Source organism: Pseudophryne corroboree, chromosome 11, assembly GCF_028390025.1.
Source record: "Pseudophryne corroboree isolate aPseCor3 chromosome 11, aPseCor3.hap2, whole genome shotgun sequence".
NCBI classification, from domain to species: Eukaryota; Metazoa; Chordata; class Amphibia; order Anura; family Myobatrachidae; genus Pseudophryne; species Pseudophryne corroboree.
Window position 1 is genome coordinate 315,341,993 of NC_086454.1, and position 288,358 is coordinate 315,630,350.

The 288,358-nt window shown below is 47.0% G+C and overlaps 1 protein-coding gene across 2 annotated transcripts; it reads right to left on the bottom strand.

The window, feature by feature from the left end:
* Positions 1–15,076: 15,076 nt before the first annotated feature.
* ZFPM1 (zinc finger protein, FOG family member 1) lies at positions 15,077–207,475 on the bottom strand. 2 transcript variants are annotated; one of them, XM_063945653.1, is made up of 11 exons: positions 205,873–207,475; positions 119,180–119,320; positions 116,474–116,575; positions 112,316–112,417; positions 50,350–50,489; positions 45,686–45,785; positions 45,389–45,598; positions 44,183–44,407; positions 36,140–36,235; positions 21,049–21,198; positions 15,077–18,967 (listed from the first exon to the last, which is right to left on the bottom strand). In XM_063945653.1, exons 1-11 carry the CDS (start codon positions 205,910–205,912, stop codon positions 16,731–16,733), a joined length of 3,543 nt encoding a protein of 1,180 aa, XP_063801723.1. In that variant the 5' UTR covers positions 205,913–207,475; the 3' UTR covers positions 15,077–16,730. The 2 variants fall into 2 exon arrangements, with proteins under 2 accessions (XP_063801723.1, XP_063801722.1); XM_063945652.1 differs by having other exon boundaries at positions 112,316–112,420.
* Between the last annotated feature and the right edge of the window lie 80,883 nt (positions 207,476–288,358).

Genomic DNA, 288,358 nt, shown 5'->3' on the forward strand with positions numbered 1-288,358 from the left:
GTATGGTGTTTAGGTTATTAAAGTGTGTATTTGTTTACATATTTGACTACAATATCCTATGTCAGCAATTGGGTAGCGCCACATTCAATACTCAACCTATGTATTTCTACATGCATCTGTTGTCAGTAGGACCCAGTCCTGGATTCCGAACCGGCGCCCTTCTAGAAGGTGAGAGCTTTGTAGCCACCACAGGAGAGAAATCCTGGCCCTGGAAGATAGACTTATTTTCCGGTGAATGTGCAGGTGAGATCCGGACCATTTGCTCAGCAGATCCCACAAACACCCGAGCATGAAACCTGCCAAACGGAATGGCTTCGTACGCCGCAACCATCTTCCCCAGAACCAGAGTACATTGATGAATCGACACACTTGTTGGCCTCAGAAGCTCCCTGACCATTGTCTGTAGTTCCAGAGCTTTGTCTTCCGGAAGAAACACTCTGTAACTCCGTGTCTAGAATCATGCCCAGAAAGGGCAGCCGAGTGGCCGGAATCAACTGAGACTTTGGCAAATTTAGAACCCAACCGTGTTGTGGCAGAACAGACAGAGACAAATCCACATTTCTTAACAATTGTTCCTTGGACCTCGCCTTTATCAGGAGATCGTCCAAGTACGGGATAATTGTAACCCCTTGTTTGCGAAGGAGAACCATCATTTCCGCCATGACTTTGGTGAAAATCCTCGGGGCCGTGGAAAGCCCAAACGGCAACGTCTGAAATTGGTAATGACAATCCTGTACCGCTAATCTGAGGAAGGCCTGATGCGGAGGATATATCGGGACATGTAAGTAGGCATCCTTTATGTAGACTGACGCCATAAAATCCCCCCCTTCTAGGCTGGAGATCACAGCTCGAAGAGATTCCATCTTGAACTTGAAAACTTTCAAGTATGGATTGAGGGATTTTAGGTTCAGAATCGGTCTGACCGAACCGTCCGGCTTCGGTACAACAAAGAGGCTCGAGTAGAACCCCTCCCCCCGTTGGGACGGGGGAACGGGAACAATGACCCTCCGTTGACACAACTTTTGTATTGCTGCATTCACCACCTCCCTGTCCGGAAGAGACACTGGCAAGGCCGAAATGAAAAAGCGGTGAGGGGGCATCTCCTGAAACTCCAGCCTGTATCCCTGAGACACTATGTCTAGGACCCAGGCCTAATTGAACCCAGACATGACTGAAGATCCGCAGACGGCCCCCCACCGTCCCGGACTCCCTCAGGGGAGCCCCAGCGTCATGCGGTGGACTTGGTAGAGGCGGGGAAGGACTTTTGGTCCTGGGCGCCTGATACTGCAGGCGACTTTCTTCCCCTTCCTCTACCCTTTGAAGCGAGAAAGGACGAGCCTTTTCCTCGCTTGTATTTATTGGGTCGAAAGGACTGCATCTGCTGATGGGGTGCCTTTTTCTGTTGTGTGGGAACATAAGGAAGAAAAGATGACTTACCCACAGTCGCTGTAGACACCAGGTCAGCCAGGCTGTCACCAAACAAGGCCCTACCTTTGAAGGGAAGAGCTTCCATATTTTTCTTGGAGTCGGCATCAGCATTCCATTGATGGATCCACAGCGCCCTCCTGGCCGAGACCGCCATGGCATTGGCTCTTGATCCCAAGAGACCAACATCCCTCGCCACATCCTTCAGGTAATCTGCAGCGTCCTTGATATAACCAAGAGTCAAAAGAATATTATCTTTATCAAGGGTATCCGTATCAGAAGCTAAATTATCAGCCCATTTAGCAATAGCACTACTCGCCCATACCGACGCCACAGCAGGTCTGAGTAATGCACCTGTATTAACGAAAATGGCCTTCAAAGACGTCTCCAGCTTGCGATCCGCCGGATCCTTGAGAGCTGCCGTGTCAGGGGACGGAAGCGCCACCTTCTCAGACAAACGGGATAGAGCCTTGTCGACATTTGGAGACGACTCACATTTTTTCCTGTCATCAGAGGGAAAGGATACGCCATGAAAATTCTCTTGGGAATCTGCCACCTCTTGTCCGGCGACTCCCAAGCCTTTTCACAAAGAGCATTCATTTCATGAGAGGGGGGAAATTTCACCTCAGGCCTTTTCCCTTTAAATAAACAAATCCTTGTATCCTGCACCGCAGGTTCGTCAGAGATCCGTAAAACAACTTTAATAGCCACAATCATGTACTGAATACTCTTAACTAGCCTTGGGTGTAAAGTAGCCTCATTGAAATCGACATCGGAATCAGAATCCGTGTCGGTATCCGTATCTACCATCTGGGTAAACGAACGCTTTTGTGACCCTGATGGGGCCTGCACCTGAGTCAAAGCCTCTTCCATGGATTTCTTCCACACTTGTGTCTGAGACTCAGATTTATCCAACCTCTTAGACAATGAGGCCACATTTGCATTAAGTGTACTTAACATAGTAACCAAATCAGGTGTCGGCTGTGCCGAGCCATCCCCAGCCCCGTTTCTGCGCCCCCAGCAACCTCCTCCGGGGAGGAACACTCAGCCTCAGACATGCCGACACGTAGTACCGACACATACACACACACTGCCTCAGCCAGGGGACAGACCCACAAGGAAGCCCGGAGAGAGAGAACACAGAGGGAGTATGCCAGCTCACACCCCAGCGCCCATATATCACACCAAAACAATATATGATGAGAGCGCTGCTCTTAATTAAAAATAAGCACCAAAATATCTGTGCCCCCCCGTTTTGCTCCCTTTTACTTAAATGGAGCCTGGAGGTCCCGGGCCAGCGTCTCATGCAGCGGCTGTGGATGAGAGAAAATGGCGCTGGTGAGCTGTGCGGCTAAGCCCCGCCCCTTCCCGGCGCGCTTCAGTCCCGCAAAAATTCAAACTGCTATGCTGGCGGGGGTATGGAAAACGGTGCCCGGGCACCGAAAATGCCTGTCTGCCAGCCCTTTAAGACCCCAGTAACATGCTGCCCAGGGCGCTCCCCCCCAGCGCCCTGCACCCGCAAGTGCCGTTGGTGAAGTGTGTGGGAGCATGGAGCGCTGCGCTGCTACCTCGTTACTGAAGTCTTCTGCCGTCTGATGTCTTCGGGTCTTCACATACTCACCCAGCTTCTTTCTTCAGGCTTCTGTGAGGGGGGTGACGGCGTGGCTCCGGGAACAAGCAGTTAGGCGCACCAAGTGATCGAACCCTCTGGAGCTAATGGTGTCCAGTAGCCTAAGAAGCAGAGCCCTTAACTAAGTAGAAGTAGGTCTGACTTCTCTCCCCTCACTCCCACGCTGCAGGGAGCCTGTAGCCAGCAGGTCTGCCTGAAAATAAAAAACCTAACAAAAGTCTTTTCTAGAGAAACTCAGTAGAGCTCCCCTAGTGTGTGTCCAGTCACTCCTGGGCACAAAGTCTAACTGAGGTCTGGAGGAGGGGCATAGTGGGAGGAGCCAGTTCACACCCAGTCAAAGTCTTTTTAGTGTGCCCAGGCTCCTGCGGATCCCGTCTATACCCCATGGTCCTTTTGGAGTCCCCAGCAGCATCCTCTAGGACGTAAGAGAAATATATGTTGCATGAAGAATTTAATTCTAATGACTACTCAGAATGATAAGATAAGCAATATATTGTTTGTATAGTTCTTCCTGTTCTTGCTTCACGCATCTATTTGCTGTTATTTGAAGTAAAATTAGAAAATCACTACAGTACCTTGCTTTAACAGCTTTCATTCAACAGGAGAGAATTGGTTTTCTACAGGACTATAGTGCCACCCTGTGGTTCAGTTTAGAAATGCTAATGTACAGTATGCCTGGTTCAGACGTTGGCAGCAAGCAGTATTGTCAGAGCCTAGTCCTCCCTTCTTTTTTATTCCCATACACTGGCAGATGAAGTTGCTTCTTTGTATTACTAACAGAATATACGTCTGAAGACTCAGGGCAGCCGCAGTGTGGACCCAATTATGCACGGAACCACAAGCGCCAGTTGCTTTAGTTAAAAAAGCTGCAGCTGAATCTAAAGACGGGTGGCAGAAGGCAACGGCAGCACATGCGGGTGGTTTATGCCAGGCAAGTGTAGTCTGCATCTATTCTCCATTGTACAAGTATGCCCGTACTGTCCTGGCCTACAGTGCAATGCCCCTTGTCACCTGTTCAGGAGCAAGTGGCAGAAACAGTTACACTAAACAAGCAAGTTACACCACACAAGCCCCCATAGTGCTCATTCTGCATCAGCCCCAGGACTATTAGGCTGCAGCCACACATCATCAGGTCTTGTCTGGACAGACTAGAACAATAGCGGTGTTTTAAAGGGGGGCTGTCACTGCAAATACAGAAAGTTTCAGCATATGAATGTAATAGGCATTTGTTGGAATAAAATATTTCTTTAGAATTCCATCAGATGAATCACAGCTATTAAAAACGAGATCTATGGTAAGAACTTACCGTTGTTAAGTCTCTTTCTGCGAGGTACACTGGGATCCACAAGGATTAACATCGGGGTGTAGAGTAGGATCTTGATCCGAGGCACCAACAGGCTCAAAGCTTTTGACTGTTCCAAAGATGCACAGCGCTGCCTCCTCTATAACCCCGCCTCCATGCACAGGGATTTCAGTTTCATTAACCAGCCCAATGCAGTAGCAGGTACCAGAGACGACAATCGCTCGTAGCCAAATACACCACACACTCACCACACGAGAGGGTGTCAGCGGCTAATGCCAATACCAACCCAAAGAAGCTAAGTGCGTCAGGGTGGGCGCCTTGTGGAGCCCAGTGTACCTCGCAGAAAGAGATTTAACAAAGGTAAGTTCTTACCATAAATCTCGTTTTCTGCTTCGGGGTACACTGGGCTCCACAAGGATTAACATCGGGGATGTCCTAAAGCAGTTCTTTATGGGAGGGGATACACTGTAGCGGGCACAAGAACCCGGCGTCCAAAGGAAGCATCCTGGGAAGCGGCGGTATCGAAGGCATGGAACCTTATAAACGTGTTCCCTGAGGACCACGTTGCCGCCTTGCACAATTGTTCAAGGGTCGCACCACGGTGGGCCGCCCAAGAAGGTCTAACCGACCGAGTAGAATGGGCCTTAATGGTAGCAGGAGCTGGACGACCAACCTGTACATAAGCATGTGCAATCACCATTCTGCTTGGAAGCAGGCCAGCCACGTTTGTGAAAACCAAACAATACAAAAAGAGAATCAGATTTCCTAATGGAGGAAGTTCTCTTCACGTAGATACGGAGAACCCGTACCACATCCAAAGACCGCTCTTTGGCAGACAACTCAGGAGAATTAAAGGCCGGAACCACAATCTCCTGGTTAAGGTGGAAGGAAGACACCACCTTAGGTAAATAACCTGGTCGCGGACTAAGCACCGCCCGGTCACAGTGAAAAATCAAATAGGGAGACTTACAGGATAAGGCACCCAAGTCCGAGACCCTTCTAGCTGAAGCAATAGCCAGCAAGAATAGGACCTTAAGGGAAAGCCACTTAAGGTCAGCAGAGGCAAGGCCTCCAAAACCATCAACAAGTCCCAAGGGGCCACAGGCGGCACATAAGGTGGCTGAATCCGCAACACACCCTGAGTGAATGTATGGACATCAGGTAGGGTAGCAATTTGTCTCTGAAACCAAACCGACAAGGCAGAGATGTGAAACTTGAGGGAGGCCAGACGCAAGCCTAAGTCTAGGCACTGTTGTAGAAAGGCCAATAGTTTGGCCGTACTAAACTTGAAAATGTCATGATTGTGAGACGCACACCAAGTAAAGTAAGCATTCCAGACCCTATGGTAGATCCGAGCAGAAGCCGGCTTACGGGCCTTCAACATAGTTTGAATGACCGCCTCAGAAAAACCCTTGGCCCTCAGAACGGAAGCCTCAAGGGCCATGCCGTCAAAGCCAGACAGGCCAAATCCTGGTAAACACAAGGGCCCTGAACGAGGAGGTGTGGTCGTTGTGGAATTAGAAGGGGACGATCCCACAAGAGACCCAGTAGATCGGAGAACCAGTGCCGTCTGGGCTACGGTGGAGTGACCAGAAGCAGGTTTCCTCCTTCTTGCTTGAACTTCCGTATTATTCTGGGCAGGAGTGACAATGGAGGGAACACATACGGTAGCTGGTAGTTCCATGGAATTGCCAGAGCGTCCACGAACGCAGCTTGAGGATCCTTTTTCCTTGCTCCGAAGACCGGAACCGTGTGATTGTGTCGAGACCCCATCAGATCCACATCTGGAAGGCGCCACGTGTCCACGAGAAGTTCAAACACCTCCGGATGGAGGCTCCACTCTCCTGCGTGTACGTCCTGACGACTGAGATAGTCCGCTTCCCAGTTCCGGATGCCCGGAATGAACACTGCGGATATGGCCTGCAGATGGCGCTCCGCCCACTGAAGAATCCGTGATACTTCCCTCATTGCCATGCGGCTTCGAGTGCCGCCTTGACGATTTATGTACGCCACTGTGGTGGCGTTGACCGACTGTACTTGAACAGGTCTATTCTGTATTAGATGCTGGGCCATTGTCAACGAGTTGAACACTGCCCGCAGTTCCAAAATATTGATCGGGAGCAGAGACTACTGCTTGGTCCACCGACCCTGAAGAGAGTGTTGTTCCGACACCGCGCCCCAACCTCTCGGACTGGCATCCGTTGTCAGAAGGACCCAATCGGATATCCAGAAGGGACGGCCCCTGCTCAATTGTTGGTCCTGAAGCCACCAGCTCCGGAGACAATGAGATCATGTGAGATCTGATCTGGTGAGGCAGGCCGTCCCACTTGGTCAGAATTAACTTCTGCAGAGTGCGAGAGTGGAATTGAGCATACTCCACCATGTCGAAAGCCGACACCATGAGACCCAGCACTTGCATTGCCGAATGTATCGACACTTGCGGACAAGATAGGAAGCATCGAATCCTGTCCTGAAGCTTCAGGACTTTCTCCTGAGATAAGAACAACCGTTGGTTGCGAGTGTCCAATAACGCTCCCAGGTGTAACATGCTCCGAGCAGGAACCAGGGAGGATTTCTTACAGTTGATCAGCCACCCGTGGGCTTTCATGCACTGGACCATCAGATCGAGATGACACAGGAGAAGTTCTGGGGAATTTGCCAGGATCAAGAAATCGTCCAAGTACGGTAGGATCCTGACCCCTTGACGGCGGAGTGTAGCCGTCATGACCGCCATAACTTTGGTGAAAACTCGGGGAGCCGTTGTCAAACCAAAGGGTAACTCCCGAAATTGGTAATGAAGGTTGCCCACCGCAAACCTCAGGTACTGCTGATGAGATACCGCAATAGGAATATGTAGGTAGGCATCCTGCATGTCCTGGGAGACCATACAGTGCCCAGGCTCCATGGCCAGAACAATAGAGCGCAGCGTTTCCATACGAAACTTGGAGATCCGCACATGCTTGTTCAAGGACTTCAGATTGAGAACGGGCCGCGAGGCCCCGTTCGGTTTCGAGACTAGAAACAGCGGTGACTAGTACCTCTTGCCTCCCTGATCCAGAGGCACCTGTACTACCACTCCTGTCAGGAGGGAATGTACCACAGAGTGCAATTTGTTTGCTTTTGCCGGATCCAGAGGCACATTTGTCAGGCAAAATCGCTGCGGGGGACGATTCTTGAAGGGTATGGCGTAACCTCAAGCGACGACTTCCCTCGCCCAGGTATCGGAAGTGGTCTTCAACCATTCCTGGGCAAAACCTAGAAGTTGGCCCCCGACCCTGGGATCCCCCAGAGGGAGGCCCGCCCCGTCATGCGTCAAGCTTGTCAGTTTTGGAAGCTGGCTGACGGGCTGCCCAGGCATGCTTCGGTCTGGGCTTGGCAGGCCTGGAAGCACGAGCTTGCTTTGAGTACACCTGACCTTTTGCTCTTCCTGGAGGACGAAAGGGCCGAGGGAAAGTACTTTTAGCTTTCTGTGCTGAAGGAGCCGTACTAGGTAGGCAAGCTGTTTTAGCAGTAGCCAGATCAGCGACAATCTTATTGATGTTTTCTCCAAAGAGAACGTCTCCCTTGATAGGAAGCACCTCCAGGGTTTTCTTGGAATCCATATCCACCGACCAGGATCTCAACCAAAGGATACGTCTGGCCAAAACGGACGTAGTAGCAGCCTTGGCCGCGAGCACTCCAGCATCGGAGGCCGTATCCTTAAGGTACAGAGAAGCCGTGGTAATATACGAGAGACATTGTCGAGCATGCTCAGAAGCGTTGGAAGACAGTTCCGCCTCAAGCTCCTGAGCCCACGCCTCAACAGCTTCAGCAGCCCAAGTCGCTGCACCTGTTGGCCTATGCACAGCCCCCGTTAGGGTATAAATCACTTTTAAACAGTCCTCCACACGTCGATCCGTCGGTTCCTTCAGAGAGGTGACGGTAGTTACTGGTAGAGCAGAGGAAACAACCATACGCGCCACATGAGAATCTACAGAGGGGTTTCCCAATTTTTACATACCTCCGCAGAGAGAGGATAGCGAGCCAACAGTCTTCTAATTCGGTGTTAATTTTGTCCCCGGATTTTCCCGGAATTCCTGACGTATGTCAACCAGGTGTTCAGAATGAGGTAAAACTTGTTTAACCACCTTCTTACGTTTAAACCTATCTGGTTTCTTGGAGACAGTCTCAGGCTCAGGATCATCAGACACCTGAAGAATGAGCCTGACAGCCTCAATCAAATCCGGGACATCTATCAATGACTTCCCTTCCCCATCAGAAACATCAGTGTCAGTGTCTGTGGGATCAGTATACACACCGTCCTCGTCAGAGGACGTGTCTGGAATAGCAGTGGATTGGGAGGAGGTAATGGCCCGTTTAGAAGACGACTTAGTCTTAGGTGGGCGAGAGTGACACTTAGATTTAGTCATAGACCGGTTCAAAAGCTGTAACTGAGTGGAAAGCTGATCCGCCCATGGCGGGTTAACAGCAGGGACCATAAACTACTGCAGTGGCACAGGTGGTCCCACAGGGGGCGTCAATTTAGTTACAAGTGTGTTTAACAACGTGGAAAATGTTGCCCAAGGTGGGTCCTGTGATGCCCCAGGTGCTACCGACCCACTGGGGAGTAAGGAACCCCCTGAACCTGAACTCTCAGCTGCCATATTATCCTCCATCATGTCCGCGGCCTTACTACCACACAATGTGGGAGAAGCCCCAGCGTCGTTGCCACGTGTAGCAGACATAATGATGTGCACAATATTGGGCAACCTGGTACAAAGTGTAGCAGCAATATACTTAGCAAGAACACTCGGTGAAGTGTGCCTATGATAGCACAGACCGGGAGTTCAAGAGATATAAACCATATGGTGACTATAAATCACATATAAAAATACACTGCCAGTATATCTTGTGATACAATCCTATATTAAACAGAAAGAAAAACCTGAAACACTTGGCCCCCTCAGGTATAGCAATATAGGAATAGCCCACTGAGTGAAATACCCTTTAATAAGGCAGCCACGCAGCAGCTATATGCACACACACATATATAGTCACACGTGTACCATGCAGAAATTATGTACCATAAAACTGCACTGGACTAGCAATACAAAGTAATACTCAGTATGGGTGGTCTTCTGTATGCCGAATGTCGGGATCCCGGCGCACAGTATACCGGCGCCGGAATCCCGACAGCCGGCATACCGACAACTATTCTCCCTCGTGGGTGTCCACGACCCCCCTGGAGGGAGAATAAAATAGTGTGGCGCGCGTAGCGCGCCCGCAAGGGGCTCGTTTGCGCTCGCCACGCTGTTGGTATGCCGGCAGTCGGGCTCCCGGCGCCGGTATGCTGGTCGCCGGGAGCCCGAGCGCCGGCATACCGTACGACACCACTCAGTATGGCTATATGTGTAAACAATAGATATATCAAAGCACAGTAAACACTGGCTGTATATCACAGGGCGTTTGTACCACACAACCCGGACAGTATGCACTCTTTCTTAACTAACACTGTCCCAGTGACAGGTAGAATACTTAAGTGTCCTGTATGAAGCACAGCACTGGCAATCAGGCGGTTCTACAGAGGAGGATTTGCCCCAGCAGTCCTAGAAACAGCTCAGCTCAATCTGTGATGGCTGCTGGTCAGGAGTGAGAGGGATATGCAGCTCCAGGGCGGGAGCATTGCAGAAATGGCGCCCTGGGGCTGGGGGGAGGGGCCACAGGTCCGGCCTGCTCCCCCTGCTGACATCCCCACCGTGCTCTGCAGGCCGTGAAAAGCGGGATTAATATAGCAAAAAAAAAACCCCAGAGCTGTGCCCCATAACTGTCCCTGGTGGCTAGTGGAGTGGCTGCCCAGTAATCAGTGTCCACGGCCACGCTGGATTGCGGTCAAGTGCGGGCACAGAAGCCCCTTACCTCCCCCGTACCTGCAGCCCCACGATCCAGGAGGACGGCGGCGTGTGTGTGACTGACCGTTGTGAAGAAACCGGAGCCTCCGCTGCAGTGACCCGGCAACCAGGGCGCGGAAGTATACAGCGCCGCTGGGGGTGACGGAGCTGCAGACAGAAAAGTCTATAAGACTTTGCCTACTGCAGCCCTTGTAGTTCTGTACAAGAATCTCCTTCTTTTCTTTGAAAATAAAGCTACGAATAAGCTGCCTGAGGCAGCCCCCTGTAAAGTGCCTGCTTACTGCATGGCACCAACTTACAAACTGATCTCCCTGTGCATGGAGGCGGGGTTATAGAGGAGGCGGCGCTGAGCATCTTGGGAACAGTCAAAAGCTTTGAGCCTGTTGGTGCCTAGGATCAAGATCCAACTCTACATCCTGATGTTAATCCTTGTGGAGCCCAGTGTACCCCGCAGCAGAAATTGGCTTAGTGTTTAATTTTTTTTTAGAGATATTTTACTAGGCACTTTATATTATGTTTGTAAAGGTCCCAGGATCTTAGCAGAAGCTGATGGCAATCCTAAGATACTGTAGGATCCGGACCAGGTGAACAAGTTGGTGGCGAAGGTACGGAGGAGCTGAATCCCTCACACTGTGGTGTCAGGTTGACTGCTTATCATATGTGCACAGTACATTTTTTTAATTTGTGCACGTTCGCAGCCCAAGACTAAAGGTCCCCGTACACTTATGCGATATGTCCGACCGTCATGTCACAGAGCGATCACCCTGGCAGCCTCCTGGGCAGCAGGATCGGCCAAGATACATCGTATACAAAAGGACAGCATACGATGTATCTTGGGCGATCCTGCCCTGCCTGCAGGGTCAGACATGATCACTAGTGCAGCACGGTCAATCTGGAGGATCCGATGCTCACGGGAACGCGCATCGGATCGGAAACACCTCCAAAATGCCCAATTTCATCCGATATATCGGGCAGAATGCCCGAAATCGGATGAAATCAGGCATTATTGTTCTAGTGTATGGGGCCCTTAACTCGGATAACCAAAGCTCTGTTCCGTGTCCAGGCTGTAGTGCAGGGGTTTTCCACTAGCTCAAAACGCACGGGTTTTTGCATGGGGGCGCACATTTACCAGTGTTTCTTGCTAGTGGAAACAGCTCCCTCTGAAAAAACCCGGGGAGCTACCTGGGTAGGACACAGGAATGACCCGGGTAAGGTATAGTGTAAACGGCAGTGCTGCTGTCTCTCCTGCTATGCAGACAGCGGCGCTGGCCGGGAAAACGTGTGCCGGAGGCTGGGGGCAGCCCAGCAGCTTCCAGAGTGCTGGGCTTGCCCCCAGCGTGACGGTGGGCAGCATCGAATTGGGGGCGGGGCGTGGCCTAACGGGACAGAGGCCATGCCCCAGGGGTCCCGATCTGCCGGTTTTCCCGGCGCTTGGAGATGACATCATCTCCAAGCGCCGGGCAGAAGACACTGTACCCCGGTGCAGTGTAAACAGTGCCTACATTGGCGCCGTAGTGGAAAAGGGGTCCGTCTCTGGTCTGACCTGGCTTGGAACCGTGTTCCAAATCCCGGGTCAGACCCGAGACTTCTAGTGGAAAAGGGGTATAAGTCTACCTAAGCCTGTGTAGGTTCCCCTTGTACTGCCAAAATAGCTCTGCCAGGCCAAGGCATGGACTCCACAAGACCTCTGAATGTGACCTGTGGTATCTGGCACCAAGACGTTTGCAGCAGATCCTTATCTTAAAAGTTGTGAGGTGGGGCACCGTGGCTTTGATTTGTTTATCTAGAACATGCCACAAAGGCTGGATCTGATTGAGATCTGGGGAATGTGGAGCCCATGTCCACACCTTGAACTCTTTATCATGTTCCTGAAACCACTCCTGAGCAATGTTTGCAGTGTGGCTTGGCGCATTATCCTGCTGAAAAAGGTCACTGCCATCAGGGAATACCGTTTCCATAAAGGGATGTACTTGGTGTGCAACAATGTTTAGGTAGGTGGTATATGTCAAAGTATGATCCACTTAAATGGCAGGACCCAAGGTTTCCCAGCAGAACATTGCTCACAATATCACACTGCCTCAGCCGGCTTACCTTCTTCCCACAGTGCTTCCTGGTGCCATCTCTTCCCCAGATAAATGATGCACAAGCACCTGGCCATTCACATGATATAAAAGAAAACTGGATTCATCAGACCAGGCCCTGCTTCCATTGCACTATGTTCCAGTTCTGACGTTCATGTGCCCATTGTAGGTACGTTCAGAGGTGGACAGGGGCCAGTATGACCACTCTGATCCAGTCTGCAGCTACACAACCCCATATGCAGCAATCGGCGATTATCTGTGTGTTCTGAAACCTTTCTATCATAGCCAGCAGTATCTCAGCAATTTGTGCTACAGTAGCTCTTCTGTGGGATAGGACCAAACAGGCTAGCCTTCACTCCCCTTGTGCATCAATGAGCCTTGGTTCCCAAAACCTTCCATCTTGGAGGTGCCATGGAGTTGTCTCGACATCAGAATTTGGCACTTGTCAAATTCGCTCAGAGCCTTGTACCTTAATGTACCCATCAGTCATACAGCTTACAAGCTGGAAGACTATATACATAGCTTTCTGAGAAGTCTCATCCACAGGAAGGACCAACACTGCCATAAAGACTTGGTGCAGGTCCCCAGTTTTCTAGAAAGAAATGTATTGTTTGAATAATCTGTTATCTGTCTCTGTTAGATGAAATGCGTTTTGGGCAGTACTGAAGGTACGCGCTGGATGAGTTTTCCGGTGCTGAGGGTAATCACTGTCAAGAGCTCATACCCGTATCAGGGTGAGACGTGGCGATACAGCTTATCCCCAAGAAGATTAAACTGCATCCCTGTAAGAAATCTGTGTAAGTGGAAAGGGTATTTGCCTTGGTCTATATAGATTACATTCAGTGAGCTGCCAGAGTGAAATAGCTTCCATAAGGGCTGGGGAATCCACCCAGCTAACTGCCATGTCTGAGCCCTGTGGGCTTCTGGAGTGGCAGCAGCGAGACTCTTGCCCCTGGGTTGGCTGCCTACATCTAGAGCCCAGTTTAGGATGGATAGAGAAGCCAAATCCTGGAAATAGATTTGGGAAGTAAAACTTTCCCCCTCCGAGACTTCACACTTGGGGAGTGGCCAAAGCCTGGTAGGTAGTTCCAGGAGCTGGTCTAGGAGCCTGGGGGGACAAGTAGTTCCTAGTGCTGGTGTAGGAGCCTGGGGGGACAAGTAGTTCCAGGTGCTGGTGTAGGAGCCTGGGGGGACAAGTAGTTCCAGGTGCTGGTGTAGGAGCCTGGGGGGACAAGTAGTTCCAGGTGCTGGTGTAGGAGCCTGGGGGGACAAGTAGTCCAGGTGCTGGTGTAGGAGCCTGGGGGGACAAGTAGTTCCAGGTGCTGGTGTAGGAGCCTGGGAGAACAAGGAGTTCCAGGTGCTGGTGTAGGAGCCTGGGGGGACAAGGAGTTCCAGGTACTGGTGTAGGAGCCTGGTTGGCAAGTAGTTCCAGGTACTGGTGTAGGAGCCTGGTTGGCAAGTAGCTCCTGGTGCTCGTGTAGGAGCCTGAGAGAACAAGTAGTTCCAGGTGCTGGTGTAAGAGCCTTGGGGGAGAAGTAGTTCCAGGTGCTGGTGTAGGAGCCTGGGGACCACGTCAAGTAGTTCCAGGTAGGAGCCTGGGGGGGCCACAAGTAGTTCCAGGTGCTGGTGTAGTAGCCTTGGCGGACAAGTAGTTCCTAGTGCTGGTGTAGGATACTGGGGAGACGAGCAGTTCCAGGTGCTGGTGTAGGAGCTTGTGGGGACAAGTAGTTCCAGGTGCTGGTGTAGGAGCCTGGGGGGACAAGTAGTTCCAGTTGCTGGTGTAGGTGCCTGGGGGAACAAGTAGTTCCAGGTGCTGGTGTAGGTGCCTGGGGGGACAAATAGTTCCAGGTGCTGGTGTAGGAGCCTGGTGTTGGCAGCAAGTTGCTTGGCCATGATACAGTGGGAGGATTGATATTTAGGAATGAGGAATTCCTATACTCCAGGAGTGGTAGAGTAAGCCCACTCAGGTTGCTCAAGGTAGAGCAGACCTACTACCTGTCTGAATGAGGTAATTAATTTAAATGGGCAAATACTAATTATTTTGGTGGGATTCATGTGCAAGGAAGTCCAGCCTTTTAAAAAGAGCAGACCCTGTTTTGGTACTAAGGTCAAACGTCCAGATCAGATGGACAGAATTAAGATTGGGCAGTGATAATCGGACTATATTTTCCATCATTTCCTATCAACCTCTAGTAGATCATGAACAGATAATAACGATAGATGTGGTCTTTTTGGGACCATGAAAGTTTTCATTTGCAGCCAATTAGGACTAAAACAACAGTAGTGGCTGCTGAAATAGTCTACGGACAGACAAAAAGCAGGGCTCTCTTTCTGGCAGCAAATACATTGTGAACATTTAGTCAAGGTATGGAAATGTAACAATTGGCGATTACACAGACAAAAGAACAAAAAATAAAAAATGGAAGCACTAATAGTGTAGATTATTCTGGTGTATTGTATATCTGATGGGGGATCTATAACACTCTGTTTTACCTCAGGTTTATTATAAATTCAGTTTACCATAAAACACTGGCACTTAAAAGGAACAACAGAGGACCAAAAAACAGAGGTATGTAAATCTGGCACAGGATCCCCACAGTTCTGGTGCTTGGGTGAATGGGTAACGAGTGACAGGAAACCTCCAGATCATAGCCTTACGGATATTTAGAGAGTAATGAAACCTTCTTTGACGCGTCTGTAGATCATATTTTAGACTGAAGTTAGGCAAGAACGAAACAACATGAACATATAATATACACAGGCTTTATTTATGTACAGAATTATACACACTTGTTAGTCACCAGAACTGTGTGCTTTTATTTGTGGATCAGTGCTCCTGGTATCTATATTAATATATAAATATATTTAAGGACTATTTTAAACACAACTTGTTTTTTTTTCTTCCAGTTTTGGGCATATATAATGCCATATAAAAAATACACCCATTTAAAAAAACAAAACAAAAAACAATCTTCGTAGGGATCAGACGGAAAGGAGTCAATACTAACTGGTGCTTCATATAGTGCTTTTATAAATTCTCTCCCTCTCTCCTGTTGAACGGTTGAGCATCCATACTTCTAATGTGTCACATATTTCACCAACAGGTGGGATCCAAAACCCTTCGGTCATAAAAGTTATAAGTGCCCTTCATTTTTCGTACACATGGAACATTCCAAAACAAGTCTGGCTGTGAACCTATCCGAACTCTGACAGCACCTACCATTTGCCTACAGTTTGTAGGGGAGATCCTCGTTGGTTCAGTGTTGTTCGGTTTAATCACTTTTTTTTTTTTTATGTAGATAAACTGAGTAAATGCACCGGACTGTATTGAAAGTGATTTTCTTAGCCAAGGTGGAAGAAGATAACAAAAGGTAAAATGCTAAATCTCCGGATACAACTGAAACAAGGTATGCTTCGTAAACAGAAGAAAGCATCAGGTAACAGTTGTTTCTGAGGTTGCCAGAGGTATACTGTTCATCTCCGAGTACCCACCCACCGCACTGTATCATCTCCTTCTGTCTTAAGATCCCAAAGAAACGCGTTGTGTTCCTAGACACAGAGTCTGGTTTTCAGCCCTGAGAATGATCAGTATCTGTGACAAGATTTGGGCTGATGGTCCTACTCAAAACCATCCTAGAAATTTAAAATAATTAAAGTTTTAAAAAAAAGTCTCACAGGATACACCATGCCTCACTCGCCACAATAAAATGTTAACTCCATTGGTACTGGAAAAATCAAAATATTTTCCAAATATATAGAGTTTTCACTACAAAAGAGAAAGAAAAGAGAAGAAAAAAAAAAAGAAGGAGGAAAAACCCAGCAGGTTTTACCCCTTAACTTTCATTTAAATACAGTTTAAAAATAACTTACTAAAAAAGTTATTCCCTCCCCAGCCCTGTAACAAAGACATTTGTCTTGACGGTTTTCACTCTTTGTAACAGTTATTGTGCTTAACAATTGGGAGGCATTCACCAAGTAACTGGACTGAGAGTCTTGCAGTCGTCATGTGTTTTAGTAACAAACAGAGCACGTCTTGAAAGACCTGAAACACGTCGGTCCATCAGGAACGTAATGCTTTCTGTTGTTACACAACGGATAAGAGAAGGGATTCTCTACAAGTTTACAGGACAAAAATCCATGATACTCTCATGCCAAGTGGGTAGGATATCCACGGTGCCGTCAGACCGCAATAAAGTCCAACACAACGGTCATGCTCCAATAGCAGTAGGCTGACCCACCAGTTAAATGTGTCACTTAGGCTGAGGTTTATCCGGGTATCATTCCTCATCCACAAGTTGTACTTGGAAAGTACAGAGCATAGAGTCACAATGACCATTATTGTCCCCAATCACTCAGTCAATTTAGTGCTTTAAAACCACTTCTCAGAACATCTCCAACTAAGTTTATTTCACATGTTCTGCAGCATGAGATGAACAGTAGTATTTTTTGTGAGCAATGAAAGTCGACAGGCTACTGAACTTGATATTGCAGAGTCGGCAATACCTGTGGTTTCCATTGGGCAATGGAGACGTTAGGCCAGCCTTAGGGGGCTGCATTGCTTTGTCCCCAGGTAGCAGAGCATGAGTGGACACCCTGAGTCCATCTTCCCTATGATTTTCTACCAAAGGATTTAAAGGAAGGGCTGGAGAGCTTGGCAACAAGGGTCTAGGGGTGCTGGTCAACACTGCACGTGGAGTGGTAGTTGAAACCGGACTACCACTGGCTGATGAAGAGGAGGAGGATGTGGCATCTTTGTTGTTTGTAATGTCTTTTTGGAGCCCAGAGAGTTGTAGTGGAGATGATGATGAGACAGGGGGACTAGGCAAGCTGCTCTCTGACACGTTACTTGATTGTACCCGAGCAGGTAATAGAACCTCCATGACTGTGCCCTGTAGACGGTGACCTATGGTGGGTTTTGCCAACAGCAGACCATGGACACTCCTGAAATGTTCAAGTAGGTCTCCTCGAATTACCACATTAGGAGGGCAATAAGGACATGTGGCTGTAGCAGATGGAGAGGCTTCTAGTGCGGCAGAGTACAGTTGAAGTGGTTTGCTATCCGGAACAGCCGTATACGGCACAGCGAGCGGCTGCATGGTCTCACTCACTGATGCTGGACTTAAAGTGGTTCTTCTCTCCACTTTCACTCTCACTACGTCTTCCCCGATCTTTCCAGCTGCATTTGAGGGGGATTTAATTTTCTGAAGCTGTTGAAGAGCCTTTTGTTGCAAAGTAGCTGCAGGACAGGAAAACTTCTTGTGCGCCAGGTAGCTTTCGAGGCTGTTGAAACTAATCCGGCATGCCGTACATTCGTGGTAGTCTGCCAGGGGAACCACGGCAGCAGCTGGAGAAGTCAATGGTGCTTCAACCAACAGGCGAGGCTTCTTGCTTAGGTCGATAGGCCCATCTGCTGCATCAGGGCTGGAACTGGGAGAGGGTATAGTAGGAGCTGGTATAAGGCCCGGCATGATGGGCAGCAATGATGGAGCGGTTACCTCTGCTGGGGTTACTCCATGGATTTCGTAAAGCTTGCGGCGTTTACGCGTTCGTGGAGTTGGTTGAGGTGTGAATGGCAAGCCAGGCTTGTTGATCCCACTGCGACGCAGAGGAGGGTCATGACGTGATGCGCAGTAGTAACGCTTGTGTACTACGTATGTGTCATGTCTGCTGAAACAGATGTTGCAGGCTTCACACACAGTGCGTGTTGGATCTGCGACTGGGTCCTCCAGTGTGCTAGAAGTCTGGCTACTTTCACTATTTTGTCCGCACCCCGCGGCTTCGTTTTCTGCACCCTCTTCTACTTTTACCGACACGGTTGGGGCACTGCTCTCTCCTCCAGCTTCCTCTTGCGGTGGGGATGTCCTCTGATCATCAACAACGGGTAGTGTAGAGCTTCCAGGAGCTACAGCCGCTCGTACAGGAACAACCTTCACTTTGCGGCTACTGGCCGGGTTCTCGTCTGACACGTGTCTCCCAGAGCAGTAAAGTCGCTTGTGCACATAATAGTTATTGATGTTATTAAAGGTGATTTCACACTCAAAACAAGTAGCACCTTTGGGTGCTGGTGACCCTGAAAAGCCAGCGGAGGTAATTGCTTGCCCTTGTTTCAAACGGCTGTGTACGAGCTCAGACATCTTGGCTAGGATCTCGGAGGCCTGTGGGACTATGGCTGGAGATGCTTCATGCCCAAAGACATAGTGTGGCATGATTACTGTTCCACCCCCAGCTGCTGCTCCAGGCTCACTGGGGACAGGGCTAGATCCAGGGGTGGGACTGGAGATTTCAGTTTTCACTTTCACAGCAGGGGATGGCACCAATGACGCTCCGTCTCCGGTCTCACAGCAGGCAGAGCTAGGATCACTGATCGCTTGTTCTGGTTCCGGTTCTTCTTTAATTTTGACTTTAAGAGGAGGTTCCTCACTACCCGAAGAGGACATTGGCGAGTTAGCGTCACCGTTTTTCAAGACCTCAGGGTGCTGCTCCCTTTCAGGAACTGATGGGGACTTGACAGACTGCGGGATGAACGGAACAGAAGCTGTAGTGTGAATAACTGCGTGTTGCTGGAGAGTAGGAAGACCGTCAGCCAAGAATCCACAGAGGTTGCAGGTCAGAAGACTGGAGGCAGATGCTGGATTTACAGCTGTGGAAATGGTAGAGGAGACGTTACTAAGTAAGAAACATCCACGTAACCTTAATATAGATATAACTTAAAAATGTCCCTCTCTCTGAGAAACTTAACAAAATATATTTTTAATGTGAAGACAGGGGAATGTTACAAGCAAGCCAGACATAGGATTCTGAAATGCCATAAACTTGGAGGGGTACAAGGGGCGGGATGTACTAAACGGAAAATGCGGTAAACTCCCATTTACCACATTTTCGGAATGTACTATGCCCCAGCCGCCAGGTCAGCACCGCGGAGGGGTTCGCCAGCGATCGGATCCCTCTCAGCATGCCCCACGCCCGCCCCCCATCACCTTGCGCATGTGCAGACCGACTCCCGGGGCCGAATCCCGGAAGTCAGGCTCTAGCAGGGGATCGCGGAGGACCGCTCTTGTCGGAAGTGCTGTCCTCCACAATGCTAATCGCATATATAAGTACATATGTGATTAGCATTGTGGCGTTGGGCGGCGATGTCCATTAGTACATCTCACCCAAGATCGTTGCAACGTCAATGTAGATCGCTCTGTGAAGTCTGCTATGCAGGAACTACAGCCATGCTGCCTATCTCGGGCTGCCCCTATAAGCTTCTGCAGAGATGTGGCAGAAAGTCAGGTGTTCTGATTTAACGTACAAGAGCAACAGCGGAATAAAAATAAAGGAAACCGATGCCTGCGAGTGACCTGGTCTCAGTCTTGGGGGTATGTTTACTATGCCATTGTGTGTCACAGACACTGCTCATTCGTGGCTTTGACAGCAGTATTAAAATGCCAATAAGGATTGATTGTTTAGCATTAATTGCTATTGCCACTTTATAACACTATCGGTCAACGTAGACTATATTACTCTGGGGTCTATTCATGAAGCAGTGAAAAAGAGTGGAGAAGTGAGCCAGTGGAGAAGTTGCCCATGGCAACCAATCAGCTGCTCTGTATAATTTTACAGTATGCAAATTATAAATGTTACTTCAATGCTGATTGGTTGCTATGGGCAACTTCTCCACACTTTTCACTGCTTCATGAATTGACCCTTATACCTTTTGGGCTTCTTATTATCACACGGCTGAAAGAAGACCTGAAACTTTCCTAACATGGCCTAAATTTGAGGCTTATTTACAAAAGTGAATAGTGATCTCTCTCTCTCTATATATATATACACATCTTAGTGGCTGCTCATGCTTAATAAACATATTCATTAGTCTGTACTGTACTGTACACACTGTGGTAGCACACAAACCAATATTAATGAGACTGTAGCCCATCACTGAGGTACACCGTGCTTCATGCCTCAGTGAGATCACTAGTTCCTGCTGAATAAGTATACTACCTCCATTCTGTACCTCTAACTGGCTCACTGTAATCACTGGTGTAATATACGGGATCCGGTCTGAAGATCGACAGTGTCTAGGTCGGCAATGTTTAGGTCGACCACTATAGGTCGACAGTCACTAGGTCGACAGTCACTAGGTCGACATGGATGGAAGGTCGACAGGGTTTCTAGGTCGACAGGTCTAAAGGTCGACATGAGTTTTTCACATTTTTTTTGGGGGGGGGGGGATTTTTTCATACTTAACGATCCATGTGGACTACGATTGGAACGGTAAAGTGTGCCGAGCGAAGCGGTAGCGGAGCGAAGGCACCATGCCCGAAGCATGGCGAGCGAAGCGAGGGGACGCGGTGCACTAATTTGGGGTCCCGGTCACTTTACGAAGAAAACGACACCAAAAAAAAAAAAATCCTCATGTCGACCTTTAGACCTGTCGACCTAGCACATGTCGACCTAGAAACCCTGTCGACCTTCCATCCATGTCGACCTAGTGACTGTCGACCTATAGTGGTCGACCTAAACATTGTCGACCTAGACACTGTCGATAAAACGACCCACACCCGTTATATACCCCATGGGGTTGGGAGTCTTGTTACAAGGGGGTCTACAGCGGATTCTTCTGCTTCTCCTAGACCAGGTAAATGACATCAGATTCCGCTTACTAAATGCACCAATGCAAAAGACCGCTGTTATACCGATGACTCAGAGGAGAGGTGAGCGCCTGCGCAGACGTACTTGGATTTGCTGGCTTGGCTGAAGGTTGTGTTTTCCCGACTGGATACACATCGACCTTTGGCCCTGGTTGGCAGATCATGTGGTTGGTTACCAGATGGCTGTACAGAATGTCACGGGTGGTGGAGATGAAACCACAGCCATGGCAAACACCTGAGACAAAGAGTAAGAGAGACTTAGAACAAGGTCACGCCGCACTATCAGGCATTCTATCAATTCATGTGTTTTGCACATCAGACGTAGAAGAAATCACAGGATACAAAGGAGCAGATGTATCAACCTGGAGAAGGCATAAGGAAGTGATAAACCAATGATATGTGCAAGGTGATAAACACACCAGCCAATCAGCTCCAATATGTAAATTAACAGTTAGGATCTGATTGGCTGCTGCCTTTATCACCTTGCACATATCACTGGTTTATTACTTCCTTATGCCTTCTCCAGGTTAATACATCTGCCCCATTATTTCTAAATGGTGCCCCAACATGTATTAATTAAAAGGGTGATGTAATGATAGTGACCAACAAAACCGACACAGCAATATAATATTAGGGCATAGGGGCATAGGGGCATGGGCAGTGATGCAGCATGGCACTATATCTACCAATGTGTGGAACAGAGCAGCCAGGATGAAGGACCATTCTTGCACAAGGGAGTCCCTCAGCCGATTGTGCTAGAAACATCGGTTTCAGAAGCGCTATAAGTGCTAGAGTATGGTCAAGTTTGGGGGGAAGGTTCAGGGGAAAGGGGGGGGGGGGGAGGTTCAGGGGAAATTTGCAGAAAAATGACTTCACAGAAAGGGTAGTGGACAAGTGGAATAGCCTCCCATCAGAGGTGGTAGAGGCTAAGACAGTAGAGCAATTTAAACATGCATGGGATAGACATAAGGATCTCCTTACAAAGAAATAAGGATCAAATAAGAATTGAGCTAAAAATATGGTAAAAAAAAAAAAAAAAAAAGGCAGACTAGATGGGCCAAGTGGTTCTTATCTGCCGTCACATTCTATGTTTCAAGTCTGGTGACTGAGGCAGCCATGGCTTTTGGCTAACATCAATGTCATCTTTACCAAACCACTGGGCGACCACAGGTGCTGTGTGGATGGGGACATGGTCCTCCCAACAAGAAATTATGCCATATCCTGGGAAGTTGATCACTCAGTACCATTATGTAGGGATTAGCATTGACCTTTCCTTCTAAAGGGATGACTGCACCAAAACTATGCCAGAAACATGCTCCCCACAACATTATGAACCCGCAGAACCTGTCACTGTTGGAAACAAACACTCAAGGTCGGAACTACACGTGCCCAGCTGTTGAGAACATGGCAAAGCTGGTTCTAGGTCATACAAGAGTTCAGCACAAAAATGAGTGGTCTCATCTTATCCCAATGGTGATATCAGAACAGGGGCTTTGGAACACTATCTGCAATCCGCACATCACCGCTCTTGCGCACAGGAATAACCACTCCCATTCTAACCACTGCACCACCAACCTGCACTACTTTACAGAAATAATAAGGCAACGACCGGTACGCCTCTCCCTCCCTACTTAAATTAATGTTGGCAGGTCATTTTGAAAAGCAATAGTAAGTAAAATGTCTCCTATCCTGGCAGGGATTGAGTAGTTTCACTTTCTGCCATATAATGTTACAGACAGGAAGCCAGATGTACATAGGAAATATGCCCTCCAGCCCATCATTAAGCAGTTATCTAATTTCTGATGAGCTTCCTAAGGTGGTACTTATGTGGAGCAGATTCTGCATTGGATGGATCTCTTTGCATGGATACAAATGAGTTTTATCATGCACAAATGGCATATGTCCGATTGTCCGTCCTTTTCAGAGTCAGACAGATCTTTCTTTTCGTGAAATGGGTGTTACGGGGCGGTGACTATGCGATCGCACGGGACTGTTCAGACTTGCGGAAGTGCTGCCTCAGTTCCGTACGAGTCTTAGTGGTGTGTACAGGAGGGGAAGCTTGTTTCGGGTTCCAATGTATAGATAGTGTCTAATTAGACAGTCAATAGGTCTTATATGGTCAACATGGTGAAAAGGTCGACAGGTACAAAACGTAGACATGACAATGGTTGACAAGTTTTTTGGGATGTTTTTTCAACTTTTTCTTCATTTACCATCCATGTGGACTACGACTGGGAACAGTAACCTGTGCCGAGCGCAGCACCTTGTCCGAAGCGTGCCCGCGCGGGCCTACATTTACACTAATAGTGGTTACAGACTGAAATGGACAAATGTTGTCCATTTCTTTTTTTTTTTAAATGTGTCGAACAATGTCGACCTTTTGTACGTATTGACCATATAGGGTTGACCTACTGTCTGTCTATCTAATTTGTGTAGTTTTAGTAAACCACACCCATTTGTTTCTGATGGATCTTTTTCACACAGCATGGGCTGTTGCAAGTGGCGTTACCAATGACAACAGAAGGAAGCCGCACAGATGCCCGTATTAGTCCTATGGTAGCTCAAACTACCATAAGGTGGTAAAATTGGGCTCCGCGACTCCCTGGAAACACAGCCACTTTGCATACAACTCAGAAACAGCCCCATATATGTGAGAATTATATATATATATATATATATATATATATATATGTATGTGTGAGAACAGATAGTATGAGCGCAAATAACAAGGTAAAAGCTTTTTTTTATTTATATATATATATACATATATATATATACATATATATATATACATATATATATATATATATATATATATATATATATATATATATATAAAAAGTCCCGTGGAACTACAAGTCCAAAAATGGACTAGGAGCAATGTTCCTCAAACTCACTGACAGACAATATTATTTGGTGAAGGAGACTTGTCAGTGCGCACTTCTGGGATTTCCAGCTGTCGCTTCCCCAATGTTACCTGATCCCGAACGGGTGGTAGTCCTGCCAAGAAATTGAAGAAGCAAGGAGCGCCAATAGTGCATTAAAAGAGTACAGCAATTTTATTTAAAAAGTCCAAATCGGTGACAAGTAAAACTCGTACCATAAAAGGCGGTCAAACCACCGCTCGTGTAACCGGCATATGATTTACCCCACCGTGCAAACCAACATTCTCAGTTCCAAATCCAAACGTCAGACCACGCCCATACGCGTTTCGTCATTCGACTTCGTCAGTAGGCCTGGTCTCAGCTTATTCTGCAAACAGGCATCTGCTTCTCATACAAACTGCAGTCTTGATTACTTGCTGGTTAGCACCCGAGTAGGATTTCCACTGTGAGTAATTGCCAAGATCCAGTGTTCAGCAACCAGGCTCTGTTTGCTGAACAGAGCCTGGTTGCTGAACACTGGATCTTGGCAATTACTCACAGTGGAAATCCTGCTCAGGTGCTAACTAGCAAGCAATCAAGACTGCAGTTTGTATGAGAAGCAGATGCCTGTTTGCAGAATAAGCTGAGACCAGGCCTACTGACGAAGTCGAATGACGAAACGCGTATGGGCGTGGTCTGACATTTGGAATTGGAACTGAGAATGTTGGTTTGCACGGTGGGGTAAATCATATGCCGGTTACATGAGCGGTGGTTTGACCGCCTTTTATGGTACGAGTTTTACTTGTCACCGATTTGGACTTTTTAAATAAAATTGCTGTACTCTTTTAATGCACTATTGGCGCTCCCTGCTTCTTCAATTTCTTGGCAGATATATATATAAAAATAAGATTTTACTTACCGGTAAATCTATTTCTCGTAGTTCGTAGTGGATGCTGGGGACTCCGTAAGGACCATGGGGATAGACGGGCTCCGCAGGAGACATGGGCACTTTAAGAAAGAATTTAGGTTCTGGTGTGCACTGGCTCCTCCCTCTATGCCCCTCCTCCAGACCTCAGTTAGAGAAACTGTGCCCAGAAGAGCTGACAGTACAAGGAAAGGATTTTGGTAATCCAGGGCAAGATTCATACCAGCCACACAAATCACACCGTATAACATGTGATAACATCCAGTTAACAGTATGACAAATAACAGAGCATCAGGTCAAACCCTGATGCAACCATAACTTAACCCTTATTGAAGCAATAACTATATACAAGTATTGCAGAAGAAGTCCGCACTTGGGACGGGCGCCCAGCATCCACTACGGACTACGAGAAATAGATTTACCGGTAAGTAAAATCTTATTTTCTCTAACGTCCTAGTGGATGCTGGGGACTCCGTAAGGACCATGGAGATTATACCAAAGCTCCCAAACGGGCGGGAGAGTGCGGATGACTCTGCAGCACCGATTGAGCAAACACAAGGTCCTCCTCAGCCAGGGTATCAAACTCGTAGAACTTTGCGAAAGTGTTTGAACCTGACCAAGTAGCCGCTCGGCAAAGCTGTAATGCCAAGACCCCTCGGGCAGCCGCCCAAGAAGAGCCCACCTTCCTAGTGGAATGGGCCTTAACTGATTTTGGCAGCGGCAATCCAGCCGCAGAATGAGCCTGCTGAATCGTGTTACAGATCCAGCGAGCAATAGTTTGCTTTGAAGCAAGAGCACCAAGCTTGTTGGAAGCATACAGGATAAACAAAGACTCTGTTTTCCTGACCCTAGCCGTTCTGGCTACATAAACCTTCAAAGCCCTGACCACATCAAGTAACTCGGAATCCTCCAAGTCAGTAGTAGCCACAGGCACCACAATAGGTTGGTTTATATGAAAAGATGAAACCACTTTCGGCAGAAATTGTGGACGGGTCCGCAATTCTGCTCTATCCTCATGGAAAACCAGATAGAGGCTTTTATGTGACAAAGCCGCCAACTCTGACACACGCCTAGTCGAAGCCAAGGCTAATAGCATGACCACCTTCCAGGTGAGATATTTCAACTCCACCGTTTTAAGTGGTTCAAACCCAGTGGGATTTCAGGAAACTTAACACCACGTTAAGATCCCAAGGTGCCACTGGAGGCACAAAAGGAGGCTGAATATGCAGCACTCCCTTTACAAACATCTAAACTTCAGGTAGAGAAGCCAGCTCCTTTTGAAAGAAAATGGATAGGGCCAAAATCTGGACCTTAATGGAACCCAATTTTAGGCCCCAATTCACTCCGGACTTTAGGAAGTGAAGGAAACGGCCCAGCTGGAATTCCTCCGCAAGGAGCATTCCTGGCCTCACAGCTATAAACATATTTTCGCCATATACGGTGATAATGTTGAGCTGTCACGTCCTTCCTAGCCTTTATCAGCGTAGGAATGACCTCATCCAGAATGCCTTTCTCTGCTAGGATCCGGCGTTCAACCGCCATGTCGTCAAACGCAGTCGCGGTAAGTCTTGGAACAGACAGGGCCCCTGTTGCAACAGGTCCTGTCTTAGAGGAAGAGGCCACGGGTCCTCTGTGAGCATTTCTTGCAGATTTGGATATCAAGTCCTTCGTGGCCAATCTGGGACAATGAGGATTGTTCTCACTCCTCTTTTTCTTATTATCCTCAGCACCTTGGGTATGAGAGGAAGAGGAGGAAATACATAGACCGACTGGAACACCCACGGTGTCACCAGGGCGTCCACAGCAACCGCCTGAGGGTCTCTTGACCTGGCGCAATACCTCTGTAGCTTTTTGTCGAGGCGGGATGCCATCATGTCCACTTGTGGCAGTTCCCACTGACTTGTAATCTGTGTGAAGACTTCCTGATGAAGTCCCCACTCTCCCGGGTGGAGGTCGTGTCTGCTGAGGAAGTCTGCTTCCCAGTTGTCCACTCCCGGGACGAACACTGCTGACAGTGCGCTTACGTGATTCTCCGCCCAGCAAAGAATTCTGGTGGCTTCGCCATCGCCACCCTGCTCCTTGTGCCGCCTTGTCGGTTTACATGAGCCACTGCGGTGATGTTGTCTGTCTGAATCAGAACCGGTTGGTCGCGAAGCAGGGTCTCCGCTTGACGTAGGGCGTTGTATATGGCCCTTAGTTCCAGGATGTTGATGTGAAGGCAAGTCTCTTGACTTGACCACAGACCTTGGAAATTTCTTCCCTGTGTGATTGCTCCCCAACCTCGGAGGCTTGCGTCCGTGGTCACCAGGACCCAGTCCTGAATGCCGAATCTGCGGCCCTCGAGAAGGTGAGCACTCTGCAGCCACCACAGGAGTGACACCCTTGCCCTGGGGGATAGGGTGATTAACCGATGCATCTGAAGATGTGATCCGGACCACTTGTCCAGTAAGTCCCATTGACAGGTCCTCGCATGGAACCTGCTGAAGGGAATGGCCTCGTATGATGCCACCATCTTTCCCAGGACTCGAGTGCAGTGATGCACTGACACCTGTTTTGGTTTTAATAAGTTCCTGACCAGGGTCATGAGTTCCTGAGTATTCTCTATTGGGAGATAAACCCTTTTCTGGTCTGTGTCCAGAATCATGCCCAGGAAAGGCAGACAAGTCGTAGGAACCAACTGCGACTTTGGAATATTTAGAATCCAGCCGTGTTGCCGTAACACTTCCAGAGAAAGTGATACGCTGTTCAGCAACTGCTCTCTTGATCTCGCTTTCATGAGGAGATCGTCCAAGTACTGGATAATTGTGACCCCTTGCTTCCGCAGGAGTACCATCATTTCCGCCATTACCTTGGTAAGTATTCTCGGTGCCGTGGAGAGACCAAACGGCAACGTCTGAAATTGGTAATGACAATCCTGTACCACAAATCTGAGGTACGCCTGATGAGGTGGATAAATGGGGACATGAAGGTATGCATCCTTTATGTCCAGAGACACCATAAAATCCCCCCCTTCCAGGCTTGCGATGACCGCTCTCAGCGATTCCATCTTGAACTTTTCAGGTATATGTTCAGGGATTTTAAATTCAATATGGGTCTGACCGAACCGTCCGGTTTCGGGACTACAAACATGGTCGAATAAAAACCCCTTCGCTGTTGAAGGAGGGGAACCTTGACCACCACCTGTTGAAGATACAATTTGTGAATTGTAGTTAACACTATTTCCCTCTCGTGGAGGGAAGCTGGTAGGGCCGATTTGAGGTATCGGTGAGGGGGCATCTCTTCGAATTCCAGCTTGTATCCCTGAGACACAATTTCTATTGCCCAGGGGTCCACCTGGGAGTGAACCCACTTGTGGCTGAAATTTCGAAAACGTGCCCCCACCGGGCCTAGCTCCGCTGTGGAGCCCCAGCGTCATGCGGTGGATTTTGTAGAGGCCGGGGAGGACTTCTGTTCCTGGGAACTAGCTGTGTTGTGCAGCTTCTTTCCTCTGCCCCTGCCTCTGGCAAGAAAGGACGCAGCTCGGACTTTCTTGTTTCTTTGTGATCGAAAGGACTGCATTTGATAATGTCATGCTTTCTTAGGCTGTGCGGGAATATAAGGCAAAGGATCAGAATTACCAGTTATAGCTGTGGAGACCAGGTCCGAGAGCCCTTCTCCACACAATTCCTCAGCCTTGTAAGGTAAACCTTCCATATGCCTCTTTTAGTCGGCATCACCTGTCCATTGCATGTTCCACAGGACACGTCTAGCAGAAATCGACATAGCGTTGACTCTAGAACCCAGTAGACTAATGTATCTTTGGGCATGTCTTTATATATATACATACATATATATATATATATATATATATATATATATATATATATACACACACACACACACACATACTAGGGTCTCAATCTTGTCCACGCTGCTACAGCGCTATAAACCCATGCCGACACAATCGCCGGTCTGAGTAGTGTACCAGAATGTGTGTAAATGGACTTCAAAGTACTTTTACTGCATGCTATCCGCAGGATCCCTGAGGATAGCTGTTAAGTCAGCGCTACCTTTTGGGTAAACGTGACAAGCTTTGTCCACCCTAGGGGAAGATTCCCATCGTATCCTGGCCCTAGTAGGGAAAGGATACTCCCTGAGAATTCTTTGTGGGAGATTCCCGCTCTTTTTCTTCATGAGAGGAGGGAAATTTACCTCAGCTTTCTTTCCCTTAAAATAAGAATTTACTTACCGATAATTCTATTTCTCATAGTCCGTAGTGGATGCTGGGGACTCCGTAAGGACCATGGGGAATAGCGGCTCCGCAGGAGACTGGGCACATCTAAAGAAAGCTTTAGGACTATCTGGTGTGCACTGGCTCCTCCCCCTATGACCCTCCTCCAAGCCTCAGTTAGGATACTGTGCCCGGACGAGCGTACACAATAAGGAAGGATTTTGAATCCCGGGTAAGACTCATACCAGCCACACCAATCACACCGTATAACCTGTGATCTGAACCCAGTTAACAGCATGATAACAGAGGAGCCTCTGAAAGATGGCTCACAACAATAATAACCCGATTTTTGTAACAATAACTATGTACAAGTATTGCAGACAATCCGCACTTGGGATGGGCGCCCAGCATCCACTACGGACTATGAGAAATAGAATTATCGGTAAGTAAATTCTTATTTTCTCTAACGTTTTAAGTGGATGCTGGGGACTCCGTAAGGACCATGGGGATTATACCAAAGCTTCCAAACGGGCGGGAGAGTGCGGATGACTCTGCAGCACCAAATGAGAGAACTCCAGGTCCTCCTCAGCCAGGATATCAATTTTGTAGAATTTTACAAACGTATTTGCTCCTGACCAAGTAGCTGCTCGGCAAAGTTGTAAAGCCGAGACCCCTCGGGCAGCCGCCCAAGATGAGCCCACCTTCCTTGTGGAGTGGGCATTTACAGATTTTTGGCTGTGGCAGGCCTGCCACAGAATGTGCAAGCTGAATTGTACTACAAATCCAACGAGCAATAGTCTGCTTAGAAGCAGGAGCACCCAGCTTGTTGGGTGCATACAGGATAAACAGCGAGTCAGATTTCCTGACTCCAGCCGTCCTGGAAACATATATTTTCAGGGCCCTGACAACGTCTAGCAACTTGGAGGCCTCCAAGTCCCTAGTAGCCGCAGGCACCACAAATAGGTTGGTTCAGGTGAAACGCTGAAACCACCTTGGGGAGAAACTGAGGACGAGTCCTCAATTCCGCCCTGTCCGAATGGAAAATCAGATAAGGGCTTTTTCAGGATAAAGCCGCCAATTCTGACACGCGCCTGGCCCAGGCCAGGGCCAACAGCATGACCACTTTTCATGTGAGATATTTTAACTCCACAGATTTAAGTGGTTCAAACCAATGTGACTTTTGGAACCCAAAACTACATTGAGATCCCAAAGTGCCACTGGAGGCACAAAAGGAGGCTGTATATGCAGTACCCCTTTTACAAACGTCTGAACTTCAGGGACTGAAGCTAGTTCTTTTTGGAAGAAAATTGACAGGGCCGAAATTTGAACCTTAATGGACCCCAATTTCAGGCCCATAGACACTCCTGTTTGCAGGAAATGTAGGAATCGACCCAGTTGAATTTCCTCCGTCGGGCCTTACTGGCCTCGCACCACGCAACATATTTTCGCCAATTGCGGTGATAATGTTTTTGCGGTTACATCCTTCCTGGCTTTGATCAGGATAGGGATGACTTCATCCGGAATGCCTTTTTTCCTTCAGGATCCGGCGTTCAACCGCCATGCCGTCAAACGCAGCCGCGGTAAGTCTTGGAACAGACAGGGTCCTTGCTGGAGCAGGTCCCTTCTTAGAGGTAGAGGCCACGGATCCTCCGTGAGCATCTCTTGAAGTTCCGGTTACCAAGTCCTTCTTGGCCAATCCGGAACCACGAATATAGTGCTTACTCCTCTCCATCTTATCAATCTCAGTACCTTGGGTATGAGAGGCAGAGGAGGGAACACATACCCTGACTGGTACACCCACGGTGTTACCAGAGCGTCTACAGCTTATTGCCTGAGGGTCCCTGGACCTGGCGCAATACCTGTCGAGTTTTTAATCATGTGGAAGACTTCTGGGTGAAGGCCCCACTCTCCCGGGTGGAGGTCGTGCTGAGGAAGTCTGCTTCCTAGTTGTCCACTCCCGGAATGAATACTGCTGACAGTGCTATCACATGATTTTCCGCCCAGCGAAGAATCCTTGCAGCTTCTGCCATTGCCCTCCTGCTTCTTGTGCCACCCTGTCTGTTTACGTGGGTGACTGCCGTGATGTTGTCCGACTGGATCAACACCGGCTGACCTTGAAGCAGAGGTCTTGCTAAGCTTAGAGCATTGTAAATGTCCCTTAGCTTCAGGATATTTATGTGAAGTGATGTCTCCAGGCTTGACCATAAGCCCTGGATATTCCTTCCCTGTGTGACTGCTCCCCAGCCTCGCAGGCTGGCATCCGTGGTCACCAGGACCCAGTCCTGAATGCCTAATCTGCGGCCCTCTAGAAGATGAGCACTCTGCAACCACCACAGGAGGGACACCCTTGTCCTTGGTGACAGGGTTATCCGCTGATGCATCTGAAGATGCGACCCGGACCATTTGTCCAGCAGGTCCCACTGGAAAGTTCTTGCGTGGAATCTGCCGAATGGGATTGCTTCGTAGGAAGCCACCATTTTACCCAGAACCCTTGTGCATTGATGCACTGAGACTTGGCTCGGTTTTAGGAGGTTCCTGACTAGCTCGGATAACTCCCTGGCTTTCTCCTCCGGGAGAAACCCCTTTTTCTGGACTGTGTCCAGGATCATCCCTAGGAACAGAAGACACGTCGTCGGAACCAGGTGCGATTTTGGAATATTGAGAATCCAATCGTGCTGCCGCAACACTACCTGAGATAGTGCTACACCGACCTCCAACTGTTCCCTGGATCTTACCCTTATCAGGGAATTGTCCAAGTAAGGGATAACTAAAATTCCCTTCCTTCGAAGGAATATCATCATTTCGGCCATTACCTTGGTAAAGACCCGGGGTGCCGTGGACCATCCATACGGCAGCGTCTGAACTGATAGTGACAGTTCTGTACCATAAACCTGAGGTACCCTTGGTGAGAAGGGTAAATTTTGACATGAAGGTAAGCATCCTTGATGTCCCGAGACATCATGTAGTCCCCTTCTTCCAGGTTCGCAATCACTGCTCTGAGTGACTCAATCTTGAATTTGAACCTCTGTATGTAAGTGTTCAAAGATTTTAGATTTAGAATCGGTCTCACCGAGCCGTCCGGCTTCGGTACCACAACAGTGTGGAATAATACCCCGTTCCCTGTTGCAGGAGGGGTATCTTGATTATCACCTGCTGGGAATACAGCTTGTGAATGGCTTCCAAAACGGTCTCCCTGTCAGAAGGAGACATCGGTAAAGCCGACTTTAGGAAATGGCGAGGGGGAGACGTCTCGAATTCTAATTTGTACCCCTGAGATATCACCTGAAGGATCCAGGGGTCTACTTGCGAGTGAGCCCACTGCGCGCTGAAATTCATTGAGACGGGCCCCCCACCGTGCCTGATTCTGCTTGTAAAGCCCCAGCGTATACGGAGGGCTTGGCAGAGGCGGGAGAGGGTTTCTGTTCCTGGGAACTGGCTGATTTCTGCAGCCTTTTTCCTCTCCCTCTGTCACGGGGCAGAAATGAGGAACCTTTTGCCCGCTTGTCCACGAAAAGACTGCGCCTGATAATACGGCGTCTTCTCATGTTGAGAGGCGACCTGGGGTACAACCGTGGAATTCCCAGCTGTTGCCGTGGCCACCAGGTCTGAAAGACCGACCCCAAATAACTCCTCCCCTTAATAAAGCAATACTTCCAAATGCCGTTTGGAATACGCATCACCTGACCACTGACGTGTCCATAACCCTCTACTGGTAGAAATGGACAACGCACTTAGACTTGATGCCAGTCGGCAAATATTCCGCTGTGCATCACGCATATATAGAAATGCATCTTTTAAATGCTCTATAGGCAAAAATATACTGTCCCTATCTAGGGTATCAATATTTTCAGTCAGGGAATCCGACCACGCCAACCCAGCACTGCACATCCAGGCTGAGGCGATTGCTGGTCGCAGTATAACACCAGTATGTGTGTAAATACCTTTTAGGATACCCTCCTGCTTTCTATCAGCAGGATCCTTAAGGGCGGCCATCTCAGGCGAAGGTAGAGCCCTTACAAGCGTGTGAGCGCTTTATCCACCCTAGGGGGTGTTTCCCAACGCACCCTAACCTCTGGCGGGAAAGGATATAATGCCAATAACATTTTAGAAATTATCAGTTGTTATCGGGGGAAACCCACGCATCATCACACACCTCATTTAATTTCTCAGATTCAGGAAAACTACAGGTAGTTTTTCCTCACCGAACATAATACCCCTTTTTTTGGTGGTACTCGTATTATCAGAAATGTGTAAAACATTTTTCATTGCCTCAATCATGTAACGTGTGGCCCTACTGGAAGTCACATTTGTCTCTTCACCGTCGACACTGGAGTCAGTATCCGTGTCGGCGTCTATATCTGCCATCTGAGGTAACGGGCGCTTTAGAGCCCCTGACGGCCTATGAGACGTCTGGACAGGCACAAGCTGAGTAGCCGGCTGTCTCATGTCAACCACTGTCTTTTATACAGAGCTGACACTGTCACGTAATTCCTTCCAACAGTTCATCCACTCAGGTGTCGACCCCCTAGGGGGTGACATCACTATTACAGGCAATCTGCTCCGTCTCCACATAATTTTTCTCCTCATACATGTCGACACAAAAGTACCGACATACAGCACACACACAGGGAATGCTCTGATAGAGGACAGGACCCCACTAGCCCTTTGGGGAGACAAAGGGAGAGTTTGCCAGCACACACCAGAGCGCTATATATATATATATATATATACAGGGATAACCTTATATAAGTGTTTTTCCCCTTTATAGCTGCTGTATAGTTAATACTGCGCCTAATTAGTGCCCCCCTCTCTTTTTTTTAACCCTTTCTGTAGTGTAGTGACTGCAGGGGAGAGCCAGGGAGCTTCCCTCCAACGGAGCTGTGAGGGAAAATGGCGCCAGTGTGCTGAGGAGATAGGCTCCGCCCCCTTATCGGCGGCCTTATCTCCCGTTTTACTATGTATTCTGGCAGGGGTTAAATGCATCCATATAGCCCAGGAGCTATATGTGATGCATTTTTTTTTGCCATCCAAGGTGTTTTTATTGCGTCTCAGGGCGCCCCCCCCCCCCAGCGCCCTGCACCCTCAGTGACCGAAGTGTGAAGTGTGCTGAGAGCAATGGCGCACAGCTGCAGTGCTGTGCGCTACCTTGTTGAAGACAGGACGTCTTCTGCCGCCGATTTTCCGGACCTCTTCTGCCTTCTGGCTCTGTAAGGGGGCCGGCGGCGCGGCTCTGGGACCCATCCAAGCTGGGCCTGTGATCGTCCCTCTGGAGCTAATGTCCAGTAGCCTAAGAAGCCCAATCCACTCTGCACGCAGGTGAGTTCGCTTCTTCTCCCCTTAGTCCCTCGATGCAGTGAGCCTGTTGCCAGCAGGTCTCACTGAAAATAAAAAACCTAAACTAAAACTTTCACTAAGAAGCTCAGGAGAGCCCCTAGTGTGCACCCTTCTCGTTCGGGCACAGAGATCTAACTGAGGCTTGGAGGAGGGTCATAGGGGGAGGAGCCAGTGCACACCAGATAGTCCTAAAGCTTTCTTTAGATGTGCCCAGTCTCCTGCGGAGCCGCTATTCCCCATGGTCCTTACGGAGTCCCCAGCATCCACTTAGGACGTTAGAGAAACATGTGTACCCTTGTGTCAGGGACAGATGAGTCATTAGTTATATGCAAAACATCTTTTATTACAATAATCATATATTGAATACTTTCCTGCCATTTTGGCTGTAACTTTGCATTATCGTAGTCGACACTGGAGTCAGACTCCGTGTCGATATCAGTGTCTATTATTTTGGATAGTGAGCGTGAGACTCTGAAGGTCTCTGCGACATAGGGACAGACATGGGTAGATTCACTGTCTGTTCTCTAATCTTTTGTGCAATAAATTTACCTTAGCACTTAATTTCACATATCCAAACAGGTGTCGGCGTTGTCGACGGAGACACCACTCACACACACATTTGCTCCATCTCCTCCTTAGGGGAGCCTTTTACCTCAGACATGTCGACACACACGTACCGACACACCGCACACTCAGGGAATGCTCATCTGAAGATAATTCCCCCACAAGGCCCTTTGGAGAGACAGAGAGAGAGTATGCCAGCACACACCCCAGCGCTATATGACCCAGGAAAAAACACAGCAATTTAATGTTTACCCAGTAGCACGGTTATTATCTGCGCCGAATTATGTGCCCCCCCTCGTCTTTAAAACCCTCTCTTCTACCGTGGTATAAGCAGGGGAGAGACCGGGGAGCTTCCTCTCAGCGGTGCTGTGGAGAAAAAACATGGCGCTGGTGAGTGCTGAGGGAGAAGCCCCGCCCCCTCGACGGTGGGCTTTTGTCCCGCTAAAAGTGTAAAATTGGCGGGGGCTCCTGCATATATACAGTGTCCAGCTGTATATATGCTGCTTTTGCCAAATAAGAGGTTTATATTGCTGCCCAGGGCGCCGCCCCCCCCCCCCCCCCCTGCACCCTTACAGTGACCGGAGTATGTGAGGTGTGTGGGAGCAATGGCGCACAGCTGCAGTGCTGTGCGTTACCTCAGTGAAGAACGGAGTCTTCTGCCGCCTGTGAAGTCTTCTTTGCTTCTCATACTCACCCGGCTTCTGTCTTCCGGCTCTGCGAGGGGGACGGCGGCGCGGCTCTGGGATCGGACGGCGAGGGTGAGATCCTGCGTACGATCCCTCTGGAGCTAATGGTGTCCAGTAGCCTAAGAAGCAGGACCTAGCTTCAGAGAGTAGGGCTGATTCTCTCCCCTCAGTCCCACGATGCAGGGAGTCTGTTGCCAGCAGAGCTCCCTGAAAATAAAAAACCCAACAAAATACTTTCTCTCAGCAAACTCAGGAGAGCTCACTGAAAAGCACCCAGCTCGTCTGGGCACAGTATCAAACTGAGGCCTGGAGGAGGGGCATAGAGGGAGGAGCCAGTGCACACCAGAACCTAAATTCTTTCTTAAAGTGCCCATGTCTCCTGCGGAGCCCGTCTATCCCCATGATCCTTACGGAGTCCCCAGCATCCACTAGGACATTAGAGAAGTATATATATATATATATATATATATATATATATATATATATCCTTTTTATAAACATTTCAGATGCAGTGGTCCTTTTGATACTATTTCCCTTAAATGCAGACAGTGATATAGCATAGAATGAGGGTACAGAGGGCTGGGCCCAGTTACCATTGAGGGTGTCCGTGTGAACCTTAAGGTGGCGCTCGCAGTTGGCTTTGGTGGTGAAAGCGGACAGGCAGATCAGGCACACAAAGGGTCTCTCGCCTGTGGAAGATAAGAGCGTCAGTTATTTAGCCTCTCACTGCACCACCCTGGGTTCTCGTTATCACAAAGCAATAGGAGCACACCGCACTCTGATTAAGATGGGATGATTGCTTCCTGTGATGCTATTCATCTGAAGGGGACACTCTGAACAAACAGATCGGCCTGTATTATAAACTAGGAGGAGGCCGCAGATTAAACACTTCTCTGATCAGGGCGTTTACACAGAAGACTTCTACTTAACCCCCTCAGTACCAGCCCTACAGTATCCATCAACAACCACAGGAGGTCGCTCCCCTATGTAATACAGTCGGCTAAGCAGGGCAAATAAGGGTTAAATCAGTAGCTGACGCTCCAATGCTCTTATGTTATCTCCCGATCTGCCCATGTGATAAGCTTGTCTGGAAAGTATCCTTAAATCACCTCAGTTCTACCAAGCTGCAGGCTTATTGTACCCTAGCGATTACATACTGTCCCTATCTGAAATAAATGCAGATTTATGTAGATACTTCTCCTACAAAGCGCATCAGTAGCCGGCTTCCCAAACTAACCGTGACAGAAAGGGTTTACATTCTGTTAGCCTTTTTTGTACATGTCACTTCCAGAGCTGCCTGTGGTATTTTTAAGTGACACAGCAAGCAGGGAAAGACTGAGCAGTTGTTCTATGAGTTTAAATAGGAAATCCACCACTAGAATTCGTATGTTGTACACTTGAGCAGGTGTTTGCAAGGTATGTTTGGAAGAAGGAACAGCTTTAACCACTTAACTGACAATTTTATTCCCCAAAAACCGCTCAGAAATTGTTTTTTCTTTCTTTAGGAGTGAATTATGTGAAGAACATGAATTTAACCCTATCCAAAATGATTTTAGTTAAAAAAAAAAAATAATATTTTTATTTATTTATTTGGTATGGCAAACATAGATCGGGAACATCATGACCATCGGTAACATTGCGACTTTAGTTTTTAGAGCCCAGAAAGCTTCCAGGTACACAGGGGGGGGGCTTGGGGGTGATGATTTACACTTACCAGTGGTTGCTATTGTCTGCAGCCGCTGTAGGTGGGGGATCCTGCCGTGCTAACCGATCAGCAGCACAGCAACACTGGGTGCTGGAAGGCAGAGGGACCTACCGGTCGCTCTGACAGCAGCAGCGGTGGGAAGTTTCCCTTCCCTGCTGCTGCAAGCACAGTTTATCTGACTGGTCGCATCCTATGCGACCAGGTCAGATAACGCACTTGCAGGCATGGTCGCATTTGATGCGACCATGCCAGGCAAGTGGTTAAAGAATTTGAAACTGAAGCCGGGAAATCCTGGTTTGGTCATCTCCAGGTGGGAATGGTTCAAGCAGGTAACTAAATCATACATATAATAAATTGTGTTACATAAAATAAATAGAGATGCAGGTATGCAGCTTACATGGTGTAAAGGGTTTGTAGGAATTGTCACCTGAAATCACCAAATTGCCTCTAAAATTCCAGTAATATAAAAGACATATTACTCATTATCTTAAATCTATACTGTATATAATTATAAAAAAACACCAGGTCCAGCAGGGACAGCACGCACGTTATTTGAAAAAAAGAAAAATAAATTTGTTATTGTATAAAACAGCATGTTAAGCAGGAGCATAGGCAGAAATTTGTGGGCCCCATAGCAACATTTTGAAGGAGCCCCGGTCCCAATGCTTCTACAGAGACACCTCTCTGCGGCAGTTGTTCATTGTATATCCCATATTAGTGCCCTAGATTACTTACTGAACTATAGCAGAACCTTAGCTAATGTAATCCCCCATAGAACTGCCCTTGTTTATTTTATAGACTATAATATGTCACATTGTAGGGCTGACAGTACACATTGGGGGTAATTCCAAGTTGATCGCAGCAGGAATTTTGTTAGCAGTTGGGCAAAACCATGTGCACTGCAGGGGAGGCAGATTTAACATGTGCAGAGAGAGTTAGATTTGGGTGGGGTGTGTTCAATCTGCAATCTAATTTGCAGTGTAAAAATAAAGCAGCCAGTATTTACCCTGCACAGAAACAAAATAACCCACCCAAATCTAACTCTTTCTGCACATGTTATATCTGCCTCCCCTGCAGTGCACATGGTTTTGCCCAACTGCTAACAAAATTCCTGCTGCGATCAACTTGGAATTACCCCCATTATGCAATACAGTACCCCTAATTCACATTACTATATACAGTGTCCACAGTTCATATTATGCCACATTAAAGGGTCCCCAGTTCATACTATACCACACTATGGTGCCTGGTAACCGGATGATAGACAGTGTCCAGTTAGACAGTCATTAGATAGACACCATATGTTAGACAGACATTAGGTCGACATAGTCAAAAGGTTGACAAACTATAGACAGTACAAAATTTCGATAGGGTCAAAAGATTGACATGAAAATGGTCGACATAAAAAAGGTAGACGCAGTTAAACATTTTTTTTTTTTTTAACATGTTTTTGGACTTTTTCATACCTTCTCTAACCATGTCGGCATAGAGTTGGTTATAAACCTTGTGGCGAGCCCAAAGCATGCCCCACTAGGGGGTGCCTTTCTACAATTTGGGGTCCCAGATGACAAAACTATCCACATAACACCCCCCCCACCAAAAAAATAAAAATAAAAAAAATGGTGTCTACCTTTTTTATTTCGACCATTTTCATGTCGCCATTTTGACACCTTTTGACCCTGTCGACCTTTTGTACTGTCTACTTTTTCCATGTCTACCTTTAGACCTTGTCGACCTTTGGACTGTCTAACATGTGGTGTCTATCTGTTGACTAGCTAGACACTGTCTATCTATCATCCCGCACCCATGGTGCCTCCACTTTATATTGTGCCAGATTACAGTGCCCCAGTTCATATTACTACATGTAACATTATAATGCACTCCAGTTCATTTTATACCATAGTAAAATAAGCAGGTCCAGGGGAGTAACTATATATATTGTCGGACGAAAGGCAAACGTTTGTAAGGGCCCCTGTGTACCACCCAATGGTTTAAAAATGTATACATGTAACTTTGATAGGGAAGATGGCCCCTCTCAGCTCTGGGCCCCATAGCAGCTACACTCCCTGCACCTATGGTAGCTACACCCTGTATATAACACATGTAACTGTGACAGGGAAGGTGGCCTCTCTCAGCTCTGGGCCCCATAGCAGCTGCACTGCCTGCACCTATGGTAGCTACACCCTGTATATAACACATGTAACTGTGACAGGGAAGGTGGCCCCTCTCAGCTCTGGGCCCCATAGCAGCTGCACTCCCTGCACCTATGGTAGCTACACCCTGTATATAACACATGTAACTTTGATAGGGAAGATGGGCTCCTCTCAGCTCTGGGCCCCATAGCAGCTGTACCCCTGCACCTATGGTAGCTACACCCTGTATATAACACATGTAACTGTGACAGGGAAGGTGGCCTCTCTCAGCTCTGGGCCCCATAGCAGCTGCACTGCCTGCACCTATGATAGCTACGCCCTTGTATATAACACATGTAACTGTGACAGGGAAGGTGGCCTCTCTCAGCTCTGGGCCCCATAGCAGCTGCACTGCCTGCACCTATGATAGCTACGCCCTTGTATATAACACATGTAACTGTGACAGGGAAGGTGGCCTCTCTCAGCTCTGGGCCCCATAGCAGCTGCACTGCCTGCACCTAACAGCCATTTCAATCACCTCCCGGTGATTTGCTTCAGGGGCCAGTGGTGCCTGATGTCAATGATGAAAAAACAAATATGTGAGATATTCCGCACTAGACCCCTCCTTAACAAGGAATTTAGCAAAGAGTAGATATTGTTCCACGTATGAAAGGAGGTTACGCTTCATAAATGACCAAATGCCTCTTTTTTGTAAATAATTATGTGAACTTCTCATATATTAATGAGGGTTGGTGTTGCTGCCCTGAGTCTGAAAATAACCAATAACAAGAAAGAGAAAAAGAAGACTCTGTTTTGGGGGCACTCTTATGTAGACCATCCAGAGCTAACTGTGTCCAAAATGTCTCTAGATATTAAAATTTACCTTTTATTATTCAAATATTAAAATGAAAACTTATTTAGGGGAATTAGATACAGACAAACACATACACACATATGAATCAGTGTACAATACAAAATTTGTATCCAATATTACAAGCACTTTTCATGCTGAAATACATATCACAATATAACTAAATTGAGTAGTTCCATGAACCAAACTTGAAATACGTGAGCATATCTAAACAACTTCAATCCTACTCAAATTATAAGCGTCCAGAAGTGAGAAAATGTATCATATCCTTATAGGACAATAGTGATACGTGTATATTAATCATGCATCAATTCCTGGAACACTTAAAATTTTACCCCTCTTTGTTTTAGAGTACACCTCGGCCTCTAATACAGATATATTTATATGCAGATACCATCATGCAAGTTCTCTGACTAAAATATATCAGGATACAAAGTAACCATCAATGTAGCCTTTTCAGTATACTGGTAATTCAAAGAACTATGAATCAATTTGTATCAAAGCAGCGAACTCTTTGTATAGATTGTAACAAAATCAGCTGCATCAGTCATTGCACCCTTAAGGTGGGTACACACTGGTAGATATATCTGCCGATCAATTGATCGGCAGAGATATCTATGGACGGGTCGGACAGTGTGTTGGGACTGACGTCATGAACTGGGCGGGCGTGTACACATGGCCGCCCAGTTCAGCTGTCAATCACCGCCGGCTGCCGCAGCGCGTGTACGTACACATAGAGCGACGCGCCAATATATCAGTAGATATATTGGCCATCGGCTGTGCTGCGGGGCCAACGCGATACATCTGTGAACGACGGAGTTCACAGACGTATCGGCCGTACACACTGGCCGACGGACCCGCGATATATCGGCCGTTCAAGAGAACGGCCGATATATCGGCCAGTGTGTACCCACCTTTACAGTCACTGCAAATGAGACCAGTCTTACACTGCTGAATGATATTCGTGCATGATCATAGAAGTAGGTAGCATTGTGGTATCAATAGCAAATACCTGAGACCCGTGTATTATTATCTGTACCATACATTTGTCATTAATTCTTTGCCTATAATTATCAAACTGATGTATATACAAAAACACCTTTGGATTTCAAAAGGGGGGATATATTTGAAAGCAGGCCCGCCGATCCTATTGCTCACCACTTCTGCTGTCACACCGTCATGGACTCCGTCGCCTATGTTGAGTCAGCGGACAGTGGATGAGAGAGCAGCAGGCATGGGATCAGCTAGGTCGGAAGGAAGACAGAATAGCTGTACTGCTTTCCCTGTTAGTGCGGCCGTGACACCCTGGTATCGTAGGACATTGCAGGGCGTCCCTCCGCAATCGTGGGATGAGAGCTGCCCGATGTCAAGTAGACTAGTTATACAATACTGTGCAAAAGTTTTAGGCAGGTGTAGAAAACATGCTGCAAAGCAAGAATGCGATCAAAAATAGAAGTGTTAATAGTGTGACAAGGATCACAAACATAGGGTCTCAGATGAACACTATCAGTGTTTATTTTGAACAGCAGGTCATCACATAGCAAGTTACATCCATACGCAGTCGGTATTACAGGCAGTAGCATACAGGCACTCTCAGCATTGCAGACTCTTGATAGGCTCCAGTGATCCCTAGTCTAACCCACACAACCCAGCCTATCACTTGGGTAGCTATTCCACCATCAAGAGCAAGGTGACTCTGCCCTGGAAACCCTTATATCAGGAAATCCCAGGCGCTGCTGATCACACACCTGGGATTCTGCTACTGCTTCCAAAACCTGGTCTGGATCCTCCACATTACTTTCACATGGAAAAATGCTATCTCTGCCACAATAGTTCATTTTCATCAATGAACAAAATGCGAAGTGAATGAACAGAAAATCTAAATCAAATCAATATTTGGTGTGACCACCCTTTGCCTTCAAACTTGCATCAATTCTTCTAGGTACACTTGCACACAGTTCTTGAAGGAACTCGGCAGGGAGGTTGTTCCAAACATCTTGGATGACTAACCACAGATCTTCTGTGGATGTAGGCTTGCTCAAATCCTCTGTCTCTTCATATAATCCCAGACAGACTCGCTGATGTTGAGATCAGGGCTCTGTAGGGGCCATATCATCACTTCCAGGACTCCTTGTTCTTCTTTACACTGAAGATAGTTCTTAATGGCATTGGCTGTATGCTTGGGGTCTTTGTCCTGCTGCAGAATAAATTTGGAGATTCAGACGCCTTCCTGATGGTATTGCACGATGGATAAGTACCTGCCCGAATTTCTCAGCATTGAGGACACCATTAATCATGACCTCCACCATGCTTCACTGTTGCCTGCAGTCGCTCATTGTTGTACTGCTCTCCAGCCCTTCAAAGAACAAACTACCTTCTGTTACAGCCAAATATTTCATATTTTGAATCATCAGTCCAGAGTACCTCCTGCTATTTTTCTGCATACCAGTTCCTATGCATAGTTGAGTGGCTTTGCTTGTTTCCACATTGTAGGTATGACTTTTTGGACGCAATTCTTCCATGAAGACCTCTTCTGACCAGACATCCCCGAACATAGATGGGTGTACAGGGGTGTCACTGTTTTCTGCCAATTCTGTGCTGATGGCACTGCTGGACATCTTCCAATTTTGAAGGGAAGCATGATGAGTCTTTCATCAGATGCACTAAGTTTTCTTGGCCGACCATTGCGTCTATGGTCCTCAACGTTTCCCGTTTCTTTGTCCTTCAATGCTTAAAAATACAATCAGGTACTTATGCACCATGCAATGCCATCAGGGAGGCTTCTGATTGGCTCCAAATTTATTCTGCAGCAAGACAACGACCCCAAACATACAGCCAATGTCACTAAGAACTATCTTCAGCGTAAAGAAGAACAAGGAGTCCTGGAAGTGATGATATGCCCCCAAAGAGCCCCGATTTCAGCATCGAGTCTGTCAGTGATTACACAAAGAGACAGAAAGATTTGAGCAAGCCTACATCAACAGATCTGTGATTAATTCTCCAAGATGTTTGGATTAGTTCCTTCAAAAACTGTGTGCAAGTGTACACAGACGAATTGATGCTGGTTTGAAAGCAAACGGTGGTCACATCAAATATTGATTTTACTTCGATATCTCTTCTGTTCTGTTCGTTCACTTTGCATTTTTGTTAATATTTTTTTAAGTCAAGTATTTTTTTATTGAGTTTTGCATAACAAAACATACAAACAAAACATACAAAAAGAAATCAAAGAGCAGAACATGAACATTACAAAAGTGCATAGTTACAGTGCTGCAAACGGCGCATTTTGTTAATTGCTTAAAAATATATACTAGTAACTATAGATTGTAAGCTTGCGAGCAGGGCCTTCCTACCTCTATGACTGTTTATTATCAGCCAGTTTGTTATTGTTATTTGAAATTGTAAAGCGCAACGGAATTTGCTGCGCTATATAAGAAACTGTTAATAAATAAATAATAAATAAATAGTAACAATTCTATTTTTGCATAATTTTTCTCACACCTGCCCAAATCTTTTGCACAGTATTGTATGTCTGGCCTACTTGACAGCAGGCACCACTGGCCACTGAAGAAAATCACCAGGAGGTGAATGAAACAGCCGTTGGGAACAAAGTGCAGTTGTAGAACATGTCCCTGCCTCTCCCTGCTGGATCAGGTGGTTGTAAGCTTCCAGGGCCTTCCTACCTCTATGTCTGTTTATTACCCAGTTTCCTTCTATTACTGTTGCTCCAATTGTAAAGCACAATGGAATATGCTGCGCTACACAAGAAACGTAATAAATAAATGTGGAATGGGCACCGGCGTTTCTTCATTGATGAGTGCGGCCTCTATCACACACACACACACACACATTATGGACTGCCTTTACTAGCAGGTGGTTGGTTTGCAGGCTCCTGTGCTATTGGGCCTCCAGATATTGCCATACTCACCACTATGGCTGCGCATGTGAATCTCCAGCGAGCTGGCACTGGGACAACTCTTCTTGCAGTGAGGAAAAGGACATATCCGCTCATTGGGGTAGGTGTCTTTGGGCTTTTCATCCACCGAGGGGGAGGTGGAACTCTGGCGACTGGCGCAGTAGTACATAAGATGCGCCTGCAGATTCCGCTCACTGCGATACCAGATGCCACAATCCTTACAGGGGAACACGTCCTCTGAGATAAAGAAAAGAACATCAGGAGGGAAGAAGGACTATATGGTGAAACATTGCAATGTTACTGCCATGTGAGAGGGAGTTTTACTGCTAGGCAAGATCTTTTGTCTGATGTAAAATTACGTTTGGACTCTAGGGGCACTGTTTCCCTGAGGTCTTTTTTTCTGCAAGGAAAGTAAATGACCCGATTTTATAATACATTTTGGACACTAGGTGGTGCTGTTTCTATGATATATCTGGATGATATTTAAGTGTAAACTATGTGGCAGCTTCCGTCATGCATGTTAATACAGCAAAAGAACAAGCAATATTATCGCATGTCTCAATATAAGAGAAAATAAAGTCTAATTAATAATCTGGTTCATTTACCCTTAAAATGCGCCCATCACTTACTTGGAGGACTGAATGAGTATGTAAAGATCTGCTGACATCATTGAGGCATGAAATGCCTCATGTCTCAGTTAAGTCGTCAGCAGAGGCGCATTAATAAAGGAGGGTGCTCGTGCGCAGTCTCTAGTTGCTGGCGCAGATGAGCAGACTCTGGAGCTGTGCTCAGGTATCCATGAATATGGCACCCGCACAGTGGGGCAGATGTATTAACCTGGAGAAGGCATAAGGAAGTGATAAAGCAGTGTTAAGTGCAAGGTGATAATGCACCAGCCAATCAGCTCGTAACTGTTAATTTACATATGGGAGCTGACTGGCTGGTGTGTTTATCACCTTGCACATATCACTGCTTTATCACTTCCTTATGCCTTCTCCAGGTTAATACATCTGGTCCCATGTTCCCAGTGATCTTCTACTGCATATGCCAGCAAAATGGGCACTGTGGTACTCCAAGAGAGGGAGTATTAAACATGTGTGCAGGGTGTGCCATATGGGTGCCCAGGGACCCGAATGCACCACTTGCCCTGCATTGGTTATAAATATGCCACTGGTCACCACATCCTAGATGGCTGTATGTGGTTCATGCGATACTTACTGTTCACAACAGCGGTGGCCAAGATGGCAGCCATTCCTGCTTGCTGGGGTAGCAGCTGGAACTCAGGAATGGTGTTGGCTCCCTGGGAGGTCTCACCAGGCTCCTCTTTCACAGTGAAATTGGGGATGGCCTGAGGTTCTGCCATGAGGAAGGCTCTGATGACCTCCCCTTGCTGTATGACCTGAGAGGTCTTACACCATATCTGGTCACCTGGTCATGAAGGGGGGATAGTAAACGTTAGAAACAATGAAATAATGGAATGGGGAACGTGACACTGGGTTAAAGCCAGAGACTCACCTTTCCGGTACAACACGGAGTTGGCTTCTAGTTCACATGGGACCAGAGTAATGTTTTTCAGCCAGCAGTCATCATCTAGGTCCAGCGATAGTGCGACGCTCTGCAGACAGAAACAAAAATCCCTGTTTTATGGAACACTAAAAAATGTTGGATGTAATCTCTCTGCATTAATGTGGCAGGAGCCTGACATCGCAACTCCACGCTTGGCCTTTTACCCTGTATTGGGCACTCATTTGTTACTACCTAATAGCCAACCCCCAGTCTGGTATTCTGTGGATATTATAAATAGACAAGGCACTATGCAAACATCTGCAAAGCTTCTAAATGTGTCCTTTCAGCAACTGGCCATTAGGTGGCGTCCTTCCCCTTTCAGATACAGACTTAGAACAGTTTCCTTTACTCTGACTTATCAGGGCAATCAAGTGTTATTCTGGGAAATGTCACCGTGTTGTACTTTGTTGGGAGACTTAAACACACCCGCTGTGATTTACATGCTACCCAGGGAAAAGGTGCCAATTGCCAGACGCTTCTCGGAAGCCTGCAGGTATACAGAAAGGCCTCTTTGGCTCATTAGTCTTGTTCGGCTAATAAACATCTGCTTTCCTGTCATTTAAATCCCACTTCTGTCACACGGGCACACAAGTACAGGATCTTAGGAGGCAGCAGACATTCCGCATATACAAATCTGTGTGGGAAAGATTCACTGATGCTCAGAGAATATTCCCCTCAAAAAGCAGCTCATTATATTTTTGTGATAAAGCAATTTATTTATTTTAACTGGTTGTACAGTAGCCCCGGCTGCAGCTCATCCCTGTAAGGCAGCATTACCACAGAATACAGTCTGCTCGAGACCAATTCAGCTTTTCCGCGTCTCTAATGAATATTAATGAGCGCAGAGAAAGAGAAATTAATCTGCCTGATCCTCAGATGGCTGCGTCAGTAACGATATGAAATCTAATTATTCCTTCCAATATTTCTAAGACCCTCTAACCGAGAGGAGCGCCGGCGCTACTCAGCTCTGGCTTATCACTGTGACGAGCCGCGTCTTGCCGGTACGATAAAGAGCTGGGCATTGCTGATGGTGCAAAAAAAAAAAAAAAGCTGGCTGGTGTCTTCGCTTCCCCCCCTCCCCCTGATGCTGTCTTGAAAAGCATTACACAAGTAGAGCCAATGTGATGTCATGAGCAATTAGGGAAAACAAAAAAAAAAAATGTTTTCCTGCGCCGGAGAGATATTCTCTATTCAGAGTTTATCAATCCAAGTACGGTTTAATGCTGCTTTGCATAAACAAGACATTGCCCCTTTTTCCTGCTGGAGAGAAATAAGCTTATAATGAGGCGTCTAGGACTCTGCATCTCCAAACATTGCTCCTCAGTGTCTGTGACAAGATGTGTTGTTTTCTACTGGAACAAAGAGGTCAGTGTCTCGGCTCTGAACTTTGCCTGATACCATCAGAAACTCTATCTCTGCTGCATCCGCTGCACAGCTTAGCCTGGGAAGGTGCGCTCTAAATCCTGGCTGCGTCTCCAGGGGAGCCGCAGAGGACAGAACACAGGAGGTAGGGGGGGGGGGGGGGGGAGAGCCAGACATTCCGGATACCCCCAAGTATCTGTTGGCTGGTGGGAGCCAGAACCCAAAAACACTGTTTTTGACCCATTAAGCAACTTTGTATTTCTACAGTAAAAAAACGAGGGGGAATAATTACAGCTGATAAAGGACCATTACCTCTAAATCACAGATTACTGCACACAGAGCAGCTACCAATAACTTTTACATATAGATCTACAAGTTCCAATATTATATTGTAGTATAATTATATTTGCTGAGCAACTCTCCTCACTTTTACCAGACATTCTCTGCAAAACATGGCTGACTGCAATATCCTTAACTACAGCCAGGAAGTCTGCGCTACAGAGGAAAAAAAATCTACCCCTTACATTAATATTTTACCTGAAGATTTTACGCATCTATCTGTGACTGTTATGTGTCACTATTTTTATTATGAGTAAACATATTTTAGGTTTAAGGATCTTTAAAAAAAAAAAAAAAAAGGCCCTGCAGAGTAATATAATTCATAACTTGGCACATTCAGTAGCATAATAACAACAACATATATGTACAGCAGTAACCGGTAACCGTCCTCGTTTTATAGGCTTTTTTCTTCAAACATTTTTGCACTGAGAAGTCAAATAAAAGGTATTTTACTTTGTTGGGGGCCACTGTTCTAAATCTATCGATGATTACTTCTTTATAGTTCCGCAAACTAAGGACCTAATTCACACCTGATCACTGTTGTGCGAAATCGCACAGCAGCGGATTATCGAATGACTGTGCATGCGTACAGATCGAAGTGCACACGCGCGAGGCCACACTGCGAAAGAATCGTGCGAAAATTTTGAACGCTAGGCGTACGCGAGGTGATTGACAGGAAGCGGACGTTTGGGGGGTGGTAACTGTCCGTTTTCTGAAAGTATTAGGAAAAACGCAGGCGTTCCCAAGCGTTTTCAGGGAGGGTGTGTGACGTCAGCTCCGGCCCCGATAAGCCTGTTTGTATCGCACTGTAGGCGGAAGTCCTGCGCTACGCACAGACTGTAAAAATCATTCGATGGTGAGTTGCAAACGGATTTGCAGATGTCCGCTGCCTGGTGAAGCTTTCGCACGGCGTACACATGCAGTCACACACTTACACGGGGGGGTGGGGGGTGGGATCACTCTCTATCCGTGGCGACTCTCTGATTGCAGCCCTCTGCAAAATCGCTGAGGAGAGATCAGGTCTGAATTAGGCCCTAGGTCGAAGTGTAAATGCGTAGAGATGTTAGGTGCTCCTCGCAAACTTGTGGATTCTGTATAAACTTAAGAGGATATTTGGGTTTTTGGATGGGCTTGGGTATCCAGAGAAAGAGTTAATGTGCGGCTTGGCAACCTGCTGACTGTCTCTAACCCAGAGGAGGATGTACGACAATTAGTAAAAAGAGGAGGAAAAGGAGAATAAAAAAAATTCAGTGGGGGAGGGGGGAGGAAGTTTAAAGTGCGAAGGATGATCCGATTCCATCCTGCCCCTCCTAGGGTTGCATAGATAGCAGGGGGTGGGCAGAGATGAGCAGGGCTGCAAACCATCAAGACACCCGATAAGGGCCAGGACAATCGCTGAGAACACTAGCAAAAATATTTAGACAATAAATGAAGTATCGGGAAGGCAGGCCACTATCTAATAGGAATCAATCATTTGGCTGTCTTCTGTCTGGACTAGTGGCGCCATAAGATCATAACTCCCCAACCAGGGCAGATAAGGGGTTAATGAAGGATTTAATTCTCCAGAGATAACGGACCCTATCGCTATCACAAACCCAGCTTGCTCTCGTCTAATATTTCCAGCTCCAACCTTAAAGCGTAGGAGATAACGACCCTGCACCCCCCACCCCCTCCCCCCCTTTTGTGCAAGATAGGAAAAGCTCAGATTTTCTGTTCTATTCGGTTCATTTTGTCCCTCAAGCAACAGTCTCCCGGTTTTAACCCCTGTCCCAGGAGGCATCGCTATTCTCTGCCAAAAATAATCTGTATCTCCAGAAAATCGCACTCCGTTACCACCGAGAAAAAAAAAGAAGAGAGATTAGTTGTTCATTAATCTATAGCGGAAGTTCAGTGACACTGCGGCGCCAGACAGGAATACTCAATTCAGTCACTTCTGGTGCGAAAGAAGAATTTAGGGCGTCCACGTAAGGAGCATCTCTCCAGTTCCATAAGCCAGGCTGAGAGATTACAGTCGCTACAGATACTATGGAAGGACTTTCACAAATTGCACATGTTTTAAGAGCAAAAAATAGTAATAAAAAAAAAAAAAAAAGATAACCTGCAGTAAGAGTTACTGGGCAATAGGCCTTGGGCGACACGTGGGAACAAGGATCCAAACATTGACCCAGATTTATCAAGCTTTGGAGAGTGCTAATTTGCACGGTGATAAAGTATCAGCCAATCAGCTCCTAACTGTAATTTTTCAAACCCAGCCAGTAACCTGGCAGTTAGAAGCTGGTTGATTGGTACTTTATCACCATCGAATTTATCACTCTCAAAGGCTTATAAATCTGGGCCATTGTGACTTAGCGCCATGCCCCAGGTACTGTACGTGAAAGACGTGATTAAGTACTTGTATATAGGATTTGTATATCTCACCAACACTGGAGGAGATGGGCTCCTGATTGGGTACTGAACTATTTAGCAGTGGGAGCTGAATCTGTCTTAAGTTCTTTTTTGTGGTCTTCAAACTCCACAGCAACCATCAGCTTCTTATGGACATAGGGGCAGATGTATTAACCTGGAGAAGGCATAAGGAAGTGATAAACCAGTGATATGTGCAAGGTGATAAAGGCACCAGCCAATCAGACACTAACTGTTAATTTACATATTGGAGCTGATTGGCTGGTGACTTTATCACCTTGCACATATCACTGGTTTATCACTTCCTTATTGCCTTCTCCAGGTTAATACAAATTGTTATTGTCTCTGCTTCTGAATAACGCAGGGAGGAAGTGAAAAACATAAATCCCCATTATAACACATCAGAAGCTGACAAACATCTTTGAGATCCTTGACCAGACCTGGAGCGGCATTGGTGCTCATCCCTAACCTATGTCATGACATTTATTCTAGACTTCCCATGCTCTTACCAATTGTGTCCGGTCCGGAGAAGATGCGTTACCACTGAAGGTTCCTCTGAATGGACCCCAGGTACAGCCTTTGGCTATCTCCGTCTGAGCAAGAACCCGGCTGACTCCATCTGGCGAGGGGATCTCCAAAACCAGTTCATCTGTTAAGGGGAGGAGGAAGAAGCACAGAGTGAGTGCGAGAGGAACACGGAGACATTCGAGAGACTTCGGAAGAGGTCGTTAGTCCTTTACCTTTAATTATTGCATTTAGAAATGAGAATGGTAATATTTACGGAGATAGAGATGACACATAGGTAATGCACAAATTACTCAACACAACTAAAAAAAAATAAGAATTTACTTACCGATAATTCTATTTCTCGGAGTCCGTAGTGGATGCTGGGGTTCCTGAAAGGACCATGGGGAATAGCGGCTCCGCAGGAGACAGGGCACAAAAGTAAAGCTTTTACAGGTCAGGTGGTGTGTACTGGCTCCTCCCCCCATGACCCTCCTCCAGACTCCAGTTAGGTACTGTGCCCGGACGAGCGTACACAATAAGGGAGGATTTTGAATCCCGGGTAAGACTCATACCAGCCACACCAATCACACCGTACAACTTGTGATCTAAACCCAGTTAACAGTATGATAACAGAGGAGCCTCTGAAAGATGGCTTCCTAAACAATAACCCGAATTAGTTAACAATAACTATGTACAAGTATTGCAGATAATCCGCACTTGGGATGGGCGCCCAGCATCCACTACGGACTCCGAGAAATAGAATTATCGGTAAGTAAATTCTTATTTTCTCTATCGTCCTAAGTGGATGCTGGGGTTCCTGAAAGGACCATGGGGATTATACCAAAGCTCCCAAACGGGCGGGAGAGTGCGGATGACTCTGCAGCACCGAATGAGAGAACTCCAGGTCCTCCTTTGCCAGGGTATCAAATTTGTAAAAATTTACAAACGTGTTCTCCCCTGACCACGTAGCTGCTCGGCAGAGTTGTAATGCCGAGACCCCTCGGGCAGCCGCCCAAGATGAGCCCACCTTCCTTGCGGAATGGGCCTTAACAGATTTAGGCTGTGGCAGGCCTGCCACAGAATGTACAAGTTGAATTTTGTTACAAATCCAACGAGCAATCGACTGCTTAGAAGCAGGTGCACCCAACCTGTTGGGTGCATACAGTATAAAAAGCGAGTCAGATTTTCTGACTCCAGCCGTCCTTTAAATGTATATTTTTAAGGCTCTGACAACGTCCAACAACTTGGAGTCCTTCAAGTCGTCTGTAGCCGCAGGCACTACAATAGGCTAGTTCAGGTGAAACGCTGATACCACCTTAGGGAGAAAATGCGGATGCGTCCGCAGCTCTGCCCTATGTCGAATGGAAAATTAAATAAGGGCTTTTATAAAACAAAGCCGCCAGTTCAGATACTCTCCCGGCCGAAGCCAGGGCCAGTAACATAGTCACTTTCCATGTGAGATATTTCAAATCCACATTCTTTAGTGGTTCAAACCAATTGGATTTGAGGAAATCTAAAACTACATTTAGATCCCACGGTGCCACCTTAGGCACCACAGGAGGCTGTATATGCAGTACTCCTTTGATAAAAATCTGGACCTCAGGGACTGAGGCCAATTCTTTTTGGAAGAATATTGATAGGGCCGAAATTTGAACCTTAATAGATCCCAATTTGAGACCCATAGACAATCCTGATTGCAGGAAATGTAGGAAAACGACCCAGTTGAAATTCCTCCATCGGAGCACTCCGCTGCTCGCACCACGCAACATATTTTCGCCAAATACGGCGATAATGCTTCGCGGTGACTTCCTTCCTTGCCTTTATCAAGGTAGGAATGACTTCTTCTGGAATGCCTTTTCCTTTTAGGATCTGGCATTCAAACGCCATGCCGTCAAACGCAGCCGCGGTAAGTCTTGAAAAAGACAAGGACCCTGCTGAAGCAGGTCCCTTCTCAGAAGTAGAGGCCACGGATCGTCCGTGACCATCTCTTGAAGTTCCGGGTACCAAGTCCTTCTTGGCCAATCCGGAGCCACTAGTCTTACTCCTCTTTGCCGTATAATCCTCAATACCTTTGGTATGAGAGGCAGAGGAGGAAACACATATACCGACTGGTACACCCAAGGTGTTACCAGCGCGTCCACAGCTATTGCCTGCGGATCTCTTGACCTGGCGCAATACCTGTCCAGTGTTTTGTTGAGGCGAGACGCCATCATGTCCACCATTGGTTTTACCCAACGGTTTAATAGCATGTGGAAAACTTCTGGATGAAGTCCCCACTCTCCCGGGTGAAGGTCGTGTCTGCTGAGGAAGTCTGCTTCCCAGTTGTCCACGCCCGGGATGAATACTGCTGACAGTGCTATCACGTGATTCTCCGCCCAGCGAAGGATCCTGGCAGCTTCTGCCATTGCCCTCCTGCTTCTTGTGCCGCCCTGTCTGTTTACATGGGCGACTGCCGTGATGTTGTCCGACTGGATCAACACCGGTCTTCCTTGAAGCAGAGGTTCCGCCTGGCTTAGAGCATTGTAGATTGCTCTTAGTTCCAGAATGCTTATGTGAAGAGACTTTTTCAGGCTCGACCACACTCCCTGGAAATTTCTTCCCTGTGTGACTGCTCCCCAGCCTCTCAGGCTGGCATCCGTGGTCACCAGGATCCAATCCTGCATGCCGAATCTGCGGCCCTCCAATAGATGAGCCTCCTGCAACCACCACAGAAGGGATACCCTTGTCCTCGGCGACAGGGTTATCCGCAGGTGCATCTGAAGATGCGACCCTGACCATTTGTCCAACAGATCCCTTTGCATGGAATCTGCCGAAAGGGATTGCTTCGTAAGAAGCTACCATTTTTTCCCAGGACTCTTGTGCATTGATGTACAGACACCTTTCCTGGTTTTAGGAGGTTCCTGACCAGGTCAGATAACTCCTTGGCTTTTTCTTCGGGAAGAAAAACCTTTTTCTGAACTGTGTCCAGAATCATCCCCAGGAACAGCAGACGAGTTGTCGGCATTAATTGGGATTTTGGAATATTCAGAATCCATCCGTGCTGCTTTAGCACCTCTTGAGATAGTGCTAAACCCATCTCTAGCTGTTCTCTGGACCTTGCCCTTATTAGGAGATCGTCCAAGTATGGGATAATTAATACGCCTTTTCTTCGAAGAAGAAATATTATCTCGGCCATTACCTTTGTAAAGACCCGAGGTGCCGTGGACAACCAAACGGCAGCGTCTGAAACTGATAGTGACAGTTTTGTACAACGAACCTGAGGTACCCCTGGTGTGAGGGGTAATTGGAACGTGGAGATACGCATCCTTGATGTCCAAGGATACCATAAAGTCCCCTTCTTCCAGGTTCGCTATCACTGCTCTGAGTGACTCCATCTTGAACTTGGACTTCTTTATGTACAGGTTCAAGGACTTCAGATTTAGAATAGGCCTTACCGAGCCATCCGGCTTCGGTACCACAAAAAGAGTGGAATAATACCCCTTCCCTTGTTGTAGAAGAGGTACCTTGACTATCACCTGCTGAGAATACAGCTTGTGAATGGCTTCCAAAACCGTCTCCCTTTCTGAGGGGGACGTTGGTAAAGCAGACTTCAGGAAACGGCGAGGTGGCTCTGTCTCTAATTTCAACCTGTACCCCTGAGATATTATCTGCAGGATCCAGGGATTTACCTGCGAGTGAGCCCACTGCGCGCTGTAATTCTTGAGACGACCGCCTACCGCCCCCGAGTCCGCTTGCGAAGCCCCAGCGTCATGCTGAGGCTTTTGTAGAAGCCGGGGAGGGCTTCTGTTCCTGGGAAGGAGCTGCCTGTTGCTGTCTCTTCCCTCGTCCTCTGCCTCGTGGCAGATATGAATAGCCCTTTGCTCTCTTATTTTTAAAGGAACGAAAGGGCTGCGGTTGAAAGGTCGGTGCCTTTTTCTGTTGGGGAGTGACTTGAGGTAGAAAGGTGGATTTCCCGGCCGTAGCCGTGGCCACCAAATCCGATAGACCGACCCCAAATAACTCCTCTACGCATCGCGTGTCCATAAAGCTCTTCTGGCCGAAATGGACATAGCACTTACCCGTGATGCCAGTGTGCAGATATCTCTCTGTGCATCACGCATATAAAGAAATGCATCCTTTATTTGTTCTAACGACAGTAAAATATTGTCCCTGTCCAGGGTATCAATATTTTCGATCAGGGACTCTGACCAAACTACCCCAGCACTGCACATCCAGGCAGTCGCAATAGCTGGTCGTAGTATAACACCTGCATGTGTGTATATACCTTTTTGGATATTTTCCATCCTCCTATCTGATGGATCTTTAAGTGCGGCCGTCTCAGGAGAGGGTAACGTCACTTGTTTTGATAAGCGTGTTAGCGCTTTGTCCACCCTAGGAGGTGTTTCCCAGCGCTCCCTAACCTCTGGCGGGAAAGGGTATAAAGCCAATAACTTCTTTGAAATTAGCAGTTTTTTATCGGGGCACCCCACGCTTCATCTCACACGTCATTTAATTCTTCTGATTCGGTAAAAACTACTGGTAGTTTTTTCACACCCCACATAATACCCTGTTTAGTGGTACCTGTAGTATCAGCTAAATGTAACATCTCCTTTATTGCCAAAATCATATAACGTGTGGCCCTACTGGAAAATACCGTTGATTCGTCACCTTCACCACCGGAATCAGTGCCTGTGTCTGGGTCTGTGTCGACCGACTGAGGCAAGGGGCGTTTTACAGCCCCTGACGGTGTTTGAGGCGCCTGGACAGGCACTAATTGAGTGTCCGGCCGCCTCATGTCGGCAAACGACTGCTTAAGCGAGTTGACGCTATCCCGTAATTCCACAAATAAAGGCATCCATTCTGGTGTCGACCCCCTAGGAGGTGACATCCTCATATTTGGCAATTGCTCCGCCTCCACACCAATAACGTCCTCATACATGTCGACACACACGTACCGACACACAGCAGACACACAGGGAATGCTCTATACGAAGACAGGACCCACTAGCCCTTTGGGGAGACAGAGGGAGAGTCTGCCAGCACACACCAAAAAACGCTATATATGACAGGGATAGCCTTATGATTAAGTGCTCCCTTATTATTAATATATTGCCATTTATTTTGCCCCCCCTCTCTGTTATACCCTGTTTCTGTAGTGCAGTGCAGGGGAGAGACCTGGGAGCCTTCCTGACCAGCGGAGCTGTGACAGAAAATGGCGCCGTGTGCTGAGGAGATAGGCCCCGCCCCTTTTTCGGCGGGCTCGTCTCCCGCTATTTAGTACATTTAGGCAGGGGTAAATATCTCCATATAGCCTCTGGGGCTATATGTGAGGTATTTTTAGCCTTTTTAAAGGTTTTCATTTGCCTCCCAGGGCGCTCCCCCCCCAGCGCCCTGCACCCTCAGTGACTGCCGTGTGAAGTGTGCTGAGAGGAAAATGGCGCACAGCTGCAGTGCTGTGCGCTACCTTAAGAAGACTGAGGAGTCTTCAGCCGCCGATTCTGGACCTCTTCTTGCTTCAGCATCTGTGAGGGGGCCGGCGGCGTGGCTCCGGTGACCATCCAGGCTGTACCTGTGATCGTCCCTCTGGAGCTTCATGTCCAGTAGCCAAGAAGCCAATCCATCCTGCACGCAGGTGAGTTCACTTCTTCTCCCCTCTGTCCCTCGTTGCAGTGATCCTGTTGCCAGCAGGAATCACTGTAAAATAAAAAAACCTAAGCTAAACTCTCTAAGCAGCTCTTTATGAGAGCCACCTAGAATTGCACCCTTCTCGGCCGGGCACAAAAATCTAACTGGAGTCTGGAGGAGGGTCATGGGGGGAGGAGCCAGTACACACCACCTGACCTGTAAAAGCTTTACTTTTGTGCCCTGTCTCCTGCGGAGCCGCTATTCCCCATGGTCCTTTCAGGAACCCCAGCATCCACTTAGGACGATAGAGAAAAAAAAAAAACAACACATAAAAGAGGTCCCTAGCAGTTCCTACTCCGCTTTCTAAGTCACCCCAACCTGTCATCATAAAATATTGCTAATTACATCTTGTACTAGACACACCTTCAATTTATCCCCAGAATCCAATTTCTTCTTAACCCTGGACCACATTCCTGCTGAGATGCAGTACCTATTTGCTGTCTGCAGAGGTCAGTATTGCAGTGCTGAGTGACAAGTCACCTAAAGGGTACAGGAAGTGTTGCACTCATTGCACAAATGTATATTATATTATAGTAAGTATGTTCTGGGAATGGTTTGACCGCTTACGGCAAACCTAGGGTCCGAGGAAACCCTTACACTATATCATAATAATAATAGCTCTAGACCTGCAGCCAAATCTCAGCTGAGACTCTAACATTCAAGACAAACTGTCAATAAATCATAATTTTGCCGTTTGATTCCTATAGAGACATAAAAATGGACCCCCAGGGAGGAGGTGCGGCTGAAATGTGCAGCATCTCAGAAACAACAACAAGAATCCTCTGTTAATATAAGGTTAACATCAGAGCTGCGAGGTCATGGCACTCATGTCTAACTGATAAGGCTTTTGGGCTGACACTTTCCATGTCAAAACATCCATCTATCTTCTCTGTATCAAACCCCACCAAGGAAAATACACAGAGCTGCTGATAAGGCGGCCTCTGCAAGCTGCAGGGATAAAACTAACAAACAGGGACACGGCACAGTAGCAGCAGGCTCAGCGGTTACATTCCCAGGAACCGCTCACAAAAAGTGCAAAAAGGTGTCTAAAAGAAGATGGTCAGCTCCCTGGTACCTCCAGAATGAACAGTGCACCCCTATGTAACACGGCAAGCTCCGACTCTAAATAACAAACTTCTAACCTAATAAGAATACACTCAGGCTCAGACTGGCCCACAGGGGTACAGGGGAAACCACCGGTAGGCCCCACTGCCTGGGGGGCCCTCCTCCTCTAGGGATCAGGTTCTAGACTGTGCACTTGAATTATATATTATACATATGTTACCATATACTGCACAGGATTATGATGTATTCTCTACAGTACATTGCTGTCATTAATCTGGCACATTATCATGTATGCACTAGTATTAATTACTATATAGATTATCAAGGAATCCAGACCAGGTACTCTATAATGGTTAGCCAAACCTCTGTGGCTGGCCACACCTCTAATCATGGGCCCCTACCACTGCATACCCGGGTGGGCCCTTTATGCTCCAGTCCGACACTGAATGCACTACACCAGTGGTCCTCAAACTGGGTGCTAGGCACCCTGGGGCACTTGCAGGGGCGCCCTGGATTGGCGGTCCAGGACCAATTCAAATTATTTACGGTCAATGTAATAGGCAAAGCCAGAGCTGGTGGCTGCCAATCATAATATAAAGTGAATCCTGTCCCTCGCCACATAACGGACCCTAAGGACGACATATAAACACAATTTGCTTAATGTAATATTTTTTGGGGGGGAATTTCTCAATAAAGAAATGTTTGGCCTAGGGGGTGCCGTGAAAACAATTCTGATACTCTAGCGCGCCGTGACTCAAAAACGTTTGGGAACCACTGCACACTATACAGCAAATTTGCATTTTAAAACAGTCAATGTTAATCTTACTACATTTGGTTACTTTGTGCACAACAGACATCTTTCCATCTTGCTGCAGATGATCTGAGCACTACAATTTAGCAGCCAGTGGCAGAATGATCCTGACAAATAACACTTGATTCTAGCATAAAGAACAAAAGGTCTTCTATTTACACCTTAAAGTGTCCAACCTGAAGGTTTTATGGGCTTTAAAGATGATGGAAAAAATCTGAAACTACAACAGGATAAAAAAATAAAAAAAATGACGTTCTGAGCAAAACTTTGCAGACTGTCCGCCAAGGTGAGACCGTTCTGAAACCTGGCATACAACGTAGGGGGCAAATCAGTTGTCCAGCAATATTCAGCCAGACGTCACCGCGCATTACAGTTGGCAATCTTCGCGTCTTTCTTGTAACACCAGGACAGTTCTCTGTCTGGTCCACCTGCGTTACGGTCTGACAGGTGTACCACCCCAGTCTAGCCCCCTCATTTCGAATAACAAAATTCAAGGGCCTGGGCAATATGGCTGCTGTGACGGAAGTCCCATAGTGCTGAAATAACCTCGGCTGCACAGTGACTACATCTGCTGCTGCCATAGAGGCTGCCACAGCAATTCCTGAAGGAGAACCTGTTAATAGGGGTTTAGAACGTGTTCCCCGGACACGCGCTTCCTCGGCACTCGCTCCCTGCAGTCCCCACTCGGCAGCCTATGTTTCTCACACCGATAGCAAGTTAGGAAAGATAACAGCTGACCTTGCAGTCATTAATATTAAGAACACTCAGTGCGCTAATAGTTAAAAATAATCTTTTTTTTCCCCCCCGATTATCACAGGAGGCAAAGTCCGCTCTGAATCCTATCTCTGTATCAATAGTGTTGGTTCTTGGTGACACCACACTCCAACAAATATAGACCCCGTAATCTAATCTCCCATCGCAGGGCAGCATCTGATTGGCTGACGCCAGCCAGCTGGTCTGCGTATTATCAGACTATTCCCTATCACCGGGATCATTAAGTAAATGTTGCAGGTAACTGGGGCTGTTTGTTTCTGATAAAAGTCACTCTGAAATGAAATAATAACAGCTTTAAACTATTAGCGGGATTCTTGGGAGGGGCGACAGGAGGTCATCAGAGACTTTTTACATAATGCTGACAGTGTCCTTAGCTCTGTGGACTGGCTGTTGGGGGGCGGTATATGCTGCTTTACACAGTGCGCACAATTGCCCAATATATATTTACTAATACAACAGTTTATTTTGAATTTATCTTTATTATTTATTAAGCTATTTAATATAGCGAACGCATATTCCGCAGCGCTTTACAGAGAACGCTTGGTCATTCACATCAGTCTGTGCCCCAGTGGAGCTTACAATCATACACACAGGAACACACATACACATGAAGGGTAATTGTTTTGTCAGAAGACAGATTACCTGCCAGTATTTTTTTGGACTGTGGGATGAAACCGGAGCACCCGGAAAAAAAACCCTTGTATGAACACGGAGAACATGCAAACCACATACAGATGGTCATTGAGGCAATAAAGCTAACCACTACATCATCCATGTGTAGGAAACCTGCAGTTACATATAGGAACACTTATCAACACAAATAGGATGCAATGCACTGTCCTGCCACTAGGCGGTGCACCATATTCTCCCTAAACAGAGAAATCAATATTGTACACCTGCCACTTACACAGTTTAGAAAGGTGGCCCTTTTATCCTGGCTGGGTTATGAGGAATGAAGGGGCTGCTACAAGACTGCTACCTTATTACTGGGAGCCGCCTAGCAATGAGTTACAGTGGATACATTCTGTAATAAAATAAAAGTGACTACTTAGTTCTCTGTCTTTGCCTCCAGTCCACTGTCAATTTATGGATCGCACCAGGTTTCCATAACTTGTGTAGAATTAGCCGGCTTTGCTTCAGGCTTATTAATAATCTGTTGTGGATCTGGTAACATAAGCGTCCCGGTCGCCCTATCACTTTCCCTATCTCTTGTCAGTGTTCTCTTGTTTTTACTACCCATAATATGTATGATAGGTGCATTTATCTATATCAGAGGAAAGAGGGTCCTGCTTCCTAAAGCTTACAGTCTAGATCAGGCATGCCCAACCGCGGTCCTCAAGGCACACCAACAGTGCATGTTTTAGTGATATCCAGGCTTCAGCACAGATGGTTAAATCAAAATTACTGAGCTACTAATTAAGTCACCTGTGTTCAAGCCTGGATATCACTAAAACCAGGACTGTTAGTGTGCTTGAGGACCGTGGTTGGGAAACACTGGTCTATGGGATAGAATCATAGATTGAACAGTCGTATTTGGCCCATGGATGAGCAACTGGAGCCAGTGAGTGAAATGGTTTGTAGCCTCCAACTTCTCCGAAAGCCCCATATGCTCAGGTGGATGTAATAATTCTGTGAACAGTATTCAGCCCATGACCAGGAAAAAGCGTAAAGAGATAACCCCCCTTCCCCCCCATCTGTCAGAAGGAAAAAGAGGGGTGCAAATCTATGGGGGGTACTGTATTGGTTCCCCGTGGAGACTCTGGCTCAGGTCAGGGTTCATACTGAAGAGTTAATAGTGCGGGAGATTCCCAGGAGTCTTGTTTTCGATGGCTCTCGGTCTGCAGCCGGCTCACTGGCGCAGTTCTGTGTTATTTGAAAATACTCCAGTATTCCCTATCAGGTAATTAGCTGGCCAGGGAGAGGGAAACAATGAAGGCAGGTAGAGGTCTAACAGCCCAATTACACATCCTGAGCGACAGATGGTGCATGAATGGGAAGCAATGTCAGACTGGAGCCATGCCAGCAGCAGCCATTTAAAGGTACAGCCCCGCTACCAGCAATAGATAATCCCATTTACATCCAGAATGTATTCTGTATGCTGAGTGACATCAGCTGGGTAGTACTGTGACAGCAGAAACACTTTGGTTATAATGTATACAATTTTGTTGGGTGGCATTATATGAAATGAAACCAGCTCAGTGACTTGGAATTTGGGAGGGAATCTTGCAAAAATATGGCAGTGTGCACTGCATGCTTTCTGCATTCACTTAGAAGACCAGAACCGCTTTTTGCTTTATGACGGAAACAATGCAGAATGACTGTCTTTTGAAACCCAAACAAACGCAATATTTATCACAAAATAATGCAATTAAAAAACACTAGAAATTCCCTAATTATAGCACAAGTCACCTACAAGCGGACTGCCTCAGTTATTTACAAACTACTGCACTTTACATATCAGACCTATTGTCCTCTATTGGTTCTGACTGGAAGCAAAGGAAAAAAAAAAAAAAAAGGAAGTTTGCACGTGCAGACAAACCATGTTGTACTGCATAAGGTGCTGAGACATTTATTATTTTCTGCATTCAGGGTAAATACTGAATGCTTTTGCATGTAGCCCACAAATACTGGAGTGCTGTATTAGTACACTGCTACTCTCCCCCCAAGCACCTCCTGACAGTTGTTTTACCCCTTCTGTGGCCTCACCGTAATATAAGTCTCCGTATTATCCTGGAAAATACACCGTCCCTTATACTCTACATGTAATGTTACTATGACCCCCTCAAGCATCCGATGGTTGGAGAAATACACCCTGGCTGCGATCGCCGCGCTTGGGAATCACAATTCACATTTATTGATTTTTTGACACAGCACAAACTGAAATCTTTATCAGCGCTGAACTGTGACCTACACTAATAGCTGTGTGATCTCAGCACAGCGTAGATATAAGCACTGGACTATGCAGAACTTATCCTGTACGGAGGCGGGGAGACGCAGAGGGGTGGGGCGCCGAGAACAGTACGGTACGAACCACCTTTATACCCGCAGCTTACTTAACTAGAAGACATTAGAAAAGCACTGAATTAGTATTCTCTCGTATGCACAGAAATAGTGTCTACTGCAAGAAATGGGGCGGCTGCACTCGGGTAATGAAACAGGCTTCCCTTCTCTTGCGTTAGCTCAGAGCACTAAGGGAACGCAGGGCTTTTCTGTAGTCACGGCGAACACAGATGTGCAATATAAATAGGTTACAATAAAAATTAATGTAATGCTGACAACAGTGGATGTAAAATAAAATTACCCTGTGGACTATTTTGTTAAATATTTTGCTCCAGCAGGTTACGTTTCTATATCAAGTGTCAGTGAGTGATAGTCATGACTGGCTGCCATATTGTAAGAACCAGGGCATAGAAGGGGTGGAAGAGGCTCTGATGAAATCTCCACCCTAGGTACAGTACGTAGGTTGGTTACAGCTTTTATACACATTTATGTTTCCTAAAGCATCAGACATATTGGAACAGTGTAAAATAAATTAATCCGTTTGGAAATACTCAATTTCTACAGACTGAAGACGAAACAAAAATTGCTAATACATGGAGAAACAAAATGTATATAATACACACCACTGGCGCGGATGTGGAATTGGGCATGTGCCCCTTTGTTTAGTGTAAATAGACACATTTGTGCGCCCACAAAGAAACATATACCCACATCCTTATACAGATTGGACACCAGCGTCCCTTAGTACTTGGGGGGTAATTCCGATCTGATCGCAGCAGCAAATTTGTTAGCAGTTGGGCAAAACCATATGCACTGCAGGTGGGGGGGGGTGGGGGGGGGGGGGCAGATATAAAATGTGCAGAGAGAGTTAGATTTGGGTGTGGTGTGTTCAAACTGAAATCTAAATTGCAGTGTAAAAATAAAGCAGCCAGTATTTACCCTGCACAGAAACAAAATAACCCACCCAAATCTAACTCTCTCTGCAAATGTTATATCTGCCCCCCCCCCCCCCCCCCTGCAGTGCACATGGTTTTGCCCAACTGCTAACAAATTTACAGCTGCGATCAACTCTTGAATTACCCCCTTGGAGAAGGCTGTAAGGGCCTTTTAATGTAATTGCAACTGCAGCAGACCAGACACCTGTCAGCTGTATCCCCTGGCGGGAGCCTGAGAACTGGTGCAAGTACACTGTGGCGGCTGCTTGTGATTGGCTGCTGCGGATTGACCTCTGAAGCTTTATATTTTGCCAATTGACAGCGCCCAGATTAAATGATTTTGTGAGCATTTATGTATCCGAGGGGAAATATTTCTGTATAAGGATTCTCTTATCATTTGCAATCTTACAGGGTCTTTATTTTCAAGCAGCTCTGACCTCCGAGCAGGCAGCTCTATGGTAAGAGCTCGCTGAGCGAAAGAGATCTCTCTGTGCAGGAAGCAGAAGACACAGCTGTGGGCCAGCCTTCCAAGGATAGCAAAATTTCTATTCCCAGGAAACCGTGGCAGGAGAAGGAAGCAGAGTGCAGAGCGATTAGCTGTGTGCCAGATATGATGAGCAGGAAAGAGGGAACCACATCTCTGATGTCACCCCAATCACTGATAGCCAGAACATGGCTGTGACAAACGCCACTTCAGATGGTCCAAGGCAGCTTTCAGCAGCTGCCCAGGGGAGTGAGGCGGAGGGAGGGCAGGGTGGTTACAGGCATACATGATCCCATTGACCTTGGTCAAGTGGTCTTGCAAGAGCCGGCAGCTAGAAACGGGGATTTCATTGTTTTCAACAGAGCTATTGGCAATAAAGATAATAAAATAGATGCATTTATGGAACCCATCACCTTTTACTAACTACAAGGCCATAGATTTCTACTAAGTGGAAGCACGGACTATTAATCGCTTCGGAAAAAAATGTGGTTGTTCTAACACTTTTCACTTCAAAATGGGCAATTACGGGAGTCATTCCGAGTTGATCGCTACGCGAACGCTTGTGCAGCCGAGCAGTACAAAAACATTTGTGCAGTCTCTGAGTAGCTCTGAACTTACTCAGCTGCTGCGATTACTTCAGCCTGTCCGGTCCCGGAATTGACGTCAGACACCCGCCCTGCAAAAGCTTGGACACGCCTGGGTTTTTCCAACCACTCCCTGAAAACGGTCGACACCCATAAATGTCTTCTTCCTTGTCAATCTTCTTGCGATCGGCCGTGCGAATGGATTCTTCGTTAAATCCATCGCCCAGCAACGATCAGCTTTGTACCCGTAGGACGCGCCTGCGTTTGCACCGCAATACGCAGGCGTGTCGTACAGGTACAAAGAGGATCGTTGTAGTGTCCTGATCACTGCGCTGTGAAAAACAGCAGCGTGCGATCAGGTCGGAATGACCCCCAAAGTACCTTTTAAGCATATATATGATAGTCATTTCTCTTAAGCTGTTCTATCATTATCTCCTATATCTCTGGAGGTTTCAAAGTATGGCTGACACACACACACACACACACACACACACACACACTGATCTCTAGAGGAGAGTTCCAAAGGCTCTCTGCTCATTACATCATGAGGCATGTGACTGGGGTTACCATGGTAATCACATGACACTGTGCAGTATTATAAATTATTAATAGCAGCCTGAAGAAACAAACCAAAGAATAATGGTAAATATGAACATTCTTCAGTTATGATTGAAAAAAATAAACAAAACACTTCCCAGAAACGTTCTTCTTTGTTTCGTTCTGTGGCATAATGCCACAAACTAGATATAAGTTGGCGAATACCTTTCAGCTATTATTAGAAGAGAAAGCAGACCAACAAAATTTCCTTTAATCCTACATGTAATGAGAAATACATAATAATTGACTAGGGCATGTGTAGAAACTGGCGCTGTGGGAGCAGTGCCACACCCTGCCGATGGCTCCCACTGGAAAGTGAGGCTGTGGTAAGCATTGGGCGAAGGGAGAGTAGGGACGGCATTGCTAGGTTTACAATCGATGGTGCCCATTAGTGCTTTCCAGCGATGGTATGAACCATCGATGAGCAGATCTACTGTGGGATAAAGCACTCTAGTAGGCCAAGTGGCATGATGGCAGCAGCAACTAAGTAATGTGCACCAGGTAGGTGGAGAACATTGCCGCATCTGTCCGATCAATGGCGGAGAAACATCGGACTTCTGCCATCGATGGCCATCTGTCGGTGACCTGGCATTAGCCAGTAAAAATATACAAGTAATATAACATGGGGCATATAAATCGTTGTCCTTTACTGTGCATTGATGATACCATTAAGATAAATGACAGGACTTTATACACACACATAAAAAGACTCCTGCTCTGGGATCATATGTACCATTATTACGTTTCTCTGGAACAATGGTATTCTGTGTTCTATCAATCTGCAACTTCCAAGCAGCCATCTCCCTTTAAACTCTTCCTAACCCAAACTTAAAGTTCCCCTTTTGTTGGATACGAAGTGTTAATCTAAAACAAATACTTCTATCTGCCGTCAAAGCAAGCTCTGCCCGATAAAACAGAAAATAACTTAAATTATTCTCCCCACCCACACATACCAAAAAAGTAGAATTATCAGTGGAATCTCCTCCTCCCCTGTCCATCAGAACACACTGTGCTGAACTGGTGCGGTGTCCTGGTCCCACAGATAGTGAGACCTTGAGGTTTTTACCCATACTCCAGGCATTTGGAGATTAGGGAGGCAGGAGAACTGGGGGGGAGATAAAATTAACTGAAACCAGTTTTCATCACGTTTTAATGAAAATGCTTTGAAATTAAACAAGCACTGAGGAATCTCACACGCTGGATGGAGAAGCTGGATGCGTCCTAGGGATAGTTACATTATCCCTCTGGTGTGGATACTCCTGATGTAAGGAGAGCGGGAGCTGCTCTGATTATGTAACGGGAAAACAGCCTGGTCTTAGTTATCCTATATCTCTGGGGTCACTCTAACCTAGCTAGACAAAACACAAAAGGTGATTCCTATGCAATTTGAACACACTACCAATGTTCAGACCATAAACATAAGTGGTTGTAAAAACTCCAATAGGAGATAGGATCCTAGGGGGGTATATTTACTAAAGGTTGATTTTCATTGATTAAAAAATAAAAAATAAGATTTTACTCACCGGTAAATCTATTTCTCGTAGTCCGTAGTGGATGCTGGGAACTCCGTAAGGACCATGGGGAATAGACGGGCTCCGCAGGAGACTGGGCACTCTAAAAGAAAGATTAGGTACTATCTGGTGTGCACTGGCTCCTCCCTCTATGCCCCTCCTCCAGACCTCAGTTAGGATACGGTGCCCGGAAGAGCTGACACAATAAGGAAGGATTTTGAATCCCGGGTAAGACTCATACCAGCCACACCAATCACACCGTATAACTCGTGATACTATACCCAGTTATCAGTATGAAATATAACTGAGCCTCTCAACGGATGGCTCAACAATAACCCTTTAGTTAGGCAATAACTATATACAAGTATTGCAGACAATCCGCACTTGGGATGGGCGCCCAGCATCCACTACGGACTACGAGAAATAGATTTACCGGTGAGTAAAATCTTATTTTCTCTGACGTCCTAGTGGATGCTGGGAACTCCGTAAGGACCATGGGGATTATACCAAAGCTCCCAAACGGGCGGGAGAGTGCGGATGATTCTGCAGCACCGAATGAGAGAACTCAAGGTCCTCCTCAGCCAGGGTATCAAATTTGTAGAATTTAGCAAACGTGTTTGCCCCTGACCAAGTTGCAGCTCGGCAAAGTTGTAAAGCCGAGACCCCTCGGGCAGCCGCCCAAGATGAGCCCACTTTCCTTGTGGAATGGGCTTTTACTGATTTAGGATGCGGCAATCCAGCCGCAGAATGCGCCAGCTGAATTGTGCTACAAATCCAGCGAGCAATAGTCTGCTCAGAAGCAGGAGCACCTAGTTTGTTGGGTGCCTACAGGATAAAAAGCGAGTCAGTTTTCCTGACTCCAGCCGTCCTGGAAACATAAATTTTCAAGGCCCTGACTACGTCCAGTAACTTGGAATCTTCCAAGCCCCTAGTAGCCGCAGGCACTACAATAGGTTGGTTCAAGTGAAAAGCTGATACCACCTTAGGGAGAAACTGGGGACGAGTCCTCAATTCTGCCCTATCCATATGGAAAATAAGATAAGGGCTTTTACATGACAAAGCCGCCAATTCTGACACACGCCTGGCCGAAGCCAAGGCCAATAACATGACCACTTTTTTCCACGTGAGATATTTCAGATCCACAGTTTTGGCTCAACAATGTGATTTCAGGAAACTCAACACCACGTTGAGATCCCAAGGTGCCAAAGGAGGCACAAAAGGGGCTGAATATGTAGCACTCCCTTTACAAATGTCTGAACTTCAGGCAGTGAAGCCAGTTCTTTCTGGAAGAAAATCGACAGAGCCGAAATCTGGACCTTAATGGAACCTAATTTTTAGGCCCATAGTCACTCCCGACTGTAGGAAGTGCAGAAAACAACCCAGCTGAAATTCCTCTGTAGGGGCCTTCCTGGCCTCACACCACGCAACATATTTTCGCCAAATACGGTGATAATGGTTTGCGGTTACTTCTTTCCTGGCTTTTATCAGCGTAGGAATGACTTCCTCCGGAATGCCCTTTTCCTTTAGGATCCGGAATTCAACCACCATGCCGTCAAACGCAGCAGCGGGAAGTCTTGGAACAGACAGGGCCCCTGCTATAACAGATCCTGTCTGAGCGGTAGAGGCCATGGGTCCTCTGATATCATTTCTTGAAGTTCTGGGTACCAAGCTCTTCTTGGCCAATCCGGAACCACGAGTATCGTTCTTACTCCTCGCCTTCTTATTATTCTCAGTACCTTTGGTATGAGAGGCAGAGGAGGGAACACATAAACCGACTGGTACACCCACGGTGTCACTAGAGCGTCCACAGCTATCGCCTGAGGGTCCCTTGACCTGGCGCAATATCTCTTTAGCTTTTTGTTGAGGCGGGACGCCATCATGTCCACCTGTGGCCTTTCCCAATGGTTTACCAACAGTTTGAAGACTTCTGGATGAAGTCCCCACTCTCCCGGGTGTAGGTCGTATCTGCTGAGGAAGTCTGCTTCCCAGTTGTCCACTCCCGGAATGAACACTGCTGACAGTGCTAAGACGTGATTTTCCGCCCATCGGAGAATCCTTGTGGCTTCTGCCACGCCATCCTGCTTCTTGTGCCGCCCTGTCGGCTTACATGAGCGACTGCCGTGATGTTGTCTGATTGGATTAGTACCGGCTGGTTTTGAAGCAGAGGTCTTGCCTGACTTAGGGCATTGTAAATGACCCTCAGTTCCAGAATATTTATGTGTAGGGACGACTCCTGACTTGACCAAAGTCCTTGGAAATGTTTTTCCCTGTGTGACTGCCCCCCAGCCTCGAAGGCTGGCATCCGTGATCACCAGGACCCAGTCCTGTATGCCGAATCTGCGGCCCTCTAGAAGATGAGCACTCTGCAGCCACCACAGCAGAGACACCCTGGTCCTTGGAGACAGGGTTATCAGCCGATGCATCTGAAGATGCGATCCCGTCCCAGAGGTCCCACTGAAAAGTTCTTGCATGGAACCTGCCGAATGGAACTGCTTCGTAGGAAGCTACCATTTTTTCCAGGACTCGCGTGCAGTGATGCACCGACACCTGTTTTGGTTTCAGGAGGCCTCTGACTAGAGATGACAGCTCCGTGGCTTTCTCCTGCGGGAGAAACACTTTTTTCTGTTCTGTGTCCAGAACCATCCCCAGGAACAGTAGATGCGTCGTAGGAACCAGCTGCGACTTTGGAATATTCAGAATCCAGCCGTGCTGTTGTAGCACTTCCCGAGATAGTGCAACTCTGACAAACAACTGCTCCCTGGACCTCGCCTTTATAAGGAGATTGTCCAAATACTGGATAATTCTTTCGGCCATTACCTTGGTATATACCCTCGGTGCCGGGGACAGACCAACGGCAACGTCTGGAATTGGTAATGACAATTCTGTACCACAATTTTGAGGTACTCCTGGTGAGGAGGGTAAATAGGGACATGCAGGTAAGCATCCTTGATGTCCAGTGATACCCTGAAATTCTCCAGGCTTGCAATAATCGCCCTGAGCGATTCCATTTTGAACTTGAACCTTCGTATATAAGTGTTCAAGGATTTCAATTTTAGAATGGGTCTCACCGAACCGTCTGGTTTCGGTACCACAACATTTTTGGAATAGTAACCCCAGCCTTGTTGAAGGAGGGGTACCTTGATTTCACCTGCTGGAAGTACAGCTTGTGAATTGCCGCCAGTACTAACTCCCTATATCCGAGGGCAGCAGGCAAGGCTGATGTGAGGTAACGGCGAGGGGGAGTCGCCTCGAACTCCAGCTTGTATCCCTGTGATACTACTTGCAGAACCCAGTGATTCACCTGTGGGCAAGCCCACTGGTCCCTGAAGTTCCCGAGACGCGCCCCCACCGCACCTGTCTGTGGAGCCCCAGCGTCATGCTGTGGACTCAGAGGAAGCGGGGGAAGATTTTTGATCCTGGGAACTGGCTGTCTGTGCAGCTTTTTCCTTCTTCCCTTGTGCAAAAAGGAAGCGCCTTTGGCCCCCTTGCTTTTCTGAAGCCGAAAGCACTGTACCCCATAATAGAGTGCTTTCTTAGGGTGTGAGGAAACCTGAGGTAGAAATTTTTCTTCCCAGCTGTTGCTGTGGATACAAGGTCCCAGAGACCATCCCCAAACAATTCCTCACCCTTATAAGGCATAATCTCCATGTGCCTTTTAAAGTCAACATCACCTGTCCACTGCCGGGTCTCTAATACCCTCCTGGCAGAATGGACCTTGCATTAATTTTGGACGCCAGCCGGCAAATATCCCTCTGTGCATCCCTCATATATAAGACTACGTCTTTAATATGCTCTATGTTAGCACCGTATTCTCCCTGTCTAGGGTATTAATATTATCTGACAGGGTATCAGACCCTGCTGCAGCAGCACTATTCATGCTGAGGCAATTGCAGGTCTCAGTATAATACCTGAGTGTGTATATACAGACTTCAGGATAGCCTCCTGCTTTTTATCAGCAGGCTCCTTCAAAGTGGCCGTATCCTAAGACGGCAGTGCCACCTTTTATGACATACGTGTGAGCGCCTTATCCACCCTAGGGTATATCTCCCAACGTGACCTATCCTCTGGCGGGAAAGGGTATGCCAGCAGTAATTTTTTTGAAATTACCAGTTTCTTATCGGGGGAACCCACGCTTCTTCACACACTTCATTCACTCATCTGATGGGGGAACAAAACACCGGCTGCGTTTTCTCCCCAAACATAAAACCCCTTTTATGTGGTACTTGGGTTAATGTCAGAAATGTGTAACACAATTTTTATTGCCGAGATCATGCAACGGATGTTCCTAGTGGATTGTGTATATGTCTCAACCTCGTCGACACTGGAGTCAGACTCCGTGTCGACATCTGTGTCTGCCATCTGAGGTAACGGGCGTTTTTTTAACCCCTGATGGCCTTTGAGACGCCTGGGCAGGCGCGGGCTGACAAGCCGGCTGTCCCACAGCTGTTACGTCATCCAGCCTTTTATGTAAGGAGTTGACACTGTCGGTTAATACCTTCCACCTATCCATCCACTCTGGTGTCTGCCCCACAGGGGGCGACATCCCATTTATCGGCATCTGCTCCGCCTCCACATAAGCCTCCTCATCCAACATGTCGACACAGCCGTACCGACACACCGCACACACACAGGGAATGCTCTGACTGAGGACAGGACCCCACACAGCCCTTTGGGGAGACAGAGAGAGAGTATGCCAGCACACACCAGAGCGCTATATAATGTAGGGATAAACACTATCACTGAGTGAATTTTCCCCAATAGCTGCTTGTATAAACAATATTGCGCCTAAATTTAGTGCCCCCCCTCTCTTTTTAACCCTTTGAGCCTGAAAACTACAGGGGAGAGCCTGGGGAGCTGTCTTCCAGCTACACTGTGAAAAGAAAATGGCGCCAGTGTGCCGAGGGAGATAGCTCCGCCCCTTTTTCGCGGACTTTTCTCCCGCTTTTTTATGGATTCTGGCAGGGGTAATTATCACATATATAGCCTCTGGGGCTATATATTGTGATTATTTTGCCAGCCAAGGTGTTTTTATTGCTGCTCAGGGCGCCCCCCCCAGCGCCCTGCACCCTCAGTGACCGGAGTGTGAAGTGTGTATGAGGAGCAATGGCGCACAGCTGCAGTGCTGTGCGCTACCTTGGTGAAGACTGAAGTCTTCTGCCGCCGATTTTCCGTACCATCTTCATGCTTCTGGCTCTGTAAGGGGGACGGCGGCGCGGCTCCGGGAACGAACACCAAGGACGGGTCCTGCGGTCGATCCCTCTGGAGCTAACGGTGTCCAGTAGCCTAAGAAGCCCAAGCTAGCTGCAAGCAGGTAGGTTCGCTTCTTCTCCCCTTAGTCCCTCGTTGCAGTGAGCCTGTTGCCAGCAGGTCTCACTGTAAAATAAAAAACCTAACATATACTTTCTTTCTAGGAGCTCAGGAGAGCCCCTAGTGTGCATCCAGCTCGGCCGGGCACAGAAATCTAACTGAGGTCTGGAGGAGGGGCATAGAGGGAGGAGCCAGTGCACACCAGATAGTACCTAATCTTTCTTTCTCTGACGTCCTAAGTGGATGCTGGGGACTCCGTAAGGACCATGGGGAACAGCGGCTCCGCAGGAGACAGGGCACAAAAGTAAAAGCTTTAGGATCAGGTGGTGTGCACTGGCTCCTCCCCCTATGACCCTCCTCCAAGCCTCAGTTAGGTTTTTGTGCCCGGCCGAGAAGGGTGCAATCTAGGTGGCTCTCCTAAAGAGCTGCTTAGAGTAAAAGTTTTGTTAGGTTTTTTATTTTCAGTGAGTCCTGCTGGCAACAGGCTCACTGCAACGAGGGACTTAGGGGAGATGAAGTGAACTCACCTGCGTGCAGGATGGATTGGCTTCTTAGGCTACTGGACACTAGCTCCAGAGGGACGATCACAGGTACAGCCTGGATGGGTCACCGGAGCCGCGCCGCCGACCCCCTTGCAGATGCTGAAGAGAGAAGAGGTCCAGAAATCGGCGGCTGAAGACTTCCCAGTCTTCTTAAGGTAGCGCACAGCACGGCAGCTGTGCGCCATTGCTCTCAGCACACTTCACACCAACGGTCACTGAGGGTGCAGGGCGCTGGGCGGGGCGCCCTGGGCAGCAATGAAAGTACCTATGCTGGCTAAAAATACATCACATATAGCCTCTGGGGCTATATGGATGTATTTAACCCCTGCCAGGTTGTCAGAAAAACGGGAGAAGAAGCCCGCCGAAAAGGGGGTGGGGCCTATTCTCCTCAGCACACAGCGCCATTTTCCTACACAGCTCCGCTGCTAGGAAGGCTCCCAGGCTCTCCCCTGCACTGCACTACAGAAACAGGGTTAAAACAGAGAGGGGGGGCACTTATTTGGCGATATTATTATATATTAAGATGCTATAAGGGAAAACACTTATATAAGGTTGTCCCTGTATAATTATAGCGTTTTGGTGTGTGCTGGCAAACTCTCCCTCTGTCTCCCCAAAGGGCTAGTGGGGTCCTGTCCTCTATCAGAGCATTCCCTGTGTGTGTGCTGTGTGACAGTACGTGTGTGTCGACATGTATGAGGACGATGTTGGTGAGGAGGCGGAGCAAATTGCCTGTAATGGTGATGTCACTCTCTAGGGAGTCGACACCGGAATGGATGGCTTATTTAGGGAATTACGTGATAATGTCAACACGCTGCAAGGTCGGTTGACGACATGAGACGGCCGGCAAACCAATTAGTACCTGTCCAGGCGTCTCAAACACCGTCAGGGGCTTTAAAACGCCCATTTACCTCAGTCGGTCGACACAGACACTGACTCCAGTGTCGACGGTGAAGAAACAAACGTATTTTCCATTAGGGCCACACGTTACATGTTAAGGGCAATGAAGGAGGTGTTACATATTTCTGATACTACAAGTACCACAAAAAAGGGTATTATGTGAGGTGTGAAAAAACTACCTGTAGTTTTTCCTGAATCAGATAAATTAAATAAAGTGTGTGATGATGCGTGGGTTTCCCCCGATCGAAAATTATTGGCGTTATACCCTTTCCCGCCAGAAGTTAGGGCGCGTTGGGAAACACCCCTTAGGGTGGATAAGGCGCTCACACGCTTATCAAAACAAGTGGCGTTACCGTCTCCAGATACGGCCGCCCTCAAGGAGCCAGCTGATAGGAGGCTGGAAAATATCCTAAAAAGTATATACACACATACTGGTGTTATACTGCGACCAGCGATCGCCTCAGCCTGGATGTGCAGCGCTGGGGTGGCTTGGTCGGATTCCCTGACTGAAAATATTGATACCCTTGACAGGGACAGTATTTTATTGACTATAGAGCATTTAAAGGATGCATTTCTATATATGCGAGATGCACAGAGGGATATTTGCACTCTGGCATCAAGAGTAAGTGCGATGTCCATATCTGCCAGAAGATGTTTATGGACACGACAGTGGTCAGGTGATGCAGATTCCAAACGGCACATGGAAGTATTGCCGTATAAAGGGGAGGTGTTATTTGGGGTCGGTCCATCGGACCTGGTGGCCACGGCAACAGCTGGAAAATCCACCTTTTTTACCCCAAGTCACATCTCAGCAGAAAAAGACACCGTCTTTTCAGCCTCAGTCCTTTCGTCCCCATAAGGGCAAGCGGGCAAAAGGCCAGTCATATCTGCCCAGGGGTAGAGGAAAGGGAAGAAGACTGCAGCAGGCAGCCCCTTCCCAGGAACAGAAGCCCTCCACCGCTTCTGCCAAGTCCTCAGCATGACGCTGGGGCCGTACAAGCGGACTCAGGTGCGGTGGGGGGTCGTCTCAAGAGTTTCAGCGCGCAGTGGGCTCACTCGCAAGTGGACCCCTGGATCCTACAAGTAGTATCCCAGGGGTACAGATTGGAGATTCGAGACGTCTCCCCCTCGCAGGTTCCTGAAGTCTGCTTTACCAACGTCTCCCTCCGACAGGGAGGCAGTATTGGAAACAATTCACAAGCTGTATTCCCAGCAGGTGATAATCAAAGTACCCCTCCTACAACAAGGAAAGGGGTATTATTCCACACTATTTGTGGTACTGAAGCCAGACGGCTCGGTGAGACCTATTCTAAATCTGAAATCTTTGAACACTTACATACAAAGGTTCAAATCAAGATGGAGTCACTCAGAGCAGTGATAGCGAACCAGGAAGAAGGGGACTATATGGTGTCCCTGGACATCAAGGATGCTTACCTCCATGTCCCAATTTGCCCTTCTCACCAAGGGTACCTCAGGTTCGTGGTACAGAACTGTCACTATCAGTTTCAGATGCTGCCGTTTGGATTGTCCACGGCACCCCAGGTCTTTACCAAGGTAATGGCCGAAATGATGATTCTTCTTCAAAGAAAAGGCGTCTTAATTATCCCTTACTTGGACGATCTCCTGATAAGGGCAAGGTCCAGAGAACAGTTGGAGGTCGAAGTAGCACTATCTCAAGTAGTTCTACGACCGCACGGGTGGATTCTAAATATTCCAAAATCGCAGCTGATTCCGACGACACGTCTGCTGTTCCTAGGGATGATTCTGGACACAGTCCAGAAAAAGGTGTTTCTCCCGGAGGAGAAAGCCAGGGAGTAATCCGAGCTAGTCAGAAACCTCCTAAAACCAGGCCAAGTGTCAGTGCATCAATGCACAAGAGTCCTGGGAAAAATGGTGGCTTCTTACGAAGCGATTCCATTCGGCAGATTTCACGCAAGAATTTTTCAGTGGGATCTGCTGGACGAATGGTCCGGATCGCATCTTCAGATGCATCAGCGGATAATCCTGTCTCCAAGGACAAGGGTGTCTCTTCTGTGGTGGCTGCAGAGTGCTCATCTACTAGAGGGCAGCACATTCGGCATTCAGGACTGGGTTCTGGTGACCACGGATGCCAGCCTGAGAGGCTGGGGAGCAGTCACACAGGGAAGAAATTTCCAAGGAGTGTGGTCAAGTCTGGAGACTTCTCTCCACATAAATATACTGGAGCCAAGGGCAATTTACAATGCTCTGAGCCTAGGAAGACCTCTGCTTCAAAGTCAACCGGTGCTGATCCAGTCGGACAACATCACGGCAGTCGCCCACGTAAACAGACAGGGCGGCACAAGAAGCAGGAGGGCAATGGCAGCAAGGATTCTTCGCTGGGCGAAAAATCATGTGATAACACTGTCAGCGGTGTTCATTCCGGGAGTGGACAACTGGGAAGCAGACTTCCTCAGCAGGAACGACCTCCACCCGGGAGAGTGGGGACTTCATCTGGAAGTCTTCCACATGATTGTGAACCATTGGGAAAGACCAAAGGCGGACATGATGGCGTCCCGTATGAACAAAAAACAGGACAGGTATTGCGCCAGGTCAAGAGACCCTCAGGCAATAGCTGGGACGCTCTGGTAACACCGTGGGTGTACCAGTCGGTGTATGTGTTCCCTCCTCTGCCTCTCATACCCAAGGTACTGAGAATTATAAGACGGAGAGGAGTAAGAACTATACTCGTGGCTCCGGATTGGCCAAGAAGGACTTGGTACCCGGAACTTCAAGAGATACTAAGAAGGGACTTGCTTCAGCAAGGATCATGTCTGTTCCAAGACTTACCGCGGCTGCGTTTGACGGCATGGCGTTTGAACGCCGGATCCTAAGGGAAAAAGGCATTCCGGAAGAGGTCATCCCTGCCCTGGTCAGAGCCAGGAAGGAAATGACCGCACAACATTATCACCGCATTTGGCGAAAATATGTTGCATGGTGTGAGGCCAGGAAGGCCCCCACGGAGGAATTTCAACTCGGTCAATTCCTGCATTTCCTAGTGTCTATGGGCCTCAAATTGGGGTCCATTAAGGTTCAAATTTCGGCCCTGTCGATTTTCTTCCAGAAAGAATTGGCTTCAGTTCCTGAAGTCCAGAAGTTTGTCAAGGGAGTACTGCATATACAACCCCCTTTTGTGCCTCCAGTGGCACTGTGGGATCTCAACGTAGTTCTGGGATTCCTCAAATCACATTGGTTTAAACCGCTCAAATCTGTGGATTTGAAATATCTCACATGGAAAGTGACCATGCTGTTGGCCCTGGCCTCGGCCAGGCGAGTGTCAGAATTGGCGGCTTTGTCTCACAAAAGCCCTTATCTGATTGTCCATTCGGACAGGGCAGAGCTGCGGACTCGTCCCCAGTTTCTCCCTAAGGTGGTGTCAGCGTTTCACCTGAACCAGCTTATTGTGGTACCTGCGGCTACTAGGGACTTGGAGGACTCCAAGTTGCTAGATGTTGTCAGGGCCCTGAAAATATAGATTTCCAGGACGGCTGGAGTCAGGAAAACTGACTTGCTGTTATCCTGTATGCACCCAACAAACTGGGTGCTCTTGCTTCTAAGCAGACGATTGCTAGTTGGATGTGTAGTACAATTCAGCTTGCACATTCTGTGGCAGGCCTGCCACAGCCAAAATATGTAAATGCCCATTCCACAAGGAAGGTGGGCTCATCTTGGGCGGCTGCCCGAGGGGTCTCGGCTTTACAACTTTGCCGAGCTGCTACTTGGTCAGGGGCAAACACGTTTGAAAAATTCTACAAATTTGATACCCTGGCTGAGGAGGACCTGGAGTTCTCTCATTCGGTGCTGCAGAGTCATCCGCACTCTCCCGCCCGTTTGGGAGCTTTGGTATAATCCCCATGGTCCTTACGGAGTCCCCAGCATCCACTTAGGACGTCAGAGAAAATAAGAATTTACTTACCGATAATTCTATTTCTCGTAGTCCGTAGTGGATGCTGGGCGCCCATCCCAAGTGCGGATTGTCTGCAATACTTGTACATAGTTATTGTTACAAAAATCGGGTTATTATTGTTGTGAGCCATCTTTTCAGAGGCTCCGCTGTTATCATGCTGTTAACTGGGTTCAGATCACAGGTTGTACAGTGTGATTGGTGTGGCTGGTATGAGTCTTACCCGGGATTCAAAATCCTTCCTTATTGTGTACGCTCGTCCGGGCACAGTATCCTAACTGAGGCTTGGAGGAGGGTCATAGGGGGAGGAGCCAGTGCACACCACCTGATCCTAAAGCTTTTACTTTTGTGCCCTGTCTCCTGCGGAGCCGCTGTTCCCCATGGTCCTTACGGAGTCCCCAGCATCCACTACGGACTACGAGAAATAGAATTATCGGTAAGTAAATTCTTATTTTTAGAGTGCCCAGTCTCCTGCGGAGCCCGTCTATTCCCCATGGTCCTTACGGAGTTCCCAGCATCCACTAGGACGTCAGAGAAATAAAGGTGATATCCGGGCTATCCATCCGTGTACTAAGGCTGGGATCATGTGGCAATTTTTCCCTAAATCTCTGTGTACTCAATCGGGTGTGGTTCATCAAATCGACAGTGTCTAGGTCGACATGTGCTAGGTCGACCACTATAGGTCGACAGTCACTAGTTCGACATGGATGGAAGGTCGGCAGGGTTTCTAGGTCGACATGTGCTAGGTCGACAGGTCTAAAGGTCGACATGAGGATTTTTTTTTTTTTTGTGTCGTTTTCTTCGTAGAGTGACCGGGATCCCAAATTAGTGCACCGCTTCGCTCGCCATGCTTCGGGCATGGTGCCTTCGCTCCGCTACCGCTTTGCTTGGCACACTTTACCGTTCCAATCGTAGTCCACGTGGATCGTTAAGTATGAAAAAATTCAAAAAAAGATTTTTTTAAAAAAAAACTCATGTCGACCTTTAGACCTGTCGACCTAGCACATGTCGGCCTAGAAACCCTGTCGACCTTCCATCCATGTCGACCTAGTGACTGTCGACCTATAGTGGTCGACCTAAACATTGTCGACCTAGACACTGTCGATCTTCAGACCGGATCCCATACTTAATCACCTGGCCTGGTAATACTTTCCCCTTATGAGAATAATGGGTCCTATACACTTAACAATAACGATGGTGGATATGAACGCTATAATTAAAAAAATGAACGATAAATCGTTCATATCAGTCAGTGTGTATGCATCAGCGATGAACAATGCGCGGCCCAGTGATCGTTCATTGTTGATCTATCCTCGTTTATGCATGCAAGTCAATATGGACAATATAGAGTTATGTACTCTCATATCGTACAAATTGCCCATCAATATCGTCCAGTGTGTAGGCAAAAATCGCTGGTGGGACTAAAAATCGTCCATCGTTAATATCGGTCGATAAAATCGCTAACATCGCCCAGGGCCTTTAAGAGGTTTTCCAAGATATAAGTTTTGGTCTACTTCAGGAGTAGGCAACATCCAGCAATCCAGCTGCTATGGAACAATGGGATCCGCTCTGAAGATCGACACTGTCTAGGTCGACCACTATAGGTCGACAGTCACTAGGTCGACAGGGTTTCTAGGTCGACAGGTCAAAAGGTCGACATGAGTTCACTTTTTTTTCTTTTTTTGAACTTTTTCATACTTAACGATCCACATGGACTACGATTGGAACAGTAATCCTTGCCCGAAGCATGGCGAGTGAAGCGAGCCATGCGAGGGGACACGGTGCACTAATTGGGGTTCCCGGTCACTCTACGAAGAAAACAACACCAAACCCCCCCCAAAAAAAACTAATGTCGACCTTTTGATCTGTCGACCTAGAACAAGTCGACCTAGAAAATAAGAATTTACTCACCGGTAATTCTATTTCTCGTAGTCCGTAGTGGATGCTGGGAACTCCGTAAGGACCATGGGGAATAGCGGGCTCCGCAGGAGACTGGGCACTCTAAAGAAAGATTTAGTACTATCTGGTGTGCACTGGCTCCTCCCTCTATGCCCCTCCTCCAGACCTCAGTTAAGGAAACTGTGCCCGGAAGAGCTGACATTACAAGGAAAGGATTTTGGAATCCAGGGTAAGACTCATACCAGCCACACCAATCAGACTGTACAACTTGTGATAAACTTACCCAGTTAACAGTATGAACAACAACTGAGCATCATTCAACCGATGCTACATAACCATAACCCTTTGTTAAGCAATAACTATATAAACGTATTGCAGAAAGTCCGCACTTGGGACGGACGCCCAGCATCCACTACGGACTACGAGAAATAGAATTACCGGTGAGTAAATTCTTATTTTCTCTAACGTCCTAGTGGATGCTGGGGACTCCGTAAGGACCATGGGGATTATACCAAAGCTCCCAAACGGGCGGGAGAGTGCGGATGACTCTGCAGCACCGAATGGGCAAACACCAGGTCCTCCTTAGCCAGGGTATCAAACTTGTAGAACTTTGCAAATGTGTTTGAACCCGACCAAGTAGCAGCTCGGCTAAGCTGTAATGCCGAGACCCCTCGGGCAGCCGCCCAAGAAGAGCCCACCTTCCTTGTGGAATGGACTTTCACTGATTTTGGATGCGGCAATCCAGCCGCAGAATGGGCCTGCTGAATCGTGTTACAGATCCAGCGAGCAATGGTTTGCTTTGAAGCAGGAGCACCCAGCTTGTTGGATGCATACAGTATAAACAGCGAGTCAGTTTTCCTGACTCCAGCCGTCCTGGCAACATAGATCTTCAAAGCCCTGACTACATCAAGCAACTTGGAATCCTCCAAGTCACGAGTAGCCGCAGGCACCACAATGGGTTGGTTCAAATGAAAAGATGACACCACCTTTGGCAGAAACTGCGGACGAGTTCGCAATTCTGCCCTACCCATATGGAAAACCAGATAGGGGCTTTTACATGACAAAGCCGCCAATTCTGACACACGCCTAGCTGAGGCTAGGGCCAACAGCATGACCACTTTCCACGTGAGATACTTTAGCTCCACTGTCTTAAGTGGCTCAAACCAGTGGGATTTCAGGAAAGCCAAGACCACGTTAAGATCCCAAGGTGCCACTGGTGGCACAAAAGGAGGCTGAATATGCAGCACTCCCTTAACAAACGTCTGAACCTCAGGCAGTGAAGCCAGTTCTTTTTGAAAGAAAATGGATAGGGCCGAAATCTGGACCTTTATGGACCCTAATTTTAGGCCCATAGTCACACCTGACTGTAGGAAGTGCAGGAATCGACCCAGCTGGAATTCCTCTGTAGGGGCCTTCCTGGCCTCACACCAAGCAACATATTTTCGCCATATACGGTGATAATGTTTTGCCGTCACGTCTTTCCTAGCCTTTATCAGCGTAGGAATAACTGCGTCCGGAATGCCCTTTTCTGCTAGGATCCGGCGTTCAACCGCCATGCCGTCAAACGCAGCCGCGGTAAGTCTTGGAACAGACAGGGCCCCTGTTGCAACAGGTCCTGTCTGAGAGGCAGAGGCCATGGGTCCTCTGTGAGCATTTCTTGCAGTTCCGGGTACCAAGTCCTTCTTGGCCAATCCGGAACAATGAGTATTGTTCTCACTCCTCTTTTTCTTACGATTCTCAGTACCCTGGGTATGAGAGGAAGAGGAGGAAACACATAGACCGACTGGAATACCCACGGTGTCACCAGTGCGTCCACAGCTATCGCCTGAGGGTCCCATGACCTGGCGCAATACCTCTTTAATTTTTTGTTGAGGCGGGACGCCATCATGGCCACCTGTGGCAGTTCCCATCGATTTACAATCTGCATGAAGACTTCTTGATGAAGTCCCCACTCTCCCGGGTGGAGGTCGTGTCTGCTGAGGAAGTCTGCTTCCCAGTTGTCCACTCCCGGAATGAACACTGCTGACAGTGCTTGCACGTGATTCTCCGCCCAACAAAGAATTCTGGTGGCTTCCGCCATTGCCACCCTGCTTCTTGTGCCGCCCTGGCGGTTTACATGAGTGACTGCAGTGATGTTGTCTGACTGAATCAGCACTGGTTGGTTTTGAAGCAGAGGCTCCGCTTGACTCAGGGCGTTGTATATGGCCCGTAGCTCCAGGATATTTATGTGCAGACAAGACTCCTGACTTGACCACAGCCCTTGGAAGTTTCTTCCTTGAGTGACTGCCCCCCACCCGCGGAGGCTTGCATCCGTGGTCACCAGGACCCAGTCCTGTATGCCGAATCTGCGGCCCTCGAGGAGGTGAGCACCTTGTAGCCACCACAGAAGAGACACCCTGGCCCTGGGGGACAGGGTGATCATCCGATGCATCTGAAGATGCGATCCGGACCACTTGTCCAGCAGATCCCACTGAAAGATCCTCGCATGGAACCTGCCGAAGGGAATGGCTTCGTATGATGCCACCATCTTTCCCAGGACTCGTGTGCAGTGATGCACCGACACCTGTTTTGGCTTTAGGAGGTCTCTGACCAGAGTCACGAGCCCCTGAGCCTTCTCCTCCGGGAGAAACACCTTCTTCTGGTCTGTGTCCAGAATCATGCCCAGGAAGGGCAGACGCGTCGCAGGAATCAGCTTCGACTTTGGAATGTTCAGAATCCAGACGTGCTGACGCAACACTTCCTGAGAGTGTGCTACGCTGATCAGCAACTACTCCCTGGACCTCGCCTTTATGAGGAGATCGTCCAAGTATGGTATAATTGTAACCCCTTGCTTCCGAAGGAGCACCATCATTTCCGCCATCACCTTGGTAAAAACTCTCGGTGCCGTGGACAGGCCAAACGGCAACGTCTGGAATTGGTAATGACAGTCCCGTACCACAAACCTGAGGTACTCCTGATGAGGCGGATAAATGGTGACATGCAAGCAAGCATCCTTGATGTCCAGAGACACCATAAAATCCCCCTCTTCCAGGCTTGCAATGACCGCTCTGAGCGATTCCATTTTGAACTTTAATTTCTTCAGATAAATGTTCAGGGATTTTAAATTTAAAATGGGTCTGACCGAACCGTCCGGTTTCGGTACCACAAACATAGTGGAATAGTAGCCCCTTCCCCGTTGAAGGGGGGGAACCTCTACCACCACCTGCTGGAGAAAAAGTTTGTGAATTGCCGCCAACACTATCTCCCTTTCCATGGGGGAAGTTGGTAAGGCCGATTTTAGGTAACGGTGAGGGGGCGTCACCTCGAATTCCAGCTTGTATCCCTGAGACACAATTTGTATAGCCCAAGGATCCACCTGTGAGTGAACCTACTGGTGGCTGAAATGTCGGAGACGTGCCCTCACGGCTCCTGGCTCCGCCTGTGGAGCCCCAGCGTCATGCGGTGGATTTAGTGGAAGCCGGGGAAGACTTTTTTTCCTGGGAACTAGATGCATGGTGCAGCTTTTTTCCTCTACCCCTGCCTCTGGCAAGAAAGGACGCACCTCTGACCTTCTTGCTCTTCTGAGAACGAAAGGACTGCATTTGGTAATACGGCGCTTTCTTAGGCTGTGGAGGGACATAAGGCAAGAAATTTGACTTCCCAGCCGTAGCTGTGGAAACTAGGTCCGAGAGACCGTCTATCCGTCCCTGCAGCTACCGCACTACACATCCAGGCCGAAGCAATTGCCGGCCTCAGCAGTGTGCCAGAATGTGTATAAACAGACTTCAGGATAGCTTCCTGCTTTCTATCCGCAGGATCCTTTAGGGCGGCCGTATCCTGAGACGGCAGGGCCACCTTCTTAGACAAGCGTGTCAACGCCTTGTCTACCCTAGGGGAGGATTCCCAGCATAACCTGTCCGTTGGCGGGAAAGGATACGCCATAAGTAATCTCTTGGAAATTATCACCTTCCTGTCAGGGGAATCCCACGCTTTTTCACATAATTCATTTAATTCATGTGAAGGGGGAAAACTCACTTCATGCTTTTTCTCCCCATACATATAAATCCTCTTGTCGGGGACAGGATTTTCCTCAGAAATGTGTAATACATCCTTCATTGCTACAATCATGTAGCGGATGGCTTTAGTCATCTTAGGCTGCAACTTTGCCTCATCGTCATCGACACTGGAGTCCGATTCCGTGTCGACATCTGTGTCAACTATCTGTGATAGTGTGCGCTATTGGGACCCTGACGGCCACTGCGCTGTAGGATCAGGCAAGGGTTGAGACCCTGACTGTCCCAAGGTTACAGTTTTATCCAATCTGTTACGCAAGGAGTTTACATTATCATTTAACACCTTCCACATATCCATCCAATCAGGTGTCGGCACCGTCGGCGGCGACACCACTCAGCTGCACTTATTCTGCCTCCACGTATCCTTCCTCATCAAACATGTCGACACAGGCGTACCGACACACAGGGAATGCTCTGACTGAGGACAGGACCCCACAAAGGCTTTTGGGTAGACAGAGAGAGAGTATGCCAGCACACACCGCAGCGCTATATAACCCAGGGATTACACTGTACCTTAGTGTTTACCCCGTAGCTGCTGTTAAATATATTTCTGCGCCTAAATTTATGTGCCCCCCCCTCTCTTTTTTACCCTCTATTGCACCTGTATAATGCAGGGGAGAGCCTGGGGAGCGTCCTTCCAGCGGAGCTGTGAAGAGAAAATGGCGCTGGTGTGCTGAGGAAGAAGGCCCCGCCCCCTCAGCGGCGGGCTTCTGTCCCGCTTTAATGTGTAAAAAATGGCGGGGGCTCGGGCATATATACAGTCCCAGACTGTATATATGTCTATTTTTGCCAAAAAGGTAATTAATTGCTGCCTAGGGCGCCCCCCCCCCCTGCGCCCTGCACCCTACAGTGACCGGAGTGTGTGGCGTGCTGTGGGAGCAATGGCGCACAGCTGCAGTGCTGTGCGCTACCTTAAGTGAAGACAGGAGTCTTCAGCCGCCGATTTCGATGTCTTCATGCTTCTGCTGCTTCTGTTCTTCTGGCTCTGCGAGGGGGACGGCGGCGCGGCTCCGGGAACGGACGATCAAGGTTAGGTACCTGTGTTCGATCCCTCTGGAGCTAATGGTGTCCAGTAGCCTAAGAAGCGCTACCTAGCCGCAGTTAGTAGGTTTGCTTCTCTCCCCTCAGTCCCACGTAGCAGAGAGTCTGTTGCCAGCAGAAGCTCTCTGAAAATAAAAAACCTGACAAAATACTTTCTTTTCTAGCAAGCTCAGGAGAGCCCACTAGGAGCACCCAGCTCGGCCGGGCACAGATTCTAACTAGGGTCTGGAGGAGGGGCATAGAGGGAGGAGCCAGTGCACACCAGATAGTACCTAATCTTTCTTTAGAGTGCCCAGTCTCCTGCGGAGCCCGCTATTCCCCATGGTCTTTACGGAGTCCCCAGCATCCACTAGGACGTTAGAGAAACACTGTTGACCTTCCACCCTTGTCGACCTAGTGACTGTCGACCTATAGTGGTCGACCTAGACAGTGTCGATCTAATGATCCACACCTGGAACAACACATCCCAGCAAACCCTAGCAGTTTTAGCATTCCCCAACAAAACTATGGCAGGCATGCTGGGACGTGTAGTTCCACACATTGCCTATGATCACCTAGAGACCTGACCTGTCCACTTTGCTCAAGTTCCCCCACCACCCCATTTTACTGCGCTCACGCCGCATGACCTAGATTTAGGCTACAATACCTTATTTATTATACAGCATAGCGTGTTTTTCTGGAAAGAATGTCTTTATTGTTCCTTAAAACCACTAATGTGTTGTTAATGAAGCCAAGGCAACGGTTACCTGGGTGTATTCGTGGATCGCGGACAGCTCACACGCCAAGTCTGTGAATTATGTGCGGGGCAGGCCAATAAATATAATGGAAGGCAGCGAGGAAGCTTTAGTGCTGGCATGCTGGCACAGAGAGAGCGAAACACGGCTGAGCTATCTGCAGCAATTCCTCTTTCCCTGCCAATGGCAACGTGCTCCGATAGCATCGCTGCCCCTCTCGCAGTAATGAACTTTTAATTTTTATGCTTCCAGGCAAAATAACAAAGTGCCCATAAAAAGGGACAAGCCAGAGCATTAAAACAGATTTAATTAAAGCACAGTAAAAAAGGGTGGAAAATGGATCATTAAAAGCAAGAAAAGAAAGAGAAGCGATTGTAACGTTCCCACAGCTGCTGAAGGCGGCAAAGTTGCAGAAAATGCTTCCTGCAAATGAGATAGGAGAAAGCTGAATCCATCATAAAAACAGGACGACAGAAGTCTCCTCCTTCGGTAATAAGCAGCATTACCTCGGCTTTATGTACTCTAAGCAAGGCGAGCGTTACAATGACAATTAGTTCATACATTTTTGTTATGGGGTCCGGGCTTACAGTGTTCTCTTTACTGCACTGCGTACAAATACACTGGGGTAAATTTACTAAGTTAGGAGTTTTTTTTTTTTTTTTTTGGGTGATGTTACCCACAGCAACCAGATTCCATTTATTATTTTCTAGAAGCAGCTAGATAAATGTTAAGTAGAATCTGAATGGTTGCTATGAGCAACATAACCAGTTCTAAAAAAAACCAAAAACCTCCCACCTTAGTCAATTTACCCCACTGAGCCTTAGGACGGGTACCCACTGGAATTTGAACAACTGAAGGTTAAACGTTTGCCATGCGGAGGTCAACCAGTGCTCGTCCTTGCTCATCGCAAGCAACACTGCACAGACCTCGGTGCATTTAACCCATACTTACCGATAATCTCCTGGAGGAGGCAGCCAGGTCGGAGCAGCAGGGGCATGGCGAGGTGGAGGATGATGTTTAGGGGCGGTGTTGGGGGCGTGGCCGCATGATCACGTCATCATGGCCCCGCCCCCTGTATAGCAATGCCGATAATATTGGCATTGCAAGGCAGGGGGAGGGGCTGGGATGACGCGATTCATGTCATCTGACCCCCAGACCGCCTACTTTGACCTACGCCGCTGGTGATTTGTTAGGAGATATGGGGGGGGGGGGTTGCGGGTGGTGGCGCTCGGCCGGGAGACTTGCCCACTCCTCCGGGGGGCCGGGAGCGCCGTCCGATTTTTGGGAGCCTCCCGGCCATTCCAGGACAGTAGGCAAGTATGACTTAACCTGTATTGGAAACCTATAATGAAGGCACCATCTGAAAAATAGGATTTTGGTACTTACCAGATAAATCCTTTTCTTTGAATCCACTCCAGTGAACCCTAGTGGATGAAAAAGAAATGTGTTCTACTCCACAACGCCCCCTACCGAAACCACATGCCAGTGGGTATGGTAACATTGGAAACCATATGGCCTGTGTTGCACTAGCATTAAATGCAAGCATTTTTACACCACACACTGAAGAAAGTCCATAAAGCAATAAAATCCCTTCAAATATCAGATTATCAGGGGTCCGATCCCAAGCTACACCAGCTTATTGTGCTGCAATGGATGGTCAAAGCTGGCAAGACATTTCAGGGGGCAAAACCGGATCGGATCAGATCAGTCACTCTGTGCCCATGCCAGGTGGTGGGGTCACAGTGTTGACATATGGAAAGGTTTCCAAGCTCGTTTATCATTGTGAGACCACAATCTTTCTAAAGGATTACCAGGCGCCACGTGGGCACACGTTTTAATATTGGGCAAAATGTAACAAAGTTTCACACCATTGGGTATAGTGGCTTCTCATGAGGCGAGGGCAGCAATTGGCTGAGACTGGGGCAGTAATGGTTACAGGAGAGGTGCTGGGGACAATCCGAGGAAGTGGTAGAAGATATCATTTTTGTATTTATGGAAGTTAAATCAAATTATTCAAATTGTACTAGTTAAATACATGGCTCCTATAGAAGCAATGAGTTCTACTGTACCGTTTGTCAGGCGGGCTGTTGAAAATGATCATTGAATCTGTAGGTGAGGTTAAGGGTTGGGGAGTGGGAAGGGTTGGGGGTTCCAAGAACCGTTTGCTCATCAATTTCTAAAAGTAAATTAAAAAGCCCTACATCTGTAAATGCTCCCAAGTTGAGGATTATAGATTATTGTTATCAGCTATTTGCATATCAGAATTTTAAGCAGTCAAACCCCTCCAGCAAACAAGGTCATTCCAAAGATAAAAATTCAGTTAGGTTTTTTTTTTTTATTCCCAGCCTCGACTTGTCTCGCTCAATGTGACATTATAAATTTAACCCCAGAGCTCCTGCACATTACTAATGCCCAATATAAAATAGACTACTGTGACTGCATTACTGTGTGCGTGTGTATATGCCATCATACAGTAGCTGTGCACACACTTACATTGACCTCCCTACCTCCATTAATGCAGGCCATGTACTTTTTATACCAAGCTAACAGCCTTATAATACACAATGCACTTAGGAGAAAGCTAGTTTCAGGTAAGAGGGGATACAGACCGTCACATGAGTACCAGGATAGATATATATATCCATTGGGAAACATCTTCACAAGGAGTCATGTGACATAATGGACAGTGAGTGAGACGTATTTCACTGGAGTGACATCACTACGGTATCCGTTCACATGGTCGACCATGTTATGGTCGACAGTCATTAGGTCGACCACTATTGGTCGACATTGACATGGTCGACATGGACACATGGTCGACACATGAAAATGGTCGACACATGAAAGGTCGACACATGAAAAGGTCGACATGAGTTTAACTTTTTTTTCTTTCGGGGAACTTTTCCATACTTTACGATCCACATGGACTACGATTGGAACGGTAATCTGTGCCGAGCGAAGCGGCAGCGGAGCGAAGGCACCATGCCGAAGCATGGAGAGCGAAGCGAGCCATGCGAGGGGACGCGGTGCACTAATTGGGGTTCCCAGTCACTTTACGCAAAAATGTCGACCTATTCATGTGTCGACCTTTCATGTGTCGACCATGTGTCCATGTCGACCAATAGTGGTCGACCATTCATACCGGAACCCATCACTACACCACATCTTAAGGGAACATAGATTTTTTTTTATACATAGTCACGTGATTATTATAGCGATCTAGTGGTAGTTTCATCTCAGATAAAATACAGACAAACGGAAGCTCTACATGGCTACAAAACATGAATGATCCATAAAACAGGCTTGCCAGACTAATCTGGTGTTAAGAGTTAGTTAGGACTGGCTTTTTATATAGGTGCTGCGGGTGCTTTTGCTGTTTACTAAGAGCTTTAGTGAAACACTCAAGGCTTTAACCTAGACAGTGACTGCGCCAATGACACATTGTATGGGAACATATTCATATATATTCTGTGGAATCCAGTGTACCTCGCAGAAAGCGATTTAACATTGGTAAGTCTTACCATAAATCTCCTTTTCTGCAGTGGGGTACACTGGTATTCCACAGGGAATAACATCGGGGATGTCCTAAAGCAGTTCCTCATGGGAGGGGACGCACTGTAGCGGGCACAAGAACCCGGCGTCCAAAGGAAGTATCCTGGGAGGCGAAAGTATCAAAGGCATATAACCTAATGAACGTGTTCACTGAGGACCACGTAGCCGCCTTGCACAATTGTTCTGCGGATGCCCTACGCCGGGCCTCCCAAGAAGGTCCAACAGAGTAGAATGGGCCTTGATAGCAGCAGGAGCTGGGAGACCAGCCTGCGCATAAGCTTGTGCAATCCATCGAGCCAAGGTTTGCTTATTCACCGCCCAAACACGTTTGTGAAAACCAAAAAGTACAAAACTGATAGAGGCAGTCATTTCCAGATAAATACGGAGAGCCCGTACCACATCCAAAGATCACTCTTTCTCAGAGTGTTGCTCCAACCCCGCGCCCCAACCCCACAGACTGGCGTCTGTTGTCAGTAGGACTCAGTTGGAGATCCAGAAGGTACGGCTCCTGCTTAACTGTCTGCCCTGTAGCCACCAGCTCAGTGACCGACATACCTCCGGATTTAAGGAAATCATTTGAGACCTGATCCGATGGGGCAATCTGCAGAGGGGGGAATGAAATTGAGCGTACTCTACCATGTCGAAAGCCGACACCAAGAGGCCTAGTACTTGCAGTGGAGTTTCCCCACTTGTTACTCAACTCCGCAGGGATAGGATAAAGAGCTAACATCTTTTTAGACAAGGGAAACTCAGTACTTGCATCGCCGAGTGTATCGACACTCTCGGGAGCGAGAGGGAAAACTTCTTTCCTGGAGATGACCAGGATTCCTGACGTATGTCAATTGGAAGGTCAGAATGTGGTAAAACTACTTTAGCAACCTTCTGAAATTTGAACTTATCAGGTTTTTTAGACGTAGCAGAGGGCTCAATGTCATCAGCAATTTGGAGAATCAGCTTGATAGCCTCCACTAGGTCAGGAACATCAACCTGGGTTGTAGATTTCTCATCAGAAGCAACTGTATCAGTGGTCTGACGGATCAGTATATTCCCCATCCTCGTCGGAAGAATTATCCAAAATATTAGTGGATTGTGAGGAAGAAATGGCCCGCTTAGATGACCCCTTGGTTTCAGAAGGGCGTGGGGTAGACTTTTGTCTAACCAAAGATTGATTTAATTGTTGTAACTGGGTAGACAGAGCATCCGCCCATGGCGGATTAACTATAGGGACAATATGTGGCTGTAATGGCACAGGAGGTCCCACAGGGGGCGTAAGGCGTGTTACAAGCGCAGTCAGCATATTTGAAAAAGCTGCCCGAGGTGGGTCCTGACGGACTTGGAGATGTATGACAATCAGCGCCTGAACCAGCAGCTAACGCTTTCCCTACTGGTAAATCCATAGCGACAGCATTGCATGATGCGGGAGCGTCCGCGGATGTACCGCCCTGTGTAGCAGACATTATATATGGGATGTAGCCGTAGGGCGTAACAGGATTTAAGCGGTGTGGGATGACTGAAAATCACAGTGAGAAATACAAAAAACAGTATACCCTGTGTAGCACTATATATTATATGAGACCCTGACGCATCTAGCCCCCAGGGTACAGAATATAGTGATAGCAAAACGTGTGATACACAAGAATAGAATCCACACAGCAGCTACAGGCACACTCAGTCACAGGTACAATGCAGGAATTATTACAGATAAACAATAAAACTGCACTGGACTAGTAAATTACATATAGATATGTATGTATACAGATATAACAATGCACAGTAAACACTGGATGTATATCACAGAAAACTTGTACTAAATATTCAGATAGCAGTACACTTGTTCTTAACTAACACTGTCTAGAATGACTTGTAGAATACTTAAGTGTCTGTAAATGCACAGCGCTGATGATGCAGGTGGCTTTACAGAAGAGACAGTGCTCAGCAGTCCCGGAGATCAACCCAGCTATGTAATGGCGCCAAAATCTCTGTCAGGGAGTGAGGGAGAGAGAACTGCAGCTCAAGGGCGGGAACACCAGCAGTAGATGGCGCCCGGAGCTGCGGGAGAGGCTATAGGTCAGCGCCTTATCCCCTCTGCTGGACTTCACCACCGGGTACTGTGGAGCCTGTTACAAACGGATTTTAGTAAATCCGACCTGTGCTCCTTGCCCTAGTGGATATAGTGGGGTCCCTGTGCGGCACAGTGTCCTTGACCGGAACGCGATTTGCCGGAGGTTCCCACCTGGGGGACTCTCTTACCTCTTCCTGGAGAGCGGCAGCGGTGGTGTGCTTGAAAACCGGTGCGTCTCCGCTGCAAGTACCCGGGAACCCGGCCGCGGGAGTATGCAGCGCCACTGAGGGAGGTGATGGAGCCGCAGCACAGCATGTCAAAGACATAGAAAGTGCTGCGGCCCTTGAAGTCTTCTAAAAAGCTCTTTTCAGGGCTGCCTAGCGCAGCCCCACCTGTTAGTGACCTGCACTGCAGGCACCAACCTACAAACTGAGCTCCAGTGCCTGGAGGCGGGGCTATAGAGGAGGCGGTGCAGTGCATCCTGGGAACAGTCAAAGCTTCAGCCTGTTGGTGCCTCGGGTCAAGATCCAATTCTACACCCCGATGTTATTCCCTGTGGAATACCAGTGTACCCCGCTGCAGAAATAATAGCTAGACTCTGATCGGTTGCTCTGGGCAACACTTCCTCTTCTAAAACCCTGCACCTTACTAAATATACCCCTAACAGCGTGCTCCCCTTATAAAGCTTATGTGCTCCTGGAGACGGAAAGGGGCAGGAGAAAGGAGGTTTCTAGAGGAGGATTCAGAAGGTGGAGGTTTGGGTGGAAAAGGAGGGACAAAAGAGGTTGTTTTGTTATTTTCTTATTTAAATATAATTTTATGATTATGTGGTATATGTAAAAGTTTTGGCATTGTTTAATTCTTGTTCAGAACTACATATGGAATATGCTGTTTCCTTATTATTTATTTGAAACTGTAAAAACGTAAATATGTGGTTGCAATTTTAAATAAAAACATTCCCTTATAAAAGGAAAACCTCTTCTCCAGCTTACCCTGTGATATAACACCCTGCAGTCTGCTCCGTCTAACCAGAACACTATTGGCAGAAGTCACCCCGCTGGTTTTGGCTGGCACCTTGCAAACCCTCCGGGCTTTGTCTATTTTATTAAAAGCACACATTAGAGAACAACAGGCTTCATTCTTGGGGGTTTGGAGCTGGCGTAGACATTGGCACTGCCAGGCTGTTCTCGGAACTATTAGTCATGTAAGTGGCATCTCTGATGAAGACACACCGGAGTAAAAGGATTGCAACCTTCCGTGTGACGGCCTGCCTATTACCCAGGCAAGAGAGGATTTCAACTAAAAAGGGAATTTCCAACCTATATGTGATTGGGATCCGGTCTGAAGGTCGACACTGTCTAGGTCGACAATGTTTAGGTCAACCACTATAGGTCGACAGTCACTAGGTCGACATGGATGGAAGGTCGACAGGGTTTCTAGGTCGACAGGTCTAAAGGTCGACATGAGTTTTTCACTTTTTTTTCTTTTTTTGAATTTTTCCATACTTAACGATCCACGCGGACTACGATTGGAACGGTAGCGGAGCGAAGGCACCATGCCAGAAGCATGGCGAGCGAAGCGAGCCATGCGAGGGGGCGCGGTGCACTAATTGGGGTTCCCAGTCACTTTACGAAGAAAACGACACAAACCCCCCCCAAAAAATCCTCATGTTGACCTTTAGACCTGTCGACCTAGCACATGTCGACCTAGAAACCCTGTCGACCTTCCATCCATGTCGACCTAGTGACTGTCGACCTATAGTGGTCGACCTAAACATTGTCGACCTAGATACTGTCGATTTGATGAACCACACCCATGTGATTACCTAACTAAGCGGCTGGAGGAGCGCTTATTGCCCACCCCGTCTAGTACATACCCTCCTGCAGCAGGGCACCATGCTTCTCTATACAGACCAACTGGTCCTGTCTCAGGATAGCTAAAACAAGTCTGATGCTATATAGGCATGGCTAGAAAAAAGCAGAAGGAAGCCAGGAAGAGAAAGTCCCTTCAAGACCAGAACATCCATAACGTAATGTTATCTGTAAATCTAAAAGAAAGAAATAATAATGCAAAGAGTAAAAGACCATTATTGGTGTCCGGGCTGCATTTAGTAATATTTAGTATATTCAAACTCCAATACACCAAGCGGGGCCTGAAATCTGTTTCAGAGGTTCCTTCGATGTCAGATATCTAACCATTTCTACTGGCAACGGATTATCCCAAAACAATGGCCCGCAGACTCACGGACATCAAATATTCTGGCACCAGTGATCAATGCGATAGCAGCAGAACAAGTTTAGGAACCCAGTAAATTTAGTGGCCACATATCCATCGAGAAATAAAGAAACGCTGTTTGCCGAGCTGCGTCTTGTATCCGATATCGCTCGCCCCACCAATGTCACCTAAGTAGGCGCTGTGTAAGCTCCTGGACATGTTTTACAAGCTGTGCAATGCAAACAGCAGGGATCCAGTGCGACTCTCACGAAGGGAGAACACTGTGGGGCTGAGATAGCAATCTGAGCCTAAATTATTCAACACAGGCTGAATGCGAGGCAGGAGTGCAGGGTGGACAAAGGAGGGGGCAGACTGTTAACATATCCGCACAGGGGTTTCTGGAAACTAATCCACTGGCTTCCACCCATAGCACATATCTCTATACAGGGTACGGCCGGTGGAACGGTAGCTATACACGTCAGTCATTGCTCTATTTCAGGTAATGAAATGTACCAGGTACCTTTATAAAGTCATTTTTCTGCAGAACAACAACGAGGGTACTCCCATGCCTCAGATGTTTCACATACAATAAATTCAGGGGTCTATGGATGGTTATCTCGGCAGTGAGAGAACTGCTCCCAAACAGGTTAGAGCTTGAATGAAGACCATGCCATCGCCAAAGTCAGTCGGTTGGCAGGGAAAGGATTAGCTGCATTCTATCAAAACTTAGTAGAACCCAAAACTATGACATTTCCCCAGGGCTGTCCAATAAGGGCTCGAGCATTACACTGTAAAACCATAGCTGAGCAACAAGCAAAATTCCCGAATGTGTAACTAAAAAAATACAGCATAGTATGAGAAACACAAGAAACAGCTACCTGCTCTTAAGAGCTTGCAATCTACTGAGAATCCATGCAAAAAATAAATGGATAGGTGGACATTCGCAGCTTATAAATATGATACTATTATCTTTTCATGCAGTGTTGTAAACTTAAATAAAAAAATGAACATTTGTCAGAAGCAGCTGCCTGCCCAACGTTACTTATGTACAGAGGATGCCAACTATAAAAATACAGAATATTGTCTCTCCTGCATTTCCTCCTGTCCCCTTTTCACCAGGGCTGTCCCTGATAAGTGTGGGCTGCAGAGGAGCAGATAGAATGCCTATCACTAGGGTATGTGTGAGCAGAGCGTCCTATCACTGCTCCATCGCAGGCACTGCCATCTACTCCCAGCCGCACAGAAATTAATAACACTCCAATTACCGGAACAGAGGCAGGCTGAAGGCAGCTGATAGGGAAAGATCTCTTGCATGAGGGGGGGAATATGCCTGTCTCAAAGAGGAGAGACCCCCACTAGGAACCCAGTTAGAATTCTGCCGTGCACAGTATGCTTACTCAGTCTGGGGCCCCAGATGCTGCACCAGTACTAGAAGGGCGAAAAAACAAACAAGAAAAGGTTCCAAAAAGGAGGACAAGGTAAGAAGTTCAGCCAAGAGCAGTACACAGACAGTCCAACAGCACCGGTTCAACATTTCCCGTTGTAGTCAAAACGAGCAGGTCCACCTTTAAGCTACATTATAAAGTACCCAACGGAATTTATCACCTTAATTTATTTTAAACTCCAACAACCCCCCCCCCCATTAATAAAATTATTGTTCTTTTATAGGCTGCATTTTGGTGTAGATAAAGGACTTACTAAGGCTGTTTTACCACAACTATCTGTAGGAGACTTCAGACAAGCTTGATCGAGTAAATGGGAAGGTGGGGGGAGAGGGGGGGTGTTTAGTCGGCTCTCTCAGCCTCCCTGTGTTACATCCACCTGCAGCCAGGATATGATGGAGTACGGTTACATTCCCTAATCCAGTTGAACCTTAAATCAGGGGTGGCCAGAATTTTGGAGTTGGCGATCTACTTTGAATGCTGAACAGCTTTTGTGATCTATCTAGGTGGGACAATAGCGCGCGACACAGATGTGTGCTCAAAAAGGGGTGTGGCATAACAAAAAGGGGGGGGTGACCTCCTCGCTGCACAGGGTTTAGGGACAATCTCACCCAAAATCAAACTTGCCCCCCCACAGGTAAAAACCTCAAACACATTGGCCCCCCTCACAGAAGTAAAAACACATTGGCCCCCACACAGGTGGAAAAACAATTGTCCCCTACACAGTAGTTAAATCACATTAGCCCCCACACAGTAGTAAAAATACTTTGTTACATACACGTAAAAAAAAAAAAAAAAATTGTCCCCCCCCCCCCCCCCCCAAACAAAACAAAAAAATACATTAAATTGTCTCAGCCCCCGCTCCTCCTCCCTCCCCTTTCACCATATAACACTTCAATAACAAATACTACCTACCGTGCAGGCAGCCGGGTAGAACAGCAGTTCCCCATGACAGCACGCCACGACAGGAAGTCAATGGAAGAGAAGCAGAGGCGGTGGACTCCTCACAGCACGCGGGTGACATCATGACATCAACGGTCCGCTGCTCTAATGGGAGCTGGTTACGTTTAGTTAAGTTGGTCGCGATCTACTGGCAGATGCTCTGTGAGCTACTGGTAGATCGCGATCTACCTTTTGGCCATCCCTGCCTTAAATGCTTGATTTAAACCATAATACCTTTTGGAAATGAAACAATGATTTACAAAAGCATTTCATTTTAGATTGAATGTTAGGAATTGCAACAAAATTAGCTGGATATCTCGGGATGAATCCCGGCGCTTGGTGTGCAGGCAGTGACCGGATCCCAAAATCTCCATTAATGTTAGATCCAGTAGCAGAATTATAGTTTTCACTTTGGACACTCTCCTCCTCTGCAGCTTAACGCAAAATTTATTAATATAAAGAATATTTGGGTATGAAGTGTCTTTAAGCTCCCTCCAATTAAATGTTTTCTATTATTTATACTTGGGGCACAGATACGGAGAAATGATCCAATATCACAACTCGACACAATAACACAAGAATCCCCTGAGTTGCCATCTGGCACCGATGAAGCCCCCAGACTTTAGAGAGTGTTCAGTGCAGTCAGTATAGCGGGATCAGCAGCGCCGGATATTGGCGTCATGACACTAACACAATCCGTAGTGTACAGATGAGACTTGACACTGTCAGCGATGGAATACAGTGCAACAAATACGCTAATAAAACATGCAAATTCCTAAGGACACACGGCTTTATTTATCAATGAGTGATAGTTTTCGCTGTAAGTGATCAACTGCACCAGCCAATCAGCTCCCAACTGCCATGTTACAGACCTTGTTTGAGAAATGACAGTAAAGAGCTGATTGGCTGGTGCAATTTATCACTCACAGTGAAATGTATCACTCATTGATAAATAAGGGCATTAGTTTCAAACTCAGTACAAACAATTCGCAATTAAAGTAAAAACTTTTGTCCATGGTCCGCAGCAAAATTCTAAAAGAATCAGAAAAGGTGAAAGGTCAGATTTGAAATTAACTATAACATGGGGCATTCTGTATACTTGTTTTCCGCCACCTAATGTCCACTCATTACTGTTAATAAACATATTACAACAAATACAGACATAACAAAGCCTAAGACCAGTAACAGGATTAGTTAGGGCAGCGTAGATAACACTTGGGCTTATGACATAACGGACAGAAATGACCTAAGTAATGTTGAGGTTCCAGGTTGGGCCCATAACCCAGAACCACTTATGCGCAAAGGTGTATTTTTTACTTTTTACATTTACAATTAAGTAATGGGTAAGCCTCCCAAGTACTTTTGTGAGGCCCGAGTTTCCTCTCATGTGATCCCCACCATTGGAACTTTCATATAGTGTAGACCAGTGGTCTCCAACCTTGATTGGGGTGTGAGCTACTTTCGGAAATTAAAACCTCTGAAGGAGCTCCCCCCTCCCCCCAATGCGCGTGCGATCCTGTGAAAGTGGGTGTGGCATCACAAAAGTGGGTGTGGCCTCACAATTACAAGCAATCCCCCCCCCGCGTAGTGCCAGATACACAAATAATGCCCCTCAGCAGTGCCAGATAGACAAATAATGCCTTCCGGCAGTGCCAGATACACAAATAATGCCCCTCAGCAGTGCCAGAGGGACAAATAATGCCCCCCAGCAGTGCCAGATACACAGTGCCCCCCAGCAGTGCCAGATACACAAATAATGCCCCCCAGATACACAAATAATGCCCCCAGCAGTGCCAGATAGACAAATAATGCCCCCCAGCAGTGCCAGATACACAAATAATGCCCTCAGCAGTGCCAGATATACAAATAATGCCCCTCAGCAGTGCCAGATACACAAATAGTGCCCCTCAGCAGTGCCAGATACACAAATAATGCCCCCAGCAGTGCCAGATACACAAATAATGCCCCCAGCAGTGCCAGATATACAAATAATGCCCCTCAGCAGTGCCAGATACACAAATAATGCCCCCAGCAGTGCCAGATACACAAATAATGCCCCCAGCAGTGCCAGATACACAAATAATGCCCCTCAGCAGTGCCAGATACACAAATAATGCCCCCAGCAGTGCCAGATATACAAATAATGCCCCTCAGCAGTGCCAGATACACAAATAATGCCCCCAGCAGTGCCAGATACACAAATAATGCCCCCAGCAGTGCCAGATACACAAATAATGCCCCTCAGCAGTGCCAGAGGGACAAATAATGCCCCCCAGCAGTGCCAGAGGGACAAATAATGCCCCCCAGCAGTGCCAGATACACAGTGCCCCCCAGCAGTGCCAGATACACAGTGCCCCCCAGCAGTGCCAGATACACAAATAATGCCCCCCAGCAGTGCCAGATACACAAATAATGCCCCCAGCAGTGCCAGATACACAAATAATGCCCATCAGCAGTGCCAGATACACAAATAATGCCCCCAGCAGTGCCAGATACACAAATAATGCCCCCCAGCAGTGTCAGATACAATTCCCCCCGCAGTGCTATTTAAAATGCCCCCCCGCAGCGCCAGATAAAATGCCCCCCTGCAGTGTCCGATACAGTGCCCCACACAGTGCTAACCCTTGCTGGCTTCTTCTACTGCCGCCAGTGCTGCTCCTCCTGTATGAGGGACGGAGGTGTCGAAGTCAGAAAAATGTCTCAATGCACACTGCCATATTTGCACCGCACACTGGTCCGTGCTGCGCATGCGTATGCTCTCCCGTGGAAGCGCATACCCGCAATAGCGTGCACTCGCACGCGCAGTATGCGCATTTACGGTAGAGTTTATGTGATCGTAGCGTGCGACTCATTCGTTACAAAAGTTCACAATTAATGTCGTTTATAGATCATGTTCCCCTCAATAGTTTCTGTAAGTTTGGTTTAGATAGAATGTCCCTGAGCGGAGGAATCCCTCTTTGTATTGCACGAAGGGTCTAACAGGAGTCATACAGCAGTGTTTGATACCCATCGGAAGAGTATTTAATTAGCAATATTCCGGTGTTGGTTTGGAGCGTATTAATCGCTCGTGCGAATAGTTATGAACATAAGAAGTTTATGTCCATTTCTATTATTTACCCATACTCAGGTATGCGGCGGGAAACCCAGTTTCCCACCCACCTGAGCCGTTTAAACTCAGCACAGCCCACCTGTATGAATCAACCTATGACCTTTGGTTACAGTACAGGGCCGAATTCCTGTGTCCAATAAACTGAAGGATTGTAGGACCAGGAGATTGCATTGTGTGTGGGGCATAAATAGGCAGGCCGACCACATCCAGCGCTCACTCTCTCATCAACGGTTATCTGCTGATAATCGGGAGCTGGATATCGAGGCGCAGGCGATCATACCCTTTGTGCGTAAGTTCTCTCCGTAATCATTGTCTTTCTGTGAGCCAATTCCTCTCTCTCCCTCTGTGTCTATTTCTCTCTCTCTATTTTCTCTTTTCTCTCGTAACTCCCCTAGACTAAACTTTATAGTATTGTATTGTATTGTGTTAGGCCAGGATAGTATTGTAGTTTATCCCTTAGTTAGGTGTTTGGTTAGGAAGGCTTTGTTATATTGTAGTGTATCATTTGTACTGTGTTACTCTTTTACAAGTATACTAGATATAATACAGATAATAGGCTTTGGAACCCTAAAACAGTATCTGTGTATTTACTATAGTGTTAAGTGTTCACTTGAGCGTCGGTGACGCTCAAACAGCTTTGTAGGTAGTCAGGCTACACAAAGTTGCATTTACACCCTGTATTCACATTAAGGTATATAGCGCATTACATTGTTAAAAGGTTTAAATATAAAGGTATTGTGCTGTGAGCGTCTGCACCGCTGGTGACCTCCTCGTGGTCTCGAGCGTACGCTACGTTACAGCGAATCTTTCCCCTAGACATAACCAATAACGTGTCCTGTGATCGCTGGGCCGTGAGCGAACGTGACGCTTGAGCGTCTCGCCTACGGCTGAGCGATCGTTACGCAAATAGCGTACCATTACGGTATTTCTTAAGTAAACAGCGTACAGTGTTCTTAGCTTCATAAGGGTTGTTTATACGACATAGGAATTTAGCATTGTCAATTGCGGGCTCGCCCGGTCCTTTTCACATCTGCACTAGGTAGATCAGCAGACATTATCCCCCAGCAAAAGGGTGGGAGGTTGTCTCGCAGTTGCTGACGGGATAAGCGTCTGCTTCACTTAGGTAAAGAGTGCTGAAGGAATCCGGTAACCGGAAGTAAGAACAAAACGCTTGTCTTTTAAAAACTGTTTATTTGTCTTTTGTCTTGCGTACGCACGCATATATCTGCATTTCTGTTCCATTTTTCGTATATCACTATTCCTGTTTGCCAAATTTTATAGTTGATAGAAAGTGCTAAAAGGAGATTTGCTGTTATTTAATAAATAGAGGTAATAGTTAAAGAATAGAACAACACACGGCTTGTCCGAGAGACGAGGCAGCCAGTGTGCAGTGTGGATTGCGGTAGATGATCAGGGATCATCTACATTGATAAAATATATATTGTGTTACGGTGGATCCTTTGCATTGCGTACACGTGTCGCTAACAAAGACTAGCGTACGCAATCCGAAAGGCAGACGCACGCAGCGTACATTACGCAACGTAGCGTCTGGTTACGCCCACGTAGCTCAAGTTGTGATAAAGTTGAATTAGCGCAAAAGCGATAAGTAGCGCAAAAGCGATAAGTGGCGCAAAGGCGATAAGTAACGCACAGCGGTAGATAACGCGACGCGGTAAATAACGCAAATCTATTTTTGGAAAATCTGAAATTTAGTTTAACAGATCCTGCTCCTAATTGGTAACACTCTTGGCCTGAAGACAATTTCTGCGCAGAAATAGATATAGAAACAAAAGTGTACATGTGTTGAGTGAGTGTGTTTTGTATACAAAAGTTTATATAACTTTAAGGTGGAACCAAAAGGAAAGTCGGGTACTCGTTAAGGAACATACGTGTAAGTGACATATACGGTGGCCAGGGAGGCATCTCTGGTTAAATAAATATTTGAGCATTAGAGTATAGCGGACCATAAGGTGTAACAAGACCAGGAGGTCATAAGGTAACAAGACCAGGAGGTCATAAGGTAACAAGACCAGGAGGTCATAAGGTAAAAAGGTCCGCTATAAAAGTCCAGTGGCACAACGCCTGGGGTGTTGGTGCAGAACCCATATAGGCCATTAAGCTCTGGCTGAAGGAATTCGCAGCCGAAATTTTCGATTCCACTGGTCGCTCCGCACATAAGATTAGTTGCTTATGTGCTGAACGATTGTACCGCACGTAATTGTGTGCATTGGTAAACCTGACCGGTACTATTTGTGTACGAAGGTCATAAACGCTATTTGTACATTCTGACGTGATTTGTGTAATTTTTTATTTTTGGAAGGGAAGTTCGCTGGTCACTCAGGAACTATCTAACAACCCCAACGTTTACTGGAAAGAGTAAGTGTCCTGCGGGTATCCCTCATATGTTCCAGTAAACTGAAGGTTCCATAGGGGCCCTGTATCGAGTACGCCAGCACCACGTCGGTGTGATCAGGTCGTATTGGTCGAGGTGGGCGAGTGAGTGGGGTACTCGGTAAACCGCCACCGCCGGCCTACTGCGGAGTAATTTGGTTGTCTGTAAAGGCTTGCTGAAAACCTTGATACAGAAAATCCAAGGAGGACTAAGCAACACCTACAGACGATGGGGGCCAGTTGCTCAGGTAGGGGGCGATCAACCCTGGTTCAGGTTGATTCTGTGAACCGACCAGTTGGGTCGGCACGATATGTAATGTGTGAAAAATATGGAATTCACACCGAATCTTTATGTGATGAATGGGAGAGAATGACTGTACAAGACAGGGACAAGTTCCCAAGAATAGGTAGCTTCAGTCCGGAAGTGTTACAAAATTTAAGGAGGAGGATATGTCTCGTAAAACCAACAAAGAGACGAATTCAGCATTATGATTATTTACAGTTGTGGCACCAGGAAGGTGAGATACAGAGAGGTTTGGCTCTGGCGGCAGGATCTGGGGCAGTCAGGAAGTTGATTGCCACAGCTCCTCCTCCACCATATATTGCAGGAGAGAAGTTGATTGCGGAGAGAAACGCACTGGGTTGTAAAACACAAACTCTTAGTAACAATGTAAATGTTAATGATGTTAACCAAATAACTCATGCAAGTATTAACCCGTGCAAGTTGTACCCTGTTTTGAACCTTCCTCAGGAGTGTGAACAAGAAGACGATTCGGCAACGATTTCAGCGCTCTCTCTAGCGGCCACCATAGCAGAGACCACAGTAGGCACAGCACCACCCACGAGATTAGTGAAGGCCCCTAGCGGAGGGATAGGTGAGGTCGTGTCAGCGGGTAAGTACGGCACCATGCATTACACTGAAACAATTGTACCACAAGTTGTAGAATCTACACAGAATGAAGTTGTTAGAATTGCTCCTGTAAAGGTGATAGTAGTTCCCAATGGGAAAACAGATGCATCAGGAGTCACACCCGTCAGGAACATTGCCATGTATTGCCCGTTAACTAGAATGGAATTGAGGACCATAGTGTCTGAATTCCCAGACCCCAGAAAGGATTTAGTGGCAAGCCAAAAATACATCAGGGATTTAGGAAACACTTTAGAGCCCAATAATAAGGATTGGCAGATAGTGTTAAGAGCTTGCTTACCTCCCAGTGTCGACTCAGTTAAATTCTTAGCTGATTGTCTATTAGATAAAGATGTACCACTTACAGATGTGTACGACCAGGATAATGTAAAAAGGATAAATTTACAGCTAAAAGAATATTTCCCAGCCGTTGCTAAATGGAATAAACTATTTTCCATCAAACAAAAAGAGTCTGAAACGGCAGCAGAATATTTCCACCGGGCATTATCAGAAATGGCAAAATACACTGGTATAGAAGACATAAAGACCAACCCAAACCATCGAGAAATAGCAGTATCTGTACTGATGGATGGTTTGAAAGAAACATTAAAGGCTAGGGTACAGACCACGCAGCCATGCTGGCGAGGTCTGTCAGTGTCCACTTTGAGAGAGGCTGCTGTTGATCACGACAAAAACATCACTAGGCACAGGGAGTCGCAAAGTGATAAGTTGATGTCCGTAAGTATACAGGCGCTGACCACAAGGCAGCCTGCGTATGTACCACCGAATCCTGTGGATAAGGCAAGTATGATAACATGTTTTTCTTGTAACAAACCAGGACATTTTGCACGAGACTGTAGAGTAAGAAATGTACAAAGATCTTTTCAACCCCCTAGACAACAACACCACACACGACATTGGGAGCAGGGTCCACAGAGGCGGAGTTTTGAGCCACATACAGGGGAAACAAAAAGATATCCCCCAAACAGAGATTGGCATGCCTCTGGTAGTTCCCAGCTAACCCCCGCACAAGTAGTTGCTGCCAATGGGATTCAGGGCGGTCAGCATACCCAATAGGGGTGTGGCCATACCTGTAATCTGCAACCAGTTAAATTGATTGCCAGTCTTGGAAGCGAACCAGAGATTGCAATCAATGTGGCTGGTAAAACTTTAAACTTTCTTGTAGACACAGGGGCGGCCAAGTCAGTGATAAATTCGACAGTGGGCATGAGAACCACTGGTAGGACAGTTCCAACCATGGGAGTAACAGGAGTAGTCCAGCATTACCCTGTTAGCAAACCAGCAGAGATTACAATAGGACCTTTGCATACCAAGCATTCCTTTTTGCTGGCTGCATCGGCACCTACCAATCTCCTGGGAAGAGACTTACTATGTAAAATGGGTTGCGTCATTTATTGTACTCCTGAAGGTGTATTCTTGGACATACCTGAGAATCACGCTCAAGAAGTACGAGATATGTTAGACTCCCCATCAAAATTAATGTCACATTCCATTATGACAAATAGGAATCCATCCCAGGTAGAAGAGATGACATCTCAGATACCAGATTCACTTTGGACAAAAGATGGACAAGACACTGGATTAATGGCAAACGTAGCTCCAGTAGTAGTGCAAGTAAAAGATGGTAGGATAGCTCCAAAAATCCCACAGTATCCTCTGAAGCCAGAGGTGGAGTTAGGAGTTTTTCCCGTAATAGAGCGCTTGCTACAACAGGGCATTCTAGTAAGAACGTCCAGCACAGCAAATAGTCCCATCTTCCCTGTTAAAAAGAGTGGGGGGAGGGGTTACAGGCTAGTGCAGGATCTAAGGGGGATTAACAAAATAGTCGAGAGTCAGTTCCCCGTAGTGCCTAATCCAGCTGTCATCCTAATGCAAATTCCTCCCACTGCCAAATTTTTCACTGTTATTGACCTCTGCTCCGCTTTCTTTTCGGTACCTCTGCACCCTGACAGTCAATATTTGTTTGCATTCACATACAGAGGAGTCCAATACACGTGGACTCGATTACCCCAAGGTTTCATAGATAGTCCAAGTATATTTTCTCAGGCTTTGCATGATTGTTTACAGTCTTTTCAACCAGAAAGTGGATCAGTGTTGATACAGTATGTGGATGATCTACTACTGTGTTCTGATTCATTGGAGGCATCCCTGAAAGATACGAAACAGCTCCTGTTTCATCTTTCAGACACAGGTCACAAGGTCTCCAAAGACAAGTTGCAATTATGCCAAGCTAAGGTAAAATATTTGGGACACTGTCTAACACAAGGACTGAGACACCTGACCGCTGATAGAATCCAAGCCATTAGAGACATGACACTACCACAAACCCAGCAACAGATCAGAACGTTTTTAGGAATGTGTGGGTATTGCCGTAATTGGATCCCAGGGTTTTCCATATTGGCACTACCTCTGCAGGAAATGGTCTCCTCAAACAAACCTGATCGGATTTCGCATACAGACGAATCTGAAACGGCATTTGAGAGACTCAAACAGTGTCTAACGCAGGCACCTGCACTAGGTATGCCAGACTATGGGAAACCCTTTGAACTATACGGAACAGAAAGTGCTGGGTGCGCAGCAGGTGTACTAACACAAAAACACGGTGACGCCAGCAGGCCAGTTGCATACTACAGCGCTCAGCTAGATACGGTAGCGCGGTCCCTCCCCACATGCTTGCGTAGCGTTGCGGCGATAGCATTGCTAGTGACGAAAAGCGAAGATGTCGTGCTAGGCCACAACCTCACAATCCATACACCACATGCAGTATCTGCCTTATTAAATTCTGCCCAAACCAGACATGTCTCATCAGCAAGGTTTACGAGATGGGAATTGGCATTAATGGCCCCAGTAAACATCACCATAAGGAGATGCAGCGCATTAAACCCTGCAACATTTCTCCCAGGTGTGCCTGGACAGGCACAAAGGGTGGGAGGTGAGAGTGATGGGGAAGGAGGATTTTATACAAAGGAGGATGCACATGATTGTATGGAATATTTGACCCAAAATTTTACCGCAAGGCCTGACATCAGTGACAATCCACTAGAAGATGCAGAACTCACGTTCTACACGGACGGTAGTTGTCACAGACAGTCAGACTCGGGAGACTTGTGTACTGGATACGCAGTCGTAGATGACCAAGACACCATAGAAGCGGAACCGCTAGGCCCACCTCACTCAGCCCAGGTTGCTGAACTGGTCGCCCTAACCAGAGCATGTGAATTGGCTAAGGGTAAGTCTGCCAATATCTACACCGATTCTAGATACGCGTTCGGGGTAGTCCATGATTTCGGAGCCCTATGGCGGCTCAGAAATTTCATGACGGCAGCTGGCACACCGATAGCGCATGCAGCGTATATAAAAAGGCTTCTAACAGCGATACAGGAACCCGACAGAGTGGCTGTTATCAAATGTAAAGCACATACGTATAGCCAAGACCCAGTATCCCTTGGTAACAGCCGAGCAGACGAAGCTGCAAAGCTTGCAGCTGCTACCCCCATACGGACAGACACCACACAGTTGATGGTATTTAATACCATCAACACACAGAAGTTGTGTGAGATGCAGAGTTTGTGTTCCACTCAAGAGAGAGCAGTCTGGAAGGCAAAGGGATATGGCCAGGAGCCCTCAGGGCTCTGGACGGATGGACATGGTAAACCAGTGGCCCCCAGGGCATACCTTCCATGTCTGGCTGAAGCAGCTCACGGGCTGACTCATCTAGGCAAGGAGGGGATGTGCAAATTGGTAAGAGCATACTGGTGCGCCCCAGGATTCTCCTCTCATGCTGGTAAAAGAGCAATGTCATGCCTTACCTGTCTGAGAAAGAATATTGGAAAGGCAATACCTACAGAACCCTCCCATATCCCACCTGCCGGCGGCCCTTTCCAAGTAATACAAATTGACTTCATCCAATTACCCCCATGTAGAAATTTGAAGTATGTACTTGTTTGCATAGATGTTTTCTCGAATTGGGTAGAAGCTTTTCCAGCAGCTACAAACACTGCTATGTTTACAGCTAAGAAAATCGTGCAGGAATTTGTATGTAGATATGGTATCCCTAGAATCATTGAAAGTGATAGGGGTACCCATTTTACAGGTGATGTCTTTCAAGGAATGTGTAAGTTGATGGGAATTGATAGCAAGCTGCACACTCCGTACCGTCCACAGGCGAGTGCGAAGGTCGAGAGAGTGAACAGCACTATTAAAAATAAATTGAGTAAAGTAATGGCAGAGACAGGATTGACATGGCCAGAAGCTTTACCCATTGTTTTATATAGCATCAGAACCACTCCCAGGTCCCCTCTTAATCTGTCTCCTTTTGAAATTCTGTTTGGTCGACAACCGCATGTCATGATTAACCCTCAGGATGATTTGAAATGTAACAATGAAGTAACTGTAAAGTACTTGATTAACATGAGTAAGCAGTTGAGGAGTCAAAATGATAATCTGAAGTTGGTGATTCCTGATTTACCAGATAGTAATTGTCATGACATTGAACCTGGGGATTATGTAATGATACGAAATTTTCTACGCTCAGGTTGTCTTATTGATAGATGGGAAGGACCATACCAGGTCTTATTGACTAGCACCACAGCATTGAAGGTTGCTGAGAGAGAGACTTGGGTCCATTCATCCCACTGCAAGAAGGTTGCTGACCCAGAGAAGTCCCGTGATAAGGAACAGACGGTAGAGGTTGTATCACTGGAGTGTCTGTTCCAGGAGGACTGAGGCGGCACCTGAGCCTTGAAGATCGAAAGCAGTTGTCGACTCCCTTCTCCCTTTTATTGTTTTTCTCCACTTCCCATCCCTTCTCCCTTGATATTTCTTTTTCCCCTTTCTCATTCTTCTCCATTTCCTCCTCAAAGATGGACTTGCCCAAAGAGACTGTGATCCGGATTTTGATGTTAACCATGATGTTGACCAGAGCAGTCTGTTCCGGCGAGAGTACCATAGAGGTCGAGAGAGGTTCTGGAATGGGTTCCGATTATGATGATGGAGGCGTAGTTTTCCAAGATCAACCAATCCAACAAGCAAAGGCGAGTATCAGAAAACGATCCGATAGAAGAAATTGTGATGGATTGTTAGCTGAGGAAAATTGTATCTGTAGGCTCTGTGGTAATCTGGTTGAAGATGGATGCATAAAGCAATGCCAATCTAGTTTTAATATCCATATGGACCGGCATCCATTGAGTGACTATCACTCTCTAGTGGGTAACGTGTTGAACCAAACAGATTGTTGGGTATGCTCTCAAGTACCTCAGGGTCACAGCAAATCAGGGCTAGTACCATTTCCTTTAACGTTAGGGGAAGTACTTGAGCTAAGTGGTGGGAGACCGGTGGACCGGAGGTTTAACATCTCCAGCCCTCCTAGTTTGAAGCTCCACCAATACCATGTGGATAGGTCCCTCTTATGTTTTAACATCTCCAATCCTAGAAAACCGGGAAATTGGGAAGTGTCATGGAGCAACCTTACCATGACCTTTTCACACAGAGCAGATAGAATGCCTACAGATACAGAGCTTGTACGCCACATAGCCAGTAGAGGAAAATCTTTCCGGTATAGGTATACCTTAGGAAATAGAATTACTAAAGTTGGAGAGGTATCACCAGGATACTGTGCACATATCGTACAAACCGATACATGTATTAGACAGATGGAAGAATTAGGGTCAGGAGATTTCACCTGGAAGGTTTGTAACATGGTCATGTCCTTCTCCGTCCCTTATGTTCTCCCCGATGATGCATATTTCATATGCGGGAGAAAGGCGTACAAGTGGCTTGCCCCAAACTCTGAAGGATTGTGTTATATTGGAAAAGTATTGCCTGAAGTGATGACTGTAACACATGACAAAATGAAAGACATACACCATGGTGCCCAAGCTCCTTATACTCACACTCACTACGAACACCGAGTTAAAAGACAACTGTCAGAAAGGTTAGAGCATCCGGCCTCTGATCTTATCCATGAATCCACCGGGATTCAGGTTCTGGTAGCGTTAGATTTCACTCGTACCGCTCGAGGAGTGATGAATTATAAATACATTTCCGCACTCGCCAATTTGTTAGATAATATCACTGAAATGTATGATGACACGTTTAGATACACTGGAAGAGAACTTCAAGCTTACAAAACAGAACTAGTTCAGCATAGGATGGTTCTTAATTACCTTACAGCAGTAACAGGCGGATATTGTGTTACATTGGCAACACAGTACGGTATAAAGTGTTGCACGTATATCACAAATAACACCGAGGATCCGGTAGAGGTCATAGACCAAAAGATGGACGATATTCTGCAATTAAAGTGGGAATTTCGTCGGAAACACAATCTCACCCTTGCTGCTGTAGGTAATGAGCTGACTGGTTGGGTGTCATGGTTGAACCCGCGAAATTGGTTCTCCGGTTTGGGAGAATGGGCTCAAGGAATCATAATGGATGTTGGAAAGTTTCTCCTGTGTATCTTAGGTGTCGTTATATCTATTGGATTGATATTTAGATGCGGGCAGGCTTTGATGAGGTGTAAACAAAGTACGAAAGTGATGAGCTTGAGGAGTGAGGAAACTGTAATTAACCTGGATTTGATTTATGACCCAATGCTAGAAACCATGACGTAATGATGTAATGAGTATACGGTCCGTCTTTCACCCATTTCTATGTTTTCCTCCGAGGTACAAAGACCCACGTAGACGAAGGACCTGATGAGCCAAGGGGCCGACAACGGAAAGATGGAAAGAAGAAGAGCAGACGACCTGATAAACAAGATTTTGATGGACAATGCCATGGGTACCCCAGTTTCCCTAGGAACTTTAAAATCACGCTAGCCCAACATTTTTTGTAAATCCATGGACGTTGTTTGCTTTACTCACGATTTATGAGCAAAAGCACAAAGAAGAAGACTGCAATCAAACGACACCAATCAAGACCTCAATCGACGAACGTACATTAACCTGACATAGAATATCATTGCATTTTTCGTAAGTGTTCTTTATCTTCATCTCTGCAACCCTCAGGTAATAACACACATAGTCGATAGGGAATACAGGCACAGATAGCAGCAACCACATACCCCCCCCAATTCATGTATCATCAACTAAAATGTGCATCCCCATTGTGTTACAACCACAGCCGAAATGAGCTCGGTAGAGTTTGACAGCCCATCCACAGACCTGTACCACAGGATAAGAAGGAATTCAAATGTATACTTCGCAATACCTCGAAGCTTGATTTACCACACGTACGGCACGATGATACATGACCCCCCCAAACATGGACTCATACACACATGCTCCTGCTTTCTCACTAGGTCATACTCTCTTCACACCTACTCCATTCTTCCTCCTTTCCCCACCATGGAAATCAATTAACCCCTGACTTACATTTTTCTCCTTAAATATTTTGTGGCAGTTATTATTGACTGCCAAAGGGTGGACTGTCGAAGTCAGAAAAATGTCTCAATGCACACTGCCATATTTGCACCGCACACTGGTCCGTGCTGCGCATGCGTATGCTCTCCCGTGGAAGCGCATACCCGCAATAGCGTGCACTCGCACGCGCAGTATGCGCATTTACGGTAGAGTTTATGTGATCGTAGCGTGCGACTCATTCGTTACAAAAGTTCACAATTAATGTCGTTTATAGATCATGTTCCCCTCAATAGTTTCTGTAAGTTTGGTTTAGATAGAATGTCCCTGAGCGGAGGAATCCCTCTTTGTATTGCACGAAGGGTCTAACAGGAGTCATACAGCAGTGTTTGATACCCATCGGAAGAGTATTTAATTAGCAATATTCCGGTGTTGGTTTGGAGCGTATTAATCGCTCGTGCGAATAGTTATGAACATAAGAAGTTTATGTCCATTTCTATTATTTACCCATACTCAGGTATGCGGCGGGAAACCCAGTTTCCCACCCACCTGAGCCGTTTAAACTCAGCACAGCCCACCTGTATGAATCAACCTATGACCTTTGGTTACAGTACAGGGCCGAATTCCTGTGTCCAATAAACTGAAGGATTGTAGGACCAGGAGATTGCATTGTGTGTGGGGCATAAATAGGCAGGCCGACCACATCCAGCGCTCACTCTCTCATCAACGGTTATCTGCTGATAATCGGGAGCTGGATATCGAGGCGCAGGCGATCATACCCTTTGTGCGTAAGTTCTCTCCGTAATCATTGTCTTTCTGTGAGCCAATTCCTCTCTCTCCCTCTGTGTCTATTTCTCTCTCTCTATTTTCTCTTTTCTCTCGTAACTCCCCTAGACTAAACTTTATAGTATTGTATTGTATTGTGTTAGGCCAGGATAGTATTGTAGTTTATCCCTTAGTTAGGTGTTTGGTTAGGAAGGCTTTGTTATATTGTAGTGTATCATTTGTACTGTGTTACTCTTTTACAAGTATACTAGATATAATACAGATAATAGGCTTTGGAACCCTAAAACAGTATCTGTGTATTTACTATAGTGTTAAGTGTTCACTTGAGCGTCGGTGACGCTCAAACAGCTTTGTAGGTAGTCAGGCTACACAAAGTTGCATTTACACCCTGTATTCACATTAAGGTATATAGCGCATTACATTGTTAAAAGGTTTAAATATAAAGGTATTGTGCTGTGAGCGTCTGCACCGCTGGTGACCTCCTCGTGGTCTCGAGCGTACGCTACGTTACAGCGAATCTTTCCCCTAGACATAACCAATAACGTGTCCTGTGATCGCTGGGCCGTGAGCGAACGTGACGCTTGAGCGTCTCGCCTACGGCTGAGCGATCGTTACGCAAATAGCGTACCATTACGGTATTTCTTAAGTAAACAGCGTACAGTGTTCTTAGCTTCATAAGGGTTGTTTATACGACATAGGAATTTAGCATTGTCAGAGGGGTGGAGAGCGCAGTGCGCGCCTCTCCTGTGAATTCCGGCGAGCGGCTGCAGTGAGGGTGACAGAGTCTCCGGCGGCAGCGGGCATTTAAAATATGGTGCCGGTAAGTGAGCCAATCAAAACTCGCGGTCCGGCAGCCAATCAGGTGCCGCCACTGCCGGTCCACAAACTCCGATTGGCTGACAGCCGGCACCCTATTAAAAATGAAGGGAGGAGGAGTGCCAGTGACCGCCCAAGCCCGCGCGCTCTGTGAGCTACCAAAAATACTAAGGCGAGCTACCGGTAGCTCGCGAGCTACGGGTTGGAGATCACTGGTCTAGACCTTTTACACTGCACAGCTCTATATAGCGAGCTGGAGCGATAAAGTATGAGCCACACAGCCCAGAAGGTGCCTGGCAGAGGTTCCGGCTGTATGCAACATCACGATACTACTAAATGCAACGAATGATGTGGCGGGGACTGGCCGGCGTTCCCTCCAAGTGCGTATCCGAAGCGAGGTGCTATCATCCTGATGAATTTAGAATGACTTTTAAATGGTACTATTCTTAATACCGGACCCGTCGACGAGCGAAGTCCGGGATCACGCGCCTGGATGTGAAAGCCGATACGCAAGCTGTTTTTAGATACTTTTAATAATGGTCTCGGTGAGATTTCTACAAGCAAATATCACAATGTTATCACATCAGCTCACATGTTTACATGGGTGTGTAATTGTGTGATGTGTGCTGGATGTTTTAACACAGAAAGTGCCAATGGAAATCTACCACACAGCATCTCTCATCAGCAATTAATCAACGCAGGCGATTAGCTAATCTGCTGAACTTTGCATGTGTCAGATTAGTCATCAATTGAGTGCTGCGGATGGGTGCACCAGGTGACCCTACCGATCAGACCATTTATAGAGGGACAGGGGAGAGAGGCACAGGCGCAGCTGGTGGCAGGGGCAGCAGACTGGCACAAGAATCCACTGAGGGAAGGGTGTCAACTCACACTAGCCCTAGTATATTATAACTGGCCAGCCAGATGAGCAGACTGGGGCTTGTAATTTCACAACAGCTATACATTCATGTGTAATTTATTAGCCCACGATACTACCCTAAAATATATACAGCCCTGAAATATGGATAGCTCCCTCCATATGCGGACAATTCACCTACTGTATACTTGGCATTCCTGTGTGTGTGTCCGAGCCTTCCCTACGCAAGTAGCTTTCCAGGAAAAGAGGGATAATCTGTATCTCTCATTTCCTAAAGGAACGAATAATGAGGTATAAACACTGGGACCCGAGCCCGCTCTTACACATAGCAGATTTATACAGATGACTGGTATTACCTATCACGAGTGTCTTAGTGCTGTATCCTGCTGCGTACGTGCCACCTATTTCCTATCGGACAGTCCACTTCTTGTTTATGTTATCTTGCAGGATTGCAGAGCATTCCAGTGCTGCTCCGTCACTCCACATACAGTTCCAGAAACCCTCGGCCTCCCGAAACATGGCAGGAAGTATATCCAGTAGGACAGACCGTTGTGGGGATTTTTTTTCAACAAATAACACAGCAATTATTACAGTCACGCCAAACAGCCTCTCTTGGCATGCCAGGTTGCATGAGAATCTTCTAGTTTACGCTGGAAATGTGTCTTAGTCGCAATGCAGTGATTAATTTGATATATAACACCTGTATATCTGGGTGCGACTCTGAATCTGTACATGAAGTGCTACGATGTAGCCGCCGCAGCTATTATCCAATACAAGTTCTATTCCTTTCCGTATACATACTCAGCCACACACAATATACAAGTGTCATATCAAATTCATCAGCACAGTCTCCTTGTGCATCCTAGTTGCATTGTGATACAACTACAACGCATTTTAGGCAAAGACCCCCAATGTTACCAGAGATAGGCAGGTCACTCACTCCAGGTATCTTGCACTGCATGGTGTACTGGGGCTGGATGAGGTTGCATCTGTATACCGTATATATAACTGAAGCCTATTTTAAACAGGATTTAACCCATTAATAAAGTATTAATACAATGAACTCCTGACTTCCTCCTGGGCAGAAACGGAAGCGTCCTTGTAAACTACTAGCAGGAGAGACCGTCACTCGGGGCTGTAGGTAGGTACCCGTTTACCTTCCAATTCCACACTTCCCTAGAAGTTCTGTATTTCATACGTGCAATAGTTTTCCTTTACGGCTGACCTATTATTTCCACACAATACATTTGTATACTGAAAATGTTACAGACGTAGAGTTGGTCATTCTAGGATTGCAGCTGTGTATTCCATTAGTAAATAGGAGGCAATAATTGGCACAACACTAAATAGAAAGACCCTAGAGTGTAAGTTGTTACGGGCAGGGCCCTTCACCTACTTGTCCCCCGCCACCCCCTGCACTCTACTCGCCCCCAGTCAGCTCTGATTCCGTCTGTCTTCCCAGGGCACTGGGTCACTGGGTGCTGTTGTCATGATTGCTCACTCAGTTGTATAGAGATCTCGCTTTTGGATCCGGCTCCACTCCCCAGTACTAAGAGCTTCAGAGAGGAAATTCCTACTGTAGGTACTTTGGATCTACTCCTCATTAGGGGAAATCGACAAAGCCTCAATTTCTCAACACCAAGAATAGATTGTAGAGAACGGTCACACAAACCTGGTCCGTTCCAGCTCAGCGGCTCCTCTGCATTCTCTGCACTCGGTGGACGCTCGGACGCTTTGAAATCGAGGTTCTCCTCACCCTCCTGAGATTCGTCCTCTGCTTCCAAAACAGACAAAACAATCTCAAGATCACTGTATATATAGTGCAAAGAGACACTGGTACATAAACTGTCCACTTGCAGATTGGCGCGTATGTGGCAGGGGATAAATATTCTACACAATGTTACAGTTTCAAATCTGAAGACAAGGAAATCCACACACACAAAAGCCAGTATGTTACAGTTTTCCATAAGTTTATCACTAGAGGGCATAGTGCCTTTGAAGTCTATTAAAGGGACTGTGCACTTTTCAAAGATCCTTATTTAGTCGTGTCTTCCCCCCAATAGTGAATCTGGAGGTAGTTGGGACAACATTCTCCATCCCAGACCTCTCTCTCCTCGCCGGTTTACAGTCACCAGTACCGAGAGGTGCATTAAAGTTCTCCCTTTTGTGCGGCCTTGGAGAGATATGAAGTAGACGGAGATAAAGTACCAGCCAATTAGCTCCTAACTATCATTTTTCAAAAACAGACTGGAGCTGATTGGCTGGTACTTTATCTCTCCCCAAGGCTTAGTATACAGGGGCCTTTGCCTTGGAGAGAGAACCAATCAGCTCCTAACTGCCATGTTACGGGCTGCGTTTAAAAAAAGGACAGGGAAGTGCTGAATGGTTGGTACTTTACCTCTCTCCACGGCTTAGTAAACAGACCCCTAATGCTCCACAAAGCAGAGTTTTTTGATTGACGGAAATCTGTCCGACCTACTTTTTCAGTTTACCTCCATAGAAGCATAACAATTAATGCTGCACACATTACATATATACAATTAAAAAGTTTCCTGATGCATGAGCTAGATGACCGGAGCTCTGCCTGGCTGGGCATGTTGGGACTTTTAGTTCTACAACAGCTGTAGTGTCACAGGCAGCCTAAGCCTGACCATACTATACACCATAGGCAGTAAACAGGAAACATACAGAAAAGACTTAAGAATTATTTTGCTCTAGGAATCTGTCGCCGTAAGGATTCATTTGTCACAGCGTACAGACCAGTCTGCAGATTACCAGCTATGGCACACGTAGATCCACCAGTGTCGTCCAGCAGCTCAGTGGTTAACAGGGAGCAGGGAACGGGCTCTTCACTCATCCAGCTCCTAGCAACTGACTGATAATAATTCTCCCCATTAACTGCAGTTAAAGATGGTGCGATAACCTATCGGCATATGACAGTGCTGCTGATTACTGCACAAAGTGCATGTTTGCATATTGTGCTGCTCAGATCGATAGAACCCATGAGCCGACGTCAGAATTATTAATAGCTATCCCGGACTGCGATTAGAATCAGCTCGACGGGAACTGGAAACCGCACCCCAAAACAATTTGCAGAAGGTAACAGCCACAAACCCACAGGTGCGGAGATTCTCTATCGGTAAACTAAAGCCGAAGAGTCTACGTTAGTTGCTACTGACGATTCCCAGAATTCCGATTATAAAGTCTAGATCACAGGTTCTCAAACTCGGTCCTCAGGACCCCACACAGGTCATGTTTTGCAGGTAACCCAGCAGGTGCACAGGTGTAATAATTACTCACAGACACATTTTAAAAGGTCCACATGTGGAGCTAATTATTTCACTTCTGATTCTGTGAGGAGACCTTGAAAACATGCACTGTCTGGGGTCCTGAGGACTGAGTTTGAGAACCTGTGGTCTAGATCACAGGTTCTCAAACTCGGTCCTCAGGACCCCCCACAGTGCACGTTTTGCAGGTCTCCTCACAGAATCACAAGTAAAATAATTAGCTCCACCTGTGGACCTTTTAAAATGTGTCAGTGAGCAATTAATACACCTGTGCACTTGCCGGGTTACCTGCAAAACATGCACTGTGTGGGGTCCCGAGGACCGAGTTTGAGAACCACTGGTCTAGATTGTCAAGGAAGCTTTTCAGTATCTGTGGCTTATTCTAGCAGGTTTCATTAGTTACAGGCAACGATGAAATGACAGGCGAGTGTTAATCGGTAAGAGACAAAAAGAAAGAAAACTCTATAAAATGGTCAGAATTGAAGGGAAACATTGCTGAAGATCTGGACAGGCCAACGCCGTCACTGCTTTCTCAGTTCCCGATGATCCCAGAAGTACATGGCCTTCCCCAAACAATCCAATAATGTCTCCTTCCCTAAAAATTGTTACCCAAACAACCCATTGCTGCTGTTTTTACATTTTACTCCGCAGAACCTTGAAGGCCCAATTTGGCAGCAGATCTGGTAGGTTTGCCGTGATCAGCAATTGCCATAGAATGTTATAATAAGGGTTATGGTTCATAAGATTGTCATCATCAGGCACTTGCCCTGCCAATGAGTGGCCTGCAGTAACTTGGTCAAAATCATATAGACCAGTGGTTCTAAAACTCGGTCCTCAGGACCCCATACGGTTCATGTTTTCCATGTCACCCAGCAGGTGCACTGTGTATCACCAACTGTCACATTTTAGAAATCTACAGGTGACCTGCAAAACATGAACCGTGTGGGGTCCTGAGGACGGAGTTTGAGAACCTGTGATATAGACTATTCATTGAAATCAGAGAAAGTTGTATCGCCTTCTCAGGACCTCACTGAGAAGCACTACGACCAGTTCATGTGGAACACAGAAATGGCTTAACGTGGCGCAAGAGGAAACCAGTTACAGGGAAAATGTACGCTTCATTTATTGTATTATGTGGTGTTACCTAAGGACTAAACAGTATTTGTTATTTCTGGGTCACTGTATAATACTCATAGGGCTTCCTCCACCATGCAGAAACGCAACTGGGGCATAGAACATCCTTACAGAGCTGGGCTGCATCCATCCAAGTTCCGTCTGGTTTCCGCGCTATGTTTATCTGAACTGCTATGTGAAAGGCGCTCGAGCTGCACTTACGGGGATGACAAGTCCCATTTACGTTATGCTGTCTTGCATGAGCTGTATGTATGTGTATATATGTATATACATCCCACACATATACACATCGTTATTACAACCACTGGTAGGAATGACGGAACCTGCCTGTTAACAGACTATAAGGCAGATGTATTAACCTGGAGAAGGCATAAGAAAGTGATAAATCAGTGATAAGTGCAAGGTGATAAACGCACCAGCCAATCAGCTCCAATATGTAAATTAACAGTTAGGAGCTGATCGGCTGGTGTGTTGATCACCTTACACTTGTCACTGATTTATCACTTTCTTATGCCATCTCCAGGCTTAATACATCTGCCCCTATTATATGCCTGACTACGGGCCACACGCAATGCCAAGCGATTGTTGCAACTGAACTTGCGCAAAGAATTCCTAAAAACTCATACGGCGCATGCGCTCCAAAGGCGCTGTTGCGACGGACTCTGATGGCATCAGAACTGTGGTAGAAAAGCGATGGGTGTTTCTGGGCAGTGGCTACTAGTGCATGAGAAAATGGTCCGTTCAGTGGGCACGTCAGTCCGAGCAGACATACACCAACAAGCATGGTGGCCTCTAAGGACACACCAATTGGTATAACTGCATATACAGACATTGTACATTTGGCTGCATGGATGTACACAGGGGAAGCAGTTTGTATCGGCATCTGCATAAAGTTGCTGACGGGCAGCCGCCAATACATGCCGACGAGTGCCACTCAGGCTGTTATCCTCAAAGTAGCAGCGAACGGTCAGACAGCAATAGGATAGTGAATGATGAAAGAAAACTACAGTATACAGGTTGAGTATCCCTTATCCAAAACGCTTGGGACCAGAAGTATTTTGGATATCGGATTTTTCTGTATTTTGGAATAATCGCATACCATAATGAGATATTATGGTGAAGGGACCTAAGTCTGAGCACAGAATGCATTTATGTTTCATATACACACAGCCTGAAGGTCATGTAATACAATATTTTTAATACCTTTGTGTATTAAACAACGTTTGTGTACATTGAGCCATCAGAAAACAAAGGTTTCACTATCTCTCACTCAAAAAATTCCATATTTCGGAATATTTGGATATGGGATACTCCACCTGTATTAATAAAATGCGTTAATCTATGAGAGATACAGCAAATTCCTGCCCCGCTCCCACAAAAATAAAAAGCATTGGATCAACTTTGGTTACCTGAGACACATGGAGACGAGAGCACTTGGCACATGTTCGGCAATGATCTCTGTTCTCCTGAGTCTTGATCCAAAGAGTGCGGTACCGAACTGCGCCCGTCTCCTAATAGTAACGACAGGGGAAAAGGATCACACTGGGACTCTTGTGATCAAGTACACGGGATGTGACACAGAGGAGTTTTCAGCTCAATGTGGGATCGGATCTAGTACAACAGTCTCGGAGAATTTTTTTTGTACCAGCCCTGAAAACTGCAGTTTGTCAGGTAATGCCATAAATACATAAAATAAACTGTTAATATTAAGCATAAGAGAAGGTAACGGTCACACAGGCGTACAGTGCTCACTGGCGATCCTCAACCCTTTATGAAACGGTGACTCTAGGACAGATGTGTCAAACTCGTGGCCCCTAACGCATACTCTTGTAAAAGTAGTTGATCGCGGCCTGCCGCCACAGGGGAGCTGGATGACAGGGCCACAACTGGAGAGGAAGGCATTAGGGGGTAAGCGCCAGCAAAACTGTGCCGGTATGCTGACAGAAACCGGCACACACAGACTTTCTACTTCTAGTGCCGACACTGCTTCAGCACGTGGGACAGAGAGAAGGGGAGCAGTATCGGTCACATCAGATAGTGCTATAGTCCACAGATTGCATTGCCGACGCTGTCTGTGCAACGGAGACAGAGACGAGCAGCATCCGACACACCTGACCAATGCTGTGGGTCCGGACTCTCTCCACACACTGAGCCCCAGCACAGGGGACTTAGAGGTGAAAACACCATCTAGACACTGGCAGCGTGTAATAGGGAAAGGCCGTGACAACGGTATCACTACTGCGTGCAGTGTAACACTGTATATACGTTTGGGGGGAGGGGGGGGGTATGTGTATATTCAGGGGCTGTGCATATATGTACTGCATTCTTCATTGATGGTGTGTTAACTTAACTGCTTCAGAACATCCTTGATCCGTTTGCAACACTTCGGGCACTGGGGGTGATTCAGAGTTGATCGTAGCTGTGCTAAATTTAGCACAACTACGATCGGGCACACTGACATGCGGAGGAACGCCCAACATAGGGCTAGTACCCGTCGCAAAAGTACAAAAGCATCGCACAGCGGCGATGCTTTTGTACTTCAGGAGTAGCTCCCGGTCAGTGCAGCTCCTGCGCGCTGCCCGGGTCGCAGCGGCTGCGTGTGACGTCACGCAGCCGCCGCGGCCCACCGCCGGCACAGTCTGGCCACGACTGCGTTAGCCGGACCGCGCCACTAAAACGGCAGCTTGATGCCGCCATCCCGCCCAGCGACCGCCTCTGCCTGTCAATCAGGCAGAGGCGATCGCTAGCTGGAGACAGCCGTCGGCTGTCTGGCATACGTCGGAGCATGCGCAGTTGAGGCCTGATCGCTGCTGTGGGTGTCAGGTCTGAATTAGCCGCACTGTTTCCTATAGATGTCCACGTGGATAGTAAAACTGCTGGACCAGGGGTCCCATGTACCGAATGAGTGTGACATTATGTGTATAACGTGCATAACTCCTGCGTGGTGTAACATGTATAAGGGATGCTTCTGTGTGGCATAATGCGTTATAAAGGGCATTACTACTGTGTGGCATATTGTGAATAAGTGGCTCTATTGTGTGGCATAATGTGTATAAGGGGTACTACTGTGCGGTGTAGCGTGTATAAGGGGTACTACAGTGGGGTAACGTGAATAAGGTGGCACTACTATGTGGCCTATGTAGATATAGTAAAGTGTCCACGGGGGAAAGGGGGCGGGGGTAGTTGCTGTCTTTGCAGTTCCCACTTCTCAAAGTTCTGTCCGCCACCACTTTGCGCCTGCTCAGCACTATTAGCACTGAAAGCGTCACGCTGTCTGTCATGTGTGTGTGTGTGTGTGTGTGTGTGTGTGTGTGTACGGCTGCCTGCGAATTGCAGGAGGAATTGTTGCGGCCCACACAAGCTTAGACCTTAATTATTAGTGCTGGTTGGGATTTAAGTTTGACATGCCTGCTCTAGGAATTAGGGGCTTTTAGTTAATATACCGTATATTGGTGGTCATTCCGAGTTGTTCGCTCGCTGCTATTTTTAGCAGGATTGCTAATAGGCTAAAATCCGGCAGTTCTGCGCATGCGTATGCACAGCAGGGCGCACGCGCTAAGTATTTTTACACAAAACTATGCTGTTTTACTCATGGGTGAACTAAGCTTTTCAATCGCTCTGCTGATCGTAGTGTGATTGACAGGAAGTGGGTGTTTCTCAGCGGAAACTGGCCGTTTTCAGGGAGTGTGCTAAAAAACGCAGGTGTGCCAAGTAAAAACGCAGGAGTGTCTGGAGAAACGGAGGAGTGTCTGGAGAAACGGGGGAGTGGCTGGAGAAACGGGGGAGTGGCTGGAGAAACGGGGGAGTGGCTGGAGAAACGGGGGAGTGGCTGGCCGGACGCTGGGCGTGTTTGTGACGTCAAACCAGGAACTGAACAGACTGAGGTGATCGCAATCTGTGAGTAGGTCTGGAGCTACTTAGAAACTGCAAGGAAATACTTACAGCAGAATTGCTAATCTTTCGTTAGCAATCCTGCTATGCTAAGATACACTCCCAGAGGGCGGCGGCTTTGTGTTTGCATTTCTGCTAAAAGTAGCTAGCGAGCGAACAACTCGGAATGAGGGCCATTATCTATTGTATACGAGCCCAAAACAAGGACATAGCCTTGGAGGTACCTTCAGGGCCGTCGCTGTAAGATGGGCTGGAAGAGTCGCAGTCTGCCAATTCTTCCGGATCCGAACTGGTTCCGTCTTTTTCAGAAAGGTTTGACTCCGCCACAAGATTCTCCTCTGTCTCTTCCATTTCACCAAGAGAACCTACAAAAAAAAAAAAAAAAAGTGTCATTCAGAAAGACTGCAAGTCCGGCCTAAAATACACCAAGCATGTCCTTTTAAAAGTACAGATCACACATGTAAGACATTCTATTACATTTTTCCTGGTATTTTTTGAGAAGTGATTTCACTTACTTTACATGACAGAATATAAAACACGGTGAGTAAAGGTAAAACACACCTGAATAATGTAACTTGGTTTAAAATTAAAAGTTGTTTATTATAAGCAATACTGTGCTGAAAAGAATAAAGGATTTATGAACTTTGGTTCAACACAGAAGTAGGTTTCACTTCACGTACTTTTTGCATCAGTGTGACAGAATGATATCCCTATTCTTTGCTGCTGGGGACCCTGCTCCTTCCACCTTACAACTCTCAGTCTGTGGCTTCCTACGTCTTCCACTATATACAGTAACTCTCAGTCTGTGGCTTGCTGTATCAGCTGGACAGAAGCCTGACATCGCTACTCTTGTCACACTTGCTGCTTCCATTTCCCTCCTTGCATCATGATATTGCCTTTTCTCACTAAAGTGCCCTACACACTTAAAGATTACCTGTCCAATCTTTCTGGTTGGAACAAAAATCTGGTAATGTATGGGAGCAAATGACAATTGACCATTTGCTCTCAAACACTGGGCAACAGACAAAAATGGACTTTCAAACAAATTGGTTAAGTTTGTTTTGTTAAAACAATTGATCTTAACAACCATTTCTGTCCATTTTCTGGATTTTGGGAGCAAATGGTTGATTGTCATTTGCTCCCAGACATTGCCAGAATACAATAAAGTTGATCAGACTATTGTCAATCTTCAAGAGATCAGAAAATACTTCTGAATTTCAGCTCCCGTGTAAATGAACTTATAAAACAGCCAACGCTTAAAATATTATATATGTTATATAAAGCAAAGCTGGTTTGTCCACTTGTCTTCTTCCAAGTGCACTTATATAGCATGACTGAGCATCACAGTTACAGGGTACCTGCCTGCTCTCCATGTATAATCATGTGCATTCAGGTATGGCTGCCCTGTTCTTGCAGCAAGTACTAATATTTCCTAAAGTGCACAGAGATTATTGGTGCTGCAGCCTTTGCACAGGTGAATGAAATCTTTCTCTGGTGAGGTCATACCTGATTCTCCTCCAACATAAGTGCCAACATCCGTGGCTTAGTACGTGGACAGGCCAGTATTTCAGCCATTGGCCATTTCCTGGCAAGTCTGTACAATTTTTTTAAAATTATTATTTCTTTAAAACGTTGTACCAGACCGTTGCCCAACTGTTGTCCATAAATATTGTCCCGGGGTGTCTCCGATGTGCTGGAGATGTGGCAAGGAACTAGGCTCACTGATACACATTTGGTGGGACTTGTTCATTTATAACCCCATTTTGGGAAGGAGTTAGAAAGGTAGCTGCCGAGGTGTTGGGCTTCTCTGTCCCCTTAGGACCTGATTTCTGGTTACTCTCCCATACCAACATTCCTATCTCTAAATATAAGAAGTCCTTATTACGACATATGAATAACGCCGCTAGAGCAGTTGTCCCGGTTCGTTGGCGCTTTATATCTCCTCCCACTGTATGGGACTGGTGCCAACATATGGGCTTTTATCGGACTATGGACGAAATATACTATTCCACACCTGAAAAACAAGGGATATATTAACTACGTTGTTTAGCTGGCTTGACTTTAAACCAACGCCAACCTTTCTGGCTCTGGTACCGGTATCTTCTCCTGAGTAGTGTTGGATACGATTTATCATTCTACTAGTTCATTTCTGGGCTCATCTCTTCCCCCTCATCTTTTCTGTTTTGGGATGTGTAAACATGGGAGTTTCCTACTGACGTCTTAGCTGCCTTCATCGATGGTTCCCTCCAGCTGAATGGCTCTCTTTCTGGCTTTCTCTTCCTCCTTTGTCTCCTTTCATTCCTTTCCTCTCTGTTTCTTCTCTTCTAATTCTAATTCTAATTTTATTTTTGAACATGACAGAGTCTGATATTTCTGAACTTTCTCATCCCTTTTTTCTTTTGGGTTTGACAGATTCCTGTTTATTACTGTGTTTTTCAATTTTCATGGCTTCCAATTCCAGGTGACTGTATCACGTGTTTCTATGTTTCTGTATGTCTTCTAATCTGCAGTGTCTGTTTGCTTTACTGACCTGTACATGATTGTTCTGTAGATACTTTGTTCTGAAAAACTTTTTTGGAAAATAAAGAATTTATATAAAAAAAATAAAACGTTGTACCAGACTCACCAAGAAGCCACCGATTCCTGCAATTCATAGTCTATTACATTACCCCTCATACCCCTTTTCCACCTAGGAGCACGGGTCGCAGCCGGGAGCCTGACACGGGAGCTGCCCCCTGCTGCGACCCGTGCTCGGCCCCTTTCCCATCAGCAGTCACAACCCGGCATATGCCGGGTTGGTGACGCTTCTAGTGACGCGGCAGGGGCGGCGCAGGGAGATCACATTATCTCCCAGCGCCGCCCTTCCATACAGTGTAAACGGGAGCCGTGTCGCATCGACACGGCTCCCGTTTACACTACAAACCCAACCCGGATCATTCCCGTGTCCTACCCAGGTAGATAGCCGCGTAGGATTCACGGGTCACTTGATCCGGGTTTACCCTTTTCCACTTGCAAAAAACATGGGTAAATGCGCGCCCCCGTGCATTTACCCGTGTTTTTTGAGCTAGCGGAAAAGGGGTATCAGTCTGAAAGCAGCAGGCACATCATAGGTGCTGGTGTTCCTTACCACTAATGTATCCCCCAAAACAGACCCTGCTACTAAGTCTCATCTGCAAGATAATGTGGAACCTTGCAGCATAGAGGTAAGAGCTACACTTTAAGGTTATATGGAGTAGTATAACCCATCAACTCCTCCATTATATGAAATCAGTGGTAATCTGTTGTAGGCCTTTGCTTGGTCATCTCTTGTCCTAGGCTCTGCCCGCTCCATCCACCTGGTTTATGAGCGGTGGTGTTGTATTAGGGCAGGCAGTAGTTGCAGCTGTAGTCAGTCTGTGGAGTGAAAGTTTTGGGGACAAGATAGTGACAGCGCGAGGCGTTCTCTGCAGACCTCAGAGGCTTCCTGACTGCAGGCATGTATATTTACGCGGAGAGAACAAAGGCCCCATAATCTATACATAGCACACAACAATGAGCGTGGAGAAAGCCACCGCTAGACCCGGCACAGGCAATTTTTCTAATTCTGCTAATTTCAGTTCCAGCACAATTAAAGTCTGCGCTGATAATGCCGAGAAACAATCAGCAGCTAACAAATCGCTTTTCTCCTCTTGTAAATGTAACATCGTTAAGCTAATTTCTTCGTTCACGGCTGCAAGGCTCCTGGGTGTCTGATAAAGTTAACCCTTGGCTGGTTGGTCACGTGATCCGCTTTTTCTGCCAGGAAGCGAGAAGACACTGGTGTCGGGTACTTAAGTGGGTTCTTTCTGCCAGCTAACAGGGCATGTCACTGGACCGGGAAGGGAGGGGGGGGGCGGGGCGGTTGACACCGTAACCTGGACATACCTCACCCCATAAGCACCCCCAGTATTCTAATGGTGAGCGTAACTGGTCACTGTCACTAATAACTACCCTTTAAGGCACTGGTTCACAAACTCGACCCCCAAGGCCAAGTTTTAAGAATATCCATGCTTGATCATAGGTGATAATTAGTACCTCAGTCAATTTGATTTATCCATCTATGCTCAACCATGGATATCCTTAAAGCCTGGACTGTTAGGGTGCATTGATGACCAAATTCGGGAACCGCTGCGTTAAAGGTGTTCTTTTTGACGTGCACAAACCTGAGGCAGCCATATTGTTGGCTGGACAAACATTCACCCTATCTGTTCACTAAAACCTAACAACATCATTGAGGCACGAGGTACAATGTGAGCAAACAAATCACTTAACCAGATCAATCTTGCAGGGGCCCAAAGTTATTCTTTAATTAGCACCTGAATAGTGCCTCCCGTGTGTATATATTACTAAGCTCCTGCTCCACGTTATACTACATTTATACATTTCCTATATGCTTGTGCCTCCCACCTAAGAAAATACACATATATAGCCAAAAATAAAGAAAGCCCTTATATCATCCAGTAGCATAATTCAAGCGCAGGACGGGTTACTTAGCATTTCATAAAAAGCAATATTTTCACACCCCGTCTAGATTCCTGCCCAGGAAACAGCGTGCATAAAATCTGCCCTCAGAGGCTAATGGAAGAGCCCCGGTTAAGGAACAAAGGATCTTTTCAGCTAACTTTAAATTCTCTGCTGATAACAATCTGAGATCAAACGCCTGCTGTTCAGGCCCCAGATCAATGCAATGAATTTAGTCTTCTGGCAGACTTTAAAAAAAAAAAGAAAAAGAAAATAGATTAAAAAGGAAAAATGGTGATATCTGACCCAAATTTCATCCTGTTCCCTTTTCACGCTGGATACGGGTGTCTTACTGTCTTGTCTCTCTGGGCTGCAAAAACCACTGACTGCGCTGCCATGGTCAGTATGGGGGGAGATGCAGCTTTATAGCCACGAGGCAGAACAGTCATAAGCGGTAGATGAGCCAGCGGACTGATAACAAATTAGTTAAATGCCCTTTGCCAGGGTAGAATAAACCCAATGCTGTAGAAATATATACTCAGGAAGCGTATAGTATAGTATAGCACCCATGTGTGTATGATAGATATATATATACTTACGGTTTTCTTTAATGTCCTTTCAAACGTGTCGTTGTTCCTTCATTCCAGCAAGTCTCCTCACTACATAAATATACATTATATACCTGTATACACTATTGTAAAACGGTTGTCCAGCGGCTTTCTTATGTATTCATAATGGCACACTGCGTAAACTTTGAAACCCTCTCTGCCTGAATCACAACTGCCCTTATTTTGAACCTAAATCCCTTTGTTCCTCATTCTATCCGAACAGTCCCACTTCTGGGTCATGACCATTTGAAATGTTGTGTGGCCTACGCGGGTGCTCATATTTTCTCCCAATTAGGAAGGTTATACAATTCCTTTACACCAGGCATGTCCAAACTGCGGCCCTCCAGCTGTTGTGAAACTACATATCCCAGCATGCCCTGACACAGTTTTGCTGTCAGAGAATGCTAAAGCTGTGTCAGGGCATGCTGGGATGTGTAGTTTCTCAACAGCTGGAGGGCCACAGTTTGGACATGCCTGCTTTACACAAAGAGCATAATACGCGAAGAGTCCCCATTGTATGGAAACCAAACATGAGAGCTATGGGATCTGACCTTTCCTCAACCCCGAAAATCACCCAAGGCTTCATTTTGGGGGGAAAAGATCTACTACAAGACAAGTATAGGGCCATGGTCCAATAAGAATCTGAATTCAAGAATGGAAAACGTTCAGTGTTACAGGTTTCTAAGAGACAGAAATGCAGCCTGATTTGGGAAAACCTAAAAACAAAAAATAATAATAATAATAACAAAAAAATAAATAAATAGAAAAAACAATGCTTTTAAAAATGTAAGGCACCAAAAAAAAACATAACAAAAGACAATAATAATTAAGGTGCTTGTGCACTGTCTAGAACAGGGGTGTCAAAGACAAGGCCCGCGGGCCAAATCCGGCCCGCCAGACCTCGTCTGATGGCCCGCGGTGCCGCCGCCATGAAACCCCCTTCTCCCAAGTGCCCAGCTCGGGGGGGGCGGGGTTTCGCGGAATGACGCGATTGCGTCGTGACGTCACGGCGCAAACGCGTCATTCAACGAAACCCCGTCGGAGGAGGGAGAAGGGAGCCGCGCAGACGAGGAGGGAGAGGCGGCTGAAGAGCGTCGAGAACCGCTTCAAATGTAAGTCAGCCCCTCTCCCTTCCTCTCTTTCTCTCTCTCTCCCTCCTTCCACCACCTGCCGCAATGTGTAAAATGGGGACCTGTACCTGCCGCTATGTGTAAAATGGGGACCTGTGCCTGCCACAATGTGTAAAATGGGGACCTGTGCCTGCCACAATGTGTAAAATGGGGACCTGTGCCTGCCACAATGTGTAAAATGGGGACCTGTGCCTGCCACAATGTGTAAAATGGGGACCTGTGCCTGCCACAATGTGTAAAATGGGGACCTGTACCTGCCGCTATGTGTAAAATGGGGACCTGTGCCTGTCACAATGTGTAAAATGGGGACCTGTACCTGCCGCTATGTGTAAAATGGGGACCTGTGCCTGCCACAATGTGTAAAATGGGGACCTGTGCCTGCCACAATGTGTAAAATGGGGACCTGTGCCTGCCACAATGTGTAAAATGGGGACCTGTGCCTGCCACAATGTGTAAAATGGGGACCTGTGCCTGCCACAATGTGTAAAATGGGGACCTGTGCCTGCCACAATGTGTAAAATGGGGACCTGTGCCTGCCACAATGTGTAAAATGGGGACCTGTGCCTGCCACAATGTGTAAAATGGGGACCTGTGCCTGCCACAATGTGTAAAATGGGGACCTGTGCCTGCCACAATGTGTAAAATGGGGACCTGTACCTGCCGCTATGTGTAAAATGGGGACCTGTGCCTGCCACAATGTGTAAAATGGGGACCTGTGCCTGCCACAATGTGTAAAATGGGGACCTGTGCCTGCCACAATGTGTAAAATGGGGACCTGTGCCTGCCACAATGTGTAAAATGGGGACCTGTGCCTGCCACAATGTGTAAAATGGGGACCTGTGCCTGCCACAATGTGTAAAATGGGGACCTGTACCTGCCGCTATGTGTAAAATGGGGACCTGTGCCTGTCACAATGTGTAAAATGGGGACCTGTACCTGCCGCTATGTGTAAAATGGGGACCTGTGCCTGCCGCAATGTGTAAAATGGGGACCTGTGCCTGCCGCAATGTGTAAAATGGGGACCTGTGCACTATAAAAGGGGGCACATGGCTGGGCACTATAAAAGGGGGCACATGGCTGGGCACTTTAAAAGGGGGCAGATGGCTGGGCACATATAAGGCAGGTGGAGCGGTAAATTTTGGATAGACCTACAGATACAACCGGCCCTTTGATGGGGACCAAACTGCTGATGCGGCCCCCGATGAATTTGAGTTTGACACCCCTGGTCTAGAATATCATTATTACCCAGAATCCCTCCATACACATACTGGTGTGCAGGGCTTAGAACAGCGGCGGGTAATGGTGGTTATTGAGGTATGTTAGCAAACCAAAAAAGCAAGCAACTGGGCAAAACCGTGCTGCACTGCAGGTGGGGCATATGTAACATGTGCAGAGAGAGTTAGATTTGGGTGGGGTGTGTTCAAACCGAAATCTAAATTGCAGTGTAAAAATATAGCAGCCAGCATTTACCCTGCACAGAAACAATATAACCCACCCAAATCTAACTCTCTCTGCACATGTTACATCAGCCCCACCTGCACTGCACAATGGTTTTATACAGTTGCCTGCTTTTTTGGTTAACAAATAACCCCCAATGTCAGGCCAGAACCCAGTCATGTCAGTGTCCCCTATACCCTCTGCCCCATGTGTGCCCCTCCCTGTATGTAATTGTTCTATTTTCAAGTAGGTTGTGTAGGATTGGTTATTCCAACTCTCTGGCACTGCTGTGGTATCTTACTAATAAACGATGATAATGTGGATTATGCCCGGCGGGCAACATAACATGTGACCATCCTGAAGACAACGGTTACCGCACCAAGACCAACAAAAGGCAACAGCAAGACACAGCAGGGCTGTGCAACACTACTACTCTCTGCCATGCAGGCACTGTGCCTCGAGTTCTTCTTTGTGACGGGCAATTGTGCCATGAGGGACACTGACTATATCATTATAACAGAGCATATAGAGAACCATTGGCAGGATTTACAAGGCCTAATGCAGGAATAGAGCACAGTAATGAAGATTAAAAAGAAGGTTAAAACAAACCAATAAAATCCTAAAATATATATATTGGTCTGTATTAGATGCTTGCGCCACCATCTTCTAGCCATGCCCACGTTCCACACAAGCGGCTGCTGGGCTGACAAGCTGCCAGGCTGAAGCAAGACGCCAAGGCTGGGGAGTGTAGAGGAAGGGGGTATGGGGAGGGGGCAGAGAGAAATGTCTGTCTCTGGCTCACTTCACTGGGATAGCTGGCACTTATCACCTCTCACAGACATCCTCCGACAGACTGATCTGTCTATTCTTCATTAAGCAAATGCGCTGGAATGGGAATGAAAACATAATAGCCATTTGATTTGCAGAGAGATATTTTGCATATTGGTTTGTCGCTGATAGCGGAATTTCATCAGCGTCCTTTTTCATGGTTTAAAAATGGAATTACTTGGCTGGTCACTGAAATGCGGAGGAGGGGGGTGATAAAATCCCCTCACAGCATAGCTCAGCCGTTAAACAGAATATTCTGCTATTATTACTACATTATAATGGGGTCTCCCAGCCACCCTCGCTCGATAGAGTGACGGCATCTGGGGAATTAACACCAGCCGATAAGAAGCAATTAACTCATTAAATTCCTTCAATTCACATCAATTCACTGTGGAACTATCGCTATTTCTTACTCGTGCAGCCATATTTTTACATTTTTGGAAACCAAATTAAACTTAAATACATTTAACGTGAGGTTATGGCCCCTAATGAATAAACTATAGGTTTCTGAATGGATGTTGAAGGGGGTTACTGATACATGGAAAAGCGTACAATAAACTAGGCAGGTTACAGTGTCTTATGGGCTTTGATATATCAGAATATGGCCCGTATTCACATATGCCGTGTAAATGGCGCATGCATTTTTGGCAATCCTTCCTGCACATGACGCAATCTGCCAGTTCAGCGCAACCAGATTGGTGCAATTTGTCACACACACGGTGGTCAATAATGGTGTACTGCAACGTTTTTATCTTATTGTTTCACAAATAATTCAAGCAGTATCTTTGCAGGTATACCCAAAAGAATGCAACTCAATTTTTATGATCCTTCATATATAGGGCGGGATGTACTAATGTACATCGCCGCCCAGCGCCACGATGCTGATCGCATATGTACTAACATATGCGATCAGCATTGCGGAGGACAGCTCTTCCGATAAGAGCTGTCCTCCGCGATGCACAGCGGCAGCCTGACTTCCGGGATTCGGCCCCAGTAGTCAGTCTGCACATGCGCGGGGTGACGGGGGCGGCCGCAGGGCATGCTGGGAGGGATCCGATCGGATCCCTCACACAGCGCCGCGGAGAGAAGCCCATAGGCTTCTATGGACTATCGCCAGCTAAAGCTGGCGAACCCCGCCGCGGCGCTGACCTGGCGGCCGGGGGATAGTACATCAGGAAAATGCAGTAAACAGGGGGTTTACCGCATTTTCCTCTTAGTACATCCCACTCATAGAGTGACCCATAAGTGTGGAAAATGCCCTTAGAAAATTCTGCATGGTTTGATATATCACATGACTAATTTTTTCCCCTAAGTCGAAGTTGCATACAAGATGGCTAACTTCAAGATGGCCGTCATACTGGTGATACACCCTAAAAGTTTTCCCCCACTCTCATATAAGATGTGTAGACACTGGATTGATATTTCCTTGCTCATTTCCCTTTTATCAGGGTGTTTCCACACTTATAGACCACCCACCCTGTATATTAAGTCTAACAAAATAAATTTGATGTCAATTACTAGCGCAATTCAGAGCGGAAGGCATGTAGGGTCATGGATGCATAGAAAACCTTTCAAAAAGTCTCAGAAATAAGAAGACTGAAAAAAACTGGATGCAATTATCCCACTGAACGTCAGTGCGCAGAAAGTACCAATCAAATTTTAAACATAGGGAAGGGACGTCAGAGTACATGCACCGCATTAAGAAGCCGCTGGAGTAAGCATGGATAGAAAGACGCCCAAGTTGGATAAAATAAGCAAAATATATCTAGTACACAAACCCCAATACCCTCAAATGCTGGGGAGGAACACTATTGTGCATGGCAGAAAATGCGCACGGAACATGATGGCAGTCACGCTGTATGATTGTCCTCCCCCAATCACAGACCGAAGTGATCAGTGGCCATTGTGTGAGGCAAAAGTGAATGATAATTCTGTCGCTTAGCCCTCGGCCAGGTTACACCCACAGCCAGGATCCAGGAGTTCTTATAACAAACAAAAACATATCACCTGTAAACTGACAAAAGCTGGCACCAGCCTTATCATCAGGTCCCATCAATCGCCTGTCTGCAATTCTTAACACGTCCAGTTATTTTATTCATTTGATAGATTCAAAAGTAATTTATATATTAAAACTAGCAGAGCTTAACTTCTAGTCAGCAGCAGGAGCGGGCTTTAGTGCCCGCACTCAGTCCAGGGCATGGAGTAGTACAGGGCTGCATACTGCACAAACTGAAACGCAGCTCTGAAAGTGCACATATGTCTCCCATACGCCGCTTGTGTCTGGATTAGGGTTACCCATGGAATGCAGAATTCAATATTTCCAAAGGTGAAAGAGGGACAGTGAAGTTTTACCATAAAAGAGCAAAGCATTATGATGCATCTCAGGTAAAGTGGAGCAACAATTCATACAGTGTTTAGGGCAAGAGAGAAACTGTATGGGCTAGATGCATTAGCGCTTGGAGAGTGATAAAATGGTGAGTGAAAAAGCACCAGCCAATCAGCTCCTAACTTCCATGTCACAGGCTGTGTTTGAAAAATGGCAGTTAGGAGCTGATTGGCTGGTACTTTTTCACTCTGGCCCTTTGAGTCTATGGCATCATGCATTAGAACCATTGGGAAGGTCACTGTGTTAAGCAGTAATATAACTACTTTTATAACTACTTTTTAACTGGTTGACCCTTCCAATTCTGGCTCTCTACCTCGCTGGTCACTAAGTAGTTAAACCAACGGCCATGGCAGAGAACCAAGCTCCCACTGAACGGCACAGCGGGGGCTTGGGGACCAGCACCATGAAGAATGGGGGGCAACCACGGTTCAAAGGACAAAAGGATTCCGAGTGACTGTCTGAGCGCTTCACCCACATTAAAGGCCGTATTAAACTTCTTTCAACAGTGAAATAATAAACCGTTTCAGAAATGCTCCTCGTTTATCCACTAAATTAAAAGAAAGAAGAATAAGGGGAAAAAAAAAAAAAAGTGGTTTAAAAGAAAGAATTCCAGGCTGGCAAGTGAAAGACCACGCGGTATCAGCGCCCAGGCATGCAGACAAGAGCAGGCCGATAAGGAAAGGCGATAACAGATAGAAAATAGTAACACATCCTAACTTTCCCACCAGCCTGGCGACCAGTGCCCCTCCCCATCACCCCACTGCAGTTTGGGAGGCACGGGGGCAAAAAGGTAGATTAACCCTTTGGGGGGATTCCATGGAAGTGGTAGAGCAGTGCAAAAAGCACAGGGTTAATGGAAACTTTTATTTATTTATTTTTCAACGTTGTTATTATTATTATTATTATTTTTTTACCCAGAATGTAGTGGACCATTCCCAGATCTCAATTTTATTTCATGTAGTCATTACATATTGCAGACTTGCTGAAAAGTTCCGTCAGCTCACCAGCTGCATGTTGAGACTAAAGTTCTGATCCTTTAAAGTGGACAAGTTCCTAAAACAAACCAAAAGGCAGCCGCGGCGTGTGGATAACCAACTGGAGACCGCGGCCTATGCATCCACATGGAACCAGCGACTAGCTGCCACCAAGGAGCAACCTAAGGTTTGCAGCATGTTCTGCTTGCGCCAACACTGCGCTGATCAGGGCCAGACAATGAGGCAGGCGGCACTACAGATCCGGGCCACCACATAAAACAGGGCCATCATCATGACAGCAGGATGAGTGATCACACAGTCGGCCGTAAATCTTAAAACCGAATATCCATTTTACTCCCAAAATGATGCTTTTTTTTTTTTTACTTTTGAATTTTTAGGGAGACGTTGTGTACAGAATGTACACGCCCACATGATTCAGGCCACACCCACACTGCACCGGTCACAACACCTCGGCTTCTCACTATAGGCCCTTGAACATTTCAGCCCCAGGACCATGTGGCCATCAGTCCAGCCCTGGTGCCGAGGGTGCAAACCAGACATTCACCTTTGCTTGGAGAATATGGTGGCACAGTCCAGTTTATAGGTCACATATGGGATCGGGGAAGCACTTGCTCAGGATATAAGGAAATAGAAATCTCTGCCCCTAATGCAGTATAAAAAAAATAAACACACAGAAAGACGGATCTGTGAGAATATTCCTTCCACTAAATTCCGCGTTTCTCATTCTCCAAGTAATTACAGTAAACTAGTTGCTGACTCTGATAGAACGTCCTGGAGATTAGCCCTTCTGGACCAGAGAGTTCAAGCAATTCTCCCGGAAAACACATCTAACGTCAGCGGTCTCAGTAAACTGAGGCACAGTCCTAGTGTGTCAATCAGATGAATCATGAACATTACTGTAGCTCCGCCCACAGCATGGCTGCCCACAGAGTGAGTGTGTGGTTGTTCAGCTTAAAGACTTCAAATTAATAAAAATGTTTCACATTGGTGAGGAATCTCTCCCATGTATTATGTTAATTCAAGGGGTTCTATTAAAACGGCACTTGTGAAATAAACAAACTAAATGCCATTCGGTTTATCGCCTGAATCTAATAATTTAATGTTTTTCTTCTTTTCGGGCTGCACAGTGCATGGACATGTAATGAATGTAACATAGATAAAACGGATAACGTTCTAAAATGCAAAAAACAAATAGAAAATGCGAGTTCCGTTATTCGCCTGCCATAGTGCTCACCCTAAAATACAAAGCAGCCGACAGGTACCTAGAGCACTAAACTGTCTCCTTATGGCGATAGTCGTCGCTAAATAAAAAATTGATTGGCTGAAGCAGGATTTAATGTAATTAATCCACATTTGTGCTTGTATGGAAAAAACGCCCCTTTATACAGCGTTTTCTAGATGAATCACTAACCGGTGCTGCTTTTATCCGGAACACAACACCATTCTGTATGTGAATGAGCCATAGGACTCAATGTAATCTGCAACTGGCTGTTTTTTTTCCAATTTGTTTCGCTCAGAGTGATACATATTTGGATACTGCTGGTCTTCATCAATTCTTACCTGCATAGTGATCACAGGTGGTCTTTTCCTGCTCTGTAGTCTCCCCCTGTACACTGGCACTGATAAGGGTGATGTATGCATTGCAGCCCACACCTGCATAAACTCCTAGTTAAGCAATATCACGGTTCCCCCACAGATGGGTACAGGTAATGCCACCTTGTGGATTCTGGTGTCCATTTACCATCATGTTCAATAAAGTAGCCACAGTAAAGAAAGACTGTATGCAGGGGCTTACAGCGGCCTCAGTATGAATTACTGGCGGACGGGATGTCAGCAGCATCCTGCCCACCAGAATGCCGACAGCGGGGCGGGCGCAAAGACAGTCCCCTTGCGGGCTCGGTGGCTCGCCACAGGATCTATTCCCACTCTATGGGTGTTGTGGACACCCACGGGTGGGAATAGTCCTGATGCGCCGGGATTCCGGCTGGTGGAATTGTTGGCTGGCGGGATTACGGCGTAGGTAACATGACCACTGGAGTTCTGACACCTGGCAAATTAAACGCATCCCCTTACAACAACTGATGTCAGATGTTACGGTGTGCACACGCGGTGAGATATTTTCTTGCGACTTTGACTATATAATCAAAATCGAAAGGAAAGTTAGTGCAGGACAGATCCAAATGTGTGGTCCCGCAAGCCTAGACAGACTGTGTAGGCAAGTCAATTTTGACTATCTAGTTTAAAAGTATAGTAAAAATTTACACTTAGCCAAAATCGTACACAGTCAGTATCGCAAGCACAGTATTCTATGCTTGCGATACAATCATAGTCCATGTTGCATAGTGAGAATCGGGGTTAGCCCGAATCTCACCGTGTGTACACACCTTAAGGCATATTAGAGAATCTGAAGCAAACATGCAACAATGCATTTAAAGGTCTTTCAGGCACCCTTATTTGTTGGTTATCTGTATGCAATTAATTCCAGGGAGTATTTGAGAATTTAGAGATAAATTTAGAGGGGTATATTCAATTAGGGTGGAAAGCTGGCGTCTGTCGAAAAGACGGCAGTTTTCGACTTTTTAAGGTCGAATAGTGATCCGACCTATTCAATCTCAGCTATTTTTATTCGACAATTCAGGGAATTCGACTTGTCGAATAGTACGTGAATTGGCGGTATAGATGCCGATTCACGTACAAATTCGACAGGATCTGGCCCCGTTTCCGACCATCTTAGTGCGACGTAAAAAAATGTCGGACTGAGATGAAGGACCTAAGAGGAGAGGGGGGAGAGCCGCAGGCAGACAGGGGACAGCAGCGCTACAGCACAGCAGGAGGATGAGGCACAGCTGCGCCGCTCAAGTGAGGTCACGCTTGCTGGAGCTGGGTGGACACTGCCGTGAGGTCTGGCGGCTGTGAGACATCCTTCTGTAGCGCTGCTCTCCTCCGTCTGCCCGCGGCTGTCCCCCCTCTCCTCCGATCACAGGTCTCATCTCAATCTGACCTTTTTTTTTTCTTTTTTTTTCTTTTTTAGAGGAGATGAGCGAGTTCAGATTTACTCTGTTCTTAACGCCAGAATTATCGCAAGTTCTTATTTTCTGGATTTTTCTTATTGGCCAACCAAAACACGTGACATCCGTGAGCCAATAAGGAGATTCGGATAAATCCGAGTAAAACCGAACCCGCTCATCTCTACTTTTTTTAAAGTTGAATTGAGATGGGATTGAATAGGGGTTGTCGGATCCATCCCGTCAAATGCATGTCGGAATGGATCCGACCCTAATTAAATATACCCCATAATGCTGGGGCAACAAAACAGGTTTAGGTCATTATAGATGGGACCACAGGCCGCACAGATTTGGTGCACTGTATACAGTATATTGCATCTATATTCTGTATGCAACTGGCCTAAGCTGTGCTGGTCAAGGTCTTCAGCGGGCATTTCCCTGGAGCTTCTAAACATTCGTTTTCAGGTTTACAAAGAAACGTTTTTGCATATAATTAATTTTACGCCCTGCGGGTGGCGATTTAGCTGCAGACAGATTCCCAATGCTATTCAGAGGAGACTCCGGGGAATAACTGCCACTAACGCATTTCAATGCGGGCCTCTGTGACACTGCGTGCCAAAGAAGCCTGGCAATGCCTAGTATCAAACCAACGCTTTAAAGGTCCTGCGCTGCAATTAAGTGCCAAGACAGGGTCCAGTGAAAGAGAGAGCGCAGAACATTTCCATGCAAAAAAAAATAAAAAAAAATGAAATGGCTTTTCAGATTGTCTCTTGGAGCGTGACCCTGAACAAAACAGAGAGTAGTGAACTCTGAGGAATGAAGGAAGAACTAGTCCCCCCACAAAGTGACTTGATAGAAAGCAGATAAGGTCCCTTTTCCTGCATCTCTTCAGAGACCTTCAGTTGCTCCATCAGCGGTGACCCTGAATTCATCTTCAAATTAAGACAGGGAGAGTGAGCAGTCAGCCGGCAGATGCTTTCCATCAAACCCTCAGGAGCTTAAATAGGACTTTGCTGCTTGTAAAACAAGGGTCTGATGTTTATCAATCACTTTGCAATTAAGGATCTGGGGGAGAGAGTATTATCTTAGTTTAAACGGTTCTTCCCAAACAGAGTAAAAAAGGGCAGTGTTTGAACGGTTTGCCGATCTACTTAAGTGGATGATTGAGTAGCATCCTCCCATCCTTACATAGACACCTGACTGTATGTACAAGGCCGGAGGAAGACCGGCAGAGCCAGCCGTGTGGGCTCCGGGTATGCAAGGCGCACTAAACAATCTTCTTATACATCACAGTTTTCTTATTCTGTCAATGATAATAAGCTAGAGATAAGGAGTTATGGAAGGATCATGGTATAAGGAGAGTTTCCCCAAACCGGTCATTACAGTAAAGGTTTTAAGGCAATCCATGGGGCATATGTAATAAGCCTGGAGAAGTGATAAAGCAGTGATAAGAGCAAGGTGATAACACACCAGCCAATCAGCTCCTAACTGTAAATTTACATATTGGAGCTGATTGGCTGGTGCGTTATCACCTTGCACTTATCACTGCTTTATCACTTATTCAGGCTTAATACATCCGCCCCATGTGTTTGAGCACAGGCAGGGACGGACTGGGGCTCTAAACCAGTTCTGGCATATTACTCTGCGTGCACGGGGGGGCGTGCTACGAGTCACGAGAGCCTGGGCTTTGCGGCACGTCCCCCATTTCTCTGTATGCCGGGCGGGTGTGTAGAGTGCCATGAGGCGGAGCTGCTCGGCCAGAACCGATATCTCTGTGTGGCCGGGCCGGCCCATCAGCCCTTCTGGCATTTGCCAGAAGTACCAGATGGCCATTCAATGCCTGAGCACAGGTGACTTAATTAGTATCTGAGTCAATTTGATTTTAACCATCTGGACCCAAGCATGGTTATCCATAAACCATGGACCCTGATGACAGAGTTTGGGAAACTCTGCTATAGGACATGGATTATAGTATCCTGGGGTTGGCTGTTATATGATATGTTGACATTCTGAATGTCAACACCAAATTGCTGAAGTCGTCTGAATGTCGACATGGACAAATGTCGATTTGTTCAGTATGTTGCAATTTTACAAGTCAACAGAATGTTGATACCAGTTTTTTAATATTTAAGCCTAAACCTAAATAGAACACTAAAATGTACCATCAACACAATGAGCAGAAGGGCAACTTTAATGGTGCATGGCCTACACACAAAACTTACCAGGAAAGACTTAGGGGTATATGCAATTCCGGGCGAATTGTGGCATTTTTTCGCCCGTTTTTTAATTCGACACAATTCGACCGTCGAATTCCGGCCGGCGGGTGCCGGAATTCGACATATTCAATAAAAAACGGATTCGAAAAACGGAACAATTGACGGATAAGTGCGTCCAGGATTCGACTTTTCCGACGGCACAAAAATAGTTAAAAAACCCGAAAAAAAAAATTGCGTGGGGTCCCCCCTCCTAAGCATAACCAGCCTCAGGCTCTTTGAGCCGGTCCTGGTTGTAAAAATACGGGGGGGAAATTGACATAGATCCCCCGTATTTTTAGAACCAGCACCGGGCTCTGCGTCCGGTCCTGGTGCAAAAAATACGGGGGACAAAAGACGTAGGGGTCCCCCGTATTTTGAACACCAGCACCGGGGCTCCACTAGCTGGAGAGATAATGCCACAGCCGGGGACACTTTTATATTGGTCCCTGCGGCCGTGGCATTAAATACCCAACTAGTCACCCCTGGCCGGGGTACCCTGGAGGAGTGGGGACCCCTTGAATCAAGGGGTCCCCCCCTCCAGCTACCCAAGGGCCAGGGGTGAAGCCCGAGGCTGTGCCCCCCATCCAAGGGCTGCGGATGGGGGGCTGATAGCCATGTGTAAAACAGCGCATCGCACAGCCCCTCCATTATCTTCAATGGTGGGAACTTTGCGGTCAGCGGTGAGGTTACTTTCGGTCAGCCGCTGACCGCGGGTGACCTCACCGCTGACCGCAAAGTTCCCACCATTGAAGATAATGGAGGGGCTGTGCGATGCGCTGTCTGCCAGCTCAGACGAGCATAGGCAATCAGGAGAGTGCCACGACGTGGCGCTCCTTGATTGCCTGAAGGGACCCTCTGTGACAGGAGTCACAGGGGGTCTCAGCATTCGGGGAAAGGGGTCCCATGTGTAAAAATGGGACCCCTTTCAGTCCGTGTGGATCGGGTAAATGCGGTTTGTTTTTTTGCCAAGTACGTGGATTACAAAAAAAGAAACAGGACACACTAGATTTAGGAGAGTATAATTTTATTTTCAGGTACCCCGGATTCTGTCGACAGACGGAGACGTGGCCAGAGTCGGCGTGTCCACATAGGTATGTGTGTGTCGGCATGTATATAATAAAGTTTTACTTTCAAGGTGTGCGTGTCCTGTTTTTATTTGGGTATTTTTTTTGCAGAAGAACTACAGGTACCAGTGGGCCCGTTTTACCCCCGCATGCTGGTACTTGTGGTTCTCCAAGTACCAGCTTGCGGGGAAGGCTTGCTTGGACTTGTAGTTCTTCTGCAAAAAACAATATTCTTTGATTTTCCACAAGGCTATCAGCCCCCCATCCGCAGCCCATGGATAGTGGGGGGGTGGGGGGGGACAGCCTCGGGCTTCACCCCCCTGGCCCTTGGGTGGCTGGAGGGGTGGGACCCCTTGATTTAAGGGGTCCCCACTCCTCCAGGGTACCCCGGCCAGGGGTGACTAGTTAGTGATTTAATGCCAGGGCCGCAGGGACCGATATAAAAGTGTCCCCCGGCTGTGGCATTATCTCTCTGACTAGTGGAGCCCGGTGCAGGTGTTCAAAATACGGGGGACCCCTACGTCTTTTGTCCCCCGTATTTTTTGCACCAGGACCGGACGCAGAGCCGGGTGTTGGTTCTAAAAATACGGGGGATCCCCTGTCAATTCCCCCCCCCCCCCGTATTTTTACAACCAGGACCGGCTCAAAGAGCCCGAGGCTGGTTATGCTTAGGAGGGGGGACCCCACGCATTTTTTTTCCTGGATTTTAACCCATTCCCACCCCTTCCCACTGAAAACCATGCTCTCTCTATTATAGTCAGTTAAAAAAAAATATTATTTTAAAAAATATATAAATAATAATTGTAAATCCTAATAGACAAACCAAGTACCTAATCCCTTCTAAGATAAATAGATATGCTATTAGCAATAAAAATAAAAAAAAACACAAAAAAAATAAGAATTTACTTACCGATAATTCTATTTCTCGTAGTCCGTAGTGGATGCTGGGAACTTCGTAAGGACCATGGGGAATAGCGGCTCCGCAGGAGACTGGGCACAAAAGTAAAGCTTTAGGACTACCTGGTGTGCACTGGCTCCTCCCCTATGACCCTCCTCCAAGCCTCAGTTAGGATACTGTGCCCGGACGAGCGTACACAATAAGGAAGGATTTTGAATCCCGGGTAAGACTCATACCAGCCACACCAATCACACCGTACAACCTGTGATCTGAACCCAGTTAACAGCATGATAACAGAGGAGCCTCTGAAAAGATGGCTCACAACAATAATAACCCGATTTTTGTAACAATAACTATATACAAGTATTGCAGACAATCCGCACTTGGGATGGGCGCCCAGCATCCACTACGGACTACGAGAAATAGAATTATCGGTAAGTAAATTCTTATTTTCTCTGACGTCCTAGTGGATGCTGGGAACTCCGTAAGGACCATGGGGATTATACCAAAGCTCCCAAACGGGCGGGAGAGTGCGGATGACTCTGCAGCACCGAATGAGAGAACTCCAGGTCATCCTCAGCCAGGGTATCAAATTTGTAGAATTTAGCAAACGTGTTTGCCCCTGACCAAGTAGCTGCTCGGCAAAGTTGTAACGCCGAGACCCCTCGGGCAGCCGCCCAAGATGAGCCCACCTTCCTTGTGGAACGGGCTTTTACAGATTATGGCTGTGGCAGGCCTGCCACAGAATGTGCAAGCTGAATTGTACTACAAATCCAACGAGCAATAGTCTGCTTAGAAGCAGGAGCACCCAGCTTGTTGGGTGCATACAGGATAAACAGCGAGTCAGATTTCCTGACTCCAGCCGTCCTGGAAACATATATTTTCAAGGCCCTGACTACGTCCCACAACTTGGAGTCCTCCAAGTCACTAGTAGCCGCAGGTACTACAATAGGTTGGTTCAGATGAAACACTGAAACCACCTTAGGGAGAAAATAAGGACGAGTCCTCAATTCCGCCCTGTCTGAATGGAAGATCAGATAAGGGCTTTTATAGGATAAAGCCCGCCAATTCTGACACGTGCCTGGCCGAGGCCAGGGCTAACAACATGACCACTTTCCATGTGAGATATTTTAACTCCACAGATTCAAGTGGTTCAAACCAATGTGACTTTAGGAACCCCAAAACTACATTGAGATCCCAAGGGGCCACTGGAGGCACAAAAGGAGGCTGTATATGCAGTACCCCTTTTACAGACGTCTGAACTTCAGGTAGTGAAGCTAGTTCTTTCTGGAAGAAAATTGACAGGGCCGAAATTTGAACCTTAATGGACCCCAATTTTAGGCCCATAGACACTCCTGTTTACAGGAAATGCAGGAATCGACCTAGTTGAAATTCCTCCATCGGGGCCTTACTGGCCTCGCACCACGCAACATATTTTCGCCAAATGCGGTGATAATGCTTTGCGGTTACATCCTTCCTGGCTTGACCAGGGTAGGGATGACTTCATCCGGAATGCCTTTTTCCTTCAGGATCCGGCGTTCAACCGCCCTGCCGTCAAACGCAGCCGCGGTAAGTCTTGGAATAGACAGGGTCCTTGCTGGAGCAGGTCCCTTCTTAGAGGTAGAGGCCACGGGTCCTCCGTGAGCATCTCTTGAAGTTCCGGGTACTAAGTCCTTCTTGGCCAATCCGGAGCCACGAGTATAGTTCTTACTCCCCTCCGTCTTATAATTCTCAGTACTTTTGGTATGAGAGGAAGAGGAGGGAACACATACACTGACTGGTACACCCACGGTGTTACCAGAGCGTCCACAGCTATTGCCTGAGGGTCCCTTGACCTGGCGCAATACCTGTCCAATTTTTTGTTTAGGCGGGACGCCATCATGTCCACCTTTGGTTTTTCCCAATGGTTTACAATCATGTGGAAGACTTCTGGGTGAAGTCCCCACTCTCCCGGGTGGAGGTCGTGCCTGCTGAGGAAGTCTGCTTCCCAGTTGTCCACTCCCGGAATGAACACTGCTGACAGTGCTATCACATGATTTTCCGCCCAGCGAAAAATCCTTGCAGCTTCTGCCATTGCCCTCCTGCTTCTTGTGCCGCCCTGTCTGTTTACGTGGGCGACTGCCGTGATGTTGTCCGACTGGATCAGCACCGGCTGACCTTGAAGCAGAGGTCTTGCTTGGCTTAGGGCATTGTAAATGGCCCTTAGCTCCAAAATATTTATGTGAAGTGATGTCTCCAGGCTTGACCACAGGCCCTGGAAATTTCTTCCCTGTGTGACTGCTCCCCAGCCTCGCAGGCTGGCATCCGTGGTCACCAGGACCCAGACCTGAATGCCGAATCTGCGGCCCTCTAGAAGATGAGCACTCTGCAACCAACACAGGAGAGACACCCTTGTCTTTGGTGACAGGGTTATCCGCTGATGCATCTGAAGATGCGATCCGGACCATTTGTCCAGCAGGTCCCACTGGAAAGTTCATGCGTGGAATCTGCCGAATGGAATTGCTTCGTAGGAAGCCACCATTTTTCCCAGGACCCTTGTGCACTGATGCACTGACACTTGGCCTGGTTTTAGGAGGTTTCTGACTAGTTCGGATAACTCCCTGGCTTTCTCCTCCGGGAGAAAACACCTTTTTCTGGACTGTGTCCAGGATCATCCCTAGGAATAGAAGGCGCGTCGTCGGGATCAGCTATGATTTTGGAATATTGAGAATCCAACCGTGCTGCCGCAGCACTATCTGAGATAGTGCTACCCCGACTTCCAACTGTTCCCTGGATCTTGCCCTTATCAGGAGATCGTCCAAGTAAGGGATAACTAAAACTCCCTTCTTTCGAAGGAGTATCATCATTTCGGCCATTACCTTGGTAAAGACCCGGGGTGCCGTGGACAATCCAAACGGCAGCGTCTGAAACGGATAGTGACAGTTCTGTACCACAAACCTGAGGTACCCTTGGTGAGAAGGGTAAATTGGGACATGTAGGTAAGCATCTTTGATGTCCAGAGAGACCATATAGTCCCCTTCTTCCAGGTTTGCAATCACTGCTCTGAGTGACTCCATCTTGAATTTGAACCTTTGTATGTAAGTGTTCAAGGATTTTAGATTTAAAATTGGTCTCACCGAGCCGTCCGGCTTCGGTACCACAAATAGTGTGGAATAGTACCCCTTTCCCTGTTGCAGGAGGGGTACCTTGATTATCACCTGCTGGGAATACAGCCTGTGAATGGCTTGCAATACTGTCTCCCTGTCTGAGGGAGACGTCGGTAAAGCAGACTCTATGAAACGGCGAGGGGGAGACGTCTCAAATTTCTTGAGACGGGCCCCCACCGTGCCTGAGACCGCTTGTAAAGCCCCAGCGTCATGCTGAGGACTTTGCGGAGGCGGGAGAGGGCTTTTGTTCCTGGGAATTGGCTGTTTGCTGCAGCCTTTTTCCTCTCCCTCTGCCACGGGGCAGAAATGAGGCGCCTTTTGCCCGCTTGCCCTTATGGGGCCGAAAGGACTGCGCCTGATAATATGGCGTCTTCTTAGGTTGAGAAGCTACCTGGGGTAAAAATGTGGATTTTCCAGCCGTTGCCGTGGCCACCAGGTCTGTTAGACCTACCCCAAATAACTCCTCCCTTTTATAAGGCGATACTTCCATATGCCTTTTGGAATCAGCATCACCTGACCACTGTCTTGTCCATAACCCTTTCTGGCAGAAATGGACAGCGCACTTACTCTTGATGCCAGTCGGCAAATATCCCTCTGTGCATTACGCATATATAGAAATGCATCCTTTAAAATGCTCTATAGTTAGTAATATACTGTCCCTATCTAGGGTATCAATATTGTCAGTCAGGGAATCCGACCAAGCCACCCCAGCACTGCACATCCAGGCTGAGGCGATTGCTGGTCGCAGTATCACACCCGTGTGAGTGTATATACATTTTAGGATATTTTACTGCTTTCTGTCAGCAGGTTCCTTAAGGGCGGCCGTATCCGGGGACGGTAGTGCCACCTGTTTAGACAAGCGTGTGAGCGCTTTATTCACCCAAAGGGATGTTTCCCAACGTGCCCTATCCTCTGGCGGGAAGGGGTATGATGCTAATAACTTTTTAGGAATTAACAGTTTTTATCGGGGGAAACCCACGCATCATCACACACTTCATTTAATTCCTCAGATGCAGGAAAAACTACAGGCAGTTTTTTCTCACCCAACATAATACCCTTTTTAGTGGTACTGGTATTATCAGAAATGTGTAAAAACATTTTCCATAGCCTCAATCATGTAACGTGTGGCCCTACTGGAAGTCACATTCGTCTCTTAATCGTCGACACTGGAGTCAGTATCCGTGTCGGCGTCTGTATCTGCCATCTGCGGTAACGGGCGTTTTAGAGCCCCAGATGGCTTTTGAGACACCTGGACAGGCACAGGCTGAGTCGCCGGCTGTCTCATGTCATCAATCTTTTGTAAAGAGCTGACACTGTCACATAATTCCTTCCATAAGCTCATCCACTCAGGTGTCGACTCCCTAGGGGGTGACATCTCTGTTACAGGCAATTGCTCCGCCTCCACCTCATTTACCTCCTCATACATGTCGACACAACGTACCGACACACAGCACACACACAGGGAATGCTCTGATAGAGGACAGGACCCCACTAGCCCTTTGGGGAGACAGAGGGAGAGTATGCCAGCACACACCAGAGCGCTATATATATATATACAGGGATAACCTTATATAAGTGTTTTTCCCCTTATAGCTGCTGTATTGTTATACTGCGCCTAATTAGTGCCCCCCTCTCTTTTTTAACCCCTTTCTGTAGTGTAGTAACTGCAGGGGAGAGCCAGAGAGCTTCCCTCCAACGGAGCTGTGAGAGAAAATGGCGCCAGTGTGCTGAGGAGATAGGCTCCGCCCCTTTCTCGGCGGCCTTTTCTCCCGTTTTTCTGTGGAATCTGGCAGGGGTTAAAATTCATCCATATAGCCCTGGGGGCTATATGTGATGTATTTTCGCCAGCCAAGGTGTTTTTATTGCTGCTCAGGGCGCCCCCCCCTAGCGCCCTGCACCCACAGTGACCGAAGTGTGAAGTGTGCTGAGGAGCAATGGCGCACAGCTGCAGTGCTGTGCGCTACCTTGGTGACGACAGGATGTCTTCTGCCGCCGATTTTTCCGGACCTCTTCTTGCTTCTGGCTCTGTAAGGGGGCCGGCGGCGCGGCTCTGGGACCGAGCTCCGAGGCTGGGCCTGTGTTCGGTCCCTCTGGAGCTAATGGTGTCCAGTAGCCTAAGAAGCCCAATCCACTCTGCACGCAGGTGAGTTCGCTTCTTCTCCCCTTAGTCCCTCGATGCAGTGAGCCTGTTGCCAGCAGGTCTCACTGAAAATAAAAAACCTAAAACTAAACTTTCACTAAGAAGCTCAGGAGAGCCCCTAGTGTGCACCCTTCTCGGCCGGGCACAAAAATCTAACTGAGGCTTGGAGGAGGGTCATAGGGGGAGGAGCCAGTGCACACCAGGTAGTCCTAAAGCTTTACTTTTGTGCCCAGTCTCCTGCGGAGCCGCTATTCCCCATGGTCCTTACGGAGTTCCCAGCATCCACTAGGACGTCAGAGAAAAACATGTTTTACATTTTTTTTTATTAGATTCCGCCAGCAAAGTGAGGCAGAATGAAATTGACGAATTTACTGTCGAAAAGCACTGTTGTCGATTCGACATTTTTCAATTGAATATACTTTTGTCGAAAAGCCGCATTTTTACCATTGCAGAAATGTCGAATTTGTCAACTGTCGAATTTCCAAAAGTCGAATCTGAAAAGTCAGTTTTTTGTCGAAAAGTACTGTAATGCATTGTCGAATTATTTTTTTTGTCGAAAATGCCCCATTTTTCGACATTTGCGGCAATTCGACCGCAATTGCATATACCCCTAAAAGTTCTTAACATGTACAGTTAAGAATTTAGGGAAAGTGTGGACATGATAGAAACTTTCAAGTATATCGGTCCAGGAAGGAAATAATCTTCAAAGGAAGAGAAGTATTAGAACACGAGGACATGCACCGAGACTGAAGGGAGGCAGGTTCAGGGGAAATTTAAGGAAAAACTACTTCACAGAAAGAGGCCACGCCTTCTTCAGCACACCTTGCCAAGGTTATCCGGCTCTGCAAGCAGCTTTGCAAACTACCACGGGTTTGTTCTCCCCGCAAGCCGTCTACACCATCTACAGAGGCCGTAAGAGCAGCCGCGGGTGTGTCTTCCCCGCTAGCCGTCTATACCAATTTACGGCTCCACACAGTGAATTTGCGGCTCCCTCTCCTTTGCGGCATTCGCACCAGTGGGCACTGCAGGATACACCGCCGAGGACGCTCGGCTCTGGACCAGCCCACACAAGGAGAGGTATTGGGTTAACCCGTCTTTTGATGTTATGGGACATACATCCAACTGACCATTCATTGCATCTCCAATATTCTGCCTACGGTCATTTTCCTGAGTATATTTGTCACTCACTACTCTGAATACCAGCTGAACCTCATATTATGTGTGGACTTTTAATTAGAGAACCAATATAACTGTTACTCCTTTTAAATGGATACATTTATCTGAGGTGTGCTTTTTTATAACATTTTAATGTTGCATTTTGATTATTAATCAATGATCTTACATTTATGGTTAATAAATTTATGGTATATACATCGGCTCTCATATTTCTTATTGTCCATTTCCCTGATATATTGCGCAGCTGATTCTTTTGTCCTTCACAGAAACAGTAGTGGACAAGTGGAATAGCCTCCCATCAGAGGCTAAGGGGTCTATTTACTAAAGCCTTGGATGGAGATAAAGGGGCAGATGTATTAACCTGGAGAAGGCATAAGGAAGTGATAAACCAGCGATATGTGCAAGGTGATAAAGGTACCAGCCAATCAGATCCTAACTGTTCATTTACATATTGGAGCCGATTGGCTGGTGTGTTTATCACCTTGCACATATCACTGGTTTATCACTTCCTTATGCCGTCTCCAGGCTTAATACATCTGCCCCAGAGTTGCTGGAGATAAAGTACCAGCTAATCAGCTCCTAACTGCCATGCCACAGGCTGGGTTTGAAAAATGACCGTTAGGAGCCGATTGGCTGGTACTTTATCTCCAGCGACTTTCTCTCCATCCAAGGCTTAGTAAATAGACCTCTTATAGGCCCTACACACTGAGTGATCCGCCGCCGAGCTGTCCGCCGGCAGATACGGCCGACCCGGCGGCGGGAGTGAAGTTTCTTCACTCCCCCCGTCACCCGGCTGCATAGAAGTGCAGGCATATATGGACGAGATCGTCCATATTGGCCTGCATGTACAGCCCACGGGGGACCAGCGATGAACGAGCGCGGGGACGCGCATCGTTCATCGCTGGAGCCTCCACACTGCACGATATGAACGTTATCTCGTTCATTAATGAACGAGATCGTTCATATCGTGCAGTCATGTCGGCCAGTGTGTAGGGCCCTTTAGTCAGTAGAGCAATTTATACAGGATTGGGATAGATATATGAATAACCTTTCAAAGAGAACTAAGGGGCAGATGTATTAACCTGGATGAAGGCATAAGGAAGTGATAAACCAGTAATAAGTGCAAGGTGATAAACGCACCAGCCAATCTGCTCCAATATTTAAATTAACAGTTAGGAGCTGATTGGCTGGTGCGTTATCACCTTGCACTTATCACTGCTTTATCACTTCCCCAGGCTAAATACATCTGCCCCATGGATAGCCTTAAAACCTGCACTGTAATGGCACAACAGCAATCGGGTCTGAATTAGGCCCGATAACAGCCTGTGCTTTGTAATTATCCGCTCTACATCTTTCTATTGACTATGCGCTACGGAACCCTGATACACTGTTATACTACGGAGCCACAACAGTGGTACAGTAGCTAGCATTGATGCCTCACAGTGCCAGGGTCATGAGCTTGATTCCTGACCAGGGCCCTATTTGTGTGGATCTTGTACTACTTCCAGTGTTTCCTCCAGGAACTATAGTTTCCTCCCATAGTCTAAAAACACTCAGGTAAGTTAATTGCTGACTAAAATTCAAACTAGTGTGTATGTGGGTGTGCTTGTGCGTTAAGGAATTTTGTGTAAGTGGAGCACTGACTGAAATTAATGACAAATATCTACACATCACTACATTATTGGTAATACTACTCCATAAATAATGATAATCCAAAGTTCCAACTACAGCTCCATAACACACAGTGCTATAATACATGGTTTCACAGCACCACAACATAACACTGCAGTGCCAAAACAAACCACTGCCCTACATAATAACAGAGCTCCATAACACAGAGCTCCACACTACAGCGCCGTAACACAGAGCTCCACGCTACAGCGCAATAACACAGAGCTCCACGCTACAGCGCCATATCACAGAGCTCCACGCTACAGCGCCATAACACAGAGCTCCACGCTACAGCGCCATAACACAGAGCTCCACGCTACAGCGCCATAACACAGAGCTCCACGCTACAGCGCCATAACACAGAGCTCCACACTACAGCGCCATAACACAGAGCTCCACACTACAGCGCCATAACACAGAGCTCCACACTACAGCGCCATAACACAGAGCTCCACACTACAGCGCCATAACACAGAGCTCCACTACAGCGCCATAACACAGAGCTCCACAGAGCTCCACACTACAGCGCCATAACACAGAGCTCCACGCTACAGCGCCATAACACAGAGCTCCACGCTACAGCGCCATAACACAGAGCTCCACGCTACAGCGCCATAACACAGAGCTCCACGCTACAGCGCCATAACACAGAGCTCCACGCTACAGCGCCATAACACAGAGCTCCACGCTACAGCGCCATAACACAGAGCTCCACGCTACAGCGCCATAACACAGAGCTCCACGCTACAGCGCCATAACACAGAGCTCCACGCTACAGCGCCATAACACAGAGCTCCACGCTACAGCGCCATAACACAGAGCTCCACGCTACAGCGCCATAACACAGAGCTCCGCGCTACAGCGCCATAACACAGAGCTCCACACTACAGCGCCATAACAGAGCTCCACGCTACAGCGCCATAACAGAGCTCCACGCTACAGCGCCCTAACAGAGCTCCACGCTACAGCGCCATAACAGAGCTCCGCGCTACAGCGCCATAACAGAGCTCCACGCTACAGCGCCATAACACAGAGCTCCGCGCTACAGCGCCATAACACAGAGCTCCGCGCTACAGCGCCATAACACAGAGCTCCACACTACAGCGCCATAACACGGAGCTCCACAGTACAGCGCAATAACACAGAGCTCCACGCTACAGCGCCATAACACAGAGCTCCACGCTACAGCGCCATAACACAGAGCTCCACGCTACAGCGCCATAACACAGAGCTCCACGCTACAGCGCCATAACACAGAGCTCCACGCTACAGCGCCATAACACAGAGCTCCACGCTACAGCGCCATAACACAGAGCTCCACGCTACAGCGCCATAACACAGAGCTCCACGCTACAGCGCCATAACACAGAGCTCCACGCTACAGCGCCATAACACAGAGCTCCACGCTACAGCGCCATAACACAGAGCTCCACGCTACAGCGCCATAACACAGAGCTCCACGCTACAGCGCCATAACACAGAGCTCCACGCTACAGCGCCATAACACAGAGCTCCACGCTACAGCACCATAACACAGAGCTCCACGCTACAGCGCCATAACACAGAGCTCCACGCTACAGCGCCATAACACAGAGCTCCGCGCTACAGCGCCATAACACAGAGCTCCACACTACAGCGCCATAACAGAGCTCCACGCTACAGCGCCATAACAGAGCTCCACGCTACAGCGCCCTAACAGAGCTCCACGCTACAGCGCCATAACAGAGCTCCGCGCTACAGCGCCATAACACAGAGCTCCACACTACAGCGCCATAACAGAGCTCCACACTACAGCGCCATAACAGAGCTCCACACTACAGCGCCATAACACAGAGCTCCACGCTACAGCTGAATAACACAGAGCTCCACGCTACAGCGCCATAACACAGCGCTCCACGCTACAGCGCCATAACACAGCGCTCCACGCTACAGCGCCATAACACAGAGCTCCACACTACAGCGCCATAACACAGAGTTGCAGGCTACAGTATCATTACACACTGCTCCACTACAGGGCCATAACACGGAGCTCCACAGTACAGTTCCATAACACAGAGCTCCACAGTACAGCGCCATAACACAGAGCTCCACGCTACAGCGCCATAACACAGAGCTCCACACTACAGCGCCATAACACAGAGCTCCACACTACAGCGCCATAACACAGAGCTCCACACTACAGCGCCATAACACAGAGCTCCACACTACAGCACCATAACACAGAGCTCCACAGTACAGGGCCATAACACAGAGCTCCACACTACAGCGCCATAACACAGAGCTCCACGCTACAGCGCCCTAACAGAGCTCCACACTACAGCGCCATAACACAGAGCTCCACACTACAGCGCCATAACAGAGCTCCACGCTACAGCGCCATAACACAGAGCTCCACGCTACAGCGCCATAACACAGAGCTCCACGCTACAGCGCCATAACACAGAGCTCCACGCTACAGCGCCATAACACAGAGCTCCACACTACAGCGCCATAACACAGAGCTCCACGCTACAGCACCATAACACAGAGCTCCACGCTACAGCGCCATAACACAGAGCTCCACGCTACAGCGCCCTAACAGAGATCCACGCTACAGCGCCATAACAGAGCTCCACGCTACAGCGCCATAACACAGAGCTCCGCGCTACAGCGCCATAACACAGAGCTCCACACTACAGCGCCATAACAGAGCTCCACGCTACATCGCCATAACACAGAGCTCCACGCTACAGCGCCCTAACAGAGCTCCACGCTACAGCGCCATAACACAGAGCTCCGCGCTACAGCGCCATAACACAGAGCTCCACACTACAGCGCCATAACAGAGCTCCACACTACAGCGCCATAACAGAGCTCCACACTACAGCGCCATAACACAGAGCTCCACGCTACAGCTGAATAACACAGAGCTCCACGCTACAGCTGAATAACACAGAGCTCCACGCTACAGCGCAATAACACAGAGCTCCACGCTACAGCGCAATAACACAGAGCTCCACGCTACAGCGCCATAACACAGCGCTCCACGCTACAGCGCCATAACACAGAGCTCCACACTACAGCGCCATAACACAGAGTTGCAGGCTACAGTATCATTACACACTGCTCCACTACAGGGCCATAACACGGAGCTCCACAGTACAGTTCCATAACACAGAGCTCCACAGTACAGCGCCATAACACAGAGCTCCACACTACAGCGCCATAACACAGAGCTCCACGCTACAGCACCATAACACAGAGCTCCACGCTACAGCGCCATAACACAGAGCTCCACGCTACAGCGCCATAACACAGAGCTCCACGCTACAACGCCATAACACAGAGCTCCAAGCTACAGCGCCATAACACAGAGCTCCACACTACAGCGCCATAACACAGAGCTCCACACTACAGCGCCATAACACAGAGCTCCACACTACAGCGCCATAACAGAGCTCCACACTACAGCGCCATAACACAGAGCTCCACACTACAGCGCCATAACACAGAGCTCCACACTACAGCGCCATAACACAGAGCTCCACACTACAGCGCCATAACACAGAGCTCCACACTACAGCGCCATAACACAGAGCTCCACACTACAGCGCCATAACACAGAGCTCCACACTACAGCGCCATAACACAGAGCTCCACACTACAGCGCAATAACACAGAGCTCCACACTACAGCGCAATAACAGAGCTCCACGCTACAGCGCCATAACACAGAGCTCCGCGCTACAGCGCCATAACACAGAGCTCCACACTACAGCGCCATAACACAGAGCTCCACACTACAGCGCCATAACACAGAGCTCCACACTACAGCGCCATAACACAGAGCTCCACACTACAGCGCCATAACACAGAGCTCCACACTACAGCGCCATAACACAGAGCTCCACACTACAGCGCCATAACAGAGCTCCACACTACAGCGCCATAACAGAGCTCCACACTACAGCACCATAACACAGAGCTCCACGCTACAGCGCCATAACACAGAGCTCCACACTACAGCGCCATAACACAGAGCTCCACACTACAGCGCCATAACACAGAGCTCCACACTACAGCACCATAACACAGAGCACCATAACACAGAGCTCCACACTACAGCGCAATAACACAGAGCTCCACACTACAGCGCAATAACAGAGCTCCACGCTACAGCGCCATAACACAGAGCTCCGCGCTACAGCGCCATAACACAGAGCTCCACACTACAGCGCCATAACACAGAGCTCCACACTACAGCGCCATAACACAGAGCTCCACACTACAGCGCCATAACACAGAGCTCCACACTACAGCACCATAACACAGAGCTCCACACTACAGCGCCATAACACAGAGCTCCACACTACAGCACCATAACACAGAGCTCCACGCTACAGCGCCATAACACAGAGCTCCACGCTACAGCGCCATAACACAGAGCTCCACGCTACAGCGCCATAACACAGAGCTCCACACTACAGCGCCATAACACAGAGCTCCACACTACAGCGCCATAACACAGAGCTCCACACTACAGCGCCATAACACAGAGCTCCACACTACAGCGCCATAACACAGAGCTCCACAGTACAGCGCCATAACACAGAGCTCCACACTACAGCGCCATAACACAGAGCTCCACACTACAGCGCCATAACACAGAGCTCCACACTACAGCGCCATAACACAGAGCTCCACACTACAGCGCCATAACACAGAGCTCCACACTACAGCGCCATAACACAGAGCTCCACACTACAGCGCCATAACACAGAGCTCCACGCTACAGCGCCATAACACAGAGCTCCACGCTACAGCGCCATAACACAGAGCTCCACACTACAGCACCATAACACAGAGCTCCACACTACAGCGCAATAACACAGAGCTCCACACTACAGCGCAATAACAGAGCTCCACGCTACAGCGCCATAACACAGAGCTCCGCGCTACAGCGCCATAACACAGAGCTCCACACTACAGCGCCATAACACAGAGCTCCACACTACAGCGCCATAACACAGAGCTCCACACTACAGCGCCATAACACAGAGCTCCACACTACAGCGCCATAACACAGAGCTCCACACTACAGCGCCATAACACAGAGCTCCACACTACAGCGCCATAACACAGAGCTCCACACTACAGCGCCATAACACAGAGCTCCACGCTACAGCGCCATAACACAGAGCTCCGCGCTACAGCGCCATAACACAGAGCTCCGCGCTACAGCGCCATAACACAGAGCTCCACGCTACAGCGCCATAACACAGAGCTCCACGCTACAGCGCCATAACACAGAGCTCCACCCTACAGCGCCATAACACAGAGCTCCACGCTACAGCGCCATAACACAGAGCTCCACGCTACAGCGCCATAACACAGAGCTCCACGCTACAGCGCCATAACACAGAGCTCCACGCTACAGCGCCATAACACAGAGCTCCACGCTACAGCGCCACAACACAGAGCTCCACGCTACAGCGCCATAACACAGAGCTCCACACTACAGCGCCATAACACAGAGCTCCACACTACAGCGCCATAACACAGAGCTCCACGCTACAGCGCCATAACACAGAGCTCCACGCTACAGCGCCATAACAGAGCTCCACGCTACAGCGCCCTAACAGAGCTCCACGCTACAGCGCCATAACACAGAGCTCCACGCTACAGCGCCATAACACAGAGCTCCACGCTACAGCGCCATAACACAGAGCTCCACACTACAGCGCAATAACACAGAGCTCCACGCTACAGCGCCATAACACAGAGCTCCACAGTACAGCGCCATAACACAGAGCTCCACACTACAGCGCCATAACACAGAGTTGCAGGCTACAGTATCATTACACACTGCTCCACTACAGGGCCATAACACGGAGCTCTACAGTACAGCACCATAACACAGAGCTCCACGCTACAGCGCCATAACACAGAGTTGCGGGCTACAGTATCATTACACACTGCTCCACTACAGGGCCATAACACGGAGCTCCACAGTACAGCGCCATAACACAGAGCTCCACACTACAGCGCCATAACACAGAGCTCCACGCTACAGCGCCATAACACAGAGTTGCAGGCTACAGTATCATTACACACTGCTCCACTACAGGGCCATAACACGGAGCTCCACAGTACAGCGCCATAACACAGAGCTCCACACTACAGCGCCATAACACAGAGCTCCACGCTACAGCGCCATAACACAGAGTTGCAGGCTACAGTATCATTACACACTGCTCCACTACAGGGCCATAACACTGAGCTCCACAGTACAGCGCCATAACACAGAGTTGCAGGCTACAGTATCATTACACACTGCTCCACTACAGGGCCATAACACTGAGCTCCACAGTACAGCGCCATAACACAGAGCTCCACGCTACAGCGCCATAACACGGAGCTCCACACTACAGCGCCATAACACAGAGCTCCACACTACAGCGCCATAACACAGAGCTCCACACTACAGCGCCATAACACTGAGCTCCACAGTACAGCGCCATAACACGGAGCTCCACACTACAGCGCCATAACACAGAGCTCCACACTACAGCGCCATAACACAGAGCTCCACACTACAGCGCCATAACACAGAGCTCCACGCTACAGCGCCATAACACAGAGCTCCACGCTACAGCGCCATAACACAGAGCTCCACGCTACAGCGCCATAACACAGAGCTCCACGCTACAGCGCCATAACACAGAGCTCCACGCTACAGCGCCATAACACAGAGCTCCACGCTACAGCGCCATAACACAGAGCTCCACACTACAGCGCAATAACACAGAGCTCCACGCTACAGCGCCATAACACAGAGCTCCACAGTACAGCGCCATAACACAGAGCTCCACACTACAGCGCCATAACACAGAGCTCCACGCTACAGCGCCATAACACAGAGTTGCAGGCTACAGTATCATTACACACTGCTCCACTACAGGGCCATAACACGGAGCTCTACAGTACAGCGCCATAACACTGAGCTCCACAGTACAGCGCCATAACACGGAGCTCCACAGTACAGCGCCATAACACGGAGCTCCACAGTACAGCGCCATAACACGGAGCTCCACACTACAGCGCCATAACACAGAGCTCCACACTACAGCGCCATAACACAGAGCTCCACACTACAGCGCCATAACACAGAGCTCCACACTACAGCGCCATAACACTGAGCTCCACACTACAGCGCCATAACACTGAGCTCCACACTACAGCGCCATAACACTGAGCTCCACACTACAGCGCCATAACACAGAGCTCCACAGTACAGCGCCATAACACTGAGCTCCACAGTACAGCGCCATAACACGGAGCTCCATGCTACAGCATCATAACATAAATACAGACTCAGTTGATCCACCCTCTTTGGTCCTTGTAATAACCCCAGCACAACACCAAAGCTATCTGCAGTTATTAGGGAATCGTATTCTACTTTCAGAGCGATTTTGATTTCAATGACAGGTCGGCTACTTCACCCTTTGACTCTGCTGTTGCCCTAAACGCATTAGCCAAACGCAGTCCCGGCCGCTGTATGCAGATTGCCGCCTGCAATTTCTTTATTGCTGGGACACCACCGTGGTAATAACCACGTCTCTCCAGCCGCCTGGTCTTATCGGCCAAGGGATCTGGTCACTGCCTCATAAAGCAGAGAGCTGGGTTTAGTTGTTATCTGTTAAAAGACCACAACTGGGACTTAATCTTTAGCAGACAGCAGAGTCAGCCTGGCACAAGTGTGTGAATTATGAGGCTTTCCTTACTTGCAGAATAAACATGGCATTACTAAAGCTACACAAGATAGCTTCCACCTTAGCCGTACTTAAAGCACGCTTTCCAACTTTCTTTTGTGTCTTCTGGTGCGGACTCTCCGGAGAATTAATGGTCTTACAAGAGAAATGGCTACGGTTATCCGGCCCCTACCCTGTAGCAATGTATATAGATCCATAACAATTAGCCGTACATGTGTCTGCTTTCAGACGCCGGAAAGGAGTGTGTAAACATGGTAACAGAATTCTAAGCTGAACGTGTCCTGCCAACACAGATGGATCTGTACTTACAGCCGTCTAGTTGTCGGATCGCCCAGCGGGTTTGCCTTCCTTATCCTTAAGAAGGGCGACGTTTAAACTTAGGATCTGGTTTCATGTTATTTAGCTGGAACTTTTCACCAATTTATTCTGTATAGATCTTTAGATTGTCAGCTCTTCTGAGCAGACATTGATAAAGTATGACTTATTTCTCGGGGGAGTGTAACAGCATGCACTAATCAGGTCAGAAGTACCCAATGATACAAACTGTATGTACATGCAAAAAGGAACATGCAACGGGTGTGGATCATCGGGGTGACAGTCATTAGGTTGACCACTATGGGTTGACACCTGAAACAGGTCGACACGGTCATTAGGTCGACATGGAAAAAGGTTGACACGAGTTTTTAAAATATATTTTTGGAGTCGTTTTCTTCGTAAAGTGACCGGGAACCCCAATTAGTGCACCGTGTCACCTCGCCACGTGGATCGCAAAGTATGAAAAAGTTCAACAATAATTTTTTAAAGTGAAAAACGCATGTCGACCTTTTCATGTGTCGACATATGCCATAGTCGACCTAGTGACCATGTCGACCGATAGTGGTCGACCTAATGAGTGTCGACCCAAAGACCGGATACCATTCAACATTATAATCACCTTTTATTTATGTAGTGGCAGCTTATTACACAGCTCTTTACAGAAAAAGTTTAATCATTCACCTAACTGCACACGTGGAGCTTACACTCTAAATTCACCATCACACACACACACACACACACACACACATGCATTTATAACTCAGTTCCTTTTCAGTACTATCTAGGCCTGTCCGTGATAGGAACGAAGAGCTGCGGCAAAGATTTTCATTAGGTGTTGGGATAATAAAATATGCATTACTCGGGACGCGCTGGATAGAGTATGATGCTCGGTTTTTAGAAGTTACTTTTAAAGAAAACTTGATTCTACAGTACAATAAAACTCTTGCCATCCATATTATTTCTGTACATACATACATACATACATAGCAAACAGGTATGAGCAGGGGCCACTCTCCCCATTGTGTTCACTGCATAATTCTGCTCACTGCAATTATGCATCTGTGAATCTAGCGGTCAAATTAATTGCCTTTTCCGGCGCTACGGAACCCTTTGACACGTGTGTGTGTGTGTGTGTGTGTGTGTGTGTGTGTGTGTGTGTGTGTGTATGTGTGTGTATGTGTGTGTATGTGTGTGTATGTGTGTGTATGTGTGTGTATGTGTGTGTGTGTGTATGTGTGTGTGTGTATGTGTGTGTATGTGTGTATGTGTGTGTGTGTATGTGTGTATCTCCATGCTCTCTGTAATTTATGAAAAACGTTTAAGTTCTTCATTGTTTCTGTATTGTATTTATGTTCAATCCATCTGCTAAGCACCCTAAGCCCTATTGGAGAAGGAGCGCTATATAAACAAAAGTATTATTTCTATTAATATTATAACAATGATAATAATATCAACAATACTACTACTACTACTACTACTACACACACACTGGACAACTGGTAATAATAAGTAAAGGGTAGTAATACAACCTGCAGGACATAAATAATAATAATAATAATAATAATAATAATAATGATGATGTCACATCCAAGAGATCGATTCCATTTTGCCAAATTTATAAATAATTCTTCCAATTGTAAAGAATACAAAAGGGTCAGTAGTACAAGAGAGATGAGCGATTGGATGATTTTCAACACAACTGCCATATTGTAGAGGCTGAATTATCTCCAGTTCTACAGTTATTGGTCTTTGCTGGGCAAGAACTTCCAAACTAAGCATTGTACAGATAGATGAAGAGATCTGCACACGATGTAACACTAAGGTAGTCCAGACAGATGAAGAGATCTGTGCACGATGTAACACTGAGGTATTCCAGTATGATATCCCTTTATTCTTTTATCCAGCATTGTAACAGTTGGAAAATCCGGCCTAAAATAGTCATGCGCTGGGCCCAAAGTGGACAATCCTATTCTTCAAAATGGATATTTTTAATATTTACCCCCTCTTCCCCCCTCCTGAAACTATCATTACAATGTACCGTTTTCTCCACTTTTCTCAACAGAGGGCTCATTCACACATCGGAGAATGGGTACTTATGCCTCATGCTTTTACCAATACTGTCAGCTGTATTGATTTGATAATGCACGTTAGTGCAGATTTGCACGGTGTTCTAAAAAATAAATGGTACATACGCATATTTGAATGCAATGATGGAAATGGCACCACAGGCTCATATGTCCAATATGAGTGAAAGGTGTTTAAAAAAAAAAAAATATTTTACTGTAGGTGTGAATGAGATTTCAGTAGTAAATCTGTCTGTCCACAGGACAGTAATCCAAATGCACTCATAAACCCAGCCCATCGCTAATATCACCCTATCCCCCCCTTTTTCCCCCAGGGAGCCCCTCCAGATGAATTGCATTATACATTCGCTGTGGAAGGCTGATAGTGTCGGCCTTGTCCCAATGCTGAGCAGTACCTTTCTCTAATTAGTAACCCTTTTCTATCCAGATAAGATAAACTCCCGCTGACCTTCCCTATCGGTTGCTGTGGAGACGCCATTACCCTCTTGTCATTAATAATTTTAGAGATTAAAATGGTAAATGGCAGGTGGGGATAAGGAAGGGGGGGGGGGGGGGTGCGGACTGGGGTTGGAGGTGTAACGAAGCACCTTTCCTCCTCTGCAAGGACACGTGATCATGTGCCAGGTGCTGTCATTCACACGCGTAGTGGATGGGGGGGGACGGGACTGACAGACGTGTGCAAAGAGGAAGGACAGGACGACAACGGAAGGAGGAAGAAAAGGTGGAAAATAGTGGGGCGAAGAGGTGAGAGCTTGCACGAGGGAACTGCAGGGGGCGCTGGCAAGTTCTATGTCCAGACTGTGACAAATCTTATTGCATCAGATGATTTAAACCCTACAGAAGTTGAAAGCATCTGAAGATACAGAAGCACTGCGGCATATAACGTTCATAAAACCCGATGCCTTATTCCTTATGCAAATACTGAACAACATTCTTCTAGCATTAAAAGAAACACCTGACCAATGAAGTCACAGTTCTCCAGTTAATGAGACGTTCATGAGTAGTGACATACCTGCTTAGGATATTATAACTTTCTCCTCACATGGCCAGTTATAACTGCTGCCTTCCGCAGTGCTATCATGTTGTTGGAATAAAAGCGACATACACAGCAATGGTGTCAGATCCTGTCATCTCTATGGGAGATACTGGCTATTTAGATTAATAATAATAATAGCAAACCAGCCAGACTATGCTTTGGAAATGTAATGTGCTTAAATACCGGTCTCATTTGGACCACACGTATATATTCAAGAACACTGTAAACCCTTCTGTAGATTCTAAAAAGACCAGCATGCACCCTTGAGTTCCGTTACCTGACCAGGCTATAAGTCAGCCTTCAGTTGTAAAACTACACGGTCCAGAATGTCCAGCAAACCTCTAAAAAACAAAAAGGTCCAGCACACATGGCAGTTTTATCAAACATGCAAAAGGGGCACTTGTTGTGGACCCAAAGTCCCAAGGGATGCCACCATAAACTCACCAGTGATAGAATCTGGACAACAAAGGCTGTATAACCCCCCCCCCCCCCCCCAATGTTCTAAGGCAGGGATAGGGAACCTTTGGCACTCTAGCTGTTGAACTACACATACCAGCATGCCCTGCTACAGTTTTGCTATTTGGCCATGCTAAAACTGTTGCAGGGCATGCTGGGATGTGTAGTTCAACATCAGCTGGAGGGCTGCAGGTTCCCCACCCCTGTTATATGGAGACGAGAGACAAATTAGAACATTCCCTTTCCTGCAATTTGCTTGATCAAACGCTTCCTGTGATTTCCTAACTCAGGCCTATCTCATGCTCTCAATGTACCTCAGGGCCTAAGAGCCGTGTGTGTGTGTTTACAGACCTGTTTGAAGCTCTGATACAGGAGACATTATATTAGCGTAAACGTCTCAGGAAATCCTGCAGCACTATGCATTTGGGATACTGCAGCGTATACTGGGGCACAGAAGTAAGCTATTCCCTTGTGTTCTGCAATGAGTTACTGGGGCTCACTACGGTCATCTTTCCCCTGGGCCAACTCCTATCCTAAAACAGGCCCCGGTTACAAGCTCCAGGTTGCTCCGATAAGTAATAAAGGGGTAGATGTATTAACCTGGAGAAGGCATAAGGAAGTGATAAACCAGTAATAAAGCAGTGTTAAGTGCAAGGTGATAATGCACCAGCCAATCAGCTCCTAACTGTTAATTTACATATGGTAGCTGATTGGCTGGTGTGTTTATCACCTTGCATTTATCACTGGTTTATCACTTCCTTATGCCTTCTCCAGTTTAATACATCTGCCCCTAATATACTAGCTGTCTGGACACAAACGTCTCCTAGGATAAAGAGAAAGCAGTGCCGCCGTCCCGCAGGAATCCTATTGGCCCTCCAGAGTCTTCACTATGACACATCCACTGAGGTCTGCCCCCGTAAGCGCCGTCCACAGGACTAAAGTAATTAAAGAGAATTTTTAGATAATTGTATTTTACAGAGTTACACAAAAGGGCGAGCCCTTTCAATGGACGGACAGAAAGCAGGGGGTGCCTTCACTGCGACAGAGACAGCCATCAAGCAGGTAAGAGACAGCAGGAAACAATGAGTAGAGAGACACCCTGATGGAGCAGGAAGATAAAGGACGGCGCAGCTCAGAAAGGAGATAGAGATGCAGAGGTAGGATGAGAGTGAGGGAGCCTGAGAAAAAACAGCTCCAATGATATCTGGGAGATTGGTTTCAGAGGAAAATGCTCCGACTGCCAAGTCTATATCCCATGTAACTGGCGTGTACTCACTTAACATTCATCACTGCCTGAACTCTGAAACTTTATCAGCTCCGCAGCATGGCGCCATCTCTGGGCCCGGCCATTCTCAGCTCTCCGATAGAGCAGATAAAAGTCTGATAGATTACAGCAGATTGTTACACTTCACGGGACACAATTACTAATACTAATAGTGAGCCCACGTTCTCCGGAGCAGCGGGGAGGAGAGGAGATTGGACAGGATGGAGGAGGAGTGTGTGCGCACACAGTCACAAAAGGGAGAAGAGAAAAACCAGAAAGGTAAAAAAAAAAAAAAAAAAATACGTTGTGCCACAGGTATAATGACAGATTTATGGAGCAGAGATCGGAGACAAGTTCAAAATGAGAATTTAAAGCAGCAGATAAAGCTATAGCCAGTCATACACTTGATACTGCTTGAGAACAGGTGAGGCAGTGGAATTAACCAACCATCTGTAGGCAGCAAGCGTTCTATTCGCCAAGTCTAACCATATAATGGCTGCACCCATCTTCTTGTCTGCACGTATAAAAGGTCATTCTGGTTGCTAAAACCCTGTTGCTAATGACATCACACATATGGTACCTACATACGCACAAGTCATTGGATGCCACGATTTTCTCTCCTGTCTGAAAAACATGAAGGAGATTTTCACAGCGTAACATATTCCAGTGAGCTGCTCAAGCAGAGAGTTTATATTCAGACCCCTTACTCCCTGGCACAGCAGAGCTAATAACCCTGCCAAGGAACCCATGCAGAGAAATGTGGGCACAGGAGAACGAGACCGGGGGATGGGTACACAAGATAGCGAACGCGGGTGCAGCGTGCATGGTATAGCGAGACTGAGGGTTGGGGGCACAGAATCACGAGTCCGGGGGGCAGAGGGCACACAAGTCCGGGGGTACAGAATTGCGAGTCCGGGGAGCAGGGGGCACAGAATTGCGAGTTCGGGGGGCAGAGGGCAAAAAAATTGCGAGTCCGGGGGCAGAGAGCACAGAATCACGAGTCCAGGGGGCAGAGAGCACAGAATCACAAGTCCAGGGGGCAGAGAGCACAGAATCACGAGTCCGGGGGGCAGAGGGCACAGAATTGGGAGTTGCAAATTGCGATCCAACCAGAATTTTTCTAATAGCCTCTTTCTGTGGGGGAGGGGGAGGGGGGGGGAAATCAGCAGAAAAACCGATCGCCCCTGCCTGTCAATCAGGCAGAGGCGGAGGCGGGGCGGCAACGCTCCATTTCCAGTGAGGAGATGGAGTGTTTCCAGAGCGAGGCGGCACGAACGGTGGGTGGAGCTGCGTGAACAAGGGCGTGATCACGGCGGCTGCGTGACATCACATGAAGCCGCCACGATGGCAGAAGGCATCAAGATTTTCTTACGATGAAGCAGAATTTGCGAGGCGGTCGCAATTACTGCTTCATCAAGGGGGGAGGCGCCGGTCAGAATGCTGGGCGGCCTTGCCCAGCAATGGGCGCCGGCGCCACCCCCCCCTCCCCGCATGCGATCCAAAGGATACCAAATTCTGCCGATTAGCAGAATTTGCTATACTTACTGAATCAGCCCCACTGTGCAGACATCACAGTGTGCACGGGCTTCTATGGGATCGGATGGTCGTACCTGCAAACAGCACATGAGTTTCGACCATCCAGTCCAGATTGATGCAGTAGCGTTATAAGTCGTTTCTTAGCTAATGCTCCTGCATTGCCACTGCATACACACCTATACAAGTAAATGGCTGTTCTTTCGATATTAAAAGAACGGACAGATAATTATATAGGGGACAGCAAGACAAGGGGTATACAGGTAATACTGAGCACATAAGGCCATATTTATCATGTACGAGCAGCATGTCCAGTGTCCAGTTTGTTCATACTTGGCCGCATTCTGAGTCACACGGATCTCTGCGTACAAGCGCAAATGTCAAGTGTCTGCATACAGCAGATGCACAGATGGGAATTTACATGTTTTGTCCAAACTTGGCTGAATCGGTCTATTAGTAAAATTGGGCATTTCAGCAACTGGGTGACGACAGTGTGAGCGCACGGAACAGTCTTGTGAGAGTATATGGAATGTTCCTGAGTGGTGCGTACAGGGAAGGGAATCCAGTTTCTGATAAATCTCTTGTACCTAGTATGGGGCTGCTGGAAGTGCAGACCATAACGATGAATACTGTAATTTGGCCGTGTTTCCCTATAAATACTCAGTTATTAATAACATTGTTATAGGAGATTAAACATCGACACTCTCTAAAGTAGGACTCCCACCTCTGCAATCATATAACCAGATGTCTGATCCCTATAGAGGCTGACATGGACAAAAGGTCAACCTGTGAAAGGCCGACACTGGAAAAGGCAGACAGGTTGAAATGGTCGACGCAACTTTAAGTTTTTTTTTTTTTAAACACCTTTTTCATACTTTACCATCCATGTGGACTACGATTGGGAATAGTAACTTTCCCACAAGCGCGAGCCACGCAGGGGGACGCGGTACACCAATTGGGGTTCCCTGTGCTCAGGCGGTGAAAACCACAAACATAAAAATAATGTTGTAGCGACCATTACCCGTGTCGACCTTTTCATGTGTTAATATTTTGTACCTGCCGACCGTTTTTCAGTGCCGACCTAATTCATGTTGACCTAGACATTGTAGATCTTCTATCCTACACAAGCCACAGCAGGAAAAATAAACTAAATACAAAGACACACAATGGATGGAGAAAGGGGGCGATTTTGTTGCAATTTCAAATCGAAGACGATTAAACCCGTAACACAAGACAGAAGGCATCCTGCGTTGGCATGCACTTACGGGCGATATATAGCAGACCTGTTACATTGGAAAAACACACTAATATAGGTCATTTTCTTTCTTGCTTTTCTGTCCCCGGAGCGGCTGATTGAACAAACGCCACATAAATATGGATGTAACAGGGGATATTCTGAAACAATTGCTCCAGCAATAAATGTACAGAAACTGAATTTGATTTCTAACAAAGAAAGAGGAAAACAAAACCGCTGCATATTTCTTAATTTATTGTTAACATTTTATCATGGGCTCCATGAATTATCAGAGAGGCTATTCTCTGTTCCTGGCATTTTGGTGCAGCGAGATAAGGTAAAAACAACAGCAGTACTGGAAGAGTGAGAACAGGCAGATAGATAACATTGATAGAACTCCTACACCAAACAGCCCCCACGCTTATCTCGGCTTTTTATCTTCCCTTCCCCTCCGATTCCTCCCCCCCCCCCCCCCTCCCCCCTCCCCAGGAGCCTCATCAGGAGTGGACCAAAGCCTTACAGCTGAACTTTACTCTGCTTTTGATACCAAGGTGCAAATAACATGCAATGATCGTCCTTTGATAAGTGCAAGATTAATTGTAATGGTGTTAGATAATAACAAGTTTCCACACTTCCCCTGAATGGATTGTGTCCTGTGACTGGTACGCTGGGAGGCAAGAAGACTTTAGCATGCACAGGGTTAAAAAGTGCCACATCACCAGCCAGCACTACTAGCTCAGGATAACAGAGGTTGTAGTCGCAGAATAACTTACAGAAGAGAGTGATAACGTATGGCCAGTTATCACCCTGCAGGGATGCTCTATGATATAAGGACACTTTTAGTAAAGAGGCAAATAAAATGTCATTTTAAGTTATTTGGTTTCTAGTTGTCACTACTTCTTTTTTTTTATACTAATACATCCTTTATCTTGCTTAATGCATTTCGCAACATATGTTGCTAACTATTTGAATAAAAATAGAATTATATCATCATCACATACAGTGGTCAGGTCATATTGGGGGCGTAGTGTAGTATGTCTGTATAGTGTGTAATCGATGTATTATGGTCACGGCCAGTGGTCAGGTCATGTTGGGGGTGTAGTGTCCTCTGTCTGTTTAGGGTGTAATAGATGTATCACGGTCATGTCCAGTGGTCAGTTCATGTTGGGGTGTAGTGTTCTATGGGGGTCATTCCGAGTTGAACGCTCGCTAGCTAGTTTTAGCAGCCGTGCAAACGCTATGCCGCCGCCCAATGGGGAGTGTATTTTAGCTTAGCAGAAGTGCGAACGCTTGTGCAGCTGAGCTCTACAAAAACAGTTTGTGCAGTTTCAGAGTAGCTCTGAACCTACTCAGAGCTTGCGATCACTTCAGCCTATTCGTGTCCGGATTTGACGTCATACACCCACCCAGCCACACATGCGTTTTTTCAGACACGCCTGCGTTTTTACAAACACTCCCTGAAAACGGTCAGTTGACACCCAGAAACGCCCCCTTCCTGTCAATCTTCTTGCGGCCGTCAGTGCGACTGAAAACTTCGCTACAACCTGTGCACAACCACAAAGAGCTTTGTACCCGTACGACGTGCGTGCGATTTGCGGCCCATATGCATGCGCAGAAATGCCAATTTTTAGCCTGATCGGTGCGCTACGAACAACGGCAGCTAGCGATCAACTCGGAATGACCCCCTATATCTATATAGAGTGTAAGAGATGTATTATGGTCAGGTCATGTTGGTGGTGTAGTGGCCTATGTCTGTATAGGGTGTAATCGATTTATTATGGTCACGGCCAGTGGTCAGGTCATGTTGGGGTGTAGTGTTCTTTGTCTGTACAGGGTGTAATAGATGTATTATTCTGATGTCCAGTGGTCAGGTCATGTTGGGGTGTAGTGTTCTTTGTCTGTATAGGGTGTAATAGATGTATTATTCTGATGTCCAGTGGTCAGGTCATGTTGGGGGTGTAGTGTCCTATGTCTGTATAGCGTGTAACCGATGTATTATGGTCATGGCCAGTGGTCAGGTCATGTTGGGGTGTAGTATCCTATGTCTGTATAGCGTGTAACCGATGTATTATGGTCATGGCCAGTGGTCAGGTCATGTTGGGGTGTAGTGTTCTTTGTCTGTATAGGGTGTAATAGATGTATTATTCTGATGTCCAGTGGTCAGGTCATGTTGGGGTGTAGTGTTCTTTGTCTGTATAGGGTGTAATAGATGTATTATTCTGATGTCCAGTGGTCAGGTCATGTTGGGGTGTAGTATCCTATGTCTGTATAGCGTGTAACCGATGTATTATGGTCATGGCCAGTGGTCAGGTCATGTTGGGGTGTAGTGTTCTTTGTCTGTATAGGGTGTAATAGATGTATTATTCTGATGTCCAGTGGTCAGGTCATGTTGGGGTGTAGTATCCTATGTCTGTATAGCGTGTAACCGATGTATTATGGTCATGGCCAGTGGTCAGGTCATGTTGGGGTGTAGTGTTCAATGTCTGTACAGGGTGTAATAGATGTATTATGGTCACGGCCAGCGGTCAGGTCATGTTGGGGGTGTAGAGTCTTAGACCTGTATAGGGTGTAATAGATGTACTGGGGCAGTACGGATGGTGTAATTGTTAGCATTACTGCCTCACAGCACTGAGGTCATCCCCACCATAGCCCTTACTGTGCAGAGTGGTCAGGTCATGTTGGGGGTGCAGTGTCCTATGGGCCTTATTCAAAGTTGATCGCAGCAGCAAAAATGTTAGCAGTTGGGCAAAACCATGTGCACTGCAGGTGTGGCAGATATAAAAATGTGCAGTTTTGCTTCTGTGCAGGGTAAATACAGGCTTCTTTATTTTTACACTGCAATTTAGATGTACACCCCACCCAAATCTAACTCTTACTGCACATGTTATATCTGCCATATATCTGCCAGTTTCTCCACCCCCCCCCCCCCGCCCCGCAGTGCACATGGTTTCGAGCAACTGCTAACAAATATGCTACTGTGACCAACTCTGAATTACCCCCGATGTCTATATAGGGTGTGACAGATGTATTAAGGCCATTTTGGAGGTGTACTTAGAGAATTCTTACACTGGCTTATATGGAAGTTTTTGTGTTTTGTTTTCCTCTCCCGATCAGCAGGGTTAATGTTAAATAGAAGCTACGTCACAGTATGTCCATTACCGATAGCTATTTCAGCAACTACAGAGGTCAGATTCTGATCTGTGTGCGCTTGGCACAGGACACAATAAAAGATGGCGGCCTCGCTAAAAGGTTTTCCCCTCTCACACATAAACAAGCACGCGTAAAGATTTACATGTATTATTTACATGCAGACAGTTTGGCCCCAGCTCGGAGGTTAGGAAAGGCACAGATACCGCACAATGAATTATATTCACAAAGAGGGTAACATTAGCTCCTGCCTCCTGTGAGATATTATCACTTCACGTGGCGGTATTGCGTGGAAGAGGATTTATCAAGCAATGAGAGGCCGGGGAGCTTGGTGAATCTGCTGTGACTAAAATACACCTTACTTACATGATATAATATCAATGGTCCGCAGCAGGCTCAAACAATCTGCGACTAAGAAGGCGTAGAACTGCAAATCTCAGCAGGCCAAACTTTAAGAAACTAGACAATGGTGATTCTACACAAATAAATCCCTTCAAAACGTTATCATTAATGCTAGAACAGCAAACTACAGCAGCAACACGGGGGTTCCGTGCCAATAACCTGACACCTCTGGGCTGGCACCATTTGCCTAGCTCGGTCTCTTGGCAGCATCAGCAACCCGTGAGTCAGGGTGGAGCAATAATCCAGCTTTCAGTATCCACGAGCACCAGAGCTTGTAATATATAGTATTATTTTAGGCTTTGTGTCCATTTTAAGTAAAATGTAGATTATTATTGAATGGAATGCTAAATGCAGTGCTACAATGAATCGTAGATCCAATTTAATGTTTTATTTAGTAATGATAATGAAATACTCCTGCGGTAAAGGGTCTATTCATGAAGCAGTGAAAAGTGTGGAGAAGTGAGCCTGTGGAGAAGTTGCCTATGGCAACCAATCAGCTGCTCCGTACAATTGTATAGTATGCAAATTACAAATGTTACTTCAATGCTGATTGGTTGCCATGGGCAACTTCTCCGCCAGCTCACTTCTCCACACTTTTCACTGCTTCATGAATAGACCCCCGCGTGTCTAAAGTATCAGCATTTACCATGCATCGGTTTTGACGGACTGTTAAAATCTGTCATTGATACCCATTGGTTTAGAAGCCCCTATCCAGACGCAAATCCACCGTCAAGGGCAGATTTAAAACAATGCACCGTTGTGCTAACACTGGTAAATGTGTAAAATATTATTTAACAAAATAAATACATAAATGGCCCTCTCCCCTCTGCCCCCAAATGAAAACCTGTTCTGGGCCTCTGAGCCTAGGCTGGTATTGAAAAGTAGAGGGGGGCTAACAACGGGGGATACCCCTATTTTTAAATAACCAGCACTGGACTGAACCCCCAGAGCTGGTGACATTATAGCAGGCAGTCACACTGCAACAACCAGCTCCAGACTGGTCAGCTCAAGGGTATAATCTCTAGGGAAGTGGGGTACCCCCCAAAAATGGAGTCCACGCTGCTTTATTCCCGGGTTGAATTACTGGGTCAGGCGCGATCCAGGAATTCGACCATGGCCCTTTCACACCGCACACTGACCCTTGTCGACCCGGCAATATGCCAGGTCGATACCGGTTATTTGTGCGGTGTGAAAGGGGTATCAGTGTTTTTTTTTAAGAATATTATTTATTATTATTATTATTATTATTGTTATTTATTCAGCATGTGTCTACAGTCTTTCAATATTTATTTTTAATTATTTTTTTTATTTTTTTTACAGGTGGAATGCATGTGACAGCGGGCACTTGATGTCCAGGGTTCCGGTATGAATGGTCGACCATGTTATGGTCGACATTGACATGGTCGACATGGACACATGGTCGACGCATGAAAATGGTCGACACATGAAAAGGTCGACATGAGTTTTTTAACTTTTTTTTGGTGTCGTTTTTTGCGTAAAGTGACTGGGAACCCCAATTAGTGCACCGCGTTCGCTCGCCATGCTTCGGGCATGGTGCCTTCTCTCCGCTACCGCTTCGCTCTGCACACTTTACCGTTCCAATCGTAGTCCATGTGGATCGTAAAGTATGGAAAAGTTCCCCAAAAGAAAAAAAAGTTAAAAAAACTCATGTCGACCTTTTCATGTGTCGACCTTTCATCTGTCGACCATTTTCATGTGTCGACCATGTGTCCATGTCGACCATGTCAATGTCGACCAATAGTGGTCTACCTAATGACTGTCGACCATAACATGGTCGACCATGTGAACGGATACCGATGTCCAGGCATGCTGGCACATGTGATTCTCCAAGACCCATCATGCCCTGGCAGGCTTGCTGTGACCTGTAGCCCACTTGTAAAGAACAAATAGGATTTTAATTACCTACCGGTAAATCCTTTTCTCGTAGTCTGTAGAGGATACTGGGGTCCACGTTAGTACCATGGGTATAGACAGGTCCACTAGGAGCCATGGGCATGTTAAGAAATCAATAGTGTGCACTGGCTCCTCCCTCTATGCCCCTCCTACCAGACTCTAGTAGGAACTGTGCCCGAGGAGACGGACATATCTTGAGAGAAGGATTCAGAAAGTATAGTGGTGAGATTCGAACCAGCACACACAAACAAGAAGAAAATCATGTTAACCCAACAGCTGAACCAACAACAATACTTAACCAAGTAACCATGCAGGAAACACGAAGCAATGGGCAGGCACACAGTATCCTCTACGGACTACGAGAAAAGGATTTACCGGTAGGTAATTAAAATCCTATTTTCTCTTACGTCCTAGAGCCGTTATTTTCAACCAGTGTGCCGTGGCACACTAGTGTGCCGCAACCAGTTGCAAGGTGTGCCGCGGAGCCAGAGCAGCTTCCTGCACCTTCAGAGTGAACCTCTTCTTAGAGGATCAGTCATGCTCCGGCCGTGACCTATGCCTTGAAAACGATGTGATATCATAGGTACAGCCGCCACGTCTCACCACCAAGCCAGCCCACCCGCCTGCATACACATCTTCCAGTTCCCGCCTGCATACACAGCTTTCCTTCCCACCCACATCCACACCTGCCCGACTGCCTGCTGCTCAGTATTCGCAGCACTCCACTATGAACCACTCCCACCACTGAGGGACAGGGAGGAGCACAGCTGATAATAATATTTGTTATTTTATTTCTCCTGTGGGGAACAATAGGATTTCAATAGGATTTATGTGGGGAGAATAAGAATTTTTGGATTTATGGGGGGAACAATGTGAATAATTCATGTTGGGAGCAATAGGATTTATGTGGGGAGCAATGTGATTGTTTTTTTATTGTTTTTTACTGTGAGGGCCAATGTGTGTGTTTTGTTTTTTTCTGTGGGGAACTGATGGTGTGCCTTGCAAATTTTAAAAATAAGAATTTACTTACTGATAATTCTATTTCTCGTAGTCCGTAGTGGATGCTGGGAACTCCGTAAGGACCATGGGGAATAGCGGCTCCGCAGGAGACTGGGCACAAAAGTAAAAGCTTTAGGACTACCTGGTGTGCACTGGCTCCTCCCCCTATGACCCTCCTCCAAGCCTCAGTTAGGATACTGTGCCCGGACGAGCGTACACAATAAGGAAGGATTTTGAATCCCGGGTAAGACTCATACCAGTCACACCAATCACACCGTACAACCTGTGATCTGAACCCAGTTAACAGCATGATAACAGAGGAGCCTCTGAAAAGATGGCTCACAACAATAATAACCCGATTTTTGTAACAATAACTATGTACAAGTATTGCAGACAATCCGCACTTGGGATGGGCGCCCAGCATCCACTACGGACTATGAGAAATAGAATTATCGGTAAGTAAATTCTTATTTTCTCTGACGTCCTAGTGGATGCTGGGAACTCCGTAAAGACCATGGGGATTATACCAAAGCTCCCAAACGGGCGGGAGAGTGCGGGTGACTCTGCAGCACCGAATGAGAGAACTCAAGGTCCTCCTCAGCCAGGGTATCAAATTTGTAGAATTTAGCAAACGTGTTTGCCCCTGACCAAGTAGCTGCTCGGCAAAGTTGTAAAGCCGAGACCCCTCGGGCAGCCGCCCAAGATGAGCCCACCTTCCTTGTGGAATGGGCTTTTACAGATTTTGGCTGTGGCAGGCCTGCCACAGAATGTGCAAGCTGAATTGTACTACAAATCCAACGAGCAATAGTCTGCTTAGAAGCAGGAGCACCCAGCATGCTGGGTGCATACAGAATAAACAGAGAGTCAGATTTTCTGACTCCAGCCGTCCTGGAAACATATATTTTCAGGGCCCTGACTACGTCCAGCAACTTGGAGTCCTCCAAGTCCCTAGTAGCCGCAGGTACCACAATAGGCTGGTTCAAGTGAAACGCTGAAACCACCTTAGGGAGAAATTGAGGACGAGTCCTCAATTCTGCCCTGTCCGTATGAAAAATTAGGTAAGGGCTTTTATAGGATAAAGCCGCCAATTCTGAGACACGCCTGGCTGAAGCCAGGGCTAACAGCATTACCACTTTCCAAGTGAGATATTTTAAGTCTACAGTGGAGAGTGGTTCAAACCAATGTGATTTTAGGAACCCCAAAACTACATTGAGATCCCAAGGTGCCACTGGAGGCACAAAAGGAGGCTGTATATGCAGTACCCCCTTGACAAACGTCTGAACTTCAGGAACTGAAGCCAGTTCTTTCTGGAAGAAAATCGACAGGGCCGAAATTTGAACCTTAATGGACCCTAATTTTAGGCCCATAGACAGTCCTGTTTGCAGGAAATGCAGGAAACGACCCAGTTGAAATTCCTCTGTAGGGGCCTTCCTGGCCTCGCACCACGCAACATATTTACGCCAAATACGGTGATAATGCTGTACGGTTACATCCTTCCTGGCTTTGATCAGGGTAGGGATGACTTCATCCGGAATGCCTTTTTCCTTTAGGATCCGGCGTTCAACCGCCATGCCGTCAAACGCAGCCGCGGTAAGTCTTGGAACAGACAGGGTCCCTGCTGGAGCAGGTCCTTTCTTAGAGGTAGAGGCCACGGGTCCTCTGTGAGCATCTCTTGAAGTTCCGGGTACCAAGTCCTTCTTGGCCAATCCGGAGCCACGAGTATAGTCCTTACTCCTCTCCTTCTTATGATTCTCAGTACCTTGGGTATTAGAGGCAGAGGAGGGAACACATACACTGACTGGTACACCCACGGTGTTACCAGAGCGTCCACAGCTATTGCCTGAGGGTCCCTTGACCTGGCGCAATACCTGTCTAGTTTTTTGTTGAGGCGGGACGCCATCATGTCCACCTTTGGTTTTTCCCAACGGTTCACAATCATGTGGAAGACTTCTGGGTGAAGTCCCCATTCCCCCGGGTGGAGGTCGTGTCTGCTGAGGAAGTCTGCTTCCCAGTTGTCCACTCCCGGAATGAACACTGCTGACAGTGCTATCACATGATTTTCCGCCCAGCGGAGAATCCTTGCAACTTCTGTCATTGCCCTCCTGCTTCTCGTGCCGCCCTGTCTGTTTACGTGGGCGACTGCCGTGATGTTGTCTGACTGGATCAGCACCGGCTGACCTTGAAGCAGAGGTCTTGCTAGGCTTAGAGCATTGTAGATGGCCCTTAGCTCCAGGATATTTATGTGAAGTAATGTCTCCAGGCTTGACCACAAGCCCTGGAAATTCCTTCCCTGTGTGACTGCTCCCCAGCCTCTCAGGCTGGCATCCGTGGTCACCAGGACCCAGTCCTGAATGCCGAATCTGCGGTCCTCTAGAAGATGAGCACTCTGCAACCACCACAGGAGAGACACCCTTGTCCTTGGTGACAAGATTATCCGCTGATGCATCTGAAGATGCGACCCAGACCATTTGTCTAGCAGATCCCACTGGAAGGTTCTTGCGTGGAATCTGCCGAATGGGATTGCTTCGTAAGAAGCCACCATCTTTCCCAGGACCCTTGTGCATTGATGCACTGAGAATTGGCCTGGTTTTAGGAGATTTCTGACTAGTTCGGATAACTCCCTGGCTTTCTCCTCCGGGAGAAACACCTTTTTCTGGACTGTGTCCAGGATCATCCCTAGGAATAGAAGTCGTGTCGTCGGGATCAGCTGTGATTTTGGAATATTGAGAATCCAACCGTGCTGGCGCAGTACTATCTGAGATAGTGCTACCCCGACTTCCAACTGTTCCCTGGATCTTGCCCTTATCAGGAGATCGTCCAAGTAAGGGATAACTAAAACTCCCTTCCTTCGAAGGAGTATCATAATTTCGGCCATTACCTTGGTAAAGACCCGGGGTGCCGTGGACAATCCAAACGGCAGCGTCTGAAACTGATAGTGACAGTTCTGTACCACAAACCTGAGGTACCCTTGGTGAGAAGGGTAAATTGGGACATGTAGGTAAGCATCTTTGATGTCCAGAGACACCATATAGTCCCCTTCTTCCAGGTTTGCAATCACTGCTCTGAGTGACTCCATCTTGAATTTGAACCTTTGTATGTAAGTGTTCAAGGATTTTAGGTTTAAAATTGGTCTCACCGAGCCGTCCGGCTTCGGTACCACAAATAGTGTGGAATAGTACCCCTTTCCCTTCTGATAGAGGACAGGACCCCACTAGCCCGTTGGGGAGACAGAGGGAGAGTATGCCAGCACACACCAGAGCGCTATATATAGACAGGAATACCACTATAAAATGTGCTTTTCCCTTTATAGCTGCTGTTAGTATCAAAACTGCGCCAAATTAGTGCCCCCCTCTCTTTTTTACCCTTTTCTGTAGTGCAGGACTGCAGGGGAGAGTCAGGGAGACGTCCTTCCAGCGGAGCTGTGATGGAAAATGGCGCCCGTGTGCTGAGGAGATAGGCTCCGCCCCCTTCTCGGCGGCCTTTTCTCCCGCTTTTTAGGTGAGTTCTGGCAGGGGTTAAAATACATCCATATAGCCCTGGGGGTTATATGTGGTGTATTTATGCCAGCCAAGGTGTTTTACATTGCTGCTCAGGGCGCCCCCCCCTAGCGCCCTGCACCCTCAGTGACCGGAGTGTGAAGTGTGCCTGAGTAACAATGGCGCACAGCTGCAGTGCTGTGCGCTACCTTGTTGAAGACTGATGTCTTCTGCCGCCGATTTTTCCGGACCTCTTCTTGCTTCTGGCTCTGTAAGGGGGCCGGCGGCGCGGCTCTGGGACCGAGCTCCGAGGCTGGGCCTGTGTTCGGTCCCACTGGAGCTGATGGTGTCCAGTAGCCTAAGAAGCCCAATCCACTCTGCACTTCAGGTGAGTTCGCTTCTTCTCCCCTTAGTCCCTCGATGCAGTGAGCCTGTTGCCAGCAGGTCTCACTGAAAATAAAAAACCTAAACTTAAACTTTCACTAAGAAGCTCAGGAGAGCCCCTAGTGTGCACCCTTCTCGGCCGGGCACAAAAATCTAACTGAGGCTTGGAGGAGGGTCATAGGGGGAGGAGCCAGTGCACACCAGGTAGTCCTAAAGCTTTTACTTTTGTGCCCAGTCTCCTGCGGAGCCGCTATTCCCCATGGTCCTTACGGAGTTCCCAGCATCCACTAGGACGTCAGAGAAATATTGTTCAATGTGCCGCGAGAAAAAAAAAAAAAAGGGTTGAAAATCACTGTCCTAGAGGATACTGGAATCCATTAGTACCATGGGGATGTACCAAAGCTCCCAAACCAGGTGGGAGAGTGCGGAGGTTCCTGCAAAAAATGATTGACCAAACTGAAGGTACTCCGGAGGCCAAAGTATCGAACTTGTAGAACTTTGCAAACGTGTTCGAACCAGACCAAGTGGCTGCTCGTCAGAGCTGTAAGGCCGAGATACCCCAGGCAGCCGCCCAGAAAGAACCCACCGACCGCTTAGAGTGGGCATGAACAGATTTAGGCACCGGCAAACCTGCCGTAGAGTAAGCATGCTGGATAGTAAGCCTGATCCAGCGAGCAATAGATTGCTTTGAAGCAGGACACCCAACTTTCTTGGGATCAAAGAGAACAAACAGCGAGTCAGATTTCCTATGATGAGCTGTCCCCGTCACATAGCTCTTCAAAGACCTCACAACATCCAAGGACTTTGAGGTAGCAGAGGTGTCAGTAAGCACCAGAACCACAATAGGTTGGTTGATATGAAACGCAGACACCACCTTAGGAAGAAATTGCTGACGAGTTGAGTTCAGCTCTATCTTCGTGAGAAATCAAATAGGGGCTTTCGTGACACAACGCCCCTAGTTCAGACACACACCTTGCAGAAGCCAAGGCCAAAAATGTAATGGTCTTCCACGTAAGAAACTTTACGTCAACCTCCTGTATAGGCTCAAACCACTCTGATTGTAGGAACTGCAACACCACGTTGAGATCCCAAGGTGCCGTGGGAGGCACAAAAGGCGGCTGGATGTGCTGAACACCTTTCAAGAACGTCTGAACCTCCGGAAGGGAAGCCAACTGTTTCTAGAAGAAAATGGATAAGGCTGAAATCTGGAACTTTACGGATCCTAGGCGTGGGCCCACATCCACACCAGACTGCAGAAAAAGCAGAAAACGACCCAGCTGAAATTCCACCATAGGAAATTTCCTAATTTCACACCAAGAGATGTATTTTCTCCAAATTCGGTGGTATTGTTTAGACGTTTCCCCTTTTCTGGCTTGGATCAAGGTAGGAATTACCCTGTCAGAAATCCCTTTCCGGGCTAGAATTAGACGCTCAACTTCCATGCCGTCAAACGTAGCCGCGGCAAGTCTTGATAGACGAATGGCTCCTGTTGCAGAAGATCCTCCCGAAGAGGTAGAGGCCACGGATCCTCCAGAAGCAGTTCCGGTAGATCTGCGTACCAAGCCCTTCTTGGCCAATCTGGAGGAATGAGAATTGCTTGAACCCTTTCCATTTTTATCCTTTTGAGAATTCTTGGGATCAGTGGAAGTGGGGGAAAGACATACATCATCTGATAGACCCACGGAGTCACAAGAGTGCCCACCACCACTGTCTGTGGGTCTCTTGACCTGGAGCAATACTGCTGGAGCTTCTTGTTGAGACGAGAGGGCATCATGTCGATCTGAGGAGTCCCCCACCGACGAGTTAAGCACCCGAACACTTCCGGGTGAAGGCCCCACTCTCCTGGGTGTAGGTCGTGTCTACTGAGGGAGTCTGCTTCCCAGTTGTCCACGCCCGGAATGAAGATCGCGGACAGCGCCACAGCGTCTCTCTGCTCAGAGGATGATCCTTGTCACCTCTAACATTGCTGCTCTGCTCTTCGTTCCGCCCTGTCGGTTTATGTACGTCACCACCGTCACATTGTCCGACTGAACCTGGATGGCTCGACGAGATGCCTGCAGAAGGGAGCTGTATATGGTCCCGAGTTCCAGAACGTTGATTGGAAGAGTGGTTTCCTGACTTGACCATTTTCCTTGGAAGTGTTCCCCCTGGTGACAGCTCCCCAACCTCTGAGGCTTGCGTCTGTGGTTAGCAGAATCCAATTTTGAATCCCGAACCTCCGGCCCGCCGTCAGGTGAGAAGTCTGTAGCCACCACAGAAGAGAAATCCTGACTTTTGGCGACAGACGTATCCTCTGGTGCATGTGTAGATATGAGCCGGACCATTTCAGATCCAGCTGGAAGGACCTTGCGTGAAACCTTCCATACTGCAGTGCCTTGTAAGAGGCTACCATCTTTCCCAGGAGGTGAATGCACAGATGTACCGATATCCGGGGGGGCTTTATGACGTCCCTTACCATTGATTGAATGACCAATGCCTTTTCCAGAGGGAGGAAGGAATACCTTCTGTACCTCTGTATCCAGTATCATCCCCGGGAACGGAAGCCTCCGTGTTGGTTCCAGGTGAGATTTTGGCAGATTTAGAATCCACCCATGATCCTGGAGTAGTCGTGTGGAGAGGGAAATACTGTGTAACAACCTTTCCCTGGACGGCGCTTTTATCAGCAGATCGTCTAGGTACGGTATTATGTTCACTCCCTGCTTGTGGAGGAGAAACATCATCTCTGCCATTACTTTGGTAAACACCCTCTGTGCCGTGGAGAGCTCAAAGGGCAGGGCCTGGAACTGGTAGTGACAGTCCTGTAATGCAAACCTTAGAGAAGCCTGATGAGGCGGCCAAATCAGAATATGTAGGTAGGCATCCTTGATATCCAGAGACACCAGGAATTCTCCCTCCTCCAGACCTGAGATCCCCGCTCTCAGTGACTCCATCTTGAATTTGAACACCTGTAAATATGGGTTCAGTGACTTGGAGGTTTAAAATGGGCCTTACCGAACCGTCCGGTTTCGGTACCACAAACAGGATGGAATAGAAACCCTTGTTTTGTAGATGAAGAGGCATTGGTACAATGACCTGAGTCTGTACCAGTTTTTGAATTGCTGCTTGTAAGGTCAAACTTGCTTCCGGTGAAGCTGGTAAGCCGGATTTGAAGAATCTGTGAGGTGGGATCTCCTGAAACTCCAGTCTGAAGCCCTGGACGATAAGATCTTTTACTCATGGATCCAGGCATGTGGTCCATATGTGACTGAAATATCGTAACCGGGCACCCACCTGCCTGTTGACCAGGCAGTGCTGTCCACTGTCATGCTGAAGACTGTGCGGTAGCAGAACCCGAGGTCTGATCCTGTGAGACTGCATTTGCAGGCTTTCTGGGCTTACCTCTATTGCTTTTGAAGGCAGTAGAAGAACCCTTGGCCTTACCTTTAAATTTTGCTGTCCAAAAGGACTGTAAAGTAGGTGCAGAATAAGACTTTCTAGCCGGGGGTGCTGCGGAAGGAAGGTATGTAAACTTACCCGCCGTAGCCTTGAATATCCACGTGTCCAGTTTATCTCCAAAAAGGGCTTCACCTGTGAAAGGAAGGCTTTCCACGCCTTTCCTGGAATCCGCATCTGCAGTCCACTGGCGTAGCCACAAGCCCCTGCGTGCTGACACTGCCATGGCAGTGGTGCGTGCGTTGAGCAATCCAATCTCCTTTATGGCCTCCATCATAAAGTTAGCAGAATCCTGTATATGCTGTAGGAGTAAAATAATCTCCCCCCTGGATAAGGAATCTAATCAGTCAATTAGATTACCAGACCACTTTGCAATGGCCCTAGTGATCCATGCACAAGCTATAGTGGGTCTTTGGGCCCCCCCCCCGACGCTGTGTACAGAGACTTGGGAGTGGTCTCAATCTTGCGGTCTGCAGCATCCTTCAACGAAACTGCCCCAGGAACAGGTAAAACTATCTTACGTGACAGCCTGGAAACCGAAGCGTCCACTATCGGTGGGTTTTCCCATTTTTTCCTATCATCCTGAGGGAACGGAAAAGATGTAATTAACCTTTTTGGAATCTGAAACTTCCCGTCAGGATTAACCCAAGTTACTTCAAAGAGGGAATTTAATTCCTTAGAAGCAGGAAAAGTAGAAGAGGATTTCTTTTTCACATTAAAAAAGGATTCCTCCACATCCTCGGACTCCTTGTCAGGAATGTATAAGACCTCTCTAATAGCTTCAATCAGGGCCTGTATTCCCTGTGCTCAAGCTACATCCCCCCCACCCCCCAAAATCAAGTCCACCTCCTCCTCCTCTGGGTCTGATACATCATCATTGGTATCAGCCTGCATGATTTAGGCCAGAGTACGCTTCTGTGGACAAATGGCAGGGGTCTGGGACGCTGGAATGACCACTGATCTCTATTCATCCAGTCATCTACAGTCCCCTTTTCATTTTGGGCCAATTTGTTTGAAATATTTGAAATCATCCCCTTTAATGAATCTAACCATACAGGTTCAGATCCACTAGCCTGAGAATGTGCACTATCCTGAGTACACTATAATGATCACACACACACACACACACACACACACACACACACACAGAGGAATAGGTTAAAAGCACAGTTAACCCACACAGAGCCCTTCTAGGGAGGGACAGAGTATTGTAGCCAGCCATACAGCACCCCTATAGCTAAAGTATAGACTTAGCTGGGATGCAAACTGAGTACCCTTAATAGGGTTCAGTACACCAGATTATTGCTCCACCCCCCCTTCCTTTACTATGACCCCCCTGGTACCGCTGAGGTGCTCTGGTGCCCGTGTGGAGGAGCTGCGTTTTCCTGTCAGGCTGCCTGTTGTAAGCTGCAGAAGGGAAAATGGAGCTGGTGAGCTGCTGGATCCGTTCATAGTGAAGGCCCCACCCCCTTAATGGCACACGGCCTTCCCGCTTTTTATACTGGCTGAGGTGACAGAATAAGGTTTACAGTGGGTTAAAACCCCTGTAATATGTGCCAGTAGTGGGTAATAACATTGGCTCCAGCCGCCCCTCACAGCGGTCACACAGTGCCCCTGAAGCATGGAGCGTGCGCTCCTACCCTGATACCGCCATTACCACCAGCGACCCGCTAACCGGGAAGCCGGCGACCTACTCTCCACTCTTCTGGCTGTATTAGGGGTGGCGGCGTGCTGCGGGTCTGTACGCTCGCCGTGGTGGGGCTTGCGAATAGGACCCTCAGGAGCTCAGTGTCCTGTCAGCGAGGAACAGGACCATTAACCCTAGGGAGGTTGGGCCGTTCCCCCACCTAAGTCCCACGAAGCAGGCAGGCTGGTGCCAGCCAGACCTGCCTGAAAATAATAAAATAGAAAATAAATGCAGAAAACTCTTCAGGAGCTTCCCAAGCGTGACCGGCTCCTCCGGGCACATTTTCTAAACTGAGTCTGGTAGGAGGGGCATAGAGGGAGGTGCCAGTGCACACTATTGATTTCTTAAAAGTGCCCATGGCTCCTAGTGGACCAGTCTATACCCATGGTACTAATGTGGACCCCAGTATCCTCTAGGGCGTAAGAGAAATAATATTTATTTATTTATTTATTTATACTTAAATAATCATTATTTCATCTTCACTCAAAGCTCCAGGGGTGCGGAGAAAAGCGCTGGTTGTTCTTAGTAAAGAGAGACCCCGTTTTTGGGGGGTCCCCAATTCCCTAGGGATTCCTTCCCTGGGCTGATCAGTCTGGGGCTGGTTGCTGCGATAGCAGGGGGATCCAACGCTATGCGTGTCCCTGCTATAGTGTCACCAACCTCAGCAGGTTCGACCCCACGCTCTTTGTGCCACATATTTTTCAATACCAGCCTAAGCTCAGAGGCATGGGGCTGGTGATCTTTTTTTGAGTGTAAAACCACAATGTTTTTTGTTTTTTTAGTAAAGAATGCCTCCTGATCTTAAAGCTACCTTCCAATTCCTGAGCCATTCCCAATAACACTTTATAATCACAGAGCTCGGTCCAGGAGCTGATTGTGAGTGCATCACAGTTAAGCTTGGTCATACAGCGTCAGAACATACCGACAGCTTACCGATATGTACACAATTTTAAAAAAACCTACACAATCCCCCCCACCCATAAAAAAAAAAGTGGTGCGCAGCACCTCCCATTGTAAAAATACACCAGTCAGACACCTCCGAGACCTGAAGTAGGAATATCACATAGATAATGACCCACCTCTTCACTGTATCGGAAAATTAAACCATTGAGGTTTTCAAATCTGTGCTCAGGGATGTTGCAACTTTCGCTTATGATTCAGTGTGAACACATCACCACAATGGCCCCTGTATGGTCTGACACTCACAATTATACCACACATCTTCTGGGTGACCTCACCCAGTTTAACCTCTTGTAGAACAACATAACTGTACATGGAAAAACATTAATACATAAACTAAAAAGCCTCGTCATTTAACAGATTGACAGTTGTATCATGAACTTGTGGTCCGCAACCAGTTTTCTTAGTGCTGCTAGTCTTGACTGATTATTTCTTTATGTGCCTTTTAACAGTACAGTAATAGAAAAGTGTGCAAGATACAACTCTCCTGTGCAGTAAAGTTACAGTCCAGACGATAATTCTTTCATGTACAGTGGGGGTCATTCCGAGTTGTTCGCTCGCAAGCTGCTTTTAGCAGCTTTGCACACGCTAAGCCGCCGCCTACTGGGAGTGAATCTTAGCTTATCAAAATTGCGAACGAAAGATTAGCAGAATTGCGAATAGACACTTCTTAGCAGTTTCTGAGTAGCTCCACACTTACCCGGCATCTGCGATCAGTTCAGTCAGTTTTGTTCCTGGTTTGACGTCACAAACACACCCAGCGTTTGCCCAGACACTCCTCCGTTTCTCCAGCCACTCCCGCGTTTTTCCCAGAAACGGTAGCGTTTTTTCGCACACACCCATAAAACGGCCAGTTTCCGCCCAGAAACACCCACTTCCTGTCAATCACATTACGATCACCAGAACGAAGAAAAAACCTTGTAATGCCGTGAGTAAAATACCTAACTGCATAGCAAATTTACTTGGCGTAGTCGCACTGCGGACATTGCGCATGCGCATTAGCGACTAATCGCTTTGTTGCGACAAAAAAATAACGAGCGAACAACTCGGAATGACCCCCAGTATACAGAATTTTATATGTGCATCTTATACCCCCTTTCACACCAAACGTATAATGCAGGTTATTGCCTGTCCATAGGGTTGGCTGGTTTAAACCAAATGTCACGGCGCCATGACTTCTTGTTTCATGCCTGTGGCATGCCCAGTGCTAATGGTCAACGCCTCCTTTTTGTGTGTGTGTCATCCTCTGAAAAGTGCTTTTCCATTTTGTACTATTCAGATTTATAGTAATAAGTAGGACTAATGCTTAACATTAACTTGTGCTTAATTTATTTTCAATTTCATCTATTTCTGAGTGTACTCTGTATATATTAATATGTTCAGTCTATCTACATATATTCAGATGGGGTTGGAGACATTTGGACACGAGCACAACAACAATTTTTTGTTTTTGTTTTACAAAAACAAAAAACAAAAAAAGCTTTTTTTCTCTCCAAACAATGTGCCAGGGTAACCCGGATCTATGTTTGATGTAAAAACCTGTCTATACCCAGGTTATTACCGGGAATCTGGCCCTGGTATCTACCAGGGTCAAACCTGGCACTGACTTGTGTAGTCTATGGACTGACCCGGGTCATCTGATGTGGGTCACGCTAAAATCATACAGAGAGCCGGATTGTAAGCAGGGTCCTCATACCCCTATGACTGTTTGTTTTTACCCAGTTTTGTCTTCTAATTGTGTCCAATTGTAAAGCGCAACGGAATTTGCTGCGCTATATAAGAAACTATTAATAAATCAATCACCGGTGCTTGTAGATGAGGTCATCTCCAATCAGTCAATTAACCCGGGTCCAGCCTGAGGTGTAAACGGGGTATCAACCCGCTGTGACGCGGCTTGAAACCGTGTTCCGTAGCCCCGGTTGGACCCTGGTGTGAAAGGCGTGTAACAGATAGTTCTTATAGTGCTGCCTTTAAGTTTATTTGGAAGGGAAATGTTTTGTGTGTAATCTGAATGCAATGTGTGTATCAGCAGAAACAGCCACTAATGCTTACACCATTATTCACTGATAAGATTACACAGAAAGAACATGGACATTTACAACATGAATACAGAAAGGCATTTTACAGTAATCAGGAATGGTCAATAGCTATCTGGGTCCTATAGAATTACACATGGGAACACTGACAATGTTTAAGGACAAATGCACAAAGACTATAGCCGGTCACGTGTTTCAAACTGATCCCTCGATCATTTGGTTTTTGATTGAATTGATAAAAGGAATCAAAGTGTGCAAGTGAAAATCAGATACAAACGTAAATGGGCAAGTCGCCCAATAATACAATTTTCATCCAAAAGGACTGGATTCAAGTTCATGGAAGTGTGTGTATTGTACAACCAAAGTTTAATAATTCTGCAACGGTCCTAAACTGCGAATGAGCTGCGAACATTTTTCGATTTGCCATGCAGTTAATAACAGGATTGTTATGTGTGGGTTTCAATTGGAGGAGAATGATGTGATTGCACAATTGTTTGTCACGAAAACAAAGGACTATGGTAATGCATTGCAATGAAAGCGACATGTACAGGAACCCTGGACAGTTGCATTATTTATGGTTCATCACTGCACTTTAAAAAACAAAACAAAAACAAAAAATTTAGGAACTCAACAAACAAGGCTTGCTTGTTCCGGGTACTTCCTAAAGGAAAAGTAATTTGTGGCACAGAACATTTTTTTTAGTATATCATGCAAGGGAATAGAGGGGCTTTCTAGATAATTAGCAATTTAGCAGAAGCTTAAAAATATAATCTTACATCAATAAGTGGGAAAATCAGAAAGATATAATCCAGCATCAGACCAGACAGGTCAAGTTGAAGTGGATTTAGAATTTAAACTTGGTCACTTCCAGGTGGTGGAGTGACCAAGCAGGTGCCTCCACCACCTGGAAGTGACCAATCAGGTGCCTCCACCACCTGGAACTGACCCATCAAGCTTAAACTCTAAATCTACTTCGACATGACCTGTCTGCTCCAGAAGCTGTATTTAATCTTTTTGATTTTGTGGGATGGACTAGTTCGGATAAATCACTTCACCAATGACGACACTTGTAATATTCAATTAGCTGTATTTTTAAAGCGGCAAGAAATTACAAGGCAAAACCAGGTCCGTTTTGCCTTGTAAACGATTGCGACTTTAAATATACGGGCAGGCTCACAGAAATTCCCGAAGATCCTGCACCTCGCAAGCCATTACATATTGCCCCAAGGGCAAAGGCAGCTGAGCATTTTATTTCTCATGCGCATGTATCAAAGTCGCACTGCGCGTGTGTCCAGAGTCCATGTTCAGAGGTGGAGTTGCGATTAAGGTGCACGGTCTCAGACAGGTCTTGAAAAGGTATTGGAGACACAGAGATGGTCAGTGATTGCAAACTCATACACTTCATTGCTCACATTGGAGGCCATACTCTGACAGAGAATATCGCGGCACCCGTTATTCCCCCACATTAGTTGGGATTTTTTTTCCGGCCCGCTGAGGCAGGTGAAAATCCCCTATAAATGCTGACATCAGCGCTAATTGGATAGCCCCGGGGATCAATTAGCATGTGACTGGTGCAGGTTTCCGCGGCGTGCCCGAAGACTGAGTCTAGAGACACACCAAGTGGTATTTGACCCGCTTGGTGCGTCTAAAGATGCTCAAAGTGGGTGTCTCAGTTCCTGCACATTCAGAGGCATGGCTGAACACCAGGGACGGCTTGTAGCGGCATTTGCATAAATGCACAGGCATGCAAACAGCATACAGTGGAGATTGAAAGTTTGGGCACCCCAGGCAAAAATTCATTTTAATGTGCAAAAAGAAGCCAAGGAAAGATGGAAAAATCTCCAAAAGGCGTCAAATTACAGATTAGACATTCTTATAACATGTCAAAAATGATTTATTTCCATCATTTACACTTTCAAAAGAACAGAAAACAAAAAATGGCATCTGAAAAGTTTGGGCACCCTGTAATTTGATGCCTTTTGGAGATTTTTCCATCTTTCCTTGGGTACTTTTTGCACATTAAAATGAATTTTTGCCTGGGGTGCCCAAACTTCCAATCCCCACTGTATGGCGCACACGCTGCTGTATCCCACTTAGGGGGGAATTCAACTAGCCCTGATAATTGTATTTTTTTTGGGGGGGGGGGGAACAACACACGACATGTTCACAATTTGTAGGATTTTTTCACAATGAATTTTCCCGGGCAATTCAATTAAAGCCTGTTTTTTTGTGTTGCGGGAGGTAACCTTGGGCTTTAACACCCAGGGCTATTCAGTTGGACTCCCGACTTCTCCTGATAACCCGTTAACTAGGATAACGGACGTTAACTCACAGAATCTGTGAAAAGTTCACGGATTTCTGTGTCAACGCGGTCGCGGCACCCGTTAACCTTACTTACCTTGGATTATTTTTTTTACAATCCGCTGAGGCAGGTGAAAATCCTCAGTGACTGCTGGCTTCAGGACTAATTGGATAGTCCCAGGGGATCAATTAGCCCATGGCAATCTCTAGCGGCTAACTGAATTCCCCAAAAAAAAATCAGTGATAGGTCCATGAACTTATCTGTTTTGGCTAATATCAGGGAATTTTTTTTCAGAGCCTACAGAGATCACCCCCCCCCCCCTCCCTTAATAATAGCTGCCGGTGGCTGCGCTTCTGGGCTATCCAGGGGTCAATTAGTCCACGGTAATTGAATTCCCCCTTTAGAATCTGTTCCAAACTCCCACTACGTCCAGGATTTGTGGAAATGCCACATAGGCGCATGCGCCTAGACCGGTGGTGGGCCGGCACACTCGTCATTCTGCACGTCATTGTTATACATTTTATCATTTACATATCTGAAAAAAACTGTGATCTTCATTAGGACTGAATCATCGCTGTATTTTACATTACACATTAGAGGGAGTATGGGGTGGTGAGTAAAGATTGGCTTATGAGAGTGCGCTTATCCTGCTGTGGCCCCGGTAGGAGCAAGGCGAATGCGTACACATTTATGTCTGCAGAAAGTAGAGGCGCGACATAGGCTAACACTGGGTAATAAATGATAGAAATAAATAAATGGGAAAAAAAAAAAAAAAAAGTCACACAGCTGACAGCGCTCACATGGCAAACGAAGATGAAGGGAGAGCAAGAACAGAGGGGCGCCTCAACTATCCATCACGGCAAGGGCCGAACTGCAGCAGGAGATCGGTACATGCATAATAAAAAGCTCTCTGCTGCCTGATACTCTGGATCCTAATGGGTCCGTCACATCTTCCTCCGCACATATTTACATACACAAAACCCCACCGATCTTTAAGCCCCGTACACACGGAGGAGCTGTGTGCTGAGCATCAGGGACGGCTTGTAGCGGCATTTGCATAAATTCGCAGACATGCAACCAGCATATGACGCACACACAGATGCCGCTGTCAATTTACTGCCTGAAGATGCACGCATCATTAGTCACACTTATTGTCCGTTTGGTGTGAAATCACAAAGGCTGACGTGTACTCAAAATTGCGGCACAGAATAATTAACGCCACCACATGCTAGGACACGAATCCCGCAAGTTTACAACCATGCGAATTGGCGGATACACAGTAGCCTCTCTCTTCTTCCACAGACGGTAAATAAAGATAGCACATGGACAATTACCTATCAAAATTTGCCAAATATGGCTGACAGCAGTTTGCAGAGGAGCAAAATGTGGAGATATGATCCTTTAAAGAAAAAGAAAGAAAAAAATTCCAGAAAGGATTTATGTCCATTAGAGTAAATGTACGCTTGCTTTGTGCTTTTTTTTGTTTTATTATATTGTTTTTGTGGTGTCAAATGGCCATGATTTGCATTTTCACTGCAGACGGTGGTGTAGAGGAGTTCATATAATATATGTGGATCAGGCAAAATGGAAAAAAAAAAATGTCCTTTTTATTTTATTTCACTCCCTTTCCTTACCTCTCTTAGAAAAACATAATTTATCTGTGCATTATCAAGAAAGCCAGACACTTTAATCAGTGAGCTATGAAGTCAGTGTTTCCAGCCTTATCTGGTGGAGGAGTGGAAATAGAGCAGATAGGCAGCTCCCAGGCCGATCACTGGTGGGGAATGTTAATGGGAGTAACAGCAGTGAGATTGGCTACAGAAGCCTGCCTATCTTCACCATTATCAAGGCGTTATCAATTCAACCATCGCAGCTCAGTAATGGGGCCAGTTCAACTTTCTGCTTTATCAGGGAGACTGATTCGAGCCAGAGGGACATAGGCTGCAAGACAACCGGGAGAGTGAATAAGCATCTTGTGTATTTAGAAAGCAAGGAGATTATTTTATTCTTATTTGCGTTGATCCTGCACGTTAACCCCACTCGCTGCCAGTGGGAATCAGCAGCTCCGAAAACATGGCTGGGTTTTTATATGGCACGCCTCACCCAGATACTGGCCTAGGGGGGTGGGTGGAGGGAAAGACGGGCTCTGCAGCACAAAAGCTGAAATTAAAGGTAGGGAGGACCTAGCTGCAGGTGCACAATCATAGCCTGTGTCACCAAATCCGCTGGACGTCAAATAACACATGAGAACAGTAACACGGAAGGAAGGCATGGAGAATTAATCCGATAACACTCAAGGTTTCTACCTGGTGGTTTGGAGGTTTCCAAACACATTATAAAATATCTAACATGTTTCATTTGTTTTCAAATCCAACGCAAATCATATTAGCAGACGTCCACAAGTGCCTGACTACAATCCCACTAGGGATACACCATGCAGGATGTCTGGTAGTGTCATTTAAACGTATGTCCCAAAAATGTTTCTGGCGAGAATTTTATTTTTAGATCGGTGATCATTTGAGAACGCTGCAGTTCGCTTAAACTAAAACAAATGAAAATACAGCTTAAAATTGGAACTCGCACCTGACCACAAGGAAGGCAGTCAATAATCAGTACAGTAGCATAGCGGTGGGCATTACGGTTCACAAAAACTTAGTTCATAAGCTCAATTCCTAAACAAGGAAGTATCTGTGTGAAGTCTGTATGTTTTCCCTGACTGTGCGTGGATTTCCTCTGCGTAATCAGGTTCCCTCCCACACTACAAGTACATTCTAGTGTTCATTCTAGCACCCTGCACCTTTCAAAACATGTGCAGTTCCTCTTTCCTGCCTGGGGTGTCGCTATCTGCTCTGGTGCTTCTATCACACTCTGGTCTGTGTTTCAGTACTGAATACAGACCAGAGTGTTAAGAGAAGCACCAGAGCAGAGTGACACCCCAGTCAGGAAAGAAAAAATGCACATGTTTTGAAAGGTGCAGGGTGCTAGAATGAGCATTACATGCTGGAGGTTAATTGGCTTGTGGCAAAAACAAAACAAAAAAACTAACTGTTGTGTATAGGTGTCCATGTGGCAAGGAATATATAGTACATTATAAGAACCACGGGGGTAGGGACTGGTATGAATGACTAAATGTTTTCTGTAAAGCACTGTGGAATATGGGGGCGCTGTAGGAATAACTGCTAATAAATAATCAGTCTAGTCGGAACTAGCGACAACAGTGCGTTCCTGTGCAAAGAGTCTGTGGCGCCATCATCATGTGCAATCAGCGGTGTACACTGAGATGTACTAAGCAGCAAAAAGTGTGGAGAAGTGAGCCAGTGGAGAAGTTCCCCATGGCAACCAATCAGCAGTGAAGTAACCTTTATAATTTGCATACTATACAATTCTATAGAGCAGCTGATTGGTTGCCATAGCCAACTTCTCCAATGGCTCATTTCTCCACTCTTTTTACTGCTTAGTACATCTCCCCCCGGAGTCCCCTATACATCCTTAGTGGAAGGCAGAAGACAACCTGGGAAGCTGGTAACCAACATCACTGAACTGTTTCTGGGTAAATTCATTCAGAATAAGCCGACAATGTGCATGTTTCACAAACACATCTCTACAGTGTAAGGGACGGCTGACAATGAGGGATATGAAAAGACAAAGCAGGTAACCGCACCCCTTCGCCACCCCCCTACAAGATAAGCAAGTGGTTGGCATTAATCATGGCCATGGAATGACCCAGCAGAGTGGAGCTCCTGTGTCTTTGGCTCTATTCATTGTTTGTTATTATAGCTGAATCCTTCTCCCGTCTGCTCGCTGAAGATAAGGGTCCTTTATCTGCCTGTGAGATCTTTATCAGAGTGCAGATCAGCCCATACAACTTATCTGAAATTTACATCTAGTCAAGAGCCTGAGAAGAGAGGAAAAACAGGCCAGCCAACTCCTGCCAACAGACCTGACTTCACGTTTCCTTTTCTCGTTTGTTTAGTTGATTGGAAATGTTCAGCTTCAGTTGGCAAAACGGGGTTTCTTGGGGTTGACGTGAACTTTGCACAATCAACCGTAATAGTCTGAATTTAATAAATATATATATATATATATATATATATATATATATATATATAATTTATTTTTTATTATTTTTTTGCGAGAGATGTTAATCCCATAATTTTTCACATATATCTTATACTTACAGCTGCTGCGGAATAAAAAAATGGGGCAGATGTATTAAGCCTGGAGAAGTGATAAAGCTGTGATAAGTGCAAGGTGATAAAGCACCAGCCAATCAGCTCCTAACTGTAAATTTACATATTGGAGCTGATTGGCTGGTGCGTTATCACCTTGCACTTATCACTGCTTAATCACTTCTCCAGGCTTAATACATCTGCCCCAGTGAGCTTTCGCCCAGTAATTGGGTTCTAAAGTGATATAACTGAATAAAGATCAACTAAAATCTAAAGGGGGGTACTCACGGAGCGAACGCTGCTTAAAATCTAAGCAATCTAACTAGATTGCTTAGATTTTAAGCAGTGATCTCTCAGTGTGTACCTCCTACAGAGATAGCGATGCGCAGCCCCACACATTGCTATTGCTGGTGCTAGATTGGCCTGCACGCAGGCCAATCTAGCAGTTCGCTCACTTCACCCGCCGGATGAAATGAGCGCCCCCCCGTCTCCCCGCGCACGCTCAGCACACATCGCGCTGTGCTGAGCGGGGGGAAAGATGTGTGCTGAGCGGTTCGCTCAGCACACATCTCTCCCCACATCTGCCAGTGAGTACTGGCCTTAACTGGGCACTCTGGCTAATCTGCTGCCAATATTACGTTATAGCATGGCCAAGAGAGCAATATGCAAAATCACAGAATAGCATTATAAAAATTAAAAAAAAAAAAAGACAAAATTAGGCACTACACACACACGTGATATACCAGTAAATGGACCTGGAATTTGCCATCTGGGTCACCTTAGCTAACCCCGCTCCAGCCCTCTAGTTATATTTACTCCCAGTGCCCAGTCCGCTTCTGCAGGTGGTATGCCTGGTCTTCTAGGGAAGGTGCAGGCATGCCATATCAAGCTGTGCCGTAGCCACAATGACATCCTTTCTATCAGTGGTCAGTTTTATTATATAGACTATGATATGGGGGACATGATAGAAACTTTCAAATATATCAAGGGTCTTATAGTTCAGGAGGGAAACATTCTTCAAAGGAAGAGAAGTATTAGAACTCGAGGGCATACACTGAGACTGGAGGGGGGGGGGGTTCAGGGGAAATTTAAGAAAAAATTACTTCACAGAAAGGGTAGTGGATGTGTGGAATAGCCTCCCATCAGAGGTGGTAGAGGCTAAGACTGTAGACCAATTTAAACATGCTTGGGATAGGCATATGAATATCCTTACAAAGAATTAAGGTTAAAAAAGGGTTGAGATTGCCTAAAGGATAAAATAAAAAAGGGGAAGACTAGATGGGCTAAGTGGTTCTTTCTGCCGTCAAATTCTATGTTTCTATCTAAGAGGGACATACTAAAGCCCCATAGAGACCCATTAAAAGCAAGCTGGACAGATTGCAGAAGGCGGCAGGAGCAGCCGTGTTCATGTACAATGTAGCAGCCAGCTTCAGGTAAACGGTCACTAGTGGGAGGAGGGGTGGGGAGTCCTATAATTGCTGCACAGATTAATGGAATGCATCTCTGTTGCATCTATATGACGGCTGCCCACTTAATTTCGAAGGATGTGAAGATCGGGAAAACCCAACAACAAAAAGAAAGTAGTAATAATAAGACGGAAGCCAAAGAGGGGCGCTGCAGGTGAATGCACTAGCTAGAATACTAGGTCCAGCTCACCCTGCCTTCAACTATCAACCTGCAAGATCTAAAAACACATTGCATAAGAAGCAGGAAGGCCTGTACAGTAGAGATGGTTAGATATCAGCACACATTATCAGATTATCAGATGTAGTGAGCAGGGCCCTCTCACCTTCCGTTTCATTGTATATTGTTTCTTGTTAAAACATTAAATTTGTTTCTGCTGCAGAACACGCTGGTGCTAAATCTGGAATGACAGCTAATATCAATAACTTACAGCAAGGCCATATTGGGGTGGATTCAATTCACCAACAGTTGAATAGCGCCGGGAATTAGCTCCCGGCGCTATCCAATTCAGCTCAAGTTAAGTCGGTGAATGCCCGTTCTCGCGGAATTAACAGGTGGATTTGTCGGGAGACTTAACTTCCCGGCGCGATGCTGATTCCCGACAGAATCAGCCTCGGGCCGGCCGCGCGGCAGTACTTTTGTTGGATTTCTTCTCTCATCCCCCAGGGGTGAAAGAAGAATTCCCGACAATTCAGTGTCACTTGGCGCTGTATTGAATAGCGCCGGGAGCTAATTCCCGGAGCTATTCAACTGTCGGTGAATTGAAATCGACCCCATTATTCACTATTATACTCACTTTATGTGAAGGAACAGGGGAAATGCCCATTGGTCGGCCGCAGCAGTTCATACGCTGCCCAAAGTGGACGACTTTCAACTTAGAAAATGCTGAATCATAAGGACATGCAGGACAATCCGCCATGCAGGAACAATCGATATCTTTGGATCCATCGCATGCACACACTGTACAATTGCATACCCTCCAACATTTAACACATAAAAATCGGTACAAAAAAAAATATATCTCTAAACCACGCCCCTATACTTTCAATGGAAGTTTGAAGAGCCAAAAATCGGTACAGACCAATAAAAAACAAAAACAAAAAAAAGGTACTGTACCTACCAAAAATGTACAGTTGGAGGGTATGCAATTATCTGGGCAATCCGCTGATATCGGGCAGAGCAGCCAGATAACTGTAGCGTATATGCTAAGCAGCGCTGTACTGCGGAGGGGTCAGCTAAACCTTTGTGCAGGTCATTTGCGGCTTACAAGCAGTTCTGTAGGAGTGTATCCATGAAACAACTGGATCAACTAGAACAGCGCCCAAACTTTTGCACATGGCATTCAGAATAAATAGTAAATTTGCATTGAGGGCCTGACCCTGGCTCAGACACAGTCACGGCCTCTTTAACAGCAGTCGTGTCTGTGGCTTTATGCAAATTGTCGCTGCAAAGCCCCTTCCCTGGTGTACATCCATGCGCCCGAATTTGTAAGGACTCACAGTCTATAGATACTGGTGCGTTTTTTTTTAAATGTGCCACCAAAACTTGCTGAAGCCCTATGGCAGCGGTGGCCAACCCGCGGCTCTCGAGCCGCATGCGGCTCTTTCATCCTCCGCATGCGGCTCGATCCGCTCCAGGCCACTGCTGCCCGACACACCACACTCACAGCAGCAGGTCTCCAGCGGCGGTGTCTATCTAAAATTCGGCGCCGGCCCATGAGCCAATCAGAGCTCGCAGACCGGCAGCTAAGGCTCCTGATTGGCTGCCGGTCTACGAGCTCTGATTGGCTCACGGGCCAGCGCCGAATTGAAGACAGACACTGCCGCCAGAGACTGAGGGGTAGGAGCTGCGCTCTCCTTCCCCTCACAGCAGCGCGGTAAGCAACACTTTTTATTTTATTTTTGGTGGGGGGGGGGGTGAGGCACTGTGGAGGCATGTCTGGCACTGTGGGGGCATATGTATCAGCACTGGGGGCATATCTGGCACTGTTGTAGGCATTGTGGGGGTATGTGTATCAGCACTGGGGGCATATCTGGCACTGTGGAGGCATGTGTATCTGCACTGGGGGCATATGATGCACTGTGGGGGCATGTGTATCTGCACTGGGGGCATATGAGGCACTGTGGGGGCATATGTATCTGCACTGGGGCATATGTGTATCAGCACTGGGGGCATATCTGGCACTGTGGAGGCATGTGTATCTGCACTGGGGGCATATGATGCACTGTGGAGGCATGTGTATCTGCACTGGGGGCATATGATGCACTGTGGGGGCATGTGTATCAGCACTGGGGGCATATCTGGCACTGTGGGGGCATGTGTATCAGCACTGGGGGCATATCTGGCACTGTGGGGGCATATCTGGCACTGTGGGGGCATGTGTATCCGCACTGGAGGCACATGAGGCACTGTGGGGTCATGTGTATCTGCACTGGGGGCACATGAGGCACTGTGGGGGCATGTGTATCCACACTGGGGGCACATGAGGCACTGTGGGGGCATGTGTATCCACACTGGGGGCACATGAGGCACTGTGGGGTCATGTGTATCTGCACTGGAGGCACATGAGGCACTGTGGGGTCATGTGTATCTGCACTGGGGGCATATGATGCACTGTGGGGGCATGTGTATCGGCACTGGGGGGCATATCTGGCACTGGGGGGCATATCTGGCACTGGGGGGCATATCTGGCACTGGGGGGCATATCTGGCACTGGGGGGACATGTGTACCTGGCACTGGGGGCACATGTGTATCTGGCACTGGGGGCATATATTTATCTGGCACTGGGGGCATATATTTATCTGGCACTGTGGTGGCACCCATTTTTTGGCATTTTTATATGTATGTGGCACTATACAACATGACTAAACAGGGTTATGACACAAGGTCACATTCCTACAAACGTCATACCAAAAGGTGTGTGCACAAAAATGGGGCGTGGCTTTGTGACAACTAGGCCACACCCCCATTTTTGCGCTCGCCGCATGATAGTGGCTCTTGCCTATGGATCTTTTCTGGCTCTTTGCCTCCGACTGGTTGGCCACCCCTGCCCTATGGCATAATTCATCCGAGTATGGACTCCAGTGTTGGCAGCTGTAAATTACTACGCAATCGCACTCAGCGACACTTCCATAACACGCACCATTTCCATGCAGCTTTTTAGCTTACCCCCTTCCCTTCCCGTCCAGGATTGCCCATTCATTGCTGCTACCGTAATTTTGTTCAGCAATTATCTTTAGAAGAATCCCTCCTATCAATACACTAGCAACAAAAGCACAGTGGGAAATGCAATAGAGTACAAATTGGTTGGCGAGTTAGAACTTGCAGCAAACGGATGGCGATTTTGTCCTCCTATCTAGGCGGGCGCAATACTCAGTGATGTGGGGGGTTCTTATGGAATCTGATCCAAAAACCACCAGAAAATGCCTTGGGCCAGCGACGTTGCGGACACTGCATGCAGTCTGACCAGAACATAAAGAAGAAAAATGGTGACATGAGACATTTACAATCCATAATATATACCCCCCCCTCCTACCCCATGGGGGCTCCCGATTTGCTAAGTGACAGCTCGGTGGGTACTTGAGACCCCCACCCATAATTTGTGCTGTCGCAAACCAGATTTATGCATGGCATTTTGCTGTCCTATGGGGGAGTGGGTACTGTAACATTCATTGTAAACAGTTGGCCTCTGTACTAATGTACGTCCAAGAACAGCTCAATCTGGTCCACTTTACAGCTGACACTGTTTTGGGAGGAGAAAGAGAGAGAATTACAATTAACAGAAGATCTGCAAAGAGCCGAATGAATTGGGAGATAGCATCTGCACATCTTTCCTCAGTTGGAATAATTTATCAAAGTGCTGCATGACCTCTGGTTTAGTTCCAGCCTCACAACTATCTCCAGAAGGCTTATTTTTGCTAGGGTTAATGCTAAAACACACATTACAGAAACTTATCTCCAGTCTGATCGGTTCCCAGTTGTTATCGGTTGCATCTTACAAAAAAAAAAAAAAAAAAACACAAAGCATGGAAAAAAAAAGAAAAGCAAAACATCCCATTCTCTCAGACAGCCAATCAGGAGACAGAGCTCGATTCCAAACGGAAACATGGATCAAAGAAAAGTCGTCACAGGGAGCGGATGACGGCATTTACACACACACACACACACACACACACACACACAAGTGCATTCAGTTTCCTAGCCTGAAATCTCATATACTATAATCTATGTAGCACCAGTATATTCACAGTGCTGATTACAAGCCTACAATCTATTCAAAATTGATGTCAGAAAAAAAACGAATAGAAGCCTGAATTAAGTATGGTGCTGCGGACCCCTGGTGGCCTCATATAAACTAAAACACTAAGGGGTGTATTCAATTAGTGCCAAATTTTCCGACAGTCGAAAAAATCAGCACTAATTCGACCTCAGTGTATTCAATAGCGCCAGTTTCTTAATCCATTTTTGCCCATGCCTTTTGGGGGGGATTTTTGTCGATAAGGCATGGGCGAAAACAGACCCAAAAACTGTCGAAAACGCCCGCAAATTTAACAAAACACGTGGATCGGCTGCAAATTCGCCAATCCACGTGGTTTTCGCTCGGCATGGCCATTGAAAAGGTCGAATGTAAATTCAACCTAAAAACGAGTGAAAAAACTGTCGAAAAAACGTCACTAATTGAATACTCCCCTAAGCAGAATAAAGACATATTTACATACTCTAGAATGATGTGGTGTTCTGCCAGAGTCCCGGGACAGCAGAACACCTTCCTAGATCCCACTTCTCTATCAGTGGGTGGGGGAATGTCATTTTAGACCTCCCGCTAATCAAGGCATTACATAGGACATGAGGACGCTAAACTCCCAACAGTAGGTATGTATGTATGTATGTATGTATGTATGTATGTATGTATGCATGTATATATATATATATATATATATATATATATATATATATATATATATATATATATATATATATATATATATATATAATATCTATCTATATATCGCAGATTAGCCAGGTACATGGATAATACCAAACATTATTGTGTACAATATAGTATTCTCATTCTAGACTTTCTCTCTCCTTTACTCCCCATGTTGGTTCCAGCACCGCAACATCACTCGCATCAGACCCTTCCTCTTCCAGGATGCCACCAAAACCATTGTCCACTTACTGATCATCTCTTACCACGACTACTGCAACCTTCTTCTCACCAGACTCCCCATGCTCCCATCTTGCTCCTCTCCAATCTGTACTCAATGCTGCAGCTAGACTTATCTTCTTCTGCCGCAGCCGCACATCTGCCTCCCCTCCCTGCCAAGCCCTTCACTGGCTCCCCTTGTGCCATAGAATACTCGTCACTGTCATGCACAAGGCCCTCTCCTGCTATACACATCTCCAACCTCATCTCCATACACACACCATCCCACCCTTCCTCCCATCTGCTTACCACATCTCGCTCCAGAGTCCAAGATTTCTCCCGGCTGACCCCCACCATTGCATCAATCACCCTCATTCCATTAAAGTAACTCCCAGCCTGCAGTGCTTCAAGCGAGGGCTGAAAACCCACCTGTTCATAAAAACCATATCCTTCCACCACTCAACCATGTCACCACGTAGTCTCTCTCACCTTCTTGCATCCTCCAATCATCCTACTCCTGCCCTTAGCCCCCCTTACCCTAGCTCCTGCCCTTAGCCCCCCTTACACTAGCTCCTGCCCTTAGCCCCCCTTACACTAGCACTAGCGTTAGTCTCCCCCCTTCCCTTTAGACTGTAAGCTCCATGAGCAGGGCCCTCCTTCCTCCAGTTCTCATTACCTAACTCTCTTACATACCAGCTACGCTCTACACCTCCTTCTTAGGCTCTCTGCCCCTGGACTCTACTCCTTCCTTGTTTTGGTTTCTTCAGATGACCTAGACCAGTTATCTGTGCCCACACCAATAGGTACAGGTGTTATATTATGCTGAGTATTTCCCACTACACCCCTTCGCATCAGCGGCTGTATTAAGAGTTGTAGTGCTATGTGTTACTTGTCTACTGTTCTCTGTACTGTAATGTTTTACCCTGTACTGTCTTATTGTTTTGCCCTATGTACGGTGCTGAGGACCACTTGTGGTGCCCTATAAGGTTTTTCAATAATAAGAAATTTCCAAGGTGACTTTTAGGATTATATGTAGAGATGCAATATAATTTGTATGGGAAAAACGTTTTTGGGGAACAGGAAATCCTTTATACTTCACACTTGTTAATGTGCACTGGATGGTTTGAAGCTAAATTGTGAGTTGTCTGTTAAGCAATGTTCCCGCTAGGCTGATTCAGCAGGGCGCCACGCCCTACCAGATTTTAAAATATCAAATTGTTGCCATATCCTTTTGGATGCGCCCCGCTCAAACAGCTTGCCACATGGGAGGGAAGAGTTGCGATTTAGTGCTCAATGCCTATTGGAAGAGCTCGTGGGTGGCCCAGCATCTTCTTAAGTGCTGTGCACGCACCCCCACCCAAGAGTGATAAATAGGGGGCGTCGTGAAGCCACAACCCCTGGAACTGTCACACCCAATTTTGGAAATACGCAAGCATGAGTGACCTATTTCCCGGACGCCGCCCTGTCCGCTGTTAATGCTAGACTGAACACTAGTTAAGTAAATTAGCTTTGGCTGTATAAAGTGGAAGTCTTATCGATACGCGTGTGAGGGCCATTTATGGAAATCAACAGAAGCTCAAAAGGTGTGCCTAGATGGTCAGCTCCACAACACAAAAGTGCACTGCACTCCCAGCCTAGTTTCATTACGTTCCCACTGTGGTTGGACCTCCCTATTGCAATTTTATGCAACTGTGAGAGGCCGGGGAATGCGGCTTCATTGAGCAGTCCCTGGGTTAACCTCCAAATTCCCCAGATTTATTTCAGATCAGGTTCCAGCGCGGATGGCCCTTTTGTTGTGCGTAATTAATTCTGTTCATTTGATGATCATGTGAGATTTAGCTATTTATACCAAAAGAGGATCAGGCTGAGCCGCACGTTTACAGAGCTTTGTAACCGCTCAATCCTGTTAAAAATAAAACATCCTGTGTATCTGGAGATGACCGCTCTCTCTCTCTTATAATCTGCCACACACTTAGCAATGCACTTGAAATAGCTGCATCAGTGAGTGGCTAAATTGTACCAATCCCGGTATTAAGAAAGTGCCAGGTCAAGCAATTACTCCAGTTATAGGCCTGAGAGAGTCTCCAGCTCCAACAATCACCACCACATGCAGCCAAGGGAAGACGTTATGTTCATTGGACAATTTTTTGATCAAGTACAAAATTCTAGTCCGGAAATTCTGTGTCTTTTTGACGCAGTCTGCTCCATTTACTTGTCCTCCATTGCCTCGATCAGCCGCCAGTCTAAGAACACAACGGAGTTTCATATACAGTGTTACTGGCCTTCCAAATGCCAGAGTATAACCAGCCTTAGGGGGTAATTCAGACCTGATCGCAGCAGCAAATTTGTTAGCAGTTGGGCAAAACCATGTGCACTGCAGGTGTGGCAGATATAACATTTGCAGAGAGCGTTAAGGTGGGTACACATGGAGAGATCCGTTCTTAAAATCTAAGCAATCCGACTAGATTGCTTAGATTCTAAGTATGGATCCCTCGCGAGTATGCCCCCCAGCGATAGCGATGCGCGGGGCTAGATTGGCACAATCTAGCACATCGCTCATTTCACCAGCGGGTGAAATCAGGGCCCCTCCCTCGCTCAGCACACATGACACACAATTTAGATTTAAGTTCGAACACACCCCACCCAAATCTTAATCTCTCTGCACATGTTATATCTGCCCCCCCCCCCTCCCTTGCAGTGCACATGGTTTAGCCCAACTGCTAACAAATTTATTTGTTGCTGCAATCAGATCTGAATTACCCCCTTAGTCAGCTGCTGCAAACTACAAACCACATCTTGCCCCACCTGTCATAGGCTAAATATGTTCCTCTGGAGCTTTGTCATATCACTGAAATGTAGTATTAACAAACCAGAACTAAAAAAATAGCTGAAAGTGGGCACTGCAATACTTAGCTCAGTAATTTAAGAGACGCTTCCCTGGTCCGCATAGTCCAAGACCATACATAATAACAAGACAGCGCACTTCATAAAACACAGACAGAACATGTGCCATCCTGTATGGTGTCTGGTTGGCCCAGCAAAGTGGATACCTTGCAATCATAGGCCCTCATTCCGAGTTGTTCGCTCGCAAGGCGATTTTAGCAGAGTTACACACGCTAAGCCGCCGCCTACTGGGAGTGAATCTTAGCTTCTTAAAATTGCGAACGAAAGATTCGCAATATTGCGATTACAAACTACTTAGCAGTTTCAGAGTAGCTTCAGACTTACTCGGCATCTGCGATCAGTTCACTGCTGGTCGTTCCTGGTTTGACGTCACAAACACACCCAGCGTTCGCCCAGACACTCCCCCGTTTCTCCAGCTACTCCCGCGTTTTTTCCGGAAACGGTAGCGTTTTTTCCCACACGCCCATAAAACGCCGTGTTTCCGCCCAGTAACACCCATTTCCTGTCAATCACATTACGATCGCCGGAGCGAAGAAAAAGCCGTGAGTAAAAATACTATCTTCATAGCAAATTTACTTGGCGCAGTCGCAGTGCGAACATTGCGCATGCGTACTAAGCAGAAAAACGCTGCGATGCGAAGAAAAATACCGAGCGAACGACTCGGAATGAGGGCCATAGTTTCTAGTCAATATGAGATATACATGATGTTGCACGTGTAGGGTAAGGAGCTATTATCACGTGCAGTTGGGTTGGGGAACATCCAGTTGCTGCTGGCTTTAAACTACCTCTGGTTAGTGGGGGAGCCCACCTGTGTGATGTTATCAATTTCTGTCCCTATTCTAATTATTAACATTTATTTTTCTATATACAACACACTAACACACACGTGTGTGTGTGTGTGTGTGTGTGTGTGTGTGTGTGTGTGTGTGTGTGTGTGTGTGTGTGGTGCAGTCAGTTTACCTACAATCAAAATCCTGACAACCATTGACCGACGGTCAAAATGCCAACAAGGTCAAAATACCTTCATTTAAAATGCCGACAGGTCAAAAAGTCGACATGAGTTTTTCATGATTTTTTTTTATTGAAACCAAATTGTTCATACTGTACCTTCCCAGTGGACCTGGAGGGGGAATATAACGAGCCATGCCAGGGGACGCGGTACACTTATACAGTGTCCATGTCAACCTATGTCGACACACACACCAAAAGGCAATGAAATGCTTGTGTCAACTTTTTGACCTGTAGACTTTTTATATGTCGGTATTTTGACCTTGTCTGTATTTTGACTGTCGGTCAATTGTTGTCGGGATTTTGATTGTAGGCATTTCATACTGATCCCCACACTGTGTGTGTATGTGTTCATTCTAGCAACATGCACCTGTCACAAGCCATGCAGTTCCCCTTTCCAATATACAGTATGGGTAAATATAATCTGCATCATGTACTCCAACAACAGGCTAAATGAACGACATCCGTAGGATGTGTGTCACCTACAGAAGAGGCGACACGGAGAGCAGGAAACTACTGAAAAACATAGAGGGTAGTACTTTGTGCCGAGTGGGACACATTCTGGTACTCACTGCATGGAGTTCATCTTTGGTCAACAGACGGCACCCGGCAGGAAAGCCAAGATTAGGCTGCAATGTGCCTGCTTTGCGCCCTGTCGCAAGAGTCCCGTCATTATCACACAGGAGATCAGTATTGTATAACAGCAGACAGAACGGCTGCCCAACCGCCCTGGCACATCAAATTGCGTGGGTCGTGGGATGCTCATTAACCCCTCACCCGCTGGCATAGAAGTTTGTGAGAGCTAATTATTGGTCAATAGCAAAGTCTGTTCTAGTGCTGATGTTTAATCTAACTCCATGACCACCTGGGAACCCCCCATTCCCCCCCCCCCCTCCAAAAAAAAATAAAAAAAAATGAGTGACTACTCTGCCAGTCTATTAACCTTTTCATTAGCCGTCTCCAATTATTAACGTAGGGGTTAAAAGTGGAGGAAGCTGGTAAGCGGAAATGGAGTAGGAAATGGGCTGATGGATTTGGAAACAGAAAAGGGGACAGTAGGAGAGAGCGAGAGAGAGAGATGAGAAAAGAGAGAGAGAGAGAGGTTCAGATTTATCAATGTAATAATCGCTTCTGGAAAAACCCAGACAGGTAGATAGAACTTCAGGATTGCAATTACCTCCCCCGTCAGATAAACCAGTTTTATCAGGCAGTTACTTCTGCCATCCCTAAATCGGCTCCTTATCTGCAGCCGAGATCTCTGCAGAGCAAACAAGGTGCCCACAGAAACACTGACAAAGTTCTAGGAGAAGCAGGACGCCCCCACCCCTAACCCAGCCAAAGCCCACAAACATCACACAGCTGCCACCAAGCCTCCATTATCAAGACTGATTAGCAAAATAAAATTATGACAAAACGCAACCTAATCCCATTTCGCCATCTGCTCCTGGAAAAAAAGGAGTCCGGTTTATTTTGCATTTTGATTTTTATCTTTTTTCAGAATCATTATCAGAAAGAAAAAAAAAAAATAGAAACACATATGTCTGCTGGCTGCAGAGTAATATCTAGTGTGCGGGAGATAAGATCGCAGCAGCTGCGAGATCTCAGAAGAAATACTTTGCAACACACGTGATCCTTTTAATACAATGAATGCGAGAGTCACAGCAGATAACATCTGCATTCAGGCCTGTCCCGACACACTGATTCTATCAGGATGTGACTGCATAATGGAATATTTTAAGCTTATCATGCGGCTGATCGCAGCTCTAGCTGTTATCCTGCGTAGCATCTGGGTGGGAGCTGGGGCCTCATAAGACGCAGCTTCTCACCTTTCACATCAGCTCCCCCCCCCCCCCCCCCTACCCCCAGCCTATCAAAATAATCTGCATAACAGCAAGCGGAGTAACGAGCTCCTGGACTCTCCATCTCCTCCACGTATCTGGGCTGGGGAGATAAGGTTACATGTGACTGAATGTATATGCAATATTACTGGCGCTTGCTAGCTCCTCTTGGTGTAGAGTCCAAAAGAAAATTGTTAGAATTGATGCAATTTTATTTTTGTTAAATGCTGTTGCCTTCCTGATGTACAGCAGACATAGGCCCAAAAAGCAGCCAAAATGTAATGGAAGTGATAAACTTTGTTCGGTCAGGAATTCTGCGCTTCTAAAAGGCTCTTCCAGTGAGAATAAAAGCCACACGGAAGCCCATTTAAATATCAGTGGAATGTTAGTATGCCAAATAGGTTAAGACAGTGGTTCTCAAACTGTGTGCCGCCGTGGGACACTTGCAGGGGTGCCTCAGATTGGTGGTCCAGGACCAATTCAAACTATTTATTGTCAATACAGAGTATCCCTTATCCAAAATGCTTGGGACCAGAGGTATTTTGGATATGGGATTTTTCCGTATTTTGGAATAATCGCATACCATAATGAGATATCATGGTGATGGGACCTAAGTCTAAGCACAGAATGCATTTATGTTACATATACACCTTATACACACAGCCTGAAGGTAATTTTAGCCAATATTTTTTATAACTTTGTGCATTAAACAAAGTGTGTGTACATTCACACAATTCATTTATGTTTCATATACACCTTATACACACAGCCTGAAGGTCATTTAATACAATATTATGAATAACTGTGTATTAAACAAAGTTTGTGTACATTGAGCCATCAAAAAACAAAGGTTTCACTATTTCACTCTCACTCAAAAAAAGTCCGTATTTCGGAATATTCCGTATTTCGGAATATTTGGATATGAGATACTCAACCTGTATAATAGGCAAAACCAGTGCCTGCGGCTGCCAATAATAAAATATGTGGACAAACATAAGCAAAATTTACTCCTCACTACATAATCGAACCTAACGATGACATATAAACATAATTTACTAAATTGTATTTTTTTTTTCTTACATTTCTCAATTAGAAACTCTTGGCCTACGGGGGCCATCAAAAAAAAATTCTAATACTCTAGGTCGCAGTGATTCCAAAAAGTTTGGGAACCATTGGGTTAAGAAAAGATGGGTTCATGGTGGCTCTGTGGCCTGTAAAAGGTTTACAACATATCAAATCAGAACACTGAAACACTTAATAATGGCATAAAAGTCGCCTCCCGGACACTAGATGCTGCCTGACTAAAACTCTCTTCTCAGGAAAGTGGGTAACAGTGGATGAGTGGAATTGTGGCCCAGCAGCTGCCTGAGGATTCTAATGAACTGTAAAGCTTAATAAAATGACATCCTTTATAAGCGTTGTGCATGTTATCTCTGCTTTGCTACAGGTAAATTCTGGCCACTAAGCACCTGTGGTAGCAGTATGATGAGGATATAAATCGGTGATGAGGGTAGGCTTGTAAATTCAGAAGTCTAAATATTATCCACCTGTGAGTCATGATAATAAGTGATGGGAGGGATCCGCCCTCTCGGATTAGAAACTTTTGCCATCTTTTTGGGTTGCCAACTGCACACTGAGCCAGCCACCCACCCGGCACTCACGTGGGCTTCAGCAGTGTAAATATGTATGAAACCTGGAGAGATGATGTCAAACAGGGGTGTGGTTCATCAAATCGGCACCATCTAGGTCGACAATGTTTGAGTCGACCACTGAAGGTCGACAGGGATGGAAAGTCGACATGGTTCCTAGGCCGACATGTTCTATGTTGACAGTTCACAAGGTCGACATGAGTTTTTAACTTTTTTTTGTTTCGTTTACTCTGTACAGTGACTGGGAAGCCGAATTAGTGCACCGTGTCCCCTCGCATGGCTCGCTTTGCACGCCATGCTTCGGGCAAGGTGGCTCGCGCCGCTGCCGCAGCGCTCAGCACAGGTTACTGTTCTCAATCGTAGTCCACGTGGATCGTTATGTATGAAAAAGTTCAAAAAAATATTTTTTTTAATTAAAAACTCATGTCGACTTTGTGAACTGTCAACATAGAACATGTCGACCTAGGAACCATGTCAACCTTCCACCTATAGTGGTCGACCAAAACATTGTCGACTTTCAGACGGGATCCCTGTCAAACAGACCTTAACCTGTATCTTTATCATACCAAGTAGTGAGCAAAAAAGCCAAAGTAAGCGATAACCAGGCTTCCACCACTTAGATGGAGCCAAGCTGGAGTGCTGGGTTTTACAGGTCACAGATTTCTAATTGTCAGCCTGTGGGCCAGATCAATCCTTCAATGCTATTGTTGGTCCATTCCTCTTTTGGCTCTGCTATATGACATCCGAGCTGATATTAGAGACTCAGAAAAAATCTTGGTAGGGCCTCAACGAGACTGTGGGCTTTATTTACTAAGTGCCGGGTTCTAAAACCAGACGCTTCTGTTTGTGTTTATGACCAACATTTAAAGGGCAATGCTTTTACTAGCTAAACATAGATAACCTTTTTAAATTTCGGGAATAACCACGATCGGAAGCTCCGGATCAGACATCGGTCCCAAACACAGGACCTCAAGTATTCATATTGGATAGATTTTTATGGAACTTGGTCACTTACAAAAGTGACCAAGATGATTCACAGGATGGTGCCAGATTTTTATACCTACATGACACCCGGAGAACCACCCGTCAATATTCTCCACAGAAAGCAGAATGTCTCAGTACAGGAACCTAATCATAAGACAGCTGTACAGTTTTATGGACTTCATCATACACTCTCACTTTTTTGGAATGTACAACATGCATATCGATTCGCCAGGAACTTGTGGCAAGCCCCTCACACCTACGTGATGTCTGGACTTCCAAGTGTCGGACTTCCTACAAATCGGCTGCCTCCACTCCACTTATGGGCCTGCCAGGCCCGGCGCTACCCGCTCAGCGAAGGGATGCAGTGCAGGGAGGCGCTGGGACGGAGAGGCGCTCCCCCTGCTCTGCATTCCTTCCCTGCTGCGCCGTCCTGGCCCCCCTGCTGCTGCTGTGTCTGTCACTGTATGACTGTGACAGTCACTGGCAGCGGAGCCTGCAGCGTGAAAAGCCTTCTCCCTCCCCTCACCTGTGTGGCAGCGGCTGTGTACGGGACGGAAGGGGGCGGTGCTAAATGGGACGGAAGGGGGCGGGGCTAAACGGGATGGAAGGGGGCGGGGCTAAACGGACCAGGCTGCTGTACCGAGGGAGACTGGCTTAGGTAAGTAGAGGGTGAGAGAGAAGTGTGTGTTTGTATATATGGTGTGTGTGTGTATATGGTGGGTGTGTGTGTGCATACGGTGTGTGTGTATATGGTGGGTGTGTATGTGTGTGTATATATGTGTGAATTGTGTGTGTGTGTGTGTGAGGTATGTCTGTGTACGCGCACTTTATGGATGGTAGTACTGGGGGGGCATTACGTATAATGACGCTATTACTGGGGGGGGGGGCATTACATGTAAGGACGCTACTACTACTGGGGGGGCATTTTGTGAAACAACGCTACTACTGGGGGGGCCATTACGTATAAGGACGCTTCTACTACTGGGGGTGCACTACGTATAAGGACGCTACTACTACAGGGGGGCATTACGCGTAATGACGCTACTACTACTGGGGGGGCATTACGTATAAGGACGATACTACTACTAGGGGGGAATTACGTATAAGGACGCTTCTACTACTGGGGGTGCACTACGTATAAGGACGCGTCTACTACTGGGGGCGCACTACATATAAGGATGCTACTACTACTGGGGGGCATTATGTATAAGGATACTACTACTACTGGGGGGCATTATGTATAAGGATGCTACTACTACTGGGGTGCATTACATATGACGCTACTACTACGGGTGGGGCATTATGTATAAGAGGAATAAGATTGTGCTACATTGTGGCGTAATTTTAAATGGGGGTACTATTGTGTGGCCATGCCCCTTACTTGTGAGCCCACACCCCTTTTCCCGGCGCGAATATGGGAGGGCGCAAATTTATAGTTTGCAGGGGGGCGCCGAACACCCTAGCACCGGCCCTGGGGCCTGCTTTAAGAAAGGAGTAGGCTTTCTATGGGTTCTTCCACATTTCCCGCAGAACAAGTTATCAATCCTGACGGCAATAACCGATGCAGCCTTCCTAGACCTCCTCACAGGAGGCAAATGCGAGGGTAGCAGTGAACCTACCGGATTCTCTTGGGTCAGGCCTAGCCAACCTGGTGACTCTCCAGCTGCTGTGAAAATACTGTGCACATCCCAACCCAACTTGCCCTGCCACAGATTAAACATTACTTAATAGCAAAACAGTGGCAGGGCATGCTGGGATTTGTAGTTTCACAAGATCTGGAGAGCCACAGGTTAACCAGGCCAGTCTTAGGTGAACTGGAGAGCAGGGGGTGTTAACCTCTGCTTTCCAAATATAGCTAGACTCTAAACTATGAAATATTAATTTTAGGCCTGGTGCTTCCATTGGTTCAGGTCTACAAGGCATCACAGTTATTCTCTGCCGCCCGTGCTCAGTGTGGTGAAATCTAATTTCAGAGGACCACATGACGAAGACCAACACATGACTTGGAGCAGATGACAGTCTAAAACGTCTCCGAGAAATCTCCAGGGTTCACAGACTGCCCTCTGGGTGCAAATGTGGAAGTCTGATGCCTTAGGTTTCATTTCAGAAACTGCTGTAGCCTTATCTAACAGACCTTGGTCAGAAGGACTCACTCTATTCTCTCCTGGACACACAGTTCACACACAAAAAAACAAAACAAATAAGAGTAGACCGAACAGAGAGGCTGCCTATTGCTGTTCTGCCTAAGGTTACAAGGGATAAGCAGCAATGTGCCAAAAAGTGTGTATATAATAAAAAAATTTAACGTTGGGAGACATGTCTTTCTCTATGGGATTTCCAAAAAGCAATACTTAGGAAATGTTGGGGACTTAACCCATGGACCTCTCAACAGTTGAGGATGACTTAGCCAGAGTTTGCTCCCAGCTCCTAACTCCAGGGGTTGACAAAAATAGACTTTATCAGCCAGTCCGAAAAATGAGAGAGAGATTCTAGTACTACCGGTTCAATTAAATGTTGATAGAATATTACTCCGGAATATTTCCTAGAGGTCAACGTGTTTAAAGCTTGGACAATATGAGCACAGCCCTCTAGAGGTGGAAAGTTTCTGTTACTAGGAGAAACCTTATCACTACTCTTTGGAAAGGAGACAGAAGAAAGCGGGACTATAAGGCAACATTGCAGAATGTTATGAGTTAATGTTACTATTAATGGACTCAATCGCAAAGATTTTGGGATTGCAGAGTGTAACAATTGTCAAATGGTCCATTCTTTCTTGATATTAGATACTTGGCTTTCATCTAAATCGTCATGAAATTGAGATCTAATATTACACACACAACCCTTTCCAGTTCCGCCATCTTGACACCCTACAGGTCTAAAGGCCAAATTAATAACTGGCTTCAAATCCTACGAGATGTTACTACTTTCCCCAAAGGTGCAAGCTTTCCTCACTGCCATTTAATAGATAATACCGCCAGGTAGACGGCGAGCTGCTGTTCTGTTGGTGCAAATGAGTTGGCAGTACGGATGGTGTAATGGTTAGCATTACTGCCTCACAGCACTGAGGTCATGGGTTCGATTCACACCATGGCCCTAACTGTGTGGAGTTTGTATATTCTCCCCGTACTTGCGTGGGTTTCCTCCGGGTACTCCGGTTTCCTCCCACACTCCAAAAATATACTGGTAGGTTAATTGGCTCCCAACAAAAATTAACCCTAGCGTGAATGTGTCTGTGTGTACATGTGATAGGGAATATGGATTGTAAGCTCCACTGGGGAAGGGACTGATGTAAAGCGCTGCGGAATATGTGTGCGCTATATAAATAACTGGTAATAAATAAATGAGCCCTCATAGAATGCTCTAACAGGTGAAAGCTGTACGCAGGTCCACAACAGCGTGACGAAGCATGCTGGGAGCTGTAGTTCAACAAACAGCGGTGTAACGCTCAACTGAAATGTGAACTATATAAACAGTGGGAAAAGAACAATGTGGCAACTGCCAGTTAATGTAGTAAATAAAAAACTAAAAATAAGCATTTAAAGAATAATAAAAACACACAACACTATGCACTTACGTTACCTAAACTTGATTAAAGGTCACCACATGGACAGGTTAGGTTGTGAAGACACCTACAGTGCTAAAATAAATGTCACTATGCCAAATATACTGTATACAATAAGTTACATAAATGAATTGCAAGTTACCTGGTTCAAAAGTGAATACCCCCAAGCCCGTCCTCCTCCCAACACACACTTTCCCCTCCAATGTGTACACCCTAAAGGTAAGCACACTGTTACCAATATGTAAAGCTGTGGAACAACAGCACCAAGAACAGACCAAAATGCTCTCTAGACTTCTGTGCACAGCCAGCATGAATTCTGCATCCCTATCTCCTGCCACCAGTCACCAACACGTTAGAGGCTACTATCCTTAGAGCCCAGGATAAAGTATTTCTATACAGTATACAAGACTTGTGTATAATACAATATAAGAGAGAGAGAGAGGATATGGGGGACGCAGCACTGTCTTAAATGAGCAGGGAGGAGGTAAGTGGCACCATATGTGTGGAAGACAGTACTGTCTTACAAGATCGAAGGAGGAGGTAAGTGGCAGTGTGGTACTTACGTTTAATCTGTCTAGGATTACTCTGTTTTCTTCTGGACATCTCTCTGCAATGGGCAGTCAGGGTGGCCAGGATGGATCAGGCTGTCCTCATGCCCACACCAGTCCTCAGTTCACCCAGACGTTCAGGCCAGGAAAATGATCCGCATGGAGTGGGCAGCAAAGGGCTTCCTAGTGTTCAGCCCCAACGGGGCTAAATTCCCCCAGCACAACAGCCCTATCAGCAGTCAGGCTGGATTGACACCATTTGTCAGGGGAAATTGTTTTACCGTTGCCTTTGCCAAGGGTATATCTCATATCAGGTAGATGTTCTCTCAGCAGGCACTGGCAGCTGTCCTCTCATCAGGCACTGGCAGGGGTAGCTGTCCTCTCATCAGGCTCAGTCTGGGTTAGATGTCCTCGCACCAGGCTCTGGCAGGTATAACTATCCTCTCAACCGGGTCTGGCAGGGGTAGCTATACTCTCCCCAGGGTCTGGCAAGGACATATGCCCTCTCCCCAGGCTCTGTCAGGGGTAGATGTCCTCTCACCAGGCTCTGTCAGGGGTAGATGTCCTCTCACCAGGCTCTGTCAGGGGTAGATGTCCTCTCACCAGGTTCTGTCAGGGGTAGATGTCCTCTCACCAGGTTCTGTCAGGGGTAGATGTCCTCTCACCAGGTTCTGTCAGGGGTAGATGTCCTCTCACCAGGTTCTGTCAGGGGTAGATGTCCTCTCACCAGGTTCTGTCAGGGGTAGATGTCCTCTCCCCAGGCTCTGTCAGGGGTAGATGTCCTCTCCCCAGGCTCTGTCAGGGGTAGATGTCCTCTCCCCAGGTTCTGTGTCAGGGGTAGATGTCCTCTCCCCAGGTTCTGTCAGGGGTAGATGTTCTCTCACCAGGCTGGGTAGATGTTCTTTCACCAGGCTGGGTAGATGTTCTTTCACCAGGCTGGGTAGATGTTCTTTCACCAGGCTGGGTAGATGTCCTCTCCCCAGGTTCTGTCAGGGGTAGATATTCTCTCACCAGGCTGGGTAGATGTCCTCTCACCAGGCTCCGTCAGGGATAGATGTCCTCTCACCAGAGCTTTTGTCAGAGGTGGTGTCTGCTTAATATCCCCTTATCGGTGTGTCCTGAGCCTAGGGGTGGTCAGGGTCCCCCACCAGGACGATCTGGGGGCAGCAGGAGTTTCGGGTCGCAGCAATGCAGGGCAGTCACTGAGCAATGTCATCCAGCAGCGCTGCTAGCCACAAGCCGGGGGTGAGGAAGCCCGCAGCGCAGGATGCAGGGCGCTCGGGGGGTAGCGCTGAGCTCTGCGGGTGTCCAGGACTGGTGCCGATGTAGATCCAGCTGAACAGAGCAGGTGTATGGTGGAGGCAGAGCAGATAACGGAGCGAGAGGCTGTGTGTGTGTACCAGGCGGTGCCCGTGGTCCAGGCGCTGTGGGCCGGGCTCGGCTCGACTTCTCCCCGGATAGACACGCGGGGATTGTCACTTTCTCAATGAAAGCCTGAAATGTATCAAAGCTGCCGGAGCGCAACATTCCAAACGGGGAGTAACCACGGGAGGGAGGCGTGGCCGCAGATCACACCCACCCCACTCACAGGAGCTGCCTCCCAGACGATGACGTCACGACGCACGCAGCATGGAGAGGGATAGAGGACTTTCAGATTTGCCGCCTCTCTAAGCACGCTTCCACGGGAGCCCGCGTAGGACAAACTCCTCGTCTACTTCTAGCTCTGTGTAGGTGGATGTAAAGGGATAAAAATATAACTGGTATATCCTGATGGGTCTGTATACCCATCACGTGCCATATCACTGTCTCTGTACAGCTATTGCAGAACCTTATGTACCTTTATACCAAAGTTTCTCTGACGTCCTAGTGGATGCTGGGAACTCCGTAAGGACCATGGGGAATAGCGGCTCCGCAGGAGACTGGGCACAAAAGTAAAAGCTTTAGGACTACCTGGTGTGCACTGGCTCCTCCCCCTATGACCCTCCTCCAAGCCTCAGTTAGATTTTTGTGCCCGGCCGAGAAGGGTGCACACTAGGGGCTCTCCTGAGCTTCTTAGTGAAAGTTTAAGTTTAGGTTTTTTATTTTCAGTGAGACCTGCTGGCAACAGGCTCACTGCATCGAGGGACTAAGGGGAGAAGAAGCGAACTCACCTGAAGTGCAGAGTGGATTGGGCTTCTTAGGCTACTGGACACCATTAGCTCCAGAGGGACCGAACACAGGCCCAGCCTCGGAGCTCGGTCCCAGAGCCGCGCCGCCGGCCCCCTTACAGAGCCAGAAGCAAGAAGAGGTCCGGAAAAATCGGCGGCAGAAGACATCAGTCTTCAACAAGGTAGCGCACAGCACTGCAGCTGTGCGCCATTGTTACTCAGGCACACTTCACACTCCGGTCACTGAGGGTGCAGGGCGCTAGGGGGGGGCTCCCTGAGCAGCAATGTAAAACACCTTGGCTGGCATAAATACACCACATATAACCCCCAGGGCTATATGGATGTATTTTAACCCCTGCCAGAACTCACCTAAAAAGCGGGAGAAAAGGCCGCCGAGAAGGGGGCGGAGCCTATCTCCTCAGCACACGGGCGCCATTTTCCATCACAGCTCCGCTGGAAGGACGTCTCCCTGACTCTCCCCTGCAGTCCTGCACTACAGAAAAGGGTAAAAAAGAGAGGGGGGCACTAATTTGGCGCAGTTTTGATACTAACAGCAGCTATAAAGGGAAAAGCACATTTTATAGTGGTATTCCTGTCTATATATAGCGCTCTGGTGTGTGCTGGCATACTCTCCCTCTGTCTCCCCAAAGGGCTAGTGGGGTCCTGTCCTCTATCAGAGCATTCCCTGTGTGTGTGCGGTGTGTCGGTACGATTGTGTCGACATGTTTGAGGAGGAAAATGAGATGGAGGCGGAGCAATTGCCTATTATACAGTTGTCACCCCCTAGGGAGTCGACACCTGAGTGGATGAGCTTATGGAAGGAATTGCGTGATAGTGTCAGCTCTTTACGACAGACAGTTGACGACATGAGACAGCCGGCTACTCAGCTTGTGCCTGTCCAGGGGTCTCAAACGCCATCAGGGGCTTTAAAACGCCCGTTACCTCAAATGGCAGACACAGACACGGATACTGACTCCAGTGTCGATGATGAGGAGACATACGTGACTTCCACTAGGGCCACACATTACATGATTGAAGCAATGAAAAATGTATTGCATATCTCTGATAATACAAGTACCACTAAAAAGGGTATTATGTTTGGTGAGAAAAAACTGCCTGTAGTTTTTCCTGTATCCGAGGAATTAAATGAAGTGTGTGATGAGGCGTGGGTTTCCCCCGATAAAAAACTGATAATTCCTAAAAGGTTATTGGCATCGTACCCTTTCCCGCCAGAGGATAGGGCACGTTGGGAAACACCCCCTAGGGTGGATAAAGCGCTCACACGCTTGTCTAAACAGGTAGCACTACCCTCTCCTGATACGGCCGCCCTAAAGGAACCTGCCGATAGAAAGCTGGAGAATATCCTAAAATGTATATACTCTCACACGGGTGTTATACTGCGACCAGCAATCGCCTCAGCCTGGATGTGCAGTGCGGGCCTGGCGTGGTCGGATTCCCTGACTGAAAATATTGATACCCTAGATAGGGACAGTATATTACTGACTATAGAGCATTTGAAGGATGCATTTCTATATATGCGTGATGCACAGAGGGATATTTGCCGACTGGCATCAAGAGTTAGCGCGCTGTCCATTTCTGCAAGAAGAGGTTTATGGACGCGGCAGTGGTCAGGCGATGCGGATTCTAAAAGGCACATGGAAGTATTGCCTTATAAGGGGGAGGCGTTATTTGGAGTAGGTCTATCAGACCTGGTAGCCACGGCAACTGCTGGAAAATCCACATTTTTACCCCAGGTAGCTTCTCAACCTAAGAAGACGCCGTATTATCAGGCGCAGTCCTTTCGGCCCCATAAGGGCAAGCGGGCAAAAGGCGCCTCATTTCTGCCCCGTGGCAGAGGGAGAGGGAAAAGGCTGCAACAAACAGCCAGTTCCCAGGAACAAAAGCCCTCTCCCGCCTCCGCAAAGTCCTCAGCATGACGCTGGGGCTTTACAAGCGGACTCAGGCACGGTGGGGGCCCGTCTCAAGAAGTTCAGTGCGCAGTGGGCCCACTCGCAAGTGGACCCCTGGATCCTTCAAGTGGTATCTCAGGGGTACAAATTGGAATTCGAGACGTCTCCCCCTCGCCGTTTTCTAAAGTCTGCTTTACCGACGTCTCCCTCAGACGGAGGCAGTATTGGAAGCCATTCACAAGCTGTATTCCCAGCAGGTGATAATCAAGGTACCCCTCCTACAACAGGGAAAGGGGTACTATTCCACACTATTTGTGGTACCGAAGCCGGACGGCTCGGTGAGACCAATTTTAAACCTAAAATCCTTGAACACTTACATACAAAGGTTCAAATTCAAGATGGAGTCACTCAGAGCAGTGATTGCAAACCTGGAAGAAGGGGACTATATGGTGTCTCTGGACATCAAAGATGCTTACCTACATGTCCCAATTTACCCTTCTCACCAAGGGTACCTCAGGTTTGTGGTACAGAACTGTCACTATCAGTTTCAGACGCTGCCGTTTGGATTGTCCACGGCACCCCGGGTCTTTACCAAGGTAATGGCCGAAATGATGATACTCCTTCGAAGGAAGGGAGTTTTAGTTATCCCTTACTTGGACGATCTCCTGATAAGGGCAAGATCCAGGGAACAGTTGGAAGTCGGGGTAGCACTATCTCAGATAGTGCTGCGCCAGCACGGTTGGATTCTCAATATTCCAAAATCTCAGCTGATCCCGACGACACGACTTCTATTCCTAGGGATGATCCTGGACACAGTCCAGAAAAATGTGTTTCTCCCGGAGGAGAAAGCCAGGGAGTTATCCGAACTGGTCAGAAATCTCCTAAAACCAGGCCAAGTCTCAGTGCATCAATGCACAAGGGTCCTGGGAAAGATGGTGGCTTCTTACGAAGCAATCCTATTCGGCAGATTCCACGCAAGAACCTTCCAGTGGGATCTGCTAGACAAATGGTCCGGGTCGCATCTTCAGATGCATCAGCGGATAATCTTGTCACCAAGGACAAGGGTGTCTCTCCTGTGGTGGTTGCAGAGTGCTCATCTTCTAGAGGGCCGCAGATTCGGCATTCAGGACTGGGTCCTGGTGACCACGGATGCCAGCCTGAGAGGCTGGGGAGCAGTCACACAGGGAAAAAATTTCCAGGGCTTGTGGTCAAGCCTGGAGACATTACTTCACATAAATATCCTGGAGCTAAGGGCCATCTACAATGCTCTAAGCCTAGCAAGACCTCTGCTTCAAGGTCAGCCGGTGCTGATCCAGTCAGACAACATCACGGCAGTCGCCCACGTAAACAGACAGGGCGGCACGAGAAGTAGGAGGGCAATGACAGAAGTTGCAAGGATTCTCCGCTGGGCGGAAAATCATGTGATAGCACTGTCAGCAGTGTTCATTCCGGGAGTGGACAACTGGGAAGCAGACTTCCTCAGCAGACACGACCTCCACCCGGGGGAGTGGGGACTTCACCCAGAAGTCTTCCACATGATTGTGAACCGTTGGGAAAAACCAAAGGTGGACATGATGGCGTCCCGCCTCAACAAAAAACTAGACGGGTATTGCGCCAGGTCAAGGGACCCTCAGGCAATAGCTGTGGACGCTCTGGTAACACCGTGGGTGTACCAGTCAGTGTATGTGTTCCCTCCTCTGCCTCTCATACCCAAGGTACTGAGAATCATAAGAAGGAGAGGAGTAAGGACTATACTCGTGGCTCCGGATTGGCCAAGAAGGACTTGGTACCCGGAACTTCAAGAGATGCTCACAGAGGACCCGTGGCCTCTACCTCTAAGAAAGGACCTGCTCCAGCAGGGACCCTGTCTGTTCCAAGACTTACCGCGGCTGCGTTTGACGGCATGGCGGTTGAACGCCGGATCCTAAAGGAAAAAGGCATTCCGGATGAAGTCATCCCTACCCTGATCAAAGCCAGGAAGGATGTAACCGTACAGCATTATCACCGTATTTGGCGTAAATATGTTGCGTGGTGCGAGGCCAGGAAGGCCCCTACAGAGGAATTTCAACTGGGTCGTTTCCTGCATTTCCTGCAAACAGGACTGTCTATGGGCCTAAAATTAGGGTCCATTAAGGTTCAAATTTCGGCCCTGTCGATTTTCTTCCAGAAAGAACTGGCTTCAGTTCCTGAAGTTCAGACGTTTGTCAAGGGGGTACTGCATATACAGCCTCCTTTTGTGCCTCCAGTGGCACCTTGGGATCTCAATGTAGTTTTGGGGTTCCTAAAATCACATTGGTTTGAACCACTCTCCACTGTAGACTTAAAATATCTCACTTGGAAAGTGGTAATGCTGTTAGCCCTGGCTTCAGCCAGGCGTGTCTCAGAATTGGCGGCTTTATCCTATAAAAGCCCTTACCTAATTTTTCATACGGACAGGGCAGAATTGAGGACTCGTCCTCAATTTCTCCCTAAGGTGGTTTCAGCGTTTCACTTGAACCAGCCTATTGTGGTACCTGCGGCTACTAGGGACTTGGAGGACTCCAAGTTGCTGGACGTAGTCAGGGCCCTGAAAATATATGTTTCCAGGACGGCTGGAGTCAGGAAATCTGACTCGCTCTTTATCCTGTATGCACCCAACAAGCTGGGTGCTCCTGCTTCTAAGCAAACTATTGCTCGTTGGATTTGTAGTACAATTCAGCTTGCACATTCTGTGGCAGGCCTGCCACAGCCAAAATCTGTAAAAGCCCATTCCACAAGGAAGGTGGGCTCATCTTGGGCGGCTGCCCGAGGGGTCTCGGCTTTACAACTTTGCCGAGCAGCTACTTGGTCAGGGGCAAACACGTTTGCTAAATTCTACAAATTTGATACCCTGGCTGAGGACGACCTCGAGTTCTCTCATTCGGTGCTGCAGAGTCATCCGCACTCTCCCGCCCGTTTGGGAGCTTTGGTATAATCCCCATGGTCCTTACGGAGTTCCCAGCATCCACTAGGACGTCAGAGAAAATAAGAATTTACTTACCGATAATTCTATTTCTCGTAGTCCGTAGTGGATGCTGGGCGCCCATCCCAAGTGCGGATTGTCTGCAATACTTGTACATAGTTATTGTTACAAAAATCGGGTTATTATTGTTGTGAGCCATCTTTTCAGAGGCTCCTCTGTTATCATGCTGTTAACTGGGTTCAGATCACAGGTTGTACGGTGTGATTGGTGTGGCTGGTATGAGTCTTACCCGGGATTCATAATCCTTCCTTATTGTGTACGCTCGTCCGGGCACAGTATCCTAACTGAGGCTTGGAAGAGGGTCATAGGGGGAGGAGCCAGTGCACACCAGGTAGTCCTGAAGCTTTTACTTTTGTGCCCAGTCTCCTGCGGAGCCGCTATTCCCCATGGTCCTTACGGAGTTCCCAGCATCCACTACGGACTACGAGAAATAGAATTATCGGTAAGTAAATTCTTATTTTCTCACACGCTGTCCTCATGGAACCCTAACAGTGCATGTTTTCAAGGTATCTTCTAGAATATTTAGTACCACCTGTAGTGAACACACTTATGCTCCAGAGGGATGATCTGGAAAACATGCACTGTCAGGGTTCTATGAGTATCGGGTTTGAGCAACACTGCTTTGTTTATTATGAGCATTTGCTGGACATTCTGGAACTTCTAGTTGCTCAGTAGTAGTCCTATCATGCACTATGACAGCCAGCATGCTTTACAAAAAAACACTTAGATTAAAAATGCACTATTTCATGTCCTTACCCCTAACCAAATTCCATGGGGATTAGCAAAACCCAGAACGGTCCCAACCCCAAAATGTTGAACGGGTTCAATGCAGCAAACTGCCATTTTGGAACTTGTAGTGTTCGTGTGGGGGTACTAGGCGGGGATGGAGAGATTACAGCCTCCCCACATGGGTTGGTCCGTTCTGGTTATAAACTCATCCCGCACCAAATAAGGAGGCTGTAATCTCTCCCTCTTTGGGTGTGTACACACGGTGAGATCCTTGCTATGCCCGATTTTCACTTGCGATTTCCCTTGAACTCCCCGGAGCCCAGATAGCACAGATTTTGACTAACTTTTCTTGGGATATGGACTATCTGTGCTTACGATTTTGGCTTATGTGAGATGTCATTGACTTGTGAGATGAACTAGATAGTACACCGATCTAGCAAGGATTGACAGTCTATCTTTTCTTGCGATGCCGACCTGGCGGGACCGCGCATCGGGATCGCAAGGTGACTGCACTAACTTTTCTTGCGATTTTTACTATATAGTCAAAATCGAAAGGAAATATCTCACCGTGTGTACACACCCTAAGACTCCCTGGTGACAGCAACACAGGCACACACCCCGGGCAGACAGGACACCCCCCAGACGGGGACGAGCACTACAAGCCCCAAAATGGTAGAATTTGCTGCAGGGGTCTGGTCTGGCGGTCCGAACCGCTCCGTTTTTTTACCTAATCCCCAGATCCAAGGGCCCTACATGTGGTTGTTCGCAAATTGAACCTGCCACCTAATACTCAAGATTTAGTGGCTACTCCTCAAAATAATGACTTTATTTAAGTAAATATACATCTCTCTGACGTCCTAGTGGATGCTGGGAACTCCGTAAGGACCATGGGGAATAGACGGGCTCCGCAGGAGACTGGGCACTCTAAAAAAAGATTAGGTACTATCTGGTGTGCACTGGCTCCTCCCTCTATGCCCCTCCTCCAGACCTCAGTTAGAATCCGTGCCCGGCCAGAGCTGGGTGCTCCTAGTGGGCTCTCCTGAGCTTACTAGAAAAGAAAGTATTTATTAGGTTTTTTATTTTCAGTGAGTTTCTGCTGGCAACAGACTCACTGCTACGTGGGACTGAGGGGAGAGAAGCAAACCTACCTGCTTGCAGCTAGCTTGTGCTTCTTAGGCTACTGGACACCATTAGCTCCAGAGGGTTCGAACACAGGCACCTGTCCTCGATCGTCCGTTACCGGAGCCGGGCCGCCGTCCCCCTTGCAGAGCCAGAAGAACAGAAGCTGGAAGACGTCGAAATCGGCGGCTGAAGTCTCCTGTCTTCATTAAGGTAGCGCACAGCACCGCAGCTGTGCGCCATTGCTCCCAGCACACTTACACACTCCGGTCACTGTAGGGTGCAGGGCGCTGGGGGGAGGGCGCCCTGGGCTGCAATTGAGGTACCTTTGGCACAAAATCATACATATATACAGTCTAGCACTGTATATATGTAAAAAACCCCGCCATTATTATACACTGAAAGCGGGACAGAAGCCCGCCACTGAGGGGGCGGGGCCTTCTTCCTCAGCACACCAGCGCCATTTTCCCTTCACAGCTCCGCTGGAAGCACGCTCCCCAGGCTCTCCCCTGCAGTATCCAGGTACAAGACGGGTTAAAAAGAGAGGGGGGGCACATAAATTTAGGCGCAAATCGATACAGACGAGCAGCTATTGGGAAAATCACTTATTAGCAGTGTAAATCCCTGTGTTATATAGCGCTGTGGTGTGTGCTGGCATACTCTCTGTCTCCCCAAAGGACTTTGTGGGGTCCTGTCCTCAGTCTGAGCATTCCCTGTGTGTGTGCGGTGTGTCGGTACGGCTGTGTCGACATGTTTGATGAGGAAGGTTACGTGGAGGCGGAGCAAGGGCAGATAAGTGTGGTATCGCCCCCGTCGGGGCCGACACCAGATTGGATGGATATGTGGAAGGTCTTAAATGACAATGTAAACTCCTTACATAAAAGGTTTGATGACGCTGCAGCCTTGGGATAGCCGGGGTCTCAGCCCGCCCCTGCCCAGGCGACTTAGAAATCGTCTGGGGCTCATAAACGCCCTCTAGCTCAGATGGTTGACACTGATGCCGACATGGAGTCCGACTCCAGTGTCGACGATGATGAGGCACATTTACAGTCTAAAATGACTAAGGCCATCCGATACATGATTATTGCAATGAAAGATGTATTACACATTTCTGAGAGTAACCCGGTTAATACCAAAAGGGTTTATATGTTTGGGGAGAAAAAGCAGCCAGTGACTTTTCCCCCATCTGATGAATTAAATGAATTGTGTGAAGAAGCGTGGAGTTCCCCTGACAAGAAATTAGTGATTTCTAAGAGGTTACTGATGGCGTACCCTTTCCCGCCAACGGACAGGGTACGTTGGGAAACATCCCCTAGGGTGGACAAGGCGCTGACATGCTTATCTAAAAAGGTGGCCCTGCCTTCTCAGGATACGGCCGCCCTAAAGGAGCCTGCGGATAGAAAGCAGGAAGCTATCCTGAAGTCAGTGTATACACACTCTGGTACTCTACTGAGACCTGCTATTGCTTCAGCCTGGATGTGTAGTGCTGTAGCAGCGTGGACAGATACTCTGTTAGACGACATAGATTCCCTCGACAGAGATACTGTTTTGCTAACCCTGGGCCATATCAAAGACGTCGTCTTATATATGCGAGATGCTCAGAGGGACATTTGCCTGCTGGGCTCTAGAATTAATGCTATGTCCATTTCTGCCAGGAGGGTCTTATGGACTCGGCAATGGACAGGAGATGCTGATTCTAAAAAACACATGGAGGTTTTGCCTTATAAGGGTGAGGAATTGTTTGGGGACGGTCTGTCGGACCTCGTGTCTACAGCGACAGCTGGAAAGTCCACTTTCTTGCCTCAGGTTTCCTCACAGCCTAAGAAAGCACCGTATTATCAAATGCAGTCCTTTCGTTCCCAAAAAGGCAAGAGGGTCAGGGGTGCATCCTTTCTTGCCAGAGGCAGGGGTTGCGGTAAGAAGCTGCACCATGCAGCAAGTTCCCAGGAACAAAAGTCCTCCCCTGCTTCCACTAAGTCCACCGCATGACGTTGGGGCTCCACAGGCGGAGCCAGGTGCGGTGGGGGCGCGTCTCCGAAACTTCAGCAGCCAGTGGGTTCGCTCACAGGTGGATCTCTGGGCTATACAAATTGTATCTCAGGGATACAAACTGGAATTCGAAGCGACTCCCCCCCGCCGTTACCTAAAATCAGCCTTGCCAGCTTCCCCTATGGAAAGGGAGGTAGTGCTGGCGGCAATTCACAAGCTGTACTTCCAGCAAGTGATTGTCAGGGTCCCCCTCCTTCAACAGGGAAGGGGTTACTATTCCACAATGTTTGTGGTACCGAAACCGGACGGTTCGGTGAGACCCATTCTGAATTTAAAGTCCTTGAACACTTATATAAAGAAATTCAAGTTCAAAATGGAATCGCTCAGAGCGGTGATTGCAAGCCTTGAAGAGGGGGATTTTATGGTGTCGCTGGACATCAAAGATGCTTACTTGCATGTCCCCATTTACCCACCTCACCAGGAGTACCTCAGATTTGTGGTACAGGACTGTCATTACCAATTCCAGACGTTGCCGTTTGGCCTGTCCACGGCACCGAGAATATTTACCAAGGTAATGGCCGAAATGATGATACTCCTTCGGCAGAAGGGAGTTATAATTATCCCGTACTTGGACGATCTCCTCATAAAGGCGAGGTCCAGGGAGCAGTTGTTGATCAGCGTAACACTCTCTCAGGAAGTGTTACTACAGCACGGCTGGATTCTGAATGTTCCAAAGTCGCAGCTGATTCCTACGACGCGTCTGCTTTTCCTGGGCATGATTCTGGACACAGAACAGAAGAAGGTGTTTCTCCCGGTGGAGAAGGCCCAGGAATTAGCATCTCTGGTCAGGGACCTCCTGAAACCAAAACAGGTATCGGTGCATCACTGCACGCGAGTCCTGGGAAAGATGGTGGCTTCATACGAAGCCATTCCCTTCGTCAGGTTCCACGCAAGGATCTTTCAGTGGGATCTGTTGGACAAGTGGTCCGGATCGCATCTTCAGATGCATCGGCTGATCACCCTGTCCCCAAGGGCCAGGGTGTCTCTTCTGTGGTGGCTGCAGAGTGCTCACCTTCTCGAGGGCCGCAGGTTCGGCATACAGGACTGGGTCCTGGTGACCACGGATGCAAGCCTCCGAGGGTGGGGGGCAGTCACTCAGGGAAGAAACTTCCAAGGGCTGTGGTCAAGTCTGGAGACTTCTCTACACATAAATATACTGGAACTAAGGGCCATTTACAACGCCCTGAGTCAAGCAGAGCCCCTGCTTCGAAACCGGCCAGTGCTGATTCAGTCAGACAACATCACGGCGGCCGCCCATGTAAACCGCCAGGGCGGCACAAGAAGCAGGATGGCAATGGCGGAAGCCACAAAGATTCTTCGATGGGCGGAGAATCACGTGCAAGCACTGTCAGCAGTGTTCATTCCGGGAGTGGACAACTGGGAAGCAGACTTCCTCAGCAGACACGACCTCCACCCGGGAGAGTGGGGACTTCATCAAGAAGTTTTCCAACTGATTGCAAACCGATGGGAACTGCCACAGGTGGACATGATGGCGTCCCGCCTCAACAAAAAGCTAAAACGTTATTGCGCCAGGTCAAGGGACCCTCAGGCGATAGCTGTGGACGCCCTAGTGACACCGTGGGTGTACCAGTCGGTATATGTGTTTCCTCCTCTTCCTCTCATACCAAAAGTACTGAGAATAGTAAGAAAGAGAGGAATAAGAACAATACTCATTGTTCCGGACTGGCCAAGAAGGACTTGGTACCCGGAACTGCAAGAAATGCGCACAGAGGACCCATGGCCTCTGCCTCTCAGACAGGACTTGCTGCAACAAGGGCCCTGTCTGTTCCAAGACTTACCGCGGCTGCGTTTGACGGCATGGCGGTTGAACGCCGGATCCTAGCGGAAAAAGGCATTCCAGATGAAGTTATTCCTACGCTGATAAAAGCTAGGAAAGACGTGACAGCAAAACATTATCACCGTATATGGCGGAAGTATGTTGTTTGGTGTGAGGCCAGGAAGGCCCCTACGGAGGAATTCCAGCTGGGTCGATTCCTGCACTTCCTACAGTCAGGGGTGACTATGGGCCTAAAATTGGGGTCCATAAAGGTCCAGATTTCGGCCCTATCCATTTTCTTTCAAAGAGAACTGGCTTCACTGCCTGAGGTTCAGACATTTGTAAAGGGAGTGCTGCATATCCAGCCCCCTTTTGTGCCACCAGTGGCACCCCGGGATCTTAACGTTGTGTTGGATTTCCTGAAATCACACTGGTTTGAGCCACTTAAAACCGTGGAACTAAAGTATCTCACGTGGAAAGTGGTCATGCTGTTGGCCTTAGCATCGGCTAGGCGTGTGTCGGAATTGGCGGCTTTGTCATGTAAAAGCCCATATCTGATCTTCCATATGGACAGGGCAGAATTGAGGACTCGTCCCCAATTTCTCCCAAAGGTGGTGTCATCGTTTCATTTGAACCAACCTATTGTGGTGCCTGCGGCTACTAGGGACTTGGAGGACTCCAAGTTGCTGGACGTAGTCAGGGCTTTGAAGATATATGTTTCCAGAACGGCTGGAGTCAGGAAGACTGACTCGCTGTTTATCTTGCATGCACCCAACAAGCTGGGTGCTCCTGCTTCAAAGCAAACTATTGCTCGCTGGATCTGTAGCACGATTCAGCAGGCTCATTCTGCGGCTGGTTTGCCGCATCCGAAATCGGTAAAAGCCCATTCCACGAGGAAGGTGGGCTCTTCTTGGGCGGCTGCCCGAGGGGTCTCGGCATTACAGCTTTGCCGAGCTGCTACTTGGTCGGGTTCAAACACATTTGCAAAGTTCTACAAGTTTGATACCCTGGCTGAGGAGGACCTTGTGTTTGCTCATTCGGTGCTGCAGAGTCATCCGCACTCTCCCGCCCGTTTGGGAGCTTTGGTATAATCCCCATGGTCCTTACGGAGTTCCCAGCATCCACTAGGACGTCAGAGAAAATAAGAACTTACTCACCGGTAATTCTATTTCTCGTAGTCCGTAGTGGATGCTGGGCGCCCGTCCCAAGTGCGCACTCTCTGCAATACGTGTATATAGTTATTGCTTAACTAAGGGTTATTGTTATGAGCCATCCGTTTAGTGAGGCTGAGTTGTTATTCATACTGTTAACTGGGTAAGGTTATCACAAGTTGTACGGTGTGATTGGTGTGGCTGGTATGAGTCTTACCCTGGATTCAAAATTTCCTTTCCTTGTAATGTCAGCTCTTCCGGGCACAGTTTCCCTAACTGAGGTCTGGAGGAGGGGCATAGAGGGAGGAGCCAGTGCACACCAGATAGTACCTAATCCTTTTTTAGAGTGCCCAGTCTCCTGCGGAGCCCGTCTATTCCCCATGGTCCTTACGGAGTTCCCAGCATCCACTACGGACTACGAGAAATAGAATTACCGGTGAGTAAATTCTTATTATTACATACACATTAGTGTTTATAGTGCAGAGTATTTATCAACTGAAATCAGTGTATAGCAGTGTGCAGCACATATTCAAAGAAAGGTAAAACAAAATCAGTTCTACTTTAAAAGTTGGTTAAATGTCACATTACCTTTAAATCCTGTTTGTTACCAAGAAAAGTGTCGCCCATTCTATACATCACCTCCTAGAGGACCTAGAAGATAAACGGGCAAATTAGCCTATTCAGCACTTTCTGGTCACACATGCACTCATATGTTTGTGATATATGTGATATTATCTCCTTTGAGATAATATCACTTTCTGCTGTGTTGTTGCATGGGGCTGATTCATTAGATGAGATTAATCAGCTCACAGAACACAGTACATAGGGAGATGTTATCTCACAGGAGATTATATCGCTCTCTTTCTGCTACACCCAACTCAGTTCTTATTTTGTTCATTAAAGGCACACTGCTGTGAAAACCTATACAGTATTGCTTTTGTTTTACATATAGTTCTGTCTTATGACTATTGTTTCATGAAAGCCCATTCATCAGGAATCACTGTGTTTAGTACTATACTACAACGGCTGATGCTAGATTCAAGTGGCCTAAGGGACCTTTTGCATCAGGGGGAGGAGCCACGACACAAGGGGAGGAGCTAGGCCAGCGGGATAGTTCCTCTACTATCCACGCCACCAACTATTACCTTTAGTAATCAGGTGGCGAGCGAAGCGGAGCGAGCCACCGAGCCCGAAACTTGGCGAGCGAAGCAAACCCGCGAGGGTACTTTTTGGGTACCCTGTTTGGCCATAGCTCCTCCCCCTGGTGACATGTCTCCTCCCCTACTGACGTCAGAAGGTCCCTTCTCCCACTCTGATTTAGAACTAGTGATGTGCACCGGACATTTTTCGGGTTTTGGTTTTGGATTCGGTTCCGCGGCCGTGTTTTGGATTCGGATGCGTTTTGGCAAAACCTCCCTGAAAATTTTTTATCGGATTCGGGTGTGTTTTGGATTCGGTTTTATTTTACAAAAAACTCTCAAAAACAGCTTAAATCATAGAATTTGGGGGTCATTTTGATCCCATAGTATTATTAACCTCAATAACCATAATTTACACTCATTTTCCGTCTATTCTGAACACCTCACACCTCACAATATTATTTTTAGTCCTAAAATTTGCACCGAGGTCGCTGGATGGCTAAGCTAAGCGACACAAGTGGCCGACACAAACACCTGGCCGATCTAGGAGTGGCACTGCAGTGTCAGGCAGGATAGCACTTCAAAAAAATTGTCCCCAAACAGCACATGATGCAAAGAAAAAAAGAGGCGCACCAAGGTCGCTGTGTGACTAAGCTAAGCGACACAAGTGGCCGACACAAACACCTGGCCGATCTAGGAGTGGCACTGCAGTGTCAGGCAGGATAGCACTTCAAAAAAATAGTCCCCAAACAGCACATGATGCAAAGAAAAAAAGAGGCGCAATGAGGTAGCTGTGTGACTAAGCTAAGCGACCCAAGTGGCCGACACAAACACCTGGCCCATCTAGAAGTGGCACTGCAGTGTCAGACAGGATGGCAGATTAAAAAAATTGTCCCCAAACAGCACATGATGCAAAGAAAAAAAGAGGCGCAATGAGGTAGCTGTGTGACTAAGCTAAGCGACCCAAGTGGCCGACACAAACACCTGGCCCATCTAGAAGTGGCACTGCAGTGTCAGACAGGATGGCAGATTAAAAAAATTGTCCCCAAACAGCACATGATGCAAAGAAAAAAAGAGGCGCAATGAGGTAGCTGTGTGACTAAGCTAAGCGACCCAAGTGGCCGACACAAACACCTGGCCCATCTAGGAGTGGCAATGCAGTGTCAGGCAGGATGGCACTTCAAAAAAATTGTCCCCAAACAGCACATGATGCAAAGAAAAATGAAAGAAAAAAGAGGTGCAAGATGGAATTGTCCTTGGGCCCTCCCACCCACCCTTATGTTGTATAAACAGGACATGCACACTTTAACGACCCCATCATTTCAGCGACAGGGTCTGCCACACGACTGTGACTGAAATTACTGGTTGGTTTGGGCCCCCACCAAAAAAAAGAAGCAATCAATCTCTCCTTGCACAAACTGGCTCTACAGAGGCAAGATGTCCACCTAATCATCATCCTCCGATTCCTCACCCCTTTCACTGTGTACATCCCCCTCCTCACAGATTATTAATTCGTCCCCACTGGAATCCACCATCTCAGGTCCCTGTGTACTTTCTGGAGGCAATTGCTGCTGGTGAATGTCTCCACGGAGGAATTGATTATAATTCATTTTGATGAACATCATCTTCTCCACATTTTCTGGAAGTAGCCTCGTACGCCGATTGCTGACAAGGTGAGCGGCTGCACTAAACACTCTTTCGGAGTACACACTGGAGGGAGGGCAACTTAGGTAGAATAAAGCCAGTTTGTGCAAGGGCCTCCAAATTGCCTCTTTTTCCTGCCAGTATACGTACGGACTGTCTGACATGCCTACTTGGATGCGGTCACTCATATAATCCTCCACCATTCTTTCAATGGTGAGAGAATCATATGCAGTGACAGTAGACGACATGTCAGTAATCGTTGGCAGGTCCTTCAGTCCGGACCAGATGTCAGCACTCGCTCCAGACTGCCCTGCATCACCGCCAGCGGGTGGGCTCGGAATTCTTAGCCTTTTCCTCGCACCCCCATTTGCGGGAGAATGTGAAGGAGGAGATGTTGACGGGTCACGTTCCGCTTGACTTGACAATTTTCTCACCAGCATGTCTTTGAACCTCTGCAGACTTGTGTCTGCCGGAAAGAGAGATACAACGTAGATCCATCCACAAGTTCCACATGCCTAGCGGAATCGCTCTGTTTTAGCTCCTCCTTCAATGTCTCCAGCTTCTTCTGCAAAAGCCTGATGAGGGGAACGACCTGACTCAGGCTGGCAGTGTCTGAACTGACTTCACGTGTGGCAAGTTCAAAGGGTTGCAGAACCTTGCACAACGTTGAAATCATTCTCCACTGCGCTTGAGTCAGGTGCATTCCCCCTCCTTTGCCTATATCGTGGGCAGATGTATAGGCTTCAATGGCCTTTTGCTGCTCCTCCATCCTCTGAAGCATATAGAGGGTTGAATTCCACCTCGTTACCACCTCTTGCTTCAGATGATGGCAGGGCAGGTTCAGGAATGTTTGGTGGTGCTCCAGTCTTCGGCACGCGGTGGCTGAATGCCGAAAGTGGCCCGCAATTCTTCGGGCCACCGACAGCATCTCTTGCACGCCCCTGTCGTTTTTTAAATAATTCTGCTCCACCAAATTCAATGTATGTGCAAAACATGGGACGTGCTGGAATTTGCCCAGAAGTAATGCACGCACAATATTGGTGGCGTTGTCCGATGTCACAAATCCCCAGGAGAGTCCAATTGGGGTAAGCCATTCTGCGATGATGTTCCTCAATTTCCGTAAGAGGTTGTCAGCTGTGTGCCTCTTCTGGAAAGCGGTGATACAAAGCATAGCCTGCCTAGGAACGAGTTGGCGTTTGCGAGATGCTGCTACTGGTGCCGCCGCTGCTGTTCTTGCTGCGGGAGGCAATACATCTACCCAGTGGGCTGTCACAGTCATATAGTCCTGAGTCTGCCCTGCTCCACTTGTCCACATGTCCGTGGTTAAGTGGACATTGGGTACAACTGCATTTTTTAGGACTCTGGTGACTCTTTCTGAGGTCTGTGTACATTTTCGGTATCGCCTGCCTAGAGAAATGGAACCTAGATGGTATTTGGTACCGGGGACACAGTACCTCAATCAAGTCTCTAGTTGCCTCTGAATTAACGGTGGATACCGGAACCACGTTTCTCACCGCCCAGGCTGCCAAGGCCTGAGTTATCCGCTTTGCAGCAGGATGACTGCTGTGATATTTCATCTTCCTCGCAAAGGACTGTTGGACAGTCAATTGCTTACTGGAAGTAGTACAAGTGGTCTTCCGACTTCCCCTCTGGGATGACGATCGACTCCTAGCAGCAACAACAGCAGCGCCAGCAGCAGTAGGCGTTACACTCAAGGATGCATCGGAGGAATCCCAGGCAGGAGAGGACTCGTCAGACTTGCCAGTGACATGGCCTGCAGGACTATTGGCTTTCCTGTGTAAGGAGGAAATTGATACTGAGGGAGTTGGTGGTGTGGTTTGCAGGAGCTTGGATACAAGAGGAAGGGATTTAGTGGTCAGTGGACTCCTTCCGCTGTCACCCAAAGTTTTTGAACTTGTCACTGACTTCTGATGAATGCGGTCCAGGTGACGTATAAGGGAGGATGTTCCTAGGTGGTTAACGTCCTTCGGCTTGACACCTGTTGTCTGCATTTGTGTTGAAATAATTCCACACCGAAGAGCTGATTTTTTTTGTATTTTGACCAGGCATGTCAATGGCCATATTCGTCCCACGGACAACAGGTGTCTCCCCGGGTGCCTGACTTAAACAAACCACCTCACCATCAGAATCCTCCTTGTCAATTTCCTCCCCAGCGCCAGCAACACCCATATCCTCATCCTGGTGTACTTCAACAGTGACATCTTCAATTTGACTATCAGGAACTGGACTGCGGGTGTTCCTTCCAGCACTTGCAGGGAGCGTGCAAATGGTGGAAGGCGCAAGCTCTTCCCGTCCAGTGTTGGGAAGGTCAGGCATCGCAACCGACACAATTGGACTCTCCTTGGGGATTTGTGATTTAGAGGAACGCACAGTTCTTTGCTGTGCTTTTGCCAGCTTAAGTCTTTTCATTTTTCTAGCGAGAGGATGAGTGCTTCCATCCTCATGTGAATCTGAACCACTAGCCATGAACATAGGCCAGGGCCTCAGTCGTTCCTTGCCACTCCGTGTCGTAAATGGCATATTGGCAAGTTTACGCTTCTCCTCAGACGCTTTCAATTTTGATTTTTTGGTCATTTTACTGAACTTTTGTTTTTTGGAGTTTACATGCTCTCTACTATGACATTGGGCATCGGCCTTGGCAGACGACGTTGATGGCATTTCATCGTCTCGGCCATGACTAGTGGCAGCAGCTTCAGCACGAGGTGGAAGTGGATCTTGATCTTTCCCTATTTTAACCTCCACATTTTTGTTCTCCATTTTTTAATGTGTGGAATTATATGCCAGTATCAATAGCAATGGCCTACTACTATATATACTGCGCACAACTGAAATGCACCACAGGTATGGATGGATAGTATACTTGACGACACAGAGGTAGGTACAGCAGTGGCCTACTGTACCGTAATGCTATATATTATATACTGGTGGTCAGCAAACTGTGCAAAACTGAAATGCACCACAGGTATGGATGGATAGTATACTTGACGACACAGAGGTAGGTACAGCAGTGGCCTACTGTACCGTACTGCTATATATATTATATACTGGTGGTCAGCAAACTGTGCAATAATGAAATGCACCACAGGTATGGATGGATAGTATACTTGACGACACAGAGGTAGGTACAGCAGTGGCCTACTGTACCGTAATGCTATATATTATATACTGGTGGTCAGCAAACTGTGCAAAACTGAAATGCACCACAGGTATGTATGGATGGATAGTATACTTGACGACACAGAGGTAGGTACAGCAGTGGCCTTCTGTACCGTACTCCTATATATTATATACTGGTGGTCAGCAAAATTATGCACTGTACTCCTACTATATACTGTCTACAATGCAGCACAGATATGGAGTGTTTTTCAGGCAGACAACGTATACTGGTGGTCACTGGTCAGCAAAACTCTGCACTGTACTCCTCCTATATAATATTATACTGGTGGTCCCCAGTCCCCACAATAAAGCAGCACACTGAGCACAGATATGGAGTGTTTTTCAGGCAGACAACGTATACTGGTGGTCACTGTCAGCAAAACTCTGCACTGTACTCCTGCTATATAATACAGCTGCTCCCCAGTCCCCACAATAAAGCAGTGTGAGCACAGATATATGCAGCACACTGAGCACAGATATGGAGCGTTTTTCAGGCAGAGAACGGATAAAACTGGTGGTCACTGATCAGCAAAACTCTGCACTGTACTCCTCCTATATTATACAGCTGCTCCCCAGTCCTCCCCACAATTAAGCAATAAAGCACAATCAAGTTCAACAATAAACGGAGAGGACGCCAGCCACGTCCTCTCCCTAACATTTTCAATGCACGAGTGAAAATGGCGGCGACCCGCGGCTGCTTATATAGAATCCGAATCTCGCGAGAATCCGACAGCGGGATGATGACGTTCGGGCGCGCTCGGGTTAACCGAGCCATACGGGAGAATCCGAGTATGCCTCGGACCCGTGTAAAATGGGTGAAGTTCGGGTGGGTTCGGTTTCCGAGGAACCGAACCCGCTCATCACTATTTAGAACCAACCATACTACAACCCTTGCACAGTCAGGTGTCACCTGGAGATAGGTCTTAAGGGGGTACACACGGAGAGATCAGTGCTTAAATTCTAAGCAATCTGACTAGATTGCTTAGAAGTTAAGCACTGATCTCTCCCTGTGTACCCCCCACAGCGATAGCCGTGCATCGCTATCGCCTGGCGCTAGATTGGCCTGCATGCGCATTGCTCATTTCACCCGCTGGGTGAAATAAGCGCCTCCCCCGGTACTGGCCTTTACATTCACTCGATTAGCCAAGGTTAGCCTACATAGGGGGCATTCAATTGGGGTCGCTTCTTCGCCTAAGTGAAAAACGTAACTTTTCACTTTTTTTTTTTAGGGTGAATGTGGATTTGCCCTATTCAATAGCAGGGCCGTTTTTTGCCTAGGTGAAAAATTCAGCAGGCGTGAAAAACATGTCGGCAAATCCACGTGTTTTCACACCTGTGCCGGCGAAAATGCGGGCTGTTTTTGACAATATTTCGCCAATGCCTTTTCATTAAAAACAAACAAAAAATAACTGAAAAGGCATTGCGAAAATTCCTTAACCACTTGCCTGGCATGGTGGCATCGGATGCGACCAAGCCTGTAAGTGTCTTATCTGACCTGGTCGCACAGGATGTGACCAGTCAGATAGAGAGTGTTAGCAGCGGCAGGGAAGGGAAACTTCCCTCCACTGCTGCTGTCAGAGGGACCGGAAGGTTCCTCTGCCTCCCTGCACTCTCCCCCACTGATTGCCGTGCTGCCGATCACTGCTGATCGGTCAGCACGGCAGGATCCCCCATCCTCCAGTGGCTGCAGACAATAGTAGCCGTTGGGGAAGTGTAAATTAACACCCCCAAGCCCCCCCTGTATACCTGGAGGATGTCCCGGTTTTCAAAATGAAAGCCGCGATGGTCGCAATGTTTCCGGTGTTTCCAATCAATGTTTTGATGTTTGGAATGAAAAAAAAAAAAATTAAACTAAAATCATTGTGGATAGGGTTAAATTCATGTTCTTCACCTAATTCACGCATAAAATAAAAAAAAAACAGTTTCTGAGCGTTTTTTTGGGAAAAAAACGTCAGTTAAGTGGTTAAAAAAGGGCAAAAACAGGCCGCAATTGAATACGCTTGGGGGTGATTTTGATAGCTCCGAAATTGTTGGAGCTAATTGAATACTCCCGATAGTGTTCCTAAAGAAACCGGTCTAGCCAGCCTGTGACTATGCCGTTGCCGTGGACCTACAAGTTAGCAACAGCATGCTGGGATTTGTAGTTCCACAGTGGGAAAACTCCGCCAATCATTTTAAAAAGTTGTATCTTACGTGTGAATTTTCGCTCAGGATACCCACTAATCGGCAAAACAAGGAAAATCCAACATGTTGAAGAACAGGGGGAATTGGGGCAACCCATACATGCTTGGGCCCCAATAGTTATGTCTTCTTATTTACTAATGCATTTATAGTATTTTAAGTTATTCTTAACATACTTAAGTGCCCGTTGAATCTATCAGAGGTGCCTTGTGGGGTACAAATGCCATAAATTGAGTATGTAGGCTACAGAATAGACGATACCAAGGGAATTGATGAAAATACATGCAGTTATTGTCCTTCGCACATGGAAAAGGTACACAGAGCAGAAGTGTGTCACGCTACGTGTGACCTCTTCATAATGGGAAATGCACTATTTTTATCCTGCCAGGATAAATGGGCGGGGCTAAGCAAACAGCATAGTAAACAACATTTCTATTCTAAAGAAAGTCCCCATATTCCTGCAACATTTCTAAGGAGCTAAACAGGTGCAAAAAGCAAATATAGCAGGAACAAAGGTCAATTTGTAAAGGCACTGTGGCCGCGTCACCCTTTATTTTATTCAAGTCCAAAATTGAGGCTGAGAGAGAAAAGTGACTAATACCCCTTTTCCACTAGCTCAAAAAACACGGGTAAATGCACGGGGGCGCGCATTTACCCGTGTTTTTTGCAAGTGGAAAAGGGTAAACCCGGATCAAGTGACCCGTGAATCCTACCCGGCTATTTACCTGGGTAGGACACGGGACTGATCCGGGTAGGGTTGTAGTGTAAACGGGAGCCGTGTCGATGCGACACGGCTCCCATTTACACTGTATGGAAGGGCGGCGCTGGGAGATCATGTGATCTTCCTGCGCCGCCCCTGCCGCGTCACTAGAAGCGTCACCAACCCGGCATATGCCGGGTTGTGACTGCTGATGGGAAAGGGGCCGAGCACGGGTCGCAGCAGGGGGCAGCTCCCGTGTCAGGCTCCCGGCTGCGACCCGTGCTCGTAAGTGGAAAAGGGGTATGAGACAACAACCTCTACTGAGATTTAGTCATACAGGGTGAGGCAAGAAAAAAAATAATCCCAGATTTTAAAGGTTATCAAAACAGGCATGGTAAATGCTATTCAAAATGTTAGTACATAATCTAGAAGTGCATGGAATACAATTTATTTTCCATTGGTTTACAATATGATATTATGCAGATGGCGGCCTTCATTTGTGATACACATTTGTAGTGGATTTCTGAAGTCTCGCATCACTTGGCGGGTTATTTTCTGCGTTATTACTGCATTTCTCTGACGAAGATCACTTTCATTTGTCTGGCTATGCTAACAAGCAGAATTGTCGTTACTGGGTGGAAGACAATCCTCGTCCGCTTCATGAGAGGCCAGTACACAGGCAACGGGGCCACCTGACAGCTGAGGTCTACACACCTCTATCGATAATGAACTGAAGGCTGCTATAGAAATGACCATAACGTATTCAAAACCAACTGAATATAAACTTTATTCCCTGCACTTTGAGATGATGTACTAAAATATTAAATAGGATTTACCATGCCCTTTTTGTTTACCTTTAAAATCTGGTACTTTTGTGCCCCACCCAGTATAATAAAAATTGCTTCCTGCAGAAAATAAGTGACAAGTATCTGATTAAACATGAATTCCCTACACCAGCGGTTCCCAAACTTTTTTGAATCACGGTGTCCTAGAGTGTCAGACTTTTTTCACGGCGCCCCTAGGCTAAAAGTTTCTTATTGAGAAATTTAGAAGGAAATATTCAATTAAGTAAATCGTGTTTATATGTCATTCTTAGGGTCAGTTATGTGGTGAGGGAAAGGATTTGCTTCTGTTTGTCCATATATTTTATGATTGGCAGCCACCAGCACTGGATTTGCCAATTACACTGACCATAAAGAATTTGAATTGGTCCTGGACCACCAATCCGAGGCACCCCTGCAACAGGGCCGTCTTAACAGCAGTGTAGACCATACTTACCTACATTTCTTTTCTCCTCTCCGGGAGATACTTGGAGAGGAGAAGCAGGTGGGCGGTGATGGAGGCGGAGCTGAGCCAATGATGTCATTAGGCCCCACCCACTACCCAAGCAAATACCGCGATTCGATGGTATTTGCATATGGGCGGAGCTTTGATTACGCGATTAGCATATAATTGCGTCATTAAGCTCCGCCGGGTCCGCGATTTGGCACTATTTAGCTCCCCATTCTGGCCACTTACCTAGGAAGTGGGCAGAATGTGGGAGGAGTGCCCACTCTTCTGGAGCTGCGGGGGACTACCCGAGAAAACGGGTGTCTCTTCCGCAGAATCTGGGAGAGTAGGCAAGTATGGTGTAGACCCCTGGGCAAAGCAATGCACTGGGGCCCCTACCCATCCTCCAGCGGTAGGGGTGGGTGGTGATATCAGCGGCAGCTTTGATGTCTCGCCGGCGGTAGGGGGTGTTCTATCTTCCGCTCAGCATGTATGACCTGGAGCAGTAATTTCTGCTAATTACTCCTTTACTGCACAGATGGTGGGAGATGCGGCAGGAGGGAGAACACTAATCTGTATAAGGGGGCATTGGGCTGAATGAAGGGGCCCCGGTACATGACTGGTGTTCAGCTCCGCATTGGCCCCAAAACCTTTACCTGTGATTTGGAACCTGAAAATGGATCCACAGTATATAGGTCACCATTACCCTCTTATTGTGAAACTATTGTGATATACTAATCGCTTAACAAATGTACTAAACGAGACAGTAATGGACTGTGTAAAGGTTAGCATTATTGCCTCACTGCAGTGAGGTCATGGGATTGATACCCACCATGGCCGTAATGGTGTGGAGTTTGTATATTCTCCCTGTGCTTGCATTGGTTTCCCCTGGGTGCTCCTGTTTCATCCCACACTCCAAAAATATACTGGTAGGTTAATTGGTTCCCTACAAAATTAACTCTAGCGTGAAAGTGTGAGTGTGTACATGTAGTAGGGAATATAGGTGGTCATTCCGAGTTGTTCGCTCGCTAGCTGCTTTTAGCAGCATTGCACACGCTAAGCCGCCGCCCTCTGGGAGGGAATCTTAGCTTATCAAAATTGCGAACTAAAGATTCGCAATATTGCGAAACGACTTCTCTGTGCAGTTTCTGAGTAGCTCGAGACTTACTCTGCCACTGCGATCAGTTCAGTGCTTGTTGTTCCTGGTTTGACATCACAAACACGCCCAGCGTTCGCCCAGACACTCCTCCGTTTCTCCAGCCACTCCCGCGTTTTTCCCAGAAACGGTAGCGTTTTTTCGCACACACCCATAAAACGGCCAGTTTCCGCCCAGAAACACCCACTTCCTGTCAATCACATTACGATCACCAGAACGAAGAAAAAACCTCGTAATGCCGTGAGTAAAATACCTAACTGCATAGCAAATTTACTTGGCGCAGTCGCACTGCGGGCATGCGCATTAGCGACTAATCGCTCCGTTGCGAAAAAAAAATAACGAGCGAACAGCTCGGAATGACCCCCATAGATTGTAAGCTTCACTGGGGCAGGGACTGATGTGAATGAGCAAATATTCTCTGTAAAGCGCTGCGGAATATGTGTGCGCTATATAAACCACTGGTTATGAATCAATGAAACACAATTTGTAACAGTGTTCAGACAGCTGTGGGTAATCTGTGCATTAACTACCAGTATTATATAACTGTAGGTCAGTGAGTCCTAACTGCTAACATATATAAGATGTCATAAACAGACCTGCGCCACCAGCTGGTTGACAAAACACACACACACACACACACATATTTTTGCGATACACTGTGTTTTCTCATTTGTTGCTTGAGAATAATAATCAATATATAATTAGCATGCAGAGCAAAATGATATATAAATGCATTTTCACACTGATTTCACACAAAAAATCAGCATAATAAGCAAAACCGTAATTTTTAGTTTTGCTATTTCCTATACACAGTATACCGCTGAAAACTCTCCAGACAACAAGAGCAACAGCGACACCCAGAGGCCAGAAGAAGGTGGTACAATCAACCATACACTTTAATAAGTAGAGGAAACCAATACGTGCAACAATCGTAGTTGCTCAGTAAGAGGTATATTTACTAAGTTTGAGTTCAATCGATTTCAGATTGATAAAAATTGCTCTTAATCGATGTTGGACTTTCAGGGTTAAAACACACGTCTATTAACAGATGCATTTTATATTAATTTTTAAATGTTAGTAAATGTGTGTTTTAGCCCTGGAAGCCCAACGTCGATTAAGCTCAATCTGAAATTGATCAAAGTCGATTAGAATTGACCTTTAATAAATATACCACTAGGTCTTGATTACAATTTACCCCCCCAGTAATGAATACATACTTAAAGAATGTAACGTTCTGTACAAAATTTACCAATAGTTAATTAGTTAATGCAGATTCAGTTTTCTTACTATAACCCAGCACTACCACTCAGCAGCTGTTGGGGCCTTGGGTTGCCACTGAGACTCTCGTTTAACCCACTTCCCTTACTGTTGTGGCCTGCTGCAAGATGGTGGTGCCTCAAAAATTAACAGTGTTGGTAGAGCAGCAGGTGTGCTTCTTCCTGGTGCCTTGTCTCACCAGCATGTAAGGGAAACACTGGTGGGCAGGAGGACATGTAAAAAAATAGGGTGGTAGCAGGGATGGCATCTCAGGGAAAAGCTGGTGGTCAAAGGGGTAGGTAAGGGTGAATGTGCTGTTCAAAGGGTATGCGTTAGAAACGTTTGTGAGAAAAGCTGGTTGGCAGATGAGCATGTGATGAAAACGCGGGTGGCCAGGATGGGATGTGAGAAAAAAGTTAATGGGCAAAACAACAACTTGGGGTCCCCCACCAAACCATAACCAGCACAAGACTCTGTGAGCCAGTCCTGGTTCAAGAAATACGGGGAAAAATGGCACAGGTGTTCCCCGCATGTCGATGAACCAGCACCGGGCTCTTCAGTCGGTCCTGGTGTTGGAAATCCGTGGGACAAATATGTAGGGTCCCCTGTATTTCCAGAACCGGCATCAGGGGGGTAATGCACACCACCAAGGGGTCACCCCCCCCTCCTGAGGATCCCTCAAGGCTAGGGTGAAGCACGGGGCTATCCCTGGCACCCCTGGGCGGTGGGTGCCGAGTTTATAGCATTTGTGTAAAAGTACGAGTAATATTGTCTAGAGGTCCCAGCAAGCCTCACCCTAGCCCTAGGGGATCCTCAGGAGGGAAGACCCCTTTATTGGGGTGTCCCTATTTTCTGAGGAATCCCAGAGCTGGGGTAACTAGTCAGGGGGGATGAATGTCTCGGCCGGGGGTACCAATGAACCGTGTCCCCTGGCTGCGACATTACTCCCCTGTCAGTAAGAACCTGGTACTGGTCCTGGAAATACGGGTGACGCCTACGCATATTTTTCCCTGTATTTCCAACACCAGAACCGTCTCAAGAGCTGGTGTTAGTTCATCAAAATACAGGGGGGGGGGATGTAATTTTTCACCTAAACATGCTGCATTATCGCAGCTAAATTTTGATCTCTAAAACAACACAACACGATTCCTAACACCATCGGACAACATGGTTCAGCTCAAAGCAATTCTTCGAAAATTTGCGATTTGCAGTGTAAAATGTTCTGGTGATAAGGAGCGATCACGGATTGCAGTCCAAACAATTCTAGTAAATTCCCCACCCACCCCTGTGGGCGGAATGAAGTGAAAAGCTGTTGATCAGAGGGAGCATGTGAGGAAAAAGGATTAGATCAGACACTTTATGAATTGTTCAAGTATACAGGCATTTCACAATATATTTTTGCTTTTTTTTTTTTTCAAATCTAGCACATTTGGAATACCCCCACCTCCAGAAATCCAGCATATGCCCCTGGGCAGCAGTGGCTGAATATTCATTATCACGTATCCGGTTGATAGATCTACAGTAAAAAGATCGACAACAGGTTGACCCAACGGGGTCAAACGGGCGTCAGGAAAACGGTAGACAGTGTTTAAGGGCGACAGGTTCAGAAGATCAATGCACATATGATCAACACAAGGTTTTTTGTTTGTTTTTTTAACTTTTTCACCATTTGCCATCCACGTGGACTACGATTTGGAATAGTAACCTTCCCGAAGCGCGGCGAGCGAAACGATCCCACGAGGGTACACATTTCCACTAATTTGGTGAAACATACAATATAACACAAAAAAAACTTGTGTCGACCTTTTTGACCCTGACACCATTTTGCAGGTCAACCATTTGGGGTCGACCAATTGACTATCTTTTAACTGTAGATCTATTGAACCACACTCTTTCATCAGGCATCTGTGCACCTGGACTGCAGCCTTGCCAGCCAACCAACCAGTCAGGCCCGGATTAGGTCTTGGGGGGCCTGGGGCACTTAAGACAGGGGTGCCCAGGAAAGGGAACTATTTTATTGATAAGAAAGGTATTTCAACACAAGCGACTGCAATCATAAATTAAGAAGGAGGTCCAGGTAGAGAGCATGTTGTCCCTCCTGGAATGGGTCTGCCCAGCAGTCATTTCCCTGCGAAAGGTTCCTGGGGAACCCTGTCAGGACTACATCTCGCAAAGTGTTGCCCACAGGCTGCAATAGGCTACATGAAAAAATTGCTGTAACTGTAGGCGACCAATGTAATGCTTCACAGACAGAGCCGATATTGGTAAATCTGGTAGCATCACATCCACCATAGAAACCTATGAGGGATGCAGCTGTGGGCGGCAAAGGAGGGATCTCAGCAGTTATTGGAGACACTTGGTGCGATCCCTACTTCTTACATTGCAGGAATACATAGTGTTTGCGGCTAGCCCCCGAAAACGGGTGGTTCAAATATTGTTTGATGAATGGGCCCCTTACTCACTCTAGTACTTTATATACTACTAATTTACAGAGGAGTAGACTTCAGGTCTCAGTAATTGCAGCAGCATTTTTCTGAGAATATTAGTTAACTGGGAGGGACTTATGGGGGTTAATACTGGGCGTTAACGAACGAGATACCATTCATATCTTTCAGTGTGGAGGCACCAGCGATGAACGATGCACGGCCCCGCGCTCGTTCATCGCTGGTGCCCCGTCGCTTGTGCATGCAGGCCAATATGGACAATCTCGTCCATATTTGCCAGCACTGCTATGGAGCCGGGTGACGGGGGAGTGAAGTAACTTCACTCCCCCCGCCGCCGCGTCACCCGTTGGCCATATCCGCTGTCGGGCAGCTTGGCAGCGGATCGCAAAGTGTGTAGGGACCATTAGAAACATTCATCCAATAAGATCTGGCTGCTGTTTATCTTCAATATCATCAGTTATCAAACTTGCACCAGGGGTGAAGCATCCACCAGTGATCCGACTTCTAACAGAGGCATAAGCCCAAACATTAAGCCCACTATTGTCATAAGACTTTGTGGGAGAGGTTCATGTTGTGCCAGGAGAGTCAGAGCATGCATTTACCTGAAGAGGGCTAAATTGGTACATGGCTCGAGAGTTGGTTCCTATTGTTAGCCAAACACTGTAGGTTGCCGTCTGCTACGTGAGGAATGGGGAAAGGGGTGGTGGGTGGGCTAGGTGAAAGCCCCTCAAATAAGCAAATACAAAGTAATTGAGTGAGAGCTGTATAGTGCCATGCGACCGTGGGAACCAGGGCAGGAAATAGGAGGCATTACACATAACCAACAGGAGTCTTTCACTTCAGGCAGTATGAAACGGAACCCTAGTTGAATTTACCCCATGGACGTGGTGCAGTGAAAAAAAGTCTGCATCACCAATGGTGCCATGGACCACAAAAGATTAGGAACCACTGCTTTAAACCATGTATCTATCTGATTGGATGGCCTGCAAGGCTCAGTCTTAGGTCCTCTGCTGTTCTCTATCTATACCACATCTCTTGGCAAACTAATCAACTCTTTTGGATTTCAGTACCATCTGTATGCGGATGATACTCAAATCTACCTATCCTCCCCTGATTTGTCACCATCTGTATTGGGCCGTGTCACTGAATGCCTTTCTGCCATTTCATCTTGGATGACATCTCGCCACCTCAAACTTAGTATTTCCAAAACAGAATTAATTATATTTCCACCGGCCAATAGTAGTTTCCAACCTGATATCTCTGTCACTGTTGAGAACTCGGCAATCATCCCTACCCCACAAGCTCGCTGCCTAGGTGTCATTCTTGACTCTGAACTGTCCTTTGTTTCCCACATTCAATCTGTCTCAAGATCATGTTACATACATCTAAGAAACATATCCAAAATACGACCATATCTTACACAAGACACAGCAAAAACTCTAATCCATGCTCTCATTATCTCCCGCATTGATTATTGTAATAGTCTCCTGACCGGTCTTCCCAAACATAAGCTCTCACCACTACAATCCATTTTGAATGCAGCTGCGAGGCTAATCTTCCTCGCTAGACGTTCATCGTCTGCAGATCCGCTCTATCAGTCCCTCCATTGGTTACCAGTATTCTACCGTATTAAATATAAAATACTTTTACTTACATACAAGGCTATTAACCAAACTGCACCAACATACATCTCTTCACTCATCTCAAAATATCTCCCTACCCGACCTCTCCGCTCTGCACAAGATCTACGTCTCTCATCCACACGCATTACTTGTTCACACTCAAAATTACAGGACTTTATCCGGGCTTCACCCACTCTGTGGAATGCCCTCCCACGTTCAATAAGACTTGCATCCAATCTCCAAACCTCTAAACGTTCCTGAAAACTCACTTATTCAGACAAGCCTATCAAATTCCAGACCCACCTACATAACCTTCAGTGCTTCCCTATCTAAGTACATCCTCTCTGTACATTACACATAACATCACATATCTTGTCTTTCTTTACTTTCACACCCTCCTGAAACTTGGCCAGCATTGCGGGGTGATCATATCATACAACCCAATTAAGAACCTAGCCATCTGGTGGACCATTATGCAATAGGTATCCTTGTGTATCTATGCCTATTTCCCTATTAATTGTAAGCTTGCGAGCAGGGCCTTCCTACCTCTATGTCTGTGTGTTTTTACCCAGTTTTGTTCTATGACTGTTCTAATTGTAAAGTGCAACAGAATATGCTGCGCTATATAAGAAACTGTTTATAAATAATAATGACCAGTTCAACCAAGTAGATGGTCAGGTCGGTGACTCTTAGGGACCGATTCAGACCCTGACGCGCAAAAATCGATATGAAGCGATTTCTGCACATCTGCGCATGCAAAGTCCTAAACTGCAGCAGCATATCTCTTCAGAACGCAGTTTAAGACCTGGAGGGGGACGGGAATGGGCTCCATTTTAGAGGCGTAGTCCAAATAACTCAGGCATATCCGGACTGTTTGTGGGGCAGGCCGCAGCGGCTGTGTGACCCTTAACATGGCGGGTAGGCATCTGCCTTTGCAGCTAGGCGCTGCGCAGACAGGGGGCTACTCTAAACATGCGAAAGCATCGGCGCCGTGCTATGCTCTCGCATGTCGGGGTGGGGGTGGGAGCTGGATCCAGCATGCGGGGCGGACTTGCCCTGTGCTGGGCGTCCCCCCATATGTCAAAGAAATTGATCGTAGATGTGCGTTTTCTCACACATCTACGATCAAGTCTAAATTAGGCTCTCTTTGTTCTGTGCATTTAGCACTGGTACAGATAGACCTGGTACATTTTTTTACCTGTCTACCACATCTTCCTAATCTCCAATAAATGTCTGGGAGAATGCCAAATTTCAGGGATATCTCCCAGATGCTCAGAAGGGCAGGCCATGCTCCGCATCACGTCCTTGAATTGTCGTGTCTCTTGCACTGGGAGGTACAAATGATGGAATCATGCTGCATACAATTCTTAGGACTTTTACCGACCATCTAATTGTTGGGAAACTCTCAGGACCCTGCTGTAAAAAATATTTTAATGTCAGATAGTTTTCTGTGTACCCAGAGGCAGAACTCTGGGAGGCAACGGAGTCAGCTGCCGCCGGGCTCCTCCTTTGAAGGGGGGCACCTCTCCTCCTGTCCGTCTGTTCAGTGACATTAATCAATTAAGTTAATTGACAGCAGCCGGTATCTCTGCCGTAGCTGACTTCCCTACTAATCATTGCACCTTACAAATCACACCCTCTTTATTATAGATATACTGGAAGCAGACACCTTACTGATGAAGCTGTTTGCTCCTATAAAGGAAACACGAGAATTCTAACTATATGAAGTTATTTCTCTGACAATTACACGTAACTTCATATAGTTAGAATCTCATACTTCCTATGCAAGAGCAGATATCTCCATCAGTAAGGTGCATGCTTCCGGTGTAATAGGTTGTGGGTTCTAATCCTGAATATGACACTTGCAAATTAATTGTCAGAGAAATAATCAGCATTGTGAGTGACTGAGCAGATCTATGTAGGGTGTGGCTGGACCCCTACATAGATCTGCCTAGTTGCAACGGTTTTGTAGTAGCTTCATATAGTTAGAATTAGAGATGAGTGGGTTCGGTTTTACTCGGTGTTACTCGGATCTCAAAACGGCATCTTATTGGCTTACGGATGATATATGAAGGGGGGGCACCAGTATTTTTCTTGCCTTCGGGCAACTGGGATAAACTTACGCCACTGTGTGTACCTATTTATTTATTATTTATTAACAGTTTCTAATATAGCGCAGCAAATTCCGTTGCGCTTTACAATTTCAAATAATAACAAACTGGGTGACAACAAACAAACAGTCATAGAGGTAGACCTATGTAAACAGTGCAAGTTTTGCAACATTTCCGTTTCGCCACCCATTACCCCATCGTTACCGCAAACAGCTCCAGTTATTAGTGCGAAATGCACAACAGGATGATAGTGTTCTGACTGTTTTACAGTGGCCCTAAAGTAAGAGTTTGCTCCAGGGGACAAGAGAGTGAAAATGTTGGAGGGAAGATAAGGGCTATAAGCAGCTATCACATGTAAAGATCTATACAATGGATAAATAAACACTAATTTTTATGCAAACGGCCTCTAGATAAAGGAAAGCAATCTGTAGCATTAAACACTAAAAGTTTTATGGTGTATTAAACAGTAATGTTTTGTTTCCTTTATTCTGGTGATAGTGTCCCTTTAAATAAACATTTATGTCCATGTGAAGAAGTGTACACAATAGAATCTCCACTCTAGCGCGCACAATCCTTTTCTGTTATAAATGTCTATTGGCCCTCATTCCGAGTTGATCGCTCGCAAGGCGAATTTAGCAGAGTTGCTCACGCTAAGCCTACGCCTACTGGGAGTGTATCTTAGCTTCTTAAAATTGCGACCGATGTATTCGCAATATTGCGATTACAAACTACTTAGCAGTTTCAGAGTAGCTTCAGACTTACTCGGCATCTGCGTTCAGTTCAGTGCTTGTCGTTCCTGGTTTGACGTCATAAACACACCCAGCGTTCGCCCAGACACTCCCCCGTTTCTCCGGCCACTCCTGCGTTTTTTCCGGAAACGGTAGCGTTTTTATCCACACGCCCATAAAACGGCCTGTTTCCGCCCAGTAACACCCATTTCCTGTCAATCACACTACGTTCGCCAGAGCGAAGAAAAAGCCGTGAGTAAAAATACTATCTTCATTGTAAAATTACTTGGCGCAGTCGCAGTGCGAATATTGCGCATGCGTACTAAGCGGAATTTCACTGCGATGCGAAGAAAATTACCGAGCGAACGACTCGGAATGAGGGCCATAGTCTTTGTTTACCTTAAGGGCCGTATTCACAGCCCGATTTGGGGAGAGATGTGTGCTGAGCGAACCGCACAGCACACATCTCTCCCCCCGCTCAGCACTGCGCGATGTGTGCTGAGCGTGCGGGGGACGACGGGGGGGCGCTCATTTCACCCAGCGGGTGAAATGAGCCGCCTGCTAGATTGACCTGCATGGCAGACCAATCTAGCACCAGCAATAGCGATGCGCGGAGCTGCGCATCGCTATCGCTGTGGGAGTACACACGGAGAGATCACTGCTAGTCAGATTGCTTAGATTTTAAGCAGCGATCGCTCCTCGAGTACCCCAGTTAATGCATCTCCCAACTGTCCAAATTAAGTAGGGGCTATCCCAGCTTCAGGGGACCATCCTGCCGTCTTGTGTAAAACAAATAGCCAATCATCAGTCCCGTACCACTCCAAAAGGTTTGTATTATTTTTTTTTTTTAATAAAGTATTTTTTATTGAACAGGAGTAACAAAATCACAATCAATTGAGAAAGCAATATAATAGGACAATAAAGCATGTCGTAGTTCAAACCATTTTCCATTCTAATATGGTTGACATTATACAATAATACAGTATGAGTTGTTTCTGTTTTGTCCAAAGTAATATATGTCACAAAAATCAAATAAAATACAATTGCAATTTAAACTCTGTTGTTCTAGTGTATTTTCCAATATTCTCAGCAGAAAAACCAACCTAAGCATACATTGAGAGTTACAATAGAAAATGGAAATTGAATCGAAAGGAAGAAAGAAAGAAAAAGTAATTAATAGTTAGTAGAACTAGACCGGGTCCGACCCAAAAGGTTTGTATTTAGGGCCTAATTCAGTAAGCTATCCTCCTAGCATGCTGGGGGCCTTTCTGCCCCCCCCCACAGAAAGAGCGGGCGCAGGACGGGCGCTGCGCATGCGCCCGCGGGCCGATCGTAAAAATTCCGGTTGGATCGCTATTTGCGATCCAACCTGAATTAGGCCCTTAATACAGAAAATAACTGCAGAACTTATATGTATCTTCCCCGGGATCGATAATATTCCCATTTATGTGCAGTTGGAATGGTCACATGTATGCAGTTGGGGAGCCAAGGAAAGGTTGCACATGGCAGTTAGGGAGCCAAGGAAAGGTTGCACGTGTGCAGTTGGGGAACCAAGGAAAGTAAGCATGTGTGCAGTTGGGAAGCCAGGAAATGTTGCACGTGTGCAGTTGGGAAGCTAAGGAAAGGTTGCACATGTGCAGTTAGGGAGCCAAGGAAAGGCTGCACGTGTGCAGTTGGGGAGCCAAGCCAAGGTTGCAGTTGGGGAGCTAAGGAAAGGTTGCACGTGTGCAAATGGGGAGCCAAGGAAAGGTTGCACGTGTGCAGTTTTGAAGCCAGGAAATGTTGCACGTGTGCAGTTGGGCAGTCAATGAAAGGATGCACGTGTGCAGTTGGGGAGCCAAGGAAAGGTTGCACATGTGCAGTTAGGGAGCCAAGGAAAGGTTGCACGTATGCAGTTGGGGAACCAAGGAAAGTAAGCATGTGTGCAGTTGGGAAGCCAGGAAATGTTGCACGTGTGCAGTTGGGAAGCTAAGGAAAGGTTGCACATGTGCAGTTAGGGAGCCAAGGAAAGGCTGCACGTGTGCAGTTGGGGAGCCAAGCCAAGGTTGCAGTTGGGGAGCTAAGGAAAGGTTGCACGTATGCAAATGGGGAGCCAAGGAAAGGTTGCACGTGTGCAGTTGGGAAGCCAGGAAATGTTGCACGTGTGCAGTTGGGCAGTCAATGAAAGGATGCACGTGTGCAGTTGGGGAGCCAAGGAAAGGTTGCACATGTGCAGTTGGAGAGCTAAGGAAAGGTTGCACGTGTGCAGTTGGGGAGCCAAGGAAAGGTTGCACGTGCAGTTGGGGAGCTAAGGAAAGGTTGCACGTGTGCAGTTGGGAAGCCATGGAAAGGATGCACTTGTGCAGTTGGGGAGCCAAGTAAAAGGTTGCAGTGTGCAGTTGGGGAGCCAAGGAAAGGATGCACTTGTGCAGTTGGGGAGCCAAGAAAAAGTTGCACGTGTGCAGTTGGGGAGCCAAGGAAAGGTTGCACATGTGCAGTTTGAGAGCTAAGGAAAGGATGCACATGTGCAGTTAGGGAGCCAAGGAAAGGTTGAACGTGCAGTTGTGGAGCTAAGGAAAGGTTGCACGTGTGCAGTTGGGTAGCCATGGAAAGGATGCACTTGTGCAGTTGGGGAGTCAAGTAAAAGGTTGCAGTGTGCAGATGGGGAGCCAAGGAAAGGATGCACTTGTGCAGTCGGGGAGCCATGAAAGGTTGCACGTGTGCAGTTAGGGAGCTAAGAAAAGGTTGCACGTGTGCAGTTGGGGAGCCAAGGAAAGGATGCACTTGTGCAGTTGGGGAGCCAAGAAAAGGGTGCACGTGTGCAGTTGGGGAGCCAAGGAAAGGTTGCACATGTGCAGTTTGAGAGCTAAGGAAAGGTAGCACATGTGCAGTTGGGGAGCCAAGGAAACGATGCACATGTGCAGTTGGGGAGCCAATGAAAGGTTGCACGTGCAGTTGGGGAGCTAAGGAAAGGTTGCACGTGTGCAGTTGGGCAGCCATGGAGAGGATGCACTTGTGCCGTTGGGAAGCCAAGTAAAAGGTTGCAGTGTGCAGTTGGGGAGCCAAGAAAAGGATGCACGTGTGCAGTTGGGGCGCTAAGGAAAGGTTGCACGTGTGCAGTTGGGAAGCCAGGAAATGTTGCACGTGTGCAGTTTGGGAGTCAATAAAAGGATGCACGTGTGCAGCTGGGGAGCCAAGGAAAGGTTGCACGTGTGCAGTTGGGGAGCAAAGGAAAGGATGCACTTGTGCAGTTGGGAAGCCAAGGAAAGGTTGCATGCATGCAGTTGGGAAGCCAAGGAAAGGATGCACTTGTGCAGTTGGGGAGCCAAAGAAAGGTCACGTGGGCAGTTGGGGCGCCAAGGAAGGATTGCATGTGTGCAGTTGGCAAGCCAAGAATAGGTAGCACACGTGCAGCTGGGGAGCCAAGGAAAGGTTGCACGTGTGCAGCTAGTGAGCCAAGGAAAGGTTATACGTATGCAGTTGGGGAGCCAAGGAAAGGCTGCATGTGTGCAGTTGAGGAGCCAAGGAAATGTTGCACGTGTGCAGTTGGGGAGCCAAGGAAAGGCTGCACGTGTGCAGTTGGAGAGACAATCCATGGTTGCAGTTGGGGAGCTAAGGAAAGGTTGCACATGTGCAGTTGGGGAGCCAAGGAAAGGATGCACTTGTGCAGTTGGGGAGCCAAGAAAAGGTTGCACATGTGCAGTTAGGGAGCTAAGGAAAGACTGCACGTGTGCAGTTGGGGAGCCAAGAAAAGGTTGCATGTGTGCAGTTGGGGAGCCAAGGAAAGGTTGAATGCGTGCAGTTTAGGAGCTAAGGAAATGTCACACGCGTGCAGTTGGGGAGCCAAGGAAAGGATTCACTTGGGGAGCCAAGGAAAGGTCACATGTTTGCAGTTGGGGAGCCAAGAACAGATTGCACGTGTGCATTTGGTGAGCCAAGAAAAGGTTGCACATGAGCGGTTGGGGAGCCAAGGAAAAGTTGCACGTATGCAGGTGGGGAGCCAAGGAAAGGTCGTACATATGCAGTTGGGGAGCCAAGGAAAGGTTGCACATGTGCCGTTGGGGAACCAATGAAAGGTTGCACGTGTACAGTTGGGGTGCCAAGGAAAGGTTGCATGCGTGCAGTTGGGAAGCCAAGGAAAGGATGCACTTGTGCAGTTGGGGAGCCAAGGAAAGGTCACGTGTGCAGTTGGGGAGCCAAGGAAGGATTGCACGTTTGCAGTTGGTGAGCCAAGAAAAGGTAGCACACATGCAGCTGGGAAGCCAAGGAAAGGTTGCACGTGTGTAGGTAGTGAGCCAAGGAAAGGTTGTACGCATGCAGTTGGGGAGCCAAGGAAAGGTTGCACGTGTGCAGTTGGGGCGACAATCCATGGTTGCAGTTGGGGAGCTAAGGAGAGGTTGCACATGTGCAGTTGGGGAGCCAAGGAAAGGATGCAAATGTGCAGTTGGGGAGCCAAGGAAAGACAGCATGTGTGCAGTTGGGGAGCCAATGAAAGGTTGAACGTGTGCAGATGGGCGCCCAAGCCAAGGTTGCAGTTGGGAAGCCAAGGAAAGGTTGCATGGTGCAGTTGGGAAGCCAAGGAAAGGTTGCACGTGTGCAGTTGGGGGGCCAAGCCAAGGTTGCAGTTGGGGAGCCAAGGAAAGGTTGCATGGTGCAGTTGGGAAGCCAAGGAAAGGTTGCACGTGTGCAGTTGGGAAGCCAAGGAAGGGTTGCATGTGTGCAGTTGGGAAGCCAAGGAAAGGTCATGCGGAGCCAAGGAAAGATTGCACGTGTGCAGTTGGGGAGCCAAGGAAAGATTGCACATTATACAACACACCATAATGCCCATTACACAATATGCCACACACCGTAATGCCTATTACACAATATGCAACACACCATAATGCCCATTACGCAATATGCCACACACCGTAATGCCTATTACACATTATGCCACACACCATAATGCCCATTACACATTGTGCCACACACAGTAATGTCTATTACACGTTATGCTACACACCGTGACAACCGTTATGCAGCACACTGTAACGCCAATTACATATTGTACCACATACAGTTATGGCCCTGACACCATTTTATGCCCCACACACAATAATGACCCTTACAAATTATGCCACACAGTAAGGCTTCTAATTACTTTTAAATTACCTGCCTGTTGTCAGAGGTCTCATGCTCGTTGCCAAGGGTCTCATGCATGTTGTCAGAGTTACTCTGGGTTCCATGCTCGCAGGGGTCTCATGCTCGTTGCCAGGTGTTTCATGCGCGTTGCCCCAATAAAGTTTGGGAGGGGGGGTGCAGGCATCAGTAAGTATACCATTAACCCCTGCAGTGGATTGAGACACGCTGGGGGCTGTGGAAGCGCTTCCGTCTATAGCAGTATAAAAAAACCCTCTTAAAATGCCCGCCGCCAAGGAGACAGGCGCTAGAGGTCAAATGTAACCATTTTTGGTGGGTTTTTTTACACTGCTATGGACGGAGGCACTTCCGCAGTCACCAGCGTGCCTCAATCCACTGCGGGGGCTAGCGGTACGCTTACTGATGTCTGCACCCCCCTTCCCAAACTTTATTGGGGCAACGGTCAGGACACCACCGGCAAGGGTTAAAACTATAGCAGGAGCCTACAAATCCCCATTAATATAAAAGTCGTAGAGGTTCCACAGCGATCGGCCCACAAATCAGCAAATTTGCGGCACAATTCCAGACATAAAGGACATTAGTGACCGGAGTTCTCTGAACATTTATTTTGTTATATATTAAGTTTCTTACGTAGTGTAGCCTATTCCATTGAGCTTTACAATTGGAACGTGTGTGTAATGCTATGTGTTAAAGCAGCCTGGTTACTTTTTAATCTTCTGACGCTTTTTCTACTGGTCTGAAGATGATAAGATTAAGAGGAGAAAAGATACCACAAACTCTCTATTCTTCCACTTTCACAGCAGCTGATGAGAAGCCCTTTGTCCCTGTATTTTTACATACCAATGCTCCACAATCCGGCGCGCCAACCTTTAGTAGCATTAATGCTTTTATGGAGTTTTACAACCGCTGGAGAAAAAGCACCAGAATTTCTCCTTCTCCAGCAAATACGCCAGTTTCTAAATTGCATGAGCACTAGTTGACTCTTCTGTCAGAGTATTATAATTCCACATCAAAGGGAAGTGGCTGCCAATCACAGCTGCAACGCACTGAAAGCCTCCGATATGAAGGGAAAGCTATAAAGATTAGTTTTATTGTCAGTAGTGCAGTTAGAAATTACTTCCAGCTTTCAATGGACTAGAAAAAAAAAGATTATTAACTATAACAACAACAAAAAAAAGTGGAAAAAATAGATTTACATCACATCTGCGGAAACAAATTGGCAGTCCTTTAGAGTTATTTAACCCCTACGATATATACGTCGGTAATTTACCAGGAAAACTGAAAGTTTTGTTTCACTGGAAACATTTAAAGGTCATTTATACACATACTAAGATGCAACTTGCAACTCTGCCATTCATCTTCATCCCCTGGAATGTACCTATTTATCCATCAGACAAAGGAGCAGCAGAGGTTAGAAACAGATAATTTGATAGTCTGCCCTAAACATATGGACACACAGACACTTACACACACACTAGGGTTAATTTTTGTTGGGAGACAGTTAACCTACCAGTATATTTTTGGATTGTGGGAGGAAACATAGATACCCAGAGGAAACCCACGCAAGTATGGGGAGAATATACAAACTCCACACAGGGACGTGTTGGGAATCGAACCCATGACCTTGGTGCTGTGAAGCAGTAACACTAACCATTACACCATCCGTACTGATATGTCCACAGTCATAAGACTGACATGGTGATAATGTCAACTTTGGCCGTGTCGACATTCAAGTAGACAGTGATGAAATGTCGACATGTTAGAATGTTGACATATCAGTGGTGGCTCGGCAGTGACTTTGTCTTCTGGTGGCTGCAGCAGCGTCCATGTCTCGGTGGTGATAATGTTAACTTTGGCCATGTCGACATTCAAGTAGACAGTGATGAAATGTTGACATGTTAGAATGTTGACATATCAGTGGTGGCCCGGCGGTGACTTTGTCTTCTCCTGGTGGCTGCAGCAGCGTCCATGTTTCGGTGGTCATGTGATCACTTCTGGTTCAAGCTGTGATCCTCCAGCATTCCGGTATTTCTCCCCCAGCCCTACATCCTTCTTCTAGTACCTAACCCTAACCTCTCCCCCCTCGCAGCTTAAGCCTAATGTCAACATTCTGACAGGCGACATAATAACTGTCAACACAGTGGTGTCAGCGTTATGTCAACATTGTTTACCTTTTTACTACATCCTGCGCAGCTCACATTACTACTAATATAAATTAGTACTCTCCACCTTGTCGGTTTTAGTTTGCGGTGTCAACATTTTAACCTTGTCGGGCAAGCCGTCTCCTGCATTCTGGGAACGACATTGTCACTGACGATCTCACGACTGCATCCCCTTTCAGCCCTGGTACTTAGGAGGGTGCAGGCCTTGTGGACATGCCGCAATATGAAGCATTGCTGAAAAGGGCAAGACCATACCCTCTTAGGACAGACAAGTCGGTGTGCTCTGTACCTGCCCCCTCATATAAATATGTCACGCACACAGAAATCTCAATTATTATTAACCTTTATTTATATGGCGCCACAAGGGATCTGCAGAGCCCATTACACAGTACATAATCAAATGAGCAAACAAGAAAACTGCACTTACAGTACAAGATAATATAGGACAGGTATGGAACACCAGGGGTTAGGTGCCATCAAAGGGAGTATGAAGTATAAGATAGTGTAAGTCAGAAAAGGAAAGGCACATGAGTTACCGTATTTGCCGGCGTATAAGACGACTGGGCGTATAAGACGACCCCCAACATTTCCACTCAAAATATAGAGTTTGTTATATACTCGCCGTATAAGACTACCCCCTCTTCCGCACACCTTCCACACACCAAATAAAACGTAAAAGAACAAAGAAGTTTAAAACTTGCATCATATTTCTTTCTTTTTGCTGGTGCCATGATAGGCCAGAATAAATTTCTGAAGTGCGCAATAAATGTTACACTAGGCAGCCGTCACACATCACTGGGGGAACACCACATCCCACCACATACAATGCAAACAAAAGAAAGGTGGATGTGTGCATAGGCGCCCTTGTAACAAAAATGCTTGAAACTGGTTATCAGATAAAATACAGTACTTTAATACATAAGAAAATGTATTAATGTCGTCACGGATGCCTTTCATCTACATTGCCTGACTCCCTACTCTACCTTCCAATTGGAATAAGCCTATTTGCGGTGGTGCCACATTTATTCCACCGGGACCGGATTGCCTTTCTCTACAAAAGGCTCTCTGCCCACTGCAAATCCCACCTAGGGTGAGATATTTTGGGATTGGCATTTTCTATATTTTATTTCTATTTTTGTGATACATTTTCTTATGTATTAAAGTACTGTATTTTATCTGATAACCAGTTTCAAGCATTTTTGTTACAAGGGCGCCTATGCACACATCCACCTTTCTTTTGGTGCCATGATAGGGTTGATAGGCGTTTGACGGCTGGACTTTTTCTATGCTGTATTGTACTGTATTGTACTGTACAATGGTGCAGTACTGTGGTTGGCTGTTGGCTGTATACAAAGCCTGATTGGATTGGTCCCTGCTCCCTGTCTGCCATCCCTGTCTCCCTGTCACTAGCAGCAGTCTATTAATACCAAGTGACATTACTATATTATGACCGCAAGGGGCGGGCTGGAGCGACGCTGCTTCCCGAGCAGAACGGGCCGGTCACGCTGAAAAGGCTGGCACCCCTGTATCGCCGTAGCCACGCTGGTGACCCGCCGCGGCCGCAGTGCATCGGGAGGCACAACGGCATATACAACGTATAATACGACCCCCGGCGTATAAGACGACCCCCCCACTTGGTGGAATGTTTTGCAGGGCCAAAAAGTCGTCTTATACGCCAGCAAATACGGTATATAAGGATGTAAAATCATAAGTCCTGTATCGATAATCTGAATCAATACTAAATAAGCAAGTACAGACTGAATAAGGCCAATAATCGTGGAAATAAAATCCGTATTCTGGGGGTCATTCCGAGTTGATCGCTAGCTGCCGTTGTTCGCAGCGCAGCGATCAGGCTATCAGGCTAAAAATCGGCATTTCTGCGCATGCGTATGGGCCGCAATGTGCACACGAGTCGTATGGGTACAAAGCCCGTTGTGGTTGTGCGCAGGGTGTAGCGAAGTTTTCAGTCGCACTGGCGGCCGCAAGAAGATTGACAGGAAGGGGGCGTTACTGGGTGTCAACTGACCGTTTTCAGGGAGTGTTTGCAAATACGCAGGCGTGTCTGAAAAAACGCAGGCGTGGCTGGGCATTGGCTGGGCGTTCGCTGGGCGGGTGTATGACGTCAAATCCGGACACGAATAGGCTGAAGTGATCGCAAGCGCTGAGAAGGTTCAGAGCTACTCAGAAACTGCACAAACCTTTTTTGCAGAGCTCGGCTGCACAGGCGTTCACACTTCTGCTAAGCTAAAATACACTCCCCAGTGGACGGCGGCATAGCGTTTGCACGGCTGCTAAAACTAGCTAGCGAGCGACCAACTCGGAATAACCCCCTCTATGCTAGTGATATTCTGCACACACACTGTGCATCCCATGGACACTTCTCTCATTCAGCGCAACGTGTTCCGTTAATTTTTTTGCTGTATATTAACCCCTCCACTAGTCTGTAAAGCATTGTGTCACTGCGCGCAGGTCAGTAGTCAGCGGATACTGATAGTCAGCAATTGATAGTAATGGCAGTGCTGGCCGTATCGCCGGGGGAAAAATGTTAACAATAAAAAGATCGAGCAATTTTCGTTCTGGAATATTTCTATATGTGGGCACAATTTAATGGTACGATATCCCGGGCCTCAGCATGCCGACGATCAGAATCCCGGCAGCGGCGTCCCAACGTTGAAAATCCCAGTGGATTTTGGTAAATATTGTAACCCTAATCCTAACCCACCCCTCCCGCACCTTAACCCTAACCCTCCCCCTAGTGCCTAACACTAACCCCAATACAATACTTACTGTCAGGATTTTGAGCGTCGGGATTCTCATCGTCGACATACTGAGCACTGAGATATTGACTACATCCCCATTAATGCTGCGTACAGATTAGTGCTCTACCTGTAAACACAATAATGTGGTCTTTTGCTCATTTCTGCAAAATGCCAGGATGTAATGCTGGGTCCGCACTTGTGATCCAAAACTCTGAAAGCGTTGTGTTCAAACTGATAGAACAGGACGACAATTTATAATTTCCCCCCATACTTGTGTGATCTGCTGCTGCTGCAACCGAAGATGCAGCATGGGATCACTTGCACGAACATCGGCCATCTGAGTAATATGCAGGATGGCCGGGCTGCTCATGCTGCTGGAGCCAGGAGACCCTGGTCTCGCCACTCTCAAAAAGGGGTGACAAGCCCCCCATATTGAGAATTCAGCACAGCTTTGCCCACCACCCCTGTCTCCAAACGCCAGCAGCCTGCTCAGGAGGCACTGTGTGCAACCACACAGGACCCATTCTGCACATGCACATTATCGGTCCTACGCAGGGGCCCCACCATCGGAGATGTAAGGAAACCATTAGGTACAAGTACAATTATTATTGGTATTTATTTTTCCATTCAGGGACAATGCTACCATCCTTAGCATGCAGAGACAATCCTGCCATCCTTAAGAGACAATCCTGCCATCCTTAGCATGCAGAGACAATCCTGCCATCCTTAAGAGACAATGCTGCCATCCTTAGCATGCAGAGACAATCCTGCCATCCTTAGCATGCAGAGACAATCCTGCCATCCTTAGCATGCAGAGACAATGCTGCCATCCTTAGCATGCAGAGACAATCCTGCCATCCTTAGCATGCAGAGACAATCCTGCCATCCTTAGCAGGCAGAGACAATGCTGCCATCCTTAGCATGCAGATACAATGCTGCCATCCTTAACATGCAGAGACAATCCTGCCATCCTTAGCATACAGAGACAATGCTGCCATCCTTCACATGCAGAGACAATCCTGCCATCCTTAGCATGCAGAGACAATCCTGCCATCCTTAAGAGACAATGCTGCCATCCTTAGCATGCAGAGACAATCCTGCCATCCTTAGCATACAGAGACAACCCTGCCATCCTTAGCATGCAGAGACAATCCTGCCATCCTTAGCATACAGAGACAATGCTGCCATCCTTCGCATGCAGAGACAATCCTGCCATCCTTAGCATGCAGAGACAATCCTGCCATCCTTCGCATGCAGAGACAATGCTGCCATCCTTAGCATGCAGAGACAATGCTGCCATCCTTAGCATGCAGAGACAATCCTGCCATCCTTAGCATGCAGAAACAATCTTGCCATCCTTAAGAGACAATCCTGCCATCCTTAGCATGCAGAGACAATCCTGCCATCCTTAGCATGCAGAGACAATGCTGCCATCCTTTGCATGCAGAGACAATCCTGCCATCCTTAAGAGACAATCCTGCCATCCTTAGCATGCAGAGACAATCCTGCCATCCTTAGCATGCAGAGACAATCCTGCCATCCTAAAGAGACAATCCTGCCATCCTTAGCATGCAGAGACAATCCTGCCATCCTTAGCATGCAGAGACAATCCTGCCATCCTTAGCATGCAGAGACAATGCTGCCATCCTTAACATGCAGAGACAATGCTGCCATCCTTAACATGCAGAGACAATCCTGCCATCCTTAGCATACAGAGACAATGCTGCCATCCTTCGCATGCAGAGACAATCCTGCCATCCTTAGCATGCAGAGACAATCCTGCCATCCTTAGCATGCAGAGACAATGCTGCCATCCTTAGCATGCAGAGACAATCCTGCCATCCTTAGCATGCAGAAACAATGCTGCCATCCTTAAGAGACAATCGTGCCATCCTTAGCATGCAGAGACAATCCTGCCATCCTTAGCATGCAGAGACAATCCTGCCATCCTTAAGAGACAATCCTGCCATCCTTAGCATGCAGAGACAATCCTGCCATCCTTAAGAGACAATGCTGCAATCCTTAGCATGCAGAGACAATCCTGCCATCCTTAGCATGCAGAGACAATCCTGCCATCCTTAGCATGCAGAGACAATGCTGCCATCCTTAGCATGCAGAGACAATCCTGCCATCCTTAGCATGCAGAGACAATCCTGCCATCCTTAGCATGCAGAGACAATGCTGCCATCCTTAGCATGCAGATACAATGCTGCCATCCTTAACATGCAGAGACAATCCTGCCATCCTTAGCATACAGAGACAATGCTGCCATCCTTCACATGCAGAGACAATCCTGCCATCCTTAGCATGCAGAGACAATCCTGCCATCCTTAAGAGACAATGCTGCCATCCTTAGCATGCAGAGACAATCCTGCCATCCTTAGCATACAGAGACAACCCTGCCATCCTTAGCATGCAGAGACAATCCTGCCATCCTTAGCATACAGAGACAATGCTGCCATCCTTCGCATGCAGAGACAATCCTGCCATCCTTAGCATGCAGAGACAATCCTGCCATCCTTAGCATGCAGAGACAATGCTGCCATCCTTAGCATGCAGAGACAATGCTGCCATCCTTAGCATGCAGAGACAATCCTGCCATCCTTAGCATGCAGAAACAATCTTGCCATCCTTAAGAGACAATCCTGCCATCCTTAGCATGCAGAGACAATCCTGCCATCCTTAGCATGCAGAGACAATGCTGCCATCCTTTGCATGCAGAGACAATCCTGCCATCCTTAAGAGACAATCCTGCCATCCTTAGCATGCAGAGACAATCCTGCCATCCTTAGCATGCAGAGACAATCCTGCCATCCTAAAGAGACAATCCTGCCATCCTTAGCATGCAGAGACAATCCTGCCATCCTTAGCATGCAGAGACAATCCTGCCATCCTTAGCATGCAGAGACAATGCTGCCATCCTTAACATGCAGAGACAATGCTGCCATCCTTAACATGCAGAGACAATCCTGCCATCCTTAGCATACAGAGACAATGCTGCCATCCTTCGCATGCAGAGACAATCCTGCCATCCTTAGCATGCAGAGACAATCCTGCCATCCTTAGCATGCAGAGACAATGCTGCCATCCTTAGCATGCAGAGACAATCCTGCCATCCTTAGCATGCAGAAACAATGCTGCCATCCTTAAGAGACAATCGTGCCATCCTTAGCATGCAGAGACAATCCTGCCATCCTTAGCATGCAGAGACAATGCTGCCATCCTTCGCATGCAGAGACAATCCTGCCATCCTTAAGAGACAATCCTGCCATCCTTAGCATGCAGAGACAATCCTGCCATCCTTAGCATGCAGAGACAATTCTGCCATCCTTAGCATGCAGAGACAATGCTGCTATCCTTAGCATGCAGAGACAATGCTGCCATCCTTAACATGCAGAGACAATCCTGCCATCCTTAGCATACAGAAACAATGCTGCCATCCTTCGCATGCAGAGACAATCCTGCCATCCTTAGCATGCAGAGACAATCCTGCCATCCTTAGCATGCAGAGACAATGCTGCCATCCTTAGCATGCAGAAACAATCGTGCCATCCTTAAGAGACAATCCTGCCATCCTTAGCATACAGAAACAATGCTGCCATCCTTAGCATGCAGAGACAATCCTGCCATCCTTAGCATGCAGATACAATGCTGCCATCTTTAGCATGCAGAGACAATCCTGCCATCCTTAGCATGCAGAGACAATCCTGCCATCCTTAGCATGCAGAGACAATCCTGCCATCCTTCACATGCAGAGACAATCCTGCCATCCTTAAGAGACAATCCTGCCATCTCTAGCATGCAGAGACAATCCTGCCATCCTTAGAATGCAGAGACAATCCTGCCATCCTTAGCATGCAGAGACAATGCTGCCATCCTTCGCATGCAGAGACAATCCTGCCATCCTTAAGAGACAATCCTGCCATCCTTAGCATGCAGAGACAATCCTGCCATCCTTAAGAGACAATGCTGCCATCCTTAGCATGCAGAGACAATCCTGCCATCCTTAGCATGCAGAGACAATCCTGCCATCCTTAGCATGCAGAGACAATGCTGCCATCCTTAGCATGCAGAGACAATCCTGCCATCCTTAGCATGCAGAGACAATCCTGCCATCCTTAGCAGGCAGAGACAATGCTGCCATCCTTAGCATGCAGATACAATGCTGCCATCCTTAACATGCAGAGACAATCCTGCCATCCTTAGCATACAGAGACAATGCTGCCATCCTTCACATGCAGAGACAATCCTGCCATCCTTAGCATGCAGAGACAATCCTGCCATCCTTAAGAGACAATCCTGCCATCTCTAGCATGCAGAGACAATCCTGCCATCCTTAGAATGCAGAGACAATCCTGCCATCCTTAGCATACAGAGACAACCCTGCCATCCTTAGCATGCAGAGACAATCCTGCCATCCTTAGCATGCAGAGACAATGCTGCCATCCTTAGCATGCAGAGACAATCCTGCCATCCTTAGCATGCAGAAACAATGCTGCCATCCTTAAGAGACAATCGTGCCATCCTTAGCATGCAGAGACAATCCTGCCATCCTTAGCATGCAGAAACAATGCTGCCATCCTTAAGAGACAATCGTGCCATCCTTAGCATGCAGAGACAATCCTGCCATCCTTAGCATGGAGAGACAATGCTGCCATCCTTAGCATGCAGAAACAATCCTGCCATCCTTAGCATGCAGAAACAATCCTGCCATCCTTAAGAGACAATCCTGCCATCCTTAGCATGCAGAGACAATCCTGCCATCCTTAGCATACAGAGACAACCCTGCAATCCTTAGCATGCAGAGACAATCCTGCCATCCTTAGCATGCAGAGACAATGCTACCATCCTTAGCATGCAGAGACAATGCTGCCATCCTTAACATGCAGAGACAATCCTGCCATCCTTAGCATACAGAGACAATGCTGCCATCCTTCGCATGCAGAGACAATCCTGCCATCCTTAGCATGCAAAGACAATCCTGCCATCCTTAGCATGCAGAGACAATTCTGCCATCCTTAGCATGCAGAAACAATCCTGCCATCCTTAAGAGACAATCCTGCCATCCTTAGCATGCAGAGACAATCCTGCCATCCTTAGCATGCAGAGACAATGCTGCCATTCTTAGCATGCAGAGACAATCCTGACATCCTTAGCATGCAGATACAATGCTGCCATCCTTAGCATGCAGAGACAATCCTGCCATCCCTCACATGCAGAGACAATCCTGCCATCCTTAAGAGACAATCCTTTCATCTCTAGCATGCAGAGACAATCCTGCCATCCTTAGCATGCAGAGACAATCCTGCCATCCTTAGCATGCAGAGACAATCCTGCCATCCTTCGCATGCAGAGACAATCCTGCCATCCTTCGCATGCAGAGACAATCCTGCCATCCTTAGCATACAGAGACAACCCTGCCATCCTTAGCATGCAGAGACAATCCTGCCATCCTTAGTATGCAGAGACAATGCTGCCATCCTTAACATGCAGAGACAATCCTGCCATCCTTAGCATACAGAGACAATGCTGCCATCCTTCGCATGCAGAGACAATCCTGCCATCCTTAGCATGCAGAGACAATCCTGCCATCCTTAGCATGGAGAGACAATGCTGCCATCCTTAGCATGCAGAAACAATCCTGCCATCCTTAGCATGCAGAAACAATCCTGCCATCCTTAAGAGACAATCCTGCCATCCTTAGCATGCAGAGACAATCCTGCCATCCTTAGCATGCAGAAACAATCCTGCCATCCTTAAGAGACAATCCTGCCATCCTTAGCATGCAGAGACAATCCTGCCATCCTTAGCATACAGAGACAACCCTGCCATCCTTAGCATGCAGAGACAATCCTGCCATCCTTAGCATGCAGAGACAATGCTGCCATCCTTAGCATGCAGAGACAATGCTGCCATACTTAGCATGCAGAGACAATCCTGCCATCCTTAGCATGCAGAAATAATCCTGCCATCCTTAAGAGACAATCCTGCCATCCTTAGCATGCAGAGACAATTCTGCCATCCTTCGCATGCAGAGACAATCCTGCCATCCTTAAGAGACAATCCTGCCATCCTTAGCATGCAGAGACAATCCTGCCATCCTTAAGAGACAATCCTGCCATCCTTAGCATGCAGAGACAATCCTGCCATCCTTAGCATGCAGAGACAATCCTGCCATCCTTAGCATGCAGAGACAATGCTGCCATCCTTAGCATGCAGAGACAATGCTGCCATCCTTAACATGCAGAGACAATCCTGCCATCCTTAGCATACAGAGACAATGCTGCCATCCTTCGCATGCAGAGACAATCCTGCCATCCTTAGCATGCAGAGACAATCCTGCCATCCTTAGCATGGAGAGACAATGCTGCCATCCTTAGCATGCAGAGACAATCCTGCCATCCTTAGCATGCAGAAACAATCCTGCCATCCTTAAGAGACAATCCTGCCATCCTTAGCATGCAGAGACAATCCTGCCATCCTTAGCATACAGAGACAACCCTGCCATCCTTAGCATGCAGAGACAATCCTGCCATCCTTAGCATGCAGAGACAATGCTACCATCCTTAGCATGCAGAGACAATGCTGCCATCCTTAACATGCAGAGACAATCCTGCCATCCTTAGCATACAGAGACAATGCTGCCATCCTTCGCATGCAGAGACAATCCTGCCATCCTTAGCATGCAAAGACAATCCTGCCATCCTTAGCATGCAGAGACAATTCTGCCATCCTTAGCATGCAGAAACAATCCTGCCATCCTTAAGAGACAATCCTGCCATCCTTAGCATGCAGAGACAATCCTGCCATCCTTAGCATGCAGAGACAATGCTGCCATTCTTAGCATGCAGAGACAATCCTGCCATCCTTAGCATGCAGATACAATGCTGCCATCCTTAGCATGCAGAGACAATCCTGCCATCCCTCACATGCAGAGACAATCCTGCCATCCTTAAGAGACAATCCTTTCATCTCTAGCATGCAGAGACAATCCTGCCATCCTTAGCATGCAGAGACAATCCTGCCATCCTTAGCATGCAGAGACAATCCTGCCATCCTTCGCATGCAGAGACAATCCTGCCATCCTTAGCATGCAGAGACAATCCTGCCATCCTTAGCATGCAGAGACCATCCTGCCATCCTTCGCATGCAGAGACAATCCTGCCATCCTTAAGAGACAATCCTGCCATCCTTAGCATGCAGAGACAATCCTGCCATCCTTAGCATACAGAGACAATCCTGCCATCCTTAAGAGACAATCCTGCCATCCTTAGCATGCAGATACAATGCTGCCATCCTTAGCATGCAGAGACAATACTGCCATCATTAGCATGCAGAGACAATGCTGCCATCCTTAGCATGCAGAGACAATGCTGCCATCCTTAACATGCAGAGACAATCCTGCCATCCTTAGCATACAGAGACAATGCTGCCATCCTTCGCATGCAGAGACAATCCTGCCATCCTTAGCATGCAGAGACAATCCTGCCATCCTTAGCATGCAGAGACAATGCTGCCATCCTTAGCATGCAGAGACAATTCTGCCATCCTTAGCATGCAGAGACAAGCCTGCCATCCTTAGCATGCAGAAACAATCCTGCCATCCTTAAGAGACAATCCTGCCATCCTTAGCATGCAGAGACAATCCTGCCATCCTTAGCATAGAGACAATCCTGCCATCAATAAGAGACAATCCTGCCATCCTTAGCATGCAGAGACAATCCTGCCATCCTTACCATGCAGAGGCAATCCTGCCATCCTTAGCATGCAGAGACAATGCTACCATCCTTAGCATGCAGAGACAATGCTGCCATCCTTAACATGCAGAGACAATCCTGCCATCCTTAGCATGCAGAGACAATCCTGCCATCCTTAGCATGCAGAGACAATCCTGCCATCCTTAGCATGCAGAAACAATCCTGCCATCCTTAAGAGACAATCCTGCCATCCTTAGCATGCAGAGACAATCCTGCCATCGTTAGCATGCAGAGACAATCCTGCCATCCTTAGCATGCAGAGACAATCCTGCCATCCTTCACATGCAGAGACAATCCTGCCATCCTTAGCATGCAGAGACAATCCTGCCATCCTTAGCATGCAGAGACAATCATGCCATCCTTAGCATGCAGAGACAATCCTGCCATCTCTAGCATGCAGAGACAATCATGCCATCCTTTGCATGCAGAGACAATCCTGCCATCCTTAGCATGTAGAGACAATGCTGCCATTCTTAGCATGCAGAGACAATCCTGCCATCCTTAGCATGCAGAAACAATCCTGCCATCCTTAGCATGCAGAGACAATCCTGCCATCCTTAGCATGCAGAGACAATCCTGCCATCCTTCACATGCAGAGACAATCCTGCCATCCTTAAGAGACAATCCTGCCATCTCTAGCATGCAGAGACAATCCTGCCATCCTTAGCATGCAGAGACAATGCTGCCATTCTTAGCATGCAGAGACAATCCTGCCATCCTTAGCATGCAGAGACAATGCTGCCATCCTTAGCATGCAGAGACAATGCTGCCATTCTTAGCATGCAGAGACAATCCTGCCATCCTTAGCATGCAGATACAATGCTGCCATCCTTCGCATGCAGAGACAATCCTTCCATCCTTAGCATGCAGAGACAATCCTGCCATCCTTAGCATGCAGAGACAATGCTGCCATTCTTAGCATGCAGACAATCCTGCCATCCTTAGCATGCAGAGACAATCCTGCCATCCTTAGCATGCAGAGACAATGCTGCCATTCTTAGCATGCTGAGACAATCCTGCCATCCTTAGCATGCAGATACAATGCTGCCATCCTTCGCATGCAGAGACAATCCTTCCATCCTTAGCATGCAGAGACAATCCTGCCATCCTTAGCATGCAGAGACAATCCTGCCATCCTTAGCATGCAGAGACAATGCTGCCATCCTTAGCATGCAGATACAATGCTGCCATCCTTAGCATACAGATACAATGCTGCCATCCTTAGCATGCAGATACAATGCTACCATCCTTAGCATGCAGAGACAATCCTGCCATCCTTAGCATGCAGAAACAATACTGCCATCCTTAAGTGACAATCCTGCCATCCTTAGCATGCAGAGACAATGCTGCCATCCTTAGCATGCAGAGACAATGCTGCCATCCTTAGCATGCAGATACAATGCTGCCATCCTTAGCATGCAGAGACAATCCTGCCATCCTTAGCAGGCAGAGACAATCCTGCCATCCTTAGCATGCAGAGACAATCTTACCATCCTTAGCATGCAGAGACAATGCTGCCATCCTTAGCATGCAGAGACAATCTTACCATCCTTAGCATGCAGAGACAATGCTGCCATCCTTTGCATGCAGAAACAATCCTGCCATCCTTAAGAGACAATCCTGCCATCCTTAGCATGCAGACAATGGTGCCATCCTTAGCATGCAGAGACAATCTTACCATCCTTAGCATGCAGAGACAATGCTGCCATCCTTAGCATGCAGAGACAATCTTACCATCCTTAGCATGCAGAGACAATACTGCCATCCTTAGCATGAAGAGACAATACTGCCATCCTTAGCATGCAGAGACAATACTGCTTTCCTTTTCATGTAGGACACACAGTTCAGGAACTACAGTATAGATGTCATAAAGAGGTTAAGCTTTGCATGAAATACATAGACCATGGAGATAATAGAAAGGATGTGGCAGTAGTATGTTAATAAAGCAGGAGGCGTCTGATATAAGTAGATGCCCTCTGCTTGCATTAGTAATCCATCTAGGATGCGGCATCGGATCACCTGCAACACCATTGGCTGGCTGCATGACTCATGCGGTCACACAAATCAGCAGCCGCATTTCCGACAAACAGGCCAGGAAATCTCTGTAAAGTAACAATCTTTGGTACTGTGCGCTATGTGTCACAACTCATCTGAATAAGGCCCCCTATCCATGAAAGATCTAGGTGAGACAACCATGACACATAATGGATAGAAATACAAGACAAAGTTCACCAGAACTTTGCATTTTTCCATTCCACACATTTTTCCTCCTTCAAGGCTCTCTCTTTCCCCCTTCATTCACTATAATGTCTCAATTCCCTCTGTTCCCCATGTCCAATGTCTAGGTGTCCTCCTCAGCTAAGCAGTCTCTTTTCCACTTTTGTCATTTCCATCTCCATATTTCTGGGATCAGTCCCTTTCTCTAACTGGAAGCCACTAAAATCCTTAACCATGACTCTATTCCTCACTTGCCTAGCTACAATATCCCTCGCCTTGCACCATTTATCCTTAACTCTGCTTTACACTGCATTTTCTTATTGCGACGCTCCACCTCTGCCAATCACTCTACTGGCTCACTCACCTGCAAAGCCCTCAGCCACTCCCCTCCATACATCTCTAGCTTCTCTACTGAATGTTGGCTCACCTTCTACATGATCACCTACTCCCTTGCGTATATCCCGGATTTGTCATATGCTGCTCCTTTCCCCATGCTCCATCGGACATTCAGCCAGCCCCTTTGCCTTCAAACATGCCCTCAAAACTCATCTCCTATACCAAGCCTGCCACCTATCCTCCTAACTCTCCGGCCTCTACAATACCCAACCCTCCAAGCCATTCTACCAGGTACAACATGCTCTGCTCCTGGACTTCCCATTTCATTTGCAATAATCTAGAATGTAAGATCTTGCAAGCAGGACCCTCTTTCCTTCTGTGACCCAACATAATTATGTCATCTGCAGATTTTAATCATATGTTCTTGTATGTAATTACTGTTTGAAGACCTTTCCACGTTGTCATGTTGCTATGTTCCTCCACAGTGTACGACGCTGAGGAACCCCTGTTGCGCCTTTAGAAGTAGAAAATAATAATAAAAGTAAAGATGTATTTTTCATTTAAATCCGTCCTTTTAATGAGAATGTGTTTTTTTTTTTCATATACCTTTGATCCTTTTTCTTAAACTACAACATTCTCCGTAGATTTTTATTTTTTTGTTGGGTGGCATGCCGGCTGAAGGTGTACCTGCACGCATGGTTCGAACCAAAGGTGGGTTGGTGGTGGAATCTCGGGGGGTGGCACAGACTAAAACGGGGGTGGGTACAGCGCATAATCTCACATGTGGGCAAAAGTGAAGATGGTGACTAGAATCCTTCTTCCGGCAAGGGGCAGCTCCAACAGCGTGGGTGGGGGTGGCTGGTGTACTCCTTACGGCAGGGGTGGCTCTGAGCTGTGTGGCCAGTAAGTCGTCACAGCATCATCTTACGGGAAACAAGGATGCGTTGGTGCAGATCTATTCAGCCGGGAGAGTGCCAGCGGCACCGTCCGAAAAATAAAGTCTGGGGAGATCAGTGAACCAAGATCCCATGATAAGCCAACACAACACTTGAGCAGGGTGTAGTTATGTGACTGGCAGACACATTACCTCCCTATACATCTCGCCCCGTCACAATCCCGGCGGTCGTCATGCTGACCAACAGGGACCATTCCCAATCATGGGTGTCCACGACACCCATAGAGTGGGAATAGAACCCGTGGTGACCGCAGGTTGCCACCGTGCCCGCAGCGTGGCGCGAGCAGATTGCATGCACAGCTGCGATTTCATTCACAGTAGACTTGCATAAATATGCTAATGACTCAGCCGCTGTCTTGTACACAGAGATACTACTGTCAGGGTCTCACATTTGTAATTGGCTGATTAGGGAATGCCCAAAAAACGGTCTCAACATATCTGCGTTTTTCCAACCACCCCCCACTCCCATTATCTTCCTCAATCGCTGACTACCTGTCACTCACTTTGCAAATAAATCTTCTGCAATCTGCAATCGCAGCCTTGGTGCATGCACAGTGGCAAAAAAAAAATTCCACTGCATCTGACGTCAACATTGCATCTACCTCTGTATCAGGTTCAAAGTTCAAAGGTGCCACAAGGTGTTTACAGCTGGGAAGTGCAGCCCTCTGGGGCTGTATGATGTTACTGATTACAAGTTACAGCTCCTTTCCATCACCTTTTTTTCTTTAAATAATTTTTTTTATTGAAGCATCACATGTCATGGAGACAATGGGGGTCATTCCGAGTTGATCGCTCGCTAGCAGTTTTTAGCAGCCGTGCAAACGCATAGTTGCCGCCCACGGGGGAGTGTATTTTCACTTTGCAGGAGTGTGAACCCCTGTGCAGCACAGCGCCTGCAAACACATTTTGTGCAAAACAAGACCAGCCCTGTAGTTACTTATCCTGTGCAATGATTGCTGCGACGAGTGACACGGTAATGACGTCAGATACCCGCCCGGCCACACCTGCGTTTTTCCAACCACTCCCAGAAAACGGTCAGTTGACACCCAGAAACTCCCACTTCCTGTCAATCTTTTTGCAACAGCCAGTTCGACTGAAAGCGTCGCTAGAACCTGTGCAAAACCACGATGCTCGTTGTACCCTTACGTCGCGTGTGCGCTTTGCGGTGCATATGCATGCGCAGATTTGCCATTTTTTCAACTGATCAATGCGCTGTGAAAAACAGCAGCGAGCGATCAACTCGGAATGACCCTCAATATCCAAGGATAACACAATAGAAAATGACATTGACATTCGTATATATAACAGCATCCCGTGGCAGAAAGTATTCACCAACCGTAACAGAAAAGGAAAACTTCTCCAGGTAATACAATCATAACATACATAGATAATACAAATAGATTCAAACAAGCAAAAATGAAAAAGTTTTGTATTTCGTCTACCCCCACCCCTCTTAGGGGAGTCCTCCCAATGGTGGCAGTAAGTCAAAATTAAATAGGAAGATCACCGGCCATCTCCTGAGTTAAGTACCAAGAGGTATAGCGTAAACTTTTCTAAATTTAATCTTTAATTTCAAGTGATAGAACATCTATATAACTTTCCCACATATCGAAAAAGTTTTCTGTCTCAGTTTCTGTAGCAAGAAATAACTCTATCCAGTTCAATCTGTACAGATTGAAAAACTTAAATTCGACAAGGTGGGCGGTTGGGTGATTCCATATCTGAAGGATGGCCTTATGAGCTGTTGCTTCGATATCCATCAGCAATTGTCTACCGCCAGGGGTGATGCTGGGATGAGCAAGAATAATCCCAAAGATACCCCATTCGGGTGTGAGCGGTAAGAAGTTGACTAAGAAGGCCTTAACTTGCAACCAGAAAGTTATCTGAGTGCGTGGTGGATTTCTGGGTGACAGGAAACCCTCCTAGGTGCGTGCCTGTGTTGAATGGTAATTAGTTTGTGTGGGCAACCTGGTGGCACCTCCTTTAATCCAGCTCTGCATTTTGCCTTAGTAAAGTGTCCCATTTCTGCCTCTCCTTTATGAAGACATAATATCGCTCATATCACTTGTTCTATTGAATCAAAGGTCATTTTTAGAGGAACCCAGACAAAGACACTATCAGCTGATTAATGATAATATAACCACCAGTTGTTTTCAGAAGTAGCTGAAGTGAAAATGACGAGGTTTATCTCACAGACACATGATGAATGGGATACTATACAAGAAAATAGACATATGCGAATGTCAGTTACAGGGACGACATGCAGGAAAATTGTATAAAAAGTATTTTAAAGGGGTATCAGTAGTGAGTGAATTTTTTTAAATGAATGGATGATCTAGAATACGGAACGGCACGGGCAATTCCAGCAATGGTTTCATAGGCAAAATTAAAAAATAGCTGACACAGAGGAACAGAACATGGCAATGATTTCCAGAAATTAGAGCGTTATGTATACACAGATTAGTGCTGGAACCAACGAACCACCTAACGTTTGCTCCCCTTCCCACCCCCACACACTCTATTTAGCTCCTAAATGGCTAAGGCAGTGGTTCCCAAACTTTTTTGAATCACGGTGGCCTAGAGTATCAGAATTTTTGTCACGGCACCCCTAGGCCAAAAGCTTCTTATTGAGAAACTTAGAAATAAAGTAAATCGTGTTTATGTCTTCCTTAGGTTCAATTGTGTGGGGAGGGACAGGATTAACTTTTGTTTGTCCACGTATTTTTTGATTGGCAGCCACCAGCACTGGATTTGAATATTACATTGACCATAAATAATTTAAATTGGTCCTGGACCAACAATCCAAGGAACCCCTGCAAGAACCTTGGAGCACCCCAGGGTGCCCGGGCACACAGTTTCAGAACCACTGGGCTAAGGGTTTAATATATTATATGGACGGTGACCACGTCAACATAATATATTAAAGCACTGTATAGTCACTTAGCCTCAGAAATGCTTGCTTTATTGTGTATAATACAAGGGCATGCATATGCAAGATACACTGAGTGACCAAAGTATTATGACCACAGATAATGCTGCTGTAGGATGTCTGACTGTATAATAACGGAAAGCCAAAGGTATGTAGAGACTAATGAAGTGTACCGCTCATGAAATAATTGGTAAACGGTGAGACATGAAGCAGAAGGTCTGTCCCTACGCCAACGCTATCTGCTGCAAACAGGGTGAAACGCCTCCAGCTTGCTCAGGAACACAGAAATTGGGCAGCAAATGATTTGATAAAGCCTAATATTTATCTTATTTAAAACACTCTAAAAGGTTAAAGAACACAGTACGCAATTGGCGCACAAGGTACCGTAAGGGTACGCTCTTAGCGTAGCGGACGCTGTATCGGGAGCGAGCCGCTCGAGCGACACAAATGCTCGCGAGAATACGCTGTTGGTATCGGGCACACTATAGGTGAGCGACTCCCGTAATGCTACGCTATCAGCGTAGCGGACGCTCGAGACCACGAGGAGATCACGAGCGGCGCAGACGCTCACAAGATAACAATCAGTAGACCTTGAATGTAACACACAGAAAGGATATTCTTATACTGTAGACCTTGTACTGAAACACTGTAGCGATATAACGCTGCTTAACCTTGTTTACACTAAAGCTGTTTGAGCGATAGAGACGCTCCTATTACCCTCTGCAATATAATAAACACTCAAATACCGGTCTAAGGGTCTAACGCCTTTTAAGGAAATGAATGAACGTTCAATCGCAAAAGAATAATACAGTACAAGTTATACACTACCAAAATAACATAGAATATCTAACCAAGTAACTACATATAAAATACAATAAAGATACAATTACTTTTAAAGAGGGAAGGAGAGAGAGAGAGAGAGAGAGAGAAAGTGAGAGAGAACAGCTTATAACAATAAAGACAATATGATTGCAGAGAAACTTACGCACAAAGGGAAACAATCGCATGCGCCTTCTGGATATCCAGCTCCCGATTATCAGTGATGAGAACCGTTGAAGAGAATAGAGAGCTGGCCCAGATCGGCTTGTCCTTTTATACACTACACACAATACAGTACAATGGTCCCTATATTCTTATTGTTCATTGGACACAGGAATTCGTCTTCGCATTATAACAAAAGGTCATAGGTTGATTCATACAGGTGGGCTGTGACTATTCCTAACTGCTCAGGTGGGTGGGAAACTGGGTTTCCCGCCGCATGGGTAATAAAGTGCAAATACAGTAAATGTTCATAAACTTCTTATGTCCATAACTATTCGCACGAGCGATTAATCCGCTTCAAACCAACACCGGAATATTGCTAATTAAATACTCTTCCGATGGATACTAAACACCACTGTATAACCCCTGTCTGACCCTTCGTATCAAACAAAGAGGGATCTCTTTGTCTATGAACATGCTACATTAACTAAACTTTCAGATTCTATCAAAGGGACCATAATCTACAAAATACATTATATGGTTAAAATATGTTACGATTGAGTCGCACGCTAGACGTATACAAACTCTACCGTAAATGCGCATACCGTGCGCCCGCGGGTGCACGCAACAGCGAGTATGCGCACGCACGGGAGAGCTCATGCACGCGCAGCGGGGACACGCATGAGGTGCAAATATGGCAATGTGTAGCGTGATATTTTTCTGACTTTGACAGTCCACCCTTTGGCAGTCACCAATAACTGCCACTTTCTAAAACATTTCAAAAAGAAAAATATATGTCATGTATAATATATTTCTATGATTGGGTAGGGGAGGAGAGGAGAAGGTAGGAAAAGGGTATGACCTAGTGAGATAGCAGAAGCATGTGTGTATGAATCCATGTTTGGGGGGGTCATGTATCATCGTGCTGTACGTGTTTTAAATCAAGCTTCGAGGTATTGCGAAGTATACATTTGAATTCCTTCTTATCCCGTGGTACGGGTCTGTGGATGGGCTGTCAAACTTTACCGAGCTCTTTTCGGCTTTTGGTTGCAACAAAATGGGGGAGCACATTTTAGTTGATGATACATGAATGGGGGAATATGTGAGTGCTGATATCTGTGCCTGTATTCCCTATCGACTATGTGTGTCATTACCTGAAGGTTGTAGAGATGAAGATAAAGAACAATTATGGTAAATGCAGTGATAAACTATGTGAGTTTAATATACATTTGCCGATTGAGGTCTTGTCTTGTCTTGTCTCGATGTACATGTTGACTGTAGTCTCTTTGTGCTTTTGCCAATAAACGCAAGCAAAGCTTTATCAATGTCCATAGACTTACAAAAAGTGTTGGACTAGCGTAAAATTAAAAGTACTAGGGATATGGGGGTCTATGGCATAGTCCATCAGTTGTCTGTGTAAAAGGTTGTCAAATTCTTCTTCCAGGCGGATGTCTTTTTACCTTGGAGGAAAACAAAGGAGAAACGGGTGAAAGAAACGGACCGTGGAATCACATTTTCATCACAACATTGTCTCTATCATTGGGTCATAAACCAAATCAGTCGTTGTTATTACAGTATCTTCACTCCTTAAACTCATCACTCGGGCGCTACGTTTACACTTTGTTAAAACCCGAACGCATCTAAATATCAGACCGACCAATATGATGACACCCAGAATACACAAAAGGAATTTCCCTACATCCATGATAATACCTTGGGTCCATTCTCCTAAACCAGAGAACCAATTTCGTGGGTTCAACCATGACACCCAACCGGTCAGCTCATTACCCACAGCGGCAAGGGTGAGATTGTGTTTCCTTCGGAACTCCCACTTTAATTGCAAAATGTCGTCCATCTTTTGATCTATGACCTCGACCGGGTCCTCGGTGCTGTTTGTAATATATGTGCAGCACTTTATTCCATACTGAGTTGCTAGGGTAACACAATACCCACCTGTCACAGCTGTGAGATAATTGAGAATCATCCTATGCTGAACCAGTTCTGTTTTATAAGCTTGGAGCTCCCTTCCGGTATACCTGAATGTGTCATCATACATTTCAGTGATATTGTCTAATAAATTTGCAAGCGCAGATATGTATTTATAATTTATCACTCCTCTGGCGGTACGAGTGATATCTAACGCGATTAGGAATTGAATCCCGGTGGATTCATTGATCAGGTCAGAGGCCGGATGCTCTGTTCTTTCTATTAGGTGCCGTTTAACGATGTGCTCGTAATGAGTGTGAGTATAAGGAGCTTGGGCACTGCGGTGAATATCCTTCATTTTAGTGTGAGATACAGTCATTACCTCAGGCAGTACTTTTCCAATATAACATAACCCTTCTGAGTTTGGGGCAAGCCACTTATACGCCTTCCTCCCGCATATGAAATATGCATCATCGGGGAGAACATATGGGACGGAGTAGGACATTACCATATTACACATTTTCCAGATGAAATCTCCTAACCCTAATTCTCCCATCTGTTTAGTACACGTATCAGTTTGTACGATATGTGCACAGTATCCTGGTGATACCTCTCCAACTCTCATGGTCCTACTTCCTAGGGTATACCTATATCGGAAATATTTTCCACTACCGGCTATGTGGCGTATAAGTTCTGTATCTGTTGGCATTCTATCGGCTCTGTATGAAAAGGTCATGGTTTGGTTATTCCATGACACTTCCCAATTTCCCGGCTTTCGGGGATTGGAAATGTTAAAACATACTAGGGATCTATCCACATGATATTGGTGGAGCTTCAAACTAGGAGGACTGGAGATATTAAACCTCCTGTCCACCGGCCTCCCACCACTTAGCTCAAGTACCTCCCCTATAGTTAACGGGAAGGGCACTAATCCTGATTTGCTATGGCCTTGAGGTACTTGAGAGCATACCCAACAATCTGTCTGATTTAACACTTTACCCACTAAGGAGTGATAGTCACTCAATGGATGCCGGTCCATGTGGATATTAAAACTGGATTGGCATTTCTTGATACACCCATCCTCAACTACACTGTCACAGAGTCTACAGATACAGTTCTCTTCAGCTAACAATCCTTCACAATTTCTTCTATTGTCAATGCTACCAGATCGTTTTCTGATACTCGCCTTTACTCGGTGATTATGTTGTTCTTGGAAATCTACGCCTCCATCTCTGTCATCAGAACCCATTCCAGAACCTCTCTCGACCTCCATGGTACTCTCGCCGGAACAGACTGCTCTGGTCAACATCATGGTCAACAGGAAAATCCGGATCACAGTCTCTTGGGGCAAGTCCATCTTATTGGAGGAAATGGAGAAGGATGAGAAGGGGGAAAGAAACAATTGAGGGAGATGGGATGAGAAGTGGAGAAAAACGATAAAAGGGAACAGGGAATCGACAACTGCCAATGATCTTATTATTCTCAATGCTCAGGTGCCGTCTCAGTCCTCCTGAAACAGACACTCCAGTGATACAACTTCCTCTACCGTCTGTTCTTTATCACGGGACCTCTCTGGATCAGCAACCTTCTTACAATGGGACGAATGAACCCAAGTCTCTCTCTCGGCAACCTTTAATGCTGTCGTGCTAATCAATAAGACTTGGTATGGTCCTTCCCATCTGTCAATAAGGCAACCTGAGCGTAGAAAATTCCGTATCATTACATAATCCCCAGGTTCAATGTCATGACAATTACTATCTGGCAAATCAGGAATCACTAACTTCAGATTGTCATTCTGATTCCTTAGCTGTTTACTCATGTTAACCAGGTATTTTACAGTCACTTCATTGTTACACTTCAAATCATCCTGAGGGTTAATCATAACATGCGGTTGTCGACCAAACAGAATTTCAAAGGGGGACAGATTAAGAGGGGACCTGGGAGTGGTTCTGATGCTGTATAGTACAATGGGTAAAGCTTCTGGCCATGTTAATCCTGTTTCTGCCATAACTTTGCTCAATTTATTTTTAATAGTGCTGTTCACTCTTTCTACTTTCGCACTCGCCTGGGGGCGGTACGGAGTGTGCAGCTTACTATCAATTCCCATCAACTTACACATTCCTTGAAAGACATCACCTGTAAAATGGGTACCCCTATCACTTTCAATTATTCTAGGGATACCGTATCTACACACAAATTCCTGCACAATTTTCTTAGCAGTAAACATAGCGGTATTTGTGGCCGCAGGAAATGCTTCGACCCAATTTGAAAACACATCTATACAAACAAGTACATCTTTCAAATTTCGACAAGGGGGTAATTGTATAAAATCAATCTGTATTACCTGAAAAGGGCCGCCTGTAGGTGGGATATGAGATGGTTCTGTTGGTATTGCCTTTCCGATGTTCTTCCTCAAGCAGGTAAGGCATGACATTGCTCTCTTACCTGCATGGGATGAGAATCCTGGGGCGCACCAATATGCTCTTACCAAATTGCACATTCCTTCCTTGCCCAGATGAGTCAGCCCATGTGCTGCTTCAGCTAAACTTGGAAGGTATGCTCTGGGTGCCACTGGTTTACCCTGTCCATCTGTCCAGAGTCCTGAGGACTCCTGGCTATATCCTTTTGACCTCCAAACTGCCTTTTCCTGTGTGGAACACAAATTTTGCATTTCACACAACTTCTGTGTGTTGATGGTATTGAATACCATCAATTGTGTGGTGTCTGTCTGTCTGGGGGTACCAGCTGCTAACTTAGCAGCTTCGTCTGCTCGGCTGTTACCAAGTGATACTGGGTCTTGACTATATGTATGTGCTTTACACTTGATAACAGCCACTCTGTCGGGTTCCTGTATCGCTGTTAGAAGTCTTTTGATATGAGCTGCATGCGCTACCGGTGTACCAGCTGCCGTCATGAAATTTCTGAGGCGCCATAGGGCTCCGAAATCATGGACTACCCCGAAGGCGTATCTAGAATCGGTGTAGATATTGGCTGACTTTCCCTTAGCCAATTCACATGCTCTGGTTAGGGCAACCAGTTCAGCAACCTGGGCTGAGTGAGGTGGGCCTAGCGGTTCTGCTTCTATGGTGCCTTGGTCATCTACGACTGCGTATCCAGTGCACAAGTCTCCCGAGTCCGTCTGTCTGTGACAACTACCGTCAGTGTAGAAAGTAAGATCTACATCTTCCAGTGGGTTGTCACTGATGTCAGGCCTTGCCGTGAAATTTTGGGTCAAATATTCCATACAATCATGTGTGTCATCCCTTGTATTAAATCCTCCTTCACCATCACTCTCATCCTCCACCCTTTGTGCCTGTCCAGGCACACCTGGGAGATACGTTGCAGGATTTAATGCACTGCATCTCCTTATGGTGATGTTTACGGGGGCCATTAATGCCAATTCCCATCTTGTAAACCGCGCTGATGAGACGTGCCTGGTTTGGGCAGAATTCAGCAAGGCTGACACTGCATGTGGTGTATGAATTGTGAGGTTGTGTCCTAGCACTACATCTTCGCTTTTTGTAACTAGCAATGCTATTGCAGCGACACTTCGCAAGCATGTGGGGAGGGATCGCGCTACCGTGTCTAGCTGAGCGCTGTAGTATGCTACCGGCCTGCTGGCATCACCGTGCTTTTGGGTTAGGACGCCTGCCGCGCAACCAGCACTTTCTGTTCCGTACAGCTCAAAGGGTTTCCCATAGTCTGGCATACCTAATGCTGGTGCCTGCGTTAGGCACTGTTTAAGTCTCTCAAATGCCATCTCGGATTCGTCTGTATGCGAAATCCGATCAGGTTTGTTTGATGAAACCATCTCCTGCAAAGGTAATGCTAGAATGGAAAACCCTGGGATCCAGTTACGGCAATACCCACACATTCCTAAAAACGTTCTGATCTGTTGCTGGGTTTGTGGCAGAGTCATGTCTCTAATTGCTTGAATTCTATCAGCGGTCAGGTGTCTCAGTCCTTGTGTTAGACAGTGTCCCAGATATTTTACTTTAGGCTGGCATAATTGTAATTTGTCTTTGGAAACCTTGTGTCCTGTGTCTGAAAGATGAAACAGGAGCTGTTTCGTATCTTTCAGGGACGCTTCCAGTGAATCTGAACACAAGAGTAAATCGTCCACATACTGTATCAATATTGATCCACTCTCTGGTTGGAAAGACTGTAAACAATCATGCAAAGCCTGTGAAAATATACTTGGACTGTCTATGAAACCTTGCGGTAATCGAGTCCATGTGTATTGGACTCCTCTGTATGTAAATGCAAACAAATATTGGCTGTCAGGATGCAGGGGTACCGAGAAAAAGGCGGAGCAGAGGTCAATAACAGTGAAAAATTTCGCAGTGGGAGGGATCTGCATAAGGATGACAGCTGGATTTGGCACTACGGGGAACTGACTCTCAACTATTTTGTTAATCCCCCTTAGATCCTGTACTAGCCTGTAACCCCTCCCCCCACTCTTTTTCACAGGGAAGATGGGACTATTGGCAGTGCTGGATGTTCTTACCAGAATGCCCTGTTGTAGCAAGCGCTCTATTACGGGGTATACTCCTAATTCCACCTCTGGCTTCAGAGGGTATTGTGGGATTTTTGGAGCTATCCTACCATCTTTTACTTGCACAACTACTGGAGCTACGTTTGCCATTAATCCAGTGTCTTGTCCATCTTTAGTCCAAAGTGACTCTGGTATTTGGGATGTCATTTCTTCTACCTGGGATGGATTTCTATTTATCATAACAGTATGTGACATTAATTTTGATGGGGAGTCTAGCATGTCTCGCACTTCCTGAGCGTGATTCTCAGGTATGTCTAAGAATACACCTTCAGGAGTACAATAAATGACGCACCCCATTTTACACAATAAATCTCTTCCCAGGAGATTAGTCGGTGCCGATGCCGCCAGCAAAAAGGAATGCTTGGTATGCAAAGGCCCTATTGTAATCTCTGCTGGTTTGCTAACAGGGTAGTGCTGGACTACTCCCGTTACTCCCATGGCTGGAATTGTCTTACTAGTGGTTCTCATGCCCACTGTCGAATTTATCACTGATTTGGCCGCCCCCGTATCTACAAGGAAGTTTAATGATTTACCAGCTACATCAATTGTGACCTCGGGTTCACTTCCAAGGCTTGCAATCAATTTCACTGGCTGCAGATTACAGGTATGGCCACACCCCTATTGGGTATGGTGACCTCCCTGAATCGCGCTGGCAGCAACTACTTGAGAAGGGGGTAAATGGGAACTACCAGAGACTTGCCAGTCTCTTTTTGGGGGATACCTTTTTGTTTCCCCTGCATGTGGCTCATGACTCCGTCTCTGCGGTCCCTGATCCCAATTTCGTGTCATGTCGTTGTCTAGGGGGTTGATATGATTTTTGTGTGTTTTTCACTCTACAGTCTCGTGCAAAATGTCCCTCTCTATGACAGGAATAACAAGTTACCACATTTGACTTACCCACAGGGTTTGGAGATTTATACAAAGGTTGCCTTGTGGTCAGGGCCTGTATACTTACGGCCATTAACTTATCACTTTGTAACTCCCTGTGTCTGGTGATATTCCGATCGTGATCAATAGCGGCCTCTCTCAAAGTAGCCACCGACAGACCTCGCCAACATGGTTGCGTGGTCTGTACCCTTGTCTTCAATACCTCCTTTAAACCATCCATTAACACCGAGACTGCTACTTCTCTATGATTTACATTTGTCTTAATGTCTTCTATGCCTGTATACCTGGCCATTTCCTGTATTGCCCTGTGAAAATAGTCAGCAGCTGTTTCTGCCTCTTTTTGTTTAATGGAGAAAATCTTGTTCCATTTGACAACAGCTGGGAAATACTCTTTTAACTGTAAATTTATTCTCTTTACATTGTCTTGGTTGTACACATCCGTAAGGGGTACATCCTCATCTAATTTACAGTCAGCTAAAAATCTTGCTGAGTCGACATTGGAGGGTAAACATGCCCTCAGCAATATCTGCCAGTCTTTGTTATTGGGCTCCACAGTATTCCCTAGCTCTCTAATGTATTTCTGACTAGCAACTAGATCTTTCCTAGGATCAGGGAATTCAGACACTATTGTTCTTAATTCCATTCGGGAAAACGGGCAGTGCATGGCAATGTTTCTGACAGGAGTGACTCCTGAAGTGTCCGTTTTCCCATTTGGCACTGCTATTACCCTAACGGGATTAAGTCTAATAACATCATTCTGAGTAGATTCTACATCCTGTGGTGAAATGGTTTCAGCATAGTGTATGGTGCCGTACTTACCCGTTGATACGACCTCACCTGTCCCTCCGCTAGGGGCCTTGGATACTAATCTTACGGGTTGGGTCATGCCCACTGCTGTTTCTGATATGGTGGCTGATAGAGAGAGTGCCGATAGTGTTGTTGACTCGTCCTCTTGATCACACTCCTGGGGAAAGTTTAAAACAGGGTACAACTTGCACGGGTTAATATTTGCATTACTCATCTTATTCATATTATCCTTAACATTTATACAGTTACTAAGTGCCTGTTTATCACACATTAGTGCGTCATTCTCTGCAACCAACTTCTCTCCCGTTATGTAAGGTGGCGGTGGTGCCGTAGCTATCAGTTTCCTGATAGGGTTAGATCCAGCCGCCTGAGCCAATCCTCTCTGTATTTCACCCTCCTGTTGCCATAACTGTAAGTAGTCATAATGTTTGATCCGTCTCTTTGTTGATTTAATGAGACATATCCTTCTCCTAAGATTTTGTAACACATCTGGGCTAAAACTACCTACCCGGGGAAACTTTTCCCCGTCATGCACAGTCATCCTTTCCCATTCATCACATAAAACCTCTGTGTGTGAACCGTATTTTTCACACATTACATACCTTGCTGACCCGATTGGCCGGTTTACTGAATCAACCCGAACCGAGGTTGATCGCCCCCTACCTGAACAACTGGCCCCCATACTTGCAGGTGTTGCTTTCACTACCTCTGACCTTCAAATCAGGGTCTTCAGCTAAACCTTACAAAAACCAAGATGTCCGGGGTAGGCCGACGGTGGCAGTTTACCGAGTACTCCACTCACTCGCCCACGCCGACCAATACGCCCACACACTACTTTAGCGCTGGCGTACTCGACCTAGGGCCCCTGCGACCTGAACCGCTAATTACTGGAACCTGCGAGTGTGATCCGAAGAGCACTTAACCCTTTCCAGTAACTATTGGTTGTTGGATAGTTCCCAAGTGACTAGCGAACCTCCCTTAAAATAAAAAAAATTACACAAATCACGTTAGAGTGTACAAATAGCGTTTATGACCCCTTTCGTATGCAAATGGTACTGGTCAGGTTACTAACTAATGCACACAATTACGTGCGGTACAATCGTTCTGCACATAAGCAACTAATCTTATGTGCGGAGCGACCAGTGGAATCGAAAATTACGGCTGCGAATTCCTTCAGCCAGAGCTTTAATGGCCTATATGGGTTCCGCACCAACCCTTCCTGGTGTTGTGCTACTTTTCTCTATAGCGGACTTCTTAGTCTGCTGTACCTAGACCTCCTGGTCTGTGCTACAGTAGACCTCCTGGTCTGCTATACTCTAATGCTCAAATTTATGTTTAACAAGGGATGCCTCCCCAGCCACCATGCACGTCACTTACATGTATGTACCTCACGAGAACTCGACTTCTTGTGGTTCAACCCAAAAATTGTAAAAACTTATATATACAAACACTCACCACATGTACACTTTAATTTTTATTTCTGCGCAGAAATTCCTTTCATTCAGTAAACAGTCTAGACCAGATGAGTCGCAAATTGGAGAAGGATCTATTAGCTTAAAATTTTGGACACTAAAATTGACTTGCGCTATTTATCGCGTTGCCTCCTTTTCGCCTGTTAAAAATAATACTATTGTGTGTTTTGAATTATGTGGGCGTACCCGGACGCTCCGTTGCGTAATATACGCTACGTGCGTCGGCCTTTGTGTTGCGTACACTAGTCTCACCCTTTTGTTAGAGACACGTGTATGCCAGCCAGATATGTCCACAGAAATACAATTAACACGTTTATCAATGTAGATGATCTTTAATTGTATTCATCTACCGAGCACCACACAAGTCTCTCCTTGTATCTTAGGCAAAGCTGTGTGCGTGCTTTACAAATTACCCCTTAATGTATTACTTTTACTCTTTAACTACTAATAGCAACAAATCTTTCTTAGCACGTTATCAATTGTGAAATGGCAACCAGGAGAGTGATATGTGAAAATACACGAATGAAAAGAAATGCGGATGTATGCGTGCGTGCGTACGCAAGACAGAACAGAAAAAAAAACAGTTTTAAAAGACACTAGCGTATTGTTCTTACCTCCGGTTCCGGATTCCTTCAGCACCCTTTACTAAGCGAAGCAGACGCTTATCTGGTCAGCACTACGAGGAATATTACCTCCCGCCCTTTGCTGACCGATAATGTCTGCTGAAATTACCTAGTGCAGATATGTGAAGGACGGACAAGCCGCCAATTGATAAAGCCTAATATTTATCTTATTTAAAACACTCTAAAAGGTTAAAGAACACAGTACGCAATTGGCGCACGAGGTACCGTAAGGGTACGCTCTTAGCGTAGCGGACGCTGTATCGGGAGCGAGCCGCTCGAGCGACACAAATGCTCGCGAGAATACGCTGTTGGTATCGGGCACACTATAGGTGAGCGACTACCGTAATGCTACGCTATCAGCGTAGCGGACGCTCGAGACCACGAGGAGATCACGAGCGGCGCAGACGCTCACAAGATAACAATCAGTAGACCTTGAATGTAACACACAGAAAGGATATTCTTATACTGTAGACCTTGTACTGAAACACTGTAGCGATATAACGCTGCTTAACCTTGTTTACACTAAAGCTGTTTGAGCGATAGAGACGCTCCTATTACCCTCTGCAATATAAAAAACACTCAAATACCGGTCTAAGGGTCTAACGCCTTTTAAGGAAATGAATGAACGTTCAATCGCAAAAGAATAATACAGTAAAAGTTATACACTACCAAAATAACATAGAATATCTAACCAAGTAACTACACATAAAATACAATAAAGATACAATTACTTTTAAAGGGGGAAGGAGAGAGAGAAAGTGAGAGAGAACGAGAGAGAACGGCTTATAACAATAAAGACAATATGATTGCAGAGAAACTTACGCACAAAGGGAAACAATCGCATGCGCCTTCTGGATATCCAGCTCCCGATTATCAGTGATGAGAACCGTTGAAGAGAATAGAGAGCTGGCCCAGATCGGCTTGTCCTTTTATACACTACACACAATACAGTACAATGGTCCCTATATTCTTATTGTTCATTGGACACAGGAATTCGTCTTCGCATTATAACAAAAGGTCATAGGTTGATTCATACAGGTGGGCTGTGACTATTCCTAACTGCTCAGGTGGGTGGGAAACTGGGTTTCCCGCCGCATGGGTAATAAAGTGCAAATACAGTAAATGTTCATAAACTTCTTATGTCCATAACTATTCGCACGAGCGATTAATCCGCTTCAAACCAACACCGGAATATTGCTAATTAAATACTCTTCCGATGGATACTAAACACCACTGTATAACCCCTGTCTGACCCTTCGTATCAAACAAAGAGGGATCTCTTTGTCTATGAACATGCTACATTAACTAAACTTTCAGATTCTATCAAAGGGACCATAATCTACAAAATACATTATATGGTTAAAATATGTTACGATTGAGTCGCACGCTAGACGTATACAAACTCTACCGTAAATGCGCATACCGTGCGCCCGCGGGTGCACGCAACAGCGAGTATGCGCACGCACGGGAGAGCTCATGCACGCGCAGCGGGGACACGCATGAGGTGCAAATATGGCAATGTGTAGCGTGATATTTTTCTGACTTTGACAGATTGGAAAAGGGTCATATAGTCTGATGAATCACAGTTTCAATTATACCATGCAGAGGTAGGATGAGGATATGGAGACAACAGCACAAAATCACGGATCCTTCGTGCATCATCACAACTCTTCAGGCTGCCAGAGGCTCGTTATGGAGATGAAGGCCTTTGCAATTGGTGTAAAATTCCATGCCTAGAAGAATTCAAGATGTGCAATAAGCTAAAGGTGGCCCCACATAGTAACCTGGTAGTCAGAATAATTTGGCCTCTCAGTGTATAAGTCTATAATGCTTTGTACCGGCTATCAGAAATTGCTACACCACCTTGCATAACCATGCTTGGTCACTTGGCCAGAATAGACACTCACTGACTGTGAATTCCAATTGCACACCACTGTGGTGTCTACAAGTGTTCTGCTGCCACCACCAGGTTTTTCCTGGAACTGCTCACAGTATTTTTGCAAAATGTAGTGTTGCAATATGGGCAAGGTGCTACGCAGAAACCAGGTTATCATTTCAGCCCAGGAAAACCATGAATTTGGAGAATAGGAAATGTGTGTCTTATCTGCATGATTAATTTCAGTACAGTTCTCCTCTTCAATCCGGGCCAGCTGAAAGCGGGTGATTAATCGACCAGAGCAGCTGTGAAGAGCTCCATTTTAAGGGCAAGGTAGGAAGAGGAGGAGGAGTTTAAGGTATAAAAGGCTGTCTGCTGAGGGGGAGGGGGGGGGGATGTTTATGATGATGCCCAACGCTGGGAAAGATGGCTGGTGACTAGGGAGTAGAGCTCTGTTAGTTAATAACAGGGCCATGAACTTGTGTAATGGAACTGGTGTGCAGTCATCCTGACAAGATGAAGCCATAGGCCCTTTTTCCGAGTTGATCGTACCAAGCAACTTTTTGCTGCTGGTGCGATCAACTAATCTCCACCTATGGGGGAGTGTATTTTAGCATAGCAGAGTTGCGATCGCTTGTGCAGCCCTGCTATGCTAAAAAAGTTTCCTGCAAAACAAGACCAGCCCTGGATATACTTACCCTGCGCGACGGATCCAGTGATGATGGGCTCTGCTTTGACGTCAGGCATCCGCCCTTCGTTCGCCTGGACACGCCTGCGTTTTCCTTACCACTCCCCGAAAATGGCTCCAAATGGTGAGTTGCCGCCCCGGAACGCCTTCCTGCTGTCAATATTCTTGCGGTCGCCGCTGCGACCGCTATCTTCATAGTCAGCGCCATTGCCGCGACACGCGTGCGCATTACGGTCCCCGCGCGTGGCAGTAGTGACCCGTTCGCAGCTGTGCGAATGAAAGCACGCTGCAATCGTCTCGGAATGACCCCCGTAGTGCAGAAGTCCAGAGAGAGTGTGCTTCCACTACACAGCTTTTTTTTTCATAGTAGCTACTGCATCTTCTCTGCAGCATCCTTCCATACTGCTACTGTGGATCAGCACTGCTGGGTAGCTGGAAGACTGACTCACGAACACTGGGGATCAATGCAGGACAGCCAGCGGGTTAAGCAAAGAGTGAGTTTTGATTTCTTGGTCACGGCATTGACACAGGAACAAACAAGTTTTAGCAGTAGTTGTTTATTGCTTCGTTATCTCTTGTATTTGCTATTCCATATGCAAACACATGCTACAGGATTATAGTAATTTTGCACGGGTTACAATCACTTGTTTCATTGTTTTATTTTTACACAGTTCAGATCATCAGCCCCAGGCTCTTTAACCAATCCAGGTGATCCCCCTTATTTGTCCATGAGGATGAGGCCAGAACTTTATCTTGTAACAATAACTACAGTGACAGAAGGATGCATGCCAGGAGACTCAGGTCCTGATTCTGAATGGGAAGCAGCCGCATCTGCGCCGTTATGCTAATTCTGCGAGCGACTTTGTTCACAGTGAGACACTCACTTGCAGCGGTGCAATTTCCCCTCTGTGTGACATTAGAAATTTACACCAGCTCTATGGCAGTTTGTCTTTCTGAACATGGTGACCTGTGTTAGTGCGATCCTGCGTCTTTATACGCAGTCGCTGTCAGCAACATGGCTGCGACCGCCGAGCCACCCGTTACCTTCCGGGAATGCCCACTAAAATCCACACTCCCTGTGTCCACTTCGTTCTTTGGCCCTCATTCCGAGTTGTTCGCTCGCAAGCTGCTTTTAGCAGCTTTGCTCACGCTAAGCCGCCGCCTACTGGGAATGAATCTTAGCTTCTCAAAATTGCGATCGAAAGATTAGCAAAATTGCGAATAGACACTTCTTAGCAGTTTCTGAGTAGCTCCACACTTACTCGGCATCTGCGATCAGTTTAGTGCTTGTCATTCCTGGTTTGATGTCACAAACACACCCAGCGTTCACCCAGACACTCCTCCGTTTCTCTGGCCACTCCCGCGTTTTTCCCAAAAACGGTTGCGTTTTTTCGCACACGCCCATAAAACGACCAGTTTCCGCCCAGAAACACCCACTTCCTGTCAATCACATTACGATCACCAGAACGAAGAAAAAACCTTGTAATGCCGTGAGTAAAAATCCTAACTGCATAGCAAATTTACTTGGCGCAGTCGCAGTGCGAACATTGCGCATGCGCAATAAGCGGAAAATCGCTGCGATGCGAAAAAAAATACAGAGCGAACAACTCGGAATGACCACCTTTGTCTCCATGCTGCAACGGCGTATGTGCAGTGCAACACAGGATGCATGTGCGCTACTTACAACATCGGCCAACTGTGTGGCATGCGGCTAGCAGCTGTCTCAGCCTCTACTGGGCAATGATGTGACTTACTCTGAACTCGGACATCTATTCTATAACCACTGCTCAGGTACTAGGGAAATTGGTGTATAAACCAACACGTTGCAGTCCAGATGGATAATTTGGGAGTTTATGCAGAGAGGGCTAATTTATAGACCTAGTAAACCTACAGAGAATAAAAGAAGGCACAGACAACTAGATATTACTCTCATTACCTTAGTAGAGACACCAAGATCACAAGTCCAGTGTGGTCAGTAATAAATCAGAGGGTCAAGACAAAAAGGGTAGCCAGATGTGCAGGTGCCAAATGAAGACAGACAGAACCCAGACACAAGTAGGTAATCCAACAAAGCTAACAGGAGATGGGACGTATGACCATACTGGACATCATTATCCAGTTGCTGCACTTCTCACTGTACACCGGAGCCCTATTTTGTACTATATATGCACACAAACTCTTCATTCTGATAATCTCCTATCCCTTAGAAGCAAATGGGAATCTGACCAGGGACAAATCTCTGATGTATAGTGGTCAGCAAGCTTGGTAGGGCTAAACCACTACACCCTGTACTAGATTCCGACAGTTATATACTTTATATAAAGTATACTACTTGCGCTTATGGCGTTTTGTATTGGCAGAACTAGTGATTGTAGAGGGGTGGGGATATTCAATTGCTTTGTGGGTTCCCAAAAGTAATGGGTGCCCAACTGAGCAATTCAGTTATTCCCTTCCTTGGGGTGCATGCATACAAAAAGCACCCAAACAATGGAGTTTGTGCTGCGGTATTACATTCGCTCTTTTCCAGTCCTCTGGGATTGCTCCTGTAGCTAGTGACTGGTAGAATAATTCTGTGCTACCAGTACAGCTTTAAGCTCTTTCAGTATCTTTGGATGTATCCCATCTTGCCCCAATGATTTGTTCACTTTCAGTTTTGAGAGTTCTGTTAGAACCTTCTCCTCTGCATCATTGTATAATGCACTGTCTTTGCTCCTTGATGCCTGCGCCCCAATGGCACGACTCTGGGGGTTATTTGTAATTTTGTATACCACTGACCTACAAAGTGGTTTTAATTTCACCTGTGCCTTTGTGTATTTTACCTTAATGTTTTGATATAGTGTGTTTTATTCACTCAATGTCTGTCTTCTACTGTCTATGATGCTTTTCACTTTATGGCACTGGCATCTTAATCAACACTGTTTTCAGTACCAAAGGGTTAGTTGTTTTGATTTTTTTATACTAAATGCAAATCTTTTGTATTTCGGCATAATCTAGCAGAAGGAGAATGTATGCATGTTTGGGACTACAAGCAACATATAGGTGCAAGCTATGTCCACAGCTACCGGGTGAAAAGATTTAATAAAAACCTTAAAGGAGCGTTAGGGCACCAAAGCCATTGACATGCATCACTGGACTTACAAAAGGATTGGATGCCATTGGACGCTCCAAGCTCCAAATCTGTGTCCAGCGCATTATGGTTCTACTCTACCATGTGACTGACCAGAGCGTATTTGAGGGCTACTTTCTGAAGTTGGATCTACAAGTCAGTCAGGACCTGAAACCGGAATTTCTTTACATCAGACCTTGCTAGTTGGGGACATTCTACTTGGGGTTCTGCAACCTTGAGACTTCCAGGTTCTGTCAAGATGGATCTATCACCCAGAGGCCAAGCAATTTGTGCTTGTGGCTGGTTGCAGCTAATTTGGTTACTCCTGAAGACTGTATTTAGGCACTTGAATTTTTGATGATGGCAAATTTATTTAATCACTTCTGTTGTTCATTTCCTGGAACTCCACCTGTTGGGAGGTTGTCCATGACTGACACATTTCTGATTTGCTTGCTGACTCCCTTGTCAAGAAATACCCTAGCCAATAGTGCTTCCCACTGATGTCCATACGCCACAGTAACTTTGGTGGTGCAACTGTGCAATAGAGCAAAGTGGCCAAAAATAGTGACCCGAGTTTTTCAGTCCTTTTTTTCACTTGCACCAGATGCTGGTGGCAACAATTTTCACATACAACTGACCCTGTAAGGAGTTTCTCATATCCTAGCCACACTTCTTTGGGCAATCTGGAGAGGATAGTCTCTATTGCCTCACTTCCATTGTTTAGCAAAGCAATCTAGGATCCAAGACTCTGTTTAGCAGCTTGAGTCTGATGAGCTTGAGATGTGGTTTTCCTGTAGCCGTAACACTTTCTGTGCAGACTGGATTCTGCAATACAGTAGGTTCCAGTAACAGTACAGTGGGGTGATTAGCAAGTAGCACCCAAGTGCGTGTATACATGCTTGATATGATAAGTGTTAAGGAGGGACCCCTTTGCCAGTTGCCCAGGGCACCACAGTGCAGGGGGGGGGGGGGGGGGGCAGATACACATAACTGCTAGCAATACACACCCCAAAGCACAGCAAGCCTTTGTCTGATACCTGCACTTGTTTTATATCTAAATTGACAGGTTTTATAATGCGATAGGTCTAATATTGCCATGCCTTTTGACGGTGGTCACACCCTTGCACCATCACCTTTTTGATAGTAACGTCTATTTGGGTTGTGGCTATTACAGTACCGGATGTGCTGACACTATAACTGCTATAGTAACATCACTGTATGACCATCTGGCATTGTTATATGTGAGTGTCTGAGCCATGTCATATGAGTACATTGCATCAGATAGACATTATTCTCAGGAAGGGCACATCTGCTGATTATTTTACGTTATGCACAGTAAGATGGATACTTAATTGCCACTCATTTTAAATATGCATGCATTGTTACCCTGCCAAATTTGTATGAAGCAAGTCAGAAAGAAACTTCTTCAGAATACTTTCATTTCATTGAGACTTTCAGATTTCATCATCTGTCTGCTGTCTTCCTCTAATGATGTGTGTTTAGGAACGGTGTCCTTTCATCTTCTATGCTGGATAAACTGTTATGCCCTGGAGGGAGAATAAAATAGTGTGGTCTTCAGTATTCCGGCAGTCGGGCTCCCGGTGACCAGCATACCGGCGCCGGGAGCCCGACAGCCGGCATACCGACAGCCGGCATACCGACACTTATTCTCCCTCGTGGGGGTCCACGACTACCCTGGAGGGAGAATAAAATAGTGTGGCGCGCGTAGCGTGGCGAGCGCAGCGAGCCCGCAAGGGGCTCATTTGCGCTCGCCACACTGTCGGTAAGCCGGCGGACGGCCTCCCGGCGCCGGTATGCTGGTCGCCGGGAGGCCGGCAGATCGTAGTGAACCCGTGCAACGGGTGGTCTTCAGTATGCCGGCGGTCAGGCTCCCAGCGACCAGCATACCGGCGCCGGGAGCCCGACAGCCGGCATACCGACACTTATTCTCCCTCATGGGGGTCCACGACCCCCCTGGAGGGAGAATAAAATAGTGTGGCGCGCGTAGCGTGCCACCTTGCCCGTAGCGTGGCGAGCGAGCCCGCAAGGGGCTCATTTGCGCTCGCCACACTGTCGGTAAGCTGGCAGCCGGCCTCCCGGCGCCGGTATGCTGGTCGCCGGGAGGCCGGCCGCCGGCAGTTCGTAGTGAACCCGTTGCAACAGACCCTAGCACCAGCCACTAGGGAGTGGGGGCGTGTGGTGCACATGTTATCATCACATGCAGGGTCACCCATTCTCTGTCTTACTCACATTACAGTCTAACCTGCGAAGACTCTGATGTGCAAGAGAATCTCCGAAACAAGATGCTTGGATAGTCTTGTGTCGTTAATTAATCAGGTTTATCTACCTCCCAATTAACTATCCCTTTTTGGACCAAAAAAATTCAGACAGTTTTGTGTCATGACTGGAAACCAGGGCCGCCATCAGGGGGGTGCTGGGGGCACAGCTGTCCCGGGCCCAGCCTCTCTGACAGGGACAGGAGGGCCCGGGATGCTCATGCAGCCACCTGCCTGCCCGCCTCCCTCCCCGCTGTTCCGCGGTCGTCCCCGCTGTTCTGCCGCTGTCCTCCGACCCTCCATCACCTCTGTATTGAAAACTTCCCTCCAAAATGGTCACCACCACAGAGGAGACAGTTATTCAAGATACTAGAGGAGCCCTCTAGTATCTTGAATAACTGTCTTCTTTGTGGCGGTGGCCATTTGGGGAGGGACGTATTCAATACAGCTGCAGGAGGACGGAGGAGAGCAGCAGAACAGCGAGGATGGAGGCAGGCAGGCAGAGGCATCAGCATCCCGGGCCCTACGGACAGCGCACATGTATGTATGTATGCATGCATGCATGCATGTATGTAAATATAATATACACATGTGTTAACTGGTGCTATTCTACAGTGGGGGAGGAGGGGCTGCCTATTTTGTCAGTCCCGGGCCCCGCAATTTCTGATGGCAACCCTGCTGGAAACTACATGTCATAAGTAATAACTTAACCTCAAAGTACAGTTTAATATCAGCACAGACCCATTGACTGACTTTTTGTGTTTTGTGTGACTCGTGACAGGTTGGCCACACAAATAAGGAAGTGATAAACCAGTGATAAATGCAAGGTGACAATGCACCAGCCAATCAGCTCCAATATGTAAATTAACAGTTAGGAGCTGATTGGCTGGTGCGTTATCACCTTGCACATATCACTGGTTTATCACTTCCTTATGCCTTCTCCAGGCTTAATATATCTACCCCAAAATGTAACGATTTGGGGTAATCGGAACATGGTTAGACATGTTGGTTAATGCAGAGAGAAGATGATAGTCATTGGCCTGTGTGTGTGTGAATTCCAGCCGTCCGGTCAGAGCGACCAGATCTTGCCCATGTATGCTTACAGAGATGGTGCCATTGGGTCCAGTTTAAGGGTACACTGGTGCTGTTTTTATTTGCAAGATCAGATTTTGCAAAGCTGATTTTGCTGATCGTATTAATGAGCACAGTCTCCTGGTGCGTCCTCGTCGCATCACGTTGCGGTTAATATGTATTTTCGTCATAAAAAAATGCCCGGCTCTAGCAGAATCGCGCAGGACCTGGTGCACCAAGAGGGGATGTTTGGTGCGACTGCAGCATTGATGTATGAGGTCACATCTGTACCACACACTGCAATGAGCAGCCAGGGGCGGATTGGGACGCCGGGACACCGGGCCAGTTCCTGGTTGGCCGGTCCCATTGTCCCCTTAGCAGGCTGACTCACCCCTCCACCTGGCCTCCGGCCGCGATCGGAGCTCAGCTCCGATCAAGCAGAGCTTGGAAACGGCCCCTGCACACAGTGCACAGCAACTGCCAGTGATGCTGCAGTCCGTGCAGCACTTCCTGATACAGCAAGCTTCGGACTAGGCATGACGTCATGTAGGGGGCGTGGCTAGCACTCGGCACTGCTCTGCTGCAGAGAAGTGACTGAACCGACTACAGGGGCAGAAAGAGGTTCAGTAGCTCAGTGCACGGTAAAGTACAGTAAGATGTAGTAGAAGAAGGGATGAGGGAGAGGACAGAGAGGTATATGGATTACTAATGAAAATAAAAGTGGAGTGAAAGAAAATAAATTGAGGTGGCAAAGAAAAGTATGTGATAGAGATTAGAGAGAGAGAGAGAGAGAATAAGGCAAGTAAGAGGCTCTATGTCAGGGATTAGGAAGGAAAATATGTCAGTAAACTATTATGGAGAAAAAGGAAGACAAAATAAATGAGACTAAAGAATAAAGACTAAAGAGGCTTCAAAGAGTGTAAAGAGTCAAGAAAAGGAAACAGGTACTTGCGTGTTATAATATAGAGGGACAGGGACTTACTTGCGGTTGTAATATAAAGTGACAGGGACTTTTGTGTTGTAATTTAGAGGGACAAGTATTTGCATGTTGTAATATAGAGGGACAAGTATTTGCATGTTGTAATATAGAGAGACAGGTACTTGCGTGTTGTAATATAGAGAGACGGGTACTTGTGTGTTGCAATATAGAGGAACAGGGACTTGCGTGTTGTAATATAGAGAGACAGGCACTTGCGTGTTGTAATATAGAGGGACAGGGACTTGCGTGTTGTAATATAGAGGGACAAGTACTTGTGTGTGTTGTAATACAGAGTGACAGAGACTTGCGTGTTGTAATATAAAGGGACAGGGACTTGCATGTTGTAATATAGAGAGACAGGCACTTGTGAGTTGTAATATAGAGGGATAGGGACATGTGTATGTTGTAATATAGAGGGACAGGGACTTGTGTGTTCTAATATAGCGGGACAGGGACTTGCGTGTGTTGTAATATAGAAGGACAGGGACTTGCGTGAGTTGTAATGTAGAGGGACATGGACTGTTGTACTATAGAGGGACAGGTACTTGCGTGTGTTGTAATATATAGGGACATGTACTTGGGTTTGGTAATATAAAGGGATAAGGATTTGTGTGTTTTCTAACACAGAGGGACAGGGACTTGTGTGTGTTGTAGTATAGAGGGACAGGTACTTGCGTGTTTTGTAATATAGAGGGAAAGGGATCTGTGTGCGGTATAATATAGTATGAGTATGTAGTATGAGAGCGTGGACAGATAAAAAATTAAGGAAACTAAAAAGAGAAATTTGGAGAAAGTAAAGGACGAAGAGTAAAGATAATGAGAATAATATTACTATGATAAAATAAAGGAGAGACTATATAATAAGTGAAGTGGAACAAGAGTAAAGTGTAGGGCATGACAGAATGTACAAAGAAGAAAGAGGATAAAAGGTACAGATGAGACAGTGCGGTTCGGTATGATTTACCATCTGTATCCCGACATCGGCATCCTGAGCGGTAGAATGCCGGCAGGGGGTCGAGCAAAACGAAGCCCCTTGCAGGCTCGGTGGCAAGCTTCAATCACCTCAGGTTCTATTCTCCCTCTATGGGTGTTGTGGACACCCATAGAAGGGGAATGATCTACTTCACTGGTATACCGGCGGCAGTATGGTTCCCCCCGCCGTCGGGATCCCGGCATCGGTATTGTGACAGTCGGGATCTCGACGAGTTAACCGCATACCACAGAATGTAACAAAAATATAGTGTAGGAGCATAAGGAATCTAGCAGAACTAAGGATTCAAGTTCAGAATATGGGATCCCTTGGATTAGTATAACTACACTGGTCAAAACAATAAATGTACCATCGTGGGCTTGCGTCGCTTGCCATACTTCGGGCGGGGCGGCTCGCTCCACTTTGCTTGCCACAGGTTACTGTTCCCATTAGATGTCCACGTGAATAGTGAAACTAATAGACCAGGGTTCCCATGTTCTGAACTTGAGCCAGACTAAGTAATGACCACTGATTAGGACAGTAAAGTACTGTATATAGTGAGAATAGACAAATGCCACCGTGGAAGGGTTATGTAGTAGAATTAGCATAAATGTCAGAGGCCCAACTGCAGCAAAAGATGCAAGGACGGCTGTGTCAGGCTCTATGAAGAGTATCCCACCCCTCTCAACATACCCCACCCCTTCAACAGACCCCGCCTCCATTAGGGCTGCTTCCAGAAATTTCCCGGGCTGGTTTTCCATCCCAATCCGCCCCTGTGAGCAGCTAACATTTGGAAGAAAAAAATAAAACTGTCCCAGCTTGACACCTGAAATGCAAGTGTCGCCTGGAATAGAAGCCTCCTCTCTATGAATACCCATAATGGCTAAATTCTGCTGTTCCCATTAATTTATTTCATCCCTGGTTGAGTGCTGGTGGTAATGAGTTTCACAACAATAAATGTGATGCAAACACATATTAAGATATACAAAGTGTTCACGGCAATGGTTAATCCTCTCGCTGTTTTCCTGCTGCACTCCTATCTGCATGGCTATTGTTCCGATATAAGGAAATAAACGCTGTGTTCTGCAGAGAAAGGAGTCGCAGGTCTGCAGGGAGGAGATAATAGCTCAGGAACCACAGCTTCCATTATGCCTGGGCTGACACCTCTTACATACTTTTTACACACTTGTATGAGAGCCAATTAGTCTGTGCTGATATTATTAAAAGACTAAGTGGAGGTGGCTGAGGAATGTTATGGTCGGCTGGTGTGAGCTCAACACAGAGGACTTAATTCCTCCTCAGTCCATCAAGTGTGGATGACAGAGCTGTCTGGGCAACTGCAGATAGTAGACGTCCAAGTAGATTTTCTATCACTGAATGTACCAACCTATAAACCTTAATACCCGGAACCTCTCACAGTTCCTTCTACTGACAAACCTCTTTCCTTTTGTATTCATCATTTGCTAATTATAAATTACTGCTACACCACTGCAGAACATTGCCCTGTTCCATTTACCCAGTCAGATACACAGTGATATATTCTGCAGATTTCTAGTTACTGACCACTAGACACCTGCAGAGCATTGCTCTGTTCCATTTACCCAGTCAGATACACAGTGATATATTCTGCAGATTTCTAGTTACTGACCACTAGAGACCTGCAGAGCATTGCTCTGTTCTATCTATCCCGACAGATACACAGTGATATTCTGTAGATTATTACTGTCCTCTAAAGAGATCTGCAGAACATTTCTCTGTTCCATATACCCGACACATGGGTGTAGTATGGTATGCCGGCGGTCGGGCTCCCGGCGACCAGCATACCGGCGCCGGGAGCCCGACTGCTGGCTTACCGACAGTGTGGCGAGCGCAAATGAGCCCCTTGCGGGCTCGCTGCGCTCGCCGCGGGCACGGTGGCCGCCACGCTATTTTATTCTCCCTCCAGGGGGGTCGTGGACCCCCACAATGGGAGAATAAGTGTCGGTATGCCGGCTGTCGGGATTCCGGCGCCGGTATACTGTGCGCCGGGATCCCGACAGCCGGCATACTGAAGACCACCCCCGACACATACATAGTGATATATTCTGCAGAATACTAGTTACTGACCTCTAGATACCTGCAGCACATTTCTCTGTTCCATCTACCCCCTGACAGATACATATGGATATTTTATAGATTATCTTACTGACCTCGGAAGAGACATAGAAACATAGAATTTGACGGCATATAAGAACCACTTGGCCCATCTAGTCTGCCCCTTTTTTTTTTCTTTTTTTTTTTATCCTTTAGGCAATCTTAACCCTTTTTGAACCTTAATTCTTTGTAAGGATATTCATATGCCTATCCCAAGCATGTTTAAATTGGTCTACAGTCTTAGCCTCTACCACCTCTGATGGGAGGCTATTCCACTTATCCACTACCCTTTCTGTGAAGTAATTTTTCCTTAAATTTCCCCTGAACCTCCCCCCCCTCCAGTTTCAGTGTATGTCCTCGAGTTCTAATACTTCTCTTCCTTTGAAGAATGTTTCCCTCCTGAACTTTGTTAAGATCCTTGATATATTTGAAAGTTTCTATCATGTCCCCCCTTTCCCTTCTCTCCTCCAAACTATACATGTTAAGATCTTTTAGCCTTTCCGGGTAAGTTTTGTGATGTAGGCCATGCATCATTTTAGTTGCCCTTCTTTGTACACTCTCTAATGTATTTATATCCTTCTGGAGATATGGTCTCCAGAACTGGAC

What these genes read in the sequence shown, in the direction of transcription:
- ZFPM1 (XM_063945652.1), bottom strand. Translation starts at nt 205,912, where the DNA reads ATGTCCAGAAGAAAACAGAGTAATCCTAGACAGATTAAAC. An exon ending in GGCCACCGCTGTTGTGAACA is followed by an intron (nt 44,408 to 45,388) that starts GTAAGTATCGCA and finishes TCTTTATCTCAG; the next exon opens with AGGACGTGTTCCCCTGTAAG. An exon ending in AGCCAAGCCAGCAAATCCAA is followed by an intron (nt 18,968 to 21,048) that starts GTACGTCTGCGC and finishes CCATTTCCACAG; the next exon opens with CTGTAAATCCAGCATCTGCC.